The sequence below is a fragment of the Ceratotherium simum genome, chromosome 3, assembly GCF_057802395.1.
Source record: "Ceratotherium simum simum isolate JZ-2026a chromosome 3, ASM5780239v1, whole genome shotgun sequence".
Classification (NCBI taxonomy): Eukaryota; Metazoa; Chordata; class Mammalia; order Perissodactyla; family Rhinocerotidae; genus Ceratotherium; species Ceratotherium simum.
In genome coordinates, this window is record NC_141902.1 from 34,925,310 (window position 1) to 35,213,667 (window position 288,358).

Sequence of the window (288,358 nt, forward strand, 5' to 3'; positions counted from 1 at the left end):
CTTTGGTGGGCTACTGCCTTGAAATCAGTGAATACCTTGTGTAATTCAGGGTACCTCTGTCCTACTCTCCTCCCTTCTCCCCCCTGCAGCCTTTGGTGTCCTCTGCCTTGTGCTTTGGTGAAGGCCCTATGTGCCTGAAGGGGATCTCTCTCAGTTCTCTTTTCTTGCTCCCAGCCTTTAGCGTGTTGTCCCCATGCATTTAGTGATGACTTTGTAGAAGAGAGTTGGTGGGTGGGTGCAGATTCACTTTGTGACTGGGGCTCCTTGGGACTGTAATCCGTTATACTAACCCACAGTAGCTATTCATAGTTTGTCAAAATTTGAGCTGGTTTCTCTTTACCTCCATCTATGGAAGATTATTTTCTCCTTTTACTTCTGCTATTGTTCTCCCACCAATCAAAGCAACCATATGATTCTTTCTTAGGAAAGACTTGTCCATCTTAAAATTTAATTCCCTTACAATTTTTAAAAGATCATTAACTTTCTGATATATTTAAAAACCCTAGTTTTGTACTTTTCTCTGTTTTGTTTTGATTTTTAGGGTGGGGATGATGGTTGTATTAATTTCTTATTGTTGCTGTAAAAAATTACCACAAATTTAGTGTCTTAAATAACACGACTTTATTATTTTAGAGGTCAGAAGTCGGAACTGAGTTTTATAGGGCTAAAATCAAAGTGTCAACAGGGCTTCAATCTTTCTGGAGGCTCTAGGGGAGAATTCATTTCCTTGTCTTTTCCAACTTCTAGAAGCCACCTGCCTTCCTTGTCTCCTAGTTTCTTATTCCATCTTCAAAGAACATCATTGCCACCCCTGCTTCCGTTATCACATGAAACTCTCTCATTCTGACTCTTCCCTCCTTCTAATCACAAAGAGCCTCATGATTACACTGAGACCATCAGGATAACACAAGTTAATCATCTCATTTCAACATCCTTAACTTAATTGCATATGCAATATCTCTTTGCCATAGAAGGTAACATATAGATAGATTTCAGAGATTAGGTCATAGACATTTTTGAGGGCCGCTATTCAGCCTACCACAGTGTTCAGTTGCAACTTATTATTTCCTAACAGAAATTAGAGATCAGGATATCATTTAAAATAATAAGTTTTATTTCTATCTTTTGCAAATAAAAATCTTTTATAGGTAGTGCAATAAACAAATACTTCATCATGGCTTACAGCTAAGCATTTCTTCTTTTCCATAGTAAAGCAAAGAAGGAAATCTGACAGTCTGGAGTACTCAGCCTTGGCTATAAGCCTGTATTGTTACTTATCTTCTTTAGCCCTCTGTTGGCTGAAATGGGGATTGTGATCCTTCATGGATTTGCTGTGATTACTGCGTTCAAAGCCATAGGTAAAGTTCTGATTACTAATAACACGGTAGGAATTCAATAAACGTTCTTTCATTTTCTCTTCCTTTCTTTAATGCATCAATTTAGAAAAATGAGAAGAGAAAATCAGAACTGCAAACACACAATGGCAACAATGTCAAAGTTGAGAGTTTCCCTTTGAAATACAGTCATGTGTCACATAATAATATTATGGTCAACGACAGATCACTTATATGACTGTGGTCTCACAAGATTAGTACGATATAGCCTAGGTGTTCAGTAAGCTATACCATCCAGGTTTGTATAACTACACTCTATGATGTTTGCACAACAACGAAATTGCCTAATGGTGCATTTCTCAGAAGGTATCCCTGTCATTAAGCAACACATAACTGTACTTAACAACTACTGTTTGTGGCCTTTACTTTGGTGGAATTGAGATTTGTCTTATTGATAGTCAACCATGTAAAAGTTCACAGAGTTATATGACATATGATGGGCATCCTGTTGTTTCATCTAATCTCCAGAGATCTCCCATAACCCAGTTCAGACCCAATATCCCTACAGGTGGAAATATGTCTAGTGCTACATTCTTCTGACTTTTAGTTATTTGCATGGTAATTGACCTCAGAAGAAATATCCCCAAATAAGATCTTGTGTCATTGTCATCAGAGTAACTTGGCAGTGGCTGACAGAGCAATATCAGAACTCCATATTCAAATCTTCCCTTTGTGGGCAGTTTTATCCCTAATGAGCACTTACTCAGTACAATTAGTCATTTCGGTACCCTATATTTTAGAACTACTCATATGTGGTTTATAAATAGCTGGCATAGAAAAGTGATTTTGCTTTAATAATGCCCTCTATTTCAGATGACACTAAGTACCCTGTTATTGCTAGGAAAATAAATAATAATACACCTCTTATAAAATGCTAATCCTAGTCCATTATTATTAGTTCATCCTGTGGGATAGGGTTGAGACAATGTGACACTTAAGTAAAAGCATGAGTGGTAATTATACTTCAAGATGTCCCATAATTAAAATAAAACCTTCATAAAAGAGAACATTTTCTATAGTTAGTTTACAACATCTCTTGCAAGTTTTGCTATGTCCATTTTTACATTTCGAGTAATAAATGCTACATGAAAATATTGTGTATCGTCAAATGTCTGAGCACAATTAAAATTGACATGTTGCTTTTATTTTCTTTCTTTCCTAAACAAAGTCCACACACAGGGGCGCAGCACTTGCAGCCACTCATTTATCGTGATGGGCAGGCTGCAGAACATAGATATAGCAATCTGCTTGGCTGACTCCTGCTGCACGTTAGGAGTCATGGAATAAGTCCCAGCAGGTTGAGAGCTGTGCACCCACCCACCCCAGAATGCTGTGATTACAGCAAGTAGGTGGCTCGGGTAACAGAGAACTTCAGAGAGGTGGGAGTCCAACGTAATGTGATGTGTGATTTATTGGAGTTTGTGGGGACACACACTATAATTGTATGCTTGGTATAATGTCTGATTGTTGTGTCTTTCATACTCTCTGGAGGCCAGCCCCCCATGTAAGTGATAACCCACTGGAGCTTTTGTTGTGATTGCAATTGAAACATATGAAATGAATAGCAACTGATTAATTGAAACCAGCTACATTTTTGGAAAACAAATCAAAGTGATTTGCATGAATCACAATTTGTTACATAATACATTTTGAGGGTACAAATTACCTTTTTAAAGCCTAAGACACATATATACACAGCAGAACAAACAGAAATATAATAAACTGGGCTATAACTACATAATTCACATTGAATACTGGATGCCAAAACTGGTGTGAAACAAATGATTTTCCAATAAACTACTCAGGCAGAGCCATATCTGTTCTAAAATTTCAATTGAATATTATTTATAATACCAATAATTCTTCACGATTGTTAACCATGGGATGATGGAACAATTTGTTTTACATATTAGTTTGGGGGGTTTGTGTATTCCCAAGTTGGGGACCGACTTGTAGTCATGTCCCAGAAGATGTGGTAAATAAATAGTAAGTCTGAGAAAAGTACTTAGATGGAGGAAAACTTTCAGGGCAAAATCATTATTGCCTTTTTCTAGTTGTGAATAAAAACTGAAGTAGTAAAAATAGTGTCATCAGCATTAAAGGCATATATCATCATTATATCTCTCTCTGACTTTAATATCTATGATAGATTTTTTAAAGTTCCCATTATTTTTCTTAAACTTTTTATCTGTGTCATACTTATTGTTAAAAACTAGACTATACAAATACTAAAATAGACAAAAAACTTAATTTCAATCTTTATTGATAACCACTTTTAGTATTTAGTTATTTTCCCTTTTTGGTTTGGTCTTAGGTGTATATTACATATATATGAAATATTCTTAGGAAAATATATAAAATACACAAAAGCATATTACAAATTGGGATTGTACCATATACGTCACTTTATAATATGCTTTTTTACATAAGAGAAGATACCAAACATTTTTCAATGTCAATAAATAGATCTGTATTATAACAGAATATCATTATTTATCTAACCAAACACTTATCATCATAAATTTGTTTTACTATAATACTCAACAAAATATCAAAGAATATCCATATACATAAATCTGAACATATTTGTTCGATGATTTTGTTGGGATAATTTTCTAGAAGTTGAATTACTGAATCAAATGTGTGCAGATTTTAAAGGCTTTGTTCATACTGTAAAGTCACCATCCAGTAAGCTTGTATCAGAAACTACTCCCCAGTTTTCTTAAGTCTCATGACTTCTAACTACAAATGTAAATATCCTTCCATAGTATGCTTCATCCCTTTCTTCCTTTTTTCCCTCCCTCCTTTTTTCCTTTTTTCTTTTTTTCCCTTAGACAGATGAAGAGCAAAGTGTTCCTTTATTTTTCTTGAGTGCAAAAGCTTCCTTCACTTGACAGAAATTTACTTAATTGAATGATGAATTTAAATAATTTCTAACCTTTGTATTAATTCACTCAAGGAAAGAGGACCACTCACCTGTAGAATTTGAGGATTCCATGTTGTCATTTCTGTGCCCACCATCTTGCTCCTGCTTAAGTGTCCGTTAAGAACATTTTCCTAAGGAAAATCAATGTTATAGACATTAAATGTTATTTTATTTCTTTCAAAAGGAAATGAATACACTGTAAAGCTCCAAAATCTAGTTTTTGATTACTAAATGTCTAAGGAGGAAGTTGAGCATAGAATGTTCCATAGACTCTTGCTCTCAATTCACTAGTTCTTGTCAACTAGAGGTTCATCACGAGGAGAACAGCACATATCCCAACAGATACCTGCCTGACCTTCATTGAAGCTTTTGCTCTCTAATTTTTTTGAATGTATTTTACCTCTTCTTGAAAAGAATATAAAGTTTTTTAAAAAAATATTCTGAGTTAAGAGATTTGGAAGGATGTCAAAACATTAGATAAAAATAATTTTCTAAAGTGGAAAGTTAGAATGTGTGGAGTTATGGGCTAATTAAAGAATTAGAAAGTCTCAAGAGATTTTTTACCCCCAAAGGGGCTACTTTTTATGAGCTAGAAAAGTCACATTAAGTTCCTGGTTTTTTTCTTATTTGTTTTAATAATATCATGATCCTCTAAGATAAGCACAGCAACATTGATGATTGTTTTGTTTTTAGCATTGACACCTTTTAGTAAAATAATAATTTTCTCTTAAATGTGGATTTAAAGGTGTTCATGCATGCAATTCTAACATATAATCATATTGATTAGTAACATTTTTTCTAGCCAAATGCATTTTCGACTTAATGGTGTAGACACATTAGGAAAGTAAGTTTCATCTAGTTAGGGCAGCCCAAGGCAAAATTGTGAACTAAATGAGATTGATCCTAGATATCTTCCTAACTCTAATTTTCTCATTTATCATTTGAAAAGTTGTTGAGCATACATAATAGTTTAGTCATGGTGATAGGCGTAAAAGAATAAAGTAATTTCCCTAATCTTAAAAAATTCTCAGTAAATCAGGAAAAATGAAAGAAAACTGGCATGGGGTAAAGAGCTTCCATGAGGAGAGAACAACTTGTGCAGAGATTGAATACAAGAAAGAACATGCCACTTTTGTGGAACTGCAAGGATTCAGTTGGAGTTTTTTTATTCCCTTCACTGAATCCACTAACTCCACGCTATGGCTGTCCAGGGACACCAATCCATGTGGGTTCCCCTTACACAGTGGCCTTGGGTCAAAACCTTTCTGTTTTCTTCATCTTCACAGAAATTCTCTCCATTGTAGCTCTTTGTTGGAAGGACACTAACACCTTTGTGTGATGATTTGCCATTGACTTATAGAATATTGCCCATGCTATCTTTCTTCGGGATAACCATGTCCCAAAAGAGGGGCAGTGCCTAATGGAACAAACCTTTAATGATAGAATTTCAGGCAATAACAGGAACTCCTTGTTCTGGAGATGTTTTGGGATCTTTCAAATTGCTCCTCATAGGAGGCCATTTATTTTGGCCACAAATAAGCCTAATTCTGTATTTGAAAGGAATCTTCTTAATGGAAAACTTTCCTGAAGGAAAAAAAAAGAGTATATCCGGTTGTGAGTGATTCCTATGCCATATACAAGAATTTGTGGTAATGTTATTCACAAATCTCAGTAGCACCGTTGCCCTCCTTTGTCTGATTATCTTGCTAAGTACCACCACTGACTTTGATGATTCTCTGGACAGTACATATCCTGAGCTGCGTTTGTGACAGTCAAGACAATAGAGTAATGGCTGGAGTGGTTCAAGGCTGAGGTTCCTGTCTCACAAAAACATTGTGAGCTGACGGGTATGTGTTTTTTTTCTAACACATCTATGAGTTAAGATGCCTCCTATTGTAGGTCATAGGGTCTGGCACCTACAGATCTCCTGGTTTTGGCTTAGGCTTCTTTTACACATTATTGGGGATTAAGCTTGTTGGTGCCGGTTCCATCTTTTCCATTAGATGCTCATTAATAAAACTCCAGATGCCCATTATTCACAACATCATAACATACCGAATGTCAGTTAATTCACCTAAAGTTTTCACGTTTGATAATTTCCTCATTCATGTTAATTGGATTACTTGGAATTTTCCATCAATCATGACATCTCAGGTTTTGGCTCTTCTGAAAGAATCCATTTGTGAGACATATATTCTACATTGGATGTACACAAGTAAAACTAAGTATAGGATCCAATTTCAACTATGACTCATGTCTGCTTTGACTGAAGTGGAGGGCACAACTTGGTCCCTCAACAGAGTCTTCCTTAAAGAGGAAAATAGAGCTAAGAGACATTAGCTTTACTTCAGCTCACCTTACTCAGGACTCCACTGATTCATGGTGCCATGAGAAAAGATTTATGTTCAACGAGACTTTGAAAGAATATTTACTGCAGGGAGCAGTGAGGGGAAAAGCATGGAAAGTTCTGAGCATTTGGAGAATTGAGTTCTGTTCTGGCACTTTAAGTAGCAATATGATTTTGTTCCTTGTATTTCTCATCTGTAAGCCCCAACAGTCAAAACTGATGTTCTCTTTGGATCATTCCAGCTCTTTAATGTGATCAGAGTCTGTTGGTGAGACTTGAGGGCTGAGGAAGTATTGATTTTTCTCTACCTTGCTACAAATATTTCCCCTGTTTCCATTCACCTACACTCTCCCCTTTAAAGAAATGCATTGCTCTTTTATTCAAAGCAACTGATTTCTCATTCTAATTTTAATCTGAAATTCATGCTCTGTTTCTCTTCTCATTGTGACGTAACTAAAAAAACCAACAGTAGACTTGAAAACAGTAAGAACATGGGTGGTGTACATTTTGCTTTTTTTCTACTGCTATTATCAGGAACAGTTACAACTTAGATATAGCATATTCCAATAAAAGAGAAACTCAGCAGAGGACATTGGCTCAGGCTGCCTTTGTCTGCAACACGTGGTGAGTCATCTTAGCACGTTGTGATTGGGCTGTAACTATAGCAGTGTCTGCTCACAGGGCGAATCAGCAGTCATCCTACTGGTTCATGCATCTTCAAGGGCAAGTAAATAGGCAATTTATGTAGCCTCAAATTTCTCCTTATGCCAATATGCTGCAGGGATACTAAGTAGGTCACAATAGGACCCAGATAATAATTCATTTCAGGTTTCCAGGTTGCTAAGAGGCCCAGCCATCTTCCTGAGTATGGCCCACATTCTCTTCAATCCTGCTCGGCTATTTCCCTTCTGAGGTCTTGCTCCCAGATCTGCATATATTTACATGTTTTAGCCTGTAAGCTTTTTAGCTACAAATTATATAAAATAGAGGTCAGCCCTCTGACAATATAATTTTCCTTTTCCCCCATTTGCTTACTCTAAAAAATAAATAAAAACATGAATGGGAAGAATAAAAAGGTGAAGTCTTTCTGCAGAGGCCTTTTAACTCTGACAGTCAAGACAACTCTTTTTTTTTTTTAAATATATATCTCATCATTTTATTTATTTATTTATTTATTTATTTATTTATTTATTTATTGTGAGGAAGATTGGCCCTGGGCTAGCATCCATGCCCACCTTCCTCTACTTTAAGTGGGACGCCTGCCACACTGTGGCTTGATGAGCGGCGCATAGGTCCACACCCAGGATCCGAACCTGCGAACCCCAGGCTGCCAGAAGCACAGCGCAAGAACTTAACCACTATGCCAGCAGGCTGGCCCCTCATCATTTTATTTATTTATTTATTTTTGAGGAAGATTGGCCCTGAGCTAACATCTGTTTGCCAGTCTTCCTCTGTTTTGTTTTTTCTCCCCAAAGTCCCAGTACATAGTTGTATATCCTAGTTGTAGGTCCTTCTAGTTCTTTTATGTGGGACGCCACCTCAGCATGTCTTGATGAGCGGTGAGTAGGTCCATGCCCAGGATCTAAACCAGTGAAGCCTGGGCCGCCGAGGCGGAATGCATGAAATTAACCACTATGCCACCAGGCTGGCCTCAAGACAACTCTTGTCTTAATACTGCTATCTAGAGAGCTGCATTTTATCTCCAACTTCCAAGGTGCTTTGCTCCAAGCTCCTGTTTTCCCTACTGTGCATAGAGGGGAAATGGTGCTTCTCAAAGATTGAAAGACTTATGATCTCTTCCAGTGAGGTTGGATCTCAAGACAATATATAGACTTGGAAAATTTTTCTGGACACTTTTGATTAAGTAAATCACTAATAATAAAATCTGGGTTTCTGAGCATTCTTGTTAGGGAAGTTACAGTTAGTGAAAATCAGTGGGTTGGGCCTTTCTGCCTTCAAGGTCATTGTTGTTCTTAACCCTCTAATCCTATTTCTAGAATGATTTTTTTTCTTTTGAACTTGTGTTTAGTTTCACAATTTCATCTATCTGTTCTAGTTCTTAAGTGTTACTGCTGTTTAAATCACTTTCAATTTCAGTCTTTTTCAACATGCCTCAAACTTTCCAATCACTTTTGGTTTTGTTTCGTTTTTATTTTTATTTATTTTATTTTATTTTTATTTTTATTTTTTTGCTGGGGAAGATTTTCCCTGAGCTAACATCTGTTGCCAATCTTCATCTTTTTTTTTTTTTTTTAATGTGAGCCACCTCCACAGCATGGCCACTGACAGACAAGTGGTGTGGTTCTGCACCTGGGAACCGACCCTGGGCTGCCGAAGTGGAGTGCACAGAACTTTAAGTACCAGGCCATCAGGGCTGGGCCTTGTTTCCTTTTTAAAACATACTATCAACACATTGTTCATGCATTTGGGAATGAAGAATAAATACTACTAATTTATAAATTCAGTAAAATTTCATTTCTTACACTTATATGCTCTTAGCCTATGTAGTACATTTGTGTACATTAGAAGAAGCCTATCTTTCCTCAAGACAGAATAATAGTTCTAATAAATAAAGAAATCTAGGATGACTATGAATGGGTCTCCTTGGAGCTGGTCAGGGCACAACCTGTACCACTGTATTTAGGAGACATGAAGAGTCTTTAATTACACCTAAACATTGTTGCCTTAATTATAGTTGCATACTTTCACCAAAGGAATACCATCTTTATAGATTGACTATGACTACTGAAACTTGAAACTGAACTTGAAGTTTGATAGGAGATAGTGCTTCACCAATGATTGCAATGATTGTTGGCTGGGATAAGAAAAATGGCTCCTTCTCTTAGGATTGCAATGTAAAGCTCCTTTATCCACTGAAAAACAGCAGAGGCATGAAGCCAATCTTTTCTGAAGAAATTGCCTCCAGAACAAACAAAACCTCGATGTTAAATAGAGAAGTCTGTAACATAAATCACGCACTACAGTGCATGATTATTGGGCACATTATAATCTGCGTATGTGCAGTATTTTAAAATACATCTGATGATTAATAAATCATCTATGTGTAATGACATATGGATATCAGAAAAATGGTTCTCTGAGTACTGCTAAAATCTGCAGAGTAGAATACTGGCATGTTTCCAAGACTTGATTCACATGCTTTTTCCAAAATCTAAACAACAATGCATCAAATGTTTACCTGGATTAGTGGTTTAAGTTAATCATTCCATTAATTCTCAGAAGACTGTAATGGGAATCAAAGGTTATGATCTAGATTTAATGGTATTCGAGTTATATCCTATTAAGTGTTTATCTTTTTGCTAAGGCTTTCTGAACAAAGTATAAAAATAGCACCCCATTGCCTAGACTAGAGGATAAAGTCCAAACTCTTTAACAAGACATACAAAACTTCCCTGGCCAAGTTGACTGTCTAAGCTTTTGCTGTTGTAAGTGGATGACTGAGGGGCTGGGGCTCTTTCCAGAGCAGGGGTCTTCAGAATCTGTCCTGTGACCATGGGTAAAAGAACAACAGGGAGCTAATGTTTGTGTCCTAGATGAAGTTGTGCTCAGGGATAGATGGAGAGCTTTAGAACTGAATATGAAGGGGAAAGTCTGCCACGGAGACGAGGTAAAATGAGGAGAGTGGGTGCTGGGGGAGAAGCTTAAAGAAATTTCTGAAGAATAAAACGTAGTCTGTGGGCAGAGTGTGTTTAAATTTTCAAACTCTTACCTCTTTAACTCTATCTCCTACAATTCAAACATTCACTATGTTCTCACTATACCAATGATTACTTTTCCCTCTGCCTTGAAAATTCTTCCCATCACCTTCCACCTTTTAAACATACTCTTTAAGAACCAACTCAAGCCTCTACTTCTATGAACTACTTCTTTCTCCAAACCTTATACAAAATTTGATGGTAGTAAATTATTTATTTGAAGCCTATTTCCTCTTATAGACTTTTTGCTCACTGAGGGCAGGACAATATTTTCTTTAATTGATCTATCCCCATGAATGGAACCAAAGATACTCTTGGTAGAGTTTGTAGAATAAATAAATGAATGAACAAAAATTATCATTGTTGAGATCTATATTCTGCCCCTATGCATAAAAAGTAATCCCAATTATATTAACAAGCCCCAAGTATTTATGGGCACTTTCCAGGTGCCAAAGACTCATATTTGCAGGTGTTTTTTGGAATGAAGTGGCTGATGTGTGAGATGCAGACTTTATAATTGATGAGTAATTGGGGAAACAAGATATATATTCATGAAATCAGTAGGAAACATGCAAGGTAGTGTGTGATATATGCTAACTTGTTTGGTACAGACCAAGTTAGTAGTGAGTAAATACCTCAAGGGAGGAATATATGGTTTGAAATAACGCATTCTCGGAATTCCCTTAATATCTGAGCCTTCTCATAGAGTAGACAAAGAAATAAATGATCATAGGCATGAAAGAACTTCTTCATGTTAACACTGGAATGAGAGTTTGGGTACTTAACAAGATGAAAGTTGAAGTCCCTCACAACCCTGAGTTTCCTCACAACTATGAGGCAATTACCACATTGTGGGGGATGGTGAGTGTTGCCCCAGGAAGAGGAAGAGCATGAGAATATCCTTTGTCTGAGAACGTGTTTCAGTCATTGGGACCTGAGTTCCCTGAAGGGCAAGCTAGTGTACAGTCACACAAGTTTCTGATTTCCTCTCCTTTCATTTTGTTTAAGGCAATAGTGTTAGAAAATTTTCAAACTAAGGTAAAGTTTTTCAAACATAATCTCTTCCTTTTAATGTCCAAAATAGCCTCAGGACCAATTTTGTTCTTCCTCTCCTCAAATGGATTGTGTAAACATTCCACTAGTTCTTACATGAAGGCTAAATTGCTAATTCAGTGTGCCACTGCTAAGCAGCATCACTAGGCTGGAGCACTTCAGTCATTATTTTGTAGCTAGTGCAAAACCATGTAGCCAGCCCTGGTGGTCTAGTGATTAAGATTCACCACTGCCACCCTGTTTCCCTGACCAGGAAACAAACCCATCTGTGGGTTATCACACTGTGGTGGCTGCGTGTTGCTGTGATGCTGAAAGCTATGCCACCAAAGTATTTCAAATACCAGCAGGGTCACCCATGGTGGACAGGTTTCAGTGGAGCTTCCAGACTAAGTCAGACTAAGAAGAAGGACCTGGCCACCCACATCTGAAACAAATGGCCATGAAAATCTTATGAATAGCAGTGAAGCATTGTCTGATATAGCATTGGAAGTGAGAGGATGGCACAAAAAGACCGGGTAGGGTTCTGCTCTGCTGTACACAGAGTTGCTAGGAGTTGGAATCAACTCTATGGCAGTAACAACAAAATGCAAAACCATATGAAAATAAATTTCTGTTTCTATAGCCATCTATATATTTACTAACTTAACCAAATAGTTTTTTTTTTTTTTTGCTCATGAATAATTACTTTTCTACAAGGCTAGCCTAAAAGACAAACAAAAAAAAACAGTGTTATTGCAATCATGGTGCTGGGATTCCTATAATTTTCTTTTGACTCTTGTTTCACAGAAATAAAGGCTGAAAAACCCAGCACATGACTAAAGAGCACTTTCCAAGACGAGCATTTTAGTTCAGCATCACAGGGCATCACTCAGATCCAACGCCATTTGCCGAAACGGTGTGCGTACTTACAGTTCTTCCTAAATGTGGTAATTAAAGCAGGAAGAGCCATTTCTTTCTTTCCTTTGGTTTTTACAGTTGAATTTATTTTTGTGTGAGTAGAAAAAAGAGAAAATATGTGAGCAAATTTTTTTCTTTGTTCCATTTGTTCTCTGGTATTTAACCCAGCCATTTCTTCATTTTCAGATTATCACTATACATAAACCCGTTAAGGAAACATGCCTGGAGCAAATAGGTACCATACAGGCATATACAAAGATGCAAATGCAGTTTAGAGACTGTTCGCTAATCAATTATGAACTGTTTTGACAGAGAAATTTATGGTTTTGTTAAAATACCCATATATGTATCCTTATATGTAATCTGACTCTTATTGCTGGAGATTTCTGTAGAATGTCATATTCTTTTAAAGCTCTCTTTAGCCAGTAATTATTGTTGATAACAATCTAGGCCCTGGCACTGTTTGCAGTCACCTCTGGCTGCTAAGAGGAGCAATCTAGACCCCAGCACACTGCAGTTAAATTAAATTATCATAGAGATGCAATATACGCTGCTACACCACTCTAGCCGTGAACCCAGAATTGAAAAAAGATTGATAGACTACAGGAATGGATCAACAAATAACCATGTGGGTGGTCCTGCAAGATACTTACGTCTACACATATTGATATAGATAAATGGAATGTGGCTTAAAAATTGTATTTTCCCCAAAAAAGGAAATGTTGTTTGTTTGTTTTTCCCTGTAACTATCAGCTATCAAGTGATAATGACAATGCTTTCATGTTTCCCATCTATGGGCCCATAGGGTATTTGGTGTAAGACTTGCTTTCACATAACTAACATTAAATCATCATAGGATGAGGTCAAAGGCGCTCATTTGGCAGTATTTCTCACTCCGGGAAAATGCTGCAGAAATGGTCCATTGGAAAGTGACCAAAAAATACAAGACTTCCGCTTAACTCTGGAATATGGACCTGCATCTATGCAAAAAAAAGGGAAGCAGCTGTAAAATACACTGGAATGTGTCTGTAATTATAGACATCATTTAAACGCAATGAATTATAAGAAGCAATTCCACGATGGCACTAATACTTTTGTGTTTATAGATAAAACATAAAAATAATTTCAGTTTGGAAGATCAAATGAAAGTGCGTTTTAATAAAAGCAAATCAAAGAAGCCACTTAGCTTTTTAACATTTAACTCTTCACTTGCATATTCAGCTTCTATGCAAGACTCTAAACAGCAAAGGAGTATACAAGACACAGGCATTTATTTTAAGAAGACCTAGAAGGTGAGACTGGCAAATGACGCAATTAGAGACAAACATAAAATAGAAAACTTTAGCCATCTAAATCTCTGAAATATATGGACAACCATTGTTTTGTTTATAGCTGGGATTATTACAAAGTCCTCAGGTGATATGGGCATTTTGAGACCCAGTAGAATATGATATACGTACCGTCTTCATTACTTTTCAAAGAATTCATCCAGATGGTAAAATATGATAGGTGATAATAATCGAAAACTGGACAGGAGAAGGCTCTTAAGAGCTTGGATTAGGTGAGTTAAATCACACCATCTTGAAATAGGTATGTGTCATGTAGAAGCTGTAAAATAAAAGAAGTATGTATGTAAATAGAATAAAGTGAGACACAAATATATTTTTATGTATTAGTCTTAATAGTAGAAGTGTTTCTCTATCTTTTCTGTTAAAAAATAGAGTATAGGACCTCATATAATGATAAATTATAAAATGCCGTGTATGCCTCTCTCATCCGTATTTACATTGGCATGTAAATTTTTTTCTATGGCCAAATAAATCAAACATTAACAGCAGATGTGTGTCAATGCAGCTCTGAAGAAAGGGTGATGGTACTTAGGGCTAATAAATATAGCCATAATTAATATTACCTCAAGAAGATATGGCAACATCATGCTTAGCAATAACAGTTATTAATAACTTTTATTGTTAGAAAAAAATCTTTTCAGATGGAGAAATAGGTTGGAATAGAGTGGATTCAGTATGAGTGCCCAAATTACTGATGACCAACTCATATACTTAATATGATTGAACTAGAGAAGGTTTAACCATTATCCAATCCAATTTCTTCGTTTTACAGGTAAGAAAAATGAAGCTCATTCATTTGTTCAACAAATATTTATTGAGTGCCCACTATGTGCCAGTCATGTTCTAGATGTTGGCGATGGAACTAAGAACAGGATGCATAAGGGCCTTTCTCTGTGGAGCTTGCATGGTTGATTTGGAAAGGCTTCTTTGAGGAGATGGTATTTAAGCTGATAGGTGAATGACAAGAAGGAGCCAGCTGGGAAAGATGGAGAGAAGAGCATTCTAGGTAGAGGTACTAATTAGTGAAAGGTTGTAAGGCATGAATAGACCATGAATGATTGATAAACAAGAAAAAAAGCTCTTTATGGCTAGAGCATAGTGAAAAGAGGATCATGAAAGAAGATGAGGTGAGACAGACAGGCAGGGGCTGATCATGTTAGCTTTATAAGCCAAGGCAGGAAATTTGGATAGTTTTCTGATAGGAAGCCATGGAAGGTTTTAAGCAGGAGAGCGACATGATATGATTATACAGTGAAAGGATATGATGACTGTTGTGTGGAGAATGGGTCAAAGAAGAAGAGAACAGAAGGGTGACTGGTTAGGATGCCATCACTTTAGTCCGAGATTTGGCCTATGCTGGGAATAGTGGAGGTAGAATTGTGTGCATGTGAAATATGTTCTAGAGCAGAATCATCAAGGCTAGATGAAAAATTGGATGCTGAGGGTGAATGAAATGTAGAAATCAAGGATAACTCCTAGTTTTTAGCTTGAGTTGCTGGGGAGATGGCAGTGCTCTTCATTGAATGAGAAGAGGAGGGAAGAGCAGGCTTGGAGGAAGCTTTACTTTTGGGGACATGTGTTTGGTATGACTATTAGATATCTACGTGGAAATGTCAGATAGGCGGCCGGATGTTAAAAGTTGACTTATGGATGGTATTTAAAGCCATGTGACTGAATTCAGAGAGGAGAAAGCGTGTGTACGTACAGAAGAAATGAGGGCCTACATATGGTGGATGAGGGAGAGACATCAAAGGCATATTTGAGAATTTACTGGCATATGCATTGAAGAAGAAAATAATATTTTAACTGGAATAGATCTTGGAGGAAAACCAATCAACAAGCTCCTTTCATAAATGAGAAAGCTGAAGCCTAGTGAGGTTCCATATCCCACTGATGATGAGACAGATGGAAATCCAGCAGAGATGCATCATAGTTATATGAAATGCAGTTTGTTCTCTTATGAGATGCAATATTCATGCATCAACTGAGCGATACAATATATAGTCATTCCAATATACAACCTAAGACCAAAGCTAATTTCATCTCAGGGCATATAAATAAAAGTACTATAGTTTCCAGAAAAAGTGGCCAGACCTCATAAAAATTATTACATTTTGTTCTAGGTGCCACAATTTAAAAGAATACCTAGGGGAAAGTAAGAAGGACATTGAGGGCAATCAAAGCAAAGTCACATGAGAAATAGCCCAGACAAGTTGAAATGTTAAATTAGACTAAAAATGTCTCTTGGAAGAGAAAGACTAGAACAGGCAGTGAGGAAGTGATTATGATAACTGTATGGAATCAGTTTATAAACAAAATGTGTATATATTTCAAGGAAGTGCTATCCTATAATGGATAGGAGCACAGTCTTTAGAATCAGACAGAACTAAGCAGCTCTGTGTCCTTGTGGAAGTTTCCTAAGCTCTGTCTTCATTACTTCATCCTTAAAATAGGTGTATAATACTTCAAATGGATTTAAACGAGAGTATCAATGTCAAGGTCTTATCTCAATGTTTGGTATGCAGTAAATGTTAAATGAATGGTAACTATTATTATTAATCGTTTTATATTCCTGTGGGAAGAATGTCTCACGCAAGGTAAATTTCACTTCACCAGAGAAGAATAAGGGCAAACACAGCCATTGCATATGAATGTTGCAGAGGGGAATTCAGGCATGCGATGGATGGTTTCTAAGTCCCCTCAATTCAAACGTACAGTGATGTTACGACTTTGGCCTCCTACTCAGTGTTTTCACTACCATCCTATGAACTTCAGGAAAACACAGAAAATGGAAGGCACGACTTAAAAATAATTCCTGAATCTTCATTATTTAGTAAAGTGTGGGTTTGAAAACAGAAACGAAGTCATCGGTCCCACGTGCAGCGTCGTCATTTCCATGCTCGTAAAATTCACCCAATAGTTATTTTCTTCTACGTGTTTTCAACCTTATCTTCTTGGGCTATTCTGCTATGATTTTGATTGAGACATCAGATGTTTGCATCAGTGTTTGTTCCTTCTTCTGTCTCCATCTTACATATGGAGAAACATGGGCTGACATAGAGGGAGAAGGGGCAGATGAGGGAAAGGGAGAGACGTACTAAGAGCTGGAAGAAGTAGAAGTGAGTAGAAGTGAGGTCGTGAGTAGAAGTGAGGTCAAGCTCACAAAGGAAGCTATTTCCAGAATTGGAATGAGCGTGCACAGAGCTCTAGTTCCTTGGCTCTAAGCCAGGCTGTCCACCATCTAAATTTTAATATACTAATTTATTTTTCTCAAATTTAATTTACACTGTTATGACATTTAATGGGTGACTTGTATCAAATGGCCATTTGACTGTACAGGCCCATATCTCTCACTCGTATTTTTATTGAGGTAAAATATCACAGCTTTGAATAACACAAAGGATTTTCTGGAAGTTTCCATATGGAGATAGGAATAACAGACAGAGAATTAGCTTCACCCTGGCAGGGAAGCAGCAATTCTAACCCAGATAGTAACTGGCGATAGTTGTAACCTCCTGGAGGAGACTTGTTACAACACTCAAGTTCTCACTGCCCTCATTTAGGAGCCTCTGGGTACTGATGAATGAATACATACGTGGCAGAAAACGAGGCCCAGTGATGGGGAAAAAAGGTGACAATTTTTTCATATTTGTTTTCCAAGAGATAAAGTGAAAGCCCAGAAAATGAGGGATTTGTGATCGCTGAAGGCTAAAGTTGTTTGTTATCCTGAGATTAGACAGACATTTAAATATTAGCTTTCATACTCAGTATACCCAGATCCTTGAACTGGAAACTCTGGTTATGTTTAGAGAGGGAAGGGTAATTTTCTCAGCATCCTTCACTGAATTGTTTTGAACAATAAGAGAACGAGCCCCACTTTTGCTGGGTAGATGACTATTTATCTGGCCTTGTTTACTGATAAAACAAACTCATGTGATTTATGGAACGTCAGCAGCCATCTCCTCAGAAGTACGTGGACTTCTTTGGACTATGCACCAATCAGATTCTTTCTGGAAGGAATTTGGAGCAAATCTAACAGAATATTTATGATTCGGGTTCAAAAGCCTTTGGACTTTCCTCTTCCCTTTCATCTTTGGGAAAAGAATGACATACGATCTGTAAAAAGCAGGATGGTGTGATGGAAACAACCAGGTACCTCTAACTTGCAATGATGCGTTATGTGAAATTGAAAAAAATATGATTCAAACCAAACGTGTGTGGTCAAAAATTTCATTGCTTGATAAAAACAGGCTTTCCCCTTAAGTAATGAGTCTAGAGGATGTATTTACAGGGCTATCAAAACAATCGGAAACATCATAAGGCATAACATTTGTTTGCCTTCTCAGGAAAGTAGTTGTGCAGGCTTATGGATCATCTAAATTAGACTTTACTATTTTGATGTCCTTGCCATTTGTTCTTTTAAATTTCCAGCCTAAGGGGTATATTCTCCTATCAATGTGCATGTGTAAGTCCCATTAAGACTAATAGGAATTTGGTGCCTGAGTCCAAAGAAAAATCTACCTCTAAGATGGCATTTTGCACATGTAACGCACAAGAAAAATAACCAAAAAAATTCATATCTCTTCATCCAAAGCGCATAAAACAATTATATTAATTATAAGTACAAGATAAAGGACTTGCTTGTGGAATTTTAAATCCATGTAATAAATTTGCAATCTTGTGCATTTCTGTCCCTCAAAATCGGTTTCCTCAAATATGCTTTAGGTTGTTTCAGGCTTTGAGGAAGCTGGTGACGGATGGAAACCAAGAGGAGTAGGAGTGGAGGAGTACATTTCTCACCACGGTCTTCATTTATTTATATTCTGCAGCACACACGTTCATGATGTTTCAAACTTACTGCCACCAGATTCAAAATAAAACCTGGAACACAAACAGCTTGCCCATATTTTCCTGTTTAAGGCTCTATCCCCTGAGCTTCCTTTCGTATCTCAGTTTCCAACCACATAAGAAATTTGCAGGCAAGAGTCGGTATTCAAATGAGATGTTAATTTAAAAAATTTTTACATCCTTCTGTTTATTTTGGTAGAAGGGAAATATTGGTTCTTGGAGTTGCATTAAAACCCAGATAAAAAACACTTTTTATCTTTATACATCTTTTGGGAAAAAAAATTCTACCTCAAGAAATTTCTTTAACAAAGAGAACATTATTTCAGACTCTAACATTTCTGTCTGCCGATTATCATTAGTCATAAGCTAAGCCCTGCACTAAATGTCTAGTGAGCACAGATAATGTTCATTTTGTCTGGAAGACAGGTTGCCGCCTGTCAAGGAGCGATGGAATAAATGACAGGTTTTGACTCTGTGCCTTGCAGGCATATTAGGCTAAGAAATCGCCAACATGATGAAAAATTATTTTGTCAAAAATTTGTAGGTCACCCATCATTGTCTAATGTATTCTGTGATTAATTGCTAGCATAGATCAGCATTATGTCTTTCCAGTGAATCGCTTAATTGTTGCCTGCTTCATGCTCTTAATGTAATGATGAGGCATCTGCTCCTTTCACATGTGCTTTTAAATGCCAGCTTTTGCATCCAGGTTACAGGGTTGGTAATGTTCAACTTAAAGAACTCGTTCAAATTAAAACTTCGGGACTGCCATCTCTTCTTGCTTTTATGGGAGCGTGCGCGGAAGGCTGAGTGTTAGTGTTAATGTATGTAGATTTTATTTCTGATGAGTGATTATTTGACTGCTCATTTTACGAAGATTTATGGTGTGCTTTCTATCTCCTGACTGCAGTCCTACTCTTATCTTTAATAAAGGAGATGAGGACATTAATCAGCCATTGTCAGGGCTCCTGACTAAGACATTAAATGTACTGTATGGGATAGGTAAACACGCTCCAGATCCTTCTCTACTCCACTAGATCAGGCAAAAAAACACTCATTATATTTATCATAATTTCACATCTGCTGTTTTTGAAGCAATGTACCATGAGGCCATAAACTGTATTACAACTGTGCATAAATTCAACTGATTTGTGGCTGGAGTAACTAATTCCTAAAGTACATTTTAGAAAAACAAGCAGTGAGCCCTGAAATTGCAATTCCATAAAGGCACTAAATTACTGACTGCAGAATCAAAAATTTGCTTGATGTGATTCTGCAGTGACCATTTTATAAAAAGTGACAGTGCGCCTGTGATTGAGTCAATAAAATAAGGACGAGTGAGCTGTACACTCAAACAAGATTAAAGAGAAAGGGAATGACAGAGGACAGACATGGTATACAAATGGAGGAAAGCATAATGTTTCCCCCAAAATGGCTTAAGGATGCAACTATTAATAGCAACAATATTGATTTGTCAGTAATCTTTTCATTATTTCAGAGGTGAAAGAAAAAATTTAATTTCTCTCTTCTGTTCATTTCACAGTATAATCAGGAGCATGCTAAATATATAACAAAATAGATTTAGAAATAATTTTTAATTGTGGCATTAGCTATTGATTTAAGCTTGCCATAATATTTTCCAAAATTATAAAGGGCAATTCTTTATGGGTTATTTACTTCTTTCCTTGTTTGTAAGGGTATATGTCCAAGTAATCTCTTTGTTAGGGCATCTAGCCATGTTTACGTAGGAAATGTATGCATGTATGTTTATGGGAGGGGGCAGTGGAGTGTGTATTTCTATGTGTGTTTTTCCCTTTCTGGGCATGCTCCACTTCATTTTTCACAAACTTGATCGGTACCTGAACTTGCTGTAATGTCTTCTCCAAAAGAAGAAGGAGAGTAGGGAGTGATCATTCATATAGGACAAGCAAAACCAGAAACACCATTGTTTTTGAAGACAAAATGCACTTGACATTTGTTAAGATGAAAACCAAAGGCAGACCTGACACTTGGAATCATGAATAGAGGTGGGAGCCCACAAATGAAACCTGCTAAGTGTGGCAACCATGTATGTTCTCCTGGAAGTAGGATATGATTATTTATTGACTGGAAAAAACAATTTAAGAGAAAAATAAATGGAACCGGGCTTTCATTGCTTGGGTTTCTCAAGATATCCATCGCCTTTCACCAATTATTTCATGCATCTCTGCCGTTGAGGCTAGAAGTGCCACCAAGGCGCTTTTGTTTCTTTTGACGATGATACATATGCATCCTTTGTTTAATATTCTGTGTTTGAAGGCTCCTCCTCATCGAATGTGGGCAATTACTTGCTACCCAGGGCAAACTGTGGAGGGCATTTACACAGAACATATTTTAGAGCAATATAATCCTATCTAGTTTTCTTTACAGAAGAATATATTTGCCATATTTTATCCCTTTCCCTGACCACTATCCTGGTCAACTTTTATAACTGCAAATCTGGAGCTGGCACATTGAATATTGCTCTATTCTTTACTCAAACTATCAAGTCAAAAATGGTCGTGTGCATAAGGCATTGCGTAGTTTCTATCTAATGGTATCAATCTGTGTATCACAGAGCGTTTCTTTTCCTGACATTATTACTTTACTGAAATTAAGCTTGAAACAATCTTATGTCAGATACTGTATATCTACTTTTATTGCCAGCCTTTCTGAGCCCACCATATTGCCAGGACTGCATCTCATTTTAGATGGGTTTAACCAGATATATATTCTCAAGTTTATTGAGAGTTGGATAGATTACATTTCCCATTCTCAGAGAGCAGGCTGGTCCTTTCAGTGCATTTTATAGAACAAATGTAAATTCCCATGCTGCAGTTGACAAAAATTCATGGTTCTTTTCTTAGTGTCAAAAATAAATCCAGCATAGCATTGGAGATGAGTAAGTGTGGTATAGGGGAGCAGGCTTCAGTTCACCCTTTCTGATTTAGCAGCAGTTTCAATGTACTTGAGAAATCTGTAAAAGTTCAATTATTATGGTCTAGGCAAAGAGATTTGCTCACACAACAGAGCTACTGTACTTGAGAATGAATTGTAAGGATTCAATGAAATTCGAAGCACTTTCTGAACACAGCAAGCCCCTTTACCTCCCATCTCCTCTCCCTCCCTTTCTTTCCCCATCTACTTATATCTCTTACATAGAGCCTTTTCTGAAGGCTTTCACTGTAGTTAAATAAAACACAAGCATAAAAACTTGCCGAATCACTCCCTTAAAATGCAATAAAAATTAGTCTTTATATATTTAGGAGATGCAGGATGTGCAAAGAATAGCTATCAAATCAATTTATTAGCAGCTTGGCTTGATCAGTTTGTCAAGATTGCTTACATATGTATGTCTTAGAAGGAAAGGCAGATTTGTATGAAAAAGGTGTTTATAGCTAAGAGTAAACCAAACATACTGAATCATGGAAAAAAATGCTCTCTCAAACACCATGCACTTTATCAACACAACATACAGCTCAGATTGTGGACTGTCTGCTTAAATGCCAAGAGTGTGTCCTTATAAACAAACAGCATCTCTTCCTATATTTACATTCATTGATTTGATTTTTTTTCTGGCTAAAGCTAGAAGTTTCCTCTAAATATCCAACAAAAATTGGTGTTTCTTTTAGGAAAAAAGTGAAGAAAAAAATCAAGAGTATTCCATGGAAAGAATGTTGCCTGACTACTACAAGAGTCAGTCCAGGTATGTCTGCTCTTGACATTTGTCTTCTGTTATGTCATTTTGCTGCTCCAAGGTCTGTGCAGTTAGGGGATTTTTGCAACTGGGAAGAGTTAAGACCTACATCATTTAGTAGGGGGGTGTAATCAGTCTTTGTTAAGGAGGAATGTCTCGTTCCTTATAGTCACATTTACTCTCTTATGTATCTTCATAATGAACAGATCATAAATAAGGTGGAAACTTGTGGAACCTCAGGTTCCTCCTCCAGGTATCAGAAAGGTAAGGACGGCCTTTGGTTACATGAGGAAAACCCATCTAGGCACACACACACAAACACGCACACACACACACACTCACAGTACATATAAAACATTACACAGATATGGTACATTGTTATTACTTTACAATCATCCCATTATTTATGGTGTGACTGTAAAATTCATTTAAAAATATTAAAAAATAACTATTTCAAGTTTATGATTTGAATGAGAAGTAACCTTCACAGTAGTCCAAAATAAAATTCCAGAGCTTATTTATAAGACACTGTGACTTGTGAAAATTAATCATCAATGAACATATATATGCGCTAATCGAGGACTGTATCTTACATTCTCAAGGAAATTCATATGGTAAATATTTTTAGAGTGTTCGCCATATGTCAGGCACAATCCAAAGCACTATGGGCTTGTCAAATCCTACCAGGGATCACACAATCCAAGGTGAAAATAATTGAAATCCAGGGTAAAATGTTCTCTTAAAATGATATGTAGAGAGACTGTCAAAAGAGCACAGTCAACGGAGCTCTGAACTCTATGAGCGTGGACAGAAGCTACGAAATTGGTAGCAATACTTAAATATGTGGTAGCTACATTGATTTGTTTATTTATTTACTCATTTAACAAATGCATGTGAAATACCTATTATTGCATCACTGGATTGGGCTCTGAGGTTAGAACAGAGACCCAGACCAAGTCCATGCCCTCCCAATGCTCACAGGGTAGCTGGAATAAATATGTGGTGGGATGATAATTTACAAGGGCAACTAAGCTGGGCTTGATGAGTCAGAGAAGGCCTCCTGGAGGAAGTGACTTCTGAAGTGACTCACAACGTGAAGGACAAGGAGCAGTTGGCCAGGTGAAAAGTGAAGAAGGCCCTGGAAAGTGAGGGTGGTCCCTGAACGAGTATTCTCAATTGAAGGAATAGAGTGTGTGAAAGCCAGGAGGTGAGAGAGAGCACGGTGTACTCTAGGAACTGGGAGAAGTTCAGTCTCACTGGAAATTAGGCTGAGGTGGGGTGGAGAGAGCAACCAGGTCATGTAGGGTCCCAAGAGCCTAGAGTCTGGATATATTCTTTAGGGCAACCAGAAACTATGAAAGCGCTTTAACTAAGCAAGAGGGTGATCACATTTGTATTTTAGAAGAATTACTTTGGTTTTAGTTGAGAGGAGTACTCCGCAAATTGTTTCATCATACACGCCATCAGTAAAGATTTTTGGAGAACTAATTTCTAATATATGAATATTTATATATTTATAAACATTATACAGGTTCCACTGTACTAATATACTATGTTTATTTTAAAAACATACACAAAATTAAAGGTTTAAAAGAATGACTTAATTTTGAAATGCTTTTTAAAAATTTTTAAAAGATTATTTCATTTTTTTAAATCACGTCCATGCCATTGCTTTCAAATTGTAGATGGTTGTTTTCATGTAGTGGTTGTTTAGTTTTGATACATCTTGCTGATCATTGTTGCATCATTTTCATCAAATGTCATCATCTCAATGAGCCCCTCCCTGATCATCTTATTTAAAATTATAAACCCTTCCCTGGCATTCCCCAACTCTCTTCCCTCCCTCATTTTTCTCTTTCTACCCTTGAGTACTCTATATAATTTACTTATTTAGTTTATTACACATCTCACCCCTCTTCCCCATGAGTGCAGGGATCTGTCCATTTGTCTGATGTCATCTCCTGGGCCTAGAATACTGCTTAGCCTATTGTAAATGGTCAAGAAATATTTGTTGCATAGGTAAAGTGAAAGTCATTATTAGCAGTTATGGATGTAAATCTATATTTCAAATCCTCTTCCTGATAATTTTAAATGTTTTTGTCTGAATTTTTGTTAGACCTATTTAGGCCATCATTACTTTTTAACTTGTAGTATGAATCATGAAGTGTTCGATTAGGAATAAGAGAAGAACCTACATGTGCTTGCATTACCACAGTTTCTCTGCAGGAATCTTTGAAGCCATATGGCCGTCTCATGAGTGTTAAGTTTAGTTAAACTAGATAACATGACCCAGACGTCTGTCTACCTGGGCAGATGTAGATAATATGTGCTGGGATGGGCTGGGAGCAAATGCATGCAGGAAGGCCCTTCCCTGCCCCTGCGGCACTGCCCCTTTGCTCCGTCTACCTCTTACACTGTAAGTGACACGTGGCTGAGTGAGGTTCTCTGTGTCTAACTGTACATTGAGTTTTAATAAAGATTAATTTCCTCCTTATTTTTAGATAAAAATAAATATAAGTATAATTTTTAGTGTGTTCTCTCACCTCAGCGGCTCACTCTGAACACTTTGAAGACCTCTGGGAGAGAGAATCCCAGAGGCCCCGGCTGAGGGCAGGAGAGTGGTTAGGAAGGTAATCTTGGCTTCCGTCTTTCAGTCAGCTGCACCTGAGGAAGTCCAGGTGGGCAGGACCCCAGGTTTTCAACTTTGAAGAGTTCAACCCTTACTGGGGAATATATTTCCTGCTATGGCTATTTTTAAAAAAAATGTCCAAACAGAAATTACCTCCCCCACACACCACATATTACACCACCACTTTGCCAACGTGTAAAAAGCACCAACTCATTTAGATACGATGGTGAACGTTTTCAGGATTGTCTGTTGTTAACTGTCTCTGCTTAAGTAAAAGCAGTGCCCAGATGAATAGACTGAAGCTATAATTAAGGCCTCAGTTATGTATATAGGGATTTGCTGATCGAGAGTGTTATTTCAAGTTAGAACGTATTTTTAACAGTTCCCATTCCTATATTTGTGGTCTGTAAGGAATGACATTGTGGCGGAGGGGGGAGATGTGTTGCTTGGCACATATTTCTTTGGATCATTTCAAAATATGAGTGAAGGAAAATCTGATTTTGTCTTAACAAAAATTGTATAGAGACAAATGTCTCAATTCACTTCAACTGTTTGAAGCAGAATCCATATTCTGAAATAGTCAGGCAAAGCCCTTCCAACTTTTTAAATTGCTAGTATTACCTTTTTATTTTTAAACGACAATTGTTGTTGTTGGGAAGCAGATCCTATACCCCTGATCCCAGAAAACAGTAAATTGCCGACTGTATCTGCCTCGTTTCAGCTGATATGGACTATGCTCAACAGAAAGAACAGTGCCAGGAAGGAATATTCTTACAATTGTGACTTGGAGGTGCAGTCTACTTCAGCAGGAGCTGGGCATCTTGTAGTTTACTTCCATATGGAAGCCAAAGTTTACTGGCCCCACATTTATTGAAATGATGTTTTTCCACGCTTATAGATCGATGCCACATCCATGAACAGCTTTGCTGTTGGTCTCTCAATCCAGTTTCACATAGAGGGATAGTTTTAATGACTTGTTCAAGTCTCTTGTCACCTTGAGACTCAATTACTCAAATTCAGGAACCATAATCTAATTGAATCATTTCTCTAAGAAATCATGATTTTCATCTAAATTTTAATTTAATCCACTCCAATGAATTATACTGAGGTTATTACAGCATCCTTTCAATTTCAGCAATAAAGGCATCTTTGTATTCACAAAGCAGGGCAAAATCCTTATATGTGGCTAGGTTCTTTCAAAGTAGAAAGCATTCTCTTGCTTAGTCTTCTCTTTCCAAGCACTCTTTTATGCAATGTTTGTCCAGTTTGCGTGTAAATGGTGTACATATGTGCATGAAATGGGACGAGCACATTGAGCTTTGCATGAAGTGAATATGAGGTGATGTCTCAAGTCTGTGATGAGTGATCTGAACAGCCCAGAACTGAAACGTTCGTTTTGGCCATGTTGTTAATCAATACTGATCACCTTGACTGTATGCTAAAGTCTGGAGTCTGTGTTATTCACAAGGCTGGCCAAAGTGAAGAACCAAATGCCTCGGGGTTCAATTTATATCAATCAGATGGGCACAATTTTGGTCCGCATTTAATGTGAACTTTGTTCTGAAAAACTCAGATATGTATTACAAATCACAAATTCAAAAGACAATGGAGATGGAATCAAATAAAGACCTAGAGTCCCTAATTTCCAAAGTATAATATACATAAGATTATATTCGTGTATGGTTTTATGATTTCTAACATCTTCTTGTGATAAGAGCTACTTCTGGTACTTGGACCTAAATTTCGAAAAGAAAAAAACCATTAATCAGATGCTAATTAGTGTGTATCATTAAATGTTATCGAGTGAGACAGGAAGCCCACCTCCTTATAAATGGCTCATTCCATTTCTCCTACACTGTCAGATATTTGACCACTTCTCTCTCTCTCTGATTCAGTTCTTTGCTGTGCAGACTGCAAAATATAATAACTTCTAAGCAGTGTGTAAAACAAAGTGCTCAATTCACTTTATTAAAATATCCAATAATAATTGATTTAAAGGCAATAAAATGTGTTCATTAGGGGGTTTATACTCAAGAAATATTGAAAGTATACCTAAAACTGTCACTTTTATTGTGAATGAACAGGATAATATAATTTGAAAAGAGTGCGATCATACTAAAGATTTGTCCTGCAGCATTATCTGATAGCTCGTAAAGTGCTGAAATTTAATATGATGCTTTCAGTCAGTTTAATTGAAATTTAATTGCCACTTTGGGCAGAAGGTTTAGATCTGATCAATAAAATATTAAAGATTTTGTGCTTTCGCTTGGAACAGCTCCTTTAGCGATGCATCAAGAGGACCCTATATTTTCGGAAATATTTGTTTGTTATAGTTCACACAATGCTCAATATCACTTTCTAATCTGAAAGTTTTAATGTGCTGTGCAGACAAATAGTGGAAATAATAAAGCAATAGTTGATCCATTTAATTACAACACGATGAAAGAAATAACGGTCACCTTCAGATTCATGAGAAAGGCATTAACGTAAAAGAGCAATAAATATTTTGAAATGTCAAACCTCAGAAAGACAGAGTCCAACTTGAGCTGGGTTGTAAATCAGACTGAGGGAAGGACCTTGAGAAAAAGATGGTTCTTTGGTATTTTAGAAATAATTACTAATACAAAAAGGGTAATGATGAAACTATAAATTACATTAAAAAGGGCCATTAGAGGAGGATTAGTTTATAAAGCTGAGAGATGGTTCTTAAAATTGTCCTGCTGGTTATTTCTCCTTTTCATTTTATTCAGGAATCCCTGCTCAATTATCTGATTATTAATAAACTAATTGATCACTACTTTGCAGTTCAAATACTAAAGTCAAGTTAACTTTCTCCTTTTCAGGGACTCCCATGGGGCTTCTACATTACTGATATTTTAGGAAGGGAAAGAGTTGGAGATTTCTTAAGATATGTGAATGATAAACTGGAGAATGACTTCAAGCTAAGTAACATCCCTATTAATATGTCTTAAAATTATAATTTCTTTCAGATCACTATATTCCCATGGTGACTCTGATACTTGTGTGGTTATAATCTTTTCCTAACGACGCCTGGCACAATTCTTTTCCTAATGATCCTTTTTTACCTATAGAACTTTTCAAAAGCTCCATGTTCAAGTGTATATATTTCTTTACCTATGTGTCTCCTATAAGAGTCTAAGTTCAATAACATGGCATATTGTTTTATTTGGCCAAGTATGTCTCTGAAGTATATTTTCTGTATACAACTGTATTCAAACAAGACTAATAATCTGCAATGACCATAATCACTCTTCTTTTTCTTCTCTAACAATCTCCGTCCCAGATTTCTCTTGGTTAATCATCTACTATCATCATAGCTTTTTTTTTTTTTGGTGAGGAAGATTGGCCCTGAGCTAATATCCGTTGCCAATCCTCCTCTTTTTGCTTGAGGAAGACTACCCTTGAGCTAACATCTGTGCCAATCTTCCTCTATTTTTGTGTGTGGATTGCCGCCACAACATGGCTTGATGAGCGGTGTAGGTCTGCACCCCGGATCCAAACCCGTGAACCCCGGGCCAATGCAGAGTTGCATGCGAACTTAACCGCTAAGCCACGGGCGGGACCCTCATCATAGTTTTTAATCTTACAACCTTATTGAAATAGACCATTTATTTTCTTTTGAAATAGACACAATTTTTTTCCCTGTGACCAGTCAAAAAACTGTTATTTTGTGACATCTAGATCTAGATGCTGGGCACTATTCTAGGGCCTGGGAACACAGCAATCCCTAGGAATAACATTCCTGGCTTCAAAGAACTTATGTTCTAGTTGGAGAGAAAGACAATAAACATAGACAAATAAAGAAAATAATTTCAAATCCTGACAAGTACTATGAGGAAGGCAGCCTTGTAAGGGTTTAGTGGAAAGCATTCCAGGCAAAGGATAGAGCAAATGGAAGAACACTGAGATAGACATGAGGCTGATTCCAGGGTATATAAAGAATACCAATGTGGCACTCACGCAGTAGCCAAGGGAAGATTGGGAGGAAATGACATCAGAGAGGCAGGCAAGGACCAGATCACATAGAGCGTGTAGAGTCCTGTAGACCATAGTGATGTTTTGATTTTATTTAAGTATAATGGAAGGCAAGGGAAGGATTTAAGCAGAGGCAAGCAGGTAGTGATAGGGTGTATGTGTATATATATTTATATGGGGATGGTGAGAGCTGAGGGACGTGATATGAATCGTGCTTTTGATAACTCACTCACTGCTTCGTGGAGGCTGGACCATAAAGACTTAAGAGTGATAGCAGAGGCACAAAATAATAGACCATTGTAGCAGTCCAGGCAAGGTAGCTTGGACCAATTGTTGTCATGGACTTATTGAGAATTCGTCAAATTTGAAATATATTTTAGAAGGTAGGACAAAAAGACTTACTGATAGATTGGATGTAAGTATGGTGAGGGTAAGAAAGAAATCAAGATTGACTTCTAGGTTTTGAACCTGAGCAACTGGGTAGCTGGTAGTGCCATTTACTGAGATGAAAAAGGCCTGGGAGGGTAAGAAGTATATTTTTGGGAAAAACCAATAGTAGTTCTATTTGGCCCCTGTTAAGTTTGAGATGCCTACTGGACAGCCAAGAGAGATGTCAAGTGGCCAGTTGGATCTAGGAGTTTAGAGCTCAAGGAGAGGTCTTGACATGGGATATAAATTGAGTTTTATTAGCATATAGATGACATTTGAAACTGGGTGGGATCATCTGAGAGGTTGTGGTTAGAGAAGAGAGAACCAAGAATAGAGCTTTGATACCCTATCACAACAGATTTGGCAGAAGAGGGGAAGCCAGCAAAGCAGATTGAGAAGAAGTGATCAGTGAAGGTGGAGGAAAATTAGGAAAGTGTGGATCACTGAATCCTAGATAAAGCAGTATTTAAAGCAGGTTATTGTTGACCATTGAAGATCTGATTCCTTCAGTGGGTGATAGGAAAGATTCAGTGCCTTGGGAGGTTAAGAATTAGAGACAGTGAATATGGACAATTTTTTAAAAATTAAGTTTGTTGCAATGGGAAGCAGAGAAATGGGACAGGGATGGAGATATAAGTGGGCTCAAGAAAGATATTCTTTCCTTTTTTTTAAAGAGAGTTGACTTTAAGCTATATTTGTATGTCTATGGGAATGATCAATTAGAGAGGAAAAAATTGATGATGCAATGTTGAAAAGTAATGGATGTAGACTGAAACTCTGAAAATAAAAGGAGCTTGGACTTAGAGCACAAGTAGAACAGGTGGTCTTAGATAAGAGTGGAGACATTGCTTATATTTGTACAGAAGGAAAGATAGAATATGTGGTTACAGATGTAGGTAGGTTATTGGAATTGGTAATGAAAATATGCAGTACTTACTGCATTTATTTTTTCCACGAAACATGTAGCAAAAGCATCATCTAGGAGTGAGGAGGAAGGGGAATATTAGTTGAGGATTTGAGTAGAGTGAAGGCATGAAACAGATATTTTGAAGAGGGAAAAATTAAATTTAATAGGCAAACAAACTAGCGTTATCATGTTTTGTTTGTTTGTTTTTTTGTGTGGAGATCAGCCCTGTGCTAACATCTGCCAATCCTCCTCTTTTTTTTGCTGAGGAATGCTGGCCCTGGGCTAACATCCATGCCCATCTTCCTCTACTTTATATGTGGGATGCCGCCACAGCATGGCCTGACAAGCAGTGCATCGGTGTGCGCCCGGGATCCAAACCGGCGAACCCCGGGCCGCCGCAGCGGAGCACGCGCACTTAACCGCTTGCGCCACCGGGCCAGCCCCTATCATCTATTTTTGAGTGCTAAATTGAGATTTGTAATCATAAATTTGAAGGGAGTCCAGTAAGTATAGACACATGATTTTCTCCAGTAATGCTCAACTGTTTGCAGACACTCAATAAAGGAGTTTAATCAGGATTGATGTATTGCCAGCTGAGTGCAATGGAAGGCGAGTGAGGCAAGGCAGTTAAGAATGTTCACAAAGAGATGATTGTAGTGACCATGTAATCTGGACGGGACTAGGAAGGACTCTGGACTGAAAATCAGTGGCATGAAGGAGAATGAAATAAACGGTAGAGGCAATTCTCAGTAAGGTCATAGAATTACCGGCATATTAGCATAAATGAGCTCAAAGGATATAGTACTATGATAGAAGATGACTGCTAGACAGCATGTGTAAAATTGAGATTTTTTTCAGTCCTGCCTTCTTGACTTACTAAGTGTGTTTGATCTTGGGCAAGTTATTCTACCGTTCTATGCCTTGGTTTTCTCATTTGTAAAATGGGGATAATACTATCCTCCTCACTGAGTTATTGTGAGCATTAAATAAGTTACTGCATATGAAACACATAGAACAGTGCCTGACACATAGGAAATGCACAAGTTTTAGCTGTTATTAATTAGAAGTGTTTCTATATATTTGGAAGGATATTTTTCCTGGAAGTTTATATATTTAAATTTTTATTACAAAACTCACATAGGTTTGTTGTTAAAATGTAGAAATAAAGAGGAGATGGGGGCCGGCCCTGTGGCTTAGCGGTTAAGTGTGCGCTCTCCACTACTGGAGGCCTGGGTTCAGATCCCGGGCGTGAACCAATGCACCACTTGTCAGGCCATGCTGTGGCAGTGTCCCACATACAGCAACTAGAAGGATGTGAGACTATGACATACAACTATCTACTGGGGCTTCAGGGAGATAAAAGGAAAAAAAAGGCGGAGGATTGGCAATAGGTGTTAGCACAGGGCCAGTCTTCCTCTGCAAAAAGAGGAGGATTAGCATGGATGTTAGCTCAGGGCTGATCTTCCTCACAAAAAAAAAAAAAAAAGAGGAGATGAAAATCAATAATTATGACTGGCAATGAAAACATGGGGATAACTGCTATTATTTTCATGTATATCCCTCTGAAAGTATATTTTACATGGGTATCTGGGTATTTCGTGGAACCCCGGCATGGCCCTGTTAATGGATGTAATTATTCTGGGCCTACAATTAATATGCTCTCTTCTACTGGTGATGGGAAGTGAACCAGGTTGTCACTCTGACATGCTCAATTCTAGTTAACAATTTTGGCATGTTAATGACAATCTTGGGGTCAAGCTAAGTTTTTTTTTTTTTTTTTGGTGAGGAAGATTGGCCCTGAGCTAACATCTGACAATCCTCCTCTTTTTTTGCTGAGGAAGACTGGCCCTGGGCTAACATCCATGCCCATCTTCCTCTACTTTATATGGGATGCCGCCACAGCATGGCTTGACAAGTGGTGTGTCGGTGCGCGCCTTCGATCTGAACCGGCGAACCCCGGGGGCACCACAGCGGAGCACGTGCACTTAACCACTTGTGCCACCAGGCTGGCCCCTCAAGCTAAGTTTTTTGATAAATACCAGCAACCAAGTTATTTAAAGAGTATAATCACAGACTGTAGACATCTTCATAATGTTTTTGTCTATTTTCTTTAAAAAATTGTACCCTCAACACGGTATTCATTGAGTGTAGATTATATGCTAGGAATTCTTCTATGGGCTAGACATATAGTTCCCTGATCTTACAGAGGTAAAATAATAAAGTATTTTATGATTTTGGCATTCAGCATATAGCAGTTTTGCTGTGCCATGTTGTGAGCCTAAGTCACATTTTGGAAATATTTTAATGAACATATAGGTTTGGTTAGTTTTGGAGGAGTCCGGTCTGTTTCTGGGCAATAACAGCCCATAGAATTGCTACAATGCACTTTATTACTTTTTTGAAGAGTATGGTTAAATGGAATTTAAGTCCTGGGACATGACTTCAATTGTAGTGGACATATTCACCAGAAAAGTCCACACAGTATAGCAAAGTGCAGAGGCACCATCCCATGTAGAAAGATACGTGTTTGGAATTTTCTAGGCCTGGGTTTAAAACCAAACTCCACCATTTACTCACTGTGTGGACTCAGGCACAACAGTTATTTCTTTGTGCCTCATTTTTTTCGTGTATATTATAGTGACGGTAAAACCTACCTTGCAGGATTTTTCACGGTAATCAAATGATAATGTATATTATGAATTATATTTTACATATTATGTATTGTATTATATACATGCACTTATACTGTGGTTCTTGCTGCTATCGTTTTCATGAAGGAAGAGGGCCTCTGGGAGCGCTCAACAGGATGGTAAAGCCGTCCAGGAGCTCTGTTACTGTCATGGCTCCGAGGACACCAACAACCTCATTCAAAATTTGCAGTGAGAGGCATGTTGGTTTAAAGGCCACATGACCTCAATCTGATCAGAGGTCGGGGAGGGATGGGGTGGGAATCACTCTCTCATCATGTGAACAACAGGAAGAGTGGATAAACTCTAAAAATGGATTGGTTTTAGTATCAGCATGATTTCAGCTCAAATATTTACTTTTGATAAGTTCTAGCAAAGAATAAATATCTTTAAATCTTTTCAGCTTCTCGTTGCCTCATGAGACTTAATAACTTACTATTTTTTATCACTTTATTGCTGAGTGGTCCATTTTCTCTCCCAGCTCTACCAATGCTCTGTTGCTCAGTGCTGCAGACTGGCGCAATTGCTGAAGCCCCAACGGCAGCTTTTATTTCATGAAGATTTGGTAAAAGGGAAGGTTTTTTCTTGGGGCTCTGAAAAGCTTAAATAAGTCAGTTTTTTCCCCCTTCTGCTCATTTGATTCAAGGCTAAATCTTAGTTTCCCCATCTGTAAGACAAGGATATTTTCCCACCTTGTTATCTCCGAGGAATGTGAAGAATTTGAATGGTGAATGGTTTGATCTTACTAGCAAGAAAAGAATAAATTGCTCACTTAATAAATTGCCAGGCCACTTGGGTACTATTTAGTAGATTCCCTTTTCCAGAGCGCTAAATGATAGTAAATGGCAAATGGCAGTAACTGCAAGAGTTAATGCAACTTTGATCTCTTGAACTGAAAGACTGTAGTTTCCTTAGAATGAGATGGAATTATTTCTTCCCTTTTAACTGAGGCCCAGCAAACTCTCGAAAAAGGAAGACATTATTACTTTTTTCCATCTTGCCTGACCATTAGAGTAAAAGGGATGTCATAGCTCTGCACACACATATATACACACCAAGAGTGGCCATTATGAACTCCAAGAAGAATTCTTTGAGAAGTATCATTTATCATCCAATTAATTAAAAATACTTACTGAGGACTGACTATGTGCAAGGGTTTATGCTGGATGCCGGGAGGAGCACATGTGAATGAGGCAGCCCCTGCCCTTCAGGTGCTTGCAGTGAGGAGAAAATACTCGCTCAAGGCTCTTAATCGCATATTCCTTTTAATAGGGCTGACACTTAATGTAGCAGTTTGCATCCTAATACCCACTGCCGGTAACATAGATGGTGGCCCATATGGGCCATCGGAGAGGGCCGGAACCTAGGACAAATACATTTTAAATTGACACTTTTCCAGTCAGGAGCTGATCATGCCCATAAATAATATGGGCACAATATAAAAGATATCTGTTTACCTGGTGGAAAGCTTATCACTGTGTTCTCTCGTATGGCAGGGCTGTGCCTAGGGCACAGTACGTGGCCCAGGGCAAACTCTCCACTGTGCATTGCTGCAAAGTGTGTGTTCACCATGAGCTCTAACAGTTATCTTATTGGTGCTACACTGGATGCCCTTGCCATGACCAAGTGGCAGGTTCAGTCTGGAAGGAAAGCATGCACTTCCCAGGACAAGGCCACGGTTCTTCACCAGTGTTCCTAAAAAGACTATTGCCACAGACTCCATGAGAGATTCTCAATGCATAGTCATCAAAGAGAACCAAATTTCAGCAACTAGCAAGGCAGATGGGCCAACAGGAGAGGGAACACCCCAATTTCAATTTAATTTTGGTAGACAGTCTAAATGACTCTGCATGGCTTCCAGAGAGTACAAGTACTCTGAGTGGCAAACATTGTCTTCTTAATTTGAAATGTAATATATGCACATGGTAGAAAAAATGGAAACCATACCATACACAAATACCCACATGGTTAAAAAATCTAAAACCCAGTTCTGCTATTCACATATAGCTGCTCTTAACATTTGGTATATTTTCCTTTTTATTTTCTAAATTGGAATCATATTGTATATTCAGTTTTGCTGCCTGCTTTTATTCATTTAGGAACATATTGAACACATTTTCTCATGTAATTAAATATTCTTTGAAAACACTATTTTAAATTACTGCCCAGTCCCCCTCATACTGTCATTAAGGTTGTTACCTAATTTTCCTCTACATAAATAGGCCTTCAATGAATATTCTTATTTATAATAACTCCTGCCTATTATCTCTTTAGATTCCTAGAAATGGCATTACTGTTTCAAAGGGTATAATTTTTCAAGGCTTTTAATATATTTTGCCAAATTTCCTTCTGGAAAGATTGCACCATTTTACACTCCCACCCAACTGCAGGCTTTTTAGGGTATTCTTGGATGACAGATTTTGGGTTCAAGTGACCTGGACCCAGAAAAAAAAAATCACACAATTCACTCTACCCTTGGTTTGTTTTGGTGTTTAGTAGAGATAGAGCACCTTCCGTTTTCAGAATGAGTTAGACTTGACAGAGTTGTGTAGAGGAGAGCTGAAATATATAGACAATTGCACATTTTGTACTTCTACTACCAGTTGGTTAGAAGTGATAAAAATGTAAAATTTCACACACACATATGCATATAGATAGGCAGAAAAAATTTTATATCTAAAGATACATTTTTTGTGTGTTTTTCTTAATCTAAGAGTAGGATAAAAACACATTCTACACATCCACACTCACTACTCATGTATATATTTGGTGATATATATGAAAAATTGGTATAAAGTGTTGGTGTGGTTAGAGATAAACCACACCAATATCATAAGCCAGCATATCAAATATTTTATACCAGTATTATCATACCATACATAGTATTTTGTACCTGATTTCACCTCAACATATCAAGAATGTTTTTCCAATTTCAACAAGTGCTCATTTAACTAATTTTTAATGACTGCACAGTATGTTGTTTGAGGTTACGCCAAAATGTATTCAAATCACCACCACTGTGGAACATTTAGTCTATTATCTGTTTTAGGCTAGTATAAATATTCTTGTAAACAATCGTTTCACACACCTTTAATTATTTTATTAAATTCCCAGAAGTGCAATTTCTAGGTCAAAGGGCATTCATGATTTAAATGTATTTGAGAACTATTGAAAGACAATTAGAAACAGACAGAAAGACTGTATCAAAATATTTGTCTTTGAACAATGATAAAAGTACATGGAAAATTGGAAATATGTAATTTTAAAACTTACTTATTGTTTTATCTTTTTATATCTTGCCTCTATTAGTTTTCTATTGCTGCTCTAACAAATTACCACAAATTTAAGTTCTTTAAACAACACACATTTACTATTTTACAGTTTTGCAGGTCAGAAGTCTCCATGGGACTCGCTGGGCTAAAATCAAGGTGTCAGCAGGGCTATGTTCTTTTCTGTAGGCTCTTGGTAGGCTCCATTTCCTTGTCTTTTCCAGCTTATAGAGGCCACCTGCATTCTTTGGCTCATGGCCCTTTCCTCTCTTCTCAAAGTTTGCGAAAGCAACTTACATTGCATCAGTCTGACCTCTTCCGTCTCTCTCTTCCACTTTAAGGACATTGTGATTATATTGGGCTCACCTAGATAGTCCAGGATAATCTCCCCAGTGCAAGGTGTGTAACTCAATCACATCTGCAAAATCCTTTTTGCCAGGGAAGATAACATATTCCCAGTTTGGGGGGTTAGCATGTGGACATCTTTGAGAACAATTATTCTGTCAATTACATTGTGCTTGTTCCTCTCATTGCTCATATCCTTGTGTCTTTTATTATAATCAAATTTCAATTTCTTTTCCTTATAGCTTCTAATGTGGATCCAAGTCTAGACGTCTTGCTTCAGATATTAGTATTTATCGATTCAGGTTTCAACCCTTAACGTGGCTCTCACTTGATCATTAGCTAAGCAGCATGGTACTGTAAGATGACAAAGACCATTATTTTATTTGTTCCTTAACTTTCAAGCTTCTTTCCTCCAAGGGTACATTTTTCATTTCAAAACCACAGGAACTGGTGTCACTTTCTCTCTGTACTGATAACACAGGATTAAAATTGTTGCACCAAATAGTCTTCTATTTTTCCCTCTCCTAATTTATCACAAGCAGATATTCTACCAGAAGTTGGGAAAAAAGATTTCCAGCTGATGGGCAGCACCTCTACCTTGTGGAAGATTCATTGCCTTGCACATTTTGAATCTGCTGACAAGAAACTTGGAGCAGAAGTAATCAGAGCCCTCGCAAGATTGATTTTTGTCCCCTGCTGGCATATGGCATAGAGGGTGGAAAGGCTCTCATCTCTCAAACTAATCTTAACTATTTAGAAGCCATTATTGCAGGATTACAAATCATCAGAATACCCCCTTTTTTCTAACAACATTATTTATTAGCAAGACCTTCAAATTAGTCTTGTGTCTTGGTTTTACACTATTCTTAAAATCAACCCTGATGTAAGTTTCATCTAAAAAGCATTGCATTAGCACCATCACTTTAATTGCAAAAACGTTAAGCCAAATTCCATTTCCAGTTCACATTTTAAAAATAATTCAAACTCAAATGCAAATTGATTCTTGTCTTCAGTTTGTAAGAAATGCTTAAAGTCAACTTGTCATGAAGGAGAAATTGAATCTATTACCTGTGCTCTTCAAGGAAGGAAGATGTACAGAAAGGAGAATAGCGAGATTTATCTGATGTTTGGCTGATATATGGGTATATAAAATCTTAAGTAATACTGATAATGTCACGCAATATTGCAACATATATTTTCAGTTGAACATTATAAGACAATAAGGCATAAATGGAAATTAAAGGGAAAAATCTGAATGGTTGTCAGGGAACACTTTTTCATTCAGAGAATCATAAACATATGGAATGGCGTGTCAGGCAAAGTTTCTAAGATGAGAATATTGGAGTAATTACAAAATGGATTTATATTCTGAAGACTGAAGTGCACACAATGGGAAAGAGCTTTGAGTCAAATGACTTTTAACTACCTCTCCCCAAAAAGCACCTCATGAAAGTGCATTTCACAAGTATTACCTAAAACTGGGAGGCATCAGAAAGACAGAAGTATTTAATTCTTTAAGAAATAGCTATCTTTTTTTAAAAAAAAGAAGGTAAGGAAAAAGAAAGGAAAGACAATACAAAGATTAGAAGGGGAAGAATCAAGCAGGTGTGAGGTAAGACTTAATGAAAAACCATTTAAATAAAATGGATGTGTTAATTCAAATTCACAAGCCCTGATTAAAGGCTGGAAACTTAGTCAAAGTAACCTTAAGGGTTTTTTGAGACTTGGTGGATGATATTTTTAGCATAGTTACCCTATTTGCTCCACAAGTCTTATACCAAGAGTTCTTAGTCTTTACATCTGAATCCAGTCTACCTAGTAACCCTCACGTTCTGCCTCCTTCTTACTCACAACAAATATTGCAATGATCACACCAAAACACTAGTCATTCCTATACATAGCACATGCTGCTCCCCCTTGAGTGTATTTGATATGGGCCCACCAGGCAGAGATTCTGCATTTGATGTTGCAGCTCAGGGAGTTAGAAAGGACTCTAACAGTTTGTTTGGTTTGTTGGCTGAGATATGGACCAAAAGGTGGCTTCATACTGAGCTAGTTGAAAATGTTCACCTGCCTTGGTTTACTGTAGAGGAAAGGATTCAAAGACTTAGACAGATTGAGATGTCAGAGTGGATTTGTCATTTGAGACCAACTTCCCCACCCTGGGTGGATCCAGGAGACACACCTTTTACCACAACTGTGAGAGATAAATTTGTGAAGGGAGTGCCAGTATCCTTGAAGAGCTCTCTGGTCATTCTCTGAAAGCCATACCTCACAGTGGGAACTGTGGCTTCTGAATTGGGAAACCTAAATGCAGTGGGAGTAATTGCAGCTGTTATACGAAATGTGATTTCATTGCTTGCGCAAATTAACATATCCCATGGTACCTGGTATGTAGCTATTGATCTGGCAAATTTTTTTTCCTTGATACCTGTGAGTAAAGACCGCCAGAAGCAGTTTGCTTTAAGCTGGCCAGGCTGGCAAGACACCTTCACTGTCCTACCTCAAGCATATGTAAACTCTCCAGTCCTATGCCATTACCTAGTTCATAGGCATTTTGATCACTTTTCTCTCCCATAAGATATCACACTGGTCCATTACATTGATGACATTATGCTGATTGGATCTAGTGAGCAAGAAATAGCAACTACTCTAGACTTTTTGGTAAAACATCTGTGTGTCAGAGGGTGATAAATCCGACAAGAATTCAGGGGCCTTCTAGATTCCACATATAAGTGATTCTACCACAACGTACATTTTAAATATATTGCAGTTTTATTTGTCAATTATACCTCAATAAAGCTGAAAAAAAAATTCAGGGGACTTCTATCTGAATTTCTGAAGTGAAATTTCTGAGGGTCCAGTGGTGTGGGGTATGTTGAGATATCCCTTCTAAGGTGGAGGATAAGTTGTTGCATCTGGCTCCTCCTACAACCAAAGAAGAAGCACCACGTCTAGTGGGCCTCTTTGGATTTTGGAGGCAACATATTCCTCATTTGGGTGTGTTACTCTGGCCCATTTACTGACTGATATGAAAAGCTGCTAGTTTTGAGTGGAGCCCAGAACCAAGAGAAGGCTCTGCAATGGGTCCAGGCTGCCATGCGAGGTGCTCTGCCACTTCTGCTGTATGATCCAACAGATCCAATTGTGCTTGAAGTGTCAGTGGTAGGTAGGGATGCTGTTTGGAGCCTTTGGCAAGCCCCTACAGGTGAATCACAGTGCAGACTCAGGATTTTGAAGCAAAGCTCTGCAATCTTCTGCAGATAACTACTCTCCTTTTGAGAAACAGAACACTTAACCATGGGCCACCAAGTTGCCATGTAACTTGAGCTGCCCATCATAAACTGAGTGTTATCTGATGCACCATGTCACAAAGTTGGGCATGCATAGCAGCTCTCCATCATCAAATGGAAGTGGTAGATGCAACACTAGGCCCAAGCAGGTCCTGAAGGTACAAGTAAGTTACATGATATGGCCCAAATGCCTATGGTCCCCACTCCAGCCATTCGACTTCTTTCTCCCCGTCTCTACCTATGGCCTCATGGGGACTCCCTACAATCAGCTGGAAGGAAGAGAAGACTCAGGCTCAGTCTACAGATGGTTCTGCACGATATGCAGGCAGCACCTGAAAGTGTACAGCTGCAGCACTACAGCCAGTTTCTGGGACATCCCTAAAGGGAAATCCTCTCAGTGGGCAGGACTTTGAGCAGTGCTCCTGGTTGTTCACTGTGCTTGAAAGGAGAAATAGCCAGACATGCAATTATATACCAATTCATGGGCTGTGGCCAATGGTTTGGCTGGATGGTCAGGGACTTGGAAGGAGCATGATTGGAAAATTGGTGACAAGAAAGCCTGGGGAAGAGGTATGTGGCTAGACCTCTGTGAATGGACAAAAACCCTGAAGATATTTGTGACCCATGTGAATGCTCACCAAAAGGTGAGCATTTGAATACTCAAGTGGATAGGATGACCTGTTCTGTGGATACCAGTCACCCCTATATCACCCAGTGGGCACATGAATAAAATGGTCGTGGTGGTGCAGATGGAGGTTATACATGGACTCAGCAACATGGACTTCTACTCACCAAGGCTGACCTGGTTAGAGAAACTGCTGAATGCCCAATCTGCCAGCATCAGAGACCAGCCCCTGATATGGCACCATTCCCTGGGGTGATCAGCCAGCTACCTGGTGACAGATTGATTACATTGGACTGCTTTCCTTGTGGAAGAGGCAGTATTTTTTTGTTCTTACTGGGATAGACACTTACTCTATATACAGATTTGTCTTCCCAGCATGCAATACTTCTGCCAAAACTACCATCTGTGGACTTACAGAATGCCTTATCCACTGTCATGTCCACACAACATTGCTTCTCATCAAGGAATTCACTTCATAGCAAAAGAAATGGGGCAATGGGTCCATGCTCGTGGAACTCACTGGTATTACCACGTTTCTCCACCACCCTGAAGCAGCTGATTTGATAGAATGGTGGAATAGCTTTTTGAAGACTCAGTGTCTTCCAAAGTGCCAGCAAGCTGGCAATACCTTGCAGAGCAGGGGCAAGGTTTTCCAGAAGGCTGTATATGCTCTAAATCAGCATCAGATATATGACGCTGTTTCTCCCATAGAGAGCATTCATGGGTCCAGGAATAAAGGGGTAGAAATGAGTGGCACCACTCACTATTATCCCTAGGGGACCACTGGCAGAATTTTTGCTTCCTGTATCTGCACCTTTATACTCTGCTAGTCTAGAGGTCTTAGTTCCAAAAGGAGAAATGCTTCCACTAGAAGACATAATAATGATTCCATTGAACTAGAAGTTAAGACTGCTATCTGGCTATTCTGGACTCCTCATACCTCTGAGTCAACAGGCAAAGAAGGGAGTTATGGTGTTGGCTGGGGTGATTGATCCTGACTACCAAAGGAAATGGGACTGAAACTCCATAATGGAGGTAAGGAAGAATATTTCTAGAATATAAGCATACCTTGGAGTTATTGTCGGTTTGGTTCCAGATCACTGCAATAAAGCAAATATCACAATAAAGCAAGTCACACGAATTTTTGGGTTTCCCAGTGCATATAAAAGTTATGTTTACACTATACTGTAGTCTATTAAGTGTGAAATAGTATTATGTCTGAAAAAACAATGCACATACCATAATTAAAAATACTTTATTGCTAAAAAATGCTAACCATCATCTGAGCTTTCAGCAAGTCACAATCTTTTTTGCTGATGGAGAGTCTTGTAAAAAACACAATATCTGTGAAGCTCAATAAAGCGAAGTGTAATAAAATGAGGTATGCCTGTATAGGAGATCCCCTAGGGTGTCTTTTAGTGTTACCATACCCTGTGATGGAAAGTCAATGGAAAACTATAACAACTCAGTTCAGGCAGAAATATTAATGAGACCCTTCAGGAATGAAGATTTGGTTCACCCAGCAGGTAAAGAACCATGACCAGTTGAGGTTCTTGCTGAAGGCATAGGTAATACGTAATGGGCAGTGGAAGAAGACAGTTATGAACACCTGCTATGACCACTTGACTAGTTACAAAAATGAGGACTGTAATTGTCTTGAGTATTTCCTCATTTTGTTATGAATATGTTTGTCTTTGTGTTTGTGTGTGTGTGTGTGTATGGCTTTTCTTCCCTCTTTACCATGTCACATAAGATGTATTCTCTTTATATTATAGTATTTAAGTATTGTCAACTTTACATCATAGTATTTAAGTACAAGATAGCAAGAAGAAGGGTAAACATCAATCAAAGATTTTGCATCCTCTTTCAGGGAAAAGGTTAGTGTTTCCAGTTGTACACAGAATAGTTATACCATGTTAGGCAGAAGTATGACTGTTATTCTTTTTATTAGCTTAAGTATGGTTTAAGGAGATCTGTATGAGTGCCAAGTTAATAAAGGGGGGGCTTGGGAAATTAATTTTATGTGTCAACTTGGAGGGTGTTTTGGGATGAGATTAACATTTAAATTGGTGAATTGTGCCCCTCCATAGTGTGGGTGGGCCTCGTCCAATCAGTTGAAGATCTAACTAGAACAAAAAGACCAACTTCCTTGAGCAAGAGAGAATTCTCCAGCAGACTGCCTTCAGACTTTATCTCACCATTGAGGTGTGAATGGGTTACCTTACATGGCAAAAGAGACTTTTCATATGTGATTAAGTTAAGAAACTTGAAATGGGAAGATTATCCTGAATTACCTGGTGACTCTAACATAATCCAAAGGGTCCTTATAAGAAGGAGGGAGGGTGGGTCAAAGCCTCCAGCCTGTTGACCTTCAGATTGGACCTGCACCATCAGCTCTCTTAGGGTTCTAGCCCACACTGCTAATTTTGGACTTGCCAGCCCCTCTAATTGCATGAATCAATTCCTTATAATAAATTTCTTTCTATATGCATCCTATTGGTTTTGTTTCTCTGGAGAACCTTGACTAATACATACTCCAAATATTTTACTTCAGTTTTGGTTTGGGTACTTATAATCAAAATAATTGTCTCTTGATACAATGGTTTTATTTTGTGCTTGTTATTAAAAAAATGAGATGAAAATGCTTAAAGAATTCCTATAGAATAAAAGCACCATTTTAAAGAAATTATTTCACTTTGTGATTGATCAGATGATGATGTTCACATAATCTCTAGGATGAAGAATTTTTATTAGAAATTCTTTTCTAAAAATGTTAGAAGGAAATATGTAAAGATAAATGCAAGCCTATTTGGGGGACTTATGGAACAGAGACAGTTTTGTGAAGCAGGACAGCACTTGCTTACCTTTTTAGGGTGAATATCCTACAGCGCCTTGTATTTGGTGCTGTGCTAGTTATATTTCACCGAACATTGGGGCCCTAGAGTTGCTCCTTAAGAAAACAGCTCCATGTGTAAGTTTCGCAGTTGTCCCGACAAGACTGTAAGCTTTGGAGAAGTAGAGAACTTGACATATTTTTTCTGCCCTGATAGCAGCTAAAATAGTGGGATAATATAGTAAATATAGCAGAGCATTGACCATGTAGTGTAATACCTGAATATAGCAAATGCTTAATAAATATTCTACTTGCAGTTCGACTATTGACCACTACGTCCTGCCTTCCCAGATCAATCGATCCCCTGGATGAACTGAATCAACTGAATGAATTGAATCACCTGAAGTAAGATTAAGAATAAAATGCACAGTCAAGAAAACGAGTCCACAGAAAGGAATTATTGCTAGAGATAACAAAGGTCAATAACATCAATATAAATTGTATTAATTTCCTATAGTTGCCGTAACAAATTGCCACATAATTAGTGGTTTAAAACAACACAAATTATCCTACTATTCTGTAGGTCAGAAGTCTAAAGGTGGGTCTTACAGGTCTAAAATTAAGGTGTTGGCAGGGCTGTGTTCCTTCTAGAGTCTCTAGGGGAAAATCTCTTCTTTGCCTTTTCCAGCTTCTAAAGGCTCCCTTCATTCCTTGGCTGGTGGCTCCCTTCCAGCAATGGCATTTCTCTGACCTCTGCTTCCATTGTCGTATCTACTTCTCTGACTCTGACTCTCCTGTTTCCCTCTTATAAGGACCCTTTGTCTACATTAGATTCATTCAGAAAATTTAGGATAATCCTCCCATTTCAAAATCTTTAACTTAATTACATATGAAAATTCCATTTTGCCGTGTAAGGTAACATATTCACATGTTTTAGAGATTAGAACGTGGACATCTTTGGGGGGACATTATTCTGCCTACCATGTAAGTCAATATTTATTAAAAGAGTTTGGCATTTTTTTCTTAAGGAGAGGAAATGTGGACATCTTTTCATGTGTCAGATGAAGTTAAAATCAAAGAAATCTGGATTAAGTATGTGTGGAGGATTCCACAACGAAATGTGTTTTGATGTTTCAACAGCAGATGTATCACCCAGGGACACTCTCCTTAGGAAACAGCAGCAACATCCTGCCTACTCTCTTCTGGCTTGGAATTTATCTCCTCGCCAGCTGCCGACTTTAAACTGTAGTGAGCCTCTCAGTTTATGGTTCTTTCGAGCTAAAATCTGTTACACTGGTAGAGAAATTGCAATACTTATGTAAATCAATGATTGTAATGTATCTGACACCATGAATTCATAGCATGCCCAGAGTGTTAGTAGATGTGACATTCATGTTTAGCATGTTTAGCCTATCAAACAACATACACAGTGTAACTCATTTGCATACCTACCTTGCATTGTATAGCTTCAATTTTCTAATTCTTTTTTTTTTGTAAAGATACAACAATTCTAGATTCAGGAATTTAATTATTAAGTGAACTCTCTGTTCAAATAATCCAAATTATGTTGTAAATATTCTGGGAGATTCTTTACATCTTCAACATGGTGACGTTTCTACTTAAGGCTGGAAAGCTCTTACTAGAGCTGTCTCTCCCCCCTGTGTCACAGATCCAAATAAATGGTTCTTATTAGAAAATGAAAGTAGACTCAGTGTCGATGGTTCTAAGTGAACCTGGGTTCTAGATTTAGAAATTTTATTTTCTGCCTTAATTTTGGTGCCTGTTTCTATATTAGTGTTAAAAGCTAATCATATGATTGTTTTCTTCCTACGCCACCCAGGGTTTGCATGGCAATAGTTATTCATTCACTCATAAAGTAATCTTTTAGCACCTGTTGTCTTGGGCCTGTGTGAAAAACTAGAGCTACGATGGTGAGTTAGAGAGACACGATGTCTGCCCCTGAAGAACCTATAGTCCAGTGGGGGAGCAGTCATTCACAATCATACAAATAACGTATCAATGTAAATACAATTGTGATAAGTGGTACCCAGGGAAAGTACAGATAACATACAGCAGTAGATTTAACCTGGTCAGGGGACGAGAGAAGACTGCCTTAAGGAAGTTCTTTTAGGCTGAAGTGGGACAAACAAATTCCATTTGAGGATATTTTCTTCAAGTAGTCATTTTTTCTTCTACTATAGCTAGATGACTAAACTTTTGACTTGGATCTTTCTTCCATTTTCTTTTTTTGCACAAGTATCATTTTCTATGGCCTCAATGCAAAAATGACCTGCTGCCACCCACTGACTTCAAGACATCTCTGTAGTGTTCATTGTTCCTCCAGAGCCTTTGTTCATCTTGGCCTCAGAAGTGCAGTTAAAGCTTCATCAGATATTTGTGTTTGGACAATTTACAGGCCTTTCTTATCTATTGAATTTAGTCTTCTCAAATAAATTCAGGATCAGCTTAGGATGTTTGATTTCAGGTGAGGTTTGACTGCATCTCTCTCTTTAGCCAAATAACAGATTTTGTGGCCGTGCATCCTGACTGCGGGCGCTCTTCCGTTGGAAGACCCATTTCCAGCAAGCAGGGAGGAGGACCAACCCAACCTATTATGATGCTTAAATGTGCCTTTACTCCCTTTGCTGGGATTATCTCACCTAAACTACTAATCAGAACAACTTGGTAACTCTGCTCACAATGTCACGTATAAATTCTTCAGGATTTATTCCAAGCTTGCTGAGCATTTCTACAGAAAAAGTTGTGATATATGCTGCCATCGTATAAAAATTTAAATGGAGAGATCCATAGTCAATTTTGGTATGTTTCATGTAAATCTCCAGAAAAAGCTATTTTTATTATACTTGGGTCTACTTGTGAGGTTATGGAATAAAAATCTTCATCCCTCATTGTGAAAAGGCATTCCTCTTCTCTTAACATTGGGAGACGCTGTTATTGCCTTGACACACTCTAGAGCACCATCCAGTTTGATCTGGCAATAATTTGGAGAGGCACTATGCCTCTGGTTGGAAAGTCAGCCTGGATCTGAATTTGGGCCCTGCCTGTACGAGCTATAACCTTGGCAATATTGCTCAGCCTCTCTCTGTTTCCTCATGTGAGAAAAACAATGATCTACCTATGGGCTTGTTGCAGGGATTAATTAGGTAATGCATTGTATAAAAGACTCAATGTTGACGATTATTATTAGTACTGAATTTTATACTACATGCAAAGTAGTGTTGTGGACAGTAGATCTCACAATTAGAGAGATGATGGTACTGGAGAAGTGACATATAGTAGTAAGGAAATAGCACTCCCTATATGGAGAGGTGGGGCGTGGGGGTGACAAAATTTACTTAGGATGAGAAGGTGAGCAGAAGGAGGTGGATTTAGAAATGCTTCTCAGATCAAGTGACTTTTGACCAAATTCTTGAATAATACAAAGGACTTTGCCTGTGGAGTGGGAAGAGCTTTGGGGACGGGAAACATTGAGACAGTGTGGAAAGTGCCCGGGTAACCAAGGAAGGGTAAAGAGCACAGTGGGACTTTTGCGCTGAGGACGTGATGAGGAAGATGCTGCAAAGGGAAGTTGGGGACAAGTTATATATGCAGTGAAACCCTTGTTCAGCACTCAAATCCAACCAGATGAAATATTGCTGAGGTGGGATTTGAGCTAGTTCAAGCAGTTCAGTGACAGCATATATCACAAAGGGTAAGTCTATATATTACCATTTGTCAGAGCCATCAAACTATCAAAATATTCTCATTCTTAGCTATGGTGGTTTACATACATTATTCAGTGTACTGATGTGCAATTTTTACATGTTTTCTGAGGGTCTTAAACTACGCATATTCTCCAAAATGTGCAACCTTCAAACTGGAAGTAATTTCAATATATGCTGCCAAAATCATGTGAAATACAATCCCATTTTGCCAGCCTTAACACAATTGTGAAGAAGGTGAAGCTTGTCTTTCATTTTCTTATTCCTTATCAATTCATCTCAATTTATATATATATATCTTTAAAATGTTTCCTAAATCTTATCACTTCTCATCATTTCCATACATATCACTCTAGTCAAAATCATAAGAAAATTAGAATATATTTTGAACTTAATGAAAATAAATCATAGCATATCAAAATTAGTGGAATGTAGCCACTAATATTTACAGGAAATTGATTGTATTAAATGCTCATATTAAGAAAGAAGGAAGGTTTTAAATCAATGATCTACACATTCTCTTTAAGAAACTACAAAAAGAGTAGTGAATTAAACCCAAAGTAAGCAGAAAGAAAAAAATAACAAATATAGGAGCTAAAATCAATGAAATAGAAAATAAAAAAAAATAATAGAGAATATCAATGAAAACAAAACCCGTTTTTTGGAAAGATCAATAGAATTGATAAACCTCCAGTGGATTGATAAGGAAAAAAGAAAAAGGCTCAAATTGTCAATATCAGGAATGAGAAAAAGGACATCATTATGGATCCTTTAGACATAAGCATAGTAAGAGTATATCATGAAAAAAAGTAAACTCATAAAAAAAGGATATCATGAATAGCTTTATGTCAATAAATTGAACAACTTAAGTGAAATGGGCAAATCCTGGACAGATACAAGCTACCAAAGCTCGCTCAAGAAGAAGTTAATTATTTGAACCACCCCAGATCTATTAAAGAAATTGGATTTGTAGTAAAAATCTCTCTTTAAAGAAAACTTGAAGCCCAAGTGGCTTCACTGGCAGATTCTAACTACCATTTAAAGAAGAAATTGTACAAAAACTCCTCCAAAAAACATAAAAAGAAAAAACACTTTCAATTCCTTTTGAGGCTAGCATTACCCTGATAGCAAACCAGACAAACACATTATTAGAAAAGAAAACCAGAGATCAGAATTCTGCATGAACATAGATGAAAAAAGCTTTAATGAAATGTTAGCAAATCAAATCCAGAAATATGTTAAAGAAGATGATTAATAATGACTAAGTGGGGTTTATCCCAGGAATGCAAAGTTGGCTTAACATTAAAAAATGAATCAATGTAATTTACCATATTAACAGATGAAGAAAGGAACCTATATGATCATCTCCATATATGCAGGGGAAGTATCTAATAAGATTTAAAATCCATTTATGATAAAGACTCTCAAACCTATTAGGAAGAGGAGGGAACATGCTCAATCTGGTTGAAGGCACCTATAGAAAAAAATCTATAGCTATCTTTATACTTAATGGTGAAATACTAAATTCTTTCCCCCTAAAATAGGGAACAAAGCACGAGTGTCTACTCTAAACATTTTTATTCAATTTACTAGAATTCCTAGCCAGGACTATAAGGAAATGAAAAGAAATACAATGCTTACAGACTGGAAAGGAAAAAAATTAAATGGTCTTTATTTACAGACAGTAATGTCATCTATTTAGAAATTCCAAAGAATTTACAAAAATCTGACTTTAACAAGGTGACGTGATACAAGGTTAATGCACAAAAATAAATTTTATGTCTATATATTAGCAACAAACAATTGAAAATCAAAAGTAAAGGAACAGGGGCAGGCCTGGTGGCATAGCAGTTAAGTTCAGGCGTTCCGCATCGGCAGTCCGGGGTTCACCAGTTTGGATCCTGGGCATGGACCTACTCACTGCTCATCAAGCCATGCTGAGGGGGTGTCTCACATAGAAGAGCTACAGCTCTACAACTATGACACACAACTATGTACTGGGGCTTTGGGGATAAAAAAAGAAAAAGAGGAGGATTGGCAACAGACGTTAGCACAGGGCCAATCTTCCTCAAAAAAAAAAAATATGAAGGAACAATACCATTTAAAAATATGAAATAGTTGGGGACAAGTTGAACAAAATATATGCAAGGCATGTACACTAAAAACTACAAAATATTTCTGAGAGAAATTAAAGAGGACCAAACAAATGGAGAGAGACACCATGATTATGGATTAGAAGACACAATGCAATTAACATTGGTTCTCCCCAACTTGATCAACAAGTTCAGCTTGATTCCAGTCAAATCCCAGCAGACTTTTTGTAGATGTTAAAAGTTGATTCTAAAATTTTCATATATATGAAATATATTTGAGAAAATAGACCAAAGTGAAAGACTTAGCACTACCCGATTTCAAGATCTAATATCAAGCCACAGCATTCCAGATGGGAGGATTTATATAAAGACATAAATATAGATCAGTGGAACAGAATAGAAGTCCATAAATTGATTTTTCAAGGTGGCTACCAAGACAATTTAATGGGGGAAATGATGATCATATCCACAAATGATGTTGGAACAACTGGATATCCATGTACAAAAAAAAAAAAAAAGAGAGAGAGAAAATCTAACCATTACCTCAAACCATATTCAAATTTAACCTGAAGTAAATCATAGACTTAACTGGAAGAGTTAAAACTATAAAACTGTAAGTATAAGAACGTAGATCAATTGGAGTTCTCATACATTGCTGGTGGGAATGCAAAACGGCACAGCCACTTGGAAAGACAATTTGGCAGTTTCTCATGAGGTTAAACATATAGTCATCATATGACCCAGCAATTCCATTCCTAGGTGTTAACCCAAGAGAAAAGACATTTAGATGTGCATAAAGACTTGTACTTGAATGTTCATAGCAGCTTTGTTTATAATAGTCCCAAACTGGAAACAACTGAAATGTCCATCAAGTCGTGCATGCGCAAACCATTTGTGGTATATTTATAAAATGGAATACTATCCACCATAAAAAGGAATAAACTACTGATATATGAAATAACATGGATGATTCTCAAAAGTGTTATGCTAAGGTAAAAAAACAAAACAAAACTATAGCCCACAGAAAGCAGATCAGTGTTTGTCAGGGGCTTGGGGAAAGGTTAGCTAAGGGACACAGGAAAACCTTTGGAGTGATGGTAGTGTTTTAGATCGTGATTGAGTCAGTGGTCATATGAATATATACATTCGTCAAAACTTAGTGAATTAAAACTGACCTCTTAAAATTGATATTTTTTATTGCATGTAAATTGAACCCTGATAAAGCTGACAAAAATAGTAAGAGAGAAAAAAACGACAAAAGAAAAAGTCAATACAAGGACATCTTCAAGAGACCCACTCAGACTTGAATAAAGAAACTAAATGAGCTTAGGGAGAGTAGATTGGGAATAAAAGGCTGGATCACTAGGTTATCCTAAGCATGTTTGAAAATACTCATTATTGCCTTTCTTTTCTCATTATCTAAGTACTTATTAACCTAGCACCTAGGATACCATAGTGCTTAAAACGTTTATTCAGTAAATGTTAGGTGATAGGTAGGAAAGTAAGGAACCACAGAACTATTAGAGAAACTACCTTCACTCTTGAACGAAAATTCAAAAATGGAAGAGATGGTTGACATTTTGATCTGTTTGCTTTTAGCTTCGCTCTCCCAGTGATTTAGCTTTGTGTGTGAGCAAATAAACCAATCAAAATGATTCGTTCCTGCTTCCACTTTAGTTTATATGAACAAACATTTAAATTAGTCACTGTAGGCCAGCAAGACAAATGGGTAGGCTTCATCCTGATTCTGTCACAAGTTTTGTTAAATGCTCAATCTTATCAGGCTCCCCCAGAGTCATAAACTTAAGCATAGCTGACTCTATTGTTTTTGACAGCATAAAATGTGTATAAATTGAGAGTTCATGAAGAAATATAGACTCTGAAACCTGTTTTGTTATTGAGGTTTTTTTACTATTAACTTTTTGGTAAATATATATCTCTTTTCCTTATGTGGTACAAATCAAGTAAAGCATCAGAAAGGGTGTCTTAGATTTTTAAAACTTCTTTTTTATCTACTCAATTCATAACATTGCATTCTTATTATTTTTCATATTCTGGAAAGTTTCTTTTCTAGACTAAGGCTTGCATATTCAGAATGTCATATTACAATTTTAGGTTTAAGATTATTTTCATCAAATGAAATTAAAGAATAGAAGAAAGTTAAGGTGTTTACTCATTATATGGTAACTTTTTACACAGATAAGTATTTATTATAAAAAGTTAGAATAAAATGCTCATGCTCTGCCAACAGGCACCTGTAATGGACATCTCTTACTTCTGTCTGCCCAGCAATGACTCCCTCTTCTTCTGGTAATAGCACTCTTGTCCCCTTTGGGCAACTACTTCTCTATTGCATGCATTCTTATCTCAATCAAGATCCCCTGCCCTTTACTAGCCAACAGGCACATGATTGAAACTAGGCTAATCTGATTCTTTTTTCTGGGAATTTTGAGTTTTGAGGAAAGATGAAAAGTGGGGCTAGGTTCCTTCTAAAATGGTGTCCAGAAAAGACTGTCAGCTCCAGCTACCTAGAACCCTGGAGCCATTCTCGTTTCTAGTCTTTGAGAAGAAAATATCTTCATTTTTTCCTATGGACTTGTAAGCTCTTCTATATATTGTTATATTAAATTCCTCCTTTTTGCTTACATTACCAGTGTCAATTGAGTCAATTAATTTACCAGGTTGTTGCTTGCAACTGAAGAGCCCTAAGCATTAAAATCCCATGATTATCCTGAGTAACCTCTTGTTCAAATGAAAAGTGCATCCAACACACTGCCTGCCAGACCCATGACCTCAACATCTCTAAGGCCTTTCATCTTCACTCCATCCCAGCAACGTCCTTCCATTGGCACACCTGGATCTTAGTGTTATCTCTATCTCCTCTTACTCCAAAATTATTAGTTCAAGTATGCTGTTTTCTCTGATCACATTTTTTCTCTCCTTCCACTTTACTTGTTCAATTACTTCCATAGTCTCCCCTTTCAGGATGTGGAGTTTCCCATAATTCCCTGTTTTAAGAAAGACACCCTACTCAGCCCTTGGACATGCCTACTATCACCAAGTCCAGATCAATTCTAGTTCCAGAATCTTTAGTCTTCTGCTGAGGTCAGTAGAGGGTCAGGAAGGGAATCTGGGGGACCTGGCTAGTCTCTCTAATCTTCCATTCATATTCTCATGTTTTCAGCCTCACCATGCACCGCTTTCAGAGGTACTTGGAGCCTCAAATTCCCCAGCTTTTCCAAAGGTCTAGAGTGGGAATTGATTTTTTTTTGGTTCCCCTCCTTTTCCCCACCCCTGACTTGTAGATTTAGGTTTCCAAACCAGCAGGTAGTTACCACTATCTAGTCCTCAGTGGTTTACCATCTCTACTGTCATAATTCCTCCCTTTTTCTTCATTTTTAAATTCACATTTTAAAAATATTTTATTACAATTTTAATGGGATTTCAAGAGAAAGCAGAGATAAATAAGTACGTGACCTTTTATAGACTTTCCAAGCTAAAAAATATCTTAGAGCTATCTAGTTAACACTTAGATTTCCCTTCTCTCGTGCTTCCATCTGTAAAACAAATATACTATCTGCCTTGTTTACTACACGGGGTTATTTGAATATCAAAAAAAGTGAAGTATCTGAAGTATTGTGCAAGAAGAAAATATTTCTACTATTAACTATATGCAAATATGAAATCATTAGCAATAATTTATAATTTCATCACCAAATTGTTATTGAGTGTCTAATAATAATAACATATGCAACAGTTTATAGCTATTCAGCACCTACCATCTACTCAATACTTTGCTAAAAGCCAGGATTTTGAAGATATGGAATAAAAAAACGGCCTCTATTCTCAAATATATCACATCAAGGTAAAGAAATAATCCCATAACAGAGGCATGCTTTATATTTATTATAATATTTATGATATATTCTAATATTTTATAACATATTATATAATAACAGTGTTATAATATATGTTACATACATTCTAATAGAGTTATAATTTAGGCAAGGACACAAAAGAAAAAGAAAGTGGCTGGAGTCAGAGAGGATCTCAGAAAGCTGGTCATATTTGAGCTATGTCTTGAAAGATTAATGAAGTGTTCATGGGAAAAGTGAGCAACTAGGCAAAAGTTTGTGCAAATACTCAGAGGCGTAAAAAATTATGCATAACTGAAAAATTTACATCGCTACTGTATTCAGGGTTCTCCAGAGAAACAGAACCAGTAGGATATATGTAGATTTACAGAAAGAGATTTATTAGGAATGACTGGCCTACACGATTGTGGAGGCGAAGTGCCGCTATCTGCCATTTGCAAGCTGGAGGCCCAGGAAAGCTGGTAGTGGAGTTACAGTCCAAACCTGAAGGTCTGAAAACCAGGAGAGCCAATGGTGTAAATCAGACATCAAAGGCCTGAGAAGCAAGAATTTGGATATCTGAAGGTAAGAGAAGATAGATGTCCCAGCTTCAAACAGAGCAGATTTGCCCTTTCTCCACGTTTTTGTTCTATTCAAGCCCTGAATGGATTGGATGATGTCCACTTGCATTGGTGGGGGTGATCTTCAATCTACTGATTCAAATACTAATCTCTTTGAGAAACACTCTCACAGACACACCCAGAAGTAATGTTTTACCAGCTCTCAGGACATCCCTTAGCCCAGTTAAGTTGCCATATAAAATCAGCCAGCACAGGGGCTGCCCCAGTGGTGTAGTGGTTAAGTTTGCGTGCTCCGCTTTGGCAGCTCGGGGTTCTTGGGTTCAGACCCTGGGCACGGACCTACATACTGCTTATCAAGCCATGCTGTGGCAGGCATCCCACATATAAAGTAGAGGAAGATGGGCACAGATGTTAGCCCAGGGCCAATCTTCCTCAGCAAAAAAAAAAAAAAAATCAGCCAACACAACTACATTGTACAGTATGTGCAGGAAAGTCACAGGAAGTGAGGATCCAAAAAATGACTGTAGTGGCCTGCACTGTGAAGGGCCTATGTGATGTCTGAAACTGATAAGAATCGATCTTTTTTAAAATAAAATCCTCTAAATAAGAATTTCAGATCCATTTCACATTTAATGACTCATTAGAAATTTGCTTCTTACACGACACATGAAAATTATCTAAAGTTGTTCTAAGTTCAACATTTGTTGTTCTATCTTTAGTGGATCGTTGGCCGTTGGCTTCCATTTAGCACAATCAAAGAGCAGGAAAAGAAACCTGCACAATACCAAATACAGCTTATAAATTACTACATATAAAAAAAGACAATGTTCACTTCGGTTTTTCTGCTGAGAGCTTCATAAACTAGTGTTTTATGTCACCCTCAATGTGAATTATGATTGCTACTCTTCTCTGAAGCCTCCAAATGCTCTGCATTCCCTTTGGTGGAGATTGACACAGGCCCAAGGAAAGATCTGATGGTTAGAACAAGGTTAGAATGACAAATTTGGAATTAAACAGATACTTCCTGGTAACCATCAAAATAGTATGGAGAGTGTTATGAAATGCATTAGTAGGTCTTTGGGCCTCAGTTTCTTCAAGATATGCTAAAAGAATTCTTGGGTGTTTACCAGCTGTAACGTGCTAGAATGTAACATGTACAATGCTATTTAAAATGTGCAGATAACTAACAGGTGGATAAATTCATCCCACCAAAATTTAATTATCATGTCCAGAGACAAGTGTTTGCAACTTATTAAAACTCATATTTTCATAAAGAGAAATTTGATTAAAGGATAAAAGATTTTACCAGAGTATCTTTAGAAGACACAGAACATCGAATGTTAATAATGAATGTTTATCTACCATAAGTTTAATGGTTTTCCCTGGAGACTATTTTAATTAGCTATAGTAGTTCATAGGTTGGTATGCCATTTCTTCTAAAGTGCATTAGGCCCTTGTGATTATAATGACTTCCATCATATCAGGTCGCTTCCTCTGAGGCCCCATGAAGAGCCAGATGTTCTCCTTTTCACCTGTGCTTTTGCAGTTGAATTCTATATGACCATTTTTTTGTGTATAAATTCTTTGGGATGGATACAGAGCCATCAACATAAAATGCTGTTATCTGGACTTCCTCTCTAGTCTATGACAAATAAAAGCCATTTTGAAATGCTGCTACAATGTCACATCTCAGGAGCATGTTATATGCCAAATTAAAAGGAAAACCTTTTGTTCTACCGTAAAGGTAGATCACACTTGATTGCCCTAGAATTTCATAGCTATTGTTTACATGGCAATGTATGCTGTCTATTCTTATATATATATATATATATAATTTTATTCCCAAATGTTTTCCTACTGGACAAGACATGACCAGGCTGACAAAGGCCATATTTGATATTCTATTCTGCAATGCCAAAAAAGATACATTTTGGAATGTATTGACGTGTTGGTTACAGTTCATAGTAAAATCCCAGTAGCCAAATGAAATAATCACATATGCCCATTCTATGTAAATGATATTATGCAGGACTTGATTATTTCATGTTAAAACTATATTTTAGTACTATTCCTAAGCAATACACATTTATAGAAGTTGTTTCTTACACAGTATCTAAATGCTCATAATAACACTCATAATACTCTCTTCTTGCTTTTTCTGTTACCAAAAGAATCAGGATGCTGGGGCATACGTGAACGGCCATCCTTTGCAAGAAATGATGAATGATCCTGTGACTTTTTTCCCTGAGGAAGATTTGCCCTGAGCTAGCATCTGTGCCAACCTTTCTCTACTTCGTATGTGGGTTGCTGCCTCAGCATGGCCACTGACAAGTGGTGTAAGTCCCAGCCGGGCCTGGGCTGCCGTAGCAGAGTGCACCAAACTTAACCACTAGACCGTGGGACTGGCCCCAATCTTGTGACATTTTTAATCCAAACATAAACGACTCCTTTTTAAAGACTTAGGGAGCTTAAACTTAATAACACCACAAGTTTGTATTCCAGAAGACTGAGAAGAATGAAAGACAATGGATTACTTAGGTATCCAGAGCATGGAAGGTAACCAACAGTTGTTGATAAGGAGATCTCCTGGCTAATAATCTGAAAAAGCAGTGAGTTGGATTTGACATTGAAAGTATACAAGTTTAATTTTAAGTTTAATTAAGAATTAACGTGAGGCATATCTGGCCTAAGAATGGTTTTACAAGATCCTACTTAGTAAATTTATTCCCAGAATATTTTGAACACCAACAACAACCACAAAAAAATTTCTCAATGTGGAAGAAACCCACATACTTTACCAAAAATTCAAATTTTAAATTATAGATCAGAAAGACAACTTATAAATCATTAAGTCCAATCCTCCTTTTCTCCATTGGACTTCACCCATAAATCCAAATATAATTTACTCTTTAGTAAACTAGGTGAGGAATTTACAATGGAGCCTGTAGAGAGATGAAGTGACTTGCTTAACAAAGAGAGAATGGTTTGTGGCAAAGAACATGGCTGACTGGATTCAAATCCTAGTTCCATCACTTACCAGCTCTGCCACCTTGAACAAATCACTTAACATTTTTTTTGGCCCAGGTGGTTCATCTGAAAAATGGGGATAATAGTAGCACGTGACTCATAGAATTGTTTTGAGGTTTAAATTAGCTAATCTACGTAAGGCATTTAGCACAGTCCCTGGCATATAGTGAGTGCTCAAAAAGTATTAGTTATGCTAAATTCTAGCTCTGCAATGGATTGGCTGTGTGCCCTTAGGTACGATTTCCATGCATGATTTATATTGCACAGTTGTTTATTGTTAATGGTCTATCTTCTCCACTAGATACAAAAATCCAGGATTGCAGGAACTAGATCTATTTTAATAATTAAAAAATATTAAATAATTAATAATTAATGTATGTGGTGTCTGGCATATAGTAGGTCTCAAGAATTCTTTTTGTTATAATCAAAATGTAGGAATTATTATATTCACTACCCTTGATAGGGTTGTTAACAGGATTAGATGAGACGACGCAAGTAAAGCACTCAGTACCATGTTGTGAACTCAAAACAGTAAGAACTTAGTACATGTCTGTGCTTATTACTGTTGCTAACACCATAAGCCTAAAACCAGACAGTGGCATAAATGCAGCTGCAACTGTTTCCCAGCTCCCCACTGGATACTTTGCCAGTGATATCAACTAAATATATGTAAGGCAGACAAACTCATTCTTAATGTTAGAAAGTCTATTTCACAAGGTTCTTCTGCAGGTGAAGATATCGCCTGGCAACAAAATCTGAGGAAGAGGTTGTAAACTGAGAGATCAAGGGCTGATCAAATCCTTCCCACATATGCTTTGCTTGGCCTGGACAGCATTATAATAATAACAACAACAAATAGACTGGGTGGCCAACATTTTAAAGTAAGGAGATTTTAGAAAAGCTACCTGAATTTTGGTCTTTCTTGAAAAGATTAGGAGGTAGGCACACAAGACTGGCACCCCAACCTGGCAACAAGTCAGTGGGAGCTCAGAATTGGCTCCCCCTTTCTATGGGGCACCTGTCCTTCAATTTACACATGGCCCCTGGGGGCACTGGAGTTTGGAATCCTGATTTGGGATTAATGTGATTTTAGGCAGCTGCATGTCTTGGTAGTAATCATTTTGACCCACGTAAGCAACACTTTTTTTTGTTGCAGAAAAGACTTATATTTCTGTTGCCTTTTTCATCATTCTTCACCTTGTTCATGTTTTATACAGCATCTGATAGCGAGTGTCAAGAGAAATTTAAAATTATAGTTCATTTACTCTGGTTAAACATAAGGAAGGAAAAGCAATTACCAGAGTAAGATGATGGAATTCAAGATTCTTCTCGCAACCTAGTTAGGTATTTAGTGTTTGATGAGTGCTGGAAAAGATAAATACGTTTTTCGAGGAGGACTGTATCAATCTGCAATCATGAATGAAAGACTCTGAACATGATTTAGATATCAACCATATGGTTTGCAAACAAAATCAATCTTTCTGTAGGCAGTAAGAGTTAGTTGACAATATACTGTACCTCTTTTTTGTTTCTAAATTGGAAAATGCTTTTTTAGTGGTGAATAAATTTCCTGCACCAACAACAGATTTTTTTTTTTTTTTTTTTGCTAAGGAAATATGCTACAAGATAAATGGTGCTTTAGAAGAGACCACGCAGATGGTCTGTAGAAAATCTTATAAATATAATCCCATATAAACAGAGTAAATGCATTCTTCAGATGAGGATAAAATGTTAATTAGTTTAGTTTAATTACAGATTTGCTACATGCTAGAAGTTTAAATGTAATGGATTGGTGATTCAATTTGATAGATCATAAAAAATAACTATGAGCGTGCTACTGGCTGTTTTGCTGACTAACCTAACATGGATGCCTCACGCATCTTTAATTCAACTCTGGTTCAAAATGTGCCTCATTCATAAAGGAGCCCATCTAATGATCAAACATATCCAACTCATGCTAAAGTGGACTATGTACATCGATCTTTCTTTAAAATTAATCAGGTGATCATTTTATTTTCTTTCACAATATAAGTATAAGAGGTAGTTACGAAGTAGACGGTTCTCTCTGCAACACCGTAAAATTCAGGAATGTTGCTGTAAAACTTTGAAAGGATACAATTTCAGGAGTGGACTGTAGTTATTCTGCATTTCTGATGCAAGCAGAAAAACAGAGTAGAGATACCAGTCACATCAGAAAGAGACTAAAGAGGAAACTTTTGAATCCAGAGCATCTTAAGATATTGGAACGAGTTATTTAAGGACACCGTAGAATCTCTTTCTAAGATTACGAAAGATACTAGTGTGAGACGATTAAGTGTCATTTTGTTGCAAGGCTGGAGATTAGACCAGACTAGCTTTAGAAATACATTTCAAAACTGATTATACTCCACAACTTCTCTCTAGCCTACGAAGTTTTCATTCTTGGCATTCGCATTAATCAATGCTATCACTTCCTCCTGATCTACTTACCTCTCTCCAATCCTAATAAGTATAATATAAAAATTCCACATCAACAAAGATTTCAGCAAAAAGAAAACCAAATAGAAAAGTGAATAAGTTCAGTACTGATAAGAATTGTTTGTGTTACCTTATTTGGTCAAGGCCTATTTTCATGGCTAGATTAGGGTATTAGTCCTTAATGGTTTTATGAAGTTCTGTTATTAAATTATTTTATGAAATAAAACTACAGACTTATGGACCAAAAAGATGTAACATCCTCTATGATAGAAATAACTACAGGGTTTCATCTATATTAACTGAGAAACACAAGAGAAAAGAGGATCAAAACCATTTTCAAAAGCAAGGGTTAAGAAAATCTGATGACCTTGCTTCAGTTTTCATCAAAGCTCCTACCAGGTTGTCCTTGAATTATAAAAAAACATGTTTACTTATTGGCGACTGTGAAGTGAAAAGATCTACAATATTTCAGTTAAATTTAATTATTTGCTATTGAAGCATTTTATACTCATAAAAACATTAAATTAAAAGAAGAATTAAACTACGTTTTTCTACACATATATTTTTTTGCTTGATGTAGACCATTTTCATAAGACTACTTAATTTTACTAGTCTTCTGATGAGAAATAATTGGGCTCCCCTCCTATCACTTGTGGAACCTCATTCACATCCTGTGAAATATCATTAAAATTTTTTATAAACATCACTGATATTTTATTCAGGGAGGTGTATTTTGAAAAGACTTATGAATGTACCTGTTCATTCCACAGTAATTTTAAAATTTGCTTTCAATGCATAAATCTAAGGAGGTTGTATCTACATTTTTCTTTTATAAGAGAAAATATCAGATATTTCCAATGATTGAAAGGCTAATAATAATCGAAAGTCAAGTAAAAATAATCACAAAATCCATCTTTCTTGCATTTAACAGAAGTACATAGTAAATTTAGTCAAGTTAAAATAATACATTTAAAATATTTTCTCATAAATAATATTCTAGGAGGTATATATGCAAGTAAGTAGATTGGTATTCCAATAGAATATTATCTGGAGAGTAGAGGATCAGTAAATTCTTTTAGAGAGAAACTGGAAATCAAATTTGAAAGCATCTGAAAATAGTGCCTTTTCTACCCAAAGCCTGAAGGAAATGAGACAGATGTAAATATGAACTACTAGGCCTAAAAGGATTTTGTTAAGGAGGACAAACGTGGGTACTAGATGCTTAAGCGACATTACTCATTTACTCGTCACAATGATCTGATACTCCACATTTTACCTATTGGGAAACTACTGAGAATCAGAGCTGTTATATGACTTGATCATGATCATGTACCTTCTAAGCGGCTGAGGCCAGATTTGAACCCCATGCTTTTTGTCCTACATTATAAAGTCTCCTCACTTCCTATACTTATTGCTTATATTCATATGTTTGGGATTGGTGCAGTGCAAGAGCTTATACAGCTAGATAATTTATTAAGATATTCATTTGTGTATGGACCCCCTGTGTTGTTTCTCTCCCTCAGCAAATTCTCCCACTCTCTCCACTAACAAGCAGATAGGCGAGCTTCTTAATTTCCTTGTCTCAGGGATTTCTGTACAGGTCCAGGCTCTGAAGGGCTGCTGGATTTCTTGAAGCCTCCTGGAGCCCAGCGAGCCAGAAAGCACAAAGGGAAAAGGGGGCCTGGCTGAGAAGTCACAGGTTACACCAACCAGCTCCCACCCTTAGCTCTGAAAGAAGGCTCCTAGGCCCTTCACTCCACTATCCTGAATTCAGAAAAGCCATACTCCTCTCCATACACCCAGGCACCATTTTGGAAGCTTTTAGAGAGAGGGAGAAGAAAGAGAGGGAGATAGTATGAATTAGTTTTCTATTGCTTCCATAACAAGTTAGCATAAATTTAGCAACTTAAAACAACACAAAGGTATTATCTCGTAGTTCTGAGGTCAGAAGTCCTACACTGGTCTCATTGCGCTAAAATCAGTGTCAGCAGGGCTGTGTTCTTTCCTGGAGGCTGCCCAGGAGAATCTGTTTTCTTGCTCATTCAGGTAGAAGGCAGAATTCAGTTCCTTGCGTTTGTAGGACTGAGGTCCCTGCTCCTTGCTGGTAGTAAGCTGAGGGTTGTTCTGGTTTCTAGATGCTGCCAACATTCCTTGGCTCATGGCTCCTTTCCTCCATCTTCAAAATTACAGTGGTGGGTTGAGTCTGTCTCGTATTTCAGATCTTCCTGCCTCTTCTTCCATCCTCTCTCTCTGACTAGCTTTTGTGTCTTCCTCTTCTTACTTACTTACCGTGGCCTACTGTTAAGGGCCCATGTCATTATCTTTGGCCCATCTGGATAATAGAGCTTAATCTCCCTATTTTAAAGTCTGTAACCTTAATTCCATCTGCAAAGATCCTTCTACCCTGTAGTATAACATATTCACATGTTCCAGGGATGAGGGCATGGACATCTTCAGGAACCATTATTCTGCCTACCATAGGGTATTTTACCTTAAAACAGTTTAAATTATTGCACAAGACTATGGTTATTGTATTCTACTAAGCCTACTTTCTCCTTATGTTGGAGTAGGGTGGTCATGAGGAAAATTAATCATCTCTGAAAAAGACCAAGTGATGAAGCCCATTTTCTCTGTGTTTTGAATGCTCATCTAAATAGTGATCCCATTAAAAAAAATTTATCTTGCAGAATATGGACCTCCTAACCCTATACTCTATTTGCTACTGCTCAAAAATAATTATAATTTGAAAGAGTATATTAGCTTTAAAAATAAGTATGCAATAGAAATTATTTCTTCTCACAGTAACATAAATACCAGCATTATTATACTATAAACATTATTCCTATGAGACCAACCCATGCACCTCTAGCCTTAGGTGACACATGAACCTTTCAGAGTTTTCAGACAATGTTTTGAGAAACAATACTGTAACTGCTGCCTAACATAGCAAATCCTGAAGAGACATATTCTACTCTGATGGTTGTAATTTCAGGTCTGCAAAGCTGGATGAGGTTCTAGGATTGTTCTGATTGTTGATTAATTGCCAGAAGAATAGCTGGCTCCATGGAATTCGCTTATGATGCTGATTTCAAATTAGTTGTCAGTATTGTATGATGTAGACATCTGTTGAATATTTCAAATAACATAGTTCCCAGACTAAGGGACCATCACCCCAGATCTTTTAGATTAAATCCATGACTGTTAACCAATCTTATTAAGGCCTAACTGTAATATCCCATTTCTAATTCCAAGCAATGAAATTGGACTAAAGGAAACAAGTTATGTGATTGAGATACTTTCAGCAGTAAGTATCCAATAGGCGCGGGAACTGAGACCTTGTCTGAGCGTCCACCAAATAACCAGGCTTAGTGAGGAGTTAAGATTGGCAGAGGCCTGGGGAATCCTAATGGGTGGAGAGTTTTGGATCTGGGTGTCCTGGCTTTGCTCCTGTATGCACTTCTGCTTTTGGCTCTTTAATCTTTGTATTTCACTTTCCTCATTGTTGTTTTACAATTGTGTACTCTCTAGAAAACTGGTCGGAATTTATATGCATTATTAAGCATTTTATATGCTTTTATGTGTCAGAACCATATTTAAATATCTGTGCAAAGAGAACTCAGGTAAGCGAGGAGAGTAGAGTACGAGGAAGGATTCAGGGTAAATAGCACGCAATAACTAAAACTCTGAAAGCTCTATTTGCAAGCATTTTGGGCACAGTGGAACTGAAACCATGACAGTGAGCCCGTAAACTAACTCCACGTTATATGAATGAAGGGCATGACCTGGTGAGTATGAGTAAAGATGAGATAAGAGGGGAGTGGTGGTGGCTAAGAGCCAGAAGAATTCTTCCCCACTCGATGAAACAGCTTCGAGTTCAGAGATTTTCTTCACCCTGACAATACAACTCTCAGAATGGGAAACACTGCCTTAATTCACAATTTCAGTAACGCAGGAAGTCATTATTCAAATTTCCCTGTAGGGTCAAGAACTCAGAGGTTGACTTCAAACTATAAAGCATTTTAAACTTCTTTTGCAGGCTTAAAGTGCTCTATATCTACATAAGTTATGCCATATATACTTGACTACACAGATACAGTTTGTATACAATTCCATTCCCAAAAGGCATCGAGGAGGCAATGCATCTTATACTCAGTTGCCACCAATGAACACAAAGATGAATGTTTAAGTCCAGACACTGACACAACCCGATAAATTTTCAGAGCAAGGCTTGCAGTCTCAGCCCCCTGACTCCCATTCCCTATAATGGAAGTCAGGTGGCAAAACCCTAATGCAAACTCCTTGGAAATCTAGAAGACGGCATAATGATGTTCTTTGTTTTTGCTATGGAAACATTTATATGGGACACAGGTTCAACTGTCCATGAAATGATGCACTAATCTCCAGAGTTCACAATGTAATTTGGAGTATATTTTCTTTTCCATGTGCATGCAATTGTGAAGATAATTGCCACCCTGAAGGTAAAGAATGCCGAGTGTCCCCCACACAACACACAGCTACACTCTGAACTGCCTCAGAGTAAGACGTTCCCTTTGTGCCTCCAAAGAAAAAGTCCAGGGAACCAGATTGCATCTTCACTTTTTGTATGTGATTCTTCTGGAGAATGCCTGATCTTTCCTTGACCAGGTTTGTTGGTTTTCATAAACTAGTTTGTTGTGAATAATCAGTTCACTTTCTGGCTTGAATAGTACCATTGATTTAATTTGATAAACCAAAAACAGTTCTTTGGCCTCTCAAAGGTATAAATCCTATTTGGATGCCATAGATGTTTAAAATCTGAAGGTTAAACCAGCTTAAGAATAAAATGGGTGGACTCTAGATCTACTAGGGATTTATCAAACGCGATATCAGCCCCAGAATTGTTCTTAGATTAGACTAAAACCACAAGTCAGAGAGCCCTCCCTTACATTCAGGAAGTAAAATCACTGTCTTAATTTGTGTAAACTACTTTAGAAATTAAAATTATTTAATTCGGGGTAATTTAATGGGTTAAAGAAAGGGCTATCTACATTTTCAATGACTCTAACATATGATTGCATTACTTAATTGTAAAAAGAAAACTCTAATAAATATTTTTAATCATTGTATCTAATTACCTTACGAAAAATCCACTACAACTTAACTGTTCCACACAACCTAGCACTTAGGGACACACACTTTGATATCTATTTCATGTTTTAAAGTATCACTCTTTTTCTCTTCTGAACTTGACCGAGCACTCCTCAAGGGGTATACAGGAAGTATAAGACATACTTTTCTTCCCTCGTAGCATCCAGCACAGAGTAGAGTTCATTACAGGAGCTCAATAAATGCTTGTACATGTATTGATAGATTGCCAGCCTTCTGCTTTGTGACTCCTTTTAATATTTCATATGCTGAAAGGTCATTATCATAATCATTGTAAACCTCGTGTATCTGTTCATGACACTGTTCTGGGTGCTACATAAAATTTAGCAGTGAGCCCTAAAAGTATAAGAATAACTGAATGGACATTGACTGACACACTCATCAGGGAAATTAGCACACGGGGTTGGAAGATTCACCTAGACATTTTCAATGAAATGCATTGAATTTATAATATAAACTCACTTCTTTCCAAAGATAACGTGAAGCATTTTATGGCAAAAAAAAATGATAAGGTTATAATATAAAATTAAGATATCTAGACTAATGTAAGAAATGGGTAGAATGATGAGAGAGTGAAAGTTTGGCTATGAATTTCTTGGCAGTTCTGGCAAGGAGAGAAAAATCCTAAACTAGGGTTTTTCAATCTCGTTTTGATATTTTGGATGGAATAATTCTTTTTTGTAGGGGGCTGCCCTGTGAATTGTGGGATGTTTAGCAGCATCCCTGGTCTCTAACCACTAAATGTCAGTAGTTCCTCCCCCTTCCCTCCTGTTGTGACAACCAAAAATGTCTCCAGATACTGCCCCCCTCCATTTGAGATTCATTGCCCTAGGTGACCTAGCTTTCTTTGTAAGGATGGAGAAAGCACAACTCAGTTCTATGGGCGTTGGGGGTAAAAGGGAGAGACATAATTATTTCCTGATACTAACTTCTAAAACAAATATTAATAAAACATGAGTGATTTGATCTATAGTATCCTCAATAACACTAGCTAATATTCATTGAGATCTTACTACGAGCCAGCTGCTGAAATAGGCATTGTACACACACAACCTCAGTTATTCCTACGAGATAGGGTGTATTGTGATCCTCACTTTATAGCTAAATAAACTGAGGCTCAGAGAGATTAAGCAATTTACCCAAGGTCATATAGTAAGTGGCAGAGTTAGGATTCAGACCAAGCAGTCTGAGCTTAGAGCCACCACTCTAAGTTATCAATGACAACCTTATGGAAAAGTGAAGCCATATCAGGTTGCTGATTTTTGCCTAGTTCTTCTGTAAAGTAGAGGACATGAAATTAAAGCACATAGTAGGAAAAGCAATTAAGAAGTCCTGAAGAGGCTATCTGAAGCATCCACAGTCTGCAGAGGCAGCTGACTGACAGCTGTCCATACTGTATGTTGGTCATAATCACTGACGATGCTGAGTTGGAGTAATAGTGAGAGAACTGCTCTAACCTACATGTGATGCCTTTCTCTAACTGTCAAAACCTGAGTAGTGATGGGACTTCTTATTTGAAATATTCTGGCACTTAACTCTCCTTTTTTCATAGATTTCAACAATATGCTGTGTCACACTGTGGAGTGAGAGGGAATTTGGAAAAGAGCTTGGAGTGATACCCAGCCAGGTCGAATTCTAGTACTGAAACCTACAGCTGTGTAACTTGAAACAACTATTTGACCTCTCTGATCCTTATCTGAAAATGGGTGTATGAATATTCTGTATATCATACACAGAATATAAATGTACAATATTTATTTATTTGTAGGAATATTATAAGAATTATGCACTTAGGTATTTATAAAATATTTATTAAAACACTAAGGTGTGCAAATGCTTAGAACAGTACTAACACTTTTCTATAAACCTTATTTGCTATATTTGCTCTGGGAAACTTGTGGAACTTAATACAATGAGAAGGGAAGCAGTGAAGAATTCCAGTGCCATTTTTTCCCCCAGGAAAACATATATTGCCTAATACTCTATTTCCTCGGTTGCAAATAAGCCTTTGGGTTTTGTTGACTTCTTAGTATCATCCCTGGTGACAAACTTCCTTTGACACTACTTTATCAGATCATGAAATTCCTCTCCCCCACTGGCCCACAAGATACACTTTCTTTTTGTTCTTAATTATTAGGCTCTCGAACAGAATCAAACTATGACTCAAAGATTAAAAAGATTTATGCTGACTTGCTGAATACCAAATATATGTCTAACTTGTGATTGATTAGTAATCAGTTCCCTCCCTTAGCTGTTAATTTTTTTCTAATTTAGTGGATTATGAAATATATCTAAAGGATCTTATTAAGCACTCAGTTCTAAACTGAGTCAAGCATAACATACATATTTTGGAACATATTTTATTTTTTTATTCATTTATTCTTTTTATTGAGGTCATATTCATTTATAACATATAAACTTCAGGTGTACATCATTCTATTTTGACTTCTGTATAGACTGCATCATGTTCACCACCAAAACTCTAGTTGCCATCCATCACGGTACACATATGCCCTTTTACCCTTTTATCCCTTTTTTCCTCCCCCCCACTTCCCCTCTGGTAACCACAAATCTATTCTTCATATCTATGTGTTTGTTTATCTTCCACATATGAGTGAAACCATTTGGTAATTGTCATTCTCCATCTGACTTATTTTGCTTACCATAATACCCTAAGGTCCATCCATGTTGTCATAAACAAGATTTCATGTTTTTTTTTATGGCTGAATAGTATTCCATTGTGTGTGTGTGTGTATATGCATATACATATATATATATATATATATATATATATACATATACACACCACATCTTTATCATTCATCTGTTGATGGGCACTTTTGTTGCTTCCAAGTCCTGGCTCTTGTGAATAATGCTGCAATGAACATAGAGGTGCATATGTCTTTTCGAATTAGTGTTTTTGCTTCCTTTGGATAAATACACAGACGTGGAATAGGTGGATCATATAGAATTTCTATTTTTAATTTTTGGGGGAATCTCCATACTATTTTCCATAGTGGCTGCACCTATTTACATTCCCACCAGCAGTGTACGAGGGTTCCTTTTTTCTCCACATCCTCTCCAACACTTGGTATTTCTTGTCTTTTAATAATAGCCATTCTAATGGGTGTGAGGTGATATCTCATTATAGTTTTGATTTGCATTTCTCTAATAATTAGTGATGTTGAACATCTTTTCATGTACCTGTTGGCCATCTGTATATCTTTCTTGGGAAAATGTCTATTCATATCCAGTGCCCATTTTTGGATTGGGCTTTTTGTTGTTGTTGCTGTTGTTAGGTTGCGTGAGTTCTTTGTATATTTTGGATATTAACCCCTTATCAGATATATGATTTGCAAATATCTTCTCCAATTGGTAGGTTGTCTTTTTGTTTTGTTGATGATTTCCTTTGCTGTGCAGAAACTTTTTAGCTTGATGTAGTCCCGTTTGTTTATTTTTTCTTTTGTTCCCCTTGCCTGAGGAGACATGATATTCAAAAAGATACTGCTAAGAACGATGTCAAAGAGCATACTGCCTATGTTTGGAACATATTTTGAACATATAATACCTATTTCTAATTTCACAAAAGTTAAGTGTTTAACCCAACTCAGCAAATATTTTTGCATACCTCCGTAAGCAGTGTAGGAAATATAAGACATAAATAAAATTCCATTTAGCTATTCAACAAACTTATAATTGCTAATGTAGACAAGACACACGTGTCAGGCTTGGAATAGGCCATAGGAATTCAGAAAAAGGGGAGCACAAATAAGCCAGAGACATTGTGAGAGGTAGAGTTGCTAATACATATCCCTTTTAAAAAATTTTAAGCAATACACACATACATAATTATATAATATTTATACCACACACACTCACACGCACACACACACTCAAATTTGTATATATTTTTGTTGTTCTTTGTTTTACCAAAAATGAAATTATTCTGTAAATTTCGTTTTCATGTGTATACTTCTATACTAGTACACATAGATATTTTTCACGATTTTACCAATGTGAATAATATCACACAACATGGTAGTGCCATAGTTTAAATAGTCCCCATTGATGCCCATTTAAGTGGATTTTCAAATTTCCCCTCTTATGAAGAATGCTACAAAGAAGATTCTTGCTTTCCTATGCAAGCAATTCTGTAGGACATAGTTCTAAAGTGGAATCCCTGTGTCAACTGATACGCATATTTAAAAAGCATTATTGGATTTACCAAATTAGCCTCTGATAAGTTGCCCCCATTTATAGACATATGGAGATGGAGCTCTTTCTCCCACATCTGCATAATATCAGTCTTTTTTAGTTTTGCCAATCTAAAAGGTGAAAAATGCTAGCTCTGCTTTAAAGAATGAGATTTTTCAACTTTGAATGACAGGTAAGAAACTGAAGCCAGGAAAATTCCTTTAGGAAACTGTTATTCTAATATGACAAAGTTAATCAAGACAGTGAGGAGATAGACTATTTTGAAGCTGAGCATTCGCACCAGGAAATAGAATTGATGTGGGCTAAGAATAGGTGTGTGAGAGAATGACATGCCCATGAAAATAAAGCAAAAACTTGCCAATGTTTGAACAGAAAAGCACTCTTAAAAATTAATCTCCCTGAAAAAGGAATTTTTAGGTTTGTCAACTAATTTTGTCCTTCTCCTTAAGGTCTTTCCTATTCTTATTCCAAGTTTTACCATCGTATGTTTTCTCTACGGATACCCTTTGTATCTTTGGCTCAAAGATATACCAAAATAGAATTTCTGTCTGTTGATCCAGTTAGGAGGTGATAGAAACAGTTCATTTGAGAGGCAATGCAGATATGACTTAGAGTAGCAGCAGCGGGAATGAAGAGGACAGGACGGATACTACAAGACTCTGAGAAGGTATGATAAAGACGACTCATCGCCTAGTGAGTGTGGATTGTGAAAGCAAAGGATCTCTTAGCAAAGGCTGCCAGCCTAAGTGACTAGAACAGTCCAGCTGAGACTGAGAATACAATAGAAGGAGGAAGTTTGTAGAAAAAGATAATTCAATTTGGGCCATGCTCAGTCTGAGGCGCTGCTGGTGCTGGGACATCCACCAGGTGACGTCTTGGAAATTCTGGTCTACGTTTCAGAAAATCAATCATGTTGAGGTAATACCTGAAGTTATTCACCTGGATACAGACATCAAGAGGAAGAGAAGAGGGCCAAGGTCAAGGTATTTGGAAGTATCTCCCATTAAAGGATAGACAAAGGAGAAAGAGCTGGGGCATGAGAAAGATGATCAGGGGATGGGAGCCCCAGGAGAACTGGGAAGATGAATTTTGTCTTTCTTTTTTTCAGCTTTATTGGGATATGATTGACAATTAAAAATTGTATATATGTAAGGTGTACAACTTGATGTTTTGATGTGTGTATACGTTTTGAAATGATCACTACAATCAAGCTAATTAATATATCCATCACCTCATAGTTACTATTTTCTTACTTTCTTTTCTTTTTCTTTTTTTGTCTGTGTGCTAAGAACACTAAGATCCAGCCTCTTAGCAAATTTCAAGCATACAATACATCATGGTTAACTATAGTCACCATGTTGTATATTAGATCTCCAGAACCTATATAGTTCTCCTGCATAATTGAAACTTTGTACACTTTACCAACATCTCTCCATTTCCCCCATTCCCAGCCCCTGACAGCCACCATTCTACTCTCTACTTCTATAAGTTTGACTATTTTAGATTCCACACGTAAATGAGATCACCCAGTATTTGTTTTTCTGTGTCTGACTTATTTCACTTAGCACAATGTCCTTCAGGTTCATCCATGTTGCTGCAAATGGCAAAATTTTCTTCTTTTTAAAGGCTGAATTATATTCCATTATGTGTGTCTGTATGTGTGTGTGTGTGTGTGTGTGTGTGTGTGTATCACATTTTCTTTATCCATTCAAGATGAATTATTTCTGAATCCAAGACATCTTTAAGGAAGAGCCATATAAAAAACCTGCAGAGAGGTCTTGTAAAGTGACAAAATAGGATGTCACTGCAGTCTTCTGAAAGAGTGGTGTTCAAGGAGTATGATGGCAGAATTCAAATTGTGAGAGATCAAGATAGTAGTAGAAAAAAGCTTTTCAAAAGTTTAGCAGTGAAAAAAAAAAGAAAAAATTAATTACTACCTCTATAGACAATGTAAAACTATTACCTCTACTTTGATCATTTGAAGAAAATGAGTATAATTTTTTAATCAATGCTTTGTGTGCATAATGCTCTGATGAATTACATTTATGTTTATGCCTTTTCTTTCTTTTGGGACCTCAAGGGCAGAAGGTTGAGTAATAGTACTTAAAGCACTTCTCTTGCTTAATAGTCTTTATTATTTTATTTTATTTTGTTCCCATTATCCTTGACCTTAACACTTAAACCTTTCACCACTTCCTAACAGTATCTCGATGATCCCCACACACAATGCTTCAGAAGTTTCTATGTATATATTTTAAAAAATATATAATGTTTTGTGTATATATATCTTTGATTTACATAAAGAGTATTATGTTACCAATATTGCGTTTCTTATTTTTATCACTCATCTTTTTCACTATGATTTTAGGATCTGTCCTTGATGAATAAAAAAACTTGTTAATTGCTTCTAACTGCTCCAGAGTATTTCATATTATACATCTTCCACATTTTACTTTTCTTTTCTTTCCGTGTTGGAAACATAAGTTGCTTCCAACATCTCCCCATCACAAAGACCACAGCAATGCACATTTTAACATCTTTCCCCTTGTGGAATTACACAGGAGTGTCTTTGGAGTACATGCCTGGGAATGGGGTTGCTGAGTCATTGGCTATTTGCATATTTAGTTTTGTAAGCTATTGCTCTGTTGTTCTTTAGAATGGCTGCACCAGTCTACACTCCCACTAGCATGAGAGTTCTCATTTGCCCACATCTTCAATAAAACTTGGCATATCTGACTTTGTGATATGTGTCATCTTATAGATATAAAGTGTTATGTCATTGTTCTATTTTATTTTACATTGTTCATTTAACTCATGAGCATTCTTCATAATTTTGTAGTCTTTAATGTTTCATCTTCTCTGATTTGTCTATTAATTTACTCCACTTGTTTTTCTTTTGGATTTTCTCTTTTTCTTATTGTTTTGAGGAATTCCTGAATATAGTAGATTTAAACTCTAGTTAGTATTTATTTTTAACTTTTATTTTGGAATACTTTTTTATTTATAAGAAAGTTGCAAATGTTATACAGAGTGAGTTCCAATATACGCTTCACCCTACTTTCCCTAATGTTAATGTAGTACATTCGTAAAAACTAAAAATTCCTAGTTAGTTTTTTAAAAACAGCTTTAGTGTGATATAATTCACATGCTATACAATTTCTGTATTTAAAGTGTACAATTCAGTGGTTATTAGTATATTCACAGAGTTGTGCCACCAGCACCACAATCAATTTTAGAACATTTCATAATCACAAAAAGAAACCCCATACCCATTCGCAGTCACTCTCCATTTCCCCCCCAACAACCTCCCAGCCCTAAGCAACCACTAATCTACTGTCTGTCTCTATAGATTTGCTTATTCTGGACATTTCATATAAATAGAATCATAAGACATGGTTTTGATGACTGACTTCTCTCACTTAGCATAATGTTTTTGAGGTTCATCCATGTTATAGCACATATTAGTACTTTATTCCTTTTTTTACTACTAAATAATATTCCATCATATGGAATTTTGTTTATCCATTTATTAGTTGATGAACATTTGGGTTGTTTCCACTCAGCTTATTATGAATAGTGTTCCTATGAAAATTCAGGTACAAGTTTTTATGTGAATACGTTTTAATTTCTTTTGGGTATATACCTAAGAGTAGAATTGGTGGATAATATAACTCAATGTTTAACATTCTGAGGAATTATCAAATTATTTTTTAAAGTAGCTTCACCATGTTACATTCCCACCAGCAAGATATGAGGATTCCCATTTCTACACGTTTGTCAACACTGGTTATTATTTATATTTTTGTTTACAGCTATCCTAGTGGGTGTGAAATGGTATCTCATTGTGATTTTAATATGCCAGGTTTTTTCTTTGGAGAAATGTTTATTAAAATCCTTTTCCCATTCTTAAACTGGATTATTTGTCTTTTTATTGTTGAGTTGTAAGTGTTCTATATAGTCTGCGTATTTAAATCCCTTATCAGATGTATGATTTGCAAATATTTCTCCCATCTGTGGGTATATTCACTTTTGTGATGATGTCCTTTGAAGAACAAAAGTTTTAAATTCTATTAAGTCCATTTATTCTATTTTTCTTTCTTCCCTCGTATTTTTGGTTTCATATCTAAGAAGCTGTTACTTAACCCAAAGTCATGAAAATTGACTCCAATGTTTTTTTCTAAAGGTTTTATAGTTTTAGCACTTATATTTAGATCCATGATCCATTTTAAGTTAATTATTGTGTATGGTCTGAGTAAGCAGTCCAACTTCATTCTGTTGCCTATGGATACTTACTTGCCCCACCACCATTTGTTGAAAAGAATTTTCTTCCCCCATTGAATTGTCTTACCTCCTAATTGGTTTTTGACATTCTAAGTATTTTCTTCCAATCTATTTTTCTGTTAATTTTGTTTGTGGTGTCATTTCTGAATAGAAGTACTTAATATTTATGAAACCAAAACCGTCAATTGAAGTAGCAATTCACCCAATATTATTGAAGGTATCCCTCAAAGTCCATAGTTCATGACCTTTAAAGGAATATAGAATAGTCTTAGGTCTTTTACTATGGTTTCTTTTACCACAGATTTCCCTTGCTATGCACTAGACAGGCCACACTGATTTCCTGCCAGTCACCTGGCAAAGTAATTACAATCCACAGAGGGAACTTAAAAGTGCACCCATGTGTCTTTAATATATTCTTTAGAACAATTATAGTCTAGCTTTTTAAGTTGTTAAAAATTTATATAATATATTATGGTCCATCAGATGATATCTTTAGATCTGGTTTAATCTTCTGGATATAGTTGACCATGCTTCAAAATAAAAACTATAACAAAAATACAACCTTAAAATTCTTAAAATTTGGCAACAAGAAGTACTTTCAAGTGACAATTAATTTTGATGGCAAAATATTTCTTGTATCTACGTGTAGTTGTCTCAAGTGTATATAAAATAGCACCTTTAAGCAAGTGAGTTAAAAGGAGAAAGAATTCAATTGCTTAAGTTGCTAAATTTACAAGACAAAAAAAAAACTTTCCAGAAATGAGGGCCATGACTAAATTTTGCTTAAGAAAAAATGTGCTAATTCCAAAATCTTCCAGTTTGACGACTCTGATGTACACTCTAATATGAAACTTTATTTCAGAAAAGCCGTCTAATGAATACTTTCATTAGAATAGAGAATAACAAAGCAGCCAGCACATTTCAACTCCATAGATATTTATTCTTATAAATTTTTCACTTCAAAATTCCACAGTTGTGTGACTTTCTACTATATGATACGTCACTTATGTTTTTTCTCTTTGTAACTTTTAGATAGTTCCTTGTGTGTAGTTTCATTTACTATTTTTAAACGACATCATTTTTCACTGTTGAAGAGTAGGCCAATGCAAATGTACTCCTAAGTGTACATGATGGTGTATTTACGGATGAATTCTATGGATTTTACAGACAGAAAAATGGCAGATTAATTGACTTAGAGCTTAGAAACCTGATTATATGTATAAAATAAAAGGGTCTTGGTAGTGAGCCAGCATGAACAATTACCAAGTGTACATGTCTCAAATGCTGTCTATGGCCAAAGGGTCAAAATACTTTGCCTATCTATAAGAAACTCATTGAAGACAAAAATAGAGACTTTTATTATATACATATGTTGTGTATTACCTTGAATTTGGCATGAGTTTGAGGTGAATCAAGAAAAAATAAGTAATACTGGGGAAAAAAGACTAAAATAAAAGAAATGAGGGGATACGAATGTGAAGAATATTAGGGGTTTTCAGTCCTAAAGAGCAAAAGCCAAACTATTGGCCTGATTGAAATCTATACAGTGTGAATATTATCAGTAAAGGTCATGGACATATTCACCAAATTTTATATTATTAGAATTAAGAACATCTCCTAGAACTTGAATCAGAAAAATTTAAGACAATGCTTGAAAAAACCATTTACACAGTAGCAATAACGATAGGATACTTAATACTCCAACGAGTCATACAGTTAGTTAATGGAAAATAATCAAATATAGTTTAAAGATGTTAGAAAAGATGCCAGTGGGAATAAAATGATCTAGCCATTTTGCCAGCATAACTCTCTTGGCCCCTCCACCACCTGCACAAAGTTGGCATTTATGTGTGATGGTAACAGAAGGAGTCTCAGACATGAAGGACTTGGTAAGTAAACCACTTATGTAGTCTTCTTAAAAATACTACTCCAAGGGACATTCCAAGGGACTAAGGTATATTTTACTATGAAAAACTCAGTAGTGGGAAAACTGTGTTGTTCAAAAAAAGAAAAACTGTAAATGAATATTAATTAAAACCATGAAACAACAGAATTTAGACTAAATATCTCATAAAGATGATTATAAAACAGAATGCAAGTCCTAAATATTACTTTAAAGAGAAGAAGCATAAGGCAAAAAAATAATAAGGAGCCAGATAACATAAATCCCAGATAATGCCAAAAATCATCACAGAATGAGAAGGTCGGATGAAAAAATAAATTATACCAACGTTGTTAATGTCCTTAGTCATCAAGAGGGAGAGTTAATAGATATTGCTAACTCTTTAAAATAATGATTAGAACAAAATTGCTTAAAATATGGCTTATAAGACAAAAATATTAAAAGTATAAAAATCAATGATAACACAATTTATATAGTACACAATAAAAAAAAGAAGCATTTTTATAATGTCAGAAAGCATTATGACAGAAATAAGATAAACATATCCGTTATTGCAGTAAAATGAATAGGTTAAAAGCTATCACAAGAAATTCAATTGTGTACTTCCTATAAGATCCTTCCTTTAAACAAAATGAGTCAACAGACAAACAAAAAGAAAGCAGCAGTATTAATATCAAAAAAGTGGAATTCAAGGTAGACAGTAATGGGAAAAGTGAGTTAATGTTTAATGACAAACAATAAAACGCACAACGAATATATGTCATGAATTATTATGTGCAAAAACGAATGTATGAAGTACAATTTTTTTACAAATCTGTGAGATTGACAGGAACCTAACAGTTTTGGAGAATTTTCAAAAGTTAATCATGATTGACCATAAGAAAAACTTCATTAAATTCCCCAGTGCAGAAAATTTAGAAGGCATATTTCTGTAGCAAAGCAATATAACTACATAATTTAAAAACAGCACACTGAAATCAATTGGAAATTTAAAAATAAAAACACTTTACTAAACAATTCTACTACCAAAGTGGAAATCAGAACTATAATTATGGAATATTAGAAAATCATAGTGAGACTACAAATTATAAAAACTTATGAGATATAGTTAAAGCTGTACTGAGGGTCAAATTCATAGCTTAACATCTTTAAAAAAATGATTACCACATTCAAGCTAATTAACATATTCATCACTTCACAACATGCTTTCTTTACTAAGTGAGAAAAGGTAAAAATTAAACAAATTATTGTAATTCAAGATGTTTGAAAAATAAAAATAAAATAAAACTAAGGAAATTGAGGTAAAGAAACATGTAAAGATAAAAACAAAGGTAATACATTAGAAAAAAGAAAAATATTTGAATTGAAAGATTATTCTTATAAAAGCAATAATTTAACTAGACAAACCTCTAGATCAACATTTTTTTTTTTTTTTTTTTTTTTGTGAGGAGATCAGCCCTGTGCTAACATCCGCCAATCCTCCTCTTTTTTTGCTGAGGAAGACAGCCCTGGGCTGACATCTGTGCCCATCTTCCTCCACTTTATATGGGACGCCGCCACAGCATGGCTTGCCAAGCAGTGCGTCGGTGCGCACCCGGGATCCGAACCAGCGAACCCCGGGCCGCCGCAGTGGAGTGCGCGCACTTAACCGCTTGCGCCACCAGGCCGGCCCCTCTAGGTCAGCATTTTTTAAATGGTAGTTTGAAAAAATGAGTTCCTTGTCAAATAAGTTTTCCAAATGCTACATCCAGATTCACAATGCAAACCAAGACATGAAAGAAACCTGGTAGTTAAAACCTTGTCTAACTTATTTAATGCTCCATTTCCCTCTGTTTCTGACCATAGATCTTTTCCCTATTTTTTTTTATATCTGACATTAATATTCCATGGGAGCTACTTTGGGAAATAATTCTCTGCTTAGTCTAACCAAGTAGGAGGGAAAAAACATATAAGTAAAGATTAGAAATAAAAAAATATTCGTAGCTTTTGTTAAGATTAAAAAAAAAAGTTATCCCATGAAATAATATGTATGAGTTTGTCTTAAAACCCGATGCATATGCATTTGAAAATCATGATAAAATGGGCTGTTTTTAAAGAGAGCAAATAGTATTCAAATTGATTAATGAAAAAGTCTTGTGACCCTGACAGTAATCATGGAAGAAAATGAACGTATGTTATGAAAATATTAACTCCAAAATAAGCACAAGTCCACTTTCACAAGTAAGTCCACTTAAACTTTCAAAGAACAGATATTCCTATGCTACATAAAATATACTCTATAATAGAAAAAGAAAAACAAAGGAAAAAAGTTTCTATTTTTTAAAAAACTAATTTAACCCTGATAACGAAGTCTGACAAAAAAAGAAAAATTCTAGACCAGCCAATCTCACGTGAATACAGAATCAGAAATTTAAATAACAGTGGCATTTTTCAAAAGAGCACACTAGTTCTGGGATATTAATAGAAGTTCCATGAAAGAGTTCCAAGGTCATAAAAGTTCTGGAAACACAAAGTTAGCGAATATTACATTGTAATGCAAAACTATTGATCACTGATCATTTTAAAATGCTAAAATGCATTGTGAACCTTAAAGTGGAGAATGTAGTTTACATTATATATAAGTCTACTTAACTGTGCAATTTTTTTGGGTAAACACACTGTAGGACCAATTATCCATGGGATATCAGTTTTGGAAATGTTGTACTAGAGGCATTACCATTAATGACAGGATTGATGCAGGAAGACCACAAATACCACTTACAAAATATATGTTCTTAAAGATTAATAAATGCAAGGAAAAGGGGGAAAAAAGTATAACTATTACAGAGACTCACATCTTCCTGATTCTAAAGTGTATATTCATAAACACTGTGCTTAACCACTGAGATGATGAGGAATCAACAGCTTTTTCTTCATATAATCATCATCGTCATTATCACTAGCAAAATATAACACACAATTCTATACCTTCCTAGAAAACAAATGAATCAATTTAGTAACTATTAGAAGTAATGAAAGTTCAGTAGACTGCACAATTATAAAATGAATAGAAAAAAGAAAAAGATTTTCTGCATATCATAAATAACCAATTAAATATAATGGGGAAAAAAACCCATTCATAACAGCACCAAAAAAAAAACAACTTAGAATAAAGTTAATAAATATTCAGGAACTATATGAATAAGACATTTTCACTAAGGAATATTGAAAATAATTGAATAAATGCATAGCCAGATTCAAAACTTTATAGATGTCAACTTCTCCCAAATTAATACATACATTTAATGTTTTCCCAATCAATATCACATTGGAATTAATTTTGGAAGCTGACAAAGAGTTTTAAATTGAATGTGGAAAAATAATACAGTACTGGAAGTCATAACCAGAGCAATTAGGCAAGAAAAAGAAATAAAAGTCATCCAAACCAGAATGGAAGAAGTAAAATTGTCTCTATTTGCAGATGATATGATATTGTATAAAGAAAACCCTAAAGACTCCACCAAAAAACTGTTAAAACTAATAAATGAATTTAGTAATTTCGCAGTATACAAAATCAATATACAAAAATCAGTGGCATTTCTATACACCAACAATGAACTATTAGAAAGAGAAACTAAGAAAACAATTCCATTTATAATAGCATCAAAAAGAATAAAATAGGAATAAATCTAACAAGGAGTGAAAGATCTATACATTTAAAACTATAAGACATTGATGAAAAAATTGAAGATGACACAAATAAATGGAAAGATATTCTGTGTTCATGGATTAGAAGAATTAATATTGTTAAAATGTCCATACTATCCAAAGTGATCCACAGATTCAATGCAATATCTATCAAAATTCCAATGGCATTTTTCACAGAAATAGAAAAATCAATCTTAAAATTTGTATGGAACCACAGAAGACCATGATTAGCCAAAGCAATCTTGAGAAAGAAGAACAAAGCTGGAGGCATTGCACTTCCTGATTTCAAACTACATTCCAAAGCTATAGTAGTCAAAACAGTATGGTATTGGCATAAAAACAGACATATAAACCAATGAAAAAGAACAGTGAGCCCAGAATAAACCCATGCATATATGGTCAATTAATTTAGAAGAAAGGAGTCAATAAGAGACAATGGGGAAAGAGCAGTCTGTTCGATAAATGGTGTTGGGAAAACTGGACAGCCTCTTGCAAAAGAATGAAACTGGATCACTATCTTACAACTTACACAAAAATCAACTCTAAATGAATTAAAGACTTTGAATGTAAGACCTGAAACTATAAAACTCCTGGAAGCAAACCTAGGGGGTAAGCTCCTTGACATTGGTCTTGGCAATGATTTTTTGGAGTTGATAGCAAAAGCACAGGCACCAAATGCAAAAATAAACAAATGGGACTACATCAAACTAAAAAACTTCTACACAGCAAACAAAACTATCAACAAAAAGAAAAGGCAACCTATGGAATGGGAGAAAATATTTGCAAACCTATTTGCAAACCACTTAGTCAATAAAGATTAATATTAGGGGGCTGGCCCCATGGCTTAGCGGTTGAGTGCACACGCTCTGCTGCTGGCGGCCTGGGTTCGGATTCTGGGCACGCACCGATGCACCACTTCTCCGGCCATGCTGGGGCCGCATCCCACGTACAACAACTAGAAGGATGTGCAACTATGACATACAGCCATCTGCTGGGGCTTTGGGGAAAAAAAAAAAAATGAGGAGAATTGGCAATGGATGTTGGCTCAGAGCCAGTCTTCCTCAGCAAAAAGAGGAGGATTAGCCTGAATGTTAGCTCAGGGCTGATCTTTCTCACAAAAAAAAAAAAAAAAGGTTAATATTCGAAATACATAAGAAACTCATAAAACTCAAGAGCAAAAAAATAAATAACCCAGTTTAAAAATGGGTAAAGGATCTGAATAGACACTTTTCCAAAGAAGACATACAAATGGCTGACAGGTACATGAAAAGGTGCTCAACATCACTAATCATCAGGGAAATGCAAATTAAAGCCACAATGAGATATCACCTCACATCTGTTAGGATGTCTATTATCAAAAAGACAAGAGATAAGTGCTCATGAGGATGTGGAGAAAAGGGAACCCTTGTGCACTGTTGGTGGGAATGTAAATTGATACAGCAATTGTGGAAAACAGTACGGATGTTCCTCAAAAATTAAAAATAGAACTACCATACGATCCAGCAATCCCACTGCTGGGTATATATCCAAAGGAAACAAAACTACTATCTCAAAGAGATACCTGTACTCCAGTGTTCATTGCAGCATTATTCACAGGAGTCAAGGTATGGAAACAACAGAAATGTCTGTAGATGGATGAATGGGTATAAAAAATGCGATATATATATATATATAAAACAATGGAATATTATTCAGCTTAAAAAAGAAGGAAATCTTGTCATGTGTGATAACATGGATGAACCTGGAGGGCATTATGCTAAGTGAAATAAGTCAGACAGAAAAAGACAAATACTACATGGTATCACTTACATGTAGAATCTAGGAGAAAAAAAGTTCAACTCATAGAAACAGAGTAGAAAAGTGCTTGCTGGGGGCTGGGAGGTGGAGGAATAGGGATAGAGACTGGTGTTTAAAAGGTACAAACTTTCAGTTTTAAGATGAATAAGGTCTGAAGATCTAATGTATAATATGGTGACTCTAGTTGATAAACTACTGTATAACTGAAATTTGCTAAAAATGTAGAAGTTAAATGTTCTCGCCAAAAAAAAAAGGTAAATATGTAAGGTGATGGGTGATGGATGTGTGTTAGTTAACTTGGTGGGGAGACTCCTTTTATCATGTTGTACACTTTAAATATTTTATAATTTTATTTGTCAATTATACCTTAATAAAGCTGCAAAAAAGAAGGTAGATAAATGGCAAATAAGCATATGAAGCAATGCTCAACATGATTTGTCATTAGAGAAATGCTAATTAAAACAACATGATATCACTACACATCTATGAGAATGGTTAAAATTTAACAAAACAAAAACAACCTGACAACACTTATTGCTGGCAAAGATGTGGAACAAGAGAAACCCATTCATTGCTGGTGGGAATGCAAAAATGGTACAATCACTTTGGAAAAGAGTTCAGCAGTTTATTGCAAAGCTAAATATAGTCTTATTATATGACTCAATACTCGCACTCCTAGATATTTCTCCAATTTATTTGCAAACCTATATCCACACAAAACTCTGCACATGAATGTGTACAGCAGCTTTATTCATAAATGCCCCAAACTGGAAGCAATCAAGAAGTCCATTGACAGATGATTGGGTAAACACACTGTGGTACATCCATACAACTGGAAATGATTCAGTGATAAAAAGTAGGAAAGATCAAGCCTCACAAAAATGTTGATGTATCTTAAATGCTAAGTGAAAAAAGTCAGTCTGAAAAGTCTAAATACTGTTTGATTCCATTTATATGACATTCTGGAAAAGAAAACTGTAGAGAGAGTAACCTGATCTGTGGTTTCCAGGGGTTTGGGGAAGGGGGAATGCTGGATAGGTAAAGCACAGATTTTTTTAGGGTGGTGAAACTATTTTGTATGTTATTGGTGGACACATGACACTACACATTTGTCAAAGTGCACAAAACTTGACAGTGCAAAGAGTGAACTGTAACATACGCAAATTTTTAAACAATTGTTTAAGAGATCAGGGGATCCCAGAATGAAATGTAGAATGCAAGAAAAGAATCTAACTGTATAACAAATGTATGAAATAATCTCACTGACAGGGATGGGGGAAAGAGGACTGATTTATATATGGATGGTCCCCCACGTCTGATGGGACAACTTAAGATTTTTTGACTTTACAATGGTGCAAAAGCAACACACATTCAGTAGAGACTGTACTTCGATTTTGGATCTTTTCCCAGTCTATTGATATGGTACATACTCTCTCATGATGCCGGGCTGCGGCAGCGAGCCGCAGGTCTCCGTCAGCCACTTGATCACGACGGTAAGCAACTGATACGCTTACAACCATTCTGTTTTTCACTTTCGGTACAGTATCCAATAAACTACCTGAGACATTCAACACTTTATTATAAAATAGGCTTTGTGTTAGATGACTTTGCCCAACTGTTGGCTAACGTAAGTGTTCTGAGCACGTTTAAGATAGGCGAGGCTAAGCTATGGTGTTCAGTAGGTTAGGTGTATTAAATGCATTTTCGACATAAGATATTTTCAACTTACAATGGATTTATCAGGATGTAACTCCTTCGTAAGTCGAGGAAGATCTGTATATAACTTACAACAGATCTTGAGTTAATGACATTTTTTAATGATTAACAAGCTTTCATTGATCTATAATAAAACACAAATGCCCAAATTTTAAAAAAAGTGGAATACATAAACATCTGTCCAATAACGAAGAAAAACAAATTGCTAATTAACTTGCTTAAAGCAGTTCAAAATTGCACGTAGAAAAAGAATTGAAAGTTAAAACAACAAAACACCATCTGCCTTTCCCTTTCAAATCGACAAGGAAGAGTGAGAATGTCCAGTGCTCAAGAAATCGAAAGCCCACCTTGAAACAGTTTTCTAACTATTTTGTTCTCTGTCCTTACTTCAGCAAGGACCACGTAATTCAGTACATTTAAGAGAGGGCAATTTATCTTAAATTGTTGCTGAGTGTCAGTCAGAAAAGTAATGCTATCCACAGGATGCAGAAAGGAATTGGGAAGCAAAAGCAAAGCTAACCTCTTTCTTGTCTCTGTTAAATTAGGTCCAAGGTAGATTCACATCTTTCTTTGGGTGGCTTTGAATATTCAGAAAATCAGACTCACCCATATTTAAATACAAGTCCTAAATCTCATTCCCAAAACAAACAGAATGATGCTTACAATTTCTCATTCATTTTTTCCACTGTGAGTCTCCATCAGGGCAAGTAATCATGAGTAGAATGAACATTTTTTTTTTAACTAGGTTGAGGCTTTGTTAAATGACTTTACTTTAAATGTAGTTTGGTTTTTTTCTTAAGTGAAGGGAAAAGATGATGACCTTTCAGTCAAAGACATAAAAGTCCAATGATCTGAGAGAAAACTAAGATAGATTTTTCTCATTAATATTAACAGAAAAGAAAAAACTATCAGTGTAATGACACATTACACTCTGAACTGGGCTTCTCAGGGCCACGACTAATCGTCCATTGGGGCAATAAAAATAAGGTTAGAGAAAATTCAAAGAGGAGGAGCGTTTTGGAAGTAAAACAAAACAAAATAAAACACAACACTGTGCAGATTTATCTGAATTGGCCCAGTGAGAAGGGAGAATCTGGAGGAAGCTCTTAAACAATTATCATTATGTAACCACCTGATTCAAGGAACAACACTTCAAAAAACCCAGATTTTTGTCATTAGCATTTTTTAATTTCCTTACATATTTTCTAGCTCTTAGAAATAAAATTTTATTCTTTTTATGTGCTCTCAAATGCCTTAATTTCTATAGTTACCACTTAATTCTATTATAGTCTATGACACTCATCTGTCATCTCACCCTACGTAGATCAACGGTGGATTTGCACCTTGAGTAATATTGAATTTCCTGGGTTATCTTAGTCTAAAGAAGCAACTTGCAAACATTTGTGAAAGAAAGAGGAAGATTGGAGAATCCACTTGTGTTTTAAGTCAGATTAAACATATTTTTATTGGATTGCTGTTTATTATAGTTTTCAAAATTGATTTTGTAAGTGCTCTCAGACTGTACAAAGTCAGTCATGTAAGAACATTTATGTGGAATGTCATGAAAGTACATTTATAACACCAGATTGTAAAGACATTATCAACTGACAACATTAAAATGGAAAAGCTCGGATTTTAATTTTTTTCCCAAGTTTTAATATTGCATTTAGGTTATAAAATAGAATAATTAAAGTACCTATCTAAATATGCAGACACACAACAGAGTCCCCTTCAAAATCATGGTTATTAAAGCCACATATTGCTCACCAGAGTGTCACAATTTAGGAGCTGCACGCGAGTTGGGACTGTATGACTCACGTGCAGGATGTGAGTAGGTTCTTTGAGACGGACATCCACAATGGCCCCCAAATCCCCACCCTCACGGAGCTTTCATTCCAGCAGTGGGAGAACCAAAATCAGTCAATCAATAATTAAAATATATAGCACAACAGGGGAGGGTAAGCGCTTGGAGGAAAATGAATCAAGGAAGAAGGATAGGAGTCCTTGTGCCCAATCACTTCCCATTTCCTTCCATGACTCAGTCCAGAATGTAAAAGTCTTTCCTATTTTTGATAAACTTGACAGCTTTTCCCAGACACTATGTTTAGAAATGAATGTGTAATACCACTTATGAAGCAAAACTCCTTCTTGTACAACATCAAAGAGCGTCCATATGTAATAGACAAAGTATATTTTTGCAACTGGTAGGAAGATAGATCAAATTAATCACCATGAAGTTTCTTTGCTAAAGTATTTCTTTAGTCACTGAGGGTGAATGACTTGGGAGGTGACTCGGTGAAGTAGAGGCTGGCTGGATGTCTTGCCCATCTGGTTTATCCTTCCAGAAAACACAGAGAAGAAGAAAAGTTTGTTTTCTCATTTAGCAATTAGTGCTCTGAGGTCATTAATAATGGCATGAACTGTAGTTTCCATCTTATTTCTAGTCTGCACTAATTATGTTATTCAAATGAAAATATTTCTGTGTACGGCAGGAGTGGTATAAAAGGTAAAGGTTTTGGTTTCAACTTGATTTGATGATTCCTCATAGACCCAATATGAACTTTTGCAGTTATTCACAATGTAACAAAAATCCCCGTAGTCTCACAATATACGTAAATCATCAGATAGAAAAATTAGCATCTACATAAACAGATGCTTCTCTTTCTAGTGTATATCACAAACCAAAACCCATAGGATTCACATATGCTATGTATTTGAAATATGTGAAGATTCTAAGGTACACTGTAACTTATCCCTCCCTTTCTTAAATTAAAAATAATAAATAAATCAAATAACCTCACTAAAAGGCCACTTTTTTTTTTAGCTTTTATGACTCTGGTTATTTCATACTCTTTTCTCATTTGGTGAAGTGACCAAGAAGAATTGATTCTTCCCTTGTACATTTGTGCTTTCCCATTTTCCCCCACATAGTTTGAGTTCTTCTTAATTATACTTGAATTATAACTAAATCCTCTTGGCTGAAACTTCCCTTAAAACAGTCTCCATTTCATTCCAGCCCCTACACAAGTGAGATAGTGTTTAAAAAATACCATTTTCATCTTGGGACCCTTTTCTCTAACACCTAGAAAGGTTAATTTGTGCTTGAGTAGCAAACCTACTACAATGTCTGTTATCTAAGATTCTTGCCCTATCTGTCCAAACTTTACTGCCACAATCACATAATATGAGCATGTATTCCAGTCTGGCCAGTCAGCTCTCTGTGAAATAATCATGCCACTCTCATTTTTAGCTGTGTGATTTTGTTTAAGATGCTCATGTTGCTCAGAACATCTTTTCCTTTTCTTCATTCTGTCTACTTCCTACCCACATTTCAAGACCTTAGCTTGCATTCATTGTATCACGTGGACACAGTGCGGTGACACCCAAGCCCACTGTAACTGATCAGAAGAATGTCAGCTGAACCTTGGAAAAGAATCCACAGTGAACCAGTACAGAGACGATTCCTATGGCTAAATGGTCTTTCCAGGTCCTTGATGAAGAGGAAGTAGAAATCCCTAAGAGAATTCCATTTTATGTCATTTTCAATTTGTTATATGTAAGTATGCCTAAGTTAATTGTCTAGAAATAAGTATATAGTTCTTATTCCAGAATGTAGATTCAGATTCAGTCATTTTTAGATAATTCTTGGTTTTCTTCATAAAGCCATCAATTAAAGAACTCTTCTGGGTATTTTTATAGATAAATATCTGGATTGTGTAGGTTTTGCCTGACTATTACAACTAAGATTCAGGTGTCTAGTCGGGTGAGCAGTAACACTAGTAAAATGCTGCATTAAAAAGACATTTCTGACTGGGTACGCTATAAATTAAAACTGAACACAATAATGATGGCCTATAAGCAAAGGAGCACTGATACAAAAGCGTGCTATTAACCAAGAAAGTAACTTAGGTACCTAAGAGCTGGAGCTAATAGGAGAGAATCAATCTCTCTCCCTCTCCTTCGCTTTCTCTTTCTTTCTGGCTCTTGCTCTGTTTCTATCTGCCTCTCACTTTGATGTGCATTTCTACTACACGTTTTACAAGCATTACTTTAGATCTGTGGAAGACAACTCATAATATCATATTATTTCATTATAGTAATATTGTGGCACTACACATACATCACACTAATAAAATGAATACTAATAATATGAAATTTGACTTGAAATTCGTGATACAATGGAATAGCTCAGAAGCAATTCAAAACAATGACAGTAACTTCTTTCTTCTTTTCCTATATGCTATTATTTTTGGTAAGTGGAATCCATATTCCCACACAAACTAGAATTGCTAAACTCTTAATAGCATCCCCATGGTTTTGCTTCTTACTACGATTCCTTCACTGATTTCATCATAGTTCAAGCATAATAACGAATCATCATTTGTCCTCAGGAGCATGAACTGTCTGAGGCTATTTCTACATTCACAGCAGCCTCAATCTGAAATAAGTGTTCTAAGTCTGTCAATTTACCCACCAGCTCTCTGCCAGCAGCATGACTGCCATACGTAAACTCTCCCTATGCTGGATAATTACCATGAAGCATCCAGTTCTTTTCCTAATAAACTTTAAATTACATAATTCTGTTAATTTGTTATCCCCAAAATGTGTTTTCTGCTTCTACAAAGGCAATATGTTGCAGAAGATTATCTTGAATGCTGCTCATCTGCAATCCATGGAGGTTTTTTCTAACTTAATGAAGTACTGTACATTTGTATCAATTAGGATTTTTTCAGTTGCATATAACAGAATCCTCCAAATAATAAAGGTTGCAACCTAAGACCTTACTCTTCACACAAAAGAAGTCAAGAGATAGGCAGGCCAGAGGTGCTGTGGTGACTCTCTATTTTTATCCATCTTCCTCAGCACGTGGTTTGTGTACTGAAGCCTACCTCATGCACTAAGATGGCTGGCTATTGAAGTATTTCAGGCAGCAAGAAAGAGGAAGGGAAAAGGAGCCTAAAGAGGTATCTCTCCCAGCTGAGTCATCCTTCCTGGCATTCCTATGCATTATGGCATTCTTATACGCAAATTCCACCTGTTTCTTAACAGCAAGGGAGAAGGGGAAATGCAATGTTTGATCTGTGTGCATTGCCACTCCAAAAATAATGAAGATTCTGTTATCAAGAAACAGGAGAACAGGGTCCGGCCCGTTGGCAGAGTGGTTAAGTTTGTGCTCTCTGCTTTGGCGGCCTGGGGTTCACAGGTTCGGATCCTGGGTGTGGACCTACACACCATTCATCAAACCATGCTGTGGCAGTGTCCCACATACAAAAAATAGAGGAAGATTGGCATAGATGTTAGCTCAGTGACAATCTTCCTCACCAAAGGAAAAAAAAAAAAAGAGAGAGAACAGATACAGAATAGGAAACTATTAATTTCTCCCTCAACACTTTTACCTTTTCAGGTTCCTGCTTGTTGAATATTTTTACCACATATTATAACAGAAAGATCAGAGCCTTTGGAGTCAGCAGATCTTGCTTCAAGTCTTAGACCTGCCCCATACAAGGTATGTCACCTTTGGCATGTCATTTTCTCTGAATGTCTTATCTTTAAGATGGAGATTCTAATAATATTTATTTCACAAGATTATAATGAAACACATGATAATACGCATAATGGTGCTTTACAAATAGTTCATTTTATACTGGTTATAATGAAGTTATAGACTTTTATGTGTGAGTTTGGAAGTATTTGCATTAGCTAGGAGGACTATGAAAGAAAAACATCAATAAAATTATTCTGTAATCCTGTGGTCTTGAAGGTTGTTTATGCTTATCCCAGAGAAAGTAAGAAGAAAGTATTAACACTCTGATCTCTAGTAAATGAAAATAAAAACTTATCTAGAGTAGAGAGCAACCAGAGTACTGGAAACCACAGAAAAGGTGCTGGTTTTTGCAGAGTAGGGAGGGAGTCCAAGGGCCTGAACACAAAATTTCTTCACTTCACAACCTATGTGAGGCCAGTGCTAATGAATAAGCAGTTTTCATATATAGCTCTTAAAACAGAGACTGTCAATTGTCTACCCAACATTAATCTCTCTTATTCATTTTTCCCAAAAACCTTGATTTTATTCCAGTATTGACTCCTGTCCATAGAATTGAACAATAATTTCATTATTGTTCAATTGGAAATTTAAAATATGGAAATTTATTTATATTTCTCATCAACTGATTACATTTGCCACATATTTTTTTCCACTTATTTTTCCATAAATAAGATATGTGGTTAAGTAGGGAACTTTTCTAGTATAATTAGTATGATAAAATGATAAGTTACCAAACAACTGTTTCTCTTCCCAAGAGGAAATACTAAAATTAATGTCTGTGTATGTAATTCATTTGATTTAATTTACAGGACTATGAAGTTCAGAGAAATATATATTTTTGAAATGGGAAAATGTTATTTTCTTGAAAATTTTCCTTTACTATCTTCCTTCTGAGTTTGTTAAATAAGTACCCATATTATATTGAGTTAAGTGATCTGCTATATCTCTTTCCTAAAATGCCTCCTGTCACAGACAAAATGCTAATACCTTTACTATATAAAGCTTATAGAAATCAATACTGTAAATACCAAGGACCTAAATAGACAAAAGGATGAAGAATATAGGCAGAAAATTCTCTGGGACAGGTAAAAAGTATTGCAAGAAGGAAAGAGTAGTCAATCATATTTCAAATTCTGCTGAGAAGTCAAGTGCAATGTGGAGTGAAAAATAGCCATTGGAATTAGAAGCAGGGAAGTTGCTATTCTCTTAGAAGAGAGAAATTTTGGTGGAGTTATGAGGCAGAAGCCAGCCTGAGAAGGACAAAGTGGTAGGTGAGGAAATGCAGACTGGAAAGATAGACAATGCTTCTAAAGAAAAGTCCATGAAGGCAAAAGAAGAGAAGCATCAACATGTGAGAGATGTTGGCTCTAGGTAGGGGATTTGTTGAGGACATAGTAGACAGAAGGAGCATAATCAGTTATGCAAGTTGCTGAGAGGCTGAGAGGAGATGGAATATGGAGCATAGGTGGAGAGTTTCACCTTGTAGAAGAAAATGGACACATCATAAAATTAATAGTAGTGATGTGGAAAGAATGGTGCAGATACAGGGACATTTTTATATTTGGTAGTGGAAAGTTGAGGTAGTTTCCAACTGATTTGATGAAAAAAATCCAGGCTGGAGACTGTGAAAATAACAGTGAAGAAGAGAAATCATTGAGTACTGAAAATATTAGTTTTCAGGAAACCAAGGAAAGTATTTAAAAATTTTTGGCATTCTCAACATGATTAAAAAATACTTGGCCCCAACAAAACAGAAACAGAGAGACATAAGAAGGGAAGAATCTCTTATACAAAGACAACAAGATAAAATAAAGAGTGAGAAGAGTGAAAAGACTTAAGTAGATTAAAAAACATAGAAAAATTCAAGTCTATTCTAGAGATAATAAAGAATTATTGCTATGGAAGCTCAATTCAGTAATATGAAGGAAAAGAAAACTCTGAGATTCTCTCCCAAAATGTATAAGAAAAGAAAAAAGAGATGAAAATAGTAAGGAAGAAAATAAGCACATGGGAGATAGGCAAAGGGGAGTTCTGTGCTCAGGTGTTCCTTAAGAGGAAGCATAGCAATCAGAATAGCAACAATAATCAAAGATATGATTGAAGAAAAATTTCCTGTGGTTAAATATATTTAAGGACAGTCATGCACCACATAATGATGTTTCAGTCAACAACACACCACAGATATGACAGTGGTCCCTAAGATTAGTACCATATAACCTAGCTGTGTAGTAGACTATACCACCTGGGTTTATGTAAGTACACTCTATGATGTTCACACAACAACAAAATTGCCTAATGATGCATTTCTCAGAACATATACCCATCGTTAAGCGATGCATGACTGTATATTACTTATATGGTCATCTATAAGTAACTCGTATGTCTCAGGAATAATCAATGTAATAGTATCCACATCTAAATATATTTCTTGAAAAATATTTGAATACCAAGATAAAGAAAAAAACACTGCAAGTGTAAAGGCGAGTAAATTCCATACCAAAGAATATAATTCTGATTAGTATCAGATTTCTACTCTGCAAAGTAAAGATGCAGATTTGGGTGAGAAATGTTATGTCCTAAAGATTTTACCCAGCCAAATTTTCTTTTAATGTGTAGTGGTAACAGAAAGACATTCCCAAATATACAAGAGCCTAAGAAAACATAGTATCCTTATACTCTTGGGAAAAAGCAGTAACTTATAAAGGAATAAGGATCAAATTAGCATCAGACTTCTCAACAGCAACATTGAATTGCAGAAGATAATTCAGCATTGCATTCAAGTTCTGAGGGAAAATGATTTTCTACCTAGAATTACATACCCAGCTGAACTATCAATCAAGTATAGGGCAAGAACTCAGAAAATTGACATCAATACAAGAAAGAAAAAAAAGAAATGTAAGAAAGAGAGGAACTAACACAAGAAACCAGAGGTAACCAAATTCCAATTCAAGAAAGCAATAAGTCAAAATGAAAATAAGCCAGAGTGTAGAATAGATATCTATGGGGAGTTGGTACAGTAAAAAGCTAAGGAAAGGAGAATTTCCAGAAAGCCAACAAAAAAGTGGTTCAGGGAGAACCATTAGAATGATAAATTTAAAAAAAATGTTCTTTAGATTTTTCATTCAGAAATTTGTTGGTTATTTTATATTTTGGTGATTTGAACAAACATGCATTAAGTGGGCGAACAGGTTGTAGATTGCAAATACTTGTATATCTTGTATCTAAATCCACCGTTTTGTTCACCAATCTCTATGACTCCTTCTAGCACTGAAAAAAAAAAGTTAAAATGGGATTCACTTCTTATTAAGGAAAATGTTTGCTTTCTGAAATAATTTAACTTCTCTAAGAACGACAATATCTCTGATTTCTTGAAATTTCAATTTCAGATGCCTTGAAATTTTGCTGAGTGTAGCAAGAATATTTATAAAATATTCTGTGCCTAATAAAAAGATGTTTGGTTTCAACTTCCTAAGTGGCTAAATTTATCAACTTCTCTGTATTCCTAAGTAAATCAGAGGCACAGAAAGGCCAAGGGAGAGCCAGAGGACTCATTAAAACTTTGAGATTATCAATATTTCACCTTTCGATTTATGGTTCTAATATGTATAGCAAATATTGCCCAAAGCAGTGTTTATGAGCGTGCGTCCTGTGACATCTATTCACTGCAGGTAGGGTGAAACTTCCAAACAGAGAAAGTAGAACTTGCAATATTTGGCCATGACAAAGAACAACACTTTAAAACTTGAACAAGTGCATACATGTACATGCATGTGCACACAACACATACACACTTAAAAAACCAAGGCTATTTCGTATCTCTGTTGACTCTTCCTGATAATATTAGAACTTGCCAAACAGATGGAAAAATCATTAACCTAATATTGTATCCTTCTTTTCAATAACAAATCAAGTGGCATGTTTTCATAATGACTTATTTTCTGATTTACTAAAACACATATATTATTTGAGGCAAGTATAATTTTTAAAAAATTTTAACTCCACATGATTGAATCTCAGTTGGAAGTCTTGTCTGGTTAAAATGGAAATGATAATTCAAGTAGGAGGTATGGAGAAGATAAATGAAAAGTTAAGCAGAAAACAAGCATGATGTTTAGGTATCCTTCAAATTGTAAGACTTTGCTGTATTATGCAGTTCACATGGAGCAATTTATACAAAGAAAGGTAATTCCGTGATTTCAATTCTCTTCTGATATTGGCTATTGACTGTCTTATGAATAGATTTCGTAAAGCAGATCCATTAATAAATCTTCCTTTCTGTACCCTCTACCCTTCTCCTTTCTGTTGTCCTTCACTAGAGCACCCACTTCGTATCAAACACACACACACGAACATGCGTGTGTGCATTCGAGCACACACACACACACACGGAGGAATCAAAAGCAGTACAACCCAAATGCTCGTCTATCCATCCCATTGGGTCAGATTTTAACTTCATTAAATTGCTGTCATATGGTGGCTGCTGACACACATCAGGCTTGGAGAGCTTCACTCATCAGGTATTCTCTAAGATTGTTAACAAGAACAGGAACTCTCATTAGGGGTTCCCCAAAAGCAGCTAATTAAGGGACAAAGGTTGCTCAGATTGTGACAATTACACCTGTAAGGTCCCTGTAGAAACACCCAAATCTCTAACAAACCTATGTTTGGTTGCTTAGTACAAGAAATAAAGAGCTCGTCCATTAAAAAAGAAAATGAGAGGCAGAAACTGTCAACCATTTGAAAAGCTTTACGAAAATGATCATCCAATTAGTGGCTATGATCAAATCAGGCATGAACTATCTCTGGATGGCTCCATAATTTTCCTTCTTGCATGGTGTAATTTCATATAGCTGAAATGAACTCGTGAGAGGTAATTCAGTTCCAAACAGTTTTCTCATCACTGCTAATTATACTAATACATTGAAATGCCTCCTACAAAATGCATGAGCCCTTTAAGCCACCTCATTAATGTGATATAATTTTTGCCAGAATATATATCAAACCTATTATCACCACAGGTTTTCTTTAGCATTTTTTTTTGAAATGTCTATCAAAAGCTTAAAAAGTAGATTTCTTTGGGCCGGTTGTCTCATAATTAACTGTTTCTTTGAACTACTGTTGTCTATTGTATTTTTCAATGGGGCCAGCAATCTTCAATATGATATCCCCCAGATCCACCAGCTTCCTTTCCTCTCTGAGTATTTGATTCCTTAAATCTTTTTCCCGTTGTAGCTGATTCTTTAAATGGCAAATGGTGCATGCAATAATGTGCAAAAATGAGTTATACAAACTGAAAGCAGGGGTGTAAAAAGAAGCATCATCTGAAACTAAAATAAAGACAGATTTTATGGTATTTATGTCAGTTAATTTAACTGCTGGTAGGGGCTTTTGTTGAAACATGAGTTAGTTCCAGTGTTTAACCTTGCAGTATTAATTTATGCTTTATGGCCTGAGTACTTTATCATTCCCTCCTTGGGAAGACAGTTATCTCATTAGCCAGAATTTAATGAAATGCAAGGATACACTTCTTAATTTCAAAGATTACTATAACACAAATCAGGTGTAAATCTCAGACTGACTGCCCCTTCCCTTGCCTGTTTAAAAAAAAGAGCGAAAGAAAGAGAGGTTCATTTTGCAATCATATCACAGAAATTCATCTGGTGGAATACATTTCATCATAGCCATTCTAAAGGCATCTCTCATCTGTAAAAGTTGGTTTAACTTTGCATCTGGCAATATTGATGGCCCTTTAGCTACTATAAAGTTTCCAGGGTTGACAATTCATTATTCATCATCACAATTAAAAAATAAAATGTTGATAAAATTACCAGTTCCCTAGACTTATTCAGCATGGGCATGAACTCTTAACCACATTTTGACTAAACTCAATTTCATAGATAGCACCAATATATTTCGTTAACAACTGGTATTTCCACAATTATCAGATATTTTCGTGAAGAAGGTAAACATGTCCTGAAATTTAGAATTATTAAATAAACAAACACATACATATCAGTTTAAAATATGAGACATATTACCTGCATTAAAGAAGCAGAAATATTTAGGTTATAAAATGTCTGGAATGACCTTTGCTTTCTAAGGGTTCTAAGACATCTGAACATTTAAATACTCTACCAACTGGTTGCTGATTCTGACACAGATCCTCCACTCTGTATTTCTGGGCGTTCCCTCATGCTGTCTCCGTTGCTGAAATGCCTCTTCTGGCCTGTTACATCATGGATAGCACAATCCTGGGCCTATAACACCAGCTGAATCGCCTATGATGATGTTTAAATTTATTTGAGAACATTGCATAGTATTAGGTTCTTTTAGAAATGAATGAATGAATAAATGAATAATTGGTGTATGTATATAGCGGCTTTTGATTAATTTGAACATATCTTTCTGAAACAATGAGAGAATAGGCAGCTTATATGTTATTTGACTGTACAAACAATGTAAAGTAAGGAGAACCTGGCGAATGAGTGTGCCTTCTTGCTTGCTATGTTAGTTGGGGAAAAAATACTTTCCAGGAACTAACAATAATTTAAAATCATGTGTTTGGCTAGCTATTTCTCTTGTGTGAGCATGTGCGTGTGCATACTGTGTGGGGATGTGTGGGTGTGTGCATGTATGTTTAAATATCAGCTCAAAACACAAGATTTATTATAGGTTTTATTTCAAGGAAATGGCCGGTAAACTCTTGAATAGAGATGCATGCCATTTGGCTAACCAGCTATAGGAATTCTTTCTCTAATATTTTTACATACTTTCTTGCGCTAGAAATTTGAAAATAATAAAACATGATGTAGGGAGTTGTAAATGACACTTCTTTGGCCCAGAACCAGGTTCCTTGGAGAGGTAGCATGGTACCTTGGCCAGAGGGTGGGATTTTGATTTAGGAAGATGTGTGTTCAAATTATGGTTTACTGGCTATGTAATGTTAGACAAATTACTTATTTGTAAAATGAGATTAATGAAACATACAAACATTTTTTATAAAAATAAACTTTATTTTTTAGAACAGTTTTAGTTTTACAAAGAAATTACAAAGAAAGTACAGAGAGTTCTTATATATCCTGAACCCAATTTTCCCTATTATTAACAACTTATTTTAGTGTGGTAGATTTGCTACAATTAATGAACCAGTACTGATACATTATTATTAACTAGAGTCCATACTTCCTTCAGATTTCCTTAGTTTTAATCAAATGTTCTTCTGTTCCAGGATCCCATCCAGGACACCACATTACATCTAGTCATCATGTCTCCTTAGGCTCCTTTGGACATGACAGTTTTTCAGATTTTCCTTGTTTTTGATAACCTTGACAGTTTTGACATATACTGCTCAGATATTTTGTGGGATACCCCTCTATTGAAATTTGTCTCATGTTTTTCTCATGATTATGGTTTTTTAGAAGGAAGACAACAGAGGTAAAGTGCCATTCTCATGACTTCACATTAAGAGTATATACTATCAACATGACATCTCTCTTGATGCTAACCTTAATCATCTCTCTGAGAAACTCACAACATTTTAAACAGGATTAAGCCAAGTAATATATGTGAAAGCATACCCGCACAGTGCCTGGGGCGTAGGAGGGGCTCAGTGAGCCTTGATTTCCTCTTTTCTCTTTCATCTCAACCCTTCTATTAAGCTGCTACGATTTTTTGTTCAATTAATATATTTTGACTTTGCTGCAATGAAGTATATTACAACGAAGTTTTCGGGATAGATTACGTCTCCATTTAAAGTAGAGTGCTTACTTTAACTGAGGTACTAAATAGATCTTAGAAGGGAATCTTACTACAAAGGCAGTCCAAGGGCACTGATCTGGAGCATTACAACAATGTTCCAATATAATGTGATTAACCATCTCCTTTGAAAGTAGATGTCACCCATGAGCAACATTATGAACAGGTATCTCCTTCTTTGTTTCTACCCACCAGTTTATCAAATATATAACCTATTGGACAAAAACATCAGGCAAAGAATTTAAATTTCCGGGTTCTCTTCTTAGTTCTTTCAATACATTTCTGCTTGGCGTTAGAAAAAGTAACATGTCTTTATCTTGACCTAGCCTTATCGTTTATTTATTCACATGTATTGAATAGCCACCATAAGCTGATTTTTACCTTTGTTGAGCCTGTTCTCTGACCACATAGAGCAAGCTTACATACTCTGGCCATTCCTTTCATAACCATCATTGTGCATTTTAACACTTGTGTGATTTCTTTTTGTTCAGCTGGATCATGAGTTCCTTGGAAAGAGGGGCCAACACTTGTTTATGATGTATTCCCAGTACTTGGCCCATGGCTGGCACACAGTAGTGCTACAATACTTTTTGAATAGATAAATGAATTAACTTTATTAATTAATTCATTAATAATTGAAAAATACTTTCATATTTATTTTTCATTTTATTTCTCAGAGCTCTAAGATAGGTAAACAGGCTCATGGAGGTTAAATGATTTGCCCAAAGTTACACCAGTATGGCTTGGTGCTAGGACTTGATACGGCCTCTTTTGATTTTGTGCCAGTGTCTTTTCCACTAGAAAAAGATGTTTCTAATCAAGGCACTATGCTAGGTATGTGGGGCATGTAAAGATATATAATTATATCTACTTCCCAGGAGTCAGAGGATCAATTAATGTATTTTGGATGCAGTAGGGAAAAAAAGGTGTTATGAAAGTATAAAGTATTATTAATACTGAGTGCTGGAAAGACATTATTGATTTCATAAGAACTAAATATATTTAAAGAAAAAAAGAGTCCTCAAGCAGCCACTCTCAGAGGGTATTATGCTTAACATGCGAAAAGTGCTTGGAGATTTACAGTCAGAACCCAGGCCTAGTTTGTGAGCCAGGAGCTGACTGCCTCTCCCTGTAGCTCCATTGGTGAGTTCCTCTGATGTCCCTCCAGCCCCAGTGCAGCTGGCTTTGAAAAAATTCTAGGAATTTGGTAATAAACTAATAGGAAGTTGGAAAATTCATTGTGATTTATTTCATTGGAGGATGTTAATTATTTTTGTTTTTAATTGAGTGTATGGAATAACACATGCTGATATTCATAGGTTATTAAATAGGCATGAGTTACTTAGCTGAACAATAATAATACAACCTTGATTCCACGTAGTTTCCCTTTTAATTCTGACAGCTCCCACGCTTTCTGCTCTCAAAGGCATTACTCTATGGATTCCCAATAAAGTTGGGCTAGTGGTTCGTTTTACCTCTTTCCTTAAATTGGATCTATCCTGGGCTCAGGTGACAAGCAGGGGCCGGCTCTTTAGACTATATTAAATGTAAAAAGACCAGAGCAGCCTGGTTTGTAGACATCCTTGTTGTTCTCCCTTCAGTATCTCCCCATTCATTCTAATTCTTCTGCTTCCTTTTGATCTGGCCAGTTACATAACATGGATATCTGTTTGTTAATGGTAGGAAGCACATTTGCTATCAACGTCTGAGTGCAGTCACAGTTTGGAACTCATCACATTAACTGGTTAAAAAAAGTCCCAGTGTTTTGTTTTTGAGGGGCTTCTTTAAAATTGGTAGTATGCTGTTTGTTATTCCATTTATTAAATTTGTAAGTTTAGGAATGGATTTAAGGATCAAAATAAGAGTAGAAAATAAGTTCTATCAGAAAGCATGATTAGGTAGGCATAAGTTACCTACAGATCACTTGTTTGTTGGAAGATTTTAAAAAGATGACAAAAAGTTTATTAGGAAATATTTTGCAAACAGACATAAAAATATATTTGATATTTTTAAATTAAAAAATGTCGTTTGGCCCCTAGGAAGGTAGTACTTTGGTCCCAACTCTGGTGACTTATTTGGAAAAGTCATTTCTTGTGAAATTCAAGCTGCTGTTTATCACAGAAACAATACTTATGATCCGGTTACCTTTCTGGAACTCTGTGCTGCATTGTTATTTATATGCACTGCACTTCAGGAAGTAGATGAACATTTATTATCCTAGATAAAAATCCCACCAGATAAATAATTTAAGTGTTTGCCTCTACTAAACAATTTTAATTCAATCAATGGGTTATGTGAGTTTGCCAAGTAATTAGAAAACTCCTTGATTTTTTTTTCACATGCTTTGGAAAGTATTTCAATAGATGATAAATTTACTCTTCATTTCTGACTTCAATTTCTCTTAGGTATTTCCAATTATAAATATTTTATTCAACTGATATTCTGTGATTTTATATGGGTCATTCTTAAGGTGGAGATTGTGAAGTTCAAACAGAGAATAGATGTTGGAGTAAGATGGTACCTTTAATTGGGAGCAGAAAGAATGCCCATAAAGGTCCAAGTTTGGCACTAATTCTGCATCACACAATTTGACCATTAGCTCTAAAACAACTCCCTCTGTATCAACAAGATGGAATTTATTTCACATCATCTCACCCCTAGTTGCATTAAGTTTAAAATTATTTTGTTGGGCTACTGACAAGTATAGACTGAGCTGACCATAAAACTATATTTAGATTTAATTCTTCAAGGGGTCAAAGGGTGACAATTTATCCACTTAGTCTTGGAATTAATTTTTCGATTTGACTATTCATAGCATCATTAATGAAGAAAAGCTGCAAGAGAAAACAGACCATTTTCAGGAATGTGATTCAGAACATTAACACCTTAATTTACATAAAATTAGTTACATACTGCTGCAGTAATTTAATTTGTTTGACCAGTACTTTGCAACTGTGAAAAATAGATTCAGAAAGGCAAGACGAGGAGTTCTACATATTTTCTCCAAATGACTAGTCTCAGAATAATATGCAACAGAGAAAATTAATTACAAGACAATTCAGAATACTGTAGTGGCAGCTTTGAAATGCATGGAACAGAAACACATTCTCCTTTTTTCGTCCTTCTTCAAAAATCTTAAAATGCCTGCTTCATGCCTGAAATAACTTCTTTGTTTTCTCCGGGTTTCAATACAGTTGCATAAGTAAAAATAATAAAACTAAAATTATATGAGATGCACTGTTGTCTGATAAAAACTTGAATCAATTTCGTTTCACCAACAATAATGTTACTTAGTGTAACCACAGACATAAAGCCCCAAATGAATAAACTAATCTCATACATGTTAACCTGTTAACATCCAAAACTGAACCACCCTTGCTTTTCCCAGAAGCCAAGTGTAATTAATTTGAACTTTAAATAATTAGATGATTGCCCTTAACAATTAGTCACATGTGAACAAGCAAAGCCTTCCATTTTTGTGTCCCTGTGTTTGTCCCTGTGTTAATTCCAAGACACAGTTAAAAGTATTCCAGGTTGATGTAGAGCGTAATGGCTATCCAAAGTTTTGTACTAACAAAATCATATTTTTAACAAATATTTCCTGAATTGACTAATTAGATTGATTTTTTAAATATATAGGACAATCCTTAGATTATTATTGATACTCTTCCTGTCAGACAGCTTATAAATCATTTTCAATGCAGGAAAGAAAATTTAGTCTTGTTGTTCACCTGTCTCTGTGAGAGAATGGTGAGGATTAACCGAAAAAAACTGTAAAAGTTTGTAAATTTTTTCTTTTCTAATACATCTTTTTCTAAACTCTAACTAGATCTATATTGTAAATCAATGTCTTTAAAGTAATCCTCTAGTCTCATTGTCGTGCAGATATCTCTTCCTGATGACTTTCCAAAATGGAATGCAACACGGTGGAGTGTCTGGAAATTCAGGGAGCTTGGATTTGATCTTGATTTTGCTATTAGCTGGCTCAGTGACCTGGGTAAGTTCACTAATTTCTGAGCCTTGGTTTCGTCCTGGGTAAAATGAGGGTTTCAGATTCGATGGTCTGTAGGATCTCTTCTGGTTCACTAAATTCAGCATTTGATACAGTACTTTTATTTGTGTGTTTGGGACATTTAAGTTTTCCTAAAGGATGATACAGTTGAATATAGACATTATTAGGGACATGGTTGAGGTGGAAGGGCAGTATCATTTTAAAAGGTGAATTCCAGGGCCGGCCTTGTGGCTTAGTGGTTGAGTGCGTGCGCTCCGCTGCTGGCGGCCCGGGGTTCGGATCCTGGGCGCGCACCGACGCACCGCTTCTCTGACCATGCTGAGGCCACGTCCCACAGACAGCAACTAGAAGGATGTGCAGCTATGACATACAACTATCTACTGGGGCTTTGGGGGGAAAAATAAGTAAATAAAATTATTAAAAGGTGAATTCCAGAAAGTGAGGTAAAACTGCAAATGGACACAGAGACAAACTGCCAGTTGCCTTTGCCTATTTTTTCCATTAATTCTTGACTTTGGTCTTCTTTCCAATGAAAATCAAGATAAGAAGAGGGCTACAGAAAAACAGATTATTCAGTATCAAAATCCACTTTATTTAGACTAAATTTTGCTGGTGTAAACTTGCCCCACGGTTATAGGAGTAAGGCAAATCATTTGCTCTCTTTTGAATTCAGTGGCCTTATATTAATCATGCCCTCCTCTAAAATAATAATAATAATAATAACGGCCACTATAATCAGAAAGCTTTGAATTCCTAAAATTTAGAATAATGTCTGCTCCTATCAATGTATCTATATCATCGCTTTGTTTTTACTGTTTAAAAAGCTCCTTTCCAGTAACAGTATGTACCCCACAATTAAGTTTGCTTCAAAATAAACCACATTTCAAAAGAATCAAAATCAATGAAGATAATTTAAAAAGTAGAAGATAGTTTCCACAAATCAGCTCTCTAGTCTAGTCTGCAATATTCCACAAGCCCTGGAAAGCTTCCTAATCTAGTCATTTGTCAGAGTGTAGGTCAAATGATTTGCTGAATCGAACTTATTATCGATCAGATGTGGCTTTAGGGAGCATGCGCTGAACATTCCTGATAAAATGATAGACTTTCCTTGAATAATACATGATTTGTACCCTAAGCTGTACCCCTGCCCCCACACACACTGAAACCTTGTCACACCTATAATGGAGTAGATAACTGAATAAAAGAGCAAACTTCCATCGTAGCACGAGATAGTAACATGGAGAAACTGAACTGTTAAATCAAATCCGTGAAATTCATTTTCTTTGTACAACATTAAAATATATTCCATAAAATGGCAGAGCAATCCAATAAAAGAACAGACTCTGAAAAGAGTAATTTCTGTGCAACAAGGTTATACACTTAATAGAGTTCTCCTGTAGTTTTGATCACATTTAGAATTCTATTGCTTTTTGTTAAATTTTCTGAGATTTTTTTCAAACTTTTCATCATTTCTTTAAAACATATGAATCTTTAATATATAGATAATTTATTCAGCACCTACATTTAAATGCTCTGTAGGCGTAATTTTTCTATTAAGTTTTCTTCTCCAGCTGCTTTCACTTTGTCTCAGATTACTCATTGTCAACAAGTTATAACAGGACTGATCCATTAGAGGATCAATTCTTAGGTTCATTTCAATATTTTAACTATTTGCATAGTAAGTTTGCAGGAAGTGAAGCTCCTGTGACTGTTTCGGAGAGATTGTTGGAATACTTTTAATATTATTAATTGTTTTATCTGCAATAAAGCAGAAAATGATTTCTTATAATATGACCTTATGAATATGAACATGAGGCTGTTTATGCTCCTGTATTGTTATTTTTTGCAGAAAATATTTGAGCAAATTAAGGGTGATTAAGGATGAATGAAGATAGTTATGTTATTTTTCAAAATGAAACAGACTTTCAAATTGCTCTAAAAGCACAAGCAACTTTATTTTTTCAATCTTCACTAATATTACCAATTATGAAGATTTATTTCACTGAGAATAATATTTTGTTTACAAAAATCCATAATTATGTTTAATATTATGTTAGAAAATAGAATTTTATCGTAATATAAACTGATGAAAGTTGTTCTTCCTTAAGCCTGTAGTAAGTTATTATTTGATAAAAAATATTTATCTATATAAGGATATAGCACTTAAAAAGAAGTGGGATCTTTTATAAGCATGCTAATTTGGCTGAAAACTACAAAGAGAAAGAAAGAATATTTTCCTCTTGTACATTTTCTGCATTCTTTTTCCTCTTTTAAGAGAGAATATTGGGCTGTTTCCAATTAAATTGAAATGTGGCATGAAAGTTATCAATCAAATGTAATTATTTTGTGCAAAACAATATCACATGCAAAATTAACATGTGCAACAGGGGAAAAGTGTCAGAACATATCAGTTATTCCTAGGACAGCTCCTCTCTTATTGAAGCGATGAGATTCTAGAAACACTGCTCTGGGCTTCCTGGCATCACTCACTTTGGCCCCTTTTTCTCAGGCTCACTTACCTCAACATCTGCTTTTAGGTGCTTTCTGCACAGCATGCAAGAATGGAATCAGAACGAAATTGTCTGTAAGGTCAATGGTGCCTTTATTCATGGTACTACTAGGAATCCTTACCTTCATTTCACTTTAGGCAGCACAAACTGGTATTCTACGTGTACAACTTTGGAGATGGTGATGCAGAAGGCAAAGCGTGATTTTGAAGTTTCCTACACACCATTTCCTCATCCTTCTCAACCTCACACATCCCAGGTGTAGCAGAACTCTGGCTGCCCGAGGCCTCCACCATGGCATCCAGTGGAGGTCTGGGTTTTCCCTGGCACTCTAACAGCACAAATCTGCCCTGCCTTTCATTCTTTCAAGGCCTCTTCTCTTGCAGAATTTAATTATACAGGTGAAAAGTAAAAACCTGTGCAGAACTTAACTGTGAGTAAAGCCTACAGGTTCATGCACCCAGGGATAACAATGCCATATGCCAAACTAAATAGTGAGTTAAAGCAGAGATGGCAAATACGTGGTGCTCTCCATCCCTACCCATCTAAACATGAGAATTGATGGGTACCCTTCCTTCTGTCGAGTTTGCATAAGGCCTCAGATGACTTTTTGAGGTAAAATTCTAAGGAGCTACTTCTAAATGATTTGAGTTGACTCACAAATTGAAACAATTTTTCTAAGTTAATGTTTACTGCATCCATGTGTTATATTTATACTTTAGCAAGCGGCTTCTGATGGCAATGATTAGACCCAAATGCTTGGATAGGAATGCTAAGCACCAAGACAAACTGATGTTCCCTGGAGACTTCATGGAGATCTTGTTAGTCAAGCTATGCTAATCTTATGAAATCCTAAAATGCAATTCTTCCATGTAAGATTTTACAAGTAAATGATCTAAATAATACAAGTCTTTCTTTTACTATGCTCTTATGCAACATGCATTCCTCTGGGATACCATTTTTTACGTTGTATTATAGCTACCCATTCTTATATCCTTTTTCCTCATTGGACCCCAGACACTTTAGAAATAGATTACAGGGGTAATCAATTTGTAATACGCATCTTTGTATCCTCAGCACAGGACTTGGCATAATATAGTTGATCACATAGAGTTGAACTTAGTTGGATAATGTAGCCCTATGAAATATAGTGGTTGGAAGGGATCTCACATACCATCCAACTTCACTTCCTCACTTTACTGATGATAGGAACCAAAAGGCCTCACAAAAGTGGCTTGTCTTCCAACTGCCAACATTGTCAACAAGGCCTTCATGGTTTGGTTCCAACTAGCTCTACAGAATCAATTGCCTCTCATCCCACTCCCAACCCACTGGTCTGACTGTCATCACACTGGCCTTATCTCTGTTGCTAATACATGCTTAGCTATTTCCCAGTCCTGCGTCTTCGAATGGGTCCCCCTCGCAGGCTCTTCCTGCCACTCTTCACCTGTGCCAATCCTACTTGTCCCTTAGGATTCAGCTTAACATTCCCTTCCTCCAAGTGGCCTTCCCCTGAAGCCTCGGTCTAAATTTGGTTTCCCCAATGACTCCCTCAAGTTAATCTTTCTTTAAAACACCCTATTCTTATTCTTCACCATTCTCGTTTTTCAACTATGTGTGTAATGTCTATTGCTTTGATTAGATTGTATGCTACATAAAGTCAGGGGTATTTCTTTTCCACCATTGTCTCCCCAGCACTCATTTCAGTGCCTGATGTTTAATGGGTACTCATTAAATTTGTTGAAAAATTAAAATAGCTGGTTCATATCATAACTATGGCTTGGAACTAAGATGTCTATTTTTACTCACATTCTTACCTCACAATGGCAGCCTTTCGTGTAAATCTATGAATGGAAGCTGCACTAAAGAGATCTATCATGAAGGAATGGTGGTTCTAAATTTCACCACCCAGTAGCATATAATTTTTTCAGATTTTTAATCTTTGATTTAAAGATTAAAATAGTCCTTTTTGGTAACCCCCTGAAAGTTTATTTTATAAGAATTTATAGCAGGAGTTAAGTATAGGCAAGTACTGATCTTAAGTGTCTCATATTCAAACAGTACGAAAAGTCCTCCATGACTACAACAGTAGTAAGCCCAAACTGTACACAGCATGGCAGCATGTTGTGGGGGAGTAAGAACAAAACTTTTAAAGTTAATACATGTAGAAGTCAAATCTCAGCTTCATTACTTCCTTGCCTTATGTTGCCGGATAAGTTTCTTAAATACTTCTGAGGCTCAATTTTCTTATCTGTAAAACAGAGACTAACAATAAACCCTTATTTAGCTCCTGTCTATTCTATTCATTTCTCTATCCTACTTGCAATCTAGAACCAGATTTGTCTCAATAAATATGTATTAATGAACAAATAACTTATCATAAAGCGTGTGAATTAGGAAATGCTCAATACATTCTGGCTACTGTTTCTATTAATATTTCTGTGTTATCTTTATACAGAGAGAATCTATCTCTATCTCTATCATCCATATATCATATCCATTACAATGTCTGAAACAAAGTAAGCCTCCACTAAATGGTGGTATGATGCACTAGAATGCTTTTGTTGATTCAAATGCCCCATAAAAATTCAATGCATTTTCTTTAATAAACACAACTCCATTGTGAAGTCAACTGGGTGGTCCTACTATGCAGGGGCTCTGACCTAGTGCCTTTGGAGAGACTGCCAGTAAGTACTCTCTTTAATTTTCTTAATTCTCCTCTAATTCAGCATTAAAAGTTACTTTTCATTTAGAAATTATACTATTGCTAAAAAGAGAAATCGAACATGTTAAAAACAATAGGATGTACTCAAAAACCCCTTTCATAGTATTTTTCAAAATATGGAGAAATACACACACATACACACTTTAATAAAAAGAACTGTACGAATGTGTGGTTTGTCTTATATACAAAAAGAAAAGTTTGGACTTTTTAAACATTATACACATAATTGACAAAACGAGACCATTTTATAATTTGTAGGATGTTTTCAAGGGATCTCCCCATTTTTTGTACCTTATTTTTATCACTATAGATGCATCTTGTTTGTAAATTGTTATTTTATTAATTCAAGACTTACTACAGCATCTTGGTAGAGAATTTGCTATGATTTTGTCAGGATATTGACATACCAATTCCCCAGCATAATTATTGTATTATTCCAAAAATACCAAAAAATTACGAAAATGTGAAGCTTTTAAATATTAGACATTGTATATTTTGGTTGTCATTATCAAAAGGTCATTGTATTTTATGTGATAGAGGCTGTATGATGTTCATTCTTGTTAGGTAAACATAATGAATGTGAAAAATATGTGGCATAAACACATCAGTTTCATAAAGCATAGGTGGTATTACTACGTTGTTAAGAGCACAGGCATTGACATCAAAACTCAGCCTCCTCATCTCTAAAATGGAGATAACTAATAGCAGCTATTTGACAAAATTGATATGAGGAGTCAATGAAATAATGCCTGTAAAGCATTTAGCATATTGCTTGGCTTCTTTTAACACCAAGTAAACGTTAACATCACCATCCTGCATGGGGGAATGAGGGGATGTGAAATATCTTTGGCGTGTAGTATAAGGAACGCTGTAAAACGGATGAGCAGAGAGATGAGGACGGGTCAGCACTTCTTTCTAAATCCATCTGTGAATATTCGTGTAAGAGAGAAGATTCCGAGGAAATGGAGTGGGTTTGGCCAACTAGAAAGATAGTGGGTCAGGAGGCTCAAAACCTGGCAGAAGGTTAGACTAGGGGTTAAAGAGGGAAGACTGCACATTATAAAAATGTGCCACAGGATTTGATGCTTGTGAAGTGAAAATACTCCCTTGTTATAAGTTATCGGCGGCTGCTGTTGATTTGAAATTTAGTGACAAGCCAAGATGTTGCTACAGTCAGATGTTGATCTACAGAGGCAATGGGTCCAACTTCTGGAGGATGTTTTTTTTGCTCTCTGGCAGTAATTTAAGCAGTGTGAAAACCCATGCAAATGCTCTTTTGGGTCATTATACTTCTGCGCATCATCGATAATATATTTGGAGCTGGTAACGCATTAGCCCTGTTAAATTTATTTGTTTTTCACAAATCATTTTTGAAAACGTCCACACTTTATCAAAGCTGCTCCTTAAATCTAACATATTTATCATATGGAATTTTATTTATTAAATTTTATTTGCTGTCAAGAGAGACAGACATGAATACAATGTTTAAAAAGATGTCTATTCATGTGAGAAAAAAAGATGCAAGTCCTGAGGTGGAGGCTCAGTGAGTTGGAGAAATGTAAACGTCCCCCACATTTCATCTTCACATGACAAAATGCATTATGGTCAAAATAGGATCGTCTCTAAATCGCAGCTTTCTAACGTTCTAAAATATGCGTAGTATAAGCCTATGCTTTTAGCTGGGCTTCTGTTTTTTTTTTTTTTTTGATTCCTTGAGCAACCATTTTGTCATAAATGCTACCAGGTCATTGTAAGCCTCTTCTTTCTTACAACGCTCTTTTATACGTAGTTATTTCAGATACATTAAAGCCAATTATAATTACCTTGGCTGTATAAAACAACACCTCCTTATGCAAGGAAGATGTGATATGCGGGGTGCAACATATACTGGTGTCAAAAGCAAGTTATTTTCATCAGACAATTATAGTTGTCTTTGACATCAGGCCTACATTTCCCACCAATTAGTACAAACTGCAGGGTGCAATTCTAGAATTCTGCAGCGCTAGCAGCTAGTGGTACTAAGTGAAATTTAGGGCACTTAAATACTGCAACGCCCAATAAATAGTCTGCCTTAACTTCAGTTGGTTCAAATCAATAGTCTGTGTTGTCTGCACATCATTTTTCCTCAGCAAGAAAGTACATATGGATTTTATTTTTTTGTTGGGATATTAATTCTTTTAGTCAATAAAGTGCTTAATTTTCATTTTAACTCTATGTCTCTCCTACATGCCACTGAACTATTTATCAGGCCAAACTTACAACCACCAGTGGAAATAGTGGTGGAGGTCAGTGGAGGACTTCTGTAGAAAAGATGTGTTCAGGAGCGAAAAATAAAACTAACTTTTTTTTTTTGCATCCTGATTAATTGTAAAATTATTTGATATGCTTTAAAATTATTCAATTGCTGAAATAAAACAGTGTAAATAAACTAAAAGGGCATTGCTCGAATTTTTAAGGACTTTATTTCTCATTTGAGAAATATATAAATGAAAATGTATGTGACTCTATGATGCTAGGACTAAGGGATAAAAAGTGGATGTATAGAAGATTAATCAGTTATTTTGCCTACTTGGCACCTAGAAGCTGGGATGGCTCACTTTTATTTATGAAATTGACTAAATTGATCAGCCATTTTGGTGATGATTAAAATAATATTTGAGCCCCATCAGTTTCCAGCACAACGCCCGCCAGCCTTTGTAACAGGAACAGTATATGGCCAGGTCTCTACCTTCAAGTGACTTATTCTTAAATGTAGTTGTCTTGGTTTATGTCAATACTTACGAGACTTAAGAATTTCCCTTAAGTTTCAAGATTTCAAGTATCATATAGTGAGCTATATTATTTTAGACTTTGTTTCTAGAATTCAGGTATGGTCATTTCAGTTAAGTCTCCTAAGACTTTTATGAAGAAATATACAAAAGAAGTGAGTGAAGCCATTTGTTCCTTTTTGCTTTGGACCTAATTCCCCTCTTGAAACACCAAGTGTATGGGGCTACCCAAAGTAAAAATAAATGTAATTTTTTAAAATCTCAATAGGAGAGAATACTGTTAGGTGGCATTTTAATGTATGAACAGTGTGGTCTCTTGCAGTCATGAAAGATTATAGATGGGGCACCCAGCCCATCTTGAGAGTGAGGGAGAAAGGTTCTGGAGAGCTGTCCACCCTGTAAGAGCCCAACACAGACTCAGGCAGTTCATCTCCACTTCTTCTCAAAGGCTCAGAGGACACCCTCATACTTCTCGAACTCTTTCTGCCCTTTTTCCTCAAAGAAGTTTACATGTATTCTGGAAAGAATGCCGTAGGAATAAAGCATTGGGCATGCACTCAAAATGAGAGATGGAAACTCACCTACTGTGAGTTTGACAACATGGGGGTGAATCAGAGATGGATCCTGACCTCAAGAATTTGTGGTTTAGGGCGTCTGAGACAAGCACATAGATAATTATAATACAATATAATGTGTGATTAGTGCCACAAGAAAGCCAGAGAGGAAACACTACGAGTGTTCAGAAGAGGAGAACACTCGAATGGAGAGTCGTATAATTAGCCATTCTACTCATCCTCCCAGTGGATTTTGATCTAGTCCCTTGCTGTTTCAGTTTTTCTCTGCTGCAAAATTAGGGAAAGACAGCTGTTTTAAATACGAAATTCTATATGTGAATAACTGTGAGTTTCTCTGCATTGAAGTATTACATTGAGGTGCTGTGTTTCTAGTAAATGGACCACTTTCAGTGGCTGCAAAATATATCTAAGAGGAATATAGGTCCAACTGCTCGATAACCATTCTTTTTAGTCCTCTTTGGTGAAGTCAACCCAGACAAGAGGACATCCTCCCTCAGATTTGTCACATAATGCATAATAAAAATTACTAAGAGACTAGCCTCAGAGATAAAGGTCCTAAATGCATCTTAGTTAAGCAAGCCAGAGGAACTGTCTCTCTTTTTCCTGGAGGTTGGGGCAGGGGGAGCCAGGTCTACACAGTCAGCTATTTTTCTCTCCCTGGAGTAAGAAGAAGCAAATGCTATCACGTGATTCAGACTTTACTTGTTATAATTATTTCCAGCATCACTCACTTCCCCAAATCCACCTGAACACCTAACCAAGCATTGTACTTAAGAATTAAAAGCACCATAAAATACAGCTTATGCGTCTGAATATGACAACCACACTTCACCATGACCCAGACTTCACCAAGACCTCTCCTGGTGACAGTTGCCCCGAACCCAGCCTCTCTGAACAGGGGAAAGCAGTGTCTTCATGAAGCAAACTATGGCTGCAGCTTTATTACTGTTTTAGCTCTTCTTCAAATTTTCCTTCTCCCAGAACACTCTTATGGAATTTCATCAGTGCAACAGCTTCCTTTCGAGTGGTACTGAGTGTATCTTTCCAATGGTGCATGGAGGATATAAGCTCATAACACCCATTAGCATTAATGGGAGCTATCTCCGTAAATTCCCTCACATCGATTAGAGAATAGGCCCCTTTTGATTTTAGAAATCTTTCCTGTGAGGATTTCCCCTGTGTCTAGTATGGGCATATAAATGGCCATTTTATTGTATTAAATATGTATCACATCCATCATTTTTAATGCTGTGCTGTGATGAAGGCTTCTCAGTTCTGGGATCAGTTCAGAAAATATTTAAACTTGGCAAGCTAAACAAGCCTCAGCTAAGAAAGCCTAAGGGCCCCATTCAGAGGAACATTATCTACCATTTATGCTTGATTTAGGGAAAAAAAAATACAACTGAAATTACTCAGGAAAAAAGTGTGGACAACATTGTTTTTGACTAAATTACAGGCTTTTAATATTCATTAGCAGTGACTTTTCCATTATTCAACCAAGAAAATCTGTACACAAACCAAGAGAGAGAAAGACATTGCTGCCTGAAATTCACAAACAACTGCTGGTGTTTGTTAACCACAAAATAATAACAACTCTAAGAGATCAACTTAGACTCTGACCTAAGGTGGCTGTGTTGAGTGACCTCTACACAATTGTCTCTTTCCCTGATCATGATATTCATGTGGAGATACAGGGTAGAAAATAAATGAAACCCATATTTTTTCCCATTGGTGTTTTATGGGTTGTAACTTTGCTACTGGAGAGTGGCTATTTGCAAGACTCCTAAAGCAGAGGCAGTATAACACTATCCAGGTTGCAGATTGCAGGCATAATTGACGCATAGACGTATTTTATTTAGCCTTCAGATGACCATGATGTCTTCAGTTAACCGCACTCCCTATCACTCCCTATTGTGTTATGCATCCCTTTTTCCACACATTTCTCTATTTGCGTAGTAAGTAGCTTTGAAGTCTAACCATGTGGGTTTGATCCTAGCACTGCCCATACAGGATGTTTGACCCTATGCAAGCTACTTAGACTCTCTGAACCTCAACTTCAGTCTCTATAAAATGGGAAAATAATACATTTGTTGAAAGATTGTGGTCAGGCTAAAAGGAGACAATGTTCATGAAGCCCTAGCTCACAACTCCAGTATAGTGTGGGTGTTCAATACATGGTAGGCACTATTATGAAGCGACTATGAGATTGTTACAAAAAGGATGTGGGAAGTCTTGAGAATCTGTGCAGTCCCTGGTCAATGCTGTGAGTGGGGTTTCTGGCTGTACTGCCAGCTGCGTAGAGGATGTCAGAAAGTGTCACCCACACACAAAACATCACAGGTGTTAATGGGAAGAAGCCCATTTCCCAGCTTTATCTTCGAGTGCGCATTTACATTTTACACAGTATAGAAAGGAATGGAAATACCATCTCATTAGCATGTATCTCTGACCACGTACTATTTAGGGAATTAGTACGTCCTTATGATACAGCTGCTGCTTCCTTGAGGATTTGCCTTGGTCTGCAAGAAGCAAGAAGAGCTCTGGAATGCAGACATGCACATCCAGCTATAGCTTCCTCTGTTGGGGAGACCCACCGTATGGCCCCAAGGCTCCTGTTGCTTGCATTTACTGCATAACACTTCATATGATAAATAATGGTTTGGCTGTACATCAGTGTCTTCATTGAAGAGGTTCATGTATGATTATATGTATTTAAAGTTAGTATTTGTTAAATAGGTCTCAGCTCGTTCATCTTTTCTTCTCCTTCCTTACATTTTCTTTGTGCTCAGAGTTCCCTTGGGTGTTTAAGAGAGAGTTGACTCACTGATTCTCCTTCCAGACCCCTTCCGATATCGTATGACCTCTTGCTGAATTAACTGACTCCTTTTTTAATCAGCTGGTCAAGAAAGTATCTTCTTTCTTTCTTTTTCTTTCCTTTTTTTTTAGAGGAGAAGTCTATTCCATTCAGACTTAAACATATTTCACAGCTCTAGCATCATCATGTACTTTAAAAATCTCCCTTGCGCTTTTCAGACCTTTATTACCTTCAAGGCTTTTACAATGAAAGGAAACTTCCCACCATGTCCAGCAAGTCATACCAGACAGCATTACGTAGTGGAAATTGGTGACATTTACTGAAGAGGAATATTAAGAGGACACTTGTGGGCTTATTTGTTAAGATTAATGGGATAGGATTATTACAGATCTGGTTCCTCATATGTATACATGTGGGTATGTAAAGATGGAAGGCTGGGTGGAGGGAGGGAGGCGGGATTTAAGAAGACAAAGGCCTAAGGCAATTTACGTTAGGGTTTACAATGGTTTTGCTGCAAGCATGCAGAACTAACTGGGTTTAGATTAAGGCAGTCTAATTAGTGTCATGTCAAACTGGCAGTGATCATAAGACAAGAGAGAGGTCACTCTTGTCATCTTTTTGGTCTTTTGCCCTTAAATATAGAGCTGCATAAAGTACAATCTCTTTCTTGTTAATGGAAGCAGAATATGTATAATCTGCACATGAAATGAAAAGAAAATGTGTAAGGAAATTTCTTTTTCCCATTTCCTCGTCAGGAGCTGTGAATTTTAGTGCGAATTAAAGTAAGGCTAATTCCGCAGTCATCTTCTGACCTGTCAGGGTAGCTGTCACCCTCACGTCTCTCAATGCAGGTCTTTAGCTTCTTCTTGCTGAGTGCAGCCTTTGCCGACTGACAGAAAAATACCGACCATGACAAGAAAAAAGAACATAATGTCCTTTTCACCCATCACTACTCAAAATTGCTCAATCTTTACTGACATATTATTATACATTGTTTCTCTGAAAAAGCTTGCTTTCTTTTCTATATAAGAAGTACAAAACTTTCAGGAGACAAAAAACTGTTCTTTAGAAAAGATTAAAGCCTGTAATTATTTTAAATTGTCTATTAATATGCAATATGTTGCCCTTTAATATGAATAAGGTGTAGTGAGGCACTTGAGTCATTAGTAGGGCGCCCACTTGTGCTTCTGTAGTTAAGGATCTGTCGCTTCTTTTATTATGGACCAAAAGGCGCCATGGTGGGATCGGCTGCTGTGTTTTGAGACCACTGTCCCAAGCTTGGAAAAATCTTTAAAAATTTATTGAAGATGATGGGGAAAACCAGTTTCTAAAAAATCAAGTCAATAAAAAGAGGGTTGGAAGTAATATTTGAAGATTTCTCTTAATCTTTTAGTTTTCCCCTCTTAGGGAAAAAAGAGGGCCCTCCATTCTACAATTTGCTGTGGGCATCTGTGAAAAGCACAATAAAAATACAATGTAGCGAGAAAGGAAATTAAAGCATTAAGGGGTCTGTGGACATATCAGAAGAGATGTGAACATACATGGCAGCAATGAGTCCACCAAATGCAGATTAAAAAATAGTGTGCAGGCTCATACTCCGTTAATGACGACAACACTCTCTGCCACCTTGTGTTGCAAAAGCCTCAAACAGAGGGTGAGTGTGGCTTCACTATATCTAGGTGCAGTGGAGGTGGGTTTACGTTGAGGTTTCTGTTGTGGCTTTCAATTTCCTTTCTTTTGATGAGTCCTGGATTCTCAGTAATTCTGGACAATTACCTTAGGTCCTAGTAGGCTCTTGTGTCGAGAACAATATAGAGATTGAGGGCTTACTATAAATAATTAACCGAGAGACACAGGAAACCCTTAGAAACATTGGTGTTTATTTCAAGAGGCATAATCTGAGCTATACAAATACACTTTGCTGTAGGGTACCCATTTTCTTAATTCACAGTGTTTTTTGGATTATTATCACGATTGTTTTTATTTTTGTTAACTGAGGGAAGTATGTGTTATTTCATCACATGACATTTCTTTGAAAAATCTTTCTCATCTAGATGTGGACCTTAATGCATTATGCAAAACCCAGGGATTTAGATTTTTGACATTGCATACACTCACAATATATTCTAAGGGGAGACATTATATGCTAACTTCTTGTGAAATCCTGTAGCAGCTGCTTGGTTAATATAATATGTTGAAAAATATTTATGTAGTTTGTTTTCTTTTCTGTCAACCTTGGTATCTTATGAAATTTTTTTCAAATGGCCAGTAGCTAAAGTAGTGACTTTAGTTTGACTTAATATTATGCCACATTGACAGATGAAAACTCCTTCTAAAAATGTCATTTGAGTGCTCGACTAATTTGCATTTAGCTCGAAAGCTTTTAGTGCTTTGCACATTCACATTATAAACATTTGGGTGAACATTAATACCCCAGCTAAACAAAAATGCTATTCACTCCAACCATTTCTTCCACTACATAAAAACTATAAACGATTCTCCTACCAAAAAAAAAAAAAATGAATGCAACCCGAAAATCAATTATAGTAACTATTTAGAAATGTAAAGGAAAGGCAGTAAAAAAGTGACAAAAAATCTTTAATTGTAGGGAAAATGTGCATCTTTTTTTTCCTCAACATGTGAATAAAATGCATTTCCTTCTTTAACAATCACAGTTACAATAGATCCATGCATCTCACAGGAAAAAATTGACAATTTGATTATGACTTGTACTTTTTGCTGGGGCCATGAAAGTGGTTTATGTTTGAAATGTATCAGCTGGAAAGTACTTATTACTCATAAACGCTCTGCTATTTCACTTTCTGCAAAGTGAGCTGTTAACAGATACAATTTGAGCAGAATAGCCAGAGGAGGCCTTTTGATATGCAGAAGAGCTGACCCGCGTGCTGAGCCTTTAATTGGGTTTTTAATTTTCCAGGCCATCTGACAATATCAAACATGATCCCAGTGCTTGAAATGTTGATTGGAGGCTAAGAAGGAGGTACTACAACATGGCATTATGGTGAGAAAGAGGGAAGAACACAGGTAGAGAGGAAGACACTGAGAGCCAAATCATCCGCCTTGTGATTTTTGCTGGTTTTAGAGAATATTTCCAAACAGTTTAGCATTTCATTTTAAATGATGAACATCTGATTATATTGTAGTTATGGTGAAGATGTTTGAAAATATTTCTAAATCATACGTCTTAAGCCACTTAGCTAAACGGATCTGCTCAAATGAGTTGGAATCGGAAAAAAGCATTTTGCAATTTAGCATGTTTTCTTAGGCAAACCTACCAAAAGTAAGAAAGGGGTTGTTGAGAAAATATTTAATTAATTTGCTATCATTGGATGTTTTCTTTGAAAAGCACCTGAACCACAATGCTTCTTTCCTAAATATGAAGTTCTAATTTTTATAAAAATTTATAATATTAAAATGGTCATTTTATTCAATGTCAAGTAGATGCTCATTTATAGCTATCAAAACGCTTGTAAAAGAGAAGCGTAAGATTTATCTTGGCTTTGGACAGCCTATTCAGTAAACATTTTTTTATTTGCTCGTTTGTAAGGATAAGGGGAAGAATAAAATCTAATTTATTATTTTATTGGAAGTCGGTATCAGAATGATGCAGGACTGTGGATTTAAGAAATCTGTAAATCTCTTTAATAAAGGCCTGGGGAATTATTAGTAAGAACAAATGTAAAATGCCTGACAGTTACATTTCTAAAAGAAAAACACAATAATCTCATTAAAGAAATTACTGACAGCGGCTCACTGATGTTAATGGTTGAAGTAACAAAGGACATACAATATCAGAAAGTAGATTATCTTTTTCCTCTTTTAGAATGTTGCTATCGATCTAACTTATTGAGCATATCAAAATAACATGTTGGAGTTTTTCACTCACCAATTCTCTTTTTCAGTAATACTAGGAGGTTTAGAATAAAATATACTTTTATTTAATAAATAATTATAACTTAAACACAAAGAATTGTGCAACCCATTAAAGAAAGAGGTTTATATGAAAACGGTACTGAATTCTGCAACATAAGAACTATAAGGATGATTGCCCTGAAGCCAACCAAATAATAGTTACATTCCTGGATATATATATACACATATATATACACACACAATTATATATGTATTTATATAGAAAAGATTTTGCATCTTGAAGGTTATAAAGGAAATTATTTAGATATATGTAGTAAATTCATAGTCTCAAGAATTAGAATTTTATTTTTTTCTTTTTCATACTCACTTCCTCTTATCATCTTTAACAAAGAATGAGTGAATTATTCCCTTAAATAAAGGTCAAGAAGAGTCCAATAAACAAGGAAGAGGATTTTGCTTTAAAGGAAAAAAGGCGTTTGTAAAATATTACCTATATTATCTCCCTAATAATCTTATATACTAATAGAGTAGGGGATTGGGTCACTTTAGGTCTGTCTAGTGCTTTTTGAGATACTTTGTTCAATATGCCAAATTATGTGTATTGTATCATACTGAGTATTACCCATTTGGATCAAAATTAAGAAAGACAGTTTGTACACTTAATTCTTTAATCTTTCACCTGAGCCTCTTAAATGTTTCAGTGTTCTGAAAGCAGCACGGTTCTCTAAGATGTAGTAAATATTCAATTATGTCCATTTTGTACTTGAGAAAATGAAGGCACTTAGAGACTACTGATCAGAATAATGTTTTGAAATGTGTTAACGCAGCTAAGGAATCTTAAATCCTGGGCTGAGACTCACCGGGCACATCGCCCGACAAAGACCTCAGCAGTAAGAATCTGAATCCCAGCACACTGTGGGAATTTAGACAACCCTCAGATTAGTACTCTGCCTGCATTTCCCTACATCAAAATTCAAGATGAAATGGTTTAAATTTTACGTGCAATTTCTTTGATGGAGGAAAATATGGGGAAACTTAGGAATGCCTTTCCTGGTTTAGGAAGAGACATCGTATGCCTTAATATTATAACAACTAAAAATATAATATGCAGATAAAAATACTACTTCACATCACTAGTTGAGAGATGTTTAAGATAGTGGTCAAACCATATAGTGAATTTTGCCTAGAATCTTTACTTGCCAAAGTAAAATTTTACCTAAAAGTCTATATGATTTATACACTAAAATCTGTCATATAACTTGGAAAAACAAGATTTTAATTTTTCATACCTTCACCTATATTCTAAAAAGTCAAGTCTTTAATTATTTCATCTTTGGGTCGTGAGTTGTTGGTACAGTAAAAGAGAGGCTGAAAAGTGAAGTAAGAAGAAACACTTTTCTAAAGAACCAAGCCAGAAAAAAGAGAGAGAAATTCTTTCTGCTCGAGGCATACGAACCCATTTGGATAGCTTGTACATTGTATTTACAAAAAAAAATTTTATATAGATCTTGTTCTTAATTGTAAAATACCTTTAACATACCAAAGTTTCTTGCAAGGAGCCAAAATGAATTTACATAGGTAGTTACTGACACATTGAATTGGTTTAAGGGTTTGTAAGGTTATTTTGGGGGGATTTGGACCAGAAGAACCCTAATAGGGTCTAACAAGAATCATTCTACATGTAGCAGAAACTATCTCATAGACATAATTAAAATAACCTTAAACCAAGTGTAACCATTCTTACTCCTGGCAACCTACAAATGAGAATACAGGGGTGGCTTGCATTTTCCCCAGAATCCTCTGGTGAATTAGGAAGGGGGAAAAGATATAGGAGGACATGGATAACAGTTTGTTCGCATGTCCACAGTGTCCAGAAGAGAAGAGGTAACATTTACGGAGCACCAACTATGAACCCTTATATGTGTTTCCTCACCTGAGTTTTTAGAAATAGACTTTATTTTTAAGAACAGTTTTAGATTCACAAAAAAATTAAGAAACAGTACAGAGAGTTCCCACATACCCTGAACCCAGTTTCTCCCATTATTAACGTCTACATTAATATGGTACATTTGTTACAATTATTGAACCAATATTGATCCCTTCTTATTAACTAAAGTCCCCACTTTATTCAGATTTCCTTAGTTTTTATCCAATGCCCATTTTGTTTTCCAGGATACCATCTAGGATACCATTTACTTGTCATTTTTCCTTAGGCTTCTCTTGGCTATGACAGTTTCTCAGTCTTTCCTTGTTTTTGATGACCTTGACAGTTTTGAGGAACAGACAGATCGGGCATTTTGTAGAATGCCCTTCCACTGGAATTTTTCTGATGTTTTTCTCATGATTAGACTGGAGTGCCTCATTGATTTTAATCACAGTCCTATTGGGTTGATATTTTGCAAATCTGGAAAATGAAGCGAACAGAGTTGAAGTAAATTAGCCACAGCTCCACGGTAGCGAGAGATCTGTGTGCTGCCCCTGCCTGCGTTCGTTCAGCTACATGGTATTGTTTTTGCAGCTATTATGCTCTTATGTTTAAAATATGCCCTATATTTGTTTATTTATTTCTATAGGGCTTAATTTGTTTTCCCATGTGAGAGGGGTATAATAGCCTACTCTTCCAAAGGAAAAATGAACAAACAGGTAAATAAAAGCACACGGGAATACAAAATCAGTTTGGATGTTTAAATAAAGAAAATAGCTGGGTTCACTATTCTTTGGATGTTAACATAGTTAGTATCCTTCAGCAGTCTCCACTATAGTGTTTTTTAGGGTCAAGCTAAAATAGCTAAAACTATTTAGACATTTCCTCCCCTTCTGCATCCAAATCAATGGTAATCAAAGCCCAAGGATAGACCTTTATAGACAAAATGCTTTTTGGGAGCCAGGCTGTTGCCTTAGGCATCACAATTGACTTACAGTTCTTAGGTGGTCAAAGGGACAACTTCTGGGAGGTTAAAACAAACCAACCAACCTGGATGTGTGATGGTGGGAAAGTATGCTTCATTTGGGGTAATACCTTTAACACTTCTCCTGCCCTGTTTTCAACTATCCAGTGACATAACTATTAATCAGAAAATGAGTTATGAATGGAGGTAAAAGATGAATCAAATTTGTCCTCCAAGAGACCTCTTTTAGCTCTTTTCTTCTGCGTAAATACAGTGTCAGGGCCATGACTTGCCCATGGAAGGACAATTGGTAGTTACGTATGACAATAGAGCTGTTTGAAGGACTTAGCTTGGGAACTTTTAAAATACACAGATATCTAGGTTCCACTCTAGGCTAATTGAATTAGAGTCTCTGGGAGTATGGCCTTGACATCAGTATTTCTGAATTGAGAACTACTGACCCATATCCATCAGAAAAAATTCCAAATTATGCAATTTGCCAAAAAATCTTTTATCAATGCATATTTAACTAATTGAGGACATGCCAGTTTCTATGTGTACAAAAATGAATAAGAAAAAAGTACCTGCTGTCAAGAAGAGAGAGTCTAATAGAAGCCCCTACTTCTATTAGATGGAGCAGTAATCAAAATACAATGTAATAGGGGCAATAGTCAAGGCAGCTACAAGATGCCGAGGAGTGCTCTTGAGTGAGTAACCCACACAGCATCAGGGAAGCAAAGAGCCAGCTGAAGCGGTGGTACCATCTTGCTGTACAATATAGGTAAAATTACATGAGCTCTTAGAGCTGGGTTTTTCATTAAAAAATGTGAGCCTACATTATATCTAAGGTTCATTAAATATATGTTTGTAGGAAAATGCTACTGTGTGCTAATTGTTTAACAATGCCTTTTGGAGTACTGTCAGACACAAGGTTAAATTTCCAAGCTGGGCAAAGTTTGGTACCTATGTAATTAACCAGCCTTCCTCATATGCAGAATATTTCACACACACAGATGCACACAAATTGGTCACTTTTTCCAATAACTATTGCTGCACAGCAAATCACCCCAAAACTTAGTGGATTAAAACACTATACTTAGTTTGATCACAAATCTGCAATTTGGGCAGGGAGTGGTGGCAACATCTTGTCTCTGCTCCATTCATTATCAGCTGGGGGCTGGGACTGGAGGCTGGAAACATCTAGGCTCATTCATTCACATGTTTGGTGGTTGATGCAGGGGCTTAAACAGCTGAGAGGCTAGAATAGCCTAGGGCTCCTTGGGCATCTTCTTCTCTCTACATGGTCTCTCTACATTGTCTTCAGCATGGAAGCACAGGGCTCAAGGTAGGTGTGTGTCCTAAGAACGCCGGAGTAGCTATATCACTTTTACATACCCAGCCTCAGAAGTCACGCAGTATTTCCAACACATTCCATTGTTAAAAGTGAGTCACTACCACCAACCTCCATTTAAGGGGAGAGGAATGAGACTCCATTTTTTTATGAGGGGAGTCAAGATATTTGCAGACCACCATGATCACCGAACAGTAGAACTTTCTACATGATAACATTTAGTTTTGTACACAGGGTTTCTTTTGACCTTTTAGTTGGATATAATCAACATTTTATTATAGATGCAGAAGTCAGTCAATACATAATTAATATCAAGGACTGTTCAAAAGAAATAACAGCTGCTTCCCTATGATGGCAATTCCTGGAAAAGTTAAAGTCCAGTGAAGAATAGCTAATAATATTTACACAGTATTTATCCATAGGCATTACCACGTAGCCACTAATACACTTCATATACTTTATCTCATTGAATTCTTCCAGCAGTTCTATGAGGTAGTTACCTGTGTTATTCCCATGATAGGGGGTCATACAGGTGAAGGAATTTTCACAAGTTCAAAAAGCTATAGCAAAGGGAAGACCAGGGATTTTCACCAATTAGTTCTCATTCCAGAGACCAAGGTCTTAAGAGTTGTACAGACGGTCCCCAACTTAGGATGTTTAGACATGATTTTTCAACTTTACCATGCTGTGAAAGCAATACGCATTTTGTAGTAATTGTACGTGGAATGTTGAATTTTGATCTTTTTCTGGGCTAGCAATATGCGGTACGGTATTCTTGGTTACTTGGTAACACCATTGTAACTCGAGAAGGATCTGTAAGAACCTATAAGATAACAGTTGCCTAGATATTCTGGATGATGAACTTGCTCACATTGTTTATAAAACTTCTTCCTTCCAAAGGGTATGGAATTTGAAACAAATCTATCCTAATTCTTGTTTTCCCTCTCAAATTTTGTTCATATTTTTTATTGTGATCCAATACTGTTCATTTGCATATTTAGGTGCTTGGCATAAACTGAATCAAGTAAAATTTGTACTCAACCTTGACTTCCCAGCTTAAAAATCGTTAAAATATTACTAAAGCTCTCTCTAAAAGGCCCAATAAAGTTAGGAAATCATGGATTCCCCGTGTCTTCTGACAGTGGGAAACCAAAGCACCTTGTTATCTGCTGTGTGTGATCCATACCTGTCCTCTGAGTGGACAACGGGAAATCTGTAAAGAACACGTGAAACTTGGTTTAAAATGAGTATGTTCCCCTTTAAATATATTCTTTTGTCTACTCTGCAGAGTGCTTTGTCAAAAATGTCTGAATCATTTCACATCTCATTGTTACATATCCCTGTTCATCTGATGAAAGTAGATGTGATGTAAGCAATGAAGACGGAAAAACTTTCCGGGAAATGCACTCCCCCCCGTACTCCACCCCCTCAACATATTATTAATCATGTTAGCAACAAAATGCTTTTCCATTCAGGACCTCTGCAGTCTCCATCCAGGGGAGGGCTTTGGGTGTTTCCAGAGGCTCCCACTGTGAGGCAGAGGCAACAGCAGTGCTGTGTGCTCAGCTGCCTAATTAGGTCATGGGACAGCGAGGCAAGAAAGAAATAAGGTGTCAGGTGAGGTGGAGATCAGGTAATCAATCTGGAGCAAGGGACAAGGGGGGCAGGGGAGAGGTGAAAGAAGGGGACAACAAGGTGGGGGTGGGGAGAAGCAGAATCCTAGAAATGAAAAGCATTTGAATAATCGAACACATAAGAACCCAGGTCTTCTTTCCATCTCTCTGTATGCAGCTAGATGCCTTTCTAGGCTCAAAATTTTAATTCAGAAATATATTCTGCCCCAAACTATATCCTTGCCATGTCATTTTAGAGACTAGAAACCAATGGGTTAGATATCTTCCTTACTTACTATGCTGTCCCTGTATCCTAGAATCAATCTATAGTTATTAATGATGAAGATGCTTAATATATTCATTCAGTAAACTATATGGGGTCCTTAAAATATGTAAGGTTCTGGGGACATGAAGATGATTACAATGTAGCTTTTGGCTTCTAGGTGAAGCAGACAAATATATAAATGTTAGTACAATGTGATTAATGCTATAATAGATGCACATGCAGTGATAGATGGGATAGCTGCACACTGGAGCTGTGGGAGAAGGCTCTTCAGAAGTGAACTGAATGGTGGAGGAGAGAGCCAATGTTCCCTGGAAGAAAAGGATTCCACAAGAGCGGGCTCAATTTGTGGAATGGCACAGAGAACAGAGGGTATTGGGGTATGGGAGTTGTCTGGGGTTTCTGGAGCCAAGGATCTGTGGCACGAGTGATAGGCTGGTAGGAGTGTCCAAGCTGAAAAGAGCCTCGCATCCTGTGCTTGGAGAGTTAGTCTAGCATCATATTCGCTAGCTCGCATTGCTTATAGTAACCCAGTAGAAACACTGCATACATCTAAAACTTATCTTTTCAGTGCCTCAATTTTCTCATCTGCAATATAGGGATAATTATTTTGATTTTCATTCCTACTGTCGATGCCTAATTCATAATTTTGTTGTTGCTTGTCTATACTATTGGAATAATCTTTACAATTGCTTCCCAAACTTCAATCTCTCCTCTTTCTTAAAGCACATTCTTGTGCCATTACTAGATTAAAAACAAAAATAGAACAAAGAATACTAAAAAAAAAAAAAAAATACATTATCATCCATCTTCAAAGTTCCTCATTTCCCAAAGAATATTCTTAAGTCCAAACTTTCTGAAAAGGCAGTTAAGACTTGCCACCAATTCCAACCTGATTTTATTTTATATCCCAATACATCCCATACTCTTACTTTCTTGGACTGTGTGACACACTACAATCTTTGGTTCATATGGTCCCTGTACCTGGGTTATTCTCCTCTTTGCCAGCATCTCCTTATTTAGTTTTCAAGACCCAGTGAAATGGCACTTATTATAGTCAGAAATAATATCTCTAGTTTCTGAGTTCTTTAACAGCCATTGTATGATTGAAACACCTTGGCCAGAACCATCATTCAGCTACGGCCAGTTGTGAGGTTTTAGCAAGACACTAACTGGGGCTCTGAGCCCCAGTTTTTTCCCCCAAAAATAAGTAAATAAGGGAAATAATATCTACTTCACAGGGTAATTGCGTGATTTAAATGAGAGAAAACGTGAACAAAACTTTCATAACTCTGCAAGTATACATTAATGTGAGCAACAGCATGGGGTTCTCAAAAATAGAATGAGAAGTAAAAACAACAATTGCAAGCAGCACTTAAGTCCCCACAAGTCCACACACCCAATGTGTGATTGTGGACACGCCCCCAAATCTAACTACGGTGGGTGTATCCACAGAATTGGAGTAACATTAATAATCTCTGCATCATGGACTTGTGAGATGGTTCGATGAGATGATATATGGGAAAACAATGTGAAAAGTATCATATTCTATGGCTGTACAAATATTAGTTATTATTGCTTTTGTCTTAAATCACCATGACCATTTTCTATCCTATTAGAGTTATTTAAGTGCTCATCTTATAACACATGAAATTGTAAGAAATTTTAGGGTAAGGTGAGGTTTTAATCATGTTTATTCTACCATAGAATAAATAAGTGAAGCTCATAAGATCAGTGTATTTCTCATCAAAAAGCAACACTGCTCGTGTTTGGTGGGAGAGCAGTCTGTGCTTGGGCAAGGCGCTCCACAATCGCAGCGTGCCTTCCCTGCCTGGGCGTTGTCACCTACGTGGTAGTGTGGGTGAAAAACCAGCTTGTCTCTTACATATATTTCAGTCTCAAAACATCTGAATCATTAGGGGAAAATTCCTTTGCCCTTACTCATCCTTATCAGTACACTTCTTCCTCTGATTTTTATAATCACAATTTCCCACGTTGCTATAGTTGCAGCCCTCATCTTCACGCAATGTTCCTCCTCCACTATCTAATGCTGCAATGTACCATTATTTCCTTTTACATGATAACGTACTGGAAAAATTCAATTTTCACATCTGTCTGGCGGATTTTGACTGATACTCTGCTCTCCCTATGTCGATATTACTGGGAATTCCATGCATGTAATACCGAATAGTGCAGAATGAAAACCAAATGTTAAGCTTTAGCTCTAGCACAAGGAGCTTCTTTTTCTATTGCACAATTGTTTTTGGAAGCTATTCCTATCACTCAACACTTTTTTATTTTTCATAAAGCATGGACTACATGAACAATTATTTTTTATATGGATGTACTTCTGGGTCATTCTTAATTGATTAATGTTATATATTGAATGGACAATTGGTTTTAGTGTTTTTTTCCATCAAATGCTGCCTATTTCTATCCAAGACTTACAAATTAATGACATACCTAGCATTGGAGTCTAATCTGGAGTCTTATATTTTTCAATGTGAAAAATAAGAATTATGTAAGTGCCAAGAAAAAACTGGAATGTGGTCTTTACACAAAACTAGTGTCTTTACAACCAATAACCTTGCAACATCTGTTGGTGATTTATGTTGTGAAAGTCATAATAAATATTAGGAGCAATAATTTTGCTCCTCATGTCCCAGCAGAGGGTGAGGTGCCTGGGAACAGGCTGTACAAGTTGATAAACTTTTGGTGCCCTTTTTCTTACCGGGGAAATCAATAGTTTCAAACACTTAAGTAAGTGATTGTTACTGTTTATTGTTGTAGTTACCTACAAAATGTGAAACCAAGGCTTTCTCTGACAAAGTCCACTAAGCATGATGTGCTGAATTCTGACCCCTTGAGTGTAAGTTTCAAATGTGGGCAGAAGGAGTACCGGGAGAAATGAACACTGTCTGAGCATCTGCTACATGCTGGGCTCTGTGAAAGGGATTTCCCCTCATTATTTCAGCTCTCTTCTGAGCAACCCTGTGAGGTAGATGGTATTATCTCCACCTTACACATGAGTACCTTGAGACTCAGACTTCAGACTTGTCAGATTCCAAAGCCCAAGCTCTTTCCACTTGACAAAATAGACGAAGCCGAGGAAGGTTTCCCTGCACAAGTTTGAATCAAAGACAACTTCTGCTGTAAAAGAACCTTTGCGCAGTCTTGACAAGGTTTCTGGTCTTGACCATACTTACCAATAATATCTTGAACTCGGTGAAATTCAGATCTCTCCAATTAATAACAATTGCAATATACAGACATAGTGCGTTAAGTGAAGCATACTAATTCAGTTCCCTGATTTTTAAAAAATCGTTGGATTAATAATGTCATTATTCCCAAGAAAAATTAGATTCCCTTTATCACCAAATGCATGCTGACAAATGACATTTATACAGTGAGTATTGAACGAATGCCTGTGGTAGAGAGAGAGTAGAGAGGATGGTATCAGAAATAGGGCATGGGCACAGGACTCAAGGGGGTGGAGGATGCAAGAAGGACAAACTACAGAGGAAACAGGAAAGTCGAAGAGGACTCTTTATTGTCACTTCCACCAGCTATCTTGCAGCTGAAGTTACCAAGCCCAGAGGTGTGCAGCTAAGTCACTTCTCACAGTAGGTTGGCCTCAGGGTTGGGTTTGGAATTCAGATTCCTGCCCTTGGGGAAGAGACGATAGAAATTTGCTGGTTTGAAATATCCTACAATGTTATGTTAACAGAGAGTTCTATTTCTCATAGGTAATACCTAGTTCTTTGGAATTTACAAAGTATTTCCTTATCTATCATGTTATTTGAGCTTCATAATAATCCTATGTAGTATTATAGGAGAAGAGGAGAACATCTAGGAAATGATGTTTTAGAACTATTAAAATTTCAAGTTGAGGTCTTTGTTTCTTAATTTTTGATATCTTTTTCAGCACTTTAAAATTATGTCACAGTTTTCTTATCTATATCATAAAGATGCTAATGTCTTCCCTACATGTCTCCAGGGCCACTGAAGAAATCAAATGAAAGACTTCCGTGAAAATGCTCAGGAAACAGCAAAGCTCTATTTTGTTACTACTGTTGGGAAGCATTTATTTCACAGAAGCTCCCCGAAGGAAGGTATGATGTCCATCTTGTCTGCTTGAGAAGTATAATGTAGTGATTATAATAGATACTCTGAAGTTAGATTGTATAAGATGATTTCTAGCTCTGCCAGTTACTAGCTGTGTGGCCTTGGGCAAGTTACTTAACCTCTCTGTGTTTTAGTTTCCTCATTTGTGAATTAGAGATCACGGAATTGATGAAAGGATTAAATGTGTTAATGTACATAAAACGCTTTGAATGGTCTGACACATACTGAGTTCTGTTTAAATGTTAGGTCTTCCTATTAGCAATTATTGTCACCACTATGGTCTGACATATTGTAGATGATTAATACATTTTTTGGAATACATAAATTAATAAACATAGAGCACGTGGGACAGTATTGTAGTCCAGTATTGTAGGAAAGGAACAGAAATTATAGAAACAATTTGCCTTACCATCTAGTAAAATAATGGGTGCTCATAATGATGACTGAGTCATCCAGAAAAGTTACAAATAGGTTCAGAAGCCTGTAAGTCAGATAGATGACTGTAAAATTTTCCTGTATGTCATGAACAAAGCACTCTTGCATGTATCTTTCATATAATTATTGCAACAAACCAGGGATGTACATCATACATCACTCTATGGAGAGGGAAGAAAATTTGATACCCAGGGAGGTTCATTGATTTAAGGTCACTTGAAATGTATGGACATAAGAATCCGGATTTTCTGAATCAGGTGTATTCTCCACCACTCTAGACTCCACTCAAAGCTGAGCGGTTACCTGTCAGACACAGTTCCGTGACCCCGCATCACTGAAATCATGTCTTTCTGTTCAGCTTGCAGTCTCCTCCTTATCCTCCTAACCAAGAGCAGGGGTGGGAGGAAGTGGATTAGGGACGAGAACAAGCATTCTGAGAGCACCTAATCAGGATCAGACACCTCGAACGGCATCCCCTTTACTCTTTTCCCCTCAGCTTTATTGAAGTATAATCAACAAATAAATTGTATATATTTAAGGTGTACACATGATGATTTGATATATGTATATATTGTGAAATGATTACCACAATCAAGTTAATTAACGCATCCATCACCTCACATAGTTCATATTTTTTTGTGTGGTGAGAACATTTAAGATTTACTCTCTCAGCAAATTTCAAGTACATAATATAATATTATTAACTACAATTAGCATGCTATACATTATATCCTCAGAAATAATTCATCTTATGACTGAAATTTCATACCCTTTGACCAATGTCTCCCCATTTCCCCCATGGCTCAGCCCCTGGCAACCACCATGCTACTACCTGTTTCTATGAGGCTGACTCTTTTGGATTCCACATATAAGAGATACCATACAGTATTTGTCTTTCTCATTCTGGCTTATTTCACTTAGCATAAAGCCCTCCAGGTTTATCCATGTTGTTGCAAGTGGCAGGATTTTCTTCTTTTTTATGTCTAATATTCCATTATATATATATTCCTTTATACACACACACACACATATATATACACATATCACATTTTCTTTATCCATTCCTTCGTTGACAGACACTTAGATTGTTTCCATGTCTTGTTTATTGTAAATAATGCTGCAATGAACATGGGATGCAGATTTCTCTTCAAGATCCTGATATATCCTTTTGGACATATATGCAGAAGTGGGGTTGCTTAATCATACAGTAGTTCTATTTTTAATTTTTTGAGGAACCTCTATACTGTTTTCCACAGTCTCTATACCAATTTATATTGCCACTAACAGTGTACAAGTGTTCCCTTTTCTCCATATTCTCACCGAAACTTATCTCTTGTCTTTTTGATAATAGCCATCCTAACAGATGTGAGGTGATATCTCACTGTGGTTTTGATTTGCATTTCCCTGATGATTAGTGATGTTGAGCACTTTTTCATATACCAGTTGGACATTAGTATGTCTTCCTTGAGAAAAATGTCTGTTCAGGTCCTTTGCCCATTTTTAAGTGGGATTACTTGTGCTTTTTTGCTATTGAGTTGTAGGAGTTCTTTATATATTTTGGATATTAACCTTTTATCAGATATATGGTTTGCAAATATTTTCTCCCATTCCATAGTTTGCTTTTACATTTTTTTGATGGTTTCCTTTGCCGTGCAGAAGCTTTTTTGTTTGATGTAGTCCCACTTATCTAATTTGCTTTTGTTACCTGTGCTTTTGGTGTCATATCCAAAAAAATGATTGCCAGACTAATGTTAAGGAGATTTCCTGGAGTTTTATGGTTTCAGGGCTTATTTTTAAGTCTTTAATCTATTTTGAGTTAATTTTTTTGTGTGGTGTAAGATAGGGAACCAATTTTATTCTTTTGCATGTGGATACGTATCCAATTTTCCCAGCACCATTAGTTGAAGAGACTATCCTTTCCCTATTGTGTATTCTTGGCTCCCTTGTCAAATACTGGTTGACCATATATGTGTAGGTTTATTTCTGGGCTCTTGATTCTGTTCCATTGGTTTATGTATCTATTTTCATGCTAGTACCATACTGTTTTGATTACTATAGCCACGTAGTATAGTTTGAAATCAGGAAGTGTGCTGCCTCCAGCTTTGTTCTTCCTTTTCAGGATTGCTTTGGCTATTCAGAGTCTTCTGTGGTTCCACACAAATTTTAAGACTTTTTTTTCTATTTCTGTGAAAAATGCCATTGGAATTTTGATAGGGATTGCACTGAATCTTAGATAGCTTTGGGCAGTATGGACATTTTAACAATATTAATTCTTCCAGTCAATGAAAACAGGGTATATTTCCATTTATATATGTATTTAATTTCTTTCATCAATGTCTTATAGTTTTCGGTGTACAGATCTTTCATCTCCTTGGTTAAATTTATTCTTAAAATTTTTATTGTTTGGATGCTATTGTAAACAGAATTTTCTTAATTTCTTTTCCAGATAGTTCATGATTAGTGTATAGAAACACAACAGTTTTTTGTATGTTGATTTTGAATTCTGCCACTTTACTGAATTCGCTTACTAGTTCTAACAGTTTTTTGGTGGAGTCTTCAGGGTTATATTCTTTATTAGAACACTGTAGATCAGGTCAATCAGCTAGAGTTGAGTGAGTTAGCCAAGACTGCACAGCTAGCAGGTGGCTGAGAAAAATCTATGTCACAATGTGACTCCAAAGCCAGGTTCTTTCCACCTTGGAGGGAGACTGCCTCATGTAGCCGATTTCTACAGTGAGAGCTGCCATGAGCTCTGTGTGAAGCAGCTTTGCACTTACAGAATGGCCCTCAGAGAAACCTCCTGATCACTCAGTGATTACCAGTCTCTTAGCAAAGCAGACTGCCTTTGCCAGGATGGTGACAGGCCTGACATTTTATACCTTAGTTTAGCATTTCTCAAAATGTGGAATGTGAGCTACAGAGTCTTATTAAAATTCTGACAGTTGCATATTTTTTAATGTTTTCAAAAATAAAATTAGTTGATATAACAAGAGAAAGAAAAATTTTCCTCTATGAAGAGTTTATTGAGTAAAACAATTATTGGTTATTTTAAAGAAAACATTATGTAAATAAAAACACAGGTGGTGTGTGGACTTGGACAGAAATCATGGAAGGAAATCATGGAAGGAAACCAATTATATTGAAGCACGGTTATCAAAACATTAGAAAAACCAAATTATGACATAGTAATATATGTGCTTCTTTAAGGCGTTAAGCGACTAGTTCTGAAGGCAGATCTATTAGCAATTGCAATTTTGAAGTAGTGACGAGCATAAATGCTATTTTGAGAGATCTGCAGTAACTATCATGTGACAGGAAAATATCCATGCTTTCTCTTGGTGCCAGAGTCACAGGTACTGTGAATACCACTGTGCTTTATTGTCTGCATTCATAACTGAAAGAACAAGACATTTCAGGAGAAGTTAATGAAATTCAGATACAATTCTTCTCCTTTAAATGCTCTTTGAATTAAGAACCTCTGGTCAGGTGTCCAAACAAACTGGGTTTAAATTCCACTGCAGGCACGGAACAGCTGTGTTACCTTAGCAAGTGACTCAGGCTCTCTAAGCCCCTAAAGGGAGAATGATAATGGGATTTTACAGACTTTATGGGTTTGTAGTGCCAAGGTTATGCACATACAGTACTTGGCACAGTGTGGGAACTCCCTAAATTTTATAAGCTTGCTCCTAGGGTTCCAGTGATAGTGGGGGGTGATCATTCAGCCAGCAGGGGCTACATTCTAGGCACAGCCCAACTATCAGAGACCTACTCAATTCCTGAATTTTCCCCAAGGGGCTCAAATGAAAGGATTCCATTTTTCTGCAGGAAATTCATGATCCTACTAAATGGGCTTGCTTTTGTTTAAACGTGCATTTTGTGGCTAAGAAAAAATGATTCCATCGAGGCATGCGTGTAGAAGAGCAGATGAAAATACGGATATTAAATACCCCTCTTGTTTTTAGGGTACACAGTAACAGAGAAAGATGATATATGCAGTGCCACTGTCTGAAGCAGTAAGCATTAAAAGTGATGACATTAAAAGGGGAACAGAGTTTACCAAGGAATTCTGTGAGTAGAGAAGGTATTAGAATTTTCTCTTCTAATGTACTCTATTATGCTATTGTCTAGGTTAGATCTACTCTATGAAATGATTCTCTATTATGGGTTAGAGAAATGCAAACTCCTTCATGATCTGCTCCACTTTAATGCTTTTAAAGTGAGTGAGTTTAATATTAAAAATGAAAAATGTGCAGGCAGATTTTACCTAATGGGAATTTGTCCACTCTGCTTCTTGGTAAAAACCCTTCATCAGGAGTGAGATTTGGGAAGAGTTGAGATAAAAGAGTTTGAAAATAGTTATTGATGAGATGTGATACTTGCTGTTAAGTAGAAACCATGAAAGATCATTCCCAGTTCACCTGAATGGGAAGTTAACAGTGTAGATTGCTCTTGCAATGGGGCTGATATGCAAGTCTTTGGAGACGATGATATATGTGAAGAGAAGTCCATGGAGAGGACATTATGATATCAAGACAATGACAAAACAAATTTCAATGTAAATCTATAGAGACCATATTACAACGTCAAGGCGATGGCAAAATGTAAGTCTAGAGAGACCATTTTACAATGTCAAGACAATGGTAAAACAATGTCGCTGAAAGATTATTGAGACCACATTGCCATGTTAAATTACAATGTCAAAACATTATCATTGCAAGTCTTTAGAGATCATGTACCTCTTTTAAGATAACAGCAAAACAATGGAACTTGAAGTAGCAAACAATGGAACAAAGGAATTTTATGTAAGTCCCTGTGACTATCAAGAGAAGATGGTAAAAATGTAGAGGCAAGTCTAAAGGTTGTTAAAGAAACGTAAACAATGATGAGCTACAGGACTGTGCAGCACATCCAGTTAGCATTCAACTTTATTCTTGCTTTGAAGGAAGTAAAGTCTCTCAATTACGATGCCCTAAACTTCAGAATGAAGGTTGCAAGCAAGTTTAGGCAAAGGCTGACAAAAGTCAGGCATGAGCAACTGAGGTATTGGATCCATATAAGCAGTTGATTTATGGAAGTAAAATCTCACTCCTCTTCCCTAAATAACTGGTTTATTGTTTTAAGTATTCAGGTGAGTCGTCTTCATGGCATGAAGTTCACAAACCCTCAGTTTCTAATTTCTGCTTTGTCTGTGACCTTCATTTGTGAGGTAGCGTCCAGCGCTCACTGTTTACACTTAGATTCAGCTCACTGTTATTACTATGTGTCAATTATTGTGCTAGGCACTGTGGGTAAAATGGATTTTCCCTCTTTCCTACAAAACCGGGAGGTGTAGGAAACTACCCATACAAAGGTGTTGTTAACAAATGGGGGTTGGAAAGAGGGCTGTCTAATTGCAGCCCTGCTGCCCTCTTGCTTTGTGAATTTGGGCACACCATCTGACTGACCTTTATTTAAGGTTCTCTGCATGTAAAACAGGGAGAATACACATGTGGTTACTGCCACTTACATTCTAGAAACTGGACTGGGATTCCAAGGCTGTGTGCCTTGAATAAGTTGCTTGGCTTCTCTGGGTCTATTCAGCTGTATAATGAAGCTGTTGGTTGTGCTTGCACACGCCCTTTTCTCGTTCTAGATTTGGTTTTTAGAATTAACTAAAATGTTTATGGTATGTATGAAAAATTAACTGTCAAAAGTATTGTCATAACCCATCCCACCACACACCCAAAAGAGGTGCTATTCTTGCATACAGGATTTCACCTAAGTTAAGATTTTTACAAACAAATTTACTGCAGACTTTTAAGTTAAAATAACAGCTATGAATACTTGTGAACATGACTATATATATATATTTGTATATATTATACACATAGATATCTCCAGTTATATATATCTAGTTAAACCAATGGTTTAGAAACAGAGACATAGAGAATAGGGGGAAATATTACAAAACATCTTAGAATCGAGGAAGCTTTGGATAACTCCTGGAGGGGTAGGGGAGCTAGAGGAGCAGAATGTATTGGTAAGCCTCCCTGCCTCCACTTTCTAATCTGGTGTGTGATAAGCATAGACTCATTGGAGACTCAGAATGAACAATAAAAGATTTTATTTTAGCATTGCACCAGATACTAATGGTAGAAGAACAGAATTGCTATGGTCAGTTGAGCACTTACAATGTATGGATTTTTCTGTTCTTTGCCCAGATTTCTCAAATCCTTACATAGCCTTTATATAATTTTTCAGAATGAAAAATAAGGCTAAGAAAGGTTACTTTACATGCAAAAAGCCACATTGCTAACAAGTGGCTGAGTCAGGAATGATGTCTAGATTTATCAGACTACAAATGTTATGGTCAACTGAAGTAATCAGTGAGAAGAGAAACACGGATTCCATTTTAATTCCTGAACTGACCATCACCAGCCTAGGATACAGTGCTCTCACAGCTTTGACCATCTCATCTGTGTTTGATCATTAGTTTACTTGCTCCTCTCTCTTCAACCCCTCCCTCAGACTGGCTTTTTGCCTGACATATAAAAACATTCTTCTCACATATCTTTAAGAAAGTCTTTTGATAGTGGCATATTTCCATCTAGCTTTTCCTCCTAGTGGCCGAGCTTGTCAAAAGACTAGTTCCTCACCAGCCATTTACACTTAGGTCTTGTGCTTTCTAAATCAGAGGATTCATGTCTTTTATCAATTCTGAAAAATTCTTAGCAATGATTTTCTTAAATAATCCCATGTTCTATTTTTACTTTTAGAATCTTTTTATAGATGTGTGTTGGACTCTCACATCCTAGCTTCTGTGTTTCTAATCCCTCTTTGTATTTTCCATCTATTTATTCCCCTGTGTGGGATGCAGGGTGATTTCCTCAGATCTTTCTTCTAGTTCACTATTCCTCTCTTAATTTTGTTAATTCTGTTTACCTGTTTGTTTGGTGTTTAAGCTTTTAATTTCAATGTTTGTGTTTTTTATTTTGTATTTTTATTTTTAGAAATGATACCATTTTTTTTCAAAATTTCCTGGTATTTATTGATAGTGGGTCCCCCCCCCCATGTTTCCTCTTTTTTTATGTTTATTATTTTCACCATCCATTTTTTAAAGTCTATCTGATAGTTCTAGCATGATAAATTCTGGGGGTCACACACACTCACACACACACACAAAATAATACCCTTTTGTAGCATATAAATTAAACTCTTTGGATCAGTCTCCTAGAGAGCACTTCAGTCTCATCTAGCTCTCCTGTTCCTAGTTCTGGTTTTCTAGCTATTCTGAACTGGTTGATAGTCTTGCTCTTTTTAACTTTTTTCCTCTATACCTAGTGTTTAGTATAACAAATCTGTTTCCTCTATATGTTATTATAAAATTTATTACAAAAATTTTAACTGTTACATTTACTTTGTTTCTGTCTTTTTTCTCCATATAAAGATGAATATGATGCACTCAGAAATCTAAAAAATGAATTTATGGAAAATCAGGGTACAAGAAATTAGAGTTCATCATATATGGAAGCTTGGACTCCCGAAAGTTCCATGGTTGCAATAGTAAATAGCTCTGACTTCTTTTATGCTCCTTTTTGTCCTTTTTTCCAATAATCTTTCCTTCCATATCTAGTTGTTATGTTATTTTGGAAGTAAGGCCTATGATTGAAAGGATTACATCAGGATTAGTACCAGTGACACAAGTTCCTCAATAATCATTGATTTACCTGGGGATCCTACAGAATTTACCATACCTCTACAACAAGCACACACATTCAGAAATACGTTATTTCAAAATACTAAAAACTACAACTCTTACCCTGCTGACAATACTGTCACTCTCAGGAGTAAAGGCATTATTTTTACTTTCTTCAAGGCAGCAAGTACCTTGCTGCCCCAGTTTTTTTAGCTCCCCTCTCCTCAGTTTACTCATCAGCAAAATGCGGATAATAAAATTACCTATTTCTTGAGTTATTTGGGGATTAAATAAATTAATGCCTAGAATTACCTAAAACATTGCCTGATATTGAGTAAAAACTCAGTCAAGATAGATTCACTGTTATTTTTCCCATCATTTTTCTCTCACCTAACCAGACAAGTAATCAGACAAGTTTTTAGAGAAAAAATAATCAATATTTTAAGTAAGAGATAATGTACTTCTCTGTTGAGGCTCCCTTTCCTATCATGGTCAACTTTGGAAATAGGATCTGTTATTAGTCTTTTATTCATTGGTATGATCTAACGACATCATTGTATCTCTTTCTGATATTATGAAAATAATGAAATGAGAATCTTGTTCTTTAGCAAAGCTATTCCATTATCAGTGACCATAGCAGGAAGATTTTGGAAAGTAGAAGGACTCTTAGAGAACTCAAGAATATGCTTACTCCATAATCACATAAAGCCCTTGTGGCCATAACAATCCAGCTTTCCCACCCACTCTTACCTGCTGGGAAAACTTTATATTATAAATTACTTCCTGTAACTTTGTATTTCATACGTTGGGATTGGAAAGCTAAGAAAAGACATATGGGATTGTGTTCTCTCTCCCCCTTTTCCCAGTCTATGTATATCCTGCTTTAATGTCTTGGGAATACACGAAATACCAAGTATAGAAACTACTTCTATTATGAGGTTTTCCCAGCATGTATCAAGTAATAAAGGGTCATTGGATGAACCATTGTTCTCACTATAAGACTGATGGAGTCATCTTGTAAGAACACAAATCAAACATGAATTGAATGAGTGCTATCCACTAAATAAATAATTGATCCTATCTCCAGTGTGTCACCTGAAACCCCAAGAAACAAATGGTCTATGTGGTAAAAGTTCTAACTTGCTTCTTCTTCTCAAGACTTTTGCTTGCAAGTTCAAGACTCCTTATTTGCTTATTACAATAACAACTGGAACATGAAACTGAGGGCTTTTCACTCGAAGGAGCCCAGTACTCTGCTTGAAAAGAAATTTTCTACTCCCTTGAGATATCTTCTTACTGTTCCTTATAGCAGAAACCTATGAATGAACAAAGACCGAGAGATACAACTGGAGAGTTATAGATTGAATTTAGGACATCAAATCCGAGGAAGGATTTGGTCAAAAGTACTATGTTATTCTTAAACAACTACAGAGTAAAATAAAAAGTGATGGAGAGATTTTCTACAACTCACTTTACCAGCAGCACAGATGTTTTTAGTTGGATCTTTTAGAAGTAAAATTCATTTTCCTCTACCACACTCGTGTTCTCCATTTCAATTCTCTAACTGTAGGAACTATTCTATTTTGATACTTCTCTTTTTTTAAATTTATTTTGAAATAATTTTAAATTTACAGAAAAGTTGCAAAAAGAGTATAGAGGGTTCCTGTATGCCTTTTATCCAGCTTCTCCTATTTGCCTACATAACCATAGTACAAGTATCAAAACCAGGAACTTCATGTGAGTACAACACTACTAATTAAACTAGAGACCTAATTTGAATTTCACTATTTGTGCCACTAATGTCCTTTTCCAGATTCAGGATCCAATCTAGGATTTCACATTGTATTAAGTTGTCATGTCTCTTTTGTCTCCTCCAGTCTGAGACAGCTCCTTGTCTTTCCTTGATCTTTCCTTGTCTTTCATGATCTTGATACTTTTGAAGAGTACTAGACAGTTATTTTGTAAAATGTCTCTCAGTTTGTATTTGTCTGCTGTTTCTCATAAATAGATTGAGGTAATATATTTCTGGCAAGAATACCAGCCACAGTGATGTAGTGCTCTTATCAATGCCTCATATCAGGGTACTTGATATTGATACGTTTTGTTACCAATAATGCTAGCTTTGATAGCTTGGTTAAGGTGGTATTTGCTGGGTTTCTCTACTATAAAGTTACAATTTTTCTTGCTGTGATTAACAAATATCTTGGTGCAGATACTTTGAGACTGTGCAAATGTACTGTTTCTCCTCAAATTTTTGTCTACTGATGTTAGCATCCATTGATGGGTCTTGTCTGCATTGGTTATTATGGTCGTGTTTGCTTAATGGTGATTTTGCATTTCCCTCATTCCCTTCACATGTATTAATTGGAATTCTTCTTCAAGGATGAGCTGTCTCTTATCCTCATTAGTTTATTTATACAATTATTTAATTACATCAGTATAGACTCACAGATATTTATTTTATTCTATGGTTTATAATCCACTACTATAATTGTTTATTTTTTGCTCAAATTGTTCCAGCTTTGGCCATTGGGAGTTCATGTTGGCCTCTGTGTTCCTTTGACATACCTCCATCCACTTTTGAGAACTTCTTTATTTTCTATCACCAAAAGCTATTCCAGTACAATCTTGTACTTTCTCTGCCCAGCGCAGGAATCATCCACTTCTCCAAGGAGACCAAGTTCCCTTTGCTGAAGAATGAAATTTAGGAACCAAGATCTAGGTGTTAGGTGTGCTTGTTGGCCACGGGTGTCATTGCTTCTAGGACCTCTCAAGGGACAGAGCTAGGAGATACAGCTATATAACTTTATATCTATATCAATATAGATATAGATATCTCCTAGCACACATGCATATCTATATTTATTTCTATATCTTCTTGTGTACATATAAGTAAAAACATGAGTTTCTGCTGGTATCTCTGATTTAAATCCAGTACCACAGGGTTCATTCTAGTTTTCTCCTTTCCTTATTTGTAACTTCTTTCTCCACCTATGAGAAACCTGACTCTCATTATTTACAAAATATTTGCCTATTTGTTTATTCCTAGTATACACCAGGTAGTTTTAGAATTGTTAACCCATATTCCTGTAAGAAGCATATTTAGTAACTTGAGAACAGTGTTTGTGTACAATTCTTTCGGTCCTTAGCCTTAGAATATCCAGACAATTCACTGTTTTCCTCAGTTATGTAGGTTAGTTCTTTTCTTCCCCATCCCTTCAGTGTGGTTATATTATTCATTTAAAATATAGTTATACAGTTAGGTTTATTTGCTACAGTTTGCATTCTATTTTGAGTTCCCCCTTATCCTGATCAATTTTAAGTAGTTATCTTTTCAGAATGTGAGATAATAATATGGTTGTGAAAGTCAGAGCTACACAAATGGAATATTCAGGGGGTGTCGCTCCCTCCCCACCTCTACTCAGTCCTATTCCCCCTTTTTCCTGCCACTTTTCCACCTACCCCCCTCTACCCAGTCTCTTTAGTTTCTGGTTCATCCTTCCTGTATTTCTTTTCCAAAAACGAGCAGATACATGTATAGTTTCTTATACCCCTTCTTTCTTAGTAATTCTGATACTCTTGGTCAATCTATATTATGTAGATTCTTTTCCTATAAGATTTGAAAATTCCCCGAGGATTCCACATATTTTCTTCCAGACTACTATCATCAGAACTTTGAGTGGCCAATGACCCTGTCAGACAATGTCTCATTATTTCAGATCTGATTTTTGTTAGCCCTATCTTTACTAAAGTATTGTTGTTATTATTTATTTTGTGAGAGCTTTGTGTCCATTATTGGCATTAGATTTCATTTTCAGAGGCCATTTATCACTCCTGAGACAGGTCACAAAAAGATTGTTCTCACAAAAAAAAAAAAAAAAAAAAGATTGTTCTCACTAAAAACAGTTAGAAATATCGGGCTTCATTCAGCTTCAAAATTCATCTTCCTGGAAGGGGGCAGGTAGAACATATGTTTTCTGAATTTGGCCACATCTAAGCTGGTCCTTAACTTCCGGGGCATGCAGCCCCCCCAGTTTTACATGGCTATGGGAACAGATTCTCCACAAAGAAAGCAGCAGGCACACCATCAAATGACATTTCATTCTTTCTTTAATGATCCGTTTCTTTGCTCTTGGAACAAGTCTGTGAAGATTACAAGTGTGTCTCAGGGGAAAAAAATAAAAGTATAGTAGAGCCAAAACTTGAGCAAGTTCACAAAGAATCATAAGGGGGTGGACGAGGTATTAGAATATAAATAGAAAGTACAGTATTAGCTCCAAACAAATGCTTTCAAAGTCTTTGTGTGCCCTGACAGCTTCAGATATTTGATGTAAATGAATTTTTCTCTAGAAACAATGGAATCTGTAGATTGTGGTGGCAGTGTTTCTTTTCTAAACCTTACTTTTCTTATTTTTTTTGTTCCTGTGGTGAAAGCAGAGCTAACTTAGGTATGTATTTGCATCAGAAAGACTCTCCAGCAGCATCTATACTAGTCAGTGATCATTTTTTCATTATTTTAGGTACCTACTTGTTTGCAATTTTCCTTTTTAAGCCCCCGTCTCCTCTCCACAAAGCACAAACAATGTCACTGTCACACACAGACACACAGACACACTCAAATGATGACGGCGATTGGCATTGCCATTTTCATTGAATATTAGGTGAAGCCTATATCCACGCTGTCTGCGTCTTATGCTTGTTGAAATCCCATCAATTTGTGCGAGTCTACTCATCTCCATTAGTGGCACCTCCATTTATCTAGGTACTTATGCCAGAAATGTGAGAGCGATTCCTGACACTTCCTCTGTGTCACAGGATCCCCACCCCAATCAATCTATCATTAAGTCTTTCAAAATCTTATAAAATATATCTTGAATCTGTCCTCTCTTCTTTACTTGTTGCCATCATTCTAGTCCAAGCTCCTCCTCTTGCCTACCTATCTGACCCTCCCACCCCTGCTGTAATTCCATGTCCACAAGAACCAGAATGATTTCTTGAAATTTAAATGTCATGCCATTCCCTTAATTAAATGGCCCCCAGCCCATCCCCCCATTGCCCATGGCTTTCTACTGTACTTAGGATAGACTCCAAAATTCTTTGCAAGACCTACAGGAAGTTGTGTGATGGGCCCATAGCTTACCCCTCGAGGTCCTCTCACTCTACTTTTCTTCTGGACTTCTGGGTTATAGCCACACTGCCCTTCTTGTCAATTCCTAGACAAATAACCAAGCTTTTTTCATATCGGCACCTGGAAAGTTCTTGCCTCTTTCTTTTTTACCTAATGCCTATTAATCCTTCAGAATACTTCCTTAGAGAGGCTCTTCCTAACTCCTAGGCCAAATCTCAATTCCCTGTTATTATTCTCTCCTACTACCTTGTATTTCCTTCAGAATAACCATCACAATTTCAAATTATTTATTTGGGTGCTTAGATTTGTGTCTTCTTATTCACTGTATATGCCAGACCTGGCATGGTTCCCAGCATATGGTAAATGCTCAATAAATATTTGTTGAATAAATTAATATTATGGTAATTGTATGCATGCTCTCAGACCATTAACCGCATTATTCAGGAAAATCATAAAAACTAGTGGATTATATATCATTTTCTCTCAAAGTGTTCTGCATATATTTTGGTTTTCAAATAAATGACTGCCACCCTGCCCTCATTACCATCACCACAAAGCACCTCCTACTGAAACTGGCCCACCTACTTGCCTCTTCTTGCTTGACACCTTGTGAGCATGCAGTGGCAGTACTCTCCTTGGTAGAGTGATTTGAAGGATGTCTGGGAATATGGCCAGAATTTCATTTCTACCAGCTATACCATGAGGTTCTCACTTTTTCAGCTCATGGCATTAAAAACTCCCTACAGCAAAACTGTTATTTAGGAAAAATAACCTGTCAGCCGCTATTGGCCATTATTGTCATATCTCAAGACAGAATGGTCAACCAGTCAGAGACCAGATGTTCAAAGGAAGGAGACATAATATGGAAACATTTTGATTGGGTTGAAGAAGAAATACAAATACTAAGGAGATGTAATATGGGTACATTTTGATTGGGTTGAAGAAGAAATACAAATGCTAAGAAACATTAAGATATTCTCTTGAGGTGGGTGTATTGAGGAATTTGGGCAACATAACTTACCAGAGAACCATGGTGGTGGGTTGCTAGGTGCCTATCCAGAAGCTGGATCATCCAAGGGATACTGAAAACAGTGGAGGCGGACATCTGTGGGGACCAGAGTTTAGAAGACACATTAACAAATTATACTGTTCTCTTTAAGTTGGCTTTGCCTGGCAAACTTCACCCTCACACTGAATGTTAAGCACTTTTTTTTTTTCTTGAGGAAAAGAGGCAGGCTAGACCATGAGATATAAAGGCAGTGAATATGCAATTAAGGTTCCCCGGCTGCCTGTGCTGGATGGGGAACTCAGCCTTTACATCTCTCTGCTTCAACCCTCGTGCCTGGACATTGGTGCTTCCATAGTGGCCCCCATATCCTGGGTTCCAAACCTGAGATGACTCACTTACCTGGGCAGGAACCTAAGTTTCTGACCCCAGCCTGCTTCCCTGACTCTAACTTCTCCTGACAAACTACATTTCTTTGAGGGCTTCCTTTTAGCATTCCTCTTCCAGGACTGTATGTTGACTTCTCAGAGTTTCTCAGTGTAATGAGTCTGATCCCCTTCCTATCACCTTGCCTTTGTAGAGTTTATAAAGCACTTTCTAAAATATTTTCTCATCTGATCATTATACGAATCTTGTAAAATAGGAATATTTTATAGATGAGGAAACTGGGTCCCTTTTCAGATCAGGTTGACCTGCTCTTTTCTGTTTGCTTGGACTTACTTATTGCTAACAGACTACTAACTGGTTCTGATAGAGCAGGTAATGGCCCCTTGGGCCAGCTGCCAATTTAAAATGACTCAAAAATCACTAAAATAAGAATGGAATGTTCTAGAACATCCCCAAACCACAAATCCATAGTCTCCAAAGCCACAGAATGCTGGCCTATGTTGAAATGGATTTAACATGGTATCATGGTTATAGAATAAAGGATGGTCGGTAGTGAGCACTCAAGTGATACTGAGAGATTCTTCTCTAGAGCATTCAAGATTAGGGATGTGGCTTGAATTAGCATTTTGGTCAGAGTCTGAATTCAATGAGTCGTCATCTAAAGCTGAAATTAGCTTCTGTTATTTGCCAGGGTTTTAAACTCAGTCCAGCAAGTGACTCCAGGCTGTTTTGGCAAACATTACAAACTTACCACTCTTCCCCCATTGGGCTCAGGGCATGAAGCATCTGTGAAGGCTGCCAACATTCCTCTATCAGCTGGTTTCATCCTAAATGGGACTGGAGCAATGACACAGAAAAAGGCCAGTCGTATAAGGCCAGAGCAAAAATGGTACACTTGAAAAACTAAATGGGTATTTTCTTGGTGATTTCATCTTTGAATCTAATTAAGTTCTTCATAGACATCAAAAGTGATGGAAAATCATTAAAAAGTAGCTTAAGTATACAAGCAGCTTAGAAAGGTAAAGGTATACTCAGGTATTATAAATCCCTACAATTAAACACAGAAGGAATTTTTAGTTAGCTCCTTGCTTTTAAAGATAAAATTTATAAAATGTGCGTTTAGTACAAAATGTCAAGTGAGCATGTCTTGTCAGAGAGTTTATTCTTGTTCATTCCTTTGAAAAATGCAACATGTACTGAATGAGGCCATGGACTCCACAGAGAGAGAATTCTGTGAAGACAGAAGAAGGGGGAAAAGCTGATAATATGGTCTGAGATTTACATTAAACACAGCAGTAATGATAATGTCATTTGGGGATTATATAACTCTTTTTAAAAATTCAAAGGTATTAAACGAGTTTTTTAGTACAGCAACATTATGGGGACAGAACAATTCTCTCTCTTTCTTTTTCTCCCTCTCTCTCCCTCTGTTCCTCCCTCCCTCTCTCTCTCTCTCAACAAAAAGCTGAACACAGGAAATGTTATGATTTGTTTTTATTCAAGTAACAGATGAATCTTAGGCTAGTCTGCACTTATTCCCATAAAGACTAGGAATGAGTGACATCATCATTTTTAGTTTCTTATTAAATCATCAGTACCCTGTGGTAACTTTTCACAATTAGGCAATTATTTCCCAAAAACATTGTTCTATTTTTGCCCATTCTGTTTTGCCCATTCTCTCAACCAGGTCCTTCCACTTCTATTTCTTCACTCTTCTTCTTGGTTTCCCAGACTCTAGCTAATTTTTACTCTAAAATATTACAGCTAAAATAACTCCCAAGTCATTCCAACTATTATGTTGATATTATTCATTGCCCTCCTGTGAATTATCCTCACCATTTCCCACATTTATTTTAATAATAATAAACATTTATTGAAGGCTTACTACGTCCCAGGTATCTTGAGTTTGTCTTCAAGGTTCTCATTTCTCTCTGTTTCTCTTTTTTTATCATCTAAACTTCAATTCCTTGTTTTGTAACCTAAATTCCATCTAATCTTCTCCTCATGCCACCTAGTTTTCCTTTTAATCTCACCCCCCAGGTTTATTAAGAATTCTTTTTTTAATTGAGCCATAATTTGCTGGGGTTTGGAACTCTCCCAGGTAGCCATCCCAGATTTACTGTTCTCTTTTCTTCAATCAACTAACACAGTTCTTTCTGTTTGCTTCTCTCCTACTTACTCTGGCAATTATTGGAGTCGTGCAGTAATTTATCTTGTTTGTCTTGTCTCTCCAAGAAAGAATTTAAATTACATATTTCTTTAAGGCAGGTACTATGTCTATTGTTGTAAATTCTTCTCATTTGTTCTACAATGTGGTCAGTGACAAAAGCATGTGACAAAACTTAACAAAATGGAAAAATAAATGTCTTTATGGTTAATCTGTTGAATTTGCAAATCAGTGCTACTCTGCATAGAATAAAATAGGTTATGGATATTAGAAATGGGTGTGATGTAAATGTATTCATTTTAATACATCTTATTTCTTATTAACATATTTAAGCGTGGTTGTTCTGAACTCTTCCATTTTATAGGTATATGTAGAAGAAAGGAGTTTATAAAAACACAATATTTTAAAAGGTAGATCAATAGCAGATATAGTACTTAATTCTTCAATGTTTAAATTCTTGAGTACTTTCCAATCTCTTTAGATTTGTTCATCAACACGATAAAGTACTCAATCAGATTAACAGGAATAAATTATGTTTTGGAAATTAATAGAAATAAGATAATACAGAACTGTGAGCTCATGGAGTTTATAAACTGGTTATTTTTCATCACTTATAGATGTGGCTCTTAATTATCTTTCCTCACTTTTCAGGTTATGTATTCTCATACATTAGTGGGCCTCCCCACAATCTTCCTGTTTCTTCTCATTATGTATAGTTGCTTCCCAGTGTTGTTGAAAATGGTGTCGAAAAGAGGACAAGCATTGTCAGCTGGTGATGTTAATTGCTGCCCATAGCCTGAGAAATGAGGCAGAGATGGATGCTCAACATATGCTTAATGCTGGACCCCTCCCCCCTTCATCTAAATGGGTTATAGCGTTCTTGCTAATAGTCTACACCCAAACTTGGAAAACCACATGAGTCAAAACACATCTATTGCTTGTTATCTAGTGAAAGGGGCACTTGGAGAGCAGAACCAAAAATAAAGTATGTTGCACTACTTGCATTTTTTAATTTCTTGAGTAACTGACACTGAACTAGTTTCCTTTGGTAGGTGCAGGTGAAGCGCAGATTTCATGGCAGCTTTTCTTGGGATGGTCCCCTCTGCCGTGCGGATAGAGAACTGTGTGAGCCCCAGGTCAGGGCTTTTGTTGGGTGGCCTTCCATTGTGCCTAGAGTAGCACTGCAGGTAGCTCATCTGGAGGTCAAGGCAAGAGATTCCAAGTTAGTGTCATCTGCCTTGGACCAGGCAGTGCAATACTGGATATGATCTCCAGGGGAAGGCTGGATGTAATAAAGTCTGATTGACCCTTTGTCCTTATGTTGCACCAAAATCCACGTATCAAACTAGTTATAACGGGCAGCTGAACATAAACATTTAGAACTGCACTGTCCAATATGGTAGCTACTAGCCAGAAGTGGCTACTGAGTACTTGAAATCTAGCTAGCACTTGAGATGTGCTGTAAGCAATGGCTTAGTCTGAAGAAAAGAATGTGACATAAAAATTTTTTTTATAATGAATGCATGTTGGAATGATAATATTTCAGGTATATTGGGTTAAATAAAATGTATCATTAAAATTTAAAATTCATCAGTTTCTTTTTTGCACTTTTTAGAATGTGGCTACTAGAAAATTTAGAATCATATATGTAGCTCACATTTTATTTTATTAAGCAGTGCTGGTTTAGAGATTTCTAGTAAGGCAGACCTGACTTTGAGTCTTGGCTCTGATCCACTGAAGTCATTTAATTTCTTTGAGTCTCAGATTCCTTCTTGTATAATAATAGTACTCACTCAATAGTGTTTTTATGAGGATTAATTGAGATGTTGGTAAGGCACTTGGCAAATTACCTGGTACAAAATAAACACTTAATAAACATTTAAATAGAAGCCTAAGACTAATATTCCAGGAATCTGGATTCTCCTTTGATTACTAACCATTCGTGTGTCATTGAAGGAGTCACTTAATTCTCTGTGGTTCTCAGTTTACTCAAGTATAAAATTATGTGCTTGTGTAAAATATTTAAATTAATTCATTCAAAAATTTGATCTATCACAGTTCTAAGAACTAAGTTCATTAGTGTGGTGGTAAGGTGCGTGTTACTTAAGGGGAGACGGGAATACAACGATGAATAAGACACTGTAGTAGAAACCACGTTTTGTCTGCTCAGTCTGCTCTGCTCCCTTCCTGGAGATTTCTTTCTCTGCCATGCCCGCAGTTACAGTCAGAGCAGCCATGTTAATATGTTTCATCTGTCCCCTGGTCACAGTTGATTGGTAGAGGAGTGGGCACTTGTCCAGAAGGGACCAGGCTTTCCTGGGAATTTTATTTGAGACTAGGAGATTCCAAATTGATCTGGCTTATTCCTGAGTGGAGGTGATCTCAACTGGAGAATTATCAGCAGTGTCCATTTCCAATTCTGGGGACTGGGAAAGAGAGACATCTGATGTGCGGTAACAGCAAAGAATGAAGCAGATGCACAGAGAGAAGCAGGAACAAGAGAAAAAGAGAAAGGCCCTCCTGGTTCCTTGTAATGCCCCAGTCCTGCATTTAGTCCATTCCTGAGAATGGGCTGCATCCCTGCCCTGTATTACGGGAGCTACCCCCAGATTCTTAAAACAAAAGAAAACAAAACTCTCTTTGCTGATGTTAGTTCAAATAAGTTTCCTTTATTTGCAACCTAAAAAGTTTTAACTACTTTGGGCATGGTCCTTATATCTAAGCTCATGGTCTAACAGGGAAATAGGCTCACAAACCAGTCATTTAACACACTGTAAGGTGTTATAAGAGACCATAGAGAGGAGAACAAGGGACCGCCTGATGGAGTTGGGGAAGGCTTCTCACCAAAAGTAATGTTTGAGGTGAGTCTTATGAGAATGAAGGGGGCTTTTCCAGGTGGAGAAGAAAGTGTGGATATCTCTAGGCAGAGGTAAATACAAGTACAAAGTATGAGAGAGAATGTTACATTGAGGAAATGACAAGTAGATTATTTACTGGATAAAAGAATCTATTGGGATCTTTCAGGGTCTAAATTTACTTTAAACTCTAAACATTATTTAGGAATATATAGGACAGAAAGGTAGGAGGACAAACAATGACCTTGGAGTAAGGAGACTTGGCTTTTGTCCCACCCCTGATGTGGATGAACTGTGTCACTTTGGGTAATTTGCATCACTTCTTTGGAAATTGGTTTCCTCATTTGGAAAACGAGGAGGTAGATTACATTATCTCTGTGGTCCCTTTCAGCTCAAAATTCTGTGATTCTGTAACTTAAATCAAATACAAAAACTTTGTCACTGCTGACAAAGCATTTCTACTAGGTTTGACTAGGGCAATGATTTAATTTAGATATGTTTCCTTTTCTGTCAAAATAGTGTGATATGATATATACCACATCAAAGAAGTCTTGGCCCAAAGACTTATTTCATAAACTAGAGAATTATGAAAGTGAATTTCAATAACCAGCATCATCTCTGAGCTTGACCTAGTTACAGATGTTAAATGCTTTATTTTCTCCACTTGTGCAATGGGCCTCCCAAAATTTGTCATATATATGGGTATTGCAAAGATGATGAATGGTCGAGTTCTGTAACGGAAAAAAATCATTCCTATTTGAATATGAAAAACAAAAAGTATTTCCCATGGGGATGTCTCTAATACTGCTTTTATAAAAATTATGGCTATTTAAAAATATCATATAAGGTGGTAATAGGAATGGCAGATTGGCAAAAAATCACACGCTTCCAAATACAGTGTACATTTTCCATGTGCATCTTTTATACTCCCTCCTACCTATCTTTGGATATCAGAAAAGAGAATTCTTATTCTTTTCACTACACACCTGTGATGATTTTTTGGCAACTTGGTCTCTGAGGTTTCCTCTGTTTATATCCAATGACAAATACTGCATGTGGCACACAATGTTGTGTTATCAGACGTGGGTGTATTTGCTAAGTGGAATGGGTTCCTAGCCAAGAAAATGGAGATTATAGGTATAGGTGAGGTTGAATGATTAAAATAATTACAATCACAACTATGAGTAGGAGGATGAGCAGAAATGGGAAGCAGGACATTTACTGGGTCTACGATGTATTTAGCTTTATGTTCACTGTGTTCTTATGAGACCTCTTTCAAAATACATAGATGCCGAAGCTTTGGTTTCACTATTGGTAAAGTACTATTTTTCTAAATGATCATAACCAAGAAATCAACTAGCATACTATGGTTTATAGTGAAATTGCCTGGTACACAAAATCCCATTTTTACCATAATGTCCCTTTCTAGGTGATTTGTCCACATAAATTGCTTCAGCCTCAGATAACTGAAATGTTAAGAGTACCACAATGTCCTATCTCTACCATGACAGTTAATTAAGCTGCAAATGTGAAAACTTTATAGTCTATCATGCTTTAAAAATTTTCAAAGCATATTTGTATATTACTACTTGTAATTTATTATTTTCATCAGGGCTAATTTTATCAGGCTAATCTGCTGGTTACTGTTAGTGGCAGAGACAATCTGCTTAGATAATATGGATAAAAACTAACATAATAAAACTGGAAGAAAGCATCTGAGGATTTAAGAGATTAATTTAAGAAATTAAATTTAGACCAAATGAATATAAGTATGACACACTGGTAGAAGGCAAACTTTATAAATGTGGTTTCCACCAGAGTTATCAAAGTTCGGAAAGATATAAAATTTAAAAAAGAAAGTTTAGGTAAACAATGGGTAATATTCATAGAAGGAAACAGTTCTAAAAATGTTAGAAGTTAAATACAAGGCCTGACCCAAGAGAACAACTTTTAGACTTACATTTATGTTATGACATAATCAGTAGATAACAATTAAATATTTTCATCTACCTGTGATTGGTTGGAACAAACAGCACTTAGAAAATCTGTCTGAAAGTTTTAGAGATTTTTTTAATATGGTTTTACTTGGTTTTAGTTTTCTAATGGTGGACTACTAATGTTATAAATTTGGAAAGGTTTCTGGGATGGTAAAAGTGACAACCCTGTGATTGGGAAAGAATGAAATCTATCATGTGTCAGACACTACACCACACATTTTCATATACATTCGTTCATTAAGCTCAGATAGTTTAAGTTGCCAAACTATTGCCCTGTCAGTAAGTAATGGGATCATAATTCTGAATCCAAACGCAGCTTCTTTTCCTTATATGTGGGAGGGGAAGACAATTCATATTCAAGGACCTCTGTGAATCCAGTATTCATAGTGATTCTACCCTATCATAGTGAATTTTTTAAAAATCTGCCTTTTAATGTTGGGAATATATAAGTATTAAATTCCTATAACCCTGCTCCTCCATTGCGTACTATTCCTAATTCTCCACCCAACACTAGTAAGGTTCTCAAAGCCTGGGATAGGAGCCAAATCTATGCTCATTAGCCATTTCATGCAAACAATAGCACACAGACAAAACAAAGTGTAGACAACAGAACTAGGACAGTCAGTAAGCTCAGTACAAAGAGGAACTTCTAAAAAAATCCAAGAACCTTCAACAATGTGTTGCTCTCTCTGCTGAAAAAGAAACTGAGTGATTAGCCCTCAAGAAAACGACAGAAGGGATTCTTGTATTGGTGGAAGTTTGGCTTAATGGCGTCTAAGATACTCGTCAACTCATTGAATTAGAGAAAGAGATTAATCACTATGAGAGATTATAAGAGCATAACACTTTCAAATTTTGAGTTTCCTTCTCCACCATTGTCCCCACCAGTCACCCTACGGCCCACCCGAAGCCATAAGCGAGGCAACTGCAGAGCAGCACGACACTCGGGACAGGAGAAATCTGCAGATCACAGGTCACTGCTGATCCTTCCGTATATCACAATGTCTAAGTTCAACCAACTTTATTCACAGTAATTATGACTCCTCAGGCATTGAGATAAATGCTGGGTAAAATAAAAATGAGCCTTCTGGGGTTCATGATCTCGTGAGTAAGACAGACATGAATAACCAATGGAAAAGTACCATGTTTCTATAGGGCTAAAATTGGGAAGGCACTAAAGTCTTAATTGCCATACTATCTCTACAAAACTGCTTAACTCTAGGAATGTCAGTAGTGCTGGGCCTCAGCTCTTTTCTCTATGGAATGGGCATGGTGATGATGACTTCCTTTGCAGAATTATTGTGTTGTACGAATGTACACATATTATTCAGTATAACACTCACTTTCTGTAGTTTTTATCAAGAGAAAAGAATTTGGTCTTGGGTAAAAATGGAAGAGAGAGTTTTATATAGTTTTATAAATAACCATTCAAATATTTCCTGAATAATTTTGTATTATGCAATCTAAAATTTAAAGTCCTTATCAATAATTTTAGAATGAATAAGTATATTCACAGAATGAATTCATAGAATGAATATACTTAGAATGAATAAGTATATTCATTAAACCCTCTTTTTACACAGATGATGAAACTGAGAACCAGAAAAGTCAAGAGAATTGCTAAAGGCCACTTAGCTAATAAGTGGCCAAGCCAGGCTTGGTCAGATTCCGACCTTCTGACATTTGCCCCAGTGTTCCTGTGTCTAGTTTCCTGTCTCAAGGTACTGGCTTGCTTTGCCAGATTCTAAGTGAAAAAATGAGTATGGTGGAAAATGTTTACCTTGGTATTTTTGTGTCCTCTTAGCTTCTTTTTTAAATTCATTTTTGTTCATATAACATATTGACAGCTGAGTGAAGTGTGATGCATTTAGAAAATAGTCATTTAGTACTTCCATATTTAAGCACATCTCTATAGAATTTTGTTAGTGAAAGTGTAATCATCTGCCTCCTAGCACTTGTTAGCAAAATTAAAAAAAGATTAATCCTATATTATATATACAGTTCTCTTTGGGGTTATCCAGATTTATTCCCATCAATATGAACATATTTATATAGATTATCTTGTATTCATAAATTGGATTTCTTAGGAGCATGTGAGCTCAAATGGAATATTTTCTATGTGTGACAAAAAAGAAAAAAAATTTTCTTAGTCTTTGCAGGTTGAAATCAATAAAAGAGTAATTTGAAATCTAAATCATGACATGTCTAGACTATATAACATAATGAATAAATATACATATAGTATGTCCTACCTTCATCTCTTATTTTGATTGGTTTTTTCTTGATTGTACCTGAATGAGTTTACTGTTTCCATAAGTTCAAGTGGAAAATTTCTTGTTCTGGTTCCATCTTCCTTGAGCAGCTGTGGTAAATCTTTCTCCTGATGCAGAAAATGCATATAAGAGAACTTTAATGTCAGTGATGTACTCCTAATAAGCAAAAGGTTAGCTGAAATTCCACCCCTCTTTTCTCACATTCAAGGAAGCATATCTGCATGAAAATTGTATTTTTAAAGTAACAAATTAAAGTGTATCTTTATACCTATCTATCCGTCCATCCATTATCTATTTTTTTATCATTCTACCTACCTACCTACCTACCTATATCTATCTATCACCTATATCATCTATCTATCTACTTATTGTTTTCAAACATCAGAGTATCAGCTATTCTCAATAACTCACTTCATAAGTGATCAGCTATGTTAAGATATCAAGAAAACATTGGTTGGGATCACTCCAGTCTCATAGGGAGGGAATACAGATCTGCTAGAGGTGCAGTGGCTGACTACTGAGCTGACCATGTCACCTTCTGATGGCTGACTCTACCAGGAACATTTACATTATCTAACATTGCCTGGCCTTGAAGTCACAGAACACGTGTAGACATTTGACAAACTATCATTTTTTTTGTCTGTGTGTATTCTAAAGTTTGTATGTGTAGGTCGATGTTCAGAACATTTTAGAGTCATGTTTCTATTGATTAATCTGAATCGTGTGTGTGTGGGGTTGCATAATGACAAATATCATCACTTCATTTTATTTTCTTGTTGATTCAAAGACTCTGGAGGCTCTGGGAATGCTGCAGGTCACACTATAGCACACACGTGTATGGTTAGTGGGACAGGCTTTGCTATCAGGGAGACGAAGTCGGGGTTCCAACTTGGCCACCTCCCAGCAGTATAACCCTGGCCAGGTCACTTTTCCTCATCAGGAAAAAGTTCCTCATCAGGAAGAGTGTTGTAAGGACTGAATGAGATAATGTCGCATACATTATCCCAAATTCCTGGCACATAGTATGTACTTAATAATAACAACAACAACAATGATAATACTGATTATTATATAATTCTATTAACTCACACCAGGAAGGTAGCCAAACCATGATTTTAGATTTTGCCCTATTTTCTACTCCACAAAAGGCGAGAAGTTAAAAGTGCAGGGTACCACAGGCAGGTACCCTCGCCTCATGCCTGACTAAAGAGATTGTCATGTGAATTACAAAAGAAATTCCAAAGGATATTCTTCTGAAAGCAAACTAGCTTCTGTAGGTCACACCTGAGGAAGTCATGGACACACAAATTTCCCCTTTCTGTAGTACTGCTTTGCTATATTGATTGGTTTTACTAGCTTAACCTTTTTGAGTCTGTTACTCCTTCATAAATGTTGTTAGTGTTTGGTGTACTAGATGTTAAATGGATAGTACAGTATATTGATTCTGAATCTAATTTTGGTTTCCAGGGTATTGAGGATAACTGAATCTGGCATTTAGAGCATTCCAATACTGCATGAGAATTCTCTAAAATATTTTTGCCTGAAAAAAAGACATTATAAGTATACTTAAAGAATTCCTAGTAAAAATTGTCTATGCAATTTTTTTTTGTTATTGAAGATATCATTAGGCAGCATTGAAGAACGAAATTTATTCCAATAATCATTACAATGATGAAAAAATTCCTTGCTTCAATAATTGATTTATGCTTCATTTAAATGTACAGAGTAGTTCCAGTATAATTTCTTATTAACTCTAATGACGAATTTTAAAGTAGCATGACTCTGAAATAAAGATGAAAATTCTCCATACAACTTATTGCATTTAAATGGATTTAATATTTAATATTTAAAAAATCATTTGATGTAAATAGCCATCATGAATCACCGCAAATATACTAAGATGTAATTAAACGTTTTTTCTTTTTAAATGCATCTACTTGTTTCATAATAAATTATTTTTGTACTCTTTCTTCTTTTAAGCTGTGCTATTATTTTTGAAATTATTTTTAATTGTGAAATAACATCAACTCTAAAATTCAGAAAATTTCTTAAAATATCTTCCCTTGGGCAAATTCAAAATAACTGAATTATTGTTTAACATTTGCTTTTAGGTTGCAGTTGTTTAAACAGTGTTAGTAAACACTCAGATTTCTAAGATAGAGGAGAAAAAAGATAAAACTTGGGGGAGGGGCAAGATCCTGTACTTATAAAGCTTTCACTAGATAAGGTTGTGCATACAGAGAAGCTACTCTGTGACCTTGTTCCGTACTTGAAATTTTCTGGTTGACAATATATGTTATAAACTGGGAGGAGAGACAGGTTTAATACAGTTCCTACCGGGCAGATCCAGAAATCAGGCCCCCAGGAGATCAGTGGTCAGAGCAGCCGCCAGGGGATCTAGGAGTTCCCAGGTCTGTCCTGTGGCCCTGTGAAATCAGGAGGTCATGTAGAGTCACTTTAGGTTGGTCTCCATCAGAAAAGCTGGCAGTGTGGGCCGTTAGCAGATTTTCTTTGTCCCTTAAGAATGTGACCAATCACACACACACACACACACACACACATGTACCCACACAATCTACTAATAAGAAAAAATTAGAATCCTTGGATAATCTCTAATCCATACCCCACAGAGAATAAATGTATTTTGAAAATACTACGAGACGTCAGGAGAGCTGCATGTCGGCCTGAGTTCAGGCAGTTCCTGAATCACTCAGGACTTGCCTCTGTGAACTTAGTATGTAGCAAGGAAAGAGTCTTGAAAAAGGAGAAACAAGACCTAGTTTAAGTTCACTTAGTTCAGAGTAACTTTTTAAGACTTCGGTTTTCTCATCTGTTATATAAGGACCATGCTAATCTTCTGCCAGATTCTTGGGGTTCATAGAATGGCCATTAAGTTAATGCTGGTTAAAGTTAGGGTGACTATATAATTTTATCATCTAAACCAGAACACTTTTAAGACTGAAGGAGGGAGGCACTAAAAATTTTACTGGGGCAATATGCATAAGCCAAGACTATCTTGGGCAAAGAGGATCATATGTTCACTCGAGGTAGAGCATTTTTAAAACTAGAAAGCACTGTTCAAGTCTAAGGTGTGAGAATGGTAGTGGTGATGATATCTGAAGCCCAGCTTTCAAACCCAATTTGACAAGGTACGATGAGCTTTTCTGTGACATTATGGGACGGAAATGCAGCCCTTATAATCTGTGAAGTTTACAATGGTTTACAATAGAGTACATGTGTTAATATGAAATGAGTGTTTCTGGAAAAGAATTTTCTAACTACAATTTTTAAAAATTTGAAATAGCTTTACATTTCAAAGTCTTATAGAATAGTTTTTTTATAGATTAATCTATATTGCTTCTAGCACAATAATAAGCAAAGTTCCTTTCTCAATATTCCCCTTCTTTAAACCAGCCTTTCAAATAATGTAATCAGAAATGATGGATGAGCATATCTTTGTATTTTCCCAGTTTAATAGAGCTCATAGAGAAGAAAGGTTGTATTCTATTCTTCAAGGTTATTATCATAGTTATTATTAATTTTCACCAAGAAAATGAGTCTATTGAGTTGAATAATCTTGATGTTTACTTAGAGAAAATAATTTTTCACTACCAAACTATCTTTTCTCTGTCTCTCTATTGTGCTTGGAGAGGAGAGAATAAGTAGGATAAAAAAACATATTTTTGCAATTGTTTGATATAATTCCAGAGAAAAAAAGCATAATTTATTGAAGTTTGTATTATTTAATCAACATTGTGCAATGTGAAAAAATTTAGATCAGCTACAGTAGAGTTGGCTTCTTTCTTCCAACAAAACTATTATAAAAGATTTATTCTTTTACGACATTTTAGTATTGTTTGTTGTTAGAATCAGTGTTCTCAGGAAATTTTGCTAATAATGGGCTAATTGGTTATAGGACATTTATTGTTAAGAACCCATAGGTGGCCTAAATTTAGGATTATCTCATTTGACGTAAGGAATACAGTCATGCATCGTTCAATGACAGGGATATGGTCTGAGAAATGCACCCTAGGCGATTTCGTCATTATGAGAACATCATAGAGTGTACTTACACAAACCCGGGTGGTATAGCCTACTACACACCTGTCTGGTACTAATCTTACAGGAGCACTGTCGTATACACGGTCCTTCATTGACTGAGACGTCATTATGTGGCGTATGTCTGTATACCGTTTTCCTGTCACATAACAGCATGGTGGTGTCAACAAGAATAATTGCCTTAGGGGACCAGCGGTTAAGTGTGCCCGCTCTGCTTTGGCGGCCCGGAGTTGGCAGGTTTGGATCCTGGACGCGCGCCCACGCACCACTTGTCAAGCCATACTGTGGCAGCGTCCCATATAAAGTAGAGGAAGATGGGCACGGATGTTAGCTCAGGGCCAATCTTCCTCAGAAAAAAGAGGAGGATTGGCGTTGGATGTTAGCTCAGGGCTGGTCTTCTTCCCCCACCCCCAAAAAAAGAATTGCCTTAGTATATATTGAGTAAAGACTAATAATAACAAACTACATTACCAAACACAAGAGAGATGACATTCATCTTCTTGATCCCAAACTGCACAAATTTACTAACAGTTTTGGAATTACAGACTTCTTTTTACTAAAAAAATTAAAAACCACTTGAAATAATATACAATAGAAACACTAAGTTTCAAATCCAAGAAACTCTTTCTGTTAATTTCTAGGACTCAATTTTTCTTTTGATGCATATGTATAAAAATTCTTCCTGAGTCCTATCTAAAAACAAGGCGAGAAGTATTAAGAGTTGTCACCTGAATCATGCAACCACTACTAGTCAGTCTAGAAAAAAGGCAACATTTCACTGATATTTGAAATTGGATTGGAAATTCCACACTTTTCAAAAAGAGGAGTGGTTATAGTGACCCATACATTGTATAAATAGGTACACTGCGGGCCTAAAAAATGGCTTATGGTTTTTGAAACTTGTTCTCCAAAATAAGCCACACCCTATATAACTTAAGGACCTGACATCTTACATTGTTTCTGAAAAATAATGAACCACGTGCATATCAAAGTATGTTTGTTTTAAATAAAACAGAATAGTAGAATATAGGGCATAATTTTGTGACTTCAGTAACCCTTAAGATTTTGTTTACATCAGAGATAGTTCTAATAAAAGTGGATTTTACAATTTTTTCCTTATTTCAGCTCCATTATGCATCGGTTCACAAAAATCAGTGAAAAATTTCTTAGAATTTTTTCACGTAATTATGAATGTCGACACAGAAACAGCATATATTTTAGAATATGTTTTATTCACATATTTTATGTTTTATATTTTCTGCTCTTAATTTTAAAAGCATGAAGGTTCAACATCCCATAGTCTGAATACTAATAACACTAAACTCATATTAAATTTGTTTTTTATATGTAGCCCTTTATTTTTTTAAAAAACATCTGGGAGTTGTGAAGAAAAAATTGCAAATTGCTGGACAGGAGCGAATACAGATTCAAGGTCTTATCCACATCCCATTACACACCAGTGGGTGTTTATTGAGTCCTTACTGATTGCTGGGCACTGTGCTCAGTGTTTGCTTAGTGAGGAGCCAGTTGATTCTCACCCAACTCTATAGGGTTGATTCAACTATTATTCTCTTTAACAGATGAAGAAACTAAGATTCAGAGAGGTGAAAAAACCTGTTCAAGCCCCATGTGTACTAAATGTTGGAGTTTGTATTGGGACTGAGGCAGTCTGATTCTAACGCCTGAGCATTTGACTACACTGGAAGCCTTCTTACAAAACCAAATTGGGACCAGGAATTGGTCAGTTAAGAGAAAACACTTTAGGAGAAGAATCATAAAAAATGTTACAGAGATAAATGCATAAAATCCTCTAATTTAAAATGTGTAAACATAGGGTCATTCATTTATTTATTTATTTATATATTTTTGATGTAGAGTGAAAGCATTTTCTTTGAGGATCAATCTACTGACTGAAGTTCCATAGAATTTTCTTGCATGAACAATATTCATACTGTATTTTTCATAATCTCGAGTTTCAGCATCTTTAAGTGGTGCAAAAACATTTGTAAATGTAGTGAATTTCTATTCTAGATTCTTAAAAATTTTGTTTTTAATGTTTTATAGTTGTCTCATCTACACCTAAATGCACAGCAATTGCATTTTGTAAAAAGTAATTTGTCTTTATTCAATTTAACACATTCATCATTTTGATTTTCTTAACTCTCTTTACATACTCACATTGGATTATTTCATGTATTTAATTAAGTTATGAAATTATAATAACTACTATTAAATTATAATAACTGCTATGTACTGGCATAAACAGGATTAAAAATGAAAATAATATGCCTTAGGAATTATACAACTCAATTGTCATTCAACGCATCCTGGGGACATCAGTTTGTATGTTTTAAGAAAAGAATAAAGACTTTCCATTCTCTTCCTGGCTGTAGGTAGGCTGCACAACTCCCTTATTCTTTGTGTAATATTCTTAGAGTATCTCTGAAGGAAAGAAGTTGTATAAATGCAAAGTAAGAAAAAGGCAATCTCAAGATTACAAGCTGCCCCAGAGTGATAATACATAATCTAAGTATTGTGATTATAACATGTGCTCATTAAAATTTATATGTATGTGTGTGTATGTGTATGTGTATATATATATATACTCTCAGGCTTAAATTTTGAATATTTTGGGCAATTTTTATGTGCTTTTATACTTTCCTAAAAGTCTTCTATTCAAGCATAAAAAACATTGCAAAAGTGTTAAGGGCTAAAAAATATAACCAAATAAATTGTGTTTCTTCATTCTACTCATGATATTCTTGAACATAAGAATGTTTAGCAGCCTATTACAGAGCAATATTTTATGCCATATATTACTTAAAATGACATGATAGTTAAAACATATTTCAACGAAGGTTTATATTTTTGACTTGATAAAATAATTTGAAAGATGTCAGCTCAAAACATATAATGCTGATCATTTTAGTAAAATAAAACAGAGGCACTTTTATTTTAATAACAAAATGCCAGGACTGAAGTCACACCTTCCTATGCATCTAACAGTATTCTCATTTTATCATATTTTTAAAATCCACACCTCGTATTTTCTGTTACCTTATATGGATGGTGCTAATGACACACGTAGTAAACCTTCTATTAGCCTTGTAGTTGAATAGGAATTGTTTAATTTCAGCTGTCAAATAATGTGAAAAAAATTTTGGTAGCCCTAGGAGTTAAAATATGTTAGAATTATGAAAGTGAATGTTTCACAAACAGCAGTAATTTATTGATCACATTTTCTTTCAGCATAAAATTAAAAGTACAGAATACACCCATTTGGGAAGCCTGATGATTTATTTTTCTGAATGGTTTACCTTTTTAAAGCTAGTAAAAGGAACTAAATGCCATGAGAACGGTGCGTATCTTTCTTACTATATGGAAAATAGTGTGTATTCTCATTACTACATCCAAAAGGAATCATTCCCTTTGATATTTCACAAAATATTTCCTCAGTGATTTAAATTACAGAAGAAACAACCTCTAAGCTTAATCATTACTACAATAAAGATGTGAATAAAGTGAAATACTCTCTCTTGCCCTTCCTCTTTAATCCTATACCCTTGATTATCTAGTATAAATGATTTGCTGTGTATCTTTTTTGGTACTTTTTCCTCTGTATTTACTAACATACACACTAACATGTATTAACACATGTATTAACACACAATAGTTAGTGTTAGCACAATAGTGTACTAACAATACACTAACATGTATTGTTTTAGATTGAGCCCTCTGAAGACAGGGTGTTGCATGTAGAAGGTTCATTGGGGTGAGCTCTTGGGAGATACACCTCTAAGATAAGCTCCTAAGGAAGTGAGGAAGGCAGCACTGGGCAGGGGGACAAGCTGCCCAAAATGAAGTCACAATTGAGGCTTCGTCAAACTCACAGGAAGATTCTTGAGCTCCAAGGAACCCTTCAGAGTTGTCCCAAATTGAGGCTAGGGGACTGGGATTTTGTAGTCTCACATCAGCCAGTCATTAGCCAACCCTTGGGAGGAGGTACAACCTTAGTTGAGGCAGTTTCCAGTGAAGGACAAAACTCAGAGCTATCATCAGTTGATAATCCCGGCAGTTGGGATGTGTCCTTACAGAGGGAATCTGGGTAGAGCACTCCACAATATCCTCTATGTCTAAAGATACAATTGAGATTTCTGTTCATTTAATAAAAAATACAATCACATATACATGATCTTCAGTTATTTGCATTTTTATTTAACCATGCAATGTGCACATCCTCCTAAGTGAAGGTACATAGGTCTATCACATCCTCTTTTTTTTTTTTTTTGTGAGGAAGATCAGCCCTGAGCTAACATCCATGCTAATCCTCCTCTTTTTGCTGAGGAAGACCAGCTCTGAGCTAACATCTATTGCCAGTCTTTCTCCTTTTTTTTTTCCCCCAAAGCCCCAGTAGATAGTTGTATGTCATAGTTGCACATCCTTCTAGTTGCTGTATGTGGGACACGGCCTCAGCATGGCCGGAGAAGTGGTGTGTCAGTGCGCGTCTGGGATCTGAACACGGGCCTCCAATAGTGGAGCACATGCACTTAACCGCTAAGCCACGGGGCCGGCCCTATCACATCTTCTTTAATGGCTACATAAGCCCACTGTCACCACTCCTATTTAACATAGTACTGGAAGTCCTAGCCAGAGCAATCAGGCAAGAAAAAGAAATAAAAGGGATCCAAATTGGAAAGGAAGAAGTGAAACTGTCACTATTTGCAGATGACATGATTTTATATATAGAAAACCCTAAAGAATCCACCAGAGAACTTTTAGAAGTAATAAATGAATACAGTAAAGTTGCAGGATACAAAATCAACATACAAAAATCAGTTGCATTTCTATACACTAACAATGAAGTAGCAGAAAGAGAAATTAAGAATACAATCCCATTTACAATTGCAACAAAAAGAATAAAATACCTAAGAATAAACTTAACCAAAGAGGTGAAAGAGCTGTACATGGAAAACTATAAAACATTGTTGAAAGAAATTGAAGAAAACACAAAGAAATGGAAAGATATTCCATGCTCTTGGATTGGAAGAATTAACATAGCTAAGATGTCCATACTTCCTAAAGGAATCTATAGATTCAATGCAATCCCTATCAAAGTTCCAACAACATTTTTCACAGAAATAGTACAAAGAATCCTAAAATTTATATGGAACAACAAAAGACCCTGAATAGCTAAAGGAATCCTGAGAAAAAAGAACAAAGCTGGAGGTATCACACTCCCTGATTTCAAAACACACTACAAAGCTATAGTAACCAAAACAGCATGGTGCTGGCACAAAAACAGACACACAGATCAATGGAATAGAATCAAAAGCCCAGAAATAAACCCATACATCTGTGGACAGCTAATCTTTGACAAAGGAGCCAAGAACATACAATGGAGAAAAGAAAGTCTCTTCAACAAATGGTGTTGGGAAAACTGGATAGCCACATGCAAAACAATGAAAGTAGACCCTTACCTTACACCATACACAAAAATTAACTCCAAATGGATTAAAGACTTGAATGTAAGACCTGAAACTATGAAACTTCTAGAAGAAAACATAGACAGTATGCTCTTCGACATCAGTCTTAGCAACATATTTTCAAGCACCATGTCTGACTGGGCAAGAGAAACAATAGAAAAAATAAACAAATGGGACTACATCAAACTAAAAAGCTTCTGCACAGCAAAGGAAACCATCAACAAAATGAAAAGACAACCTAACAGTTGGGAGAAGATATTTGCAAACCGTACATCTGATAAGGGCTTAATCTCCAAAATATATAAAGAACTCATGCATCTCAACAACAAAAAAACTAACAACCCAATCAAAAAATGGGCAAAAGACCTGAACAGACATTTCTCCAAAGAAGATATACAGATGGCCAACAGGCACGTGAAAAGATGTTCAAAATCATTAACTATCAGGGAAATGCAAATCAAAACTACAATGAGATATCACCTCACTCCCATCAGAATGGCTATAATTAACAAGACAGGAAACAACATGTGTTGGAGAGGATGTGGAGAGAAGGGAACTCTCATACACTGCTGGTGGGAGTGCAAACTGGTGCAGCCACTGTGGAAAACAGTATGGAGATTCCTCAAAAAATCAAGCATAGAACTACCATATGATCCAGCTATTCCACTGCTGGGTATTTATCCAAAGAACTTGAAAACACTAATGCATAAAGATACATGAACCCTGTGTTCATTGCAGCGTTATTCACAAAAGCCAAGACTTGGAAGCAACCTAAGTGCCCATCAAGGGAAGAATGGATAAAGAAGATGTGGTATATATACACAATGGAATGCTACTCAGCCATAAGAAACAATGAAATCCAGCCGTTTGTGACAACATGGATGGACATTGAGGGTATTATGCAAAGTGAACTAAGTCAGAGGGAGAAGGTCAAATACTGTATGATTTCCTTCATTAAGTAGTAGATAATAACAACAATAAACAAACACATAGAGACAGAGATTGGATTGGTGGTTACCAGAGGGGAAGGGGGGAGGGAGGAGGGTGAAAGGGATAATTCGGCACATGTGTGTGGTGATGGGTTGTAATTAGTATTTCGGTGGTGAACATGATGTAATCTATGCAGAAATAGAAGTATAATGATGTACACCTGAAATTTATACAATGTTATAAACCAATGTTACTGCAATAAACAAAAAATTAAAAAAAAAATAATGGCTACATAATATTCCTTATAAGATTATACATTTAATTTGTTTCTATTTTCATTGTTTTATTTGTTGTTTTTGCTAATGCTGCAATATTTTTTAAGTATATTTTTCAGAATTTATACTTTATTCATAATTTCGTTTAATTAATTTAAAATAAGTAATTTAATTATATTGTTAAATAAGTAAGCTGATTAATTAAATTAATAAGATTATTAATTGTTAAGTAATATTTTAATAATTTAGTAACTATTTTATTATATATATAATTTAATTTGTTAAATAAATTTCCAGAAGTTCAACTGCTGAGTCGAAGGATAAGGATAGGTATGTTTATTTAAATAAACAATGGTAGATTATTTTACTAAATGGTTACAGTAATGCACACTTACCATCAGAAGTACATAAAATTACCTGTTTGATACTGAATCTTTTCAATGTACATATTTTTTGTCAGTCATGACTAGAAAATGTTATCTGTTTGTATTCTTTTCTTTTTTTGTGAGGAAGATCAGCCCTGAGCTAACATCCATGCCAATCCTCCTCTTTTTGCTGAGGAAGACTGGCCCTGGGATAACATCTGTGCCCATCTTCCTGCACTTTATATGGGATGCCGCCACAGCATGGTCTGACAAGCGGTGCATCTGTGCACACCCGGGATCCAAACCGGGGCAGCCAGCAGTGGAGCGTGCGCACTTAACTGCTACACCACAGGGCCGCCCCCCGCCTTTCTTTTTTAGTGAGGAAGATTGGCCCTGAGCTAACATCTGTGCCAGTCTTCTTCTATTTTGTATATGGGATGGCACCATAGCATGGCTTGATGAGCGGTGTGTAGGTCCGTGCCCGGGATCCAGGTGGGCAAACCCCAGGCCACTGAAGCAGAGCCACGAACTTAACCACTATGCCACTAGGCCGGGTCCTCTGTTTGTGCTCTTAATGTGCATCTTCTTGACTATTAGTAAGGTTGTGCTTTTTATATATGTTTATTGTCTATTTTTTCCTCTTCTTTCACTTGCCTATTTATTTCCTTTTCCTTTTTTTCTTCTTTTTGTGGTTGATTTTGTTTAGCTTATTCTTATTAATATATTCTATATGTTTTAATATTTCCTCCTAGTGAATTGCTTAAATGATTTTGCTCTTGATATCTTTATTAGTTAGGGTTCTAACTATCTCTCCAGAGAAAGATAATCAATGGGATATTTAATTAATTAATTAGTTAATTAATTTATTTATTTATTATAGGAATAGGCTCATGTGGTTATGCAGACCAAGAAGTCCCATGAGCTGCCATCTGTAAGATGGAGAATCAGGACAGCTGGTGGTGTAATTCAGTCCAAGTCCAAAGGCCTGGGAATCAGGGAGCTGATGTTCTCAGTCCAAAAGCCCAAGAATCAGGAGCACCGATATTCAAAGGCAAGAGAAGACTGATGTCTCAGCTCAGGCAAAGAGAGCAAATTTGCCCTTCCTCTGCCTTTTTACTTATTCAGGCTCTCAATGGAATGGATGATGCCCACCTGCACTGGTGAGGTGGGCTCACCTCTTCTTTACTCAGCCTACCAACTCAAGTGTTAATCTCTTCTAGAGACACCCTCACACAACTCCAGAAATAATATTTTGTAATATTTTACAAGCTATCTGGGCATCCCTTAGTCCAGGCAGGTTGACACATTAAATTAATCATTATAATATCTTTTAGAAAGAGAGGATCCGCAGATATTCTCCTGTATTTCTTCTAAAATCATCCTAATTTCATTCTCACATTCCTATTTTTTGATGCCCAAAGTATATTTATTAAGAGAAAAAGCAAATTTCAGAACAATATGTATAGTATGATCATATTTTGGAAAACAAAATGTAATAATAATTTTTAAAACATGTGCAATGGACTGAATGTTTGGGTTCTCCCAAAATTCAGGTTGAAACCTAACTCCCAATGTGATGGTATTAGGAGGTATGGTCTTTGGGAGGTGATTAGGTCATGAGGGCTCTACCCTCATGAATTGGATTAGTGCCCTTATAAAGGAGGCCACAGAGAACTCCCTTGCCCTTTCCACTATGTAAGGACACAGTGAGAAGATGGCCATCTATGAACCAGGAAGTGGGCTCTCATCAGACACCAAAATTGCTGGCACATTGATCTTGGACTTCCCAGCCTCCTGAGCTGTGAGAATTAAATTTCTGTTGTTTATAATACTGTCAGTCCATGGTATTTTTGTTATAGCAGTCCAAATGGACCAAGACAAAACTCCAACCTACTTCTGTGTGTACAAGCAGAAAAGTCTCTGACAGAATGTGTACCCAGCTGCAGATGACAGTGGCTAACTGTTGAGGATGGAGTTGGATCAAGGGAAGAGGACGAGCTTCATTCTTTACTCTCTACGTTCTGAAAAAAAAGAGAAAAAGTAATGATAGAATTATGGATGATTTTTATACTCTATTTTTGGCTTTTCTGTGTTTTCCATATTTTCTATAATGGATATATATTAATTATATTTCATAACCAGGAAGAAAAATTTAAGGCTCTCAGGAGTCCATCACTAAGTGGAGTAGTTTTGAAGATTTCTTTAAAGTGAAAGTGTACTTTTTACGTCTGTGGCTTGTTACAGCCTTGTACAGGCCCAGAGAATGTTGCTCTGGAGCAGGGTGAAGAGGACACTAACTCCTGCCTGAGCCTTGGTTTGCAGGAGAGGTCCTGGCAACAAATGTTTTCATTTCTGAGTTAGGCCCTCTCTTTAGGGCTTCCTGCCTACATTTATATATTTTTTTTTTTTTTTTTAAAGATTTTATTTATTTTATTTTTCCCCCCAAAGCCCCAGTGGATAGTTGTATGTCGTAGCTGCACATCCTTCTAGCTGCTGTATGTGGGACTCGGCCTCAGGATGAACGGAGAAGTGGTGCCTCGATGCGCACCCGGGATCCGAACCCGGGCCACCAGCATCACAGCGCGCGCACTTAACCACCAAGCCACAGGGCCGGCCCTACATTTATATTTTTAATACATCTAAAATTTATCCTGTCATGCTTTGAGGATCTATCTTCATCTTCTAGTTTTCAGCTTAAGTTTACTGAGGTATAATTTATGTACAGTAAAATTTACAGCATGATGAGTTTGGCAGACATATACTGTTATAACTACCACCAAAATAAAAATATAGAATATTTCACTCATCTCAAAAAGTTCTCTTATGATCCTTTGTGGTTAATTCCCTCCCTTAGACTCCTAGCCCCTGGCAACAACTGATCTGATATCTATCCCAATAGTTTTGCCTTTTCCAGAAAGTCATACAAATGAAATGACACAATGTGTTGCCTTTTGAGTCTGGCTTCTTTCACTTAGTGTAATTCTTTTGAGATTGGTCCACATTGTTATGTATATATCAATAATTTGTTACTTTAAATTGCTGAGTAGTATTCCATTGTACAGATGTACCTCAATATGTTTATCCACTCACCAGTTGAAGCACACTGAGTTGTTTCCTGTTTTTGGCGATTACGAAGAAATGATATTGTAACAAACATTTGCATACTGAACTTTGTGTGGATATATATTTTCATTCTCTTAGGTGAATACCTAGGAGTAAGAGCTTCATTTCTTTTAATGGATGGTCAGGTATTCCAACCTCATTTATTGGATAATCCATTTTTCACCAGATTGGAACTTTTTAAAATCAAATATTAACTCCCCCTCTTATATCATTTTCCAAGATTTCCTTGGCAAATATTACATATTTTTCTTCCATTTGAACATTTGTACAACTTAATTCTGTTTCAAAAAGCAAACTAACAAATAAATCCTGTTGTGATTCTGACAGTAACATATAAAAATATATAATACATATATTAACTCTTCTTGAATGATTTTTATAGTCATTCAATATCAATACTTTTACAATATGAAAGTCTTCCCACTCAAGAGTACAGTATGTCTCTTTATGCATTCAAGTTTTATGTTTCTTAATTACATTTATAATTTTCTTCTTAGAGGTTTTGTACCATTATTGCTAAATTTATTCTTAGGTACTGTAAATATTTTTTGTTGCTATTATTAATTGGATATTTTTCTATTTTTATTTCTAACTAGTTATGAGTGGTGTTTATTCATTCATTAACTTATTCAACAAATATTTCCTGGACCCATACTTTTTATCAGGCACAGCTCTAGGTACTAGCAATAAAATAGTGGATAACATAGAGAAGTTTTTTGTACTTGTGCAGGTTATAGTCAAGTGGTGAAAGATAGAAAATAAATACATACACATATATCAGATGGTTATAAGTGCTAAGCCAATAATTTATTTTAAATTGATTTCCTCATGAGACCACCTGGGGAAGAGTACACAGCTATACAACAGAGCTTAATTCCTAAGTCTTGAAGCACTCCAACATTGGGAGACAGACAAAGGCGAAGAGGCCATTAGTGTGAACAAATGAGTAGTGACCAGTGAGATAGGAGGGAAATTAACATGTCTAGTGTTGTTAAAGCCAAGGGAAGACAATGTTTCCAGGAAAAAGAAGCAGTCAACTTTGTCTAATGCTACTGAGAAGTCAATTAAGATGAGAATAGAAAAGAGAACACTGAATACGTAGAATAGATTGTTGGTGACTTTGACAAGTACTGTTTCAGTAGCCTAGTGGGAAGAAAATTCTGATTTGAGAACCATTCGTATATGTATACTCAAATACGATATATATTCTGATTTGAATATACGCATAACTATCATAGTAGCAACAACAACAACAATAGATAACACTCATAGAGCCAGGCGTTCTAAGCACTATACATATATGTGTATATACATATACATAAATGTGACTCATTTAATTCTCACAACGACACAATGAGTTAGATGTTATTTCGCCATTTTTCAGATGAAAGAACTGAAGCAGAGAAAGTTTAGGTGACTAGCACAGTGACTCAATGACAGGCATTCAACTAAATTTTATTATTATTTCAAAGTATTTTTGTTGATTTTCTAAAAATATGATTATATAATCTATAAATAGTGGTGATGTCTTTGCTTTTTTGGTACTTCTATATTATGTATATCATATTACATTTGACTGAACCTCAAAAACAATACTAGTAGTGACAGAAGCATCCCTGCCTTATTAAAAAGATAAATAAAAAGCTATTGGGGGCCGGCCCCGTGGCACAGCGGTTAAATGCGCACGCTCTGCTTCAGCGGCCCGGGGTTCGTAGCTTCGGATCCCTGACGCGCACCAACGCACTGCTTGTCAAGCCATGCTGTGGTGGTGTCCCATATAGGGGAAGATGGGCACGGATGCTAGCCCAGGGCCGATCTTCCTCAGCAAAACGGGGAGGATTGGCATTGGATGTTAGTGCAGGGCTGATCTTCCTCACAACAAAATTAAAAAAAAAAAAGCTATTAACATTTCTTCATTTGATTTGATGCTTGTTCTTGGCTTTTGGTAAATGCTTCTTAACTTACATAGAAATGTTTCTTCAAATTCTTGCTCAACTATAGGTCTTTTAAAAAAATCATTTATAGCAAACTGAATTTTTCCAACATCTTTTCAATATCTATTAATGTAATCTTTTTTCATTTTAAATGACTTATGTTGATAAAATTTCTATTACAAAACTATCCTTGCATTCCTAGACTAAATCTACTTGGTAGAAATGACTATTTAAAATGATATGCCTGGATTTGTTTTGCTACGTAAAATATATACATATTTATATATAAATATAAAAATGTAAAATATATATTCTTATAAAACATAATTTTTTATATATACTTTTATAGATAATTTATATATAATATATATTTTATAAAAATATATACATATATACATAAAATACTTAAACATTTTGCTTTTAGATGCTGCATCTGGCATAGTACTCTGTAATCACATTAATATTTCTGAAGAAAATGTGTGATGATTCATATTAAATGGGACAAGATTTAAGAGGGCCGGTTTTTCTACCAAATGAATTATTTTTTTACTTTGGATATAAGAAGTGTGGATAGGGGAGAGTGTACCTGTAAAAGAATTGTATGCTCCTTTAAAGTTACATCTGCATCTAATCTTCTGCCTTTTTAAATTACAAGACTTTAATTTCCTCTATAATTATTGATATGTTTAAAATTTCTATTCTTCTTGGGTCAACATTTATCATTTATATTTTGTTGGGAGTGTATCTATTTTCCTATTTTGAAATTTTTTGCTCTGAGAAGAGTGTAGAGGTGGGAAAGTAGTCAAGCACTGCAGTTTGGAAGGTGTTTAGGATCCAGGATGAGAAAGAACATCAAGGTAAGAATCAGAAAAGGAATAGAAAGAAAGCTGCAAGGGAAATACCTATGATTCTACATAGAAAATATGGTTAGTGTTAAAGGAAAAAAAATTTCATGGGCCAGCCCGGTGGCACAAGTGGTTAAGTGCGCGCGCTCCACTGCGGTGGCCCGTGGTTCGCCGGTTCGGATCCCGGGTGCGCACCGATGCGCCACTTGGCAAGCCATGTGTGGCGGCGTCCCACATAAAGTGGAGGAAGATGGGCACGGATGTTATCCCAGGGCCAGTCTTCCTCAGCAAAAAGAGGAGGATTGGCAGATGTTATCACAGGGCTGACTTCCTCACAAAAAAAAAAAAAAAAAATTTCAGAAGGAATTAATCTGGTTCTAGGTACTAATTTAAATAAAGATTTGTATCTACTTTATCTGGGGTTTAAGTTTGAATTGGGCTGTACCTACTTTTGGTGCTTTGTAGACAGTCTCTGCTATAGAGAGAAGCTCATAATACCAAATTATTCTTACCAGTACAGTTATGTGCCACATAACAATGTTTCAGTCAACTATGGACCGCATATACGATAGTGGTCCCATAAGATTAGTACCACATAGTCTAGGTGTGTAGTAGACTATACCATCTAGGTTTGTGTAAGTATACTCTATGATGTTCACTCAACAAAATCACCTAACAAGGCATTTTTCAGAACATATCCCTGTTGTTAAGCAATGCATGACTTTTCCTTGAGTGTACAGTCACTTGGATTCAGTGTGCACCACTACAGAGATACCGAGGAGAAAAGGGAACTGTGGAGAGTTCAAGAGTGATTGAGGAAAACCTCTGATTTAGGAGAAATCAGGCAAATCCTACAATGCTTTCTCTATTTTAGTTTCCTTGATGTTTCCATTGATCCTCTTGAGTCAACACTCTTCATGTCAGTGGATCCAGAATTAGTGTATTCAGATGCAATCTATCAACTACATTATTGGTATTTCAATTTCAAGATTGATGCTGGGAGATTTTGAGTTTTTGCATCTTTCTTAAGAACGACAATCTTGAAAAACTCAGTCAAGAGTCTTGTTCAGAGACCCTGGGGAGCTGTAGAGCAGAATTGACTACAGTTATTGAAATTTATAATAATTTCCTTTGCATTTATTTAACTTAAGGTTTAAGTTCATATCCTCTTTATCATCTTTTCAGACTAAAGTTACTTACTGAGAGAAATCAGTTATAGGAAGGAAAATATCTCATAGCTTAAACCTCCCAATGCTCAGCAAGTTGTATAATGTTTAGTTAATAACTTTGTGGCTTTTAGATTTAGAATTTAATGGGAAGGATTACATAAAATGCTATATGTTGTACTCTTCATTGTGAGCGTTATTTTTTATCTCTTCTCTGTTTCTTCTAGTTCTTGTAAGTTACTGTACAGTATTTAGATTTCCATGACTCTTTGTATAATGTTTCTAAATTATTTCAAAATCTAATTTATTTGGATTTACTTTTGATTTGGATAGTTCTCCTTCCAACCCCCATTTTAGAATTTGAATTGTTTTTAGCTGATAGATTTTTGTGTCTTGCTGACTACAGACTAGACCAATACACATCGACTTTAAGAAGTTTACTTAAACTTCTGGTTCCAAAAAAACAAAGGGATCTTTGTAGTTGAAATAAAGATATGTTTACATTTCCTTCTGTTAATCTCTTCCTATTGAAACACATCCACCATACAGATGTTTCCAGACAAAAAACATCAGTTAGTAGTATTTACCACTGTATTCAAAGGCTTCACAAAAGGAGCATTTTTCAGTCCAAGATTGTTCTTTTCCTTGGTAATCACATCTAGCCAAAGTTTAAAGACTGTGTTAGAAGATCACACAGTAATCTTTAATTTGTAATCAACTATACCCTTTTTAAAGAAGGCTGAATTAGGCAAAATGCAATGTCAGTAGAAGAAAAAAATCTGATGAGGCAAGTCTCTGTTTATATTTCCTGTTTTCAGTCTGTCTCAGTTATTATTCTTCTCTGTATCACTAGCCTCTTTGAATATAGTAGCTGACTGAATGAGATTCATGACTTCATAAAACATGGAAACATTTTGAATTTCATGGCAAAATTCCTTGTATTTGGCAGTAGATCATTGAGATGACATTTGGGACAACAAACCTTCAGAAAGAGGCGGGGAAAGTAATCAAGAATAAATGAAAAAAGCACTGGGAAAAAAGATTTTGGTGAAAAAAAGAGAATATTTATAATGTGCAAAATGAAATGTTCTTTTTGAAAGCATCTGTAAATCCTATATTTTATTATGGAATAATCCCCTTAGTAGATATCAAAACATTTTTTCTTCCTGATTGATAATAAGTTCCATTTTTAATTATTTATTTATTCCAGGGGTGTGTAATTTTAATTTAGAATGAACTTAGGATATTTGGAGAACCTCAAAGTAGTGGCTATAAAGTTTCTCTTCACAAGAAGAACTCTCTCCCTTGGCTTTGCTCCCTTAATGCGTTTCCTAATCACTTCAATTGGAATTAATTCTGCCTGTACTGTCTTAGAACAATTATTTTAAACAATTCAGCTGCATTTGGTATGTGTTTCTATGTAACCTAGGTACTTATATTCATATGTTACCTATCCTCCTTCTCCAACCCTGATGAGGTATCAAACAACATTGGATCAGTCCTGTTTCAAAAAGGCAGGGGATAAATAAGCAAATGAGTAAATAAATTAATATACCTATGGTCATTGACATGATATTGTTCAACTTTGTATGACTAGTAGCATCTCTGACAGCAACAAACCTCGACAGAAATACTGTGAACAGTGCTCTAATTCCATCCCCAGCCTCTCCTCCATATGGCTTAATTCCTGAGTTACTCTTCTGATACACAAATCCTTTAATATTATTCTCGACTTAAAATTCTTTAATAGCTATTCATATCTTTATGGATAAAGATCTCACTCAGCTCAAGGAACAAAGCTTTTCTTGATGCGGATCTACCTAGGTCTCTGGCCCTATCCCCAACTACCGTTCCAGTGCACACCCTTCATCCCGTAGATATAAAACTTATTCTGAGTTCTTCAAATGCTCTTTTCAGGCTCTTTCACCACTCTGAGCCATCCTGCATGCTATTCTCTTGGCATAGAATATCTTTCTTTTTCTAACTCCTTTGTATCTTTCAAAACTCATTAATTCATTGGCAGTTTTTCCAAGATGTTCCACCTTGCTTAGTGAATTTAGTTCTCAAGTATAGCCTTCCCCTAGAATATCTTTTATATGTATCTTTTGTCAATATTTTGTAATATAATATTATAATTGTTGGCTTCCTTGACTATTTATCCTAGTAGAATATAAAATTCTTGAAGATTGTACGTAGGCTGGTATACTTAGCAGAGTATAGTCATATAATAGGTTCTTGATAAATAACATTGAAAAAATATTATCTTTTGCATAAATCAAAACAAAGAAGTCATTTTAAAACAGAGGATTGAAAAAAAATCAATGAAAAACTCTCAGAAAAGAACAGACAGAACATAAACATACATGAAATGCCCATAAACAGATAATTATAGTAATCAATCATATTGTTCTTAATGTAATATATTGGCTTTGGGAAAGAAATGCTATTGTTTTTAACTTTTTTTGAGTGGTGCTACTGAAACCTTACAACACTCAGTCAATGGCTCTTAACAAGGGCTGCACATTACTTTTAATGTTCCAAGATTAGGTGTAGAGTGGCCACTGGGCATGTGAAATATCACTAAGTTTTCTACAAGATTCTTATGCATTCTCTGGTAAGAAAGAATTGTATAAAAGTTTATTCAAATTTTTGAGCAAACTTTTCTATATTCAAATCTATCAGCAAGCCAATGTCAGTTTCATCTCCTAAAATCATTCATTTGTCCCTAAAAATACTTTCATTGCTGCCGATGTATAGATATCAAAATATTTTTTATCCCAATATCTGAAACACTGTCTGTTTTAATCAAGATCCAGAGAAAGAGTGTGGTTATTATTCTTTCATTCATTCTTCATTTCTTTGTAGAGAACTCAGCAGAGAACACCAAGCACTCAGGCAGACATAAGAGCTTGGAAAGAAAAAACGAGATGGACATTTAGCACCTGCCATTCCCAAGATAAAAATGAACAAAAGCAATGCTATATAGCACAGTTTAATGGAAGGAAACAAAGCCTTCTTGCTACATAGCAATAAAGACTCTTTAAAAATAAAATCTTAATTTTGTACTTGACATAAATTCCAAGCAAGGGCCTTGAAATAGGGATTTTGCAGGTACTATTTCCTCTATCAGGAACACTCCCACTTTATCTCTTTCCCTACCTAACTTTTGCTCTTCTTTCATGTCTCAATTTCTACTAGAATTCCTCTAGAAAGTCCTTCCTGATTCTCCAAGGCATTTAAATGGCTTGAGTTTCCTTGCGTTCATATGAGTTACCATGATAACCCTGTACTTGACTTAACATGGTACAGATACACAAGTAGAGTGGCTCTAATAGAGAATAAGACTCTTAGCAACAGGGATTGGAGCAGGCAGCCTCAGTTCCAAGGACAGCATCTGTTGTGTTTACTCATAATATATGTGTTTTGAGTGAATAAATAAATAATGAATAAATGTTATCATCAGGAGAAGAAGAATTCAGACCAGACCATTCCAGAGATGATCATTTTGTTCATTCCAGTAGTGAGGTAAACTAAAGGTTTATATCTGAGGTTGATTATACATTATTTATAGTTTGTAATATGTATGGCTGTTTAAGATAATATTTTACATAATACAGAGTAGATTTCTCACTCCAAAGCATGGCTTTTGACATTCTCAACTAATCCTTTAGTCATCTCCCAAAGTCTGACGTTTAGAAACATCTCTACGTATGTTTATAGAAAGATATCTGAATTAAGTATACCCCTCCCCAAAAAGATTCAAGTATTTACAGGATTCAAATCCAGAGAAGCAGCATCATATATAGATTGTTCTTTTATTAAGGTTCATAGCTAATTGTTGTCCAGGTCGTTACATGTTATGGCAGCTTCAATCTAGCAGAATATCAGACCTAACAAAACAAAACAACAAAAAAATCCAAGCTTCCTCATTGGAGCCTATAAGAAAACCAAGAAGACTGTAATTTCCCTGGAAGAGTCCTGAATATCCCCAGGAAAAGTTGACTTGCACTGGTACACTTGAATGGAAGAGAACGAAGTTTAGCTCTAAATACTTTACAAAATAGCTACAAAGTACACCTTGTTTTGAAGGAAATTTTCTGTGGCCAGAGAATGAAATATAGTTTGAATCACAGGATATTAGTGGAGACACGGTCTCAGGTCTTTGCATTAGGGTAGTGGCTATGAGGACAAGCTGTGGACCCAGAAAAACTGGAATCCAATTCAAACGACCTCTTCTTAGTTCTTATTAGACCTTGGGCATGTGCAAAGGCAGTTCTAGTTCTTTCGCTTATCAATAATGGGGCCATTGATAGGTTTATTATTCATAAGAATCTCTTCTCTCTCTCTCTTCCTCGTCACCAGCTGCTGGTAGAGGAAAATTCTTCGTCTCACCCTCTTCTCTCCTCTAACCTGCAGCTTTACATCAGCCTCTTCTTACCTGTCTCCTTTCCATCACACATGGGATCCAGATTAAGGACTCACTGGGTCCTACTCGACTCCTAACTCCAGCACTGTAGGACCTGGATCTTCATATAATTCTTGATTAGTTGTAAGATCTTCCCCTGTGCCAGACTGAATATTTGTATCCCTTCCCCCACATTCATAGGTTGAAACCTAATCCCCAATGTGATGGTATTTGGAGGTGGGGCCTTTGGGAGATGATTAGGTCATGAGGGTGGAGCCCTCTTTAATGGAATTAGTGCCCTTAGAGACTCAGAGATCTCCTTCTGCCCTTCTGCCATGTGAGGACACAGCAAAAAAAAAAAAAAAACAGCTGTCTATGAACCAGGAAGCGGGATCTCACCAGATACTAAATCTGCCAGCTCCTTGATCTTGGACTTCCCAGCTTCCAGAACTGTGTGAAATAGATTTCTGTTGTTTATAAAGCACCCAGTCGGTGGTATTCTGCTATAGTAGCCCAAATGGACTAAGACACCCTGACTGCCTTTATCTCCTTGAACCTTTCCTGAAAACAGCCCATTTTGTCAAGTTGGTTTGCCTGTGAATAAAGTACTTAAGAATTATTTAGCTGTTGACTGTTCATATAAAAATGGGAAATAAGTACTATTTAGATTGCAAATTGTTAATATTAAAATTGAAAAATAAGATGTCATTTTTAGCAAGAGCAGATGTTTGGGGCACATCTTTTTCAGTGCATCTGTTTATTAATGAGGGGTTAGCTGGAGCCTTGAGAATGTGCGGCTTTATTTATTTTAAAAAATATTCCATTGGCTTTCAATTTACATCATAACAAAAGTGTGTATAATGTGGCAGAACTGTTTTGTGTGATTAAGAACTGTTTATTCTGGATTTGTAATTAATTTAATTGTAACATCTAGAGGACTGCAATTTTGTAAAACTTTCAATCCTGATTGCCTATTATTCACATGACAACCCTGAAATAAAGTGACACTATGATAAATGGAAACATAACAAGCAGTTGTCCTGATTTAATAACATTTTGAAAGAAAAATCTATAAAATTTCTATATAAATCATATGTATAATATATACAAAGAAAATTGTTTTGCCTTCAAATTTTGCATCAGAGCTAGAAAGTTTACAATTTAATAAACATCTTACAAATGCACTTTCATTATTTAAAACCAGCTTGAGATATTTCATATCTTGATAAAAATAGAGTGAGGAAAAGAACTAATTCCGTTGCTCCATCAAATCATTTCCTTAAACCCAGGTCCCATTTGAGGTCAGTGACACACCTTCATTTGTTTGAACTATGGTTTTTACCAAATTCAATCAAACATTAAAAGGAAGTACTTAATTAGTTATGCTGCACTAACAAAGAAAAATTATTACACCATACTAATCTATGTTATGGCAAAATCCTGACCCCACAAAAATGATTGGCGCCATTAAGGAGATTGATTGAAATACACAGGAATTATAATTCAAGAAATTGGTGAAGAGAAAGCCATCAGATTCAGACTGCATTATTTTTCTCCTCGGATGCTACACTGAGATTCTATATAAACTTGTTTCCAAAGCTGAAATGCATGTAGAAAGTGTTAATAAAATGGATATGGAATAAATGTGTAGTTTCCACTTCTGTTGATTTAAATTCATTTCAAATAAATTATAGGAAATAAGTAGTTTTTAATTAAAAATATTGCAAATATAACATCTTTACCACCCGAAATGCTTAGATATAAAGATTTCTAGAACAAAGATTTGTTTGTGGGTTAAATAGGAGATCCTGCCCAACTATTCACACCAAATGCCCAAGTCCAAATTTTAGTGTAATTGCTCTCAGATTATTGTAGGAAAATTTGAAAATAGGGAAAAGTGGGAAAGAAGGAGAAAACACCCACAAATAACTACTATTCATATTTTTATATTTTCTTCCTATCATTTTGTATGAAAATCGTTTTTATTATTGTTTCTCTCTAAAAGATATTCTTATTAGGCTTTGTCTAAAACATTTGAAATGACTTGATCTTTCTTAGATAAAAACACCTTTGAGTTCCTAGTATTCGTATATTAGATCATAATTATAGAAACTGGAAATTTCCTTCAAAACGAGTAATGTACAAACCATTTTTGATTGATGATTCTTTATTTCTCCCTAAATTTAAAGTTGGTGATAGCTTTACAAATAAATTCCCGTGACTAAGTGGCCATAACTTACATTATAGATCTTCCTCCTATGCCAGACTATTCATAGAAGGTCAAAAAATAGGAATAAAAATATTATTCTTTTTACCTAGGGTATATGATGAAAATATTTCCAAGGCTTATATAGACTTTCAACATATAGAATTAAATACTGTAGTATTATTCAGGAAGTTCATGAATTTAATATACAACATGTTCTGAAAATCAGCACAAGAAAACTTAACATGTGAGGTAAACAATAAACCTATGTATTGTGCACTGATGGAGGAGGGCAAGCTTCTGAGAGAGCAAACATTACAGAACTCTAAAATATGCCCAGCTTCTAGGTACAATCTCTGATGATATATTTCCAGGATTTCATACATGATCGTAAATATTGATCTTTTCTTTTACAATTGAAATCAATTGGCTCAAGTCTAGCGAAAATATGAATGAGGCTAAAGACTCGTAGTTTTTAGGCTACTAGGGGTTTCAAACTTTGGTTGATCAAGTTTAGTTTTTTGAAGGCTTTCTCATAACTAGGATGTAGTATTAGCATTTCCATGATTTAGTTCCAATTAAGAATGAAAGAATGCATTAAAATATTCAAATATTTGTGTAAATTCTGCTGCTCAAAAGTGGTGATCAATCATTTGATAAAGGCAAACATCATCCTGTGATAATTCAAAATATCTACTTATTAACTGTATTTTCAAAAGTACAAATTGTGCACGTGCTTTAAAGATGCCATATGAAACGTATGAAATTCTGAGCTGTTCAAAATTGATCATATGAGTCAGGGACCTTAGAAGAAGTATACATAAGGATTTCAAAATCAATCATACCAAAGTCAAAGGCCATTGTACTGGTAAAAGTGTGTTATTGGGAGGGAGGAAGTATAGCTTGATAATTCAGAATGTGGACTCAGCAGCTAGACCATTTGGGACTAGATGCTGACTATTTCACTTTATGTCTTTGTAACTAGGGAAACTTGCTTAATTTCTCTAATTCACAGTTTCCTCACCTGTAAAATGGGAGGAGTAACAGAGCTTATGTCATAAGAAGGTTATGAGAAATAAATGATACATGGAAAGAACGTAGAACAGTGCTGAGCACATAGTAAACACACAGTAAGTGCTAGATTATTATTATAAGTGAATATACTATGTATTATTACATATTGTAATGAAAATACCACTAGTCTTTCTGAATTCCTGTTTCAATTATTTCAACTACTGCTTATTTGTCACTTTGCCTATGTTGCTTTGAATTATTTATTGTTTTATGTATAAATACCTGATTTCATATATACAATCATATAAACCTGTGTGTATGTGTGTATAAAATAATTTCTATGAGAGAGAGATATGACATTTACCTATTTAACCTATTTGTGTCCATAATATGGTCATGCATTATGCATATAAGCATTTTTGCTGATTATGATGATGACATATTCAGTCTAGTATTTTTCCCCTATTGGAAACTCAGAAAATATCCATCTTACAATAGAAAAACCAAAATGAATTCCTTTTCCAGAAAATAAAGAAAAAAGTTATTTTTAATCTTTGTAAGAGCTTTCTAAATATTGATATATCATAACAATAATTGGAAAAGTATTTAAGAAATAAAAACAAGTGTGGATCATTTCCTTTAAAGTTACTAAGTATCATGTTGACAAAACATCACTAAGCTTTTTGCTATACTGGGAAATCTATTTATTTATTTTCCTGTTACTACTTTTAGTCACACAAAATTTACATCTATTAAATAATAGATGTGTAATAGATAAAAATCATTCTAAAGCCCACATGGGTTAAACTTTTCTAAAATGAAAAGTGTTGCAAATAATTTAACCTTTCTCTATCCTGGAAATAAGGTTATGGATGATTCTTTCAGAGAATTTTCTAAAATTCCTCTAGTGCTCACTGGAATTGGAGGGAATTAAGGTTGTGAAAGGACTGCAAGACCGTCACCGCTTACTTTTCTGTTAAAATATGTAAACCGTTATCTGTAGCATCTAACATTTACCAAAGTGTTCATCTTGCAGTAATTTGGACATGCAGCGCTCCATATAGAGTCATTCATTGTCCAGTATGTTAGTAGATGATGTATATTTTGTAGTTAATGGAGTTGAATAGATCTTCACATTTCACAGCTCAGTGAATGTGTACTCCATTTTCTTCCTGGCTTCTGCTGCTAGATTTTTTTTAAAAGCAGTTTTATACATTAAAGATAAATTCATGACTTTAAGAAACTAATAAAATCTGCTTAGAAATGATCAGAGCAGACTGGAAAGGTATGATTAGAATCATATAATTATTTATGTTAACATAACCATTGGACCAAATTCCTTGACATTTTTGAATCATTTAATTATTTCTTACTTGGAAATGGTGTGTAAAGTGAGAACCCACTGCTTGCAGTTGTGCTCACTTTGAGGAATTCTTGAGTCACTGACTAAAGTTAAATGGATATTACACTAGTACACCAAGAAGTCAAAGATTCCCTCAGCAGCTGTTTAATATAGGTTGAGCATGTGTTTTGTCCACTTTGACACGATCACATTTGAAAAATCTCATCAGAAATGTGATGATTTTTTCCTTATATTTAAACTTCTCATTTCTAAGACCAATAGTTTAAGAACTTTGAATAATCTCTCAGATTTGGTCACCAAAATAATCCTATGCTAGTTTTACATAGCGCTTCTCAAGTGATAAAAAAAATTTTCACATATAGCAATTTCATCCTCACACAAGATGTAGAAATAGCATGTTATCATTACTCCGCAAATAAGAAAACTAAGGCAGAGTGCTAATGTGAATTATAAGAGAAGATTAAAATACTTTAAGTGTATGGAATTAGAATCATAACTGGCTATTTGTCCCAGACCTGAAAGGCTAGTACAATGTGAGTTGTAAGTGACATTGGAAAAGAAGACCCAAGAATTGGCAACCTATGACCCAAAATCCAACTTCCCACCTGTTTTTGTAAATAAAGTTTTATTGGAACACAGCCATGTTAGTTTCTTTATGTATTGTCTACAACTGCTCTCATGCTATAATGGCAGAATAGAGTAGCTGCAACAGAGACCACGCGGCTCATAAAGCTGAAAATATTTACTATCTATCCTTTTACAGAAAGAGCTTGCCCACCCTTGTTCTAAACCAAAGAGATTGTCTATACCATGAGAGGTACCAGGGGACAGAATCTAGAGACCGTGAGAAAGCTCTGAACATCAAATGAACAAATAGAATCATGTTGAAGTAGATGCGTGATTGTCCACAATATCTTTCAATGAGCAGTAATTTAGCAGTACCATAGATCAGAGCCTATTAGAGGGAATATAGAACTGGGAAAGAAAAACTAAATCCACAATCATTCTGTCTCTATCAGATATTTAATAAATCTTTTTGAGTTTCCCATAAGCGTAGAGTATTTTGCTAGGCATTAATCTATGAATGACTCTCTTAACCAGGTATTTTAATGATCTTTCAAGTACAGGTATTTGGAGTGATGACAATTTGAACAACCAAGTATTTATCAGAGCAATGGAGGAAAGCTATAGCATGGATATCAAAAACCTTCATCAATTGACATTAGTGTCTTTGCTTCCTTAGATAACCTCACTTTTTTTCTTTCTTATCAGGCCGGAAATTCTTTCAGGCAAAGGAAAGAATCAGATATAGCTGCTTTGCAAAATGGCTGTGTCTATATACCAATATTTCATAGAAGCTATAGACCAACTGAAAGTTTCAGAGGAGAGTAAGAAAAAGTGACTATAACATTTTAGATACATTTATGTATTTTCTTAACTTTATGATAGACCTGAAAGGAGGATAAATAGCTGGCAGATTAGAAGAACAATTGATAATCCCAGAAATGCATTCACATTCATTCATTAAAAAAAATTTGTTTTTAACATCTTCCCTGTTCATGGTACTTATTTGACATTATGGAAAAAGAGAAATTCATGCCCTCAAAAATCACAAAATCTAAGGGAGAAGACAGACATCTATATGAATAAGTATATTATAATATAATAATTTCTATTACTGCTAGAATTTATGAATGGATCGAGTATGAAGGCAGAAGAAACAAATCGTTATAACCCATGTGTGTAACTAACACTGTCTGAATTCAGGACACCATGTCCAAATGGCAGGATATAGAAATTATTGGTGTAGTGTAGCCAGGGTGAGAAGGAACATTTTAGAAATACATTCAGCATAGTTCAATGAAGAATGTTCAGTCAAGAGATTCAACTTTAATTAGTGAAACGGTAATGTTAGAACCATTGAAATCAAAGAAGAACTCATGCATAATTGTTTTGGAACCCGAAATTAGAGTTTCTGGTTTCTTCCTCTGTTCTTCAATCCCGGAGTTCTCGCATTACATTATATTCCCTTCATTGACTCACATCAGATAAAAATTCTATCCCCTTTTGATGGCAGCAGCTGAATCAGCAACTCAAGGAGCTGAGCTTCTGGGCCATCCCTTTACCTGGCCTAACTGTGGGGGCTCAGTGTTAGGGCCATAGTCTTGCTCTCTGATATGAACCTATTAATCAGCAAAAAGTTACCTTTAGGTTCTTCACTAATACACATAATGAAATGTGCATAATATATAAAAGACCATTTCTAAAGTACATATTTCCATAACAATTTTCCCTTTTGGATTTATATTGATTATCCTGGCCTCAGTTTTTCTGTAAATAATTAACTTGGAGGAAGTGGCCTGTAAAGTTTCTCTTAGCTCTACAAATATATGCTTTTATATAGAGTTCCTAAATGAATAAGCCTCTGTTGAATTAAACCGTGACCTAATTGACTGCTTCACTAGTCACAGTATCCTGTCCCAGAGGGGTAGTGACCGTGCTCATAGAAATGGGTGGTTTGCGTTTATTAATTTATTTCATTTATATTAATTTTATGTTCAATAATATTTGATAATGACAATTGTGACAGCTGGTCAAGGACGATCTAATATCTAAAACAACTTGGAAATTCTTCCCCGCACTATTTCCTGAAATGGTGATATTTTTCTAGCCTTCCTTAATGGAGTATGTTAAAGTACTAAGGAAATTGTGTTATCTGAAATGTGATTTCTTTAAGAGAAATATGATTTGACTGTCCCCTAATGATCATTAATTAATTTAGATCAATTTCTTTTGATAGTGATATTGGAGTTAACTGTTAGGCACAAAATATATGTTTAATCAATGCAGTTTAAAAATTATCTGAAATTTCATTTTGAAGAACAGAAAACCCCACCACAATGTCTATCTTATATTTCATAGCCTTCAGGAAATCAGACCACTGACATCAGTGTTACAGCAAGTTCAGTTAGGAACTAAAAATGTGCGGGGCACTGTACAACTATTAATTGGCTTGCATGGACACAACACAGCAGTGTTTACTTACACATAGGTAAACTGAGGCAAGGACTATTTGAGAAGGCAGCACAGACTAGCCTTTAAATCAGCAGGCCTCAAAGGACTATTTAATTCCTTGAACCCAAATGAGCCTTCATTAAAAAATGTAACGTATTGAAAACACCTCACAAATTTAATATTTCCCTCCTCAACACACAGAGCATTCACAAACTGGATAACTTACATTTTTAAATAAATGGAAATGAATTAGTGTAAAAAAAAAATAGAAAAAGCCAAGCCGCTGAAATACACACTACATGTTCATTTTCACAATCTCTTAACAAAATGAACATTTTAAGTGTACCTTTTGTCTTTGACTGGGAAAAAGAGAAAGACAAGGAAATTAATATTTTTGTAATATAGATGTCATCTTATATTTCATGCCTGACTCATTTGAAAATGTAGATTAATTTGCAAACAATTTAGAAAGCTGAACTATTGAATTGGGTCCTCTAAGATTTAGGATTTGTCATCTTTTAAAGTTGACACCCAGCGAGAGCTTGTCAATTACAAAGAAGTGAAATGAAGTGAAAATAAGTCTCATCTTCATCTTCTTGTTATATGCTTGGTTGGTTATAGAGAGACACCATTTACAAGCTCAAAATAATTATTCAGAAAGTTACGCTTCACTTTAAAACCAAATTTAAGCAAGAGAAAAGTCCCATTCCGTGATGGTTATTTTATTCAGTGGTTGGGGAGGCTGGGTGGAGAGCAGGAAATGCTATATGGCCCCTTAAGGCCAGCAGTTGGAATGTCTCTCATGTTTTTCTGTTTCTTCTCATGTTGGTGATGAAGAGAGATGACTTCAGACTATTGCTTTAAAAACAAGCAACCTTACTTGCATACTGCTCTATTACTGTTCAATGAAAGTGAGGATTTGGGAGAAATAATTATAATGTTATTTACACATTTTATCAACATGTGAATTGAAACACCCATGACAATTCCACTCCCTCCCTGACCTCATTTTTTAGTTGCTTTTTATTCTACCCATAAACACAAGAGGCACAATGTTTTAGTATCTTGTTAGAGTCAAACAAAAATGAATTATTTGTTATAGTCAAATAAATAGATAAATTTAGAAAGGCATACTTCAGTGAAACTATATACCATCTAACTCTTGGTTTTGATCTCCAGATCTACTGGTAATGAGTGAGGTCACTTACCCTGGGAAATAGAACAGTATTTAGTAAATGTAGCACCTCGGGAAATTCATTTCCAACTTGTGCTCAGCCCAGAGATGATAAGCAGACTTTGAATACCTGTCTCTGAGAATGACTGGTAGAGGTTAGTAGAACCAAAATATCACTTGAAGTCAGGTAGCAGAAAGAAGCATGTTCTAATAGTATTTTGCTCCTTCGTGCACCTTCTTAGGACCACTTAATATAACATGCTCTTACCTCCCAGAGGAGAGGAGTGAAGAAGGAGAGGCTGAATGGAGAGAAGAGGTGTGTGATAAAATTTAAATCATTCAGAACGAAGAACTGAGACATCATTTCTCCTCCACTGCCTCATCTAAAGCCCCCAGGCCAACCCTATTTCCATCACAGTGAGAGGGCAGAGATCCCAAGTGAATTATTTGATACTTAAATGCCTGCTTCTTTTTAAAACAACGACATATGATATTTGACATCACTTTGTAGACCTGATGTGGCAAAACCAGCATTCTATCTAAATTCTGTTCATTTTTCAAAACTGTGCTCAAGTCTCCTCTATGTAACTGTCCCTTGTGGCTGTGACCAGGGCGATCATTTGTTGCCTTGTCTCAAAGTCTATGACACTTGCTTATGGTATTCTTTGGCACTTTTTGCCAATTTCTCTGTACTGTTGCTTGTCTTTGAAAAAATTAATTACAAAAGTAATAAAATAACATTAAAGTGTTTGGAAATAGAGAAAAACATCATTACAATGCAATGCCCTAATCCAAAAACTATGATCAATTATATATATTTTTCTCCTAATTTTCGTAAGCCTATGTTGTATGTTTACAAAAATACTGTTTATATAAGTTTTCACATTGAGCTTTTATTTAACGGTAAGTCATAAATGTTTCTCCACATCACAACAGTCTATAAAGACCTCTGGCTAATACGCCATTAAGTGGATATATCAAGATTTATTTAACTATACACTATTGCAATACCAGTAAATTATTTACAATTTGTTATTATATTTCATGCCGTTTCAAATATATATATGATTATGGCTTTCTAAATATTTAGATTGTTTTAAAGATAAATTCTCCAAAGGGAAATTATTGGCTCAAGAAATGTGAACGTTAATAATGTGATTGAAAGAATACAAGCTTTAGAGCCATAGACCCGGATGCAAATTTTAATTTGCCTATTTATGTGGTTCTAAGGATATAATTTAATCTCTTGTAAACTCAGTTTCTTATTGTAAAATTGGATAATACCACCTACTTGTAGCGTTTTTGTAACAATTAGGAATAATATGTTAAAACTTAGCACAAAGAAAAGCTTAATAAAGAGTGGTCAATATTATTTATCTTTCCAAAAGTATTAAATCAATTTAGAATGGTTCTAGCTGTGTATAAGAATACCAGTTTTTCATAGACATTATATTTAGATATTGTGTGTTTAATCAAATTGGCTATGATAAAAAATGGTACCATATGTTTTAATTTGCATGCCTTTGATTACTAGAATGATCCTATGCTTAGTAGTGAGTTCTCTTTTTGAATCACATTTTGATGACCTTTGCTTATTATGGATTCAAAGTTTTTATCTTTAATCTTTACAACTTTTTAATATAATATTTTTGTGATAATTCCCTAGATATCTATATTTTTAATATAACAATTTATGTATGTATGTATATATACACATACATATACATATACAAATATACTGATTTGAGATCTGGTGCAATACCATTTGCTTTTTGTTTTCATCATCTAAAATAACTCATAGTAACCTGCATGTACTAGGTGCACAAAAAATGTATGTATTACATAGGTATCATATGATATCATTCTGTTTTTTGAAGATTAAATGAAATTGGCTAGATGTATCCAATGATCTTCCCAAGATTGCAGAAATTTTAAGAACCTAAGTTTTCATGGCAATTTCATGTCATATGTTCCTGTTTCTGCTGAATTCTAGATCTAATTCGTGTATTCTCCCACATGTTCATTCTTTTTCCTGGACTCCATGTCCATCAAAATGTCAAAGTCACTTCATTTTCCACTCAAGATATTAATTTTTGGAAGTGACTTTGGTGAATGTTTGGAAGTTTTATATTGGAGCAATAATTTATCATTGAATATTAGAGGTCCCTGATACAGCAAGCCTCAGACTGCTATTACACCATTCTCTGGCATGAAAACAATGTCTGTCCTTCGAAAGTTTCCATTTCTCAATTCTAGTATTTTATTATTCAGAATTATATGGCTTCATTAAATCTAAAATTCAATCAATTGAGTAATAATGGTACACCATTATTTTATGTACCACTCAGAAAGAAAAAAAATGTTGCCGCTTAACCTATGACATCGTTTTGATTGTAAGAAAAAAGCTCATGAATATTTATAAGAATATAAAAATATCCAGCATGCAACAAGAAAATTCACAATGTCTGGCATCCAATCAAAGACTACCAGGCATGCAAAAAATCAGGATAATATAACTCATAATGAGGATAAAAAGAATCAACTAATGGAAACAGACCTAGAACATATACAGCTGTTAGAATTTGCAGACAAAGACATTAAAACAGTTATAACTACATTCCAGACATTCCAAAAGGTAAGTAGACAAAAAGACCCAAAACTCCAAAATGGATCATAGCCAGAAATGTAAGGGCTAAAACTATAAAACTCTTAGAATAAAACAAGGAGTAAATCTTCATGTCTTAGTTTGGCAACGATTTCTAACATAACAGCAACCAAAAGCAGAAGGATTAAGGAAAAAAATTAAAAACTTTGGCATTTCAAAAGACATCATCATAAAAGTGAAAAGACAAGCCAAAGACTGAGAGAAAATATTTCAATTCATACATCCAATAAGGGACTTGTATCCAAACTATATAACAAACTTGTACAACACAAAATAATAAAAAGACAAATAACCCAATTAAAAATGAACAAAAGACTGGAATTGCTATTTCACCAAAGATATACAAAGGGCGAATAAGCACATAAAAAATGTCTAACGTCATTAATCATTGGGGAAAGTAAGTTAAAACCATAATGAGATATCACTTCACATTTATGAGAATGGCAATAATAAAAAAAAAAAGACAAACAATAACAAGTGTTGGTGAATATATACAAAATCTAGAAGCCTCAGACATTGCTGGTTAAAATGTAGACTGGTGCAACCACTTTGAAAAATATTTTCATAGTTTCTTAGACTGTTAAGCTTGGAATTACCTTCTAACCCAGCAATTCCACTCCTAGGTATCTAACCAAGAGGAATGAAAATGTATGCCTACACAAAGTACTAAAAGTGATTGAATTGTGCACTTAAAACAGGTGACCCTTATTGTGTGTAAATTATACCTCAATAAATCTGCTTTTTAAAAAAAAAGAGACATGGAAGATATAAAATGATCCAAATACACTGGGTGTAATAAAGGGCAGATTAGATATCACAGATCAAAAGATTAGTGGACTTGAAGACATAGCAGTAGAAACTATCTATAATGAATCAAGAGAGGAGAAAGAATTTTAAAAACAAGATTAACATCAGGGGGCTATGGGACAAATTAAAGCAACCTACTATATGTGTAACTGAAGTCCCCAAAGGAGGAGTAGGGTGGGGGGATGGCAGAAAAAATAATAATTTTGAAATTATTTGAAATAATAGATGAAAACTTCCCAAACTTAAAAAAATTAGAAACCCACAGATCCAAGAAGCTCTTAAGCACAATAAACGTGAAGAAAACTGTGCTAAGGCACATAATAATCAAATTAGTCAAAATAAAGAGAAAAGCATAAAAGAAGCCACAGGAAAAAAGTCTCATTACATAGAGAGGAACAAAGATAAGGATGACAACATCAGTTTCTCATCAGAAACAATGAAAGAGAGAAGCCTACAATTCTATATCCAGCAAAAATATTTTTCAAAAACAAAGATAAAATAAAGAATTTTTCAGATAAGCAAAGGTGAAGAAAAGCACCACCAGCAGACACATCTTATAAATAAAGTCTTTCAGAAAGAGGAAAGTGAAATAAAGAGGAAACACGAATTTATACAAGGAATCATGAGCACTAGAAATTTTAACTACAAGGATAAATATATCATATTTTTATATTATTTAAATCTTTAAAAAGATAATTGACCATTTAAACAAATAAACAAAAAAATCACAATGTGTTTTGAGGTTCACAACATGTAAATGAGTGGAATACATAACAACAATAACATAAAGGCTGAGAGGGGCAAAATGCATGTATACTATTGTAAGGTTCTTATCCTACATGTGAAGAGACATAATATCACTCGAAGATAGGCTGTGATAAGTTAAAACCGTATACAGCCGTGTGTTGCTTAATGACAGGGATATGTTCTGAGAAATGCATTGTTAGGTGATTTCATTATTGTGAGAACATCATAGAAGGTACTTAAACAAACCTAGATGGTACAGCCTACTACATAACTAAGCTATATGGTACTAATCTTATGGTACTAATCTTATGGGACCACTGTCGTATGTGCAGTCTATCATTGACCGAAATGTCATTATGTGGCACATGACTGTACTATTATCTGTAAAACAAATACTAAAATAAATAAGTTATAACTAATAAGTCAGTAAAGGAAATATACCTGAGTAACAAAAAATGCTCAATTAATCAAAGAGAATTCAGTAAAAGAGGAAAAAGGACAAATAGAAACAAATAGCAGAATAAGAGACTTAAACTTAACAATATCAATAATTACATTAAATGTAAATTGTCTGAACATCCAATTATAAGGTAGAGATTGTCAGACTGGATAACAAAGCGAGACTCAATGATATGGTACTTACAAGAAAACTCAGTTTACATATAGAGACAGAAATAGGTTAAAATTAAAGGAAAGAAAAAGATAAACCATGCTAACACTAATAAAGAAAAGCTGGAGTGATTATATTAATATGAGATAAAGTAGACCTCAGAGCAAAGAATATTACTAGGGATAAAGAAGGTCATTTTAATTAAATTTATCAAGAGGACATATAATCTTAAACATTTAACTGATAACTGAGCCTCACAATACACAAAGCAAAAACTAATGGTACCACAAGGATAAAGAGACAAACACACAATTATAGTCAGAGATTTCAATAACCCTCCCTCAATATTTGATTTGAACAGTTGATAGAAAAAATTATACTATGATGATCTAAACAACACCATCAACCACTTTGACTTAATTGACAGATGTAGAACATTTCAACCAACCACCACAGAATAAACATTATTTTCAAGTGCAAATTAAAATTTACCATGATACACTATATTATGGGCCACATATGAGTCTCAATAAAGTTAAAGTGATTTAAGTAGAACAAAGACTGTTTTCTGACCACAATGGAATTAAATTAGAAACCAATTACAGAAATACTCAGAAAACTCCCAATTATGTGGAAACTAAATAATATGACTTCTAAATAATCTCTGGTAAAAAAAATCATATTGAAATTAAAAATTATTTTCAACTTGATGAAGAAGAAAACAACATATCGGAATTTACAGAACGTCTGTAATGCAGTACTTAAAGAGAAATTTATAGCACTACAAACCTATAATGCAAGAGAAGAAAAGTTTTGAATAAATATCTCAACTCCCACCTTAAGAAACCAGAAAAGAACATATTAAACTCAAATCAAGCAGAAGAGAGGAAATAATACAGAACAGAGTGGAAGTCAGTGAAACAGAAAATCAGTAGACAAAATCAATGAAACTAAACCATGGTTCTTTGAAAAGATTGATATGATTGGTAAACCTGAAACCAGACTGACCAAGAAAAAACAGAGAGGACACAAATTAACAATATCAGAAATGAGAGAGTTGATATCACTACAGATTCTACAGATATTAAAAGGGAAATTAGAGAATGTTATGAACAATCTCATGCCAATAAATTTGACACTGTACATGAAATGGACATTTCTTGAAAGACACAAACTACTGAAACTCACTCAAGGACAAATAGATAAATGGACTAGTCATACATCTATTAAAGCAAGCTTTCTCAAAGTTGGCACTATTGATATTTTGGGCCAGTTAATTCTTTGTAATGAGGCTGTTCTACACATTGTAGGGTGTTTAGCAACATTCCTGGCCTGTACTCACTAGATGCCTGTAGCAGTCTCCCTTCCCCAAGTTGTGACAACTAAAAAATGTCTGCAGAAATTGAAGCATGCTCCCTGGTTAGTGGGTGTTCAAAATTGTCCCAGTTTAGAAACATTATGTTAAAGAAATTGAAATTTTACTTAAAAACTTTCCCACAAAGAAAGTTCCAGGTCCAGATGGCTTCCCTTGTAACTTCTACCAAACAGATCAAGGAGGAAATCATAAAATTCTATGAAAACTCTTTCAGAAAACAGCAAAAGAGGAAATACTTCTCAGCTAGTTCTATGAGGCCATACCTTAATAACAAAAATCGTAAAAAGACACTACAAGAAATGAAGACTATAGACCAATATTTCTCAGGAGCATAGATAAAAAAATTCTGAACAAAATTTTGGCAAACTGAATCCAATAATACATAAAAGAAATAATACATCCTGATAAGTAGGGTTAATCTTAGGAATGCAAGGTTGGTTTAACATTTGAAAACCAATCAATGTAATTCACCATATTAACAAAAAAAAGAAAAATATAATGATCTCAATCTCAGAAAATCATTTCAGAAAATCCATTTATCTATGACCAATCAAATTTGTCAGAAAACTAGGAATAAAATGGAGTTTCCTTAACTTGATAAAAAGAATCTGTGGAAAGCCTACAGCTAACAACACACTTAAGGATGAAAGATTAAATACTTTCCCCTAAGATAAGAAACAAGATAAGGATGTCTGTTGTCACGACATCTATTCACCATTATACTAGAATTTCTAGCCAATGCAATATGGCAAGAAAAAGAAATAAACAACATCCAGATTGAAAAGAAAGAAGTAATATTCTCTTTATTCACAGATGGCATCATATCTATGTAGAAAATCTGATGAATCTACAAAAAAGGTACTAGAATTAATAAGTGTGTTTAGTAAAGTGACAGATATAAAATCAGTGTATAGAAATTACTTGTATTTTTATTTGTTAGTAATTAACAATTGGAAAATGAAAATTTAAAATATCATTGACAAGAGCATCAAAAATATGAAATATTAAGAATAAATCTGACAAAATATATAAAAGACCTGTACACTGTTAACTACAAAACATTGCTCAGAGAAATTTTTTAAAATCTCAATATATGCAGATATACACCTTATTTATGTGTTGGAAGACTCAACAGTGTTAAAATGTTGATTCTCCCCTTCTACCAAATGATCCAGCCATTATATTCCAAGGTATTTTACCCAAGAAGAAAAAAGAATAAATCCATATAGAAACTTGTACATGAATTCTTACAGTAGCCTTACTTGTAATAGCCAAAAACTGGAAACGACTCAAATGTCTGTCAACAAATGAATGCTTAAACAAATTGTGGTATATCCATACTATGGAATCCTACTCAGCAATAAAAATGTAATGAACTATTGATACACACAACAACATAGATGAGTGAAGAAAGTCAGACAAAAAGAATGCATACTCTATATTTCTCAATATTAGTTATTACATTTTTGGTTCTAGAAATAGTGTATTTTTTTAATAGATTCCAGCTCTCTGACAAATATATCAAATCTGATTATCTAGTTTCTTGAGCATGTTAACACAGTTAAACTTATTGTTTGATAGCTGTCATTCAGAATCACCTATTGGTCTATTTCTGATTTTGCTCTTGATCTTGTTTCCTTGTAGGCCTCATAATTTTGATTTGAACGTCAGATACATAGTATGAAAAATCATACAGGATCTGAATGATGTATTATAATCTCAAGAGATGATTTAACTCATCCTCTGGCATGTTTCAAGAATTGGAGCAAATCACCTCAGTTCAACAACATTTTGACGCAAGGGCGAGTTTAGGACTTTCTAAGGCTCTGTTTACTTCTGATTCTAAGTACTAAGAGTACTAAGGTGTATCTTTTCAAGAGGCCCACTAAGAGGCTAGGATATTTACCAGAGCACCTCCTTGATGCATCTTTAACTTCCATTTGTACGTCTTCACAATATGAGATGGGCAAAAGCTCTCCCCAGCTTTTCAGCTTCTTTCTGTGCAGCTTAATAATTGACTAATGTTTCAAAGAGAGAATTGGTGCATGGTGTCAAACTTAATTCCCTGTGTTTCCCTTCTTTCTGGAATCTGGACCTCATGCCCTAGTTACTTTAGGAAGCCCAGACTTCAATGTTTATCTCTTCCAGTCCCAGGAGATTTCCAAAATCTCTGTTGTATTCTCTGCCTCAGTGGCTGCACTCTGTCCAATTTCTAAGTAGGTTGCCTCACAAGGCTGAGGACTGAGAAAATACCCTAAATGGAAAGAGGGACTCAGAATTTTGGGCTCACCTCTATAAGTTTCTCTTCAAGTGTATAATATATATGGAGACATGATCCATGCTCTAGAGGGACTCACAGTGACATCAAGTAGCAATATTATGTATCAGATAAGTATGGTATCTAATAAATATTATAAAAGTGAATGCAAGATAAGTTAGAAGAAATTAGGAATTTTCAAAGTCAGTTAGAGCAGGTTTTTGTTACTTACAACTAAAATAATCTTAACTAGAATTAGACATTATTCAGGAATACTAGGCAACACTGGTACCTAATTACTTGTGGAGAAAGAGAAAAAGCGGTTGAGGAAGAGGCCAACATTTCAAGCTTTTGTAACTAGTTGTATGGCAAATACCCAGAGTGGAAGGAAGAAGCCAGGTGTGGTTTCTCACCATATGAACATTTAATAAATGTCAGTAAGCTTTCTAGAGGAGATTGTATTAATTTGCTCAGGCTTCCATAACAAAATACCATGAATTGGGTGGCTTAAACAACAATTTATTTTCTCACAATTCTAAAGGCTAGAAGTCCATCATCAAGGTGCTGGCTGATTCAGTTCCCTGTGAGGGCTCTCTTCTGGCTTGCAGATGGCCACCTTCTCACTGTGTCTTCACATGGGCTTACTTCTGTATGCGTCTACAGAGAGAGATAGAGAGATCTCTGGGGTCTCTTCCTCATCTTATAAGATACCAGTCTTATTGGATTACAGTCCCCCACTTATAACCTCACTTAACCTTTATTATCTCTTTATAAGCTCTGTCTCCAAATACAGTATAGGCACCCTGGGGTTAGGACTTCAACACAGGAATTTTGGGGGACTCAATTCAGTCCACAGCAGAGATGCATCCACCTCTTTTGTACTTAAATTTACATTGAATGACATATAATTCACGTAGACAGAAATAAATCATATGAAGAGAACATTCTACAAAAGTGCTGCTTCGTAATTTTGACAATGCTGAATTTGGTGGTTTACTCTCCATGTTAATCCTGGAGCATCGTAGTCCCTCCCCTACCTCAGACGGTCATTCCCCCTTGGTACTACTGTTTTTCTTCTCTAAGACTTCTCAAGAGTCTGGGGGTTTCCACAGTTCATGGCAGTCCTGTCCTCCTTTTCTCTCAGTCAAGACCTGAAAATTCAAGTCATAGTCCACTTGATGGGGAGATGCTCCTTCTGTGTTAGAGTCTAGGAGGGGACAGAGTGGGAAGAAACCTATCTTCTCTTTGCTATCCTGCCTCCTCCCAGATACTAAAAAACAAAGGACCAGGCTTTCTAGGTATAAGTAAATTTCATAATGAAGAATTGGACCCAGCTCACCAGGGGACAATGACTGGCACTCAGAAACATAATCTTTCACAATCTTTCAAAGTCAGGGTAACCTAAATGCTTCTCGCCTTCCCTCAGATTCTCAGGTAGGTCTGCAGGCACTCTCTTTTTCAAACCTCTTGGACTGAACGTTGAGTCCCCTACCACAAAGCAATTTCTACTGTTTGTCTCAAGAGAAGATTTTACTTCTTGGATCTTCTCCACCAGTGCAGGAGGCACTGTTGGTGATTTTTTTTTAATACTTGACTATTGAAGGCAAGTTGTCTCTCAAACATAAAAAATGTATATATTTTTAGAAATAGTATAGTCTAAACTCATATTGAAGAAAAAAATATTTGACCCATTGTTAAGCAGACATTCTTGCCCTTAGAGTCAATGGATCCCTATTATTTTCTGAGGAGGATTTGGTCTTTTCTGCTGCAACAGCGAGCTTACAACATGAAAAACAAAAACTACTCTGGCTTATAATGGCTGCTTTCTCTGTCATCCTTGGGATGGTGGCAATCCTGATTAAATTCTTTCTATTCACTGTCTGCACCCCTGCTCTCCATGGAGAGGGACTGTGGTTTGTCAATCCTTCCTACTACATTTCTACAATAATACCTTATCTATTACATTACATACCTAATTACATTACATTCACCAACTCAGGATTTACAAAGATAACAAAAAGATTTAACTTAAAGTCTAGAAAGAGAACTATGCATGCTTTATTCTACATGGACTCAAGCATACTTGCCTGCAACAATTCCACACGGGATCCTATCACTTCTGTTCCTTCTCGCCAAGTATCAGCCAAGTCCTTCCTTCTCCAGGCACTTTTCTTGTTCTCTTGAAGCTCCTCTACATGTTGCATAGGACTGTATCCTACCAGTGTGCTAGGATGCTATTTTTGCATTTTAACCCCCTTATTACTAAATTCATAGACCTTACATCTGCCATTATTCTAAGTTCGCTCTAAGTGCAAGGCCATCGCTCTCCTCTAAGATGTTTTTTGGAAGGCCATGGACTGCTCTACTGTGAACTTCAGGAGGGTTTCTCTGAACCTGACATCTCTGAAATGTGTTCTTCCTGCTGGCCCATGCTCTGTTTGCCGTTGGTATCTTTCTAGGGTCTCTTTACGCAAAAGAAAGTAAATATCAATATGTTCTTAATCCTAACCCTAAAGGGAGGACATAATACACAAGGTCTGAACCTTGCTTTATTCATATAACAATATATCCTGGAGATGGAGGTGCCACTTTCTTCTTGGAAAAAAGTAGAATTAATTGAAAAAAGATCTCCATTTGTGTAGTGCCATGGCTCCTCGTAAACACCGTGAAATGCTGTCCCCATTTGCTTTACTTTCAATCACTGTGTGTCATCTATAATTTGAGCTAAAATTATTTTAAATTAAATTTGTGAAAAAACTTTTAAATGATTTAAACACAACATAACAAAGTTTAAAAACAGAAATATAAAGTCAAAGTAGATAAAAGTGGGAAGAGGTTCAAGGGAATTTCAAATTAAATTTCCCTCTCCTGTTGCAACTGAAAATTAAAATCTAAAATTCAAAATCTTAATTTGCTAGGTTCTTTTTTTTCCCAGAAATAACCACTTTGCCGGAATAGAAATGTTCTAGTTTGCTTGTTGAGAAATTCTGTAAGAGAAAAGCAATGTAGTTTGGGATATGCCACACTTGATTTTATTAGATATGTATGCCAGTTATAAATTGGAAATACTAGTTTATTCTTTCCCTTGGAAAATCATGACATTACCCTGTTTTCCTGATTAGGAAACTTTTGTTCCCTGCTAGCCTTATAATAACAAAATTCTCTGTTGAAATAGAAAACTAGGGTAACAAAGCTCATGTTAATCTATTAGATTTCTTATAAATCCGCACTACAAAAAGATGGCAAAATATGTAAAGTGAACATCAATGACTTTTTATATTTCTTTACTTAGCAGTAATAGTTAACTATACAGTTTACTTTCATTTAGAATCTCATGTTTGCTATAAACATTTCAGAAACTTCCTTTCCTGTGATTTTAACCAAATACCTGAAAGTGCTCTATTGGAAATAAAATACATGCTAAGAGATTTGTTTTCTTTTGTTTCCCATTCCTCTCTGATTTTATGACATAACATCTCTTGCCTTAGGATTCTACCTGGTCCCAGACACAAAGTCTTTTAATTGTTTAGAATCTTGGGAAACTGTATTTTAACCTGCGAGATATAATTGAGTAGATGTTTTTCAACCCCTCTCTTTATACACAATCTAAGGTCTTGTGGTCTTAACACAACAGATGGTACCTTCTTGCTAAAGCACTAAGTAAGTGCCCTGCTGACACACAGGCCTCAAGACCTTGTCTCCTAACAGAATCGGGCTCTGGGTCTCCTAGCCTCTGTTAGCTCTCATGGGCTTCTTCGGCAACAAAGAAACAGCAGCAACAACAACAACACAACTTACATTTCCACCTGCCATCTATTTCTTTCCTATAAGAAAAAAGCTGGAAACAAAAATCAAATCCAAATTAACTAAGATTTTGGGTAGAAAAACTCTCAGTGGGGAAGGCATTACTGTATATATTCTATGCACAAAAACTGTTCCTCTGTTTTGCCTTGCATGAAGTGGTGAAGTTCATTGTCATCCAAGTGCTTCAAGCAGTTCAAAAGCATAGCATTACAAATGCACAATCGTCTATGAATGCTGTGTCTCTATTTGAGCACAATAGAGAATTATGAATCATTTCCACTCTGTTGTAAATTTAATTTTCAAAAATATTATACAATGAAGTAACTATTATTATAAAGATGCTTTTAGATGACATTTAATTACAATGCAGAGTAATTTATTTTACCAGCTAGAGTCTCTTGAGCTAATTGAATTTATTTATGTGTTATGCTTGTGCCATCATACACACAACCTATTCTATATGTTCATTTCACCTTTTTTTTTTCAATCTTAAGGGATATTCTGGATTTTCCTCTAAATTTTGGTAATGCTTCTTAATTGTAAGGGGGATATTTCTTTGCCCTTACGCCTCCCTTGTGGAGGAATGCTTTGATCTCTCTAGAAGTTTAATTGCATTTCATGGAATAGTTCCTCTTTGCAATTAGGTCCAGGCTTAGATGCTGAGTGTGTTTTCTTTCATGTTTCCATTCAATCATTTCTGTGGTAAATTTTCTGTCTCACCAATGTATGCGTTCATCCCAACCTCTGGTAACAGTAATTTCTGAGTAGCCACACTATTTCATCTGATAAAGATAGGCTCTCTGATCACCTTTGAAGTGTTTTGGCAAGTTTGCCTTTGATTATTTTAATTATTCTTCCCTTTTACAGATAGCAATTGAAAAATTCTAGTTAATATATTGTCATATTTCTTGTTGGGTTCACTCTACTAAGATGATGATCATCATCGATAGGGTGAATACAGTCTTAAGTCTCCTGCTCATTAAATAAAATGTGCTATTTAAACTTCAAGGGAATTATTTGTGTTTGCTTTTCTGAAAAAAATAAAATTAGTATTTTATCTTGGTAAGTGGCAGTGATCTGTCCAGATTTCTGTCCAAAGACAGAATAGTGAAGTTCTATCCAAACAACAACGTGCTTCTTGGTTCTCTTTGTAAAATTTTCATTCTGTAGTCCCAAAGGACTCAGTTAACATCAGCACCATAGTTCTCTGATACTAAGATAGCAAACGACCGTATATCTTGAGAAATAAAAAAAGGAAGCAGCCAAATAAATAGAGTCCTGTGCACACTGTTTTGTTCTCTTACACAAACAAATCGATTCTATTCGGGAAGTGTTGCCTAATGGTTGGAGGTAAGCCAAGAGATTCATTAGCAATTCTGAATAGAGATTTAATGGTCCTGATAGAGAATACCAGTAATGTTGGACAATCAATCTGTATCTCAGTTTCTCCATCTGTAAAAACAAAACAAAAAAGAAACCTAGCAATGTCCAGTTACCTTAGAAATATAATTGGTCAAGGTCTCAAACATGTGTATAAAAAGGACCTTACTACTGCCTGAAATTATCTTGTTTAGTAAGATTTTAAATCAACTAATTGTTCAACTAGTAAAGCGTTCAACTGTAGCTAATTTATTCAGTTATTCTTTTATTTATCTATTCATCTGTTAAAAAATATTTGTTGCACACCATCTAAGTGCCAGAAATTGTACAAGGCACTGTAGGTGCAGCAGTGACGAGAAAGACAAAGTTTGTGCTCCAGTGTAGGGTACATTCTCATTGCAACCTAGGCGAAGAAAAAATTTAAAAGGGTAATGTTATGGGGTGGAGATGACTCTTTAGAGCAAATGGAAGGAAGTCCTGTCTGATAGGGTAATGTTTGGGCTCAGATGAAATAACAAAGAGTGATCCAGGCAGAGGAACATCAAGCATACGTCCCTTGGGGAAGGAAAGAGTTTATTCAGTTAAAAAACAGAAAGTAGACCAAGATGTTTCAAGTATAGTGAATGTGATAGAGAGTGGGATGAGATGAGGTGCAGAGGTAGAAAGGGATGATGCTACTTAGAGAACATAGTAAAGACTTCAGAATTATTCACTTTTGGAGAGTTCAACAGGGGTGTATCATGATCTGATTTGGTGTCTGCTGTGTAGACAATGAATTATAAAGACTCAGAGTGGAAGCAAAGAGAGCAGGTAGGAGACTCCTGAAGTCATCTAAGTGAGCAGTGATGGCAGCAGTGGAATTGGTAATAAGTGCTTGGACTTGGGGTATACTTGAGATAAAGCTGAAAGGTCTCATAATTGACTGGGGGGAGAGGTGCAAAAGAGAGAGGAATCAAGATGACTTCCAGAGTTTTTGGCTTGAAGAACTGGGTAGTGGTTGGTGGCATTTACTCAGATGAGGAAAACAGAATTAGGAAGAGGAATAAGGCAGTGCATCAAGAGTTCAGTTTTAAGTCTGTTAACTTAAAGTTGCCTGTTAGACACCTAAATGTTGATGTCAAGTAGACGGTTCTATATGGGAATGTGGCACTCAAGCCAAGGCTGGCAATATATATTTAGCAGTAATAACTGCATAGATGGAATTGAAAGCGCAGAAATGGTAAGAAAATAGGGAAGAAAAGATTGCCCAAGACAGAGTTTTGGCGCTTTTCAATATTTAGACCCTAAGCATTAGGGAAGGAAGCAACCCAGAAGACTTGAGACAGGAGAGAAGCATGAAAATATCATGATACAGAATCTATGAGAATTAAGGTTCAAGAGGAAGAAATTGTATAACTATTTTCAATGCTTCTGAGAGGTCAAGAAGATGACAATTTTCCAAGATGGAAGTTATTGTTGGTCTTGATGGAGCAGGTTTGGAGGCAGGAATTGGGATGAAAATCTAAGGAGATAATAAGGAGCAGTTAAGAGAAGCAAGGGTGTGTAGGCCAAGCGGGGAAAGGCAGGGGCATGTTTTTATGCAGCCTCATCTCCATACATCACCATTAAAGCTAATAAGCATTTTAAGGATAAATTCTTAGCCTCAGGATTTTCAGTTTATTTTTGTTTGTGTTTTGGGGGCCTTTATTTATCAAATATTTATTCATCTCCTTTTCATGTGTGCAAGGCACTGTCCTGGACTCTTGGAATTTTCACTAATGAACAAGGCAAGGAAAGATCCTTACCTTCATGTAGCTTAGTTTCTAGTAGGGGATAGAAACAACAAATAATAGAAATAGTAAGTCATGGAAGCAACCTAGGTGCTCATCAGGGGGAAAATGGATAAAGAAGATGTGGTATATATACACAATGGAATACTACTCAGCCATAACCAATGATGAAATCCAGCCATTTGTGACAACATGGAAGGAACTTGAGGGTATTATGTTAAGCAAAATAAGTAAGACGGAGAAAGTCAAATACTGTATGATCTCACTCATAAATAGAAGATAAAAACAACAAACAAATACACAGAGACAGAGATTGGATTGGTGGTTACCAGATGGGAAGGGGGGAGGGAAGAGGGAGGAGGGTGAAAGGGGTGATTAGGCACATGTGTGTGGTGATAGATTGTAATTACTCTTTGGGTAGTGAACATGATGTAATCTACACAGAAATAGAAATATAATGATGTACACCCTAAATTTATATAATGTTATAAACCAGTGTTACCACAATAAAAAAAAAATCAAAAAATAAACAAAAATAAAAATCACCCCTCAAAAAAAGAAATAGTATATTACATAGTAGGTTAGAAGGTGATAAATGCTTTAGAAAAACATTAGAAGTAGGGCAGATTAGTGTCCTGGAGTTGCAGTTTAAGTGGGGTGGTCAGGATGTTCATGAAGATGATGACTTTTGCAAAAAATTGAAAAAGGTGCGAGTTTACGCGGGTGGTTCTCTGGAGGAAGAGCATTCCACGCAGGGAAGGAGTAGACAAGGTCCTTGAGGCAGAGGGAATGCAGAGAGGGCAGAGGGTCTCCAGAGAGAGGTGAATAAGAGGATCAATGCAGGAAAGGAGGTGAAAGGGCTAGCAGGGCCGTTTTCTTTATTCTGAATGAAACGGAGAGCAAGGAATTGCCGAGTTCTGAGAAGGGAGGGATAAGATCTGTCTCACCTGACCATAATTCAGCTAAGAGATGATAGCACCTTGGATCAGGGTAGGAGTGGAAGCGATGAGAAACGGTGGAGTTCTGGAACTATTTTGAAAGCAGAACTAATAGGATTTCTTCATGCATTAGGTGTCGGGTATGAGACAAAGAGGGGAGTCAAGGATGACTACAAGGTCATTGAACCAAAATTGGAGAAGATATAGTTGTCAACGGCTGTGATGGATAAAGTGGCAGGTGAAACAGGTTAAGGAATAAGAGTTCACACTGTTTGAGATGAGACATTCAAGTGGAGATGTCAAGTAGGCGGTTGGATATACAAGCCTGGAGTTTGGTACCTTTCGCAGTGACTGTTAAGAGCTTTCAGAACCATGATAAATCTATTAATGCTTCTTTTGCAGCTTTGCTTAAAGCCTATTCTGGTAAGTCCCTCAAACATACCAGATCAAGTTCTATGTGGACGTCAGAGCAGACAAGAGTAAACACTAACAAATCTGTTTATAGACTAAGAACACAACATGAGTGATGCCAATAACAATACAGCCTAACCAGGCATGTATATCTAATAACTTCCTTTACCCACACTAAATGTTATAGAACTTTAAACCCCTCACTTTGGATTCATAGGGTAAGGCAACACTCAATTGGCAGTGTTTTTTTCCTTATAATCTCTACATCAGGCTTAACATATTAAGTAAAAATGGCAGCAAGAGAGAGGGTTATCAACAAACAATAACACATAGTTAAACACTGGACACTGTATATCACATCTTGGCGATCCAAAGAAAGATGGCCTTGCTCCAGTTTATCTTTGGCAAACGGCTCTGTGTGTATGTGTCTCTTATAAAATATGACAAGGACAAAGAGATAATAACAGGCAGTCAATCCCTCAGAAAACTGCAAGTTTTAGAAAACAAAAAAGGAAAATGGGCAATGACTTTACTTCTAATTTGAAATACCAGATGCAATTAATGATTGCCACTACATGTTCCCTATTAGCCTGATGTGCATAAGCACAAGGAAAAGTTCAAGGTCTAAGAGCTAATCAGGAAAAATATCACTAAGCTTTGGGGTCAGTTAATTAACAGTAAAGTCGTATTTTTCACGGATTAAGTCAGGCTTTTCCTTTTGACCTATTTAATTGCTGCTTTTAAAGACAACTGGAATAGTACTCTCATGTACAAAAATGTATTGAAATTCAGTGTTCTCTTGAGGTGTGATGAGATCAGAACTTAAAAATACTGAGGTGTAAGTTTAAATTGGCACAATCTTTGTGGAAAGCAATAGATACTGTGCATTGTGAGGCAATACATATTATTGTGTAACAACATATATGTGACAATACATATTAAATGGCAGAGAAATATGGATACTTTGCCATACTCGTAAGGTTTTTCCTATGGAAATGTGGATAATGATAAGCATATAAAGGTATTTATCACAGCATTATTTGTAGCAGTAAAAACTTGGGGCCCTAAATGTCTCAAACTAAAGTATTTAAATCAATTATACCAATTCATTGGCATATTATATAACACTGAAAAGTGAAAATAAAATGAATGACATAAGACAATCTTTATGAATTAGAGTTGAGGCTTTTTTTAAAGCAGCACATAACATTTTACATCTGAATTATGTAAAAAATACTTATGCATACTTCTTGTATCTGAAGAAATGAAATACGTTAATAGTAATTACCTCTGCATTGTAGACTAAGGGTTCTGGTTAATTTCTTTTCTTGGTCTTTTCTTGGTTTTCCATGTTTTTCATAATCAGCATGTAATTCTTCTATAATCAGAAAAGTAATTCAACTTGTTCTTAGAAAATAAAGTACTAAGCTTTTCAGCTTAGTTTTCTACATCATCAATTTTTGGTCACTTTAGAGAAGCTTAATAAACTGGTTGTAATTTCTGTTTTCTTACTAGTCTAGTACTAATGAAGAAAAATAAGTTATTTCTTATGAATACAATTAATGATAATTCTAGGGCTAGATGTTGTTATACCTTATTGTACATTCCAGGGAGTGAGTTCAGATACTAAGAATTGTGAATGCTTTGTTCTAAATTTCTCTGGGAAATTAGAGAAGATTTTCCCATTTTCACCCTTTGATAGTATATAATAAATACCTTTACTCATATTAAGTATAAATATTTAATTTTGTATATAATTTTTTATATTATATTTTGAATGCAAATATAATTCCCATTCCCTTTTATGGGAAGAATAAGGATGATAATTTTCTGTAATCGAGAAATGAAGAATTTCTCTTTTTGGTGTCAATATTCAACCACTATGAATCTTGTCTCCACTATGAAACATATGATATAATTTTTCAGCAAACTTGATGACTAAAAGGCTAATAAAACTTAAATTTTGAAATAAATGTAGGTACAGCCAGGTTCAGCTATGAGGCTCTGAAATATACCTGTAGCTTCCCAGTTTTGATATGGTCTTTCTGCTCATTGGAATAAGATCAAATTATCAGAGCCTGTCACCAATTCTGCCCAGAAGCAAGTACTTAAAACTACCTGTTGACAGATGGAGTTGGGCTGATAAAATCAATCACATAGATATTTCTGCATGATATATCTGAAGAAAAAAGATGTTGCCATTTTTGGTAGGCAAAAGGGTAATTTTTCATCTCAAACAATAAGAGCATTTCTTTAATAAAGTAAATTAAGGAATACCTTGGCAAATACAAAATAGACTCCCTCTGAGAGGGCTAATTTATATTTAGAAAAAGCATCAATATATATTTCTACTTTTCATAGTTAGCACGTAAAAAGAGACAAGCACTTTTATCGGCCAATGACTGTGATGTTTTTATATTAAACATTTTTAATTTCATTGCTCTTTCTAAAATGCAAATTATTTATTGATTTTTAACGTGCCAAATGTCTGAGTTAGGCAGTACAGTATTTTAAACATATTAAAAGCACCAGTTAATCAATTCCTACCCACACAAGGAACTAACGCTTGCTAACCGATTTGACCTTAAGCTTATCAGCATTGCTGGCAATAATTAATCCATCTGTAAAGGTAGCAATGCCTCCACCTCTATAGATGATTCTGATTGATGTCCATCCAGACAGAGACAAGTCTCTTTAAGTGATCCTCAAAATCACGAGACAGCTTGAATGCTTTCAGATTCCTCGGTCCGACGTCATAACTACTGAATTCGAATCTCTGGGAGTAAAGCTCTGGAAATTAATATTTATCATGCACCTCAGGTAATATTTATACACACTAAATTGAGTGAAAGAGAGTAGATCAATATCGGGATATAGTTTTTAAGGAATGAATAAACTACAATTTTCAAATGAGGGTGAATTATTTTATCTATTTTAGATGTATATTTTATATATTTAGATATATATTTAGATAAAGCGTTTTCTATAATAATAATTCTAGCAATTATAATTATCTATTATTAATAAGTTTTCAAATGCCTTGAGATACAGGCACATAATATGCCCCTTTCTATAGGGAGATGCATCTTCAAAAAGTGTCCATGTTGGAGACAAACAAGATGCTTTTGGTGGTTCTGAGAGCACCCACCAAGGAATTCCTGGACCAATGACTCAGCCTGGCCCCAGACATGTCGGCAGCTATGAGGACATTTTTTCTGTCATAATATCTCTGCATCTGTGCTCACGTGCCGTATCCATTAATGCTATAAAATGTTAGATATTAGAATAAGAAAAGCCTAAAGAAATATTAAGGCTACATTTCCCCATGCATAGACATGAAAGATTTTCTGGGCAACTTGTCTCCCTGCTCATTTTTCTGTTCCCTCAAGATTATGCCAAATTGAGTAAATAAAAGTAAAGGGAAAGAAAAGCTACCCCAAACAATGCAAACTGAGAAAGAAAATCATTTTAGTGAGGTAAGGAAGGCGGACATTTTTGAAAACCCATAAATCTCTCCATATTTGCATTCTTGTGGTCTATTTTAATTTAGAAGTTCCAATATGGCAGGGCCAATCCTCATTGGTATGATGTTCAATCCTAAGCCACCCAAAGGCGGGCATTTAATAAATATCTTTCAGACAAGAATACCACAAAGAACTATTTCATGCTATGACTTAACATTTCTTGTAGTTCAAAATCACTCTTTTTCTATAGGAACTTGGGAGACAGCACATCTCTACATTCATAAAGTACATAATTGGTTTCTTCTTCCACACACCACTCTTCAATTTTCCTTTGGAAAATCTGATACCCATATTTCCATGCAAGCATTATTTATTTTTTGATTGAAAACACAAAGTCATTTCTATTTATGAACACTTTCTTGTAATAAAACCTGGCATTTCTCATCACTACCATTTGCAGTCTACTTTTATAAAATTTAATGCATGTCAAAAATGTGCACAGTCTGGAAAATAAAGAGACAAAGAAGAAACCTTCTATATATTAGTAAATGTCCTGAAATGGGCTTATCAAGGAAAGAATACTCACGATCTAGACCCGATCTGTCAAATATGGTAGCCGTTAGCCACATGTGGTTATTGAACACTTGAAATGTCCAAATGCTGATGCACTATATGTATAAAATACACACTGGATTTTGAAGATGTGCCAAAAATTGGAAAATATTGCGCTAACAATGTTTTATATTGATTATATGTTGAAATGATAATATTTTATAGATAGTGGGCTAAATAAAATATGCTAAAGTTGATTTAACTTTTTTTCTTTTACTTTCTTATGATGTAGCTACTAGAAACTTATAAATTACATATGTGGCTCACAATATATTTCTATTGGAAAGCACTGATCTAAATTAAGAAATGCACTGCCATTGTTCCATGTAGCAATTAGATTTGGCAATATTGGAACATAACTTCATATTGTTACAAGTAGTGGGAGGGTTTTCATAGAAGCTCTTCTATCCACTGGTTTTAGGTGGATTAACTGGCCTAATTAGATCTAAGCTGTTAAAAGGGCCCCAGAGGAGGGAGGGTGAAGGAAATGTGGATTCATACAAGCTTTCCAAGTCCTCAAGTCACACATTCCTGGTTGACTGGTTTGCTTAGCCAAGCTGAAACCGGTCTTATTGTCATGTTGGGCACATTAATTGGAGAGCAGACTAATTTGCAAGAATGCGTTAGTGCTCTTTAAAAGGTGATTTAAAATTCAAAATGATGGAAATGGCATAAAAGCATGCTTGTCTGATCACTCCTCAGAATCCATCTTGAAATCCCAACCATTTTTCTATATTCATTGTTAGAATTCAAGTACACTGTAAAACATTTAAGATTCCCAAACATCACACTCTCACCCTAGCACAAATAATTATCCTTCTGTTAAAGACAGACGGGGAATTCCTATCATCAGACACATGGGGATTATAGGTGAAAATACAATCTGTAGGTTTAATCAGGGAATAAAACATAAATATCACAGCAACGTCACCAAACATATTTGTAACTAAATGGAGGAAATTTTGCCTTTAATCCATGAGAAGCTTACAAGGAATTTGAGGAAGCACCTCCACCTCTAATATAACTGCTACAAGACTAATAAGGACTTATATTTATACTCACTCTATAGTTATGAATAATTTTACACCCGTTATCACATTTAATTCTCACAAACAGAATGACATTATCATCTCCATTTTGAAGACAAGGAAACAAATTCTCGGAAAAGTAACGAGTTAGTCCAGACCCTTGAAGTCGAATCTTTTGCTTGTGCCTTTTCACTATCTAGCAGGTAGCAAGTAAACATTGTATTGCCAGCTGAAAGACCAAACCTGGGACTTTCAGGCAAGCATGATAGAGAGGAATAACAGCAAGGAAAAAAGTAAGCATGACAGTGCTACTGGAAACAGTGAATTCAAAGAACATGACCCTAATTTTGGAATTTACCGAATGTAAACCTGAAGAAAATTTTCCATTTTGTTATGCATGCATAGACTTCTCATTATACAATGTAACAAAACATATTTTACTATTATTTGATAAAGGGATCTGTGTTGGTTTTAATTCAATAATCTCGAATCTTTGGCCCAAAGCAGGTAATATCATGAGAGCAAGAGCTCCAAGGGGTCACTTTCTCAAGTACTAATCTATCAGGAGTTCTCACACAAAATACATTAAACAGCACAATCTTAGAAGAGGCTCAATCATACTGAATAAAAAGGAATTTTCAGAGCTAAAACAAATAATTAACTATGGAATTTGCCTTGTGAAGAGATTTAGGTTTCTCAGAGACATATTGAGTTCCACGAAGACATAGGAAAGAAAAAGCCTTTAGCAATGAATGGGAGTTTTGTGAAAGTGAAAGTTGGCCACAAGTTTCATCAACCAATGCTAATTGATACCTCTCTGGAAATCTATTCTTCCCACAGCTTTAAGAAATAAAATCAAGCACCACCTCTTATATACTGTTTAAGAAAAACAAAAAGAAATGAAAAACCAAAGTTATGAACAACCTAGACCAAGTCCACACACTCAAAACATGTACTGACCTTAACAGACTAGATTCAAATCTAACACAGAAGGCTGTTTGTTTGGTCATCCACATGTTAATACGTTCTGTAAAATGTGGATATTCAGTTAAAGTTTATTGGATGAATGGCTGAAAGAAAGAATGAATGGCTGAAAGGTATATGAGCATACACAGGTACGTGGATTCGTTTTTCAGATAGCACCAATTGTTGCTGGGCTCCAGCCACGTGTTTGCGCTGAGTCTCCTCTGTGACAGTCTGCTGGCACTCCAGGAGTGGTACAGGATGGGACTAAGCACAAGAGCTTTCCTCTGTGTCAACCGGGTTGTTATTTCAATGCTTAAACTCAGTTTTGGCTTTACCAGCACCTCAGTCTAAACCAGCAGAAAGACCCATCTCCCTCAGCAGACAACCATCAACGTCAGGGAGGAAGTGTACCCTCAAAATCCAAAGAAATAACATTGGTCTTAATAATAGCTCATCTCCTAGCTCGATGTTTAGCTAACATGCTTTCTTGCCAGCTTGTTGGGCATAATACCATAAGGCAGTGGCCTTGGACTCTTAATTACCTGGCAATATAACTCAGAAGCTGAATGATACAGCTGGTTTGATTTTATATATATTTAATATTTTTATTAATTATTGAATATATGCCAAAATATTTATAAAATATATTTAACAATTGATAAAACTCACTCTTGGGCATGCTAGATGATGAAGACGAATTACAACTGTTCTCCCTTTCCTAGAGCCATGAGGTACAGAGATTGAATCAGAATGAAAGGATACATCTGTTGCAGCCATAGTTGATCAACGTGGTGATCAATTTCTGGCTCAGTTTCATTCAGCATAGGAAAAAGAAGGAGTTGGAAGAGAAAGTAGGTCCTAATTTCACAAAGAATAGGCTGCAGGGCACACAATTTAGAATACTAAAATACCACCCTCCTCTCTTACTGTTTCATTGGACTTGTGGATTTTAGGCTTATTAGCTTCAGCGGGCTCTGCTCTGCACTTGGTGCCCAGAAGTCTGTCTCTTCCCAATCCCTTTCCCTCTGATTTCTGGCATGAAGGGGGCCAAGAGCATGCAGGGAGAGTGGCACAGAACCACTCAATAAATGACTTGTATATTCTTTTCTAAAGAATCAGAATTATCTACTCTTATTTCCTATTTCAAAGGATTTCAGACTGATAGTGTGTTTCTTCAATTTTCATTTACAGAGTTTTCATTTTTAGATAAATCTTTTTTAAACAAAATTGGTGGCTTCATGCCTTTATTTATCATGCATATTAAATGCACTCGATGCTTACTAGCCTTTGGGCACATTAGCACATATCCTACAAAGACAGATAGACTCTGCCATCATAGTTTACTTTTTGGGAGTCAATACAAAAACAAATCACAGACATAGACCTCTCCTAGGAATTCTCCTTATTTCTTTCTGCCATAATTATGGGAATTTCTATACTATTAACTCCATAATATTAACAGCAAATTGTGGTTCCCTGAGAAGAAGGGCCCTATTGTTCCTCCAGCTGGAGATGAAGAGACAAGGTCCTTCTCAGGAATGTAAATCCAGAAGAGAAGTCAGTGGCTCCAGGACACGTGACACAGAAGCCTAGCTCTGAATAATGTACACTAGACACTAAAACCCTTACAAGTTTAGCCAATTTTGCTGTTGAGGGCCAGCTTTGGGCGCCTCCTCAGAGAAGACTCTCTTGACTGTATAACAATTTCTTGAATCAAAGATGCCAATGCAAAGATGCCATTGTAAAATGCACTACCAAGTTAAAAGCCGATAAAAGACAAATTTATAAAACAAATAATAAAAGGAAAAACTATAAATGAGACCAAGTCCAAGTTTTGGAGTTGGATATCTAGTCTTTCATTTTATATTATTTTCTATAAGAAGTCAATAATTTTGCATATTGTTACCATCTCAGTATTTCGGAGGTTCGCTGACTAAAACACCCATTTAGAGGTGAACTATATAAATCCAAAAACATTTCATATTAGTCCCAACCTATAGACAAGAGTAAGAGAATTTCATCTCTTAATAATACTTCAACCATACTGCCTGATCTACAACAACAGAGAAAAGAACATTGCCTCACCAATCAGAGGGGTGTGTGTGTGTGTGTGTGTGTGTATGTGTGTGTGATTGTGTTGGGGACTGAAGAAGGAGAAACTTTTACATGACACTTAAAAACACATTAGAGAAAAAAAATACCAGAAACTAGATTACTACACAGTGGTAGATGCCTGGTTATTCTTTCTCATATTCTTCCCCTTTTGTGACTGAGGACCCCCTGTAGGCTCATTCCAGTTTCCTTCATTGCAATCAATCCTCTTCTTAGGGGAGTAAAAGATCTAGTCCAATTCTTAAGGAATTAATTTCAAGCCAACTTACTGATTGATGCTCCTCTAACCTTACCTCACAGTTTTATTAATTGGAATTTTTGGCTTCTTACTAATATCACTTTTGACTAAGTCCCGATCTTGTCTCCTTGAGTCCCAGTCTTAATAGAATGAGTCTCATACTTAGTAGTATGTATACAGGAGTCCGGTTGTCCAGTCTTGGAATCCTGCATTCCCTGGGTTATTTCCCCATGGACTAAAGTTCTGATCCTCAACCCAAGCCATGTGAGTGTGGCCCTTTTCTCTTATACCCCTAGACCAGAGGCTATTCAAGTGTTACTGCCCCTAAGAATCCTTCCTTGACTCCCCTAGGCAAACATATGTATTCATGTTGAAATCTGTATTTCCTACACCCATTCCCGCTGAAACGTTGCACCAAGGGTTGATTCTTCTTCCACCTCTCAGACTTGGGTGGCCAAGCATTCACTAGCTAACCACCCAGCCCTTCTATGGAGCTGCTGCTGTAATGTTCTGTGTGTTGTAGCCATTATCTGCCCCCAGGAATTCGCAGTGCAACTGCAAGTTTGTTTTCCTTATGATTAGGGGATATCTTTAAGCTGCACTGTGACCGTAATGTTAATAGGTTTGTTTCCTCAGAGTACTATTAGGAAGCCAATGAACACAGTGGTTAAGCAGGTGACCTCTGGACTGTCTGGCTTCAACTACTGACTCTAAACCTTACCAGTTTAGATAAGTCACATTATCATTATAAGCTTCATTTCCTTCATCTGAAAACTGATAATAATTGTACTTATTTCATATGATTGCTGAAAAGCTTGAATGGGATAAAGCATGTCAAATGTTTAGCAGAGTCTGACATAGTAGAATCAATAAGGTTTATGATCATTGCTATTACTTTTATTCTAATTAGTTTGGGTCTTGATAATGGAGAAACTATATCTTTACATTTTTGTATCCCTAAGCCATATTTCAGTTCTGGGCATCCCAAAATCTCAACATTCTGAGCCCCCAACTCTTAGATTAGCATGGCATCTTGATTTTTCTGAGAGTATTCTTCCCCAAACATATCTGAAAATCCCATGAGTGTCACATGTGGATTGTGACTGTCCTCATCCAGTTGTGCCTCCTGAGAAAATTTTGCTGTCCCCTTGAGACCCTGGCAGGGAAGAGGGATGGCTGAAGGTGTGTATGCGGATGGGACAGGTGTTTCAGATATATTTTAGAGTCCCCGCCTGAAGCTCTGCAGTCCTCTGCTACAGCTCAAGTCCCCATGCTGCCCTCAGGCTGTCACCTTCTGTTTGCTGACCTCCTCTGGACAACCACATTTCTCTGCACCGGCAACCTTCCCTGAGTCTCCACTGTGCATCAGTTCCTCTCCAAATTGTAGGGAAAACTCTTCTTCTCTTAAGCCTAGCTCTTTTGGAGGAGGATTCTAGAGCAGAATGGTTTAGACTTGCCACAACCTTTTCTTCCCAGATGATACAAGTCCCCTGGTGGGGGCTGAGGAAAGGGGCAGATACGTGATCACAGCCTCAACCTCCAGACTCAGTCTGGCCAGCCTTTCAGAATTCTTATCCATGGGGAATTTCCTTCAGGGGACCCACTATCCCCATCTGTGATCTCATTTAGGGTTATTACCTGCACATTCTCTTGTCTCTGTAAGAAGTTCTATATAGGAATTGTATGAACCTCAATTCCTAGTGTGGTTCAAGATCTTTCTCACGTGACTCCTAGGGTTCATCAGGAAATGTATCTGTTTCCCAAACGTTCTATGTCAGTAAGATGGTTGTCTGCTAAGGGAGAAATGAGCCCAATATAAGTGGGATGTAAGTCCTCAGCTTACATTCTAGTGGAAAAACCAGAAAATAAAATAGTAAATAAATAACAAATAAATAATTATGGATTGTGATAAGTATCATGCAGAAAATAAACAAAGTGTTAGATATAAAGCAAGTGTCAGAAAAAGGCTGAGGAAGCACCATTTGAGCTGAGACTCTAAAGATGAAAATGAGCCACCCGTATGCAGTGGTGGAAAAGCAATGCAAAACCACTGAAGAACTTTGGGCAGAAAGTGACGTTGTCCAGTTTATGCTTTAAAAAATCATTTTGGCTGTGTGAGAGAGAGGATTGAAGATAAGTAAGAAAAGACCAAAGGCCAGTTAGGAGGCTGTGGCAGTAGGGTAGGAGAAAGATAATGATGGCTTGAGCTCAGCTGGTGGCAATGCAGATGGAGAAAAAAATAGATTCAAGACCTTTTTGAAGGTAGAACCTATAGGATGTGATGATGAGTTGAATGTGGGGAAAGAAGGAAAATGAAGAGTGAAAGATGAATCAAAAGTGTTGTGGTGGGGGCCAGCTTGGTGGCATAGTGGTTAAGTTCAGGGGCCCTCTGCTTCAGTGGTCTGGGTTCACGGGTATGGATCCCGGGTGTGGACCTACACCACTCATCAAACTATGCTGTGGTGGTGACCCACATAAAATAGAGGAAGACTGGCACAGGTGTTAGCTCAGGGACAATCTTCCTCCAGCAAAAAGAGGAGGATTGGCAACAGGTGTTAGCTCGGGGCCAACCTTCCTCACCAAAAAAAAAAAAAAAGTGTCATGGTGGATAATTGTGCCATTCACTGAGAGGGGAGAGTGGTGGGAGAGAGACAGGATTGGGGAAGGGGAATCCAGAGCCTCTGTTTTGGAAGATTACATTTCACGTGCCTGTAGACATTCCTCCTGTTTGAGTACATCTTTCAGTTATTATTTCAGAAGTCTGTAGCTGGTAAACTTTTTGAATGCTGGCATGCTCTTATGTCTTAATTTCCGTTAAAACAGATCTTAATCTCACTCTCACATATGAATGTCTTCTTGGTTGTAGAATCCTAGGATAAAGTTATTTTCCCTTAGCATTTCCTAATTTCAAAGATATTGCTCTACCATACTCTTGCATCCAGGGTTGTTTTCGAGAAGTCTGATATCAGTCTAAATTTTGTTCCAGTTTTAATAATCTGCTTTAGTTTACCTCTAGAAATGTTTATGATTTTTCTCTTTATCCTCAGTGTTTTTAAATTTTATACCAAAATGTTATAGATAGATGTAAGTTTTTTGTTTTTATTTTTCTTAATTCTGTTTGGTCTTGTGTACACTTTCAGTCTAAGAACTTATCTTTTTTTTTTTTATTTCTGGTAAATTTTCATTTAAATAGTTCTTTAAATACTGCCTCATTCCAGCCTTCCTTTTCTCTCCATCTGAAACTACTATAAGATGGACCCCAGAACTTTTTGATATATCCTCCATGTCTCAGTCTTTCTGGGGGGCACTCTGGGAGAATTCATTGGCTTGGTTTTCAAGCTAATTCATTTTCAGCCATGTCTCTATTAAGTTCTTTTATCCAGTTTTTCTTAAATTTAATCAATTGTAGTTTTCATTTTTGAGATTTCTGGTTGGTTCTTTTGCATGACAGCCTGCTCTTTTCTCATGAGTGTTATTTTCCTTTTTCTGTGAGTATATCTATTATACTTATTTTCACCCTTTCTCCTCTTTGCTCTGTTAACTCTGTTTGTTTTACTCTAAGCACTTGTATTTATTGATCTATCATTTTGTTTTTACACTCTTGGTTTTTCTCAGTGCTTGGCAATTCTTGATTGTTCATCCTTGAGATTGCGACTTCCTGTTAAACAGTGTCTATATGAGTTTAAGATCTACTAAGGGGAGGGATGGGAGAGCCTGCTGAGAAGTCATTCTGGTAAGTTCTCAGTGAGCTTTGAGGAAGAGTGGGACATGCTTCCTGGTGGTGTCCCTGGGCAGCTAGTGTTCTGTATGTGGCCGTGTCTCTCTGACCCAAGCTCACACATTCCTGCCACTACTTGGAGAAAGAAATTCCCATCATAGCTGCTTGCTCCAGACCATGACAATGTTGATTCATTTGGCTGCTCTTGCTGAGATATCTCAACCAACTTTCCTATTATTTCTCCTAGGCCACTTCCTACTTCCAGTATGCAACAAGTCCAATCCTATCTGCTTGCTATCCTCTGGGGTTCCTAAGAGTTTTCTGTTCATATATTCCCTTTCTTATTTTTGAGCACATTTGTATATGATTTCTTTATTTGTTTAGTTACCAATACCTGCCATTTTTAGGAATTTTATGTGGAAGGGGACAAATTAGCTGATGCTTAGCCTACTGTATTGACAAGGAGGGTATAAGTTAGACATGCAAGTAGAGATATTTGTAGGCACACGTGTGTACAAATCTGAGGATGGGGGCGGGGAGCTCTGGGCTGGAGGTTTTGCTGTTTAGATGAGGGAGCCAATAACATATAGAGAATATGACAAGTTGTGGAGCTCGATGAATCACTGATGGAAAGAATGTAGCCAGAAAAAAGAGCCTAGAAGTGAGAGAGCACAGAAGTGTTCAAAAATACGATATATATTGATACATATTGACTAATGTCTCCATTGTGTTAAATGATATCAAGTGAAGTAGTAATGTAAACACAAGAGTTCTTAAATTAGGGATAATTAGAAACATGAAAGTGTCCTACAAAATAATTTTACCAACTTTATCTATTAGCGTTATGGGATTTTACTCTTACCTTTTGACTATTTTTTGAGGATCAAGTATCTGAAATTCTGCTATATGCCTGGCAATGACAACGATGTACATCGAAGAGATGAGAGGTTCATTTTCCTTAGAATTAACAAAGAATGAATCCTAAACTGCTAGTAATATTTCTCTGATCCAGCCTTTTCCTCCACTAACAAGTAGCAATTCCTATGCTACACGTTTTAGAAACAAACCGCCTGAGAGAGAGAAAAATAGACATTTGCCTGCACCACATTTGGGGAAAGGGTCTTGTTCTCTCCCGCGATTTTAAACACTGAAGTTATTCTTGCTCCAGGCAACCTGAACTTCCCTTTCCCACAAGCTTCACACACGCTCTGTCTCACTTTTCTATGGTTTACCTATTCAAAAACTGCTTACCATGGCAACCCTTGTCTGCATGACAGGCAGTTATAATTTGCTTGGAAAAACTGCAACAAAGTGCCATTTTTCATAAACTCTTTACAACAAAATGTTTTGTTTTTCAGTGATTTTCAGTGACTTTGTTGTGGTCACGTGGCCCTTGCCAAAAGATCATTTATAGGTAAAAAACATTGTTAAGGAAACCCATACACTTGCTCAATATTAGTGATGGATCGTGTTGGGATTGTTATAGCCTCTCAAAATAGGAAAATAATTGACTTTCTGACTATCTCTTTGGTGCTACAGAAGCAGCATTCAAATAACACTTGCCTGAATCAAGAAGTTCTACATTTTATAAAAATGTGCTTTGGATTGAAATGCTCTGAGATACTAGAAGAGCAGAGAGCCAAAAATAAATGCAACCCAGGTTGAACCCTACTCTGTGCCCCTGGGTTGCATTTATTTTTGGCTCTCCGCTCTGGCTTCTCCATTCAGAAAAATTCAAAGATAGTTTCAAAAACCCTTCTTTGGCATTGTGTGGTTGGTGCTAACAATAGCAGTCAAGAGATTTCGTGTGATCATGAACAATTATTCGCATGAATACATTCACAGATTCACTGAATGGCCTGCCAAAAGGCAGCGAATGTCGGACAATACTGCCATATTTTAAATTCAAATATTGGTATTTCTGTGATATTTATTTCTGTGGCACAAACATGTTTGGATCAATATGCTCCTTGTCACTAGATTTGTAATTCAAGCGCCCCAAAAGCAGTAACAATTGCAACTTTCCAAACAATTGCTCGCTATTCTCCAAATCAGATTATTAATCTACACTTGGCAACCAGTGAGTGCAAAATGTATTATGCAAATGAGCTTGGTGCTTCAGGCCCAGAGAATGAAGGGAATTAGTTTTAGGCTCAAGAGGAATGTGGCCATGAGCAAATGATGGGAGAATATATGACCCAGAGGATTAATCATTCTCATGGCTTATGATAGATGCTCTTCCAGATGCCCGCGTTCAGCTTCACACCTCAGTATAAAAACAACTGGTGCGAAAGTCTCTTAAAGAGATCTTGAAAAAGCAAGCTTTTTGACACTTTTAATTTTTATCTTTTACATTTTGGTAACATTTGAGGTTTTCCTTGTTATCATTTGTTTTTTAAGCTCAAGGCATCATTTTAGTAGCTTAAAAAGATTAATATAAATTTAGACGACTAATTCTTAGTGTATTACACATAGTATAATAATTGTTACTTGTATAATATTTGGGCAAAACTTTAAAATGGATCAGCTGAATATGTTGAGCTGCCCTTCTAAACATATATTTTCTAGGCAAAAATATCCTGTATGCTTACTTCATGGAAATTTTTCATCGTCTTGTGTCACAAAGCAAAAACTGATGGAGAATGGATTTGAGAACCAGGAAGTCATATCATTCTGCCACCTATAAGAGGATACCTTTTGAAAAGACCAAAAGAATGGCTTGGATCTAAATGCTTTTAAGTCCGAAGAGCTCAGGAATATTTTCACTGCTTACAAATTAAGTCTGATTCAGAACCTATGAGCAATAATGAATTTCAGTGGATTAAAAAAATGGTAAATAGTATTAGATACATGAGCGAATACTGTAGACAAAGAAGTTAGGCAAATGTCCAGCCTAGGGTGTACTTATGTAGGAAGGATTGTGAAAAAGAAAACAGCATAAAACTAGTGGCCACAGCTGGACACAGCCCCAAAGAAAAAGTATGGGGCTGGTAAGAACACAGGGCAGACTTTGACTGTTTGACTCAGGATGAACTGAATCAACAGTAGACCAGACGTTTGAAGAATTGCTATGGCAATTAAAACCTGTTTGAGGCAGGACAGGACCCTAGAAGGTGTTATAATTAACAAGGGAAACAAGGTAGTGAATTAAGCTATAATGACTGAAATAGAGGAATTACAGAATTGGATTGCATTGTGCGGGAGGAGCTTGGTCAGAGTTGTTAATTGGGCTAAGTGTCTTCAGATGCTAGGTGTCAGAGCAGGTAATGAAAGTGAAAGTTCATACTTTACCAAGTTGTCTCAAACTTGATTATTCTTGGGGGAGTGTTGAGAGGTGGAAATCTAACAGCATTCCAAATGCATGTGGTGTCTTTCTCTTAATATTCTCAAACTATGCCACTGTGCCAATGTTTAAAAGGAGTAAGTAACTATGTTGAATATTGCTGACAGGTCAAATATGATAAGGACAGAGAGGTGTCCCAGGGCATTGAGCATCATGCTCAAAAGTAGTTGTTGTTAAGTGATGGGAGCAGAAGCCAGATTGATTAGAATGACAGGAGAACAAATATGAGGAAGTAGAGAAGTCAAGAAGAGTAGTTTGCTGCGAAGGGAAGCAGAAAAATGTTGTGATAGATGGACAAGACAAGGGGTTCTGTGAAGGTTTGTTTGCAAGGTTTTTAGGATGAGAAATACAGAGCAGCTTGAAAGCAGCTGGGGATGGTCCGTTAGAGAGAGAGATAATGCTGATTCAGCCGAGAGGGGGCCAGACTGAGCTGGTGAGTGGGGCTAGACTCCAGAGCCTCTGCAGAGAGACTTTTCTTGAAAGGAAGAGAAACTCTTGCTTAGTTGTTTTAGAGGAAAGAAGATGTAAATGTTTGCGAATTTGGTGGTGGGTAGATAAGAAAGTGCTACACTAGTCGTTTCTATTTTTTAAAAGAAAGAATGAAGCTGACTAGGAAGGAAAAGTTGATGTAGGACTTTTGAAGAGAGAGGAGAAATTATGAAATTGTCATCTTGAAAAGCAAGGGATGGGCTTTTTATACAAAAATTGTAGGATTCCTGGACCATGTTGAGAGCCCATCTGAGATTTGAGATAATAAATTTAAAGTGAAATCAATCTGCTTCATTTCGGTCGTTTTTCTTTAGGCACCAGCCTCATGAGATGGGTGCAAACTTATTCAGGGATGGGGACTCAGAGAGCATCTGCACATCTTGTCAGCTTGGGCTTTGTCTCTGTCCTGGATCCAAGTTCTGATTCCTCCCCTCAGTACCTATGACCCCTTAGAAAGGATTACTTAATTTGTCAGTATCTCAGTTTCCCCATCTGTAAAATGGAGATCACAGTAGTGTCTATCTTATCAGGTTATTAGGAGGACTAAATTATTTAAAGATGCAAAATGCTTAGAATAGTATCTGGTATCACAAGAGCTCAATCACTGTTAGTTAATAATTCCCCACTATGTAAAGTATATGATGTGCTCAAGCTTTAAAAGCTATGAAATTTTCTATCCATGAAAAGTAAAACAAGTAGAGTTTGCAAAATTATGAACCATAATCATACATAAGTATCTCTCTTGGATTAAGAAGTATACATGGTTTTAGAAATTGTCATTTTTAAGAAAACCATTCATAGCTGTAAAATTCCCTACTTTCTGAAAACTCAACTTTTTACAAATTTTCTAAAATCAATCATAATTTGCATGTTTGAAAGCTAAGTGGTAAATTCAGTCTGGAAATGAGAATTCGTTTTTGAATAGTTCCCCTCAAATTTTAGAGTCTGGAAGATTTTGGTTCCATAATTTCGTTCATTTGTATTTACTGCAAAGAATTTTCTTGGACCAGTAATGTCACTTAAGTGTGTAGTGCTTTGAAATTATATAAGTTAAAACAATAAACTGATATTACTAATTATTTGTGTAACTTTTAAAAATGCTTCCACATTAAATTCAACAAGTAAACACTTGGGGTTTTCTCTGTGCAAAGCCTGTGAGAAGCGCCATAAGGTACACCAGACAGGAAAGGCAGAGTTGGTGGCTCTCCAGTGATGTATCAACTATTGTATTTGACCCTCAACATTTTTTTTGTGTGTGTGTGAGGCAGATCAGCCCTGAGTTAACATCTATTGCCAATCCTCCTCCTTTTTTTTCCCCAAAGCCCCAGTAGATAGTTGTATGTCATAGTCACACATCCTTCTAGTTGCTGTATGTGGGACACGTCCTCAACGTGGCCGGAGAAGCAGTGCGTCGGTGCGTGCCTGGGATCCGAACCCCGGGCCGCCAGTAGCGGAGCGTGCGCTCTTAACCGCTAAGCCACGGGGCCGGCCCGACCCTCAACGTTTTTAAGAAGTAAAAGACAAGTATATTTTACTCATTTCATACACAAAGAGACAAAAGATTTTAAAGTAAAAAATACACAGTTTGTGGAAGAGATCATTACTCTTAACTGATCACTATCAGATCATTTCAGTCTATTCCCAGAGCTAACATATAATGTTGGCTGTAAGGATTACCTGAGTAAGGAACTTAGAAAAACAAACAAAAGCATTATTACTATCATCATATTACTACTCTTAATACTGCTACTGCTACTACTACTAATCCAGAGTAACATTCTCATCATGGACCCTGCAAATCCTCCACCCAAGTCCAAGTCAACCCAACACATATGGAGAAATTCAAGGTTATGTGTATTGATCCTAAAAAATAAAATATTTCCAAATGATATAAGGAAATCAAAAGTTATATGGAAAGCAGATAATGTTGCATGAGGTCATATATATACATCATGTATATAAAACACTAAGAAATTTTTAAGTTTTTTGTCCTTCCTTCTTCTACCTTTAAAAGTCATTTTCTCTTGTCTTCCTGTTCTTAAAATAAAGAAATTTGGAGATCAACTCTCCCCATGGCACATTCCTCACCACGAAATGTTGCCTGAGAAGCTACAACAAAACAGGTCTAAAGATCTGGGTTCTTTGAGGATGTAGCCTTCCTTTTCTTTTTTTCTTTTTAAGCTTTATTGAGGTAAAATTGATATTAAAAAAATGTACATATTTAATGTATAAAATTTGATGAGTTTGGACAGATACATCCACCTATGATACCATCACCACCATCAAGGTGAAAATATCCATCACCTGGAAAAGTTTCCTTGTGTCCCCCCTTTTCTTCGTGTGGCAGGAACACTTAACATGAGATCTCCTCTCTTAATAATATTTTAAGTGCACAGTACCATACTGTTAGCTACAGGCACTGTGTTTGTACAGCAGATATCTAGAATTTATTCATCTTGTATAACTGTAACTTTACAACTTTTGAACAACTCCCCATTTCCCCCTCCTCCCATCCCCTGGCAACCACCATTTTATTTTCTGCTTCTGTAAGTTTGACTATTTTAGGTATTTCATATAAGTGGAATCATGCAGTATTTGCCTTTCTGTGATTGACTTATTTCACTTAGCATGTCTTCCAGGTCCATTCATCTTGTCACAAATGGTACGATTTCCTTGTTCTTTAAGGCTGAATAATATTACGTTGCATGTATATACCACATTTTTTTTTATCCATTCATCTGTTGATGGACATTTGGGTTGTTTCCATATCTCGACTATTGTGAATAACGCTGCAATGAACACGGGAATGTGGATATCTCTCCAAGATCCTAATTTCCATTCTTTTGGATATACACTCAGAAGTGGGATTGTCGGATCATGTGGTAGTTCTACTTTTAATTTTTTGAAGGACCTCCATACTGTTCTCTGTAGTGGCTGTATCATTTTAATTCTCACCAACAGTGTACAAGGGTTCCAATTTCTCCTCATCCTTGCCAACATTTATCTTTTGTTAGCCTTCCCTTACATGAAAGAAAACTTTAAGAACAGGCCCTATTAGATGGGAAACATGATTATCTTCTGGGTTTGTTTGGTTAAGATGGGAGAAGGAAGTTTATAAGCATTCCTCAGCAAAAAGCGCTGCTGTAAATCTCTGTCTTTGTTTAAAGCTAAGGGATTTAAACTAGAAAGAATGAAACTAGCTTAACTGAGAACAACTAGAGAGTTTAATAGATTTATCCACTGACGATGAAAGGTGGTATCAACATTTCTTGCTTAGCCCAGAAATGTCAACTTCATTGCAAATGGGCTTGCTTGGGGGAAAAAAATCACATTCTAGGATTTTATTTAAGAAAAGTAAAGAATTACAGCTGAATACTAGTTATTGATCATTTTTTATTCTGTATCATATGGAGAGGAACAATGCTAATTCTATGATTTTTTTGTTTGTTTCTTTTTAGATCTTATTAACCATCATAACTCTAGTTTATTTTCTATATTGTTAAGAAGAACACATTTCAGGACTTTTCATTGATTTGTCCAAGAGCCTCTAATTTCAAAAATGTTATATTTATTTTCATCACATTTCAGCTATGGAAGATTCCTTGCCCTTACTTTTGCAAACTGATACTTTGTAAAACAAATGATTAACTGAAATAAATGGCCTGTTTTTAGCCATGCCATTCAGCACTGTTAGCTACATGATTGCAAGTTACAAGCTGATTGATGAGGTTTCAAAGCAATTAATGGGCAATGAGATCCCACTAGGCCCTCAGAGAAGGATTCCTTTTTCAGTAAATATATTTGGTAATGTAAGCAACAGAATTAAAAGAACATTGACCAAACTTTATTTGTGTATGGCATGAAAAATTCAACCATAGTCAATATCTAATATAGTAGTCCCCTCTTATCCATGGTTTCATTTTCTGTGATTTCAGTTACCCACAGTCAACCACGGTCCAAAAATATTAAACGGAAAATTACAGAAATAAACGATTCATAAGTTTTAAACTGCACGTTATTTTAAGTATTGTGATGAATTCTCATGTTGTCCCATTCTGTCTGGCCTGGGATGTGAATCATCCCTTTATTGGATCCCCAACCATTGACATCGTCTGCTCCTGACATCCAACCATCAATGCTGTCATTGCTCGATGATTCTCCTTCTGATGTATTGTCAGAAGGTCAATAGTAGCCTGATGCTATGTCACAATGCCTATGTCATTCACCTCACTTCATCTCATTACGTAGGCATTGTATCATCTCACATCATCACAAGAAGAAGGATGAGTACAGTGCAATAAGATATTTTGAGAGAGACCACATTCACATAAGTTTTATTACAGTATACTGTTATAACTGTTCTAGTTTGTTATTAGTTATTGTTGTTAATTCTTACTGTGCCTAATTTATAAATTAAGCTTTATCATAGGTATGTATGTTTAGGAAAAAACACAGTATATATAGGGTTCAGTACTACCTGCAGTTTCAGGCATCCACTGGGGGGTCTTGGAACATATCCCCGGCAGATAAACAAGGACTACTGTAGGTGAGTTACAAGTAGCTACAGCTACAGTTACAAGTAGCTGTAGATTTGGGGGAGCTAATTTTTTTTCTATTTTCCTATTGATATTCGTGTAGCACACAGGGAGACTCAGGAGCTACCATGTGGAAAGCAAGTACTTCCAAACTAACAAAGGGGGAGGACGTTGAACACACACTCAGGGAAACTGCCAATCACTACTGTACTACTCATGCGGTCAGGAGTGGCTTGCTGGTGCCTGATGCTGACACCTACTTGAAAGATAATGATAACATTTTAAATTAAGGGTGCAATCATAAATGCTTTATTAATATTTATTGAATGATTTCAAGATGTAGTCACATCCTTTAATAACTTTTTATAATGCATGTTATAAAATGCATTGGCAACATATTCTTAATAAATGATGCCATAATAAGCTCCTATAATGTTGCTATAACGCAGCTGTTGTTAATTAAAACAATGTATGCACCTGCTTCATTCATTAATTTAGATTATTAGTATACGAAACATGTTAAAATGACCAATATAATTTTTTAAATAACCATTGTTTGGATGAACCTTTAGCTACATGACTTTTCTTCGCTCTCACAGCCACTTGTAGCCTTTATGTCTGGAAAACAAAAGGAGAAACTTAGGTCACCACATGTTGGGAGGTGTTCCTGAGTTAATAACGTTTGCACATTAGTTGGTTGTCGGCTCTGTGTGTGCTAGATCTGCTTCCTGAAAAATAACACAAAGAGACATAGGAATTATTTTATGTTCATGATTTTGGTCTTAATCTGCTTTCCTAAGGTCCAAGGAGTGCTCAAAAACTCACACTCCAACATTTTTCTGACCTCACAGAATATTATGCCATTTGAAGATATATCTTCTCCCGGAAGACTATCCCCTTGATCAGTCTAAAATGGAAGCAGAAGTAATATGGTGACAATTAGGGTGCTGTCCCTTGTCCAGACAATGCCATCTATTTTTGGAACCTATCACATAACAAATAATGAAGTTTATAGAAGGAAAATCTTTATAATGTGGAAATGTCAGCTTTGATCTTAAAAACTGTTTTCCCCCTTCCCTGTTCATTCCAATCACCACAGCGTTTCAAGTAATATTGTCAATGGCATAAGTTTAACAAGACCTGAATAATATATGGAAAATAGAAATTTTCCTAAAAAACTCATTAAAAATAATTGTGTGTTGATTGGTATGTGTATTAGTCTGCTTGGGCTGCCACAACAAAGTATAATCACACGCTGCGTGATGACGTTTTGGTCAAGGACAAACTGCATACACAATGGTGGTCCCGTAAGATTAGTACTGTACAGCCTAGGTGTGTTGTAGGCTATACAATCTAGGTTTGTGTAAGTACACTCTATGATGTTCGCACAGTGATGAAATCACCTAATGACTCATTTCTCAGAACGTATCCCCATCGTGAAGTGACATGTGACTATACCATAGATTGGGTGATTTAAACAACAGAAATTTATTTTCTAAGTTCTAGAGGCTGAGAAGTCTGTGATCAAGTTACTGGCAAATTTGTTTTCTGGCGGGAGCTCTCTTCCTTGCTTGCACATGGCCACCTTGTCCTCACATGGTGGAGAGAGTGGGCTCCCTGGGGTGTCATCTTATAAGAACACTAATCCTATTGGATCATGGCCCCACCCTTATGACCTCATTTAACTGAATTACCTCCTAAAGGTTCTATCTCCAAATACAGTCACATTAGGAAGTTAGGGCTTCAACACATGAATTTGGGGAGGGTGGTACACAGTTCGTTCCTTAGTAGTATGGTTACAATACAGAAGCAAACAAGACACGTATATTTTCTTACTCCTAACATTTTCGCTTGGTCATCTCTACTTCAAAGGAATTTAAAAAGTTCATTTTCCGAAAAATACAGCTTCATTAATGAAAATAAATTGTCCTAAATTCCATGACCAATAAATCCCAAATTCATCAAAATTGTACTCTGATGATAATTGAGATCATACCTCACACCAGACAGATTTACGTGCTGACAATACAATGGTGAACAAGACAGAAAGGTTCCTGCTTTCATGGAGCTTACATCCTAGAGTGCAGAGAGATGGTAAATTAACATATAAGTACATAAATAAGAATTCATCTGATAGTGTTAACTTCCATGAAGAAAAGATGATACTGCAATAGAGACAGTGCCATGGGGTTACAGTAGATTGTGTGGTTTAGGGCACCTATCTGAGAGGGTCACAACGTGATGACAAGAAGAAGATGACTATGAAGAGCATTCCAAGCACTAATAATAATAAATAAAGTAATAAAATTTGGAGGTTTCTTTCATTTATTGTTACATTAAAATGATTATTCACAAACAAGAGAACCTACATCAACCATCAACACATTCTTAAGTGTAGAATCAGCAATTCAGAAATTTCTAACGGTTCTCTGTCACCAATGATCTGAAAAATAAATTCTTATTTGAAAGAATTTTAACTAAGCTGTTCTTTTCTGCCCACCACTGCTATCTTTTAGCTGGACCAAGGTGAGAATTAGTTCTTCTTTGCAATGCACCTGGACTGACATGTTTGTAATCAGTGTACCCACAAAGATGTCTACATCTACAGAAGTTTGGGGAATGTTTGGAAGAGGGTTTAATTCTCTGATTCATTAAAACAGAGACTATCAATATTCTACTATTTGCCTCCCGCTAAACACACACGAAATTGAGTTCTTGAGTCAATCTCACGTCACTCTCCTGTTGGAAGTCTTCATTAGTATTTGGCCATTTTCATTTAAACATTTAGCCTAAAATGTCCAGTAGGTGAATTAAATTCCAGGATGGGTTTGTGACAGCAAGTAGGAAATAGAAAACCTTAATAATCAAATCAGGATGTGATTCGTAGAGTTAAAATGACTGAATCTTGCATTCCCTTTGGTGAATGCCTGAGGAGAGCAGAAATCTTGAAAAGGCTCTCCAGATGCCCTGGGCTAAGAACTACCAGGTGATTATGAGTTACATGTGTTTCACATTTGCTAATAAAAAGGTGAAAATCACCCTAGTTGGCATTATTCTCATTTGAGGCATTTAAAGCACCAATGAAGGGTTAAAATTAAATAAGCCATGAGTAAATAAAAAGGAGAAGGATTGGAAACATGCCCTATGATAATGTAGGTAAACTTGCACGTTATAGTGCAGAGATACAGAAAATTCCATATACTCACAGAACAGTCACATTAGGAAATATATGTAATTAAAATGGACAGGTCAATATTGGGGTAAAGGAATCCAGATGACCAACTTATTTACCTCTCAAAGACAATAAAAATAGGGCTAAGTTCATTATTCCTCACCCTTTGCTGTTTGTGTTCTCTGATATCTTCTTGCTCAAGATCTATGAGTCTTCAAAATCTTGGATTTTATAAAGAAGGCGATACAAAGACAAGGATACCATCCTCTTTCAAGTAGCACTTATAATTCAGAAAGACAAAAAGATTTCAGCATCGCACCTGCACGCGTACTGTTTCTAGAACTATACTTCCCAAATTAAATCCTTAGAATCAAGCTAAGGGATTATGATTTCAAAACAGCATGGCTGAGGTTGCTTATCAGTGCAAAGGAAAATGTGCCTTCATGCTATCACTCTCCCCAGTAACTATTTCAGATAAAATTACCATCTCACGTATTTGCTACGTAACAGAAGTCTGGAGTGGGGAGTATATTTCAAATAGCGAGTTGGAGTATTGACATCCAAGATTCAAGTTAACTCACTGCCATATAAACTTAGGTGAAATTTATTTAAACTCTTCTTGAGTATTATTTTGAGGCGGGCAGAATCACTTTCTATTTCTTAACTGATTGATAGTCATTTCTCATCTTGAAATTGCTGTATGTCCTAAACAATTTTCCTTCCTCTGCTTTACTTACAAATTCATAAACACTTGTCATTTCCTACAAAATTAAATTACAACTCATTAGCACTGCTTGCCAACATTTGTTCAAAAAATTTTCCAGATTCATCTACCCTTTGAGTCTCAATCACCTCTTTCCTTTCATCATCTCTCAGTCTGGTGCTACTTGTATTTTTCTAACCATGTGGTTTCATACCAACACAACTTTACTCGTGTTTCCTCCTCTGCCTGTAATGCTTTCTTTTCTCTGCCCTGTCATCCAAAGTGCTTCTCTGACTATCTAAATATTCTTTGTCTTCCAGACCCAGATCAAATGTTTCTTCTTCTTTGATATATTGCTGATTCTCCTAACAAGAAGTAGCCATCTCCATCATGCACTTTATTATAGCACAGTGTGATTTACACTAGAGTTATTTGTGCACACATTTTTCTCCCTTGATAGGCTACATATTCATCTATGTACCCCTATGTAGACCCCTTAGGGTCTGTGACTATACCTGGCATACAGTAGGTAGCTGATATTCATTGAATTGAATTGGCTTTGAGAACATTAATGATTTCTCTTGGCATCTGTCTTGATCTAGAGAGCAATGGTTACCACACAGCAGAGACTCAGCAACACAATTCAGAGAAAGGAAATCTAGACAACAGCCATTCTAATCTTTTGTAAATAATCACAGATTAGAACAATTTTATGCTGGAGATTCAAGACAGGGCAGGTTGTGCTTGGAGCTCTTGCAAATAAGGCCTGGGGCCGGCCCGTGGCTTAGCAGTTAAGCGCGCACGCTCCGCTACTGGCGGCCCAGGTTCGGATCCCGGGCGCTCACCAAAGCACCACTTCTCCGGCCATGCTGAGGCCACGTCCCACATACAGCAACTAGAAGGATGTGCAACTATGACATACAATTATCTACTGGGGCTTTGGGGGAAAAAAAAAGGAGGAGGATTGGCAATAGATGTTAGCTCAGAGCAGGTCTTCCTCAGCAAAAAGAGGACGATTAGCGTGGATGTTAGCTCAGGGCTGATCTCCCTCACACACACAAAAAAAGAAAATAAGCCCTGAAGACACTCAGAGTATGACCACAATGAAAGGCTCCCTCTGAAGAGTAAGCAAGACTGCTTTGCTCAGTCATCAATCAACCACCACAGCTACTTGTTAATTAATGAAGGCAAGTTTCTTCCCTGATGGAAACACTTGGTTACATTTGTGAAAGGAGAATTGATTTTGATTGGCTTAGACACTCTGTTTGCTGTGTCAGGAACATGTAGTTAGACGACTAATTGAATGACTGGCCTCTTATTGGAAAGCTCTGGACCCTTCACCTAAGCTACTTCATTAGTCAAGTGCCCATATTGAGAAGACAATCTTACTCTGAGTTCACAGAGTTGTAGCTATGTTATGATGCAGCAATAGTCTAGTAAAAGAACACTGTTCAGGAAGGTAGGAGCTTGGTTTCTAGTCCTGGATCAGCCCCAGATGAATTAGGGAGCTCTGAGAGCATTTTGTAATGAGCTTTGTCTTCAGACACAATTCTCCTTGGATTCTGACTCAGCTGCTTACTAGCTCTCAGACCTCCTGCAGGTGATTTACTTTTCTGAACCCCATTGTCTTCATTTTTAAGATAGGAATAAGAAAAATCCTTTAGGAAATCAATTAAGGTTTAATTGAGATGCTAGAAAAAATCTGATGTAGTGCCCAGGACAAAGGCACTAAATGTTGATCTAAGTAAATGTTCAATAAATGTTTATTTTCACCTTACCTACCCCAATCATTTTGTTTCCTCATCCATTCACGTAGGAATAATATCCTGCTTCTCTCAGAGTGGACAGGATTGAGCAAGTGGGACTTACACTAAATAGTTGCATCCTCTTTAGAGGGCTTCCATAGATGTAACTGGGTAAAAGATTCACGGGCACTTGGAAAACAGGACGAGGCACTGACCTGGTCATTTAGGCAGAGGAGCAAATTGTTGGATCATAAAGAGCCCCAGGAGTGGTTCTCAGCAGGCTTGCATGATGGGAGGAAGGTTAGGAACAGCTCACATAACAGCGAAGGATTTATATGACTATTTACCCCCGTCCTCAAGAATATACATTCGTTAAGACTGCATCAGGCTCAGTGAGCTAAGATATTACATGTAATGCAGTGAGTGATGAACAGACCTTTCCTGTTACCAGGGAAATCTAGTGAAAGGGTCATTGATCACCTCATCCACAAAATGGGAATAACTGCTTAACAGGTGCTTGCCCCAATGGCTGTTATAATGATTACTATACATTTTTCAAATACATTAAAAAATAGTTACAAATAAACCCTCCAGATTTTTATTTTAAAGGCTTCTATTCAGTGTGAGGCTTCCTAGCAACTTCCAAATTCTCACATGTAGCTGACATTTGATAAATATACACCATTACAGATAAAAAGAAATTACTGTATTAAATCTATAACTGAAAGTGCATCTGCAACTCTCCTTTGCCAATTAATATCTACATTAAGCTTCCTTGATTCGAAGCCAGTTAACTTGAAATGACAAGGTAGCTTTGATTCACGAACTCATGTTCCAAGGCTGACTACATTTAAAGTTATTGATGAATTTCATTTTGGGGAAGACATAGGATACAAAAAGAAGCCCTGTGAAAGTCTGTAGTTCTGGCAAAGACATTGAATATTCATTCAATTCTCTGCATTCTTTTTTCACAAAACGTGCAATTTAGTTAACATATGCTGATTGTTCTCAGTAATTGCATACTGTGGAAGAATATCACTCTTTATCCAAAGTATCAAGTCTCTTAATCACTATCTTGAGCTAGTTTCTGTATTTAAATACTTTGGGAAAAAAATCTTTGGAGGGGAATTTAAACTAACAACTGATCATCAACTGATGGCTTAATCACCAATAGCACAGCCATCTGAATTAGCCTCCTGCGGATGATTAGACAATGTAGCCGATGAGCCAGTGTGAGGCACCTGTGGAAAATGGGCAGTAAAAACCTTGGAAAGGCTCACTCCCAATTAATAAATGAACCAACAAACCAATGACAGTCTCATCAGTGCTTCGGATGACTGATTTCTCCTTATTGTCAGTGGTTAGTTTCCCTTTGGAATAACTAGTCCGATTTCTCATCACGGAAAGTGATTGGACAACGAAGGACAACTAGATTAGTCCATTTCCCCATGTCCATGCATTACTTTTAGAAAAAAATTCATTTGAAGGAGCCAGTGTGTTTCTGTACTGTTTTTCAAACTAAAATCTGTCACTCATTGGGAAGCTGTGAAATCCATTTAATGGGTCTGAATGTGTTCCCTTCAAATTCATATGTCAAAATCCTAACATCCAAAGATGATAGTATTTGGAGGGTGGAGCCCTCAGGAGTGGGATCAGTCTCTTATAAAAGAGGATCCAGATCTTGAACTTCCAGCCTCCAGAACTGTGAGAAACAAATTTCTGTTATTTATAAACTACACAGTCTGTGGTATTTTGTTATAGCACCTCAAATGGACTAAGACAATGGGCCATGACAAGCGTGTAACGTGTATTTCTTCCTATGAGTTGCATTTAAAAAGTTTTGAAAGCCACTGAGTTATTTACATGTTGTATTAAATATTAACATTGAAGGAGGTATTTTTTGGCCGGGTAAATTTCCATCATGCCAGATGATTAAGAGATAATTCAGAATCAATAAGTCATCTGCTGTCCTCTACTATCTTTAAAAAAAGAAATCCACTTGTAATAGCTCCTAAAATGATCAGTTACCTTCTGAGGCAGTCTGATCCTGGTCAGACACAACCAGCCCTTCCCACTGGTACCTAGCATTCAGCATGTCTCTAACTATAAAATTGATGCTGTAATTTCCTATCTGCAAAAAACAAAAAACAAAAAACAAAAAACAACGAGTAAATAGGGGGAGGATCCAGGTTTTGTGAGAGCAAAACTTTTACAATTAAGGGTGCCCTCTTTAAGGAAAAACATATAAAACTACAAATACAAAATTAGGTATGAAAGAGAGTATTTAAATAGAATAGGGAAAGGAATTATAACAAATTCCTAGAGCCTTGGAGTTTTAGGTCTCTTCCTTTTGAGATTTCTTTGAGAGACTTACTAGAAATGCTTACATAGTAATGCTCTCTGATTATAAGCAGGCTTTCTCTCCTCCTGGAACATGCTACAATTTCCAGCAATTCCTAGCACTCACAGGGACCTGGAAGCTCAAAGCTTCATGCACATCACACTAAATACTTCTCTGGCATAAGGAATAAAGAAATGAATGCAAGAGAGCACACCAGTGACTCAAAGACCAGAAGCTCATAGATGTGGCTGTGGTATCGCTTAGTGCTTAGAGTAAGGCTTTGGATGGCCATACACTGGGATGGGGCTTAGCTCTGCCAGTTACTAACCTGCAACTTTGAGCAAGTTACATGTCTTCACACCTCGGTTTCCTCATTTGCAAAACAGAAGTATTGATATTATCTGCCTTAATGGGCCATAATGGAACTATACATGTAAAACTTCTAGGGCAATGCTGGACACACAGTGTGTGCTCAGTGAATGTTTCTCATTGTTTTATAGAAACCTGTAGTCAGGATCAGAGATGGATGGTTTGGATTCTAAGCTCCACTCCTTATATTTCTGTGTTTTTTTTTTCTGTATGATGAGAGAATGTTTACTCCCTAGGAAAAAATTATAATGTGAATGAAACACTGACTCTTTGGAAGCAAGGCATACATATGTTATTGGGTGTAGTGGATAAGTATAGGTAAAATTATAGCAATATTGACAACCACTAAGTAGAGCATATTAATAAGATGAATATCTCTTATACTGTAACTAAATGACCAGTTACATAATTTCTATGTATATAAAAACTGCATTCATTTGGGGGAAAATAGAATGGCAGAGAAGGGCACTCTAAATAGTAAATAGCCTATGGTAAGTAGTCCTTAGAATAAAATAGGTTTTTAAAAATTCAGTTTTATTAGATGCAAGTAAATAAATGATAGCATCACTTGCTATTACCATATTGATTACCTGTAAACAAGTTAACCCTGAGTAGTTTTTAAAGTAGCTGATCAAACTTCCTAAATGAGATAAATGCCTTTCCCTTAACATAAACATTAACATATCAAGTCCAACTAATGCACTGGCATTCTTGGTCAATCTCTGCTTGGAGACATGGTTATATAGGGTCTTCACATATTTATACATTTTCTAATGTCTTTGGTACCAACATAAGGATTTCTAGTACTCTGTGGAAATGATAGAGAAAGAGAGAGAAGAGATTTTACATTCTAGATGGAAAGAAAAATCTACTTCCATTTACTCTAGTTCTTCAGTCTTGTGTTTCTCTTGATCCATTAATAAACAATAACTCCCCAATCCCTTTTTTGAATTAAAAGCACGTAAATTAAAATGCAGAAGTATTTGTCGTTCGTATTCACTTTTAGGGAAAATATATATTCACGTAAAAATTGAAAAACACATTTTTCCTGACTACCAGCCAATGCTGAAATTAACAGTTCATTCTTTGAAGTATTTCTCTAAGATATTCCTTTCCTAAACTAGGTAACAATTAAAATTTCTACAGGGTAAATATGATCAACTGCATTCAAATATATTCTATTAGAGTCTTTTATGTATAGAAAGAAATATGCAGCAAGTGGAAACTTCATTTTTGCAAATCCCGGCAAACTCCTCTTGGACCCAGAAAGCCCGGTAGACAACATCTGCACTGATGAAGACCAAACTCTATAGGAAGAGATTCCGGAAGACTCCTCTGCCAGGATTCTGTTCCCCTAATTGAATCTGATACTAAAATGTCCATTTTTAAGGGAGAAAACCTATACTCTATTTGCAATTTCTGCAGTTGTAAATGATGCTTGAAATTAGTGTTCTTATCAGAGTTTCTGAGCCAAAAGGTGTGTTTTGAACATCAGATGAGAAACAAGGACCCAGCGAACTATGGACTCACTCCCACTTTGTGGCAGAGTGGAGTTTATAGCCACGTCTATTCACTTTGGACTGAAAGTATGTCAAATCATTTTACCTTCCTTTCCACCTGTTAGATTCAGTTTGACTCCTGTGAGAAGGTTTTTCCAATGAAATTCCTCTTTGCAGGTCAAGTAATTGATTAATTGGAGTCAGTGCTTATATTCAGAGCTTTGACTGAGAGTAAAAGAGAGCAGAGTACAATGTATGTGTGCACACCATTTTGGTAAAACACCTGATCTATGGGTATGAAATAGTTCAACAGCAAAATCCCCTATTGCTGCCTCTGGGCAGGGCAGACTAACTTGGAGCCACACAGACAATAAACAGCATCTTTAAAGTGGCACTAAGACTGGAATTTATCTTCTTCTCAGCCAAGATGCACAGAAAAATATGGCAACCTGCCAACATCTATACTGTAAGTTTCTTGCACTTAGGCCTTATGCCTCGTTTACCCCTATGCCTTGAACCTCACAAAGTTGCTAGCACAGACTGCCATTCGTGTGAATTAGGGGCAGGAGGAACAGGTAAGAAAGGTGATATTTATTTATTTAATTTTTTTTTTTTTACATAAAGAAGTCCACCATTTAACTGTGGCCAGCCACATCTCTGTGGAGATGGAAATCACCATTGTACAGATCTCTTTCAGTTTTGGGAAGAATTATGTGGTAATATAGTCATATAAACGTAAAGCAGAAGATAGCTATTACTGGGAGAGGAAGGGTAAGGACTCACTTGTGACCCGAAGGCCACTTGAGAAGGAAAGAGGCAGGCACATTTGCATAGGACCCAAGGAAACTTCTGGGAGGAAAGTTTATCTGGCCTATTCTCCCTCATGGTTCAAATTCTAGGATGGATTGAAATATTCCCAAATGTATTCAAATTGCAAAAAACGTCTCAAGAATATAATTTGAGAGACAGGAATGTAATGACTAGAAGAGTGGAAGCATGTAGGAATTTCCCTCCCTCCTCCAAACTAAGAACAGAGACAGAACACATTCTAGCAGTAAAATAAACTTAGGAAACCAGTAAGTGCTGTATTGATGGGTATTTAATTTATTATCATCATTATTATTATTATTATTTCAGCCAGCTTAAAAGGTGATTGGAGCCAGATGTGGATGAGGGGGGAAGTGTAGCCAGTGTTTAAAGGCAATTGAGAAGCTCCCAGTGTAAAACGGTATTCTTATTGTGACTCAAAAAGAATCTGAGAAAATTTGGTTTTAACCAGATTAAAATGGGATAATTTAACAGGCCCAAATGTTAAACAGTATATGTGCCCAATTTCCTTTGCAGTTGGAAAACACCTAATCACAAAACATGGGGTATAAATCAAACTGACTGTAAACTCCAATATTCTTAAGATGATAAGACTTGATAAAATTTTGATGGGCATTTTTATTTTCAGATTAATCAGATGGTCAAAAATGGTAATGATTTTAAAAGGATGTATTCATAAACAACTTTGTTATTGCTTAAATTGAAATAGTCATGGAAAGAGATATAATCTTCTTCAATTTGTGATTCATACCTCTTTTCTAGAGTTAACTGAATCATTCCCCTTTGTATCTTCCTAACAAAAGAGCTGTCTTGGTTTACTTCATAACAATAACATCTATTCCTTTCTTTTCCCTCATCCTCTTGCACCCCAAGTTTCAAATTCTTCACTGAGATGTCATTTAAATTAAGAGAGTTCTCAACTTCCTTTTTCCAAGCTGTAATAATGACACCTGCTTTTACTTTAGGAATAAAGGATAGTATTAGCATTAGTCTATGAGTATTTTGTCCTTGTCTTAGAATATGAAATCTTTGACAGCCATGGCTGTTGCAAGGTTTGCATTAAATACAGAATCTTAATGTAAAAACATTTAAAAGTTATTTAGATTTTAAGTACATATAGAGAATAAATATAAGAAAAATTTTCAGAAGTATAGGAATACCTGGAAGTTTCTTTTAAAGAGGTTGTTTCCTTTTTAAAATTTTGACTTGTTAGGCAAGAGTTATACAAATAATTATAAACTCACATAATAATAAAAACATATAATTATAAAGGGACAAACATTATTCAAAATTAAATGAAATATGAATAGTTGCGGCTGCTTTTGAAAAGACAAAGAAATAAGGGAAATGCAATTCTAGACAGAAATGGAAGCAGAAATTTTACTTTTTATGATTTTGTTTATCAAATATGGATGGGGGCCGGCCCCACGGCTTAGCGGTTACGTGCGCGGGCTCTGCTACTGGCGGCCCGGGTTTGGATCCCCGGCACGCACCGATGCACTGCATTTCCGGCCATGCTGAGGCTGCGTCCCACATACAGTTCAATCAAAATATTTATTAGCAAGGTTCCCATGGGAGAAGCCACATTGTGAGAAGACTTGTCTGAGAGGGGTAAAGAAATTAAGCCAAATTCATTAGCCCTAAAAAGTAACACAATATTCTGCAAAACCATCAGAAATCAGCATGAACAGAGACTTAGTAGACAATGCCACGTGTTGGGTCCGTTTTCTAAATACTCCATGTATTTGTATCGGGAATTTTGCTACACATATGCTTAGGTTGTATATGTCACTGATATGACATGCCAATATATTTTTAGTGCCTAAGATAAGAGTGATATTAGTTTGGTATTAAAGTTGGTAATAACAGGAATTTATCCTATTTTGGGGTGGAAAATCATATGCGTATAAAAGAGTTAGAAAATGACATGAAGCAATAATAATATCCTGTATCTTATAAGGGTTTGTTAGGAGGCAGTATGGTTTAGCAGTCTGAATTAAAATCCCAACTTCACCAAGCATTAACTGTTCGACCTTAGGATAGTTAGCTCATAAGCCTCAATCTTCCTTATCTATAAAATGATTTTAATAGTGGTATGTTACTCACAGGTTTGTTTTAAGAACTAAATGAGGTAGACCATATTAAGCATTTAGTAAATCACCTAGCTTAAACTTTCAACAAAAATATTTAGTGATAGTAAAGTTAATAATGATATACCTCAATAGACTCTTCTCTTGCTACAAACACACACCAAATGATATAGATGACATACATTGGAGAAAAGTTGACTTCTGCTTCCAGTTAAGATGTAATAGGCCAATGCTTATGCTCATAACAATTAGAAAAGCTGACAACATTACAGAAAAAATTATAATTTTAAAAGTATCAGAGAACTGTGGAAGCAATGACCGCTAGAATTAAATTTCCAGAGAGGGGCAAAGTGCCCAGAAGTAAAGTGAACTAGTAGTTTTTTTCCCTATAGCATCTGTTGATTCTAGGTAAGACTAGAGGTTGAGAACCAGCACATGGCATAACTGAAGGGCCACTGCTGGTAGAAAGAGGAACAAACTAAACTTTTAGCAATCACAGAGGCTGCAGTGACAAAATTGGAGAGATCTAAGGGGCCTTAAACAAAAGGCTATTTGTTGAATTCTGAGGCTCAACAGAGGACAAAAGAGCTACACTGAATTTGTGAGAAGGGTGAAAAAACCTATAATTTCATGGGGCTTAGAAAACAAAGACCCATCAGGAGGAGGAGACTTGATAAAAACAAAGGAAACAAGAGACAAAATCCTTAGAAGGAGTTGTGAATTGATGCTAAGTTTAAGGATCTACAGGTACCTTTTCCCTAAGGATTCTCATTGATGTTGAACATAGTTGGAGGCTGAGAATCCAGGCTTGGATGTTGCAGAAGGTTGCTGCTGAGTTATAGAGAAACCAACTGAGATTTTGACATTTGTGTGGGGCTAGAATGATAAAGTTGGACACCCAACAGCATCAAACACAAGGTAAGTTTTCCTCTCAAGAACAAATTTTGAAGTTCCATGGAGTGTGAGGCTAGAGAGCAAAGGTTAAAGCGCCCATTGGGTAGAAGTAATTCCTGCAGTTTTTCAGGGCTGAAGAGACAAAGATTCATCAGGCTCTCACTTGAAATCCTTGGTGACCATGCCCTAGAAATCAGGATGTCCCAGGCATAGACTGAGTCTTACCAAAATTGCATTCCACACTCAACACAGCCTAATTTCTGATTGTATTGAGAGGATAAACCCTCCAACTTGACCCTACCCTACATCCTATATTCTTAACAGGAAATGTTTAATCCTCTCTGCTGGAAAAGAATATCATCTAGAGAGTGTATGGGTTTTTAAATATTAAATGTCTGGCATATAATAAAATGATAGACAATAAAAGCAGTCCCATAACTAATCTACATTTTGAAGTAGCAGAGACATACTTAAAAATAACCACCTTGGGGCTGGCCTGGTGGCATAGTGGTTGAGTTCATGCGCTCTGCTTCAGCAGCCCAGGGTTTGGGGTTTCAGGTCCTGGGTGTGGACCTGTGCATGGCCCATCAAGCCATGCTGTGGCAGTGTCCCATATACAAAATGGAGGAGGATGGGCACAGATGTTATCTCAGAGCTAGTCTTCCTCAGCAAAAAGAGGAAATATTGGCAGTGGATGTTAGCTCAGGGCCAATCTTCCTCAACAAAAATAAAAATAAATAAAAAATAACTACCATTAATGTACTTAAGAAAATAGATGAAAAGAATAAAAATAAGTAAAAACATGAGGAACAAAATAATTGAAGAATGGGAATCTATATGAGAGAATCAAATGAGTATTCTAGAATTGAAAATACAATATCTGAATTAAGAACACAACCAAAGATTTAACAGTAGACTAGATACAAGTGAAGACAGAATTAACGAGCTGGAAGATAAGTCAATATAAAATACTGAGGTTAAGCATAGAGAGAAGTAAAGATGAGACTAAAACAAAAGAAAGAAAGAAAATAGCAAAAGAAAAATGTAGAACATGCTCAACATTTCTAATATGTGTGAAAGTGCAGTTCCAAAAAGACTATATAGAGAAAATGGGGCAAAAGTAATACAAAAAGAAAGCAAGCAGGAGAATTTTTCAAATTGATGGAAGATATTAATTTACAGATGCATGAAATTTAATGAGGCAGGATAAATACAAAAAACACACTTCTAGGCACATCATAATATAAAGACAAAATAATAATCAAACAACAGCTAGAGGAAAGAAGACATTACTTTCAAAGGTACAAGAATCAGACTGACAGCTGACTTCTCAACAGAAATAATATATGCCAGAAGACAATGGAAAGAAATCTTTAAAGTAATGAAAGAAAATAACTGCCAACCTAAAATCCTATATCAAACAAAAATATCTTTCAACGGTAAAGCTGAAATAAAGATGTTATCAAACAAAAGTGAAGCAATTGGTTTGAAAAAGGCCTGTCATGGTATACCCTAAGAGTTCTTCAAACCAAAGGAAAATGATCTCAAATGTAAACACAGAAATGCAGGAGGAGATGAAAAATATTGGGAAATATAAATATGTAAGTAAATATAAAATATATATTTACTGTATAAGACATAATAGTAATGTCTTTTGGAGTTTAAAACATAGAGAGAACTAAACTGCAATGCAACAATAATGCAAAAGGTCAGAAGATGGAGATTAAATGGAGATTATATGTTCTAGGTCTCAACATTATTTAAAAGCTATTAAAATTAATAATATGTATTATATTTCAATAAGGCAAACATACATTTTGTAATCTCTAAGGTACCCACTAAAAAAGGAGTAAAAGATGCATAATTAACAAGCTAGTTCAAGGAAAATATGAAACAATAAAATATAACGAAAAAACTTAAAATACATAGCGGCACATGAAAGAAAAGAAAATAATCAGGGGTAGAAAGGAAGAAGAAACAAAGCTAGAATAGTAAACTTGTGAGTGGGTAACTCTATAGCCGCAGAGGGATAACAGACTGGTATAAACCCTGATGGCTAAGCTCTTGAGTTTTTAACATTTATACAGGTTGAGGAACATGGTTTGTGGCGCAGATGAGACTGCACATTGGAACAGAGACTTCTGCATGAAGCTGAGACTCTGTATGTACAGGGCTCTCAAGGAAAGAAGGATTATAAGTACCCTACTTTCCTGCTCAGGCAATAACACCAGAACTTGCCTTTACCTCAGGTTCTTGGTAAGATAAAATAATATAAGATAAGATGATACGATAAGATGGCTTTCTTTAAGAATTCCAACTCTAGGCCTGCACTATGTGGAACTGCAGAATTTGGTTATAAGAGTAAAATATAAAAATCTTGACTTGGACTGGTAAAACCTGGAATTCACCTAGGAAAAGTCATGTGGCCAACTTTCAATAGCCCAGAGGGCATCAGACTCCCAGGAAATAAGAGTCCTCTTTAAAAATAGGCTAAAATTCCAAAAATTTAAAAACACAAAAGAAAATGATCCAACATGAAATAGATTCAACAGTCACAATACACTAGAGGATTTGCCTCCAAGGACTGAAGATAATAATATTAATTAAACCACACAATAAATATGCTTGAAATGATTAGAAATATATAAGAAGAAATAGAAAGCACGGTGAAGGAAAAAAATAAAACCTAAGACAAAAAAAGAAGTTGCTTTCAAAGAATCAAATGGAACTCATGTAAATTTGAGGGAAAATAGATGTCAACAGATTTAGATACCCATCTATACTGTCATTTAAAACAAAAATCTTAAAATATTTTTAAATAAAGACTGATATGGTTGGTGACTCCAAGACCCTTGTTAAAAGAACTAAGTGATTTATAGTTTTAGAAAAGTTCAACCCAAAGGAAGAAATAGGATAAAAGAAGCAATGGGAAGTAGAGAAATTGGAAAATATATGTGTAAATATACATATGCATTGACTTTTACGTTTAAATAAATCAACAACATTAGTGACTAAATTTACGCTTAGTTGGAAATTCTCAGCTTTCTTTATATTATGACCATAGAAAATATCCCAAAAAATTCTTTAGATGAACTTGTACTTAAAAGAGCTCTTTCAGTGCTTTAAAATTCATGTTTTGATTGTAAAAGTGTTTTTTTTCTGACCTCCTCCAAGGAAAATGCTTGAGAGACTGATTGCTTTTCTCTCATATAAATGCAAGGTGATTTTTATTCTAAATTTTGGCTTAGATATGTATTTTCCAGAATTAACAAATTATATTTTCAGTGGAAAAAGTAAGATAAATACTAAGAAGGTAGATACAGATATAGACACATGCACACAGATGCATATAAAACACACATATTCCAGATATAATTTTAATTTTAAAAACGATTTTTTTCTACACATATTTATACATTTTAATGTGTTAAGTAACTCAAAGATTTCAATATAGGGCCAGTCCTCTGTGGTATGGTGTATAACCCTATATTTCTAAAAATTTTGTTTTTCAACTCCTATTTTTCAGAACTTAACACACCTATGTTTTAGTTAATGCTATTCTTAAGTATTCATTTTACTGATGCTGCTAATCACACTAAGGGAAAGTATTACAATAGCACATGAATGCACATTGGTTTAGTCCTTTTACGTTGATTCTAGGTAACCTATAATGTAATATAAAATCCACATTTGTTACAAATTGGTAATTTGTCCATAGGCTATACTATCTCTTCTCCCAAATTGACCAGAGATGTTAGAAAATAATATAATGTACTAGTTCAAATTTTCTTTTTTTTTTTTTACCTTGCTTCTCTTTGGATGTGCTAATGAGCAGAATCATAAACAAAAGCTTAGCAGTAACCAAAAAGAAATAGCAACAAAAAGAGATATCACCAATCCTCAAACTCAATAGTTGGCATTAATTAAAAACTGATGATACTTTTTAAAAACAGGCTTTGAAGCATGCTGAAGTAGAGTGTTTCTTCAGTTGTAAGATGTCTTGAGAAAAATACATCTTACAAGTTGGCTTTTGGGTGTCATATTTTCTAGTGTCACATGTTGTAGAAAACCTCACAACTTGTCAAATTCCCAACACCCATGTGACTCACCAATATGCGATAATTTATATGGAAGCACTTGCATAACCTTTCGCTCAATTTCAATGTGCAATCAACTGTCTTCAAAAAAGGCAAGTCAAGCTTTTAAAAAGTTCATCTAAATTTTATCGGTACATACTTATTGCAAACATTCCAACAACCAGGAAAGTTTAGGATGGCAAAATATTCCTTCAATTTCTGTAGTTTACACAAAAGTAATGCCTAATCACATCCACACTTACTTGACTTAGGGAAATGTTGGAATTGAATATTGAAATTTAAAAAATTTGTTGATAATTATCAGAGATGTTCACATGTTTTGAAAATTTAAAAATTGATAATCCATAAATGGTTGAATTACACCATATCAATACTTTCTGAAATACAACTCTAAAATTAAGAAGATAAAGTACATCAGCACAGAATAAGTTAATTCTAATGGAAATATCTTTAGGAATAAATACTAAAGTATTAGGATGGAGAGGATGTAGAGAAACTAGATTTTTCATACATTGCTGATAAAAATGTAAATGGTAAAACTAGCCACCTGGAAAATAGTTTGGCACTGCCTTTAAAAAGCTAAACAGAGAGACTTCTGTTTCTGGGAAGATGGAGTAGACATACTTTTCCCTATTTCTCTCACTAAGTGCAAGTAAAAAGCCTGGACATGATATATAAAACAAGCATACAAAGTTTCTGAAAGGTAGAGAAAAGGCAGACATGCTAGAGAACTTAGGACATGAAGAACAACATGGTGGTGAATTCTCTGATTTTTCTTTTTGCTCCATATATACCAAACTTATTGCTGAAGAAGCAGGCAATAACAGAAATACCAAACAGTCACAAACAGAAAAAGAACCAACAAAAGCCTAATTCTCTCTAGCCAAAGAACAAGGAAAGGGGTAGCCTTGTAAGAACGAATACTTTTAGAAAGGAACTGCTCTGCTGCAGCCAAACACTACAGAAAAAACTGTAGCCCCACTTCCACCCATGCTAGCAAAGGCTGAGTGAGGAGCCTAGACTGCCAATCTAGCCAGGCTGTAATAAGGTTTCCTACCCACCTCCCCCTACACTGACTCCAGGATAGTGTGAGAGAAGTCCAAGTAGGGAGTCAGGACTTCCTGCCAGATAGTAATGAGTCACCTCCCTTCCTCAGTGTCAGTGGAGACCAGGTGGTGGGGATCCTGAACTTCCACCCCCGTCACCACAGAGATAAGGTGCCCCACACCATCCCCGTTCCTGCTAGGGTGGTGTCAAAGGAGACCTAAAGAAGAATCAGCACTTTCACCACCACCCAGTGCTAATAAGGCCACTCACACCACGGTGTCAGTGAAGGCCACTTGGGGAACAATAAAAAGGCACTCCTACCTCTCAGAGCCAGGGAAGCCAATAGAGGCATTGTGGGGCACCTTCACCCAGTAGTATTTAAGAGCCTCTACCTCAAGTGTCAAAAGCCAAGCTGGGAACCTAGACTTCTACTCACACCTGGAAGTAACAAGGCAGAGCTCTTCCTTTTCCTGCCAGAGCAGTGTCAGAAGAAGCCACCTAAAGCAGAGATTTAAATAAGATCCAGGGTTTCATAACATAATATCCAAAATGCCAAGGTTTCTATTGAAAATCATTTGCCATACCCCAAACCAGGAAGATTTCAAACTGAATGAAAAAAAGATAATTAATAGATGATGACACCAAGAAATGTTAGCCTTATCTGACAAAGGTTTTAAAGCAATCATCATAAAAGTGCTTCAATGAACAATTATAAGCACACTTGAAACAAATTAGAAAATAGTCCCATCAAACAAATAGAAAATACAAAGAGAAAGCAAACAAGTTTTAGAACTGAAAAATGCAATAACTGAACTAAAAACTCAATGGTGGAACTAAACAGCAGAACGGAGGAAACACAAGAAAGAATCAGTGAACTTGAAGATAGAACAATTAAAATTATCCAATCTGAACAACAGAGAGAAAAAAGACAAAAAAAAAAAAAAAAAAGAAAAGAACAAATCCTCAGGGATCCGTGGGACTATAACAAAAGATCTAATATCCATGCAGTCAGTATCTCAGAAGGAACGGAGACAGAAGGCAGGGCTGAAAAAGTGCTCAAAGAAATAAATAATGGCTGAAAACTTCTCAAATTTAGCAAAAGTCATAAATCTATATATTTAAGAAGGTTAATGAATTCCAAACAGGATATACCCAAAGAAATTCACATCAAGACACATGATAATCAAACTTGTGAAAACTAAGGACAAAGAAAATAGCTTGAAGCAATGAGAGAGAAAAGACATCTTACCTAAAAGGGAAAAACAATTAGAGTGGATGTCTCATTGGAAGGTATGAAGACCAGAAAGAAGTAGCATAACATGTTTCAAGTGCTAAAAAGAAAAGAAAAAAAGAACTGTCGACACAGAATCCTTTACCAGCAAGAACTCCTTCGGGAATGAAAGAGAAATCAAGATATTCTCAGGTTAAGGATTTGTTGACAGCAGATCTACCCTAAAATATGGCTAAGGGAGTTCTTTAAACAGAAAGGCCACAATAGAGAAAGGAAATTTGGAATACCAGGAAGGAAGAATGAACAAAGTAAGCAAAAATAGGGTAAATATAATAGACTTTTCTTCTCTTGAGTCTTCCAAATTATGTGTAACAGTTGCAGAAGTCATAACAATATAGTTCTAAATGCAGGTAGATGAAATATTTAAGACTATTATGTTACAAATGGTGGAAAATAAAGCGATATGAAGGGAGCTAAGGTTTCTATACTTCATTTAAACTGGTAAAACAATGACACCAGTAAACTGGGATAAGATATATATATATATATATATATATATATATAAAGTAATATATACAATATATATAAATGTAACATATGTATACATATATATTAATTATATATAATATAATAATAATGTATACATATATATGTAATATATACAGTATATATATAATATAATACCCAAAGCAACCACTAAAAAAGCTATAGAAAGAGATACATTCAAAAATACTATAGATAGATTAATATTTAATTATAAAATCTATTCAAGTAACTCATAGGAAGGCAGTTAAAATGAAACAGAGCAATGAAAAACACAGAGAGCAAACATATAACAAAAAATAAAATGGAAGACTTAGTCCCTAACATATCAATAATTACATTAGATGTTAATGGTCTAAATACAAAAATTAAAAGACAGAGATTGGCAGAATGGATTAAAAAACACGACCAACTACATGTAATCTACAGGAAATTCACTTTGAGTTTAACAATATAAGCAGGTTGAAAGGAAAAGAATAGGCAAAGATATATCATGCAAACATTAATCAGGCATAAACAGCAGTAGCTATATAAATGTCAGATAAAGTAGATATCAAAGGAAGGAAAATTACCAAAGACAGAGAAGGAGATTATATAATAATAAAAGAAGACACAGTAATTCTAAAAGTGTATGCAACTAAACAGAGCTAAAAAAATGTGAAGCAGAAGCTAAGAGAACTGAAAGGAGAGATAAACAAATACAAAATTTTGTTAAGGACATCAACAGTCCTTTCTCAATAACTGATAGAATTATTAGGCAGAAAATCAGGAAGGGTATAGAAGAACTCAACAACACCATCAACCAGCAAGATCTAATCAACATTTATAGAACACTCTATCCCAAAACAGCAGAATACACATCTTTTCCAGTGTTTACAGAATGCATACCAAGATAGACCATATCCTGGTCCATAAAACAAACCTAAAAAGTATAAAAGAATTGAAATAGTACAGAGTATATTTTCTGGTCACAATGGGATCAAACTAGAAAATAATAACAGAACGATAACAGGAATATCTTCAAATAGTTGGAAACTAAACAACATATTTCTAAATAATCTATGGGTCAAAGAGTAATCTCAAAAAAATAAAAAATACATTGAATTGAATGAAATTAAAACAAACATTAAAACTTGTGAGACAGATAAAGCAATACTGAAAGGGGAAATTGATAGCGTTAAGTGCATACATTAGAAAAGAGGGAAAGTCTCAATAAGCCTAACTGCTACCTCAATAACTAGAAAAATAAGAGTAAAACAAACCCAAAGCAAGTAGAAGGAAGTAAATATTAAAGATAAGAGTAGAAATAAATGAAACTGAATGTAGAAAAACAATCGAGAAACTCAATAAAACAATGAGCTGGTTCTTTGAAAATATCAATAAAATTAACAAACCTCTAGCAAGACTGACATAGTAAAGTAGGGAAAGACACAAATTACAAACATCATAAATGAAACAGGGGATATCACTACAGACCCTGTAGATATCATAAGGCTAATAAGGGAATACTACAAACAACTCTATACACATACGTTTGGCATTTAGACAAAATGGATCACTTCCTGGTAAACACAAACTACTACAACTTACCCAATATGAAATGCAGAACTTGAACAGCCCTATAGTTATTAAGGAAATAGAATTTGTAATTTTAAAAATCCCCCAAAATAAATATTTAGGCCTATATGGTGTCACTAGAGAATTCTACTAAACATTTAAAGAATTAACATCATTCTTACATAACCCTTTCTAGAAAAATAGAAGACAAGGGAATACTTCCCAATTTATTTTACCCTGATACAAAAACCAGGTAAAGACAGTATAACAAAAGAAAACTACAGACCAATATTCCTCAGGAATATTGACACAATTCTCAACAAAATATTAACAAATAAAATTTAGCAATATATAAAAATAACTATACATCATGAACAAGTGGAGTATATTCCAGGATGCAAGACCATATTAACAAACTAAGGTAGAAAAATCAAATTATCATATCAATTGATGCAGAAAACTGACAAAATTCAACTCCCATTCAGAATTTTTAAATCTCAGAAAAATAAGAGTAGGGTAGAATTTCTGAACTTGATAAAGAGCATTTTTATGTATAACCTACAGCTAACATCGCATTTAATGGTGAAAGAGTGAATACTTTCGCCAATGATAGCAAAAATATTCACTCTCACCACTCTTACTCAACATAGTGCCAGAAGTTCTGGCTGGTGCAATAAAGCAAGAAAAATAAAAAGCATACAAATCACAAAGGAAGAAATAAAACTCTCCATATTTCATACGGCAAGATTTTATACACAGGAAACCTCAAGGAATCTAAAAATCAAAAATAAGAACACCTAAACTAATAAGTCAGTTCAGCAAGGTCATGGAATACAAGATAAATATATAAATGTCAGTTGTATTTCTATTTAGGAGCAATGAACACATGGACACTGAAATTAGTATTACAATACAATTTACAATCACTCAAAAAAAGAGAAAGGAAACACTTAGGTGTAAATCTAACAAAACATGTACAGGACTTGTATTCAGAAAACTACAGAAAGCTGAACAAAGAAATAAAAGAAGACCTAAATAACTGGAGAGACATAACATGTTCATGCATTGGAAGATTCGACAGAAAAAAATGTCAATTTTCCCCAACTTATATACAGGTTTAATGCAATTCCTATCAAAATTCTAGCAAGATTTATTATATAGCTACAGTAATCAAGACACATAGATGAATAGAACAGAATATAGAATCCAGACATAGATTGACAGAATTATGCTCAACTTATTTTCAACAAGGTGCAAAAACAATTTAACAGAGGAAAGATAGCCTTTTCAACAAATGGTGTTAGGGCAATGGACATCTAAAGGCAATACAGTGACCCACAATCTAAGTTTCACATCTGATGCAAGAATTAACCCAAAATGGGTCATGGAATTAAATTCAAAGTGTAAAACTATAAAACTCTCAGAAAAAAACAGGAGAAAATCTTCAGACTCTATGGCTGGGCAAAGAGTTCTTAGGCTTGACACCAAAAAGAAAATCTATAAAAGGAAAAATTAATCTGTTGAACTTCATCAAAATTAAAAACTTTTCTTCGGTAAGAAACCTTATTAGGGATCGGGAGTCAAGATGGCGGCGTAGGCAGACTCTGAACTCACCTCCTCCCGTGGACACAGCCAATTTACAACTACTCGTGGAAAAATTACCCCTGAGACAGAACTGAAAACTGGATAAGAGGAACTCCTGCAACAACGGACAATCCTAACTGGAGTAGAAGAGGCAGAGACTCCCTTCCGGAGAGGAAAAACGCCACCTTCACAAGCCGCCAGCTTCACGGCCGCCGGGAGCAGCTCACAGGTACGCAGCCTCCCTGGAGGCGCGGGGCCCTGAGCCGGGGAGCGCCCCCGCTGTGGGCATTTTGTGGACCCAGCACAATTGAGACCAGCAGCATAATATCTGACTTTGCTGCTACTAAAGCATTGGGGAGCACCCCCAGAAAACCCGGTTCACAAAGAAACTAAAACTGGCTCTTAAAGGGCCCGCGCACAAACTCACCTGTTCCAGAAAGCATCCTAAAATCACCAGAAAGAAAGGTGCACAGTGCTTCGGTGACAAGAGACTCACCTAATAGGCCCTGAGTGCATCTCGGTGAGGGGTGAGACCTCTCCAGGGACTGGGACATTGGCGGCGGCCATTGTTGTGGCCTGGTGTGAGCGTGCTGACACAGACGCCATTGGAGTTCTCCCTGAGACCTGCTAGCCCAGGGTCTGCTCCACCCGCTAGAGCACCGATTTAATCCAGCTCAGCCAGGGCAGGCAGCCCACCCTAGAGACTAGCCCCACCCAACAACAAGCCCTCAGGCAACGTGTGGGCCTGCATAGATTGGTGACTGGATTCTCTGCAGCCTGGCAACTGAGCTGACTTGAGCGGGGCAGGGTGTGCACAAGGAGCAGGTGGAGAGTGTGGGGCGGTGGCAGAGTGTGTGGGGCTCCTGCCGTGGAGAGACTGGGTCCACTTGGGGAGGTCGGGGCGCTCACACGGGGCAGGACTGTGTTGACTGTGTGTGTGGACCTGTGGGCGGCAGGGCTTCTCAGCCACAGAAGACTTGTACTTCTCAAAGACCCACATAGGAGGTTTGCTCCACCTTCCAAAACCTGAAACAATTGGGTGCTCCTGTGCCTGAGGCCAGCCCCACCCAGCTGCAATCCTCAGAGAGCTGACAAGAGACCTAATAGGCTAGAGGCTTACAGCAATTGTAAGGCCCTGAGCCTAACAACCTGCCACGGTGGGGGCCTACTCACTTAAATACTGCAACACAAATGTGGTATTAGAACTTGCAGCCAACTGTGCTGGGGCTCCCCACAGCTGATAAAGAGACTGAAGGGCCCACAACAACTACAAGCAGCTGAGCATTACAACAGCTGGCCAGGAGCATAACTCAGCCTCCTGGGCGCCTACAGGGAGAGCAAACAGGCCACAGCAGAAGGATACACGTAGCCCACATAGGGGTCACCCCTGGAACATTGAGAACTGAGGGAAGCACACTGGAAGCCTCCTAAGCCATCACTTACATAAGGTCACCTATCCAAGAGCAGGAGACGTAGGCTGACCTACCTAATACGTGAGACACAAGCACAGGGAAAGAGGCAAAATGAAGAGGCAAAAGAATACATTCCAAGTAAGGGAACAGGACAAAACCCCAGAAAAGGAACTTAGTGAAACAGAAATGAGCAACCTACCCGACAGAGAGTTCAAACTAAGAGTGTTAAGGATGCTCACTGATCTGGGGAGAAGAATAGATGGACTCAGTGAGAATGTCAACAAAGAAATGGAAGATATAAAAAAGAACCAATCAGAAATGAAGAATACAATACTGGAAATGAAAAACTCATTAGAGGGACTCAAAAGCAGAGTAGAGGATACAGAAGAACGGATCTGTGAGCTGGAAGAAAGACTAGAAGAAATTACCCAAGGTGAACAGGTAAAAGAGAAAAGAATTAAAAAGAGTGAGGACAGTCTAAGGGACCTCTGGGACAACATCAAGCGCACTAACATCCGTGTTATAGGTGTCCCGGAAGGAGAAGAGCGAGACAAGGGGGCAGAGAATCAAGAAATAATAGATGAAAACTTCCCTAACCTAAGGAAGGAAACAGACATCCAGGTACAGGAGGTACAGAGAGCCCCAAACAAGATAAACCCAAAGAGGCCCACACCAAGACACATCATAATCAAAATGTCCAGAATTAAAGATAAAGAGAGAATCCTAAAAGCCGCAAGAGAATGTCAAGTTACATACAAAGGAAACCCCATAAGGCTATCAGCTGACTTCTCAGCAGAAACCTTACAGGCTAGAAGAGAATGGCATGATATATTTAAAGTGCTAAAAGGAAAAAACTTACAGCCAAGAATACTCTACCCAGCAAGGTTATCGTTCAAAATGGAAGGAGAGATCAAAATTTTCCCAGATAAGCAAAAATTAAAGGAGTTTGTCACCAAGAAACCAGTGTTACAAGAAATGTTAAAGGGACTGATTTAAGGGGAAAAGAGAAGACCACAAATAGGAAAAATTAACTATTTCCACGATTAGAATGTAATGGATACAAATGCACAAAAAAGAGGTTGGATATGATATCAAAAACAATAGGAGGGAGGAGGGTAGTTAAAGAGTACAGCTTTCAGACAGAGGTCAAACTAAAGTGACCATCAATTCTGTATAGAAGAAGTAAGGAACAGAGAAGGACTACTAAAACACTGAGGGAAAAAAAAAAAAGTTAAAAAATGGCAGTAAGTACATACTTATCAATAGCTACTTTAAATGTCAATGGACTAAATGCTCCAATTAAAAGGCATAGGGTGGCTGACTGGATAAAAAAACAAGACCCATATATATGCTGCATACAAGAGACACACTTCAGACCTAAAGACACTCACAAACTGAAAGTGAAGGGATGGAAAAAGATACTCCACGCAAATGGCAATGAAAAGAAAGCTGGGGTAGCAGTACTCATATCAGACAAAATAGACTTTAAAACAAAAACTGTAAAACGAGACAAAGAAGGGCATTACATAATGATCAAGGGAACAATCCAACAAGAGGATATAACACTTGTAAATATCTATGCACCCAATGTAGGTGCACCTAAATATATAAAGCAATTATTAACAGACATAAAAACAGAAATAGACAGTAACACAATAATAGTAGGGGACTTTAACACTCCACTTACACCAACGGATAGATCATCCAAACAGAAGATCAATAAGGAAACATTGGCCTTAAACGACACACTAGAACAGATGGACCTAGTAGATATATACAGAGCATTCCATCCAAAAACAGAAGAATACACGTTCTTTTCAAATGCACATGGAACGTTCTCCAGGATTGATCACATATTAGGCCACAAAACAAGTCTCCATAAATTTAAGAAGATTGAAATAATACCAAGCATCTTTTCTGACCACAACAGTATGAAACTAGAAATCAACTATAGGAAGAAAATCAGAAAAGCCACAAATACATGGAGATTAAACAAAATGCTACTGAACAATGACTGGGTTAATGAAGAAATCAAAGAAGAAATCAAAAAATACCTGGAGACAAATGAAAATGAAAATACAACATGCCAGAATTTATGGGATACAGCAAAAGCGGTTCTAAGAGGGAAGTTTATAGCAATACAGGCCTATCTCAACAAACAAGAAAAATCTCAAATAAACAATCTAACAATGCACCTAAAGGAACTGGAAAAAGAAGAACAAACAAAGCCCAAAATCAGTAGAAGAAGGGAAATAATAAAAATCAGAGCAGAAATAAATGAAATAGAGACCAAAAAACAATAGAAAAATTAATAAAACCAAGAGCTGGTTCTTTGAAAAGATCAACAAAATAGACAAACCTTTAGCTAGACTCACCAAGAAAAAAAGAGAGAAGGCACAAATAAGTAAAATCAGAAATGAAAGAGGAGAGGTTACAACAGACACCTCAGAAATACAAAAGATTATAAGAGAATACTATGAAAAACTATATGCCAACCAATTCGAAAATCTGGAAGAAATGGATAAATTCTTAGAATCATACAACCTTCCAAAACTGGATCAAGAAGATGTAGAGAATTTGAATAGACCAATCACCAGTAAGGAGATCGAAACAGTAATCAAAAACCTCCCCAAAAATAAAAGTCCAGGACCAGATGGCTTCCCTGGTGAATTCTACCAAAAATTCAAAGAAGACTTAATACCTATCCTTCTCAAACTCTTCCAAAAAATTGAGGAGGGGGGGAAGCTCCCTAACTCATTCTACGAAGCCGACATTACCCTGATACCAAAACCAGACAAGGACAGCACAAAAAAAGAAAATTACAGGCCAATATCACTGATGAACATCGATGCGAAAATCCTCAACAAAATACTAGCAAATCGCATACAACAATACGTTAAAAAGATTATACACCATGATCAAGTGGGATTTATTCCAGGTATGCAGGGATGGTTTAACATTCGCAAATCAATCAACGTAATACACCACATTAATAAAATGAAGAACAAAAATCACATGATCATCTCAATAGATGCAGAGAAAGCATTTGACAAGATCCAGCATCCATTTATGATAAAAACTCTGAATAAAATGGGTATAGAAGGAAAGTACCTCAACATAATAAAGACCATATATGAGAAACCCACAGCTAATATCATCCTCAATGGTGAAAAACTGAAAGCTATCCCTCTAAGAACAGGAACCAGACAAGGATGTCCACTGTCACCACTCCTATTTAACATAGTATTGGAAGTCCTAGCCAGAGCAATCAGGCAAGAGAAAGAAATAAAAGGGATCCAAATTGCAAAGGAAGAAGTGAAACTGTCACTATTTGCAGATGACATGATTTTATATATAGAAAACCCTAAAGAATCCACCAGAAAACTTTTAGAAGTAATAAACGAATATGGTAAAGTTGCAGGATACAAAATCAACATACAAAAATCAGTTGCATTTCTGTACACTAACAACGAAGTAGCAGAAAGAGAAATTAAGAATACCATCCCATTTACAATTGCAACAAAAAGAATAAAATACCTAGGAATAAACTTAACCAAAGAGGTGAAAGATCTGTACACCGAAAACTATAAAACATTTCTGAAAGAAATTGAAGAAGACACAAAGAAATGGAAAGATATTCCGTGCTCTTGGATTGGAAGAATTAACATAGTTAAGATGTCCATACTTCCTAAAGCCATCTATAGATTCAATGCAATCCCTATCAAAGTTCCAACAACATTTTTCACAGAAATAGAACAAAGAATCCTAAAATTTATATGGAACAACAAAAGACCCGAATAGCTAAAGGAATCCTGAGAAAAAGAACAAAGCTGGAGGTATCACACTCCCTGATTTCAAAATATACTACAAAGCTATAGTAACCAAAACAGCATGGTACTGGCACAAAAACAGACACACAGATCAATGGAATAGAATCGAAAGCCCAGAAATAAACCCACACATCTATGGACAGCTAATCTTTGACAAAGGAGCCAAGAACATACAATGGGGAAAAGAAAGTCTCTTCAACAAATGGTGTTGGGAAAACTGGATAGCCATATGCAAAAAAATGAAAGTAGACTCTTACCTTACACCATACACAAAAATTAACTCCAAATGGATTAAAGACTTGAATGTAAGACCTGAAACTGTGAAAGTTCTAGAAGAAAACATAGGCAGTACGCTCTTCGACATCGGTCTTAGCAACATCTTTTCAAACACCACATCTGACCGGGCAAGAGAAACAATAGAAAAAATAAACAAATGGGACTACATCAAACTAAAAAGCTTCTGCACAGCAAAGGAAACCATCAACAAAACGAAAAGACAACCTAACAATTGGGTGAAGATATTTGCAAACCATACATCTGATAAGGGCTTAATCTCCAAAATATATAAAGAACTCATGCATCTCAACAACAAAAAAACTACCAACCCAATTAAAAAATGGGCAAAAGACCTGAACAGACATTTCTCCAAAGAAGATATACAGATGGCCAACAGACACATGAAAAGATGTTCAAAATCACTAACTATCAGGGAAATGCAAATCAAAACTACAATGAGATATCACCTCACGCCCGTCAGAATGGCTATAATTAACAAGACAGGAAACAACATGTATTGGAGAGGTTGTGGAGAGAAGGGAACTCTCATACACTGCTGGTGGGAGTGCAAACTGGTGCAGCCACTATGGAAAACAGTATGGAGATTCCTCAAAAAATCAACGATAGAACTACCATATGATCCAGCTATTCCACTGTTGGGTATTTATCCAAAGAACTTGAAAACACCAATTTGCAAAGGTACATGCACCCCTGTGTTCATTGCAGCCTTATTCACAATAGCCAAGACTTGGAAGCAACCTAAGTGCCCATCAAGGGACGAATGGATAAAAAAGCTGTGGTATATATACACAATGGAATACTACTCAGCCATAAGAAACGATGAAATCCAGCCATTTGTGACAACATGGATGGACATTGAGGGCATGATGCAAAGTGAAATAAGTCAGAGAGAGAAGGTCAAATACCGTATGATTTCCTTCATTAAGTAGTAGATAATAACAACAATAAACAAACACATAGGGACAGAGATTGGATTGGTGGTTACCAGAGGGGAAGGGGGGAGGGAGGAGGGTGAAAGGGATAATTGGGTACATGTGTGTGGTGATGGGTTGTAATTAGTATTTTGGTGGTGAACATGATGTAATCTATGCAGAAATAGAAGTACAATGATGTACACCTGAAATTTTTACAATGTTATAAACCAATGTTACTGCAATAAACAAAAAAAAAAAAAAGAAAAAAAAAAAAAAAAAAAGAAAGAAAAAGGAAAAAAACATTAACAAAATTCAAGCATTATTCAAGAAAATTTCCCTGAACTAAAAGATAAGAGTATTCAAGTTGAAAGGTGCACTGATTATCCAGTGAAATAGAGGAACATAGAGCCACATCAAGATACATCACTATGTATCTTCAGAACAATAGGGACAGAGATGATCATATAAGTTTCCACAGAGGAGAAAACAAGAATTAGGAATTAGAATATTTTTGAAGTTCTCAGCAGCAATATCAAATTTTAGATTCAGAAGAGTGAGACCTTCAAAATTCTGAGGGAAAAGGATTTGGGCTGGATATAGAATTCTATACCTAGTCAAACTATCAATAAAGGGAAAAGTATCAAAAATATGTGTATTAGTTAGCTACAGCTGCCACAACAAAGTACCACGGATTAGGTGTCTTAAACAACAGAAATTTATTTTCTCCAAATTCTGGAGGATGAAGCTGCCTCAATTTACTCTTTTGAGCCCAAGAGCTCATATAATAACATGTACTTTATTGGTTAAATGGAAAACAAACCTGGCTTAGAGTCCTGTTCTGCCAAGCAGTAACTATTTGAATTGAGAAAAGCAATTTCTCTCATTATCCCTATCTTTCAAATGGGACAAACTTCAAGAGGAGTTTGAGGATTAGGAAGTATTGCATGCAGTGCACTCATGTACACATCGTGTTCATAAATGATAGCTTTATGATTTTATAATTAGCTCTCAATTTGTCACTTTTTATAAGGATTACTGATCTTCATAGTTCTAATAGGCCCCAATGAATAAGCACCTGCTATTCTGAAATGAGCTATTGAAAGGTCTTTTTCTTTTAGTAAAATATCTTCAGACATACAAAAATGTATTGAATAATATCAAACACTTATATACCCACTAACTAACTTAAGAAATAAAAGTTTGCAAATACAAAAAAAAAAAAAAAAAAAAAAAAACAAAGTTAATTTTACTAGACTAGATTGAAAGTAATATATGTATATTCCTAATTTTCTGACCAATTCCAAAGATGGGCACACATTTTCAAAGAGGTTCAAGCAGGCCGGAGAATTACTCAATATACAGAGAATCAAGTAGCAGAGAAACTATTACAAATCTCTAAGTTCATGATTTTATTGGTATACTAGTTTTCTATGGATGCTGCACCTATTTACAATACTAGTCTCCTCTTATCCATGGTTTCACTTTCTGTGGTTTCAGTTACCCAAGGTCAACTGTGGTCCCAAAATATTATATGGAAAATTACAGAAATAAACAATTTATAGTTTTAAATTGTAAAAAAAAAAAAAAAAAAAAAAAAGAAACCTTATTAGGAGGATGAAAAGATAAGCTACAGACTGGCAGTAAATATTTGCAAATCATGTATCCTACAAAGGACTGGCATATAGAATAAACAAAGAACTCTCACAACTCTAGAATAAAAAAAACCCAAGCAATGCAATTAGAAGACAGGCAAAAGACAAAACACAATGCACTAAAGAAGATGTTGAAGGAGAGGAAGACTATCCTCTGCCCACTCTGGGTCCTTTCTGCCTGGGCTACAGATTAAATTGACAGCAGACAGAATAGCAGGAGAAAATCAAACAAAGCTTTATAACATGTATACATGAGAGAAACCAGGGAAACTGAGTTTCTCGACAGATGGTGGAGGTTTTCACCTTAAATAGCATATTCAAGTAGACAAAGGAAGATGTTGGGGATGTGGGGGAGTCAGCTGTGGGAGATTACCAGAAACAAGAGTATGCAGATTTAAGTCTTTGCCTTCTGCACTGATAAGAGTTTCTAGAGATAAGGTCATTCCCCCTTCTTCCTGGTACAGAGAGGGCAATAGCTTTATAAATGGAGATTTCTCTTATAAATGTAAATGATTGGTCTTAGCAAGGACCTTCCCATTCTATTGATAAAATAACCAAGGTAAAAAGACATATTTTGATTTCCCACACACCAAAGAAGATGTACAGATGACAAACAAGCACATGAGAAATTGTTCAACACTAGTTGCCATGAAGGAAATACAAACACTCTTCCTTTCTGCCAGTCTACCCATTTTTCCTGCATCTATAGGTCTGCACCTGAATTATTTCAGGAATATTCATTATCTAAAATAAATCTGAAACTAGTTCAATTTCAGAAGAGGAAATTCTGTATGATTGCTATATATTTAATCCCATCTGGATTAAACAGTATCCTAACAATAATAAGGTTTTAAAGTTATGCCTTAATCTTTTAAAAAAATTTTCTTCCTTGCATCTACCTGAAAGTCATGAAAAAACAATTAACTTTACAGACTGTAAACATAGGTTTCCTCTCATTTATTATGTAAAATCCACCCAAAGAGAGGCCTGTTAAATGGTTGAATCAACATTTCTCCTTCAAAGTGATATCACTCCCAGGTCAGTAGTTTATAAAGATTCTTTGCCTACGAAGGCACTCAGAAACAATATGATATATTTTCTCTTACATTTACATATACCTTAAATTTTGGATGTATTATTTAAATTTGATGGTCCAGATTAATACCAATCATTTCTTTGGTTTGCAACAAGCTCTAACACTCTCCTGAAATTATAGAATAAAAATCTACAAAACACAAAATCAAAGCTATAACAAGTAAATATTTTAGTCACAATGATGACAATGAGTAGGTAGTAGTGAACTCCCAGAGTTTTATTTTTGGGTACATAAATTTGAATGCATATTATTTATGTTCACAAATTATTTTGTTTTGTAAAATTAAATTGGGCTTGATAGTATTTTTTTAAATCTTGGTTATATTTGGATTTGTATTTCTCTATTATTACTCTTATTTTAGAAAATTATAGAAGACTGAGTTTTATTCTGATGAATCTTATCCTGGACAAACAGAATCCTTCAATAATTGTTTTTATTTGCCGTCTAGTCCTTTCTTAAAAAAACAGCTTTATTGAGATATAATTTACATTCCATAACTTTTACCCATTAAAAGTATACAATTCAATGTTTTTTAGTATATTTACAGAGTTAAGCAACCATCACTGCAATCTAATTTTAGAACATTTTCATCATCCCCAAAAGAAATTTTGTACCCAATAGCTGTCACTTCCCAGTCTCCCTTCATTTTTTTATAGACCTAGGCAAACACTAACCTATTTTCTGTCTCTATAGATTTGCCTATCCTCCATATTTTATATAAATGGAATTATTCAATATGTGGTGTTCATGACTGGCTTTTCCCTTACATAACGTTTTTGAGGTTCAACCATGTTATTGGGTGTATTAGTATTTCATTCATATTTATTCCTGAATAATATTTCATTGTATGAATATACCGTACTTTGTTAACTCATTCATCTGCTGATGGACATTTGGGTTGTTTGTACTTTGGGCTATTATGAATGATGCAGCTATGAACATTTATGTACAAATTTTTGTGTGGATATATGTTTTTATTTCTCTTGGGCATATACCTAGGAGAATTGCTGGGTCATATGGTAACTCTATATTTAACTTATCAAGGAACTGCCAAATGGTTTTCCTAAGTGGCTTCATCATTTTACATTTCCACCAGCAATGTATGAGGCTTCCAATTTCTCCACATCCTTGCCAACGTTTTTTATTGTGTGTCTTTTTTACTATAGCTATCCTAGTAGATGTGAAATTGTATCTCATTGTGGTTTTAATTTGCATTTCCGTAATGACTAATGATGTTGAGTATCATTGCATGTGATTATTAGCTATTTTTATATCTTCTTTGAAAAAATATCTATTCAACTCTTTTGTCCATTCTAAATTAAGGTATTGGTATTTTTATTATTGAATAGTAAGAGTTCTTTATATATTCTCGATACAAACCCCTTAGCAAATATATAATTTGAAAATATTTTCTAACCTCATTCTGTGGGTTATCTTTTCACTTTGTTCATGGTACCATTTGTAGCACAAGAGTTTTTAATTTTGATAATATCCAATTTATCTATTTTTTTTTGTTTTGTTGCTAGCTTTTGGTGTTGTAGCTAAGAAATCATTGTCTAAGCCAAAATCACAAGGATTGATTGCTATATTTTCTTCTAAAGGTTTCATAGTTTTAGCTCTTACATGTAAATCTATGATCTATTTTGAGTTAATTTTATACGTGGTGTAACGAAGGAATCTAACCTTTTCTTTTGCATGTGGACATCTAATTGTCCCAGCACCATGTGTTGGAAAGACGATTCTTTCTCCCACTGAATTGTTCTGAGCACCCTTGTTAAAAATTAATTCACCATAAATGTGAGGGCTTATTTCTGGATTCTCAATTCTATTCCATCGATCTGTATTTCTATGCTTATGCCAGCACCACACTTCTTGAGAATCTTTCAACTTTTAATAACCATTTTTCTAGCAAGAGAAATGTGTGAGTGTATGTGAGAAAGAGAAAATGAGAGACACCTTATTAAAATATCTAGGAGGAGAAGGAGAGCTGTGTTCCTCTTGAGGAAGAGAATTTCCCTAGAAACTCTGACATGTCAAGAACATCTGGAAAATAACATACATCATGTCTCCTAATGGGGCTGGCACTGGGATGAGGGATAAACAATGCTCATTAGCCTAATAAAAAGTTCTAAAAAGTGTTTGGCTTCATTTAGCCAGAGTTTCCTAAATTTATTTAGGCAAGAAAACTTTTGCTTTCTTTTTTACGTATAACATGTATTAATATTCCACAGAACAAACTTGCTGAAATTCTGATATGATCCATGCAGAGTCAGGATATAGCAAAAATGAAGGCAGAATAAAGGCATCTGGCTTGGAAAGATTTCAACTCTGGGGGCTGGAAGCTGATGCGTTGTTTACTGGTGCAGTCTTGGAAGTGAACACTGAAAAAGTGATTCCTGGGTGAAGAATTTTTAGGCGGCAGACATCGTGGGCGTCGTCTCTTTCTCCATTACATGTCTTTGCTTTTATTTTCTTCTATTTATTTATTAAAAGATTTATCTCAAAATATTTTCCAGAAAACTTTTCTTTATTAAATCCAATTTACTAGGAATGTGTTTTCCTGAGTACCTACTGTATACCAGGTGTGATGCTAAATGTATTTTACTCTTCACAATAATTCAGTCACGTGGGTGTTAACGTCCATTTTACAAATGAGGCAATGGAGACTTCAAGTAAATTGCCCCAACTTGCACAGTCAGAAATTGTTGGAGTTAGTCTTTTCAGATTCCAAAGTCTATCCTAACAACAACCACAAAAAGAAATTAGTTTGTTTGGACAGTAGAACAACAACTGTTTTTCTATCATCACAGAGCACCCAAGAAACTCTCCTTGAATTCAGAAGCAAAGAAAAGAGTATTGCTGTTTTCACCACTAAGGAAAAATAAGAATGGCTTAATTCCATGGACAACATCTCTCACTCTGCCACATTCTATCCACAGCTGCTACCAACATAGAGAGCCACCACTCTCTCTTCTCTCCCTACCCAATTCCTGCAGTTAATTCCTCCACAGCCTATGGTAATTTTCTCAAGAATATCTTCTCTAACCTCTGAGTACCCTACACTTCCCCTTTACTTATCATGATTGTAATTCAATTATTAATTATACCCTGTATCTCCCCAACTACAATGCTACCTCTTTGCTTTGTCTTGCTCACTTCAGTGTCCTCAACACCTAAGGTAGTCATTGCCTCAAGTGAAGTTGAAGTAAATTTTAACTATGCAGGGTGATGGATGTGTTAATTAAACTTATTGTGGTAATCATCTTGCAATATATACATATATCAAATCATTACATTGTACACCTTAAACTTACACAATGTTGTATGTTATATGTCAATTATATCTCAATAAAGCTAGAAGAAAAAAAGAGTTTTGAAGTAATGTTTGTTGGGCGAATAGAGGAATTCATTTGAATTATACCATCTGCTCAAACACAGAGTTTTATTTACAGCCACTTTTGATGTACTATATTTGTAGTAGAAGGTGTACATAATCTTAAAAGGCAAATAATTATTTGAGCGTATTTATATTTTTATCAAAGTTGATTGCAGTTATATATCTCTCCCATTTCTCACTGTCTCCCTCCCTCTCTTCGTTTTTCTCTCTCTCTGTTTCTCCATCTCTCTTCCTACTATTACTCCTTATACTTCAGTTGTATTATTGAATACTTGAAAGCTAGCTGGGCAAAGAGAAGGAGAGAATGCCAATTTAATTACAGAAGTAGATTAATCCACTCTGTAAACAGGTAAGCTATAAACGTGTATTGTATGCTCAAAATTCAGAGTTCACTGAAAATTTGCTCTGGTCTGAGCATTCATAATAAAGATATATTTTGTGTAATTGTGTATATAACACAGGAAAATATCTCTTATGCTCTTTACCTCTGGCCTCTCTTTCCAGTCTCCCACTCTAGGCAGGAGAGGAGTAAAGACAGACAGAAGCAATAGGATCCAATGTCATGTCATTGTTGTGCATAAAAGTTTGTCTGAGTATAAAGTATGGGTTTTATTGTCCACAAAGGCTCAACCTTAGTTTTGAGGTTGAGTTCTGTATATTTGAACATGCCATGTATGGATGAGTATGTCTTCTTTCCTAGACCAGCTCACCATCACTTAATGTGAACCTTAAATCAAACCTTGTGGTACAGGTTGCTTATTTGCAGTATATTACAGACCCGCATTGATTAATTTCCTATCTGGGGCTCAGAGTTGACCAGTTCAATCTTAATGCACACTGTATAACGTGACTACCGCAGCCAGACTTAAAATATGCAATCTTCTTTTCAATTCTAATTTTAATATTTTGTAATAGGCTATATGCATCTCATTTGTATTTATAAATGAGATCTGTGTGAGTTGGAAATAAAACTGCAAGCACATGTTAATCATATACGCAGGACTCCAGTACTGGGCATAAATATATACCCACCTATGTCTGTAAGCCAAAAAGAAAAGAAAAATACAAGGAAATGGGGGATCAGAGGTTCAGGCTACTCTCTTCTCCCATGATTTGAACTGAGATTAAATATACTCAGGATAATTTACAGTAGGTGGCTTCTAAAATTTAAATCACATAAGCAAGTTTTAACATTAGTAAATAAATTATTTTTAACCCAGGGACAAGTGTATTTTTATTTTAAAAAGAGAATGACTGCAAATTGTTTCTACTTAACAGGCAAATATATACTCCCTCTTTGGGCTCCTAGGTCACGAAAGGTGGTTATCCTGTCACTACGGCTGATTTCTGAAAAGTGTGACATGCATTTAGTTGTCAGTTCCTATCAGCAGCATTCAGGAATCAACATTACATCAGCAGCAAGACACACCATTTTATGCTCTTTTTGAAGATAATTAGAGTTCCCTTTTGTTGCAAATAAGATGTAAAACAGCTATAACTGCTGGAGAACGTGATTAAAGTAACCTCTATAGAACCCCATTATTCTAGACAGATTCCTTCAGATGCATAATTTTCCCATTTTAAGAAAACATAATGCACGCATATAAAATTCAAATTGTCGAGACACCTCTAACAAAAATTAGTACTCTATTAAGGCATTCTTAGTAGCTGGTTAACATGTAAAACTCTTTAAGAGTATTTTAACATAATCATGAGATAATAGTATGTGTCACAAAAGGTAAACATTTTAGAGTGAGAGGATTCTTCAGACAAGATCCATATATTTAACTTTTTTTTTTACTTACAAAACTTTGACAGATAACGTGTGAGAAGTTGTATCCCAAACATCCCAAACCCATGAAAATGTGCCCGCAGACTTTCATCATCGTTTGCTTCACTTCTAAGATAGGTGGTTGTACACACACATAGACACGCATGCATACACATGTGTACAAACATACACACACACACTCACACGTTATTTGTTTAGGCACTTAAGTGTCATTTATTTGAATTTTGATTAAGTCTCCATATATCATTTTTAGCAGGTACTCTACAAAAGCCAAATATATCTAATTCAAATAAAATAGCAGATGTGCACCAATATCTTACGTATCACAGGTTTTTTTTTTAATAATTGCTTTGTAAATACACAATTTTCCAAACCTTGTAGTAAAACATGGTTTTAAAATAGATGTTTAAAATAACTCTCCTCTCGTTGCAAGTCTTATCACTTTCCAAATACAACCTAGGACAGACACAGCCACCTAAGAGACCCAGTGTCCTACAAAATAATTCAGTGCCTACTTATTCGTAGTGTTCCATTCTTTTAACAAAATATAAACGCTGCTTGAAAAAGACATGTAAAGTGGTGCTTAGTAAATTCCACCAAGAATGCCTGTACACTGACCATAACTTTTGCAGAATGGTTATAATTATAAAATCAAATACTTGGTTGACTCTGCTGGGAACCTTCAACATCTAACGAAAATGTTATTAAAGAAGCTTACAAATGAATAATCATTCTCAACAACTCACAGCGGCCTTCACAGCATGAAAGTGGGAAAAATGGAGAAAGTTTTAAGGTGGGGGACTGATTAGGATGACAACAATCTCTGTCAAGAGAATGTATTGTGCAAGGCTTCTCAGGAGAAAAAATTTTCACCTGAAAACAGACAGCATTATGAACGCTGTAGAACTGTGGATTGCAGGACACTGATCTTATTAGGAACTAATGCTAATTTGCACACTGTCTCCTGCTGAACTGGAAGCAAGTTTACCACTGGGTTTGTTAATTTACCCAGGACACCATTATCTTTGGTTGGACTTAATGTATCAGAGTAGAGGGCATTAACTGCTGGGCTCATGATTATCCAGCATGAATTACCGACAGGATAACCAAAATAGATTTGTACTTTGACTTCATTTTTCTAGACACAATTTTTTTCTTCAGCTGCTTTTTAATTTCTATTTTGAAACACTAATTAATATATTATATGTATGTACACGTGTATATTCATGTGCTTTTTGTGGAGAATAGAGTACAGCACAATGCTCGTAATGGATTGTCATTTTGATTTGGTTTCCTAGCATTTCAGAACAGCAATAAAATTACTATATAAATAAAGGATCCAGACCTTGCTGAGGTTGCAAATAAACAAAGGTACGGTCATGTGGTAATTTTTAATTATAATAAAAATATGTAATTATTATGGGAGCTTTCAGTCATCCATTAGAGTTTACGTTGACTTGGACTGTTAAATATTCAGAGTGAAGTCGCCCTGAATCTGTTCTCTCTGCTTTTGCAGACATTTTATTTCAACCATCTATCAATCATAGCTCTAAAACTTACATTCTATCCCAAGTAAACACTTCGTTGGGAAAAAAAATCTACAAAATCCCACTGGTACATTTATTTTAGCTTACACTTCAATAAAATCACTATGAACATTCATAAAAAGAAATCTTGGAATTAAAAGTTAAATAGAAAAGTGCGTTCTTAAAAATATTTGTGGTTTCTGGTTAAATAAACACATTTTCATAAAGCTGCATGTTCAATCTATTTTATATAATTGGAACAAATCAACCAAAAATTCATTTACAATTTTTATAGTCTGTACGAACCCATTTCTAATAGCAGGGGACACTTTTGTGTCTCTGCATGATATCTGTAGAAAGTGGTGAATTTTCACTTATTTAAGGCAAATATTCATACAAGGTAAACTCTTCAGGCATATGTGAAGCATGCTTCATGGCAGCTTTGTGGCGATAGGAAAATAACATGACATAATTGTACAATAAATGGAGGGCTGCCACCTCAAAATTGCCTGCAGCTTGGTGTCGTGAATAAAGAGAATACAGGAAGTCTGAGGTGTTTTTTTGCTAGCGTCTAAGCTACTTTGCTTACCAATGATTTAATTCTGATCTTATATAACTGGACATTTATGAAAATCTCATCTTTAGAACTACAAACTTATTAAGGAGATCCTTTCTTAAGGCTTTGAATAATGAAAAGTGCATTGTGAGTTGAGGTGCTAAAGCTTTCCACTATACAATACACACTGAGCTAACAAAGTAAGAAGGTAAGAGGGGTAAAGATGTTAGTTTCAGACTTCCTGCATATGAAGAGTTGAGCTTTCATATCCGTTGCCTGAGGAGGCATTGTCCAGACTCATACTTTACTTACATTATTTTCCAGGTAAACTTGAGTACCAACCTTTAAAGCAGAAGTATAATTTTAGATTTTCCATTGAAAATTAGTGTGGACATAGTGACCCAGAAATCACTCAATATAGAACAAAATATTCTGTCGTCTGGTTTTAAAATACCTTTTGATGATGGAGTTTTCAGCATAACAGGGTTTCTTTATCATAGGAGAGGATGGTAAGCAGTTTTACTGGTTGAGTATATACAAATATTTATTAGACAATCATGGTTTCTAGTGGGTGGCATGATATGTTTTTGTTTTATTCTGGGGCTTGTTCTATTTAAGCATGTGCAGAGTGGAGACTGATGGTCCCAAGTCTAAACTGGCTTTTATTTATATCTTTTCCAAGCCCGGCTTTCAATATTTTCTAACAAATTCAATTTGGGGCTTCACTTGACAGGAATCCATTCTAAGCAGCATCATGTTTATTTATTTATTTTTTTTGTGAGGAAGATCAGCCCTGAGCTAACATCTGTGCTAATCCTCCTCTTTTTGCTGAGGAAGACCGGCTCTGAGCTAACATCTATTGCCAACCCTCCTCCTTTTTTTCCCCCCAAAGCCCCAGTAGATAGCTGTATGTCGTAGCTGCACATCCTGCCAGTTGCTGTATGTGGGACGCGGCCTCAGCATGGCCGAAAAAGTGGTGCGTCGGTGTGCGCCTGGGATCCGAACCCAGGCCGCCAGCAGCGGAGCTCCCACACCCAACCACTAAGCCACAGGCCGGCCCAGCATCATGTTTAGAATAATGTAGAGTGGTCCAGCCTGCAATTAAACCAACTTCTAAAATGCACTTCTGGATACTCTTAAGTATTAGCAAGGAAAAAAAACTTTCAAATTATTCATTTAGAAAGGCTACTTCTGTTACACTAACAGGGAATCAGTAAAAAGAACTGGATTTTAAGGCACTAACCATTCTAAATTGGAAGCATTATTGCTCTTATTTATATATAATTTATTGATTAAAAATATTATTGGAATAATTTTATTAATTATCCCTTACAATAATATTCTAAAATCCAAGTATAATATTCTTGAAAATCAAATCTCAAATGAGCATTTTAATTAAAAGGAATATTATGTTATATATGTGTTGGTAAGACTACAATTGGTCTGAATTAAATCTGGTGAGATGAAACTTCAGAAATGGAACTAATCTCTCATTCTTTCTCCCCCCCTCATACAACTTCACTATTTGAGTGCCCTACTTCAGATGTTCAAATACCGATCCCTCCTCACCTGGACAATATCCTCCTAACTGGTTTTTGGTGTAAACACCCTATTAACTGATGCCAGAGTAATTATTTTAAAGCACAAATTTGATCTTGTAGCTCTGGTTTAAACCCTTCAGTAGCTCTTCACAGCTTTCAGGATAAAGTTGAAGCTTCAGAGTTCAGCAAATAAACCCATCACCACATGGCTACTGCCAACCTTGATAACCTCATGCTTTTGTTACTCCAAGTGGTCCCCTGAAACAGCACATCATTCCATATTTCTGATTTTCACAAATAGAAATTTCATCTGGCCAAATCTTACTTGTCCTCAAAACTCCAGTGATGTTCCCACCATCTGTTTAAGTATTTTTCTCTCCCTACCAGAGATGAGCCTTTAAGGGTAGAGACCTTGAATTCCATGTCTAGAATAGGTCCTAGGACATACCATATGGTCAATATTTGTTTGTTGAATAAATAAATGAATGACATACAAATATTCTCTATCCCTTTAAAGACAGTATACCAAATACAACAGAGGCCTTTTTATCTTAAAAACTGAAATCAGTGATTCTGTGGCTAAAGAAAAATGTCAGTTCAACAGGCTTCACACAAACAAAAAGATGCAGTCTCCATGATTGCAAGTTTGAACTGAATTAAGAACTTAATGACAATTGTACGTTAATCTCAGGGAAGAATCTAGGTTGAAAAACTATTTCTTCTCTCAATCCTTTACAGTTGTTTTGCCCTCACATATTTTGATAGTAATTTTTTAGTGACTTGCTTTGTTGTGTCTTTAAGGCATTCAACTTAGAAACAACAGCTCTCTTCTCTTATTCTTAGTTCACCAGTTTACATAATATTTAATTAAATTATGTAATTACAAGAACAAGCACAACTGACATAATCAGATTTGGGAGCAAACACAACTGGCTTTTGACAAACATACAACTCAACCAGTGGGAGAAGAGGTATGTCAACATACTTGCCACAAGAGCGCCAAAGATGATATCAGTCAGTGGGTTTTGTAAAAGATGTGGAGAAAATCAGTTAGTCCAGAGGTGATTACGGGGAATTAGGATACGAGAGCTTCTGCTATAATAGAATTTTTTGTTACTTATTTTAGGACCCTGACGTGTTTTGAAGTCAGTATTCTGAACATGAATTCTCCATGTACAGAAGCAAAGCTCTAGATGTGACGGGCACAGGAGATTGACCTGAATTGATTTTGACTCCAGAATATAGCTTGCACATCTCTCCTTTTTCATGTCTGATATTTACTAATTCTCCCCTCCAACTAGCAGAATACAGGAAAAATAGGGAACTTAGTTCCCTATTTTTAGTTTCTGGTAGAGTTTTTATTTTATTTTCTCCTTAGTTCCTTCAATTTGAATAGACTGTAATAAGGAAGATTAATATTCAAAAACTCACTCAGATTTTGACTTCTGCATTATGGCAAACCAAGGGACTCATGAAATAATGTTGCTTTCACTTAGGAGAAAATGGGGATGTCTTTTAAAATCTTTATGTTAATCTGAACCATTTTTCACCAGAATGACCTAATTACATAGCTCAAAACAAGAGGGACGCAGAAGTCAGAGAACCAATTACAGTTATAAAACACTAAGAACATCTTATAGGTAGGAAACACACTTCTTTTTTTGGTCATCTGGTCATCTCAAATTCATGAAAAACTAAACCTCCCAGAAACACAAGGAAAGGGGTTGGTAGTGGGGGATGGGAGGGACCCCATGTTCTCTCCGGCAGAGGAAATAGTTATAGGAAATGGATGTGTGGCAGCCAGATGTTTCTAGTAATTTCAACAATACTTTAAGTAAGCAGTACCCTAAGTAATCTATAGAGATTAATTTTTAAAAATTGGTGTACTCCATTTGAAATAATAAGCCTATCTCTTATTACTGTCACTCAATCTCAAAGCAATGGACTCAGACATTTTCTTTTATTGTTGTGCATTCTCTGTCCACAAGTAACAGCTCTCCTGAATGTATGTACTTTGGACTTATGAAGGGTAACTTTTGATTTCGCTTATTTTTCTGTAATGCATACAAATGGGCATATTAGGGTATATGAATATATATATCATACATATAAAAATCTTCATTATCACATCCATTATAATATCTTTATCTCAGAAAATAAAATTATCCTAAAGTTCAACAATTTATCAAGTGTCATTACTATTCCTAAATTAGTTGGAGTTCCTAGACTAGTCCACCAATACCATCAAACAAATTTATTCTGCTTACTCTCTGCTTTGGAATTTTTTACCCATGGCCTAATATCCTTTTTTCCATGATTCCACAAAACTACTAAATTGGGACTCGCTTCTTGAAACAAATATCTTAAAATTTTCCCTTTGCCTTTGTCACTTTCTGATGAAGATTACAGTCCTCCCCATGAAGAAAGTGTCTTTCTTACAGATTGAACTCTACAATTACATTTACAGAGCTTGCAAAGAATGGCTGTTAGTTTATTCCTGTATCGCATGCAGGGAATTGTGGCTGGGTATTTTTAGATAGTAGCTGGCATATTCAGTACAGTTTTCTCAAACCTCAGTGAGATAGGTATCTGGAGGGTATTTGCAGTCTTCTTTGGCATCACAGTTATTGGGCTCAGCAAGTGCTGTGCCTCTAGTGTGCTGATGAATGGTAGACACTGATACAAATAGAGGCCTCCCTCCACTTTCCTCTTTTCTCTGCTTCAAGATTGCTGTTTCATCAACCCTCGCTTTCGACTCAAAGGCTTAGATATTTGACCCCTCACTGTTTCCTCTCTTACCCATCATGTTATTCTCAGTCTTACAGTGGGAAACACCTGCAAGACATTAGCATAGTTGTTAACAATAGAGAGGCAGGTCAAAAGCTGATTCCAGATGGGATCAGAAACAAGAGTTTGGAGAAAAAAAGGAGTGTGCAGAGGACAAAAGAAGAGATGGGAGGAAGGGAAGGAAACATCTGAACAATAGTGTTCTTTACCCTCCTTCCCCCCACAACTTCCCCATTTGGTTTCTCTCCTCTCATCTCACCTCTTCCCACTTCCGATCACTCTCCATGTCCAAACAACAAGGCTTCCAGGGAAGGTGTGGAGTCATCGCTTCTCCAGCCGGCTCCCCTGACGGCTTGCTTCAAGAGCTGGCACTTGGCATCAGAAACAATAGTGACCACAACCATAGGATGAGCACTAAACACCACATGCATTCCTGGAAATCCACCTCCCCTCCAATTACCCACCACAGAAGCAGCTACATTGAGTAGAGAAAGCAGGGGAAACACAGACTCAGCCAGGCACAGGCCTCAAACTATAGGCCAAGAAACCACCAGAGGAAGCTAAAATAGACCTCCAATACCACAAACACCAGGATGTGTCTGCCACACATGACAGCACCCCAGCAACGGGTCTGATAGGGTTAGATTCCAATCCCTTTGTGGTCATTGGCAAGGTGAAGCATCAACCCAAGTGGGCTGTCATTTCTTATAAGAGGCCAACCCACCCAAATTTGTCTGGCTTTGAGTCACTGACCTGATAAGAATTGGAAATGCTAACTTGACTTTCTCTGCTTTCAAAGAAATGATGTATCCCAGATGTATGTGTAAAGAATGACCAGAAAAAGGGATACTTTGAAAACTTAAACCAAAATAAACAAACAAAACATATCACTGCGACAATGAAGGATTAGGAAGGTGGGAATATTATGAAATGTGTACAAAGTTGTATAGGCACGCTGGGAGTCTCCTGTACTATATGAGATTTGGCACTGAAAGTGACAGAAACCTTGTCATGGCTCACCATGGACAAATGTCAAAACTCCAGCCAAGCGACGCATCTGTGGATTGCTGCACACGTCGGTGATGGCACCCCTTCCAGGAGGAGGGGTCCACTACCTTCAGAGGAAGCCCTAGCAGCTCGCAGGATGTTTGTCCAAGAGGAGAGTAAAGGATGGTAGGGGCTATTTTGAAGTCAGAGGAGGGTGAACAGAAAGGAAATCACATCAACCTTGCCCCCAGTGCACACACACACACACACACACACGCACACTTTCTATCTCCTATTTAGTTTTTTTCCTGTTGAGCTGTTCTCAACATCCCCTTTTCCCTCTCCCCACCTTCTGCCACTCTCCCTGGAGAAATTCCACCACACACAAAGGAGGAGATATTAAACAAACGAATTGGCTCCAGACATCATGACTAAGTTGGGTATAAGTACCCGCTTCTCTGACCCCATTCTGCATTTACGTAAGGAAGAACAGGCTTAATTGCCCCAATCCCACGGCTATGTTGACATATTTCCAAATGATTACATAACTTCCCCACAGCCTTTGCTGGGAAGGAGTGTTTATCAAAAGCGAGGAAGCTGACAGGATGGCATTATTAGCACGGCTCTGAGCCGATCGCATTGCCGATTTGTTGAGGATGATTTTAACTCTAGTCGCTTACAGACAGGATGCTTCCTGACACATTGCCCTCACGAAGGTAGACTACATAATGACGGCATGCAAATGGAATCATGGAGGGATCACAGCGACAGGGGCTACAGTGGGGGAGTCGGGACACATTCTGAAATTATTGTAGGGCTAATGATGAAAACATAATTTGGGGTTCACCTCCATTTGGGATTGTCTGTTTATTTAAGATGCATATGTGAAAATGATGCACCAGGAGAATGAATTCCAATGACATTTCCTCTGGAGGCAGGAGAAATAATTTCAATGTAACTAAATGGTTGTAGGGGAAGGAGAGGGAGGTTTTCTGTGATTGCCAATGCTGACACAGTCAAAGAGTATGAAGGCTTAGCAAGGGAGCCTGTATCCTTCACAAACATAGAGGCACAAAAGGGTTGGCGTCCATCCTGCGATGTATCCTGCATCCCAGCCCAAATGTTTCAATAATGTTGGATCCATGTAAATAGACATAATCAGACACGGGTCTCAAAAAAGAGCTCTAATAAAATACCTAATTAGTTCAGGTGAGACTGGACCACATAGAATGTGTCTTATTTGTCAGATGAAGGATTAGTTTTTCTTTCACTGCCTTCTTTTTTTTTTTTTTTTTTGTGAGGAAGATTAGCCCTGACCTAACATTCGATGCCAATCCTCTTCCTTTTGCTGAGGAAGACCAGCCCTGGGCTAACATCCGTGCCCATCTCCCTCTACTTCATATGGGAGCCACCACAGCATGGCCTGACAAGCGGTGCATCCGTGTGTGCCCGGGATCCGAACCCACAAACCCTGGGCTGCCAAAGTGGAGCACGCAAACTTAACCTCTACGCCACCAGGCTAGTCCCCTCTTTCGTTGCCTTCTTAATGGCTCATTCGGCCAAATCCAAAGAGCTTCTTCCTGGCCCCCCAACAATGCTTTGGCTGGAAGATTGAGGGTGTGAGGCCAGCATTGTGGGGTGGGGATGCATTTGAGGCAATACCACCTCCCTGACTGTCAGATGTATGACGTCAGTGGTGGTGGGTAGCTTGGTTAAGGGAGCGGTGCCTGAAATAACCCTGCTGTTCACTCTCAATTACAGGGGCTGTAAATAGATTTGTCTGAATCTGTTGTAATTATCTGCAGAACAGTCTACCGATCCCACAGCAGTGCTGGCATTTGGGCATTTGGGCTAGCGCTTTCCACCACAGAGTCCCAGCCAACTCCCCTGTTGGACTGCACTGCTCCCATTTTCTGTGTTTACCTCTGCTCTATGTCTTCTCCAGCTTCTAATTCCTTTGCTAGAAAGTCTGTGTTTATTGCCCATTTCTTCCTTACCTCCTACTCCCATTTGTTCTGCTTCCTTAGGAGGAAGAGAAGCAAAAGAGTAAGATTCAGATTCTTTGATTTAAGAATATGCTTCTGAAGACAAAGGTTGTGCTGCTCTGTATAGCCAAGGGAGCCTAGAACAGCACTGGTGGTCTCCAGGCTGCCTAAGGAACAGGCCAGGTCTGGACGGCAATTGTCCTGGTGTTACCTCAGACATTTTTCGCTATGTAGAGCTAATTCCTTCTTTTATTTCAGGTTTGCATTAAGATTTTTTCTAAAACACCCAAAGCACCATTTAAAAATTTTTTTAATGATCATCAACTCTAAAAACCACACAATTGTCAAAGAACATGAAGAGGTAGTTACAAAAAGCAGTACAAATAGCTTATGAACATAGGAAAAGATGCTTTAGCTTTCATCATAAATTAAAGATATGCAAATTAAAACAGTAATGAGATACTATTTTCACATATTGGAATGGTAAATATATATAGCAAAATTAATAGTACACAGAGTTGGTGTGGGTGTAGGGAAACTGACACTCTCATATAATGTTAATGGAAGAGTAAATTGGTATAACTTATTGGAGGGCAATTTGGCAATACAGATCAACATTTTAGTGCATATATCTTTTTTTTATTTAATAAACTTTACTTTTAAAGTAGTTTTATGTTCACAGCAAAACTGAGCAAGAGCTACAAACAGTTCTCATATACCTCCTGCCCCTCTCCCGCACTATCATCATCCTGCACCACAGTGGTACATTTGTTACAATCCACGAAACTATGGTGACACATCATTGTTACCGCAAGTCCATAGTTTACATTAAGGTTCACTCTTGGTGTTGTACATTCTATGAGTTTTTACAAACGAATAATGTCACGTATTCACTATTGTAGTATTGTGCAGAATAGTTTCAATGCCCTAAAAATCTTCTGTGCTCTGCCTATTCATCCCTCCCCACTAACCCCTGGCAACCACTGATTCTTTTACTGTCTCCATATTTTCCTTTCTAGAATGTCATATAGTTGGAATAATACAATATGTAGACCTTTCATATTGTTTTCTTTCACTTGCATATTCTTTCAGTGATATGCATTTAAATTTTCTCTAGGTCTTTTCACGGCTTGATACCTCATTTTTTTTTAGCACTGAATAATATTCCATTGTCTGGATGTACCATAATTTATCCATTCACCTACTGAAGGACTTCTTGGTTACTTCCACGTTTGGCAATTATGAATAAAGCTGCTATAAACATCCATGTGCAGGCTTTAGTGTGGACATGTTTTCAATTCATTTGAGTAAATACCAAGGAGCACAACTGCTGGTTGTATGGTAAGAATATGTTTAGTTTTGTAAGAAACTGCCAAACTGTCTTCCAAAATGATTGTACCATTTTGAATCCCCCCAGCAATGAATGAGAGTTCCTGTTGCTCCACATCCTCACCAGCATTTAGTGTTGTCAGAGTTTTGGATTTTGACCATTCTAATAGGTGAGTAGTAATATCTCATTGTCATTTTAATTTGCAATTCCCTGGTGACATATGATGTTGAACCAAAGCACTTTTTTACATGCATTCATGAATCAAGTGATACCTTTGAATGAAAAATTAACTCTGGAAATATGATGAGCTGAAAAACAAAATGAACACATTTTGAAATAAACCATCCTCCCATAAGGAATAGAGACACTGTTACGACATCCCAAAGAACATGTCATATACATATGCTGGTGAGTTTTTGTTCAATACCTCCCAGATCAGTGTTTTTCAAACATCTTTGACCATCGCTTGTAATAAGAAAAGCACTTTACTTTGAGGGCAAATATATACACACCAAGCCAGCTCTGGTGGTTTAATTGCTAGGATTCCGTGCTCTCATTGCTATGCTCTAGATTTGTTTCCAGTCAGGGAACCACACCACCCCTCTGTCAGTTGTCATACTGTGGTGGCTGTGTGTTGCTGTGATGCTGAAAGCTATGCCACCAGTATTTCAAATACCAGCAGGGTCACCCATGGTGGACAGGTTTCAGCGGAGCTTCTAGACTAAGACAGACTAGGAAGAAGAACCTGGCCCCACTTCTGAAAATATTGGCCAGGAAAACCCAAGAATAGCAGCAGAGCATTGTCTGATATAGTGCTGGAAGATGAGAGGGTGGCACAAAAGACCAGGCAGGGTTCCACTCTGCTATCCACAGGGTCACTAGGAGTCAGAGTGGACTCCATGGCACTAACAATAAATATGCACACACACGCGCACGCAACTGAAACAAAAGCTTCAAAAATCAGTATTTACTCTTCCTACATACACTGCACTCAGTTTTACGTTTCAATTCTAAGCCAACTTAATATACTCTTATTTATTCTATTTTTTAAAATAGTAGTTGCTATCATCTAAATCAATTTCATGACTCATTAATGGGTTGCCACCCAAATTTTAAAATAGTCAAATCAAAGAATCCTTGAAGATTGATTATGAGAGTAGAGTTATCAAAACACTTGGATCAAACTGCTCCTTGATCAAGATTCCCCATTTGAACAATTAAGATGTGAAGCCAATGCTCAGAATATTAGTTTCAAGTCATGTACTTTTTATTTTACAAGGTGACTGAGATGTCCACCTGTAGTCTTCTATAGCCACATCTTCACTAGACTTAAAAAGTCCACCCTAACTACTTTATTGTATTAAATATTACCATATTCATATTTGAAACTTAACTTCAAGATCTCTAAAAACAAGTTCCCATCTGGGACTTCCTGTTTTTACTGACTTTTATCTTCTTGAAATGTACATGTATTTTCTGCTTTCTTTTACCCCCGTTCTTTGCTTAATTGCTTCTTTCTTTTCCTTCCTTCCTTTCTCCTTCATTTCCCATTTCTTCTCCTTCTTTCTCTCCATCCATCCCCTCCTCTTTCTCTCTCCCTTCCTTCTTTCTTTTTTGTCTCTCTTTCCTCTTCCTCTGGCTCTCTCTGTCCCTCTCCATCTCTCTTTCTCTCCTTCCCTCTTCCTCACTTTTTCTCTTTCCCCATGTCCATACCTTGCCTACAATGTCCATAGCTAGTATTTTTCTTTCAACTCACTCTTAGAATTTTCTTTCTATTTTAAACATCTCTTTATCACGCAAGTCTACTTTTCAAATGACATTCCAGAGCCAGTGACTGTCAGTGAGGAATTATTCCCTCATTGATACTGTTGGAGAGAAGGACAATAAAAACCTGCCACACTTAAAGTGCATCTGAATGTGTGTGTGTGTGTTTGTATGTGTTTACAAAACATAACCCGAATTCTCAGACTGTCAGAGAATGCCACCAATTCATTTCCTGAAAATCAATTTTGATAGGGAGAAACAGCAGCAAGCATAGAGCAATAGAATGAAAGAGAAACACTCCAAAGGCCCCTGATGGCAAAGAAAAGGGGAAGTGAGGATACTGTTTCATTTGAGTCTAGCTCTGGTGAAAGAGTCATATATTCTTTTTATGAAGCATCCTTATCTGAAAAAACAACAACAACAAAAACTAATAGCAAAGAAGAGAGAGGCCGTTACAACTTGATGACATTTTATTACGAGGTATCGCCACAAGAGCCAATTCCTTTGCTGTGCCTCCCTGGAAAACCCTTCTGGCCCATCTTAAGCCAAGGGTCCTGGTTTCCTAGAACTTAAAGATGACATAGACTCAAGAGAGATCACTGCTTTCTATTTCAAGTAAAATCTGTCTCTACTTGGGTTCTACTGTGAGGTAGAAGAGACAGCATTCAGCTTCTGGAGATCACATCATCTCCAACTTGGGAGAAATTATTTAATCTTCCTCCTTCGTAAATTATGTAAAGTACCACCTCATCTAACCAGCACTTGGGGAAGTAGGAGGTTTAAGTAAGATACAAATGTGAAATGCTTTGGACAGGTTAACAGCTTTATAAATACACAATTTTTATAAACTGATGAAAATACCTGTTCTGGAAATATAATCATATTCTACATCCATGGTTTGTTACCCAGCAACAAATTGGGTATGTAAAAACATAACAACTTGAAATATTTCATATGCAAGATCAAAACCTCAAAGTTTCCTGCCCCACCACCTGTATCCTAAAACACCCACAGAAGAGATCACTTAGAAAGGAAGAGAAAATGCTATCATTTTAAATTAATTTAGCACCATGAAGGTGCTAAGTGCTGTTCAGAATAATATATTCAAAATAACACATGGAAATAATAAAATCCTCTCTTGCTTATTCCTCCCTGAAGCAAAAGTTTGATTTGCTTTTTCTTCCTCAGAGTCTGTGTGCCCCATTGTTTGCCAGGTATTTGCAATGTATGATGTGCAGACAACTTTTTCCAATCTTTCAAAGTTATAGAACATTGACATGAAAGCACTGTTTTTTAAAGTTGGTTTTATGTCCCCGTCTGGTGTCAGGGATGTGATGCTGTTTTGTTGGGCAGCTGGAGACAAGCTAAAATAGCTCACCAAAGAGAGAGGAAATCATAGGACAGAAGGAGTGGATTCTGAGGCAAGGAAAACCTCTCAACAAGATAAACATCCGGGACCAGGAGGGATAGGTAATCTGATCCCCTGTAGTAGCTCCGTCAGCTGCAGCACGGCTTCTTCTCCATCACAGAAGGAGTGAAACTTCCCCCAAGTCCCATCGAGTCTCTGTTTTACTTTTAGATTTCAAACTTAAATCAAAGTTATTAACCAATAAACAAACAAAATATGTAATAAGAAAGGCTCTGAATTCAGTCCTGCAGGAGGATACTGGAAATCAGTCTTAAGACTCAGCACTTCATTGTTTATAAGAGAGAGGTAACTGGCAGGAGTATATATGTTACATTTGTACACTACACACAAGTGCGTATGGAAGTCATTCATTTCTCCTTTCCACCTTTCCCCCAAATACAAATCTACAAAGTCAGTTTGTGGCCTGGGAATCACATCTAGAAACTACCTTTAATGAATACAAGTTTCTCCTGAACCAAAAATATGGATTTCCTTCCTTTTCTCAACCTCCTAATCTTTTCCCCACTCCCCAGTTTCCCAAGATGGTGTCAAAAGGAGACTAGATTTATCTTCAAGATACTTTAACAAACTCCAACAAAAGGCAGTATCTTACCAAGGCACTTAGAGCTTTCCTGACATATAGAATTTTTAGCTTAAAAATATATCTATATATTTTTTAGCACGAAAGAAAAATATTTTTAGATAAAAAGCCTTATTTAAGTAGCCACATGCATAATGAAGATGCCCTTCTTTTCCTGTGAATGAAATACCAGCTCCAGTCAGCCATTCTATTCTCAACACCTCTGAAGACTTACTTGTAAATGTAATGAGTTTCATTATAAGGGGTATGTCAAATCACACACTGATAATGAAATTTTGGATGCTTTGTAATAGTACCCAGCAGATAACGTATTCACGCTCACCTGGCTTTATTTTCTTGATTTTGTGTGTGTGTGTGTGTTTTTAATATTTTTGTTTTGAGTATAATTGCTACAAGGATCTCTGATGCCTCGTTCTCATTGGAAGTCTTTATTGTAGTTATATATTCTGTACAAGAGTGATGGGAAGGTGGGGTCGGAGGAATAGGAAATAAAATCCCAGTCCTTGATCGTTGCTTTGCAACTGGCCACCAGAGGTTTGGGGGTCCTGTCAAGCATGGGTTGTTTGCTGCCTGTCTCTACCAGCTGCTACAGTGGTGATTTTATATCATGGACTTCTTTGTTGAAAGACAGGTACATGCTGCTATTAGAAACTGTATCCGAGGGGTTTTCCTGCAGAAAAGGAAAGAAAGTACATTAGGAGCACACACAGCTCCTGCACCAAACCAACACTACTTTGGATAATGATACTTGTCATCAGCTTAAGGTAACAACGAGTAATTCAGTTCCCATACGTTTATATAAAATTTCTCATATAATGGCCCGTTTCCCAGCCCAAATTCATTAAACTTTACAAAAACGTAGCTACTTCCAACCAGCAGATCTCGAAAACAGCCCTACAACCAATCAAACAAAAGCAGTGAACCTAGCAGGGAGGTTGGCAGGAAGGTGGGGCCTATGTCTATAGACATATATAAATGTACACATACATGTTAATATTTAACCGTTATTTCTGATGCAGGGCATCAAATGACAAACACGGCTATAATTTGAATATGATTCACTCACTCTGCACGTCTCATTCTCTTGTTAACTTTTAAAGGCCAATTCAAGGGGCAGCTGAGGTGTTTCCTCGCACTAACGGAGCCCTGTGTGAAGGGCTAAGGCCACCAGGCAGGATGTGCAAAGCCCCCAGGCCAGGTAGAGCTCATTCTACAGAGGACCGCGGCACACCGAACAGCGGCTGGATTTCCCTCATGTTTATGAAATGTCTCCCTGCTCCTGAAAAAAGAAAAGGAAACAATTGCCTCCCCCTCCTTCCTGCTCTCCTGTTAGGTCTCTGAATTGATCTTCATAGGGATATTTTTTTGGCGAAGAGACGTAAGATGTTTGACATGCCCTTACAAAATAACATTTCTGAGTTTTAGGATTGTTTTCTTCTCTTTGTTAATGCTCCACCACTTACCCTCAATCCTATAGACAATAATAAAATATTAGATATGAAGGGGCCTCAGAGATCATCTAAAGAGTTTAACTTCTTCATTTTGCAAATGAGGAAATCAAGCTCCCGAGAAAGAAGTGATGAGCCCAAGGTCACACAGTCAATTCCTAGCAGAATAACAAGAATGACAGCTAGGCCTCCTGATTCCAAAGTCTGGAGAGGTTTTCCCTGAACTTGCTTTTGGGGTGCCCCACAGAAAATAATCATAAGATTGCTTTAATTCTTTGGTTCTTTCATGACTTTTAAGGGCAAACTCATCTTTCATCTTGATATCATACATATCTTGAACAGGGATATATAGACCCAGCAGGTATTTAAGAAATGTTTGATGAAATGAAGAAGTGTCTAATGTCCTCTGTGAAAGTGTGTTTTCTTTCATATGATGGAAAAAAATACAAAAAATTCGAGAAATGGAAAGTGGAAAGGCTGTCTTCTGTAAAATAACCCTCTCCAAGCCTTGATCTTGTGAATTTATGGTTGGCCTTTCTAGCTTCTTGCTTCCCCTATTGAGCTTGGTATCATTTCTCTTCACTTAACTGTAGGATGTAAAATGTCAGCATCCCATGGGCAGAGGTGGAGGAGTTGAGAACAAACAGTATTCTCTAGACCACACTGCAAGTCACTTGACCACTGCAAGTGTGGCAAGACGATGTCGCTCTTACTCTCTAGAACACACAACTGCTTAAGTTTACAAACATCTTTATGACCGCAGGATGTTGCTTTTCCTCTATTACGAATGTTTGATGCAACAGCAAAGCACTTCTAACCCTGCTGCTTTTGCGTGAAACTGTGCAGAAAGATTGCCTGGTACGTGTGGAATATAAGACAGATTTTTTTAATACAGCATGGCAGTCAGAAGCACTCATTTTGTTTAGTCTGTGTGGCGTTTGGGGGACATTCCCATCAGGGAGACACCATTTAAATATAGTTTGTAGCGCAGTATATTCCCTTGAATTAGGAGCAAATGTTCCTCCTAGAAAATGATAGGGTAAAAAAGACATACAAACCAGGAAAAATACTATGTAAATAATCAGAGTGTAAGTGCAATTATTATATTAATATGATGTAAGATATTTTTCTAGGCAAATATTTCCATAAAAGTTAAAGCAGCATTTGAGAATTATGACAATTTTAAAAGCCCTGTATAGTTACAATGTTTTATTTTTTGTACTTTTTGTTCAAACGCCAGACTTTTTTTTCTTTTTCCTTTTAAGAAACTCCAGTTATTACCGAGCAAAAGATGCAAGGGCATTTAATGACAAACATTTTAACTTCAAAGCCAAAAAGTAGACCAAAATAGAAAATAAATTGGGTTTGAACGAATCATTGCACCCACTGATACAAGCTCTGCTGAGGATGCGTCAGGCCCGGGCTTGATAAAGGAAAACTTTGAAATAATCAATGTGACTGACATTCAAGGGTAAGAAATGCTTCATTTTTTATATAACTGAGAATTTTTTGATTGTCAGAAGAACACATTTTATGTGTTTCTAAAAATAACATACAATACCTTAATATAACATCCAGGAAGCTTATTTCATTTTTATATGGTGTATGTGTTATTAATTATATTATTAATATTAAAAATGCAATAAAACACTAATCAATGCTCCATTCCCAACAAGTCATAATTAAATAAACGCCACATTCCTGATTGTGCTAAGGCCAATTAAATCTAATTTCTCTTCTGTTTCCATACACAGGTTGCAGCTGTATGTGCTATCCAGGGGTAATTAATTGCCACCAACTGCCTTCCTCTAAAAGCAGGATGTCTGAAATTGGTAGCACAACTTGTGCCCCTGAGACCAAACGTAGCCTAATGCAGTTTAGGACGTTCACGGTTCTTTAATGACCCACGGTAAATTTTTTCTCTCCACAAACCGCTGTCCGTTTTGTCTGTCTCTTGTGCAAAGAACTATTCAGGGTTCTTGGTGTCATAAATAAATTCAGACTGCATAGAAAGCCATAGGCAATATGAGAAGGGTTACCCCCTTGCCCTCCGCAAGAACTAACCACTGCCTTTCATGGGGTATCAGCTCCAGGAGAGGCCACCTCACCTCAGAAAGTCTATGCCAGGACATAAAATTCCAAATGGGTTGAGTTTAAGTGAATAATTTTTCAACTTGATTAGAATATAACCTACCATTCAGAGAAAGTATTTGGGAAAGGACACAGTTTTTTATTATTTAGAATTAAACTTCGAAAGAAGCCTCAACTGGCCCAATAATTGTTAATATATACTCTCAGTGGAAACGTCAGAAACTGTGTGCAGGGATAGAGACTGGGCTGTGCAGAGATTTGTAGATTCTCAAAGCTGGAAGGAACCTCAAGAGGTTAAACCACCACCTTCCTTCCCTTAAGAACAGGCTGCTTCTAGCTTATTCCTAACAAATGGAGATCAAATCTATTGTTAAAATCTCAGCGATAGAATACACCTCTCTTGCTACCACTCTGACATTTAATGATCCCATTATAAAAAAAAATAATGCATTTAATCTCAATTCATCCAGCTGGACCAGTTTACTGAGAAAGAAGGAAAATAGTTTGTTCCCCATCTCTAGATAAGAACCCTTTAAAAGTAAAGATTGTTATTGGGCCTCACCGTTCTCTTCTGTAAGCTACATACCTCAATCCCTTAACCTTTTCTGTCCAAAGTCTCCACACCACTCTTTATTTGTAGAAGCGAGATTGAAAACAGCTCAGATGCTGAGCAGTACTGAACACAACGATTGTTTTATAGCCCCTAAACTAGACTATTTTAATGGTTGCAATAGCTTGCTTGATTTTTAGATACTCCTTCTGTTTTGCTATCAGCTGCTTTCATTATCCACAATGAAAGCTGTTTGCCACACCTGCAAAGATTTAGGTATCCTCCATCTCACGTGTACAAGCTTAGCTTTCTTAGCCATGGGACCTCCCTTTTCTGAGTCCCCTTCTGTTTATCTCTGACCACGCCTCACAATTTACAGACGTCAACCTTAATTTGGATGCTAGCTTTCAGGGTCATCCTCAAGGTTGGGGTCAGTTTCTCTCTATCCCATCATTTGGGATATTTATAAAAGTATTAGACAATAAAAGTTCATGAGTGGTCCCAAAGAATTCCCCTAGCTTGAAGCTGATCCACTGATAACCCCTCTTCAAATAGACTCCGCACTTAACCTCTTCATGCTGTTATTCTCTATTACATCTGAATTTTCACATTACATATACCTATACCCTCCGTGAACGTATTCATTACAAAATGCCTGTGTGTATGTTTCTCTGTGGGAATATATAGTAAATTAAGATGTCCTTCTGAGATCAGGAAAGCTGTAACCTGGAATTCTATAGCATTTAACCACAGGTTTGAGCCAACTTCCTTTGTAAATCACCTTGGGCATGTGCTTTCTGAAATATGTACGTGAATTATTGCCTTATTTTCATACTGTGGGTATTGTTTATTATGGAAGGGCCATTAACCCTGTAAGATGCAGATAATCTTCCACTCGCTTGTCTACAGCAGAAGATCATTTACTGTCACACTGATTAAATATATTATGACAGCAAAGCTAGTAATGTGCAAGGTATGGGCACAGGAAGAACATGCTTCATGCACTTTCTCTGCCGGCTTTCTGCAGAACAGTTTCTGTATCTAATTTGATACTTCTCAAATAAAGAACATCACTTTACCAGGAGCCATTTTATCCTCATATCCTCATATACATTGGTCTCCAGAGAAAACCCAGATAACGGATTTCTATAAAAATTGTGCTTACAAAGTAACACTCCTGATTAAGTTTATTATTAGTGCCTGGAGTACGTGTACTCTTGATGCCTCAAACGCTGGACTCAAGGTTCTCCTTTAGTACAAGCAATAAAACAAACCTCAGGCTGACCTGCCTCAAGACAAGCACAAAAATAATGGTATTCCCAACTTACTTTTAAGCCTAAGCCAACAACGAAAGCTTGAACATGACACACAAGGATACACAAGGATGCATCTCACATACATATGTACATAAAGATACATTATAAATTACATTTTCTACATCCTGTCTCTATACACACACATAAGCTGCTATAATTTAGTTATTTACTATGTACTACTAGTGGTGTAAAATGTCATTTTCTAAGAATACATCCGAGGCTTAAGTCAGCATTTTTATGATATCATCTGCACTGGGAAAACATTAAAGGCTCAATATTTAATAAACATAATAAACATCCCCATGAAACAAATTGTTCATAAACTACCTGTTTAATTTTTCAGGGTTCCTGAACCACATATTTTCTTATTAGTTGTGAGCCTGCTGGGTTGGAGGATAGATAGGGCCTGTCAGGAATAGAATATAATGTAGCGGTTTTATGAATTATTTCTGTGAGGAAAAGCCTATTACAGCTGACAAGAGGGTGATGATATTAGCCCATCATCATTCAGATGGCACCACCCTTCCCCCTGTCATCCATCAGGCCTCTTGTATGGGGGCTGTAAGCCACACCGTCTTTGCACAGCCAACACAAAGACAAATTCTACTCTTTTTCTGAGTCCATGAAACATTTAGTATTTCATTTTGAATCATGGCAGATGACAGAAACAAATGGCCTAATGAATCTCGCTTATTGTCCCTTGCAAATCAGAAGATAAGCTAAAAGTAAAATCTCTGTTTCTTTTTTTTCTTTATTCTTTTTTTCTTTTTTTCTTTTTTGCTGCATTTCTTCTTCCTGGAAAGATCTCTGCTGTATTCTAAATAAATGTTGAGTTCATAGAATTATTTTCATAAACAGATCGTTTGATCTGAAAATCAATTGCATGGCTCCTCGATAGCCCCTTTCTCCACCATCTCTTTAAAAGTAACCTTTGGGACAATATAAATTTTCACCCATTTTCTTGCTTTATAAAATGTAAATACAACGGAAGGCAGGATCAGTAGGAAAAATAACAAGTAAATACTTAATGTGTTTGGGGAAAATGGCAACTACTCATCAAATAGTAATAAGAATTATATAGCTTTTTGTTTTTTATTTAAAGGAAAATTAATTAAGTCTGCCCAAATCCTCCGCAGCGCCTATTTACAAGTTGTTTGGCTGAACTTACAAAGCTTTTATGGTTACCTTAGGTGTATTTACTTTAAATTTAGCGTTGAGTTTTGTAAGGGATTTGTTGGGTGGAGCTGATCTGGAAAGTAATGGAAAAGACTCTGAGAAATGACTCCATTCGCCAATGGCATCATTCCTTTATTTGCTGTTTGAAAGGTTCTGGGCAGAAGTGAATACGAGGCAGTGCTGCTCTGGTGGCCTGACAAACACCACATATTAGGAGATTTCCTTCACACTCTTTGCTGCTCTGTTTAAAGGAATGTCTTGTCCCAGTGTTTGCTGGCGGCCTCGGCTGCATCAGACTGCATTGACCGCCCTGTGTTCCCTGTGGCCCACCGCTCCAAAGCCACACTCCTGTATCATACATGCATGTTTGCAACAAAACACAAAGACACAGGCGTTGAGAAACACGCATTTAACTTTGTAAAAATGGACAAAGAAAAATGCAGAGTTGGGGCTAAAAATAGGGAGAGTGATAGGAGTTAGTAAGGGAACAAGAGAAAAATTCCTTGTCTGGTTCTTTGGCATGGCTTGGCCTTTTTCTCCCTTTTCTCTGTGACGCTGTAATGGTTTTTTCACAGCCATTAGAGTTGTCAAGTAAATTTTTCCTAGTTCAAGTATGTACAATTGATCCTGATAGATGTTAATAGCTCCGAAACTAAGGCAGAATCTGCAGTCAACATACAGGAACAACAATTCTGTGGTTAAAAAGAAAAAAGAAAGTTTGACAATTGATGCCATGGTATAGGCCAGAGGCACTCCAGGTCAAATTTCCTTAATTTTGGAGTAAAATTTCACCAGAGATGCTCCCAAGTCATATAATATTAATTATGTTGTGACTTAATTTGTTAAGATTTAGGTTTAGGTAATTTTAAAATAATTTCTTTTTCTGGAATATAAAATTTAGCAAGCCACTTTTGACATCATAAAATATAAATATCTTGGATTTCTTTGACTTTATAATTTTCTTTCAGAAATAAAGCACTACATGAAAGTTTGATTTTAATACTAGTGTTGCAAATTTTTCTGTGTTTTTGCTAGTTGTCAAGAGTATGATATTAAGAAATACCATATCAATGGACTTTTATCACCTTTATTATGATCTTGAATTACTAATTTCAAAAACATATTTGCTTTTTCCAAAGTAAAGCATTTTATAACTAATAGCCACTTATTATAGAGATATCTGAACAATAAGAAATTTTCACAATCCGAATACACCAGAAATTGAAATCAAATGAAGAAAGTCAGTTGCATAAATAGGGCATTTGAAAATGCACGGGTCTAGTAGTTTAGCACTGTCCCCTTCTCCATTACCTAATGACCTTTTGACTTCCCCTTGTCAATCTCTGAGCCCAGCCTAAGTACCCAGTAGAATTAAAATTTTTTTAATTGAAAGAATTAATAATCATCTTCTACTTCTTTCTACCTCCTGCATATTATCAGGCTAAGACAAAAAAAGATTGATTAAAGAAAATGTATACCAATTTACTTTCAAACATAGAACAAACCAAGCTATAAAAAGAACTAAAAAGCAGTAAAAGAAACAGATTTGCCCCCATAGACCCGCCTGTTTCTTAAAATACTGGACATATAAAGCAATGCTCAGTGGTATCATGGGGAAGGAAATCTCTCAGGAACTAAGGCAGTATCTTGTCTTCTGGTTTCCATCATCTTACCATCCAGGCAAATTTATTTGCTTCTAACTTTGAGGTACTTTCTAGTTAATCGGTTCAGATCAATCTTCTAATGTTAGTAAAGAGCATCCCTTTAAACTTCATAGAAACACTTGTGTGTTCAGGAAAATGCTGGAATATTTTTGTTAAAAATAGATGTAATATTGCAAAATTATCAAGCAACTGAAGTTGGATTGAGAAAAATGGGAAGTGAGGCACAATATTTGTGTATACTTATGAGAGGGAAAAGGAACATTGGCCAGGTAACGTTAGGTGGAAACATATAAAATTGCCATTTTTGCAGGTCAGAAACGGTTGAATATCAGTGGTTTCATATGGTTCAACCTAATTAGATACAGCATCTGTAATAAGCTTAAGTTGCACATTTCTTTTAGAAAAAGAAGCACATAAAATTGCTCAACAATATCTTGGAGCCTCATGAGGGGGTAGTTATTACACCTAAAGTCAACATAAAATTTCATTAAAAGTATTAAATATCAAGAGTTTGGGGGAAACCTCCAGGAGTTTACTTACATTTCTGGCAGCACTATTTCATCTCCTCTATTCCTTAGAGGAGGAGCCCTTCTTTCTCTGCCTTGTGCTTCCCACCCTGCCTCCCTCTACCCCCTCAGAGTAGACAGGGTTCCTTTTTCCTTTCTCACATTCTTGGGTCCACAGAAATTGTCAAGAAAAACTTAAAAATAACAGTATGGCAACACTACACCAGGATGAGGGCCTCACTCTTAATTGCATGGATCCGCGACGAGTGCAAATGCACAAAGCACCCCACTCAGAAGTCCACTCCGCCTTGTGGTTTAATGCGTTGCAGTCACGGTCTTCAAATTATTAATAATTGTATCTTTATAAATAATTTTACCTTGATCTTTCATCTTGTAAGGGAAGCCCGATGGGCTGATGGAGGATGCATTCGGAGCTTGGAAACTCAGCTCATGTGCAAGTCCTGCCTTCTGCCCCCTCCCGGGACCAGTCCCCCAGCCACCCTTACCCCTCTCCAGTCCAGTGACTACCTCAGCCCTTGACCCCGGTGGGGACCTAGACACAGATGCAGTCAGGGCTGGGTTGGGTGTGCACACCCCGTGCACACCGCATCCCAGGGTGGGGTCTGCACTTGCCTGCGAGTGTACCCACAGCTGAGGAAGCACATTAAATAGCAAATAAAAAACACCATGACAGGTCCAGAGAGACCACAGAAGAAAGAAAAAGCATTTATCTTTTCTTGCTTTTGAAACAAGGAGCCCCACATTTTCATTTTTCACTGGGCACTGCAAACGATGTAGACAGCCCTGTTTAAGTGCATTTGTAACACATGTGCAAGAAAGTAGAACTGCCAGAAAAACTTCAAAGAGATAATTTGGAATCTGGTAGGGTTGTGTGTGTGTGTGTGTGTGTGTGTGCATGTGCGCGCTGAGGGGAAAGGAAGTAGGAAGAAGGAGGAAGCATGAGCAAGAAATCTATTTGAGGGAAAGCTGTCCGAAACACAGAAAGGAGAACTTACTGTTTCTACCTATAGTGAATGGATTCAAATACAATATCAGAAAGAAAACAAAAAAGGAAGAAGGTGTTAATATCATATTAAAGCTCAATTTTCTCTGTTTTCTACTATGATTATGAGTCTGAATGCAGATTATTTCAGCACAACCTAGCTGAGAATGTGCCAGAGGCAGTAGAACAGTCTGTAGGTTCCCAAAAAGTTTGGAAAACCTGGGAAAGGCTGAAAAAGCAGAAGGGGACCCTGGAATATGGAACAAGAAAATTCTGTACAATTTTAGGTCCTTTAAGTGAGATGAAGGATGCTCAGAAGATTAGGCTTTTGCCAATGCTGGAAGATCCCACTCAATATGCATTTATTGCTAGAAACATTCTCATGTTATTTTCTGTGAAATACTTTTGTTTTCCCATAACCGTGTACTGAGAATGATAATTGGGCATTCCAAGCATACTTCACGGGGCAGATATTTCCAGGAGTGTGGAAGAATGAATATGCATGTGAAGATAACTTGCGTTTCTTTTTGGAAGGATGTTTCTGACAAGAGGGTCCTGTGTTTATTTGGTGCTAAGGTGAGATTCAACTCTCTCTTTGCACATCTAGAACCTAAGGTACTTCTTAATTTCAAATATATACTGTCTTTTAATTTTAGATTTATTTTTCTGTGCCTTTATATCATCCCTTAAACTGCTAAATTCCTTGACAACATAATCTCTTGAGCACAGTGATTTGCTCATAGTAGGCACTCAACCAAGCTGTTAATTGATAAATTAATTAGGATTGAAGTCAACACCCAAGAACTCTTTATCTATGATCTAATTTTTAATCTCTAAACAGTCACTGTGCCATTTTTGTGTGTGAATTATTCCATGTACTTATCATGTTCTCCTTCTCTTTCTGTCCACTTCAAATCCTTTCCATTGTCAAGACCCAGATCAAATGGAACCTCCTACCTGACACTTTTCCCAGTTCCCCCATGGAAACTCATCAGCCTCTTCAGGCTCTCTCAGCAGACTGAGCTTCTGTTAGATCGGCAATCACACTGTGCCACATTATGTCCTGGTAAATCCAACACTAAAGAAAGCCAGTTCCTCAAGCCCTAAAGCCAATTGAACTCATCTCCCTCTCCTTCTTAAATTAAATTTAAGCTAATCATTTTCCAATACAGAAACAACAGTTTTATTATTTCCCGGAGGTCAGAACTATAAAATAGGTAGATAAAACTTATAGAACAGTAGTATTGTTTAGTGTAGGCTCATTTGTGAACCAGTTAAAATTATTATTCCCAGAGTAGTTAATTACTGTTTTTTGTCGGAAACTAAGAAGATGTACCTAAATTCCATAATTAAAACAAACTGAACAATAGGTGACAGAGTCCAGAAAACAAACTGAAAATTCTATGGAGTTAGAACAATATGCAGAAATATAACAATAGCTTGTTAGAGCTGAGACAAGCAATATTACCTTCCTCAAGATAGTCAGCATTTGGATAGTCTTTAGAAAATCCAAAATTTTGAAACAGTTAATACTTTGTCCACAACTTCAGCTTTACATATATTGTTCCCTGTATCCAGAATGCCTGACTTTGATATTCATACTTCATGACCCAGTTCATTAGTTCCTTTTACATATCACTTTGCATTTTGTTATAATTATTTGCATGCTGATCTTCACTGAACTGCTAGATCCCCAAGAACAGGGTTGCTAACTTTTTTGATTTCTACCCTTGTAACAGTGAGTACAGTAGCTTACATACCGTAGATGGTCAATATATGGTTGTTGGGCAGCTAAATTTTTTTAAATAAAAGTTACAACTATTGTTAGCCAATTTTTATGTTTTGAATTATATAGAACTGAGATGGGCTAATATAAATTAGAAATTAAGGAAAATTGAGCTAAATAATAAATACTCTAATCAATGGGAAATTTATAAAATAAAAAGAACTGAATGTGTATTTTGTAAAGCATATCAGATATTCAAAAGGCATAATAAATATTTTAATGTACACTGATGTACCAAGCTTTAGAAAGAAAAGGTTACATATATGGTTAAACATCTCTGTGTAACCCCATGTATCCCATTCTTCTCTCCCTTGGCCTCCCGAGTAATCACTACATTAAATTTGGTTAATATTTCCATGCATGTCTTTATACATTCACTACATGTTTGCATACCTAAATGATACCTTTTCTGGGGCAAAAATTTTTCAAGCTTTTCCAATGTTTTCCAGCTTTATTGATGTATAATTGACATATAACATTGTGTAAGTTTAAGGTGCACAACATTATGATTTGATACACATACACATTGCAAAATGATTACCACAATAAGGTTAGTTAACATATCCATCCCTTCCTATAAGTACTTTCTTTTTCATGGTAAGAACATTTAAGATCTACTCACCTAGCAATCAGCAAGTGAATAACACCATATTGTTAACTATAGTCACCATGACGTATATTTGATCCCCAGATCTTATTCATCTTATGTCTATAAGTCTGTACCCTTTGACCAAAATTTCCACATTTCCTCTAGCCCCCGGCCTCTGGCAACCACCATTCCAGTTTCGGCTTCTGAGTTCAGCTTTTTCAGATTCCACATATAAGTGAGATTATACACTATTTGTCTTTCTATGTCTGACATTTCACTTAGCATAATAACAAGGCCCATCCATGTTGTCACAAACAGCAAGATTTCCTTCTTTTTCAAGGCTGAATAATACATATATCACATTTTCTTTATCAATTCATCTGTTGATGGACATTTAGGTTGTTTTCATGTCTTAGCTATCGTGAATAATGCTGCAATGAACATGGAGGTACAGCTATCTCTTCAAGATAGTGATTTCTTTCAATATATACCCAGAAGTGGGATTGCTGGATTATATGGTATTTCTATTTTTAATTTTTTGAGGAAACCCCATACTGTTTTCCATAGTGGCTACACAATTTACTTTCCGACCAACAGTGCACAAGGGTTCCCTTTTCTCCACATCCTTGCCAACACTTATGTCATGTCTTTATAATAGCCATTCTAACAGGTGTGAGGTGATGTCTCATTGTGGTTTTGACTTGCATTTCCCTGATACTTCGTGATATTAAGCATCTTTTCAAGTACCTGTTGGCCATTTGTATATATTCTTTGGAAAAATATCTATTCAGTTCCTCCGTTCATTATTTAATCAGATTATTTGTTTTATTGTTGTTTATTATCTAATCAGATTATTTGCTTTTTTTGCTTGTATATGTTCCTTAAATATTTTGGATATTAACTCCTTATTTGATATACAGTTTGCAAATATTATTTATTCCATTCTGTAGGTTGCCTTTACATTTTATTGATTGCCTCTTTTGCCATGCAGAGGCTTTTCAGTTTGATGTAGTCCTACTTGTTTGTTTGTTTTAAATACTTTTTAAAAATGTTTTATTATGGAAAAATTCAAACATATGTAAAGTAAATAGAATAGAATCCCCATATACCCATCACACAACTTTAACGAGTACCAATAACTTGCCATTCTTTTTTTTTATTGTGGTAACTTTGGTTTATAATATTATATAAATTTCAGGTATACATCATGTTATTTTTGCTTTTGTTGCTTGTGCTTTTGGTGTCATAGCCAAAAACATCATTGTCAAGATCAACATCTCGGCAGGAGATTTTTCCTTATGTTTTCTTCTAGGAGTTTTATAGTTTTAGGTTTTACATTTAATTCTTCAATCCATTTTGTGTTAATTTTAGTGAGTGGTATCAGCGTCCAATTTCATTCTTTTGTATGTGAATATCCAGTTTTCCCTCACCATTTATTTATTGAAGAGACTATCCTTTCCCCCATTGAGTATTCTTGGCTCCCTTGTCAAATATTAGTTGATCTTGGATGTGTGGGTTTATTTCTGGGCTCTTCATTCTGTTTCTTTGGTCTGTGTGTCTGTTTTTATGGCAGTATCATACTGTTTTGATTACTACAGCTTTGTAATATAGTATGAATCAGGAAGTATGATGCCTCCATCTTTGTTCTTCTTAGGAATGCTTTGGCTATTTGGGGTCTTTTGTGGTTCTATACAAATTATAAAATTATTTTTTCCATTTCTGTGAAAAATACCTTTGGTGTTTTGATAGGGATTGCATTGAATCTATAGATGCCTTTGGGTAGTATGGACATTTAACAACATGAATTCTTCCAATCCATAAACATGGCATATCTTTCCATTTATTTGTGTCTTCTTCAATTTCCTTTCATCATGTTTTATAGCATTCAGCAAACAGATCTTTCACCTCATTGGTTAAATTTATTCCAAAATATTTTATTGTTTTTGATGCTATTATATAAGTGGGATTGTTTTCTATATTTCTTTTTCAGTTGGTGCACTTTTAGTGTATAGAAATGCAACTGACTTTTTTATGTTGATTTTGTATCCTGTAACTTTTCTGAATTCGTTTACTAATTCTAACAGTTTTGGGGGGAGCCTTTAGGTTCTATGTATAAGATCATATCTGCAAAAAAGATGATTTTACTTCTTCATTTCCAATTTCAATGCCTTTTATTTCTTTTTCTTGCCTAATTGCTCTGGCTAGGACTTCCAGTATTATGTAGAAGTGGTTAGAATGTGCACCTTTGTCTTATTCCTGATCTTAGAAGAAAAGATCAGCCTTTCAGCCTTTCACCATTGAGTATGATGTTATCTGTGGGCTTGACATATATGGCCTTTATTATGTGAGATACATTCCTTCTATACTCAATTAGTTGAAAGTTTTTATCATGAAACAATGTTGTATTTTGTCAAATGCTTTTTCTGCATCTATTGAGATCATCGTGTGATTTTCATCTTTTATTCTGTTAATGTGGTGAATCACATTTATTGATTTGCATATGTTGAACCATCCTTGCATAAATTCCACTTGTTCCTGGTGTATGATCCTTTTATGTACTGCTGAATTTGGTTTGCTTGTATTTTGTTGAGAATGTTTTCATGTGTATTCATCAGGGATCTTGCCCTGTAGTTTTTTTTTCTTATAGTGTCCTTCTCTGGCTTTGGTATCAGAGTAATGCTGGCCTTGTAAAATGAGTTTGGGAGTGTTCCCCCCTCTTTAATTTTTTGGAAGAGCTTGAGAAGGATTGGCATAATTCTTCTTTAAATATTTGGTAAAATTCATCAGTGAAACCATCTGGTCCTGGGCTTTTCTTTGTTGGGAGGTTTTTGATTACTGATTCAATCACCTTACTTGTTATTGGTCTATTCAGATTTTCTATTTCTTCATGATTCAGTCTTGGTAGGTTGTATGTTTCTAGGAATATATCCGTTTCTTCTAGGTTATCCAATTTGTTGTTCCTAGTAGTTTCTTATGAACTTTTTTATTTCTGTAGTATCAGTTGCAATATCTCCTCTTTGATTTCTGATTTTATTTACTTCAGTCTTCTCTCTTTTTTTCTTAGTCTAGCTAAGGATCTGTCAATTTTGTTTATCTTTTAAGAAACCAGCTCTTAGTTTTGTTGATCTTTTCTTTTGTTTTTCTGGTCTCTATTTCATTTATTTCTGCTTTGATTTTTGTTGTTTCCTTCCTTCCAATAACTTTGGTCTTAGTTTTTTCTTCTTTTTTTAGTTCCTTGAAGTATAAAGTTAGGTTGTTTACTTGAGATCTTTCTTAACGTAGGTGTTTATCACTAAAAATTCCCTCTTAGAACTACTTTTACTGTATCGCATAAGTTTGAGTATGTTGTGTTTCCATTTTCATTTGTCTTAAGATATTTTTTGATTTCCCTTTTGTTTTCTTCTTTGACCTATTTGTTGTTCAGGATTGTGTTACTTAATCTCTACATTTTGTGAATTTTCCAGTTTTCTTTTTCTTTCTTTCTTTTTTTTTTTTTTTAATGCCTGGAATGTGTTTATTTAGTGTATCTTGTTTTTTTTCCTTCTTTTTCTTTTTGGTAAAGCCTCGTTAAGTTTCTTCCAGCTCCCTCAAGAAATGCATCAGCTATCACACTTTCTTTTTGAGGACGATTGGCCCTACACTAACATCTGTTGCCAATCTTCCTCTTTTACTCTTTTCTCCTCAAAGCCCCAGTACATAGTTGTGTATCATAGTTGTAGAATTGTAGCTCTTCTATGTGGGACACCATCTCGGCACAGCTTGATGAGCGGTGAGTAGGTCCACACCGTGCATCAGAACCGGCGAACCCCGGCCACCAAAGTGGAATGCATGAAATTAACCACTATGCCACCGGGCTGGCCCCCCAGTTTTCTTGTAATTGATTTCTAGTTTCATATCACTGTGGTCAGCAAAGATACTTGATATGATTTTAATCTTATTAAATTTGATAAGGCTTATATTGTTACTTAACATATGGTCTATCCTTGAGAATGATCTGTGTGAACTTGAGAAGAATGTGTGTTCTGCTGCTGTAGGATGGAATGTTAGGTCCATTTGTTCTAAAGTATAGTACAAGTCCAATGTTTTCTTCTTGGTTTTTCTGTCTGGATAATCTATCCATTATTGAAAGTGGGGTATTGAAGTTCCCTACTATTATTGTATCGTCTATTTCTCCATTCAGATCTGTAAATATTTGCTTAATGTATTTAGGTGCTCTGATGTTGAGTCCATTATATGTACAATTGTTATATCCTCTTGATGAACTGATCTCTTTACTTACATAATGACCTTCTTTGCCTCTTGTTACAGTTTTTGACTTAAAGTCTATTTTGTCTGATATAAGTATAGCCACCCCTGCTCTCTTTTGGTTTCTATTTTCACAGAATATCTTTTTCCATACCTTCACTTTATGTCTATGTGTGTGAAGTGAGTCTCTGGTAAGCAACATAAATTGGGTTTTGTTTTCTTATCCATTCAGCCACTTTATGCCTTTTGATTGGGGAATTTAATTCATCTACAGTTAAAGTAATTATTAATAAGTAAGGACTTACTAATGCCATCTCATTAGCTGTTTTCTGGCTATTTTGTAGTTTCCTTGTTCCTTTTTTCCTCTCTTGCTGTCTTCCTTTGTGAACTGATAATTTTCCATGGTAACAGGATTTGATTCCCTACTCTTTATCTTTCGTATATCTACTATAGGTTTTTGCTTTGTGGTTGCCATGAGGCTTACATATAACAACTGATAAATATAATAGTCTATTTTAAACTTATAACAACTTAACTTTGATTGCATACAAAAATTCAACTCTTTTACTCCGCCACCCCTACATTTTATGCTTTTGATGTCATAATTTACATCTTTTTATATTGTGTATCCATTAAGAAATTATTGTAGTTGTAGTTATTTTTAATACTTTTGTCCTTCAACCTTTATACTTGAGTTAAATGATTAACACACCACCATAATACAGCACTAGAGTATTCTGAATTTGACTATATACTCGCCTTTACCAGTGTGTTTTATATTTTCAGATGTTTTCATGTTATTAATTAGCACCCTTTTATTTCTGCTTAAAGAACTCCTTTCAGCATTTCTTGCACGGCGAGTCTAGTGGTGAGGAACTCCCTCAGTTTTTATTTGTCTAGGAAAGTCTTTATCTCACCTTCACTCCTGAAGGACAACATTTCCAGGTAAAGTATTCTTTTTTGGCAGTTTTTTTCTTTCAGCACTTTGAATATATCACCACATTACCTCCTGGTCTTCAGGCTTTCTGCTAAAAAATCCACTATTAGCCTTATGGTCATTTCCTTGTATGTGAGGGTTTTATTTTTCTCTTGCTGCTTTTAAAATTCTCTCACTGTCTTTAATTTTACACAGTTTTATTATAATGTGTCTTAGAGAAAATCTTTTGAATTGAAATTGTTTGGGGACTTATGAGCTTCATGAACAGGATGTCCAAATCCCCTCTTAAATTTGGGATGTCCTCAGCCATTATTTCTTTAAGTAAGGTTTTTTTCCCTTTCTTCCTCTCTTCTCCTTCTGGGACTCCAATTATGTATAGATTTCTTTGTTCTCCTCTGACTGGATAATTTCAAGTGACCTGTCTTCTACTTCACAGATTCTTTCTTCTGCTTGATCAAGTCTTCTGTTGATGCTCTCTATTGCATATTTTCATTTCATTCATTGTATTCTTCAGCTCCAGAATTTCTGTTTGTTTCTTTTTTATGATTTCTTTCTCTCTGTTAAACTTCTCATTTTGCTTGTGTATTGTTTCCCTGATTTCATTGAATTGTCTTTCTGTGTTTTCTTGTAGCTCGCTGAGCTTCCTTAAAATAACTATTTTGAATTCTTTATCAGGAAAATCACAGATATCCATTTCTTTGGGGTTGGTTACTAGAAAACTATTGTGTTCCTTTGGTGGTGTCATATTTCCTTGATTTATCATGTTCCCTAAAGTCTTGTATTGCTATCTTCACATTTGAAGGAGTTACTTCCTCCAGTCTTTACTGACTGGCTTCAGGAGAAAAATACCTTCCATCAACCCTGTTAGGGTTTCTGAAGCTTTCTTAGACTTTTTTAATGGATACTACTGCTCCACACTTCTTGTTCCCTCTTGAGAGAGAATTCTTAAGTTTGTATGCCTTCTCTTGATCCTACAAAGCCAGGCATGGTGCTGGTATCCTCTTGTTTGCTCTTCCTCGGCAGTACTGAATGCTCACGTTTGTGTGCTTTCTCCCAATTCTACAGAGTTGGGTCTGCTTTCTGTGAGTGATCACTAGCTGTCGTAAAGGTTCACTCTCATCACCCTCAGGGGCATGCATAGGGAGTGAGCCACTCTCTTTGCCAGTGAGGCTTGTGTGGATGAGGTGCACAGAGAGTTGGGGGTGCCTGTAGGCCATTTAGGGGAATCTGTAGGTGAGATATTCCTTTGGCTCATGGGTGGACATTCTGATGGAGGCCATGAAGCAGTTTGTCCCTTTGATGTCCTCTGAGAGCCCTGGCTGCTGGTTCTCC

At 36.2% G+C, this 288,358-nt stretch overlaps 2 long non-coding RNA genes across 5 annotated transcripts; one reads left to right on the forward strand and one right to left on the reverse strand.

The window, feature by feature from the left end:
• Positions 1 to 22,179: 22,179 nt before the first annotated feature.
• On the forward strand, positions 22,180 to 129,810 carry LOC147917522 (uncharacterized). Its single transcript, XR_015550081.1, has 4 exons — positions 22,180 to 22,254; positions 87,141 to 87,242; positions 124,465 to 124,579; positions 128,990 to 129,810. It is a non-coding gene; the product is annotated as an uncharacterized LOC147917522 (long non-coding RNA).
• Positions 115,586 to 241,829, reverse strand: LOC147917523 (uncharacterized). Of its 4 annotated transcripts, none has more exons than XR_015550078.1 (9): positions 241,337 to 241,829; positions 188,865 to 188,990; positions 161,522 to 161,648; positions 150,853 to 150,941; positions 148,534 to 148,622; positions 139,975 to 140,060; positions 138,852 to 138,935; positions 137,843 to 137,915; positions 115,586 to 116,736 (listed from the first exon to the last, which is right to left on the reverse strand). It is a non-coding gene; the product is annotated as an uncharacterized LOC147917523 (long non-coding RNA). The 4 variants fall into 4 exon arrangements; XR_015550077.1 differs by having other exon boundaries at positions 148,495 to 148,622; XR_015550080.1 differs by lacking the exon at positions 161,522 to 161,648 and having other exon boundaries at positions 148,495 to 148,622.
• Between the last annotated feature and the right edge of the window lie 46,529 nt (positions 241,830 to 288,358).